Below are 288,358 nucleotides of genomic sequence, written 5' to 3' on the forward strand. Positions count from 1 at the left end.
TGGGCCAGTAGAAGTGGTTGACTAACCTCTCCCACGTCTTGGTTTGTCCCAAATGCCCAGCAAGGGGAATATCATGGGCTAAGGTCAGAATAAACTCTCTGAACCCCTGAGGCACTACCACTCTCCTAGTGGCACCAGGTTTGGGATCTCTTGCCTCAGTGTACAGGAGTCCATCCTCCAAATAGACCCTATGTGTTCCATTTTTCTTGCCTTTGGACTCTTCAGCAGCTTGCTGCCTAAGGCCTTCAAGAGAGGGACAGGTTTCTTGTCCTTTACACAACTCTTCCCTTGAGGGTCCCCCTGGGCCCAAGAGCTCAACCTGATAAGGTTCCAGCTCCATAGGCTCAGTTCCCTCAGAGGGCAGAACTTCTTCCTGGGAAGAGAAGCTCTCTTTTTCTTGTTGTGTTGCAGCTGGTTTCCCAGCTGACTTTCCTTTTCTCTTGGTAGGCTGGGCCTTTCTTCCAGACTCCAGCTCTACTTTTTCACCCTGTGCCTTGCACTGTGCCCCTGTCTTGACACACACCAGTTCAGGGATACCCAGCATGGCTGCATGGGTTTTCAGTTCTACCTCAGCCCATGCTGAGGACTCCAGGTCATTTCCAAGCAAACAGTCTACTGGGATATTTGAGGAGACCACCACCTGTTTCAGGCCATTGACCCCTCCCCACTCTAAAGTTACCATAGCCATGGGATGTACTTTAGTCTGATTGTCAGCGTTGGTGACTGGATAAGTTTGTCCAGCCAGGTATTGGCCATGGGAAACCAGTTTCTCTGTCACCATAGTGACACTGGCACCTGTATCCCTCAGGCCCTCTACACTTGTCCCATTAATTAAGAGCTGCTGCCTGTATTTTTGCATGTTAGGGGGCCAGGCAGCCAGTGTGGCTAAATCCACCCCACCCTCAGAGACTAATGTAGCTTCAGTGTGACACCTGATTTGCTCTGGGCACACTGTTGATCCCACTTGGAGACTGGCCATTCCAGTTTTAGCTGGAGTGGAGTTAGAAGTGGTATCTTTCTTGGGACAGGCCTTGTCTCCAGTTTGGTGTCCAGGCAGACTACAGCTACGACACCAGGCCTTTTTGGGATCAAAGTTTTTACCCTTGTACCCAGAATTGTTTTGTGAAGAGGCTCTGGGCCCACCCTCCTGTACAGGTTTTTGGGGGCCTGTAGAAGACTCTTTACTATTTTTGTTTTTGGCTGTCTCACCACCTTTCCCCTGGGGAGGTTTTGTGACCCCTTTCTTTTGGTCACCCCCTGTGGAAGTTTTGGACACCCTAGTCTTGACCCAATGGTCCGCCTTCTTTGCCAATTCTTGGGGAGAAATTGGTCCTAGGTCTACCAGATGCTGATGCAGTTTATCATTGAAACAATTACTTAATAGGTGTTCTTTCACAAATAAATTGTACAGCCCATCATAATTACTTACACCACTGCCTTGAATCCAACCATCTAGTGTTTTTACTGAGTAGTCTACAAAGTCAACCCAGGTCTGGCTCGAGGATTTTTGAGCCCCCCTGAATCTAATCCTATACTCCTCAGTGGAGAATCCAAAGCCCTCAATCAGGGTACCCTTCACGAGGTCATAAGATTCTGCATCTTTTCCAGAGAGTGTGAGGAGTCTATCCCTACACTTTCCTGTGAACATTTCCCAAAGGAGAGCACCACAGTGAGATTTGTTCACTTTTCTGGTTACACAAGCCCTCTCAAAAGCTGTGAACCATTTGGTGATGTCATCACCATCTTCATATTTAGTTACAATCCCTTTAGGGATTTTCAACATGTCAGGAGAATCTCCGACCCGATTTATGTTGCTGCCACCATTGATGGGTCCTAGGCCCATCTCTTGTCTTTCCCTTTCTATGGCTAGGATCTGTCTTTCCAAAGCCAATCTTTTGGCCATCCTGGCTAACTGGATGTCCTCTTCACTGGAGTTATCCTCAGTGATTTCAGAGAGGTTGGTCCCTCCTGTGAGGGAACCAGCATCTCTGACTATGATTTGTGGAGTCAGGGCTTGAGAGGCCCTGTCTTCCCTAGATAGGACTGGTAGGGGGGAATCACCCTCCAAGTCACTATCATCATCCTCTGTGTTGCCATCCTCAGAGGGGTTGGCTCTTTCAAACTCTGCCAAAAGCTCCTGGAGCTGTAGTTTGGAAGGTCTGGGGCCCATTACTATTTTCTTTAGTGTACAGAGTGACCTTAGCTCCCTCATCTTAAGATGGAGGTAAGGTGTGGTGTCGAGTTCCACCACATTCATCTCTGTACTAGACATTATGCTTCTAAAAGTTGGAATACTTTTTAAGAATCTAAAACTAGTTCTAGGTTCTAATTCAAACTTTTACAAAACTTTTAAACTCTAAAAGGAAATGCTAATAGGGACTAACACAAGGCCCTAGCAGGACTTTTAAGAATTTAGAAAAATTTCAAATTGCAAAAAATCAAGTTCTAATGACAATTTTGGGAATTTGTTGTGTGATCAGGTATTGGCTGAGTAGTCCAGCAAATGCAAAGTCTTGTACCCCACCGCTGATCCACCAATGTAGGAAGTTGGATCTGTATGTGCTATTCCAAAGTAAGGAATAGCATGCACAGAGTCCAAGGGTTCGCCTTAGAGGTAAGATAGTGGCAAAAAGAGATAATACTAATGCTCTATTTTGTGGTAGTGTGGTCGAGCAGTAGGCTTATCAAAGGAGTAGTGTTAAGCATTTGTTGTACATACATACAGGCAATAAATGAGGAACACACACTCAGACAAATCCAGGCCAATAGGTTTTGTTATAGAAAAATATATTTTCTTAGTTTATTTTAAGAACCACAGGTTCAAATTCTACATGTAATATCTCATTTGAAAGGTCTTGCAGGTAAGTACTTTAGGAACTTTGCATCATTACATTAGCATGTATACTTTTTACATAAAACACAATAAGCTGTTTTAAAAGTGGACACAGTGCAATTTTCACAGTTCCTGGGGGAGGTAAAGTATTGTTAGGTTTCACAGGTAAGTAAGTCACTTACAGGGTTCAGTTTTTGGTCCAAGGTAGCCCACCGTTAGGGGTTCAGAGCAACCCCAAAGTTACCACACCAGCAGCTCAGGGCCGGTCAGGTGCAGAGGTCAAAGAGGTGCCCAAAACACATAGGCTTCAATGGAGAGAAGGGGGTGCCCCGGTTCCGGTCTGCCAGCAGGTAAGTACCCGCGTCTTCGGAGGGCAGACCAGGGGGGTTTTGTAGGGCACCGGGGGGGACACAAGTCAGCACAAAAAGTACACCCTCAGCAGCGCGGGGGCAGCCGGGTGCAGTGTGCAAACACGCGTCGGGTTTACAATGGTTTTCAATGAGAGATCAAGGGATCTCTTCAGTGGTGCAGGCAGGCAAGGGGGGGCTCCTCGGGGTAGCCACCACCTGCGCAAGGGAGAGGGCCTCCTGGAGGTCACTCCTGCACAGGAGTTCCGTTCCTTTAGGTGCTGGGGGCTGCGGGTGCAGGGTCTTTTCCAGCCGTCGGGAAATAGAGTTCAGGCAGTCGCGGTCAGGGGGAGCCTCGGGATTCCCTCTGCAGGCGTCGCTGTGGGGGCTCAGGGGGGACAACTTTGGTTACTCACGGTCTCGGAGTCGCCGGAGGGTCCTCCCTGAGGTGTTGGTTCTCCACCAGTCGAGTCGGGGTCGCCGGGTGCAGTGTTGCAAGTCTCACGCTTCTTGTGGGGAGTTGCAGGGGTCTTTAAGTCTGCTCCTTGAAACAAAGTTGCAGTTCTTTTGGAGCAGTGCCGCTGTCCTCGGGAGTTTCTTGTCTTTCTTGAAGCAGGGCAGTCCTCAGAGGATTCAGAGGTCGCTGGTCCCTTGGAAAGCGTCGCTGGAGCAGGGTTCTTTGGAAGGCAGGAGTCAGGCCGGTAGGACTGGGGCCAAAGCAGTTGGTGTCTTCTGTTCTTCCTCTGCAGGGGTTTTTCAGCTCAGCAGTCTTCTTCTTGTAGTTTCAGGAATCTCAATTCTTAGGTTCAGGGGAGCCCTTAAATACTAAATTTAAGGGCGTGTTTAGGTCTGGGGGGTTAGTAGCCAATGGCTACTAGCCCTGAGGGTGGGTACACCCTCTTTGTGCCTCCTCCCAAGGGGAGGGGGTCACATCCCTAATCCTATTGGGGAATCCTCCATCTGCAAGATGGAGGATTTCTAAAAGTTAGAGTCACTTCAGCTCAGGACACCTTAGGGGCTGTCCTGACTGGCCAGTGACTCCTCCTTGTTATTCTCATTATTTCCTGGGCCTTGCCGCCAAAAGTGGGGGCCGTGGCCGGAGGGGGAGGGCAACTCCACTAGCTGGAGTGTCCTGCGGTGCTGGCACAAAGGGGTGACAGCTCCTGCCTGGGGGAGGTGTTAGCATCTCCACCCAGTGCAGGCTTTGTTACTGGCCTCAGAGTGACAAAGGCACTCTCCGCATGGGGCCAGCAACATGTCTCGGTTGTGGCAGGCTGCTGGAACCAGTCAGCCTACACAGATAGTCGGTTAAGGTTTCGGGGGGCACCTCTAAGGTGCCCTCTGGGGTGTATTTCACAATAAAATGTACACTGGCATCAGTGTGCATTTATTGTGCTGAGAAGTTTGATACCAAACTTCCCAGTTTTCAGTGTAGCCATTATGGTGCTGTGGAGTCCGTGTTTGACAGACTCCCAGACCATATACTCTTATGGCTACCCTGCACTTACAATGTCTAAGGTTTGGCTTAGACACTGTAGGGGCACAGTACTCATGTACTGGTGCCCTCACCTATGGTATAGTGCACCCTGCCTTAGGGCTGTAAGGCCTACTAGAGGGGTGACTTATCTATACTGCATAGGCAGTGTGAGGTTGGCATGGCACCCTGAGGGGAGTGCCATGTCGACTTACTCGTTTTGTTCTCACCAGCACACACAAGCTGGTAAGCAGTGTGCCTGTGCTGAGTGAGGGGTTCCCAGGGTGGCATAAGATATGCTGCAGCCCTTAGAGACCTTCCCTGGCATCAGGGCCCCTGGTACCAGGGGTACCAGTTACAAGGGACTTACCTGGATGCCAGGGTGTGCCAATTGTGGAATCAAAAGTACAGGTTAGGGAAAGAACACTGGTGCTGGGGCCTGGTTAGCAGGCCTCAGCACACTTTCAATTCAAAACATAGCATCAGCAAAGGCAAAAAGTCAGGGGGTAACCATGCCAAGGAGGCATTTCCTTACACACACTATAGATACTGGAGACAGCTTGCCTGTCAAAAGTAAAATCTATAGGCAGCCTGACCATGTCAGGGACTGCATAAAACAAGAAGTTCAGAAAATGCTTGAACTGGGAGTGGTTGAGCACTCTGAAAGTCCATGGGCCTCTCCTGTGGTACTTGTACCAAAACCTCATTCCAAAAATGGAAAGAAGGAAATTAGATTTTGTGTGGATTACAGAGGTCTCAACCAGGTAACTAAAACTGATGCTCACCCTATACCCAGGGCAGATGAGCTAATAGATACACTGGCATCTGCCAAATATCTAAGCACCTTTGATTTGACTGCAGGGTATTGGCAGATCAAGTTATCAGAGGATGCTAAAGCAAAAACTGCATTTTCGACTATTGGAGGGCACTACCAATTCACAGTAATGCCCTTTAGGTTTGAAAAATGCACCTGCCACTTTTCAGAGGTTGGTGAATACAGTCCTGCAAGGGTTGGAGGCTTTTAGTGCAGCATATCTAGATGATATAGCTGTCTTTAGCTCCACCTGGGATGGTCACCTGGTCTACCTATGGAAAGTTTTTGAGGCCCTGCAGATGGCAGGCCTCACTATCAAGGCTTCAAAGTGCCAGATAGGGCAGGGGAAAGTGGTTTATCTGGGACATCTAGTAGGTGGAGAACAGATTGCACCACTTCAGGGGAAAATCCAAACTATTATAGATTGGGTCCCCCCTACCACTCAGACACAGGTGAGAGCCTTCTTAGGCCACACTGGGTATTACAGGAGGTTCATAAAGAACTATGGCTCCATAGCAGCCCCTCTTAATGACCTCACTTCAAAGAAAATGCCTAAAAAGGTATTGTGGACAGCTAGCTGTCAGAAAGCTTTTGAGGAGCTGAAACAGGCCATGTGCTCTGCACCTGTCCTAAAAAGCCCAGTACTCCAAAAAATTAATTGTCCAAACTGATACATCTGAATTAGGGGTAGGGGCAGTCTTATCACAACTCAATTCTGAGGGCCAGGATCAACCTGTTGCTTTTATCAGCAGAAGGTTGACCCCTAGAGAAAAGCGTTGGTCTGCCATAGAGAGGGAGGCCTTTGCTGTGGTCTGGGCACTGAAGAAGTTGAGGCCATACCTGTTTGGCACTCACTTCATTGTTCAGACAGACCACAAACCTCTACTTTGGCTAAAACAAATGAAAGGTGAAAACCCTAAATTGTTGAGGTGGTCCATATCTCTACAGGGAATGGACTATACAGTGGAACATAGACCTGGGAGTACCCACTCCAATGCAGATGGACTCTACAGATATTTCCACTTAGACAATGAAGACTCATCAGGTCATGGCTAGTCTTATTGTCCTTCGTTTGGGTGTGGGGGGCGTTCTGTAGGAAAGTACCATCTTGCCTGGCATGTTACCCCCATATTTCACTGTATATATGTTGTTTTAGTTGTAGGTGTCACTGGGACCCTGCCAGCCAGGGCCCCAGTGCTCATAAGTGTGCCCTGTATGTGTTCCCTGTGTGATGACTAACTGTCTCACTGAGGCTCTGCTAACCAGAACCTCAGTGGTTATGCTCTCTCTTTGCTTTCCAAATTGTCACTAACAGGCTAGTGACCAATTTCACCAATTCATATTGGCATACTGGAACACCCTTATAATTCCCTAGTATATGGTACTGAGGTACCCAGGGTATTGGGGTTCCAGGAGATCCCTATGGGCTGCAGCATTTCTTTTGCCACCCATAGGGAGCTCTGACAATTCTTACACAGGCCTGCCACTGCAGCCTGAGTGAAATAACATCCACGTTATTTCACAGCCATTTACCACTGCACTTAAGTAACTTATAAGTCACCTATATGTCTAACCTTTACCTGGTAAAGGTTGGGTGCTAAGTTACTTAGTGTGTGGGCACCCTGGCACTAGCCAAGGTGCCCCCACATTGTTCAGGGCAAATTCCCTGGACTTTGTGAGTGCGGGGACACCATTACACGCGTGCACTATACATAGGTCACTACCTATGTATAGCGTCACAATGGTAACTCCGAACATGGCCATGTAACATGTCTAAGATCATGGAATTGTCACCCCAATGCCATTCTGGCATTGTGGAGACAATTCCATGATCCCCCGAGTCTCTAGCGCAGACCCGGGTACTGCCAAACTACCTTTCCCGGGGTTTCACTGCAGCTGCTGCTGCTGCTGCCAACCCCTCAGACAGGTTTCTGCCCTCCTGGGGTCCAGCCAGGCTTGGTCCAGGAAGGCAGAACAAAGGACTTCCTCAGAGAGAGGGTGTTACACCCTCTCCCTTTGGAAAAAGGTGTCAGAGTTGGGGAGGAGTAGCCTCCCCCAGCCTCTGGAAATGCTTTGATGGGCACAGATGGTGCCCATCTCTGCATAAGCCAATCTGCACCGGTTCAGGGATTCCCCCAGCCCTGCTCTGGCGCGAAACTGGACATAGGAAAGGGGAGTGACCACTCCCGACCTGCACCTCCCCTGGGAGGTGCCCAGAGCTCCTCCAGTGTGCTCCAGACCTCTGCCATCTTGGAAACGGAGGTGCTGCTGGCACACTGGACTGCTCTGAGTGGCCAGGGCCAGCAGGTGACGTCAGAGACTCCTTCTGATAGGCTCTTACCTGTGTTGCTAGCCTATCCTCCTTCCTAGGTAGCCAAACCTCCTTTTCTGGCTATTTAGGGTCTCTGCTTTGGGGAATTCTTTAGATAATGAATGCAAGAGCTCATCAGAGTTCCTCTGCATCTCTCTCTTCACCTTCTGCCAAGGAATCGACCGCTGACTGCTCTGGACGCCTGCAAAACCGCAACAAAGTAGCAAAGACGACTACTGCAACCTTGTATCGCCGATCCAGCCGCCTTCTCGACTGCTTTCCTGGTGGTGCATGCTGTGGGGGTAGTCTGCCTCCTCTCTGCACTAGAAGCTCCGAAGAAATCTCCTGTGGGTCGACGGAATCTTCCCCCTGCAACTGCAGGCACCAAAAGACTGCATCACCGGTCCTCTGGGTCCCCTCTCAGCACGACGAGCGTGGTCCCTGGAACTCAGCAACTCTGTCCAAGTGACTCCCACAGTCCAGTGACTCTTCAGTCCACATTTGGTGGAGGTAAGTCCTTGCCTCACCACGCTAGACTGCATTGCTGGGTACCGCGTGATTTGCAGCTACTCCAGCTCCTGTGCACTCTTCCAGGATTTCCTTTGTGCACAGCCAAGCCTGGGTCCCCGACACTCTAACCTGCAGTGCACGACCTCCTGAGTTGTCCTCCGGCGTCGTGGGACCTTCTTTTGTGACTTCGGGTGAGCTCCGGTTCACTCTTCTTCGTAGTGCTTGTTCCGGCACTTCTGTGGGTGCTGCCTGCTTCTGAGAGGGCTCCTTGTCCTGCTGGGTGCCCCCTCTGTCTCCTCACGCAATAGGGGACATCCTGTTCCCTCCTGGGCCACAGCAGCATCCAAAAACCCTAACCGCGACCCTTGCAGCTAGCAAGGCTTGTTTGCGGTCTTTCTGCGTGGGAACACCTCTGCAAGCTTCTTCACGACGTGGGACATCCATCCTCCAAAGGGGAAGTTCCTAGTCCTCTTCGTTCTTGCAGAATCCACAGCTTCTACCATCCGGTGGCAACTTCTTTGCACCCTCAGCTGGCATTTCCTGGGCATCTGCCCAATCTCGACTTTGTCGCGACTCTCGGACTTGGTCCCCTTGTTCCACAGGTACTCTCGTCCGGAAATCCATCGTTGTTGCATTGCTGGTGTTGGTCTTCCTTGCAGAATTCCCCTATCACAACTTCTGTGCTCTCTGGGGAACTTAGGTGCACTTTACACCTACTTTTCAGGGTCTTGGGGTGGGCTATTTTTCTAACCCTCACTGTTTTCTTACAGTCCCAGTGACTCTCTACAAGCTCACATAGGTTTGGGGTCCATTCGTGGTTCGCATTCCACTTTTGTAGTATATAGTTTGTGTTGCCCCTATACCTATGTGCTCTCATTGCAATCTATTGTGACTGTACATTGCTTGCATTGCTTTCTATTGCTATTACTGCATATTTTTGGTATTGTGTACATATATCTTGTGTATATTTGCTATCCTCATACTGAGGGTACTCACTGAGATACTTTTGGCATATTGTCATAAAAATAAAGTACCTTTATTTTTAGTATATCTGTGTATTGTGTTTTCTTATGATATTGTTCATATGACACTAGTGGTATAGTGGGAGCTTTGCATGTCTCCTAGTTCAGCCTAAGCTGCTCTGCTAAGCTACCTTTTCTATCAGCCAAAGCTGCTAGACACCTCTTCTACACTAATAAGGGATACCTGGACCTGGTGCAGAGTGTAAGTACCCCTTGGTACCCAATACAAACCAGGCCAGCCTCCTACACCCAGGGCTGTACGGAACATACGGTTACAGTATTCACCAGAGCATTCTTACTGAACAAAAGTGAGTAACTTGTTTCGATGAGTACTTCTAACCAGACATTTCTCATCTTCTTACCAAGCACTGACTCCTAAAAGGTTGAGGAGGAGGGGGGGGAGGGGGGGGGGGGGGCTGGGGAGGGCTTGTACCAGAAAGTCCTGCAAGACTGAACGGGCTAAATAGCCCTGTGGAATGAACTGTTAAGATGGTAATGCCTTGTGAAGATATTTTGCAGCCCAGCAGATGACAATACTGAGACACCACTGGTCAATGCCACAGTGACAGCCATGGTTCTGATAGAATGAGCCAGAATGCAGTTGGGAGGCTACTTTTTACCGAAAGTATAGCATGCTTTTTTACAGTGGGAGATCGACCTGGAAAAGAACTGCTTGTGGACTTTCTCTTCTCAGCACCAGCAAGTTCAATAACCAGCAGTTCATCTACCCAGTGCTCCTTCATGTGCTCAATGTAAAAGCTAAGAGCTCGTCTACTGCCTGTTCTGAAAACAATCTTTTCCTTCCAAGGGTGAGGTGGGACAAACAAGGAGAGGGAAAGCGAAGAACAAGCCCTCATGGAAGTGACGCCACTGCTAGCAGGAAGGTAGAGCGAGTTTGCAGTACCATTTTCCCTGGAAAGAAGGTGGTATGCAGGAGGGTTGCTCTGGCAGTGCCTGTAATTAACAAATATGGCACACAGATGTAAATGAAATGAGGGATCCTGTCGCAATTGTCAGCAATCTTAGCATAGGTTCAAATGATGTCCACATCAAAAAAATGAGGACCAACTTAATATCTCATTGAGGCATAATAGAGGGTGCAGCTGGGAACAGGTACAGGATGCTTTTTTTTTTTTATTTATTTTTTTTTAAACAAAAAAATCGAAACTGGTGACTACAATAACAAAAGTTGGTCAGACAAATGTAGAAAGGACCAACAAATAACCTTCATTAGTGCTCAACACAAAAACTTGCTAGGCCAGAGATCAAAGAAGTATAGGCCAGAGACCAAAGAAGTATAGGCCAGAGACCAAAGAAGTATAGGCCAGAGACCAAAGAAGTATAGGCCAGAGACCAAAGAAGTATAGGCCAGAGACCAAAGAAGTATAGGCCAGAGAAGATAAACATGGTCTCCACACCTGGCCATGAACTTCGTGCAGCAACAGGGTAAGTACATTAGGTAGATTGGCACCTAGCAAGAAGAATAACATCCATGGACAAACTGAACCAAGTGCAAGGATGGTGCTCAATACCCATGCACAGAGGTGTAGGTTGTGGGACTTGAGTGGAGGACCCTGCCCTGAAAAGGCAAGAGGATTGGAGGACAGATGCTCCTGCAATTGGCCCACTACATTCTCTTGGCCTTATCTGGGGCTATCTGAAACATACAAGCTCTATCTATTTTGACCTTCCTAGACCTCGGGCCAGGAGAGTTAGGGGCAAGAAGGCATACAAGAGACAGGAGTCCCACTTCAAGTGGAATGAGTCTTCCAAGGAGCTCCTTGACAGAAACATTCCAAGGTGCAATATATGCAACTTTGTATGTTCTCTTTAGAATTGAAAGGATCTCGCCATGGTATGCCCGACTAAGAGTTGTGTTGACCTGAACCGGCTTCCCTTTGGTGGACTGAATTGTGCAAAGCACCAGCAGGTTTATGTGGTGCCTCTGTGCCACCGGGGACCAATCTCCTGACCTCCACCTCTCCCAGAAGACCACCCCAACGCAGAAGTAACTCCCCTGTCACTACTGGGAACTCCTGGTGGAGTAGGGAGAAGATTCTACCACAAATCAGGTTGGTGTCCAACAGCTGCCAATGGAGGTCCACGACTGCCTCCTCCAAACTACAGATATAGTCTACAAGCATTGACTACGCTCAACTCGCTGCTGCTCTGACATGCCACAGGGCCTGTGGGACCAACAGGATGCATGAGGACAAGAAACCACAGAACACTCAACAGAACCCAGGAGTGATCCCTAAACATCAGGAGCATAGCCTGAATGTCCAAAGCTCACTGCTGTGGTGGCAGCACTTTGCATACCACTGTGTGCAGAATGGCTCAATATAGGGGCCTCTGTAGGTTGCAGGTGGGACTTCAGGTGGTCTATGACGAATCAGACAGTTATCTAGGTATGGGAAATACAGGTAGACCTAACCCACGAAGATGGGCTGCCACCACCAGCATCATTTTGGTAAATACTAGTTCTTAAAACACTTTAACAGATTGTTTTTTCACCCAAAAGTCGGGAACTGTCAAACAGCATACGCATAGGTAAGCCCGCATATCATTGGAAAATACAATGGTCCACATCCAAGCAAGATGATCGATCACACCAGTGCGAATGATGGGGTCCACAGGCCAGGCCAGGCCAGGCCTCAACACAGTTAGATGCATGATGTGAAGCAAAGGCCTTTCTGAAATAGTCCACAGTGGCCTGCAAGATCCCACAGGATATGTCAAACGACATGTGCATAGAATCCCAGAATGCAGGTGGTGGTCACGGACCTCAGAGCCAAACTGGTGTGTTAAGCAAAAGAGGCTTTGCCTGTGACAATGTGCTTAAACTCTTTGCATGGAGGTGCAAAAGGAATGCATTAGGAATTTACCTTGCTAGTGGAAGATGTATCAGGAAGGTAGGAACCCTAGAACACGTTTGTGGTGTCTAGTCACTGAACAACTTGCATGGGGAGCTCAACATGGTTTAGACAGGGTTGCCATCAACGTTTCAGTCAAAGCATCATTAAACAGTAGAGAGGGCTCTGAAGTAGCAAGCCTAGGCTGTTATATTACTTTTAACATATTTGACTTTGCCTCTTTGGCAGTAGCAGTTTGCGATAGAAACTCTCCTCAGTTTGGGGGGGGTGCACTGACGATGAACCCAATTCAGTCTCAGGGGAAGAAAATTAGTTACCTGTAACTTTGTTTCTTCAGAATTGATATCTTTCAGATTCACATGCTTGAATATTCCCCGAAGTGGAAGTCCCACTGTACCTTAATAAAGCAATATATACCAGCAACAATAGGAATAACAAGTTATCTTAACATCCTATCTACATCGTTTTTTTTTTTTTTTTTTTAAAGAACCAAACTTCAATTATAACCAATCAGACGAGAACACTTGTAAGGGGAGCCTCTGAGGGGAGGAGGGTGGCTTGCATGTGAATCCATGAAAGATACTGTAGGAAAGTACCCTAGCTTTGGCATGGTTACCCCACTTTTTGCCTACTGTCACTGTGGTTTGACTGTGCTCTCTCCCTCTAAATTTGGTTGCTTAGGACTTTGCACACCCCACAATAGGCATACTTGTGTCTCCATATAAGTCCCTAATGGTACCCAGGGCATTGGGGGACCAGGGGTTCCCCATCGGCTGCAGCATGTATTGTCACCCATGGGAGCCCATGCAAAATGTATCTGCAGGCCTGCCATTGCAGCCTGTGTGAAAAGGTGCATGCACCCTTTCACTACAGGTCACTGGAAGTCACCCCTATTGCAGGCTCTCCTAGCCCAGAAGGCAGGATGCCGGTACCTGTGTGTGGGGGCACCCCTGCATGAGCAGAGGTGCCCCTACAAACTCCAGCTCCATTTTCCTGGGTTTAGTAAGTCCGGGGAAGCCATTTTACCCGTGTACTGGACACAGGTCACCTGTGTCCAGCTACATAATGGTAACTCCGAACATGGGAATGTTTGGTACGAAACGATACCCCAATACTGCTGCTATTATTGGTTTATGATTCCTTGCACGCTGGGGGCTCCATAGAGGACCCGGAGCATTGCTTCTACCAGTCTTCTGGGGGTTTCCATGCAGCCTGCGCGGCTGACACCCCACAGACAGGTTTCTGCCCTCCTGTTGCTTAGCCAGCTCAAGCAGAGGAAGGCAGAACAAAAGATTTCCTTTGGAAGAGTAAGGCAACACCCTCTCCCTTTGGAAATTGGTGTTATATGGCTTGAGAGGGGTAGCCTCCCCAAGCCACCAGTATGCTTTGAAGGGCACATTTAGTGCCCTCCTTGCATAAACCAGTTTGCCCCGGTCCCTGCTCTGGCATGAAAATAGACAATGGAAAGAGGAGTAACCACTCCCCTGTCCATCACCACCTCAAACGTGGTGCCCAGAGCTCTTCCAGGTTGCCACTTGATTCTGCCATCTTGAAGCCAAAGTAGGCAGAGCACTCTGGGAGCATCTGAGTGGCTAGGTCATCCAGGTGACGTCACAGCCCCCTCCTGATAGGTGGTCACCCTGCTAGGTAACCAATCCCCCTTTGTGGGCTATTTAGGGTCTCCCTCCAGGGTGGGTCTTCAGATTTGACATGCAAGATTAGTTTACTTCATCTTCTGGCCACCAGGACTGCAACTGGACCCTCCAGGAACCAAAAATCTGCAACTCCAGCAACAACTCCACTTTGGATTGTTTCTCAGGCGCCTTACAGCAACTGCAACAATTCCCTGGCTGTGCATTCTCTGAGGGCGACGAGTCTTCAGCCTGCACAAGAAGCAAGAAGGAATCTCACTTGGAGTGAAGAAGTCACTCCCCTGCAGCCACAGGCACCAACTGCAACAACAACCGACAGCGCGGATTCTCTCTCATCCGGAACTGCGTGGGTCCTGCATCACAGGTGGTGGTCTGGAGTGGTCCCCTTGGTCCTCTGTGCCAGCTGTCCAACTTAGGAGACGGTAAGCCCTTGCCTCTCCTTGCAAAACAATACCCTTGTGCACCACAATTTTTTCAGTGCAGCTACCAAGGCTTGTTGGCTCTCCTTCCAAGGGATCTTCAGGCTCCGTGTAGCCCTGGCCTAGAGCACACTTCCCTGCAAAGCACAGACTCCTGCCTACTGCGCCAGCGACGTGGTACTCCTCTCCAAGTGTGCTGAGAGGGCCTCACTGCGACTCCTGTGCCTGCTACCTGTGGGGGCTGCAACCTCATCTTTTGACTCTCCTCCCGAAGAGTCACCTGAGACTCCACTCTGGGGGTTGTCTCCCCTGGACCTTGCTGGTCCCCGGCAGCTCTGCAACTCTTCAACTGCGACTTTCACCTTTGCCAAGGCCTGTTGGTGGTTTTCCAACACCATTGACTGACTGCAACTCTTCTTCAGTCATGGGATTTTGCCTGCATCACTTCAGGAACTCTTCTCCTGCTCTGGTGCTGCACCTCCAACCTGGTCCTGCATCTCCAGAAGGGTGAGTAGTGTCTCCTGCCACAACCGGACACTCCAACTAGAACTGGACTTGGTTCCCTTCTTTTGCAGGTCTTCTTCTGTTAGGATCCAGCTTTGGTTTCTTCCAGTCTTGCACAGCACTTTCCCAAAGTTAATCTTTGAGTGTGGGTTTGCAACGGTGGGCACGGGGGAGATTTGGGGTGGGGTGGGGGGGCCTTCACTATTTTCTATTGTTTTACTATTTGCTATTAATTTCTATGCTAATCACTGACTTCTAATGTTTACTTAAGTCTGTTTACTCATCTCCCAGTGGAGTATTGTCTATACATTGTTTCAGAATTTGTGTTATGTTACCATAATAAAGTACCTTTCTTTTTTTAACACTGTGTGGTTCTTTCACATGTGTAAGTTCTATGAGACTGTGGTGGTATTGCAAAAGCTTTGCATGACTCCTAGATACGTTTTAGCTACCTCCAGAGAGCCCTGGCTTCCTAGACAGTTACACCTCACTAACAGGGGATACCTGGACCTAGTATAAGGTGACAACACCATAGGTGCTCACCACACACCAGGCCAGCTTCCTACAGATACCAATACCGGAGAACCACAGTAACGGTAAGTTACATATTTTCTTCTCCAGTATTGTTCTTTTATAGATTCAAATGCTCGAGTCAGATTGATAAGCGATGTACTAAGTCAAACATATATTCATCATAATAAACACAAATAGCGGATGGTGGGGAAAAGACAGACTCCCATGATCCAAAGGGATGACATAGCACCGCCTGTCCCACTGCTGCATCGGTTTTATGACTCTCGTCCAGGCAATATTTTGTGAATGTATGCCTGTTTAACCATGTTGCCCCTCTGCAGATATGGTGAATCAGCACCCTAGCAAAAAAGAGCTGTCACTGTGACTACTGCTCTAGTAGAGGGAGCTCTTACTCTGCCAGGCAAAGGTTTTCCGGCTTGTGGGTAGCAAAACTGTACAACAGCCTCTATCCACCTGGCAATGGTCTTTTTGGTAACAGAGTGTCCTTTTCTAATGCCTCCGGATGCCAGAACCAATTGGTCTGATTGTCTTATGCGATGCGTTCTTTGTAAGTAGAACTTTACACATTGTTTAACATCTAAGGAGTGTAAAGACTTTTCAGATAGTGTCTGAGGATTCAGGAAAAAAAGTTCTGGACCACAGGTTAATTTAAGTGAAATTCCAACTGAACTTTTGGAATACATTTTGGGTTTGTCCTCAAAATAACAAGGTCTGTAGTGAATTGTAGGAATGGCTGTTTGATGGTAAATGCTTATATGTCGCTTACTCTCTTCGCAGATGTGATAGCTAGTAATATAGCTGTTTTCCACGTGAAATACTAGATTTCTACCTATCTGTATCTATCTATATTTATTTATCTCTATCTCTCTCTATCTATCTATCTAGGACTATGTGGAGATACCAGCGAGGTGGAGGGTTTCGAACTGGCAGAAAAGTCCTTAAGAGACCTTTGATTAATTGTTTAATAATGCGAGCAGACCACAGAGACAGTGCATTACTGGTGTGCCGAAATCTAGAAATTGTCACTAGGAACACTTTTATTGAGGCATGAGATCATCCTCATTTTGCTAGATGTAGCAAATGTAGGAAAATTTGCTGTTTTGTGCTGCGAGTGGGTGGATGTTGGAGGACACACACCAAAGACAGAATTGTTTCCATCTGAAGTTCTATTTGTTGTGTCCCCCACCCCACCTTGCCTTGTACAGAATTTCTCTGCATTCCGATGGGATGATTACTGAGGAAACCTCATTGTATTCAGGATCCATGATAAGTGTATTTATGTCAGGTCTGGATGCTATATCTGGCCCTAGTTCATTGTCAACGATGACTGTTACTTTGAGTTGTAGATGAGGTTGTTCCGAGAGGAACAGGAGTTTGGTGAACAAGAATTGCCTGGGCCATCTGTGAGCTCTGAAAAGAAGTCTGCAAGGTTCCCTCTTTATATTGTTGATTACTTTTGGGCTCAACGGGGTCCGTGGAAAAGCACAGGCATATTTCCCTGACCTAAGTATTGAAAATGCACTCCCCCCCCCCCATGATTCTTTCTGGGGATGCCAACTTACAATTAACAGTTATTTCTTGTTGCAAACAGATCCAACTGTGGTTTACAGCAACAGAATAGAGAGTCCAGAATCTGTTGGTTTCGCTCCCATACGTGATAAGGAATGAAAGCCCTGCTCAAGACGTCTGCCAGAAGATTGGTTATTCCTGGTAGATGTTCTGCCCTGATGGTTATGTGGTGCTGAAGTGTCCAGTTCCACATCTCTTGAGCATGAGCGGAGAGTGCCGGGAAGCGGGTTCCTCCCTGCTTGTTGAAACACAACATACTGGTGGTATTTTCTGTTCTTAGGAGGACTTTGAGTGAGGAAAGCCTTTAATGCCATGGAGATTGCTCGGAGTTCTGGTTGATATGCAGATTTTTCTTTCCTCTGGGGACCATCTCCTGCTGATCTGCAAGTCCTGGAGATGCCCTCCCCAGCCTTCCAACGACACGTCAGTTATTGTGAAACTGGGTATCTTTTGCAGAGATGCAATTCCCTTGGACAAGTTGGCGGGTAGAGCCCACCAAAGAATTGCTATTATCATAACCAGTGTTACTTGAATGAGATCTTCGAATATGCCTTGTGGCTGACACCACTGACTGTATCGGTTCCTGGAGTGGACATAGATGTAATTGACAGTTTAGGAGCAAAGGGATTCATGAGGAGATCAACCCCATGAAAGAGGTCTACATCCGAAAATAAACCAACTTTCTTCTGGATATTTTTTCCTGTCTGTCCTTGGAGGCTTTGTTCTTTGGCGGGTCTAGAATGGCTCCCAGGAACGTAATCTTTGTTGCTGGTTTTAGTTGGGATCTGTGGTAATTCGTTGTCAGACCCAATTTTCTGATTAGTGAAAGGCAGGTGATTGTGGCCGCTGCAGTTTGTCATGATGTAGGAGCTTTTATGAGCCAATTGTCTAAGCATGGGAATACCTGGATTCCCTGTTGTCTGAGATGTGCTGCTACTGGAGTCAACATCTTTGTAAAGATTCTGGGAGCAGATTTTAGTCCACATGGAAGTACTTTGAATTGAAAGTCTACACCGGCGACCTGGAATCATAGGAATTTGCGATGTCCTATAAGTATTGGGATATGAAAATAGGCATCCTGTAGACATCATATGATCTCCGTTGTTCAAGAATTGTAGTATATCCTAAAGAGTCATCATGCAAAAAGTCTGCTTTTTTTTAGGAATTCGTTTAGTTTTTTTACTGACTTCTCTGCGGGTTCCATGAAGTCGTAAAGAAACAGTGTCGCCGTTGTTAATAGGGGCAGTTTGAACCTTTTTGCTGAACTGTCCATTAGGTTGCGGAATCCCCCAAATATCTTCCTGATTGAATCCACCAGTGTCGCCAGAGGTGGAGAGGGGTTGGGAATGAGGTATCCGTCCCACTCATATTGTTCAGTTACTGTGTCTTTTATCTCCCCTTCCTATCTGTAGGAAAGGATCATCCTGCCTGGCATGTTACCCCCATTTTTACATGTATGTAAGTTTGTTTTTTGCCTGTCTCTCTGGGATCCTGCTAGCCAGGACCCCAGTGCTCAGTTTGTGGCCTGAATGTGTGTACCTGTATAGTGACTAACTGAGGCTCTGCTAACCAGAACCTCAGTGCTTATGCTATCTCTGCCTTTAAAATTGTCACTATAGGCTAGTGACCCTTTTTACCAATTCTAATTAGCATACTGGAACACTCTTATAATTCCCTAGTATATGGTGCCTAGGTACCCAGGGTACTGGGGTTCCAGGAGATCCCTATGGGCTGCAGCATTTCTTTTGCAACCCATAGGGAGCTCAGACAAATCTTACACAGGACTGCCACTGCAGCCTGAGTGAAATAACGCACACGTTATTTCACATCCATTTTCACTGCACTTAAGTAACTTATAAGTCACCTATATGTCTAGCCTTCACTTGCTGAAGGTTAGGTGCAAAGTTACTAAGTGTGAGGGCACCCTTACACTAGCAGAGGTGCCCCCACATAGTTTAGGGCAATTTCCCCGGACTTTGTGAGTGCGAGGACACCATTACACGCGTGCACTACATATAGGTCACTACATAGATGTAGCTTCACAATGGTAACTCCGAATATGGCCATGTAACATGTCTAGGATCATGGAATTGCCCGCCCCCCCCCATGCTAAATCTGGTATTGGGGTGCCAACCCCATGCTTCCCCGGGGCTCTACTATGGACCCCGGCTACTGCCAAACCAGCTCTTTGGGGTTTTCTCTGCAGCTACTGCTGCTGCCACACCACAGACAGGGTTCTGCCCTCCTGGGGTCTGTGGAGCCCAGTCCCAGGAAGGCAGAACAAAGAATTTCCTCTGAGAGAGGGTGTTACACCCTCTCCCTTTGGAAATAGGTGTTAAAGGCTGGGGAGGAGTAGCCTCTTCCAGCCTCTGGAAATGCTTTGAAGGGCACAGATGGTGCCCTCCTTGCATAAGCCAGTCTACACCGGTTCAGGGAACCCCCAGTCCCTGCTCTGGCACGAAACTGGACAAAGGAAAGGGGAGTGACCACTCCCCTGTCCATCACCAGAGCTCCCCCAGTGTGTCCCAGACCTCTGCCATCTTGGATCCAGAGGTGTCAGGGCACTCTGGAGGCCTCTGAGTAGCCAGTGCCAGCAGGTGACCTCAGAGACCCCTCCTGATAGGTGCTTACCTGACTAGGTGGCCAATCCTCCTCTGAGGGCTATTTAGGGTCTCTCCAGTGGGCTTTTCCTCAGATAACGACTTGCAAGAATTCACCAGAGTTCCTCTGCACCTCTCTCTTTGACTTCTGCCAAGGATCGAACGCTGACTGCTCCAGGATGCCTGCAAAACTGCAACAAAGTAGCAAGAAGACTACCAGCGACATTGTAGCACCTAATCTTGCCAGCTTTCTAGACTTTCCTGGTGGTGCATGTTTTGGGGGCTGCCTGCATTCATTCTGCACTAGAAGCCACGAAGGAATCTCCCGTGGGACGGCTGAATCTTCCCCCTGCTTCAGCAGGCACCAAACTGCAGCGTCACCGGTACTCTGGGACCCCTCTCATCCTGACTAGCGTGGCCCCTGGAACACAGGTGGTGGACCCAAGTGACCCAGACTGTCCAGTGGTCCAACTGTCCAAATTTGAAGAGGTAAGTCCTTGCCTCCCCTCTCCAGACAGTAATCCTGTGCACCGCGTGAACTGCAGCTGCTAGGGCTCCTATTCACATTTCCACGGAATCCTTTGTGCACAGCCAAGCCCAGGTCCCCCAGCACGCTGTCCTGCATTGCTCAACTCCCTGAGTTGACCTCTGGCTTCGTGGGGCCCTCTTTTGCAGTGTTGCGACGACCGCCGGGTTCAGACTTCTTGAATCCTTGTTCAAGTGCTTCTGTGGGTGCTACCTTCTTGTGCGTGGGCTCTCTACATTGCTGAGGGCCACCTCTGTCTCCTCTCCCAAGTGGCAACATCCTGGTCCTTCCGTGACTCATGCAGCTAGCAAGGCTTGTTTGCGGTCTTTTGCCAAAAAAACAACTCTGAATCCTCCAGCACTCCGTGGGACATCTTCTGCACGAAGGAGACGTTCCTAGCACCTTTTGTTGTTGCAGAATCTTCAGCTTCTTCCATCCGGAGGCAGACATTTTGCACCTTCATCAGGGGTTTAGTGGGCTCGTGGTCCCCCTGGACACTTTCACAACTCTTGAACTTGGTGGTCCCCTTTCATTGCAAGTCCTCAGGTCCAGGAATCCGTCTTCGGTGCGTTGCAGTCTGTTGTGGTCTTGGCAAAATTCTCTATCACGAGTTTAGTGTATTTCTGGGGAAATAGTAGTACTTTACTCCTACTTTCCAGGGCCTTGGGGTGGGGTATTTTGGTCACCCTTAGCGTTTTCTTACAGTCCCAGTGACCCTCTACACACTACACTAGTCTAGGGGTCCATTTGTGGTTCACATTCCACTTTCATAGTGTATGGTTTGTGTTGTCCCTAGGCCTATTGCATCCTATTGTATTCTACAGTGTTTGCACTTTTTTTTTTTTTTTTTTAACTGTTTACTTACCCGATTTTGGTTTGTGTGTATATTTTGTGTATTTTACTTACCTCCTAAGGAAGTATATCCTCCGAGATATTTTTGGCACATTGTCACCAAAATAAAGTACCTTTATTTTTACTAACCCGGAGTATGGTGTTTCTTATGATATAGTACTTATATAAGTGGTATAGTAGGAGCTTTGCAGGTCTCCTAGTTCAGCCTAAGCTGCTCTGCTATAGCTACCTCTATCAGCCTAAGCTGCTAGAACACTACTAATAAGGGATAACTGGACCTGGCACAAGGTGCACGTACCATCAGGTACCCACTATAAGCCAGGCCAGCATCCTACACTATCTTTCCCCGATATTATGTCCTCTTCCACTGGTTGTGATATGATGGTTGTCACTCCTTGTGGCAAATGGTGTTGTAAGTAATGGAGTAGGATTTGGTAAATGCACTGGGGTTTGAAATAGGCGTACTGGTTGTAGCACCTGACTTATAGTTGTGCCAGGAGTTGACCGTGGGAATCTACGGTAATAGTCCTATAACATATTCTAAGTTTGTTACTAGGGAAAAATGCATTGGAATATATTGTTCCTGATATTCTTGATGGAATGGTTCCGCCAGTAGTGTAGTACCCCTGATATTCTTCAACGTCATCAATTCCATAATCCTGGCATTTCACCCATAGTTGAGACAGGCTACTAGCCACACCAAACGAACTGTCATCACCTGACTCCTCATCCAACAGGTGTAGATTGTGGGTATGGCAGTACTCTACTTGGGGAAGTATGCTCTGGTAAAATGTTAAATTCTGCTGACTTTCCTTTACTAGATATTGATAGCGGAGGAAAAGTTTTTTCAGCCTGACTGGATGTTCCCATACCTTCTTTAATTACATCCGCTGATTGATATGTCTTAAAATTCTTGTTCTGTAGACGGCAAGTCTGCGGTTGTTTGTGATGACGATGGTATTGTCTTTAGTTGTATGTCTGCAATTCTCGATGAGCTCATTGATGGAAACGTCATCACTGTCGATAGGGTTCGCGAAGGTGGTGCCGAAGAACTCTTCATTGATGGTACCTTCGTAAACGGTGATTTCTCGGTCTATGGTATTTTCTCCAGCTTCATCAACGGTGTCGTCTATGGCAGAGTCGTCAACGATGATGCCATATATAAGGTTTTTGGAGGCAAGTCCTGCCTTGCTGTCGATGTCTTTAATAACGACGGGAAGAAAGCGGTTGTCGATGGAGCCTCCATCAATAGACGCTTGAAAATCTTTGTAGTGACAATAGTCATCGAAAGCGGTGACTGTTATAATCAATGGGGATCTTGCTGTTGTGAATGTTGATGTCACCGTCATAGTTGTAGCCGTTGACCGTATTGTCAATGGCATTTTTTCCTGATGTGACAGATTTTTGTGTCTTCATCGTCGACAGTACAGACTGGGAAGACTGTTTCAGTACTGTTTCTTTCAGGGAAGGAGTAAAAGGCTCAGATCTAACTTTAGAGATATGTCTTTGGCAGTCAAAGGAGGGACCTCATGCCTCCTTTCCTGGTCAGTGTCAACATGTTTAAATATATATATTTTTTTTTACTGACCTTTGACAGTGGCTCCGAGGAAAGTTGTTTTTCCACTTTTTTCCTTTTCTTTGAAGTTGTGGTCTGAGAGGAAATTTCACTTCCGTCCTCTGATAAAGGATATTCCTTTGTTTTCAACTTCTGGAGCCACAATAAGAGCCTACCTTCCCTGTCCTTTAATTTCTTTTGTGAAAAAGGTGCAACAAAATGTACATTCCTTTACCTTATGCTCTGTATAAAGGAAATAATGCACTTTTTAAATGTATCTTTTAAGTGGAGCCTCTTCTTTCCACAGGACTCACAATCACTGAACTTTTTTTTTTTTTTTTAAATATGTCTGGGATATCTTATCCAGCCAGAATTATGCAGAAAAAAAAAAATGTTTCTTCAGAACAAATTTCTCAGGAAAATTCTGTGAGGTAAACAGGTGCTTTAAGCACAGCTCAATGAGACTCCCTTCAAACGATGTGCGGTAGAAAATCTGAGGGCTTCAGCCTCTGTTAGGAGTGTTCTAGAGGGTGCTCTCGTCCTATTGGTTATAAGTGAAGTTTGGTTCTTTAAAAAAAAAAAAAAAAAGTTGTTGAAAGGCTATCAAGGTAACTTACTCCTTTTGAAACCTATGGCCTGGTATATACTGCTTTATTAAGGTACCGTGGGACTCCCACTTCGATGACAAGAGTATTCAAGCATGTGAGTAGGAAAGATCCAATAATGGAGAAGTAACTAAGCTTTCTGCAGGTCCAAGTAGTGGCCAGTATCTGTTTAATGAGGTAGGAGCAAACTGTCTGATGTCTTAGTCATTCTCATCACGTGAAGCATTTTGATGGCACTGAACAGAATCAGATCCTGATCTAAACAGGGCCTCCAACCTACCATAGTACTTGCATCGGCTAACAGGCTAGAGCTCATCCAGCAGCTTGGTAAACTCACAATAAAACATAAACCTGGTGTGGGTAGACCTTGGCTCAGAATCAGATATGGGATGGTCATTGCTGATGCTGTAGCCGAAAGAACTGAAAAGGCATCTAGTGTAGAGTGAGAAATATGGGGTGGTGCAAGTAAAAGATCAGAGCGAGTTCCAACAAGTCTGTTAGCGCCACGGCGGGACCCGATGGTGTTAGCCTGAGTAAGACCCCTGTGGCTCTGTGGGACACAAAACATGGGCCGTTCTGCAGACAGCAGTCATCTTCCTAAAAAGCAGCAGCAGCATGGCCTCCCGGAAGGATGCTATCTGCAGTGATGTTGGCGACAGACAAGGGAACTATGGTTGTGCTGGCACCACTTTGAGACTGATTCGGAGTTTTACAATGGAAGCAGTGCCAGGCCATTTGAGTACCAAGTGAGCAGCTTCTTCCTGGAGCACAAATGGCGAGGCAGTGATTAGGCCCTTTTGAACATCCTGTGTTTGTGGCCACTTAGTCTTCGATTGACCAGAAGACCGCAGCTTGGGAAGGACAGGTGCATAGGATTTGATGGTCAGAAGTCAGAACTGATCTTAGTGCAACCCCAGTCACATCTGAAACGCAGATGTCCCATTTTCACATGGGCTGGAAGAGGCGGTAGAAAATAAAACTGCATCAAAATATTGTAATTTCTCTTGACCCCGAAGCACAGAGATCTTAGAAACCTTTTCAGGCACAGGTTGAATTTCGTTTTGAACCTGAGGTGGAAGACAAAAGGCCAATGGGGAAAGGGTAGTGATGTAGAATCATGTACACCATTGTGCAAACAAATAACAAAACAAAAAAAAAATGTCACAAGAATATCTTAACGTGCTGGCTGAGCCACTATGAAAAGATAGCTGCATTAACTTTAATAGGGGTAGAAACAAAACGGGGAGGGCAAGTAGATATACACAGGTGAGATTGTTACTTTCCCTTTATAACCAATAGGACAGCAGTGGAATAATTGCTATACAAACAGTTTATGCTTGCCCTTCGAATCCCAAATGCTCCAATTGAAGGCAACAATTTTTCAATACAGATCTTATTTTACAATACAGATTTCTTTATTATAGTGCATTTTCAGACAAATTACAATGTTTTTAAAAAACAAATCCAGATTTAGGTCCAATCGTGCATCAATCATCACAGTCAATTTATACTTTAAAGCTTCATCTTTACTTAAACATGAAGTTGTGAACACTCCGCTTTGCAATAAGTAAATAAGTACATTTTGATATTGGGAGCTACGTTTCCCTCCCCGAACAATAGGTACAAGTCTGATACAGATTTTTTGACAATTTTAAAATGAGAAAGAATGAATTTGGGGGATAATACAATGTTCTGCACATTCAGATGACTGTACGGTAAATAGTCTGCGTATCTCCTCACTGGAGCTGGTGCGTGCAAATTCAGACAGACCACCAGTTATTTAAATATAAGAACGGGTCCTGTAAATTTCAGAAGTGTTTCCACGGCAATTCAGAAGCCTCCATTTTAAACTAGCAGTTGTAGCAAAACCATGAGCACAGGAAGAGTTGATGCTGTTTCAGTCTTGAGGAAGGTACAACCGACAAGATCAATGGATGCATCACCCAGAAATTGGAAACTGAAAAATGTACAAAAGGCTTCGATGGAACTCCATTAGAAATGCTGCACATACTTTGGATAAAGGAGTCGATACAACAATTTTCATTAATTTAATATACAGTTTTTAATCTGATTAAAAGGGTCCAATATGAATGTAGATACTTGCCTGATGCTGCCAAGTGATGGCAGGAAGGATAATGGGAAGGCTTCCAAAGAGAAACCAGTTTCTAACACAGCATCCTTTTCCAGCATTTCAGAACTACAATCGTAACAGGTTACGTGGAGCCAGAATAAACTTGCTCGTAACCAGACAGGAAAGTACAGTACAATACTACTAAATTTTGACTAAACAAAAAAAGTAACACGTTTTTTTTTCTAGCTGTAGAAAGGAAGCATCTCTTTAAAAGTGGTTGGATCAAAAAACAAACAATGAAGGGGTTACTGCTGTACGCTAAAACACTTTCACTGCTATCAAACGCTAAGGAATAAACACTTATGTCTACAGTAAACAAAACAATTTCCAAAAGTATACCTTTCACAATAGTTTTATTTTTTTTACGTTTTCTGCGCAAATCCTAGCATTCTTCACCCCTCCTCTTAAAATTCCACAGACACCAACTCCCATGAGGTTATGCAACAGACAAGTAGGCCTTCTGGGATAGAAATAAACTTAAATCGTTAGTAAATTACATTAAGATATCACTGTACATATTCCTTCCAAGTAGTGAACACCCACTGAATTGTAGGATATTCTGTACAAAAGAGGAGTGGGAGCAGGTATCTCAGAAGCCTCTCTTCTCAGCTCGGGGCAATTGAAAGCAAAAAGCACATTAAGAGTTAAAACGGTCAACTACGCTGATACGTGCACGTGCCAGTTTCTGCTGAAATGCAGAAGCTCATTCAGAAAAAGTAGCAGCGCTGATATTACAAACTGACAGGATTCGATAAGATTCCGAGACAAAACCTATGTTTTGCAGTAAGTATGTATCGCATTAGGCATTCAAGAGACTGTTGTTTGCATTCAACAATTTAAAAAAAACAGTGTCGAGGGGGTAGGAATCGGTGATCTTAGCATTTCGGTATAATGCAGACTATTACTGGTGTGGCCTAAAGTAAGCCTTAAGGGTTTTAGATTCCTTTCTTCAAGTCAACTGGTTTTGTACAGATAAGTTGCAGAATAAAAACCAGAAAGGCAAGCCTTCAACGTAGGTATTTCAGTGGCAAGTGGACTCAGGAACAGAGGATTAGATATTTATCTACTCACAGGTGAAAGTTCCTTTAACCATTCAAGTACAAAGAAGTCCCTAAAGAGCCCCATTCGAGTGGAAAGGCTATGACAGCGTATTATTATAGAAATGGAGGGTAGTGTTAATACTGCTGCGACAGCATATATAAGGCACTGTGTGAGATTGCTGCTCCCACTCCCAAACACAAACACACACGCTCTCACGCGGGCGGACAGACAGCAGACGCAGACTGTTTCTGCCGAGATGATTGGGGGGATGGAATGGATCACTTCTGGTTTTTCAGCTGATTGGAAAGCCAGTCCAATCCCTCGTAAAGGCCATCTCCACTTGTCGCACATGTGGCTTGGATGTACCAGTTTCTATGACGGAGGGAGTGCAGGCCCAGCTTGTCTGTAATTTCTGCAGCGTTCATTGCATTGGGAAGGTCCTAAACAAAGAAATTCAAGCTAAGTAACTTGAAGAGAAACATTATGCAATTATGTCCATAATTTTGAGAATACCCTTCGTAAGTGGACCCTTCAAAGACTAAGATAAGAAACAAAAACGGTCCATAGTATAGTGAACAATGTCTGCTCATGGTTTGACAGTCACCGGATATGGCTAACCACCAAAACAAACACATCATACAAATCTCACGTAGCACTTATTTCACTGGGCAATCAGCTGATTTATTTACAGTCCGCATTCAATGCAAATTAATTGTAATCTCAGAAAAATTGCTTCATCGCAAACCGATATTCTTGGTTGTAATGCATATGCTGGACACACCAAAATGATTGATAATATTTATATCGGTGTTTTAGATTAGCAACAATCGTAGTTAAGAACAATCCATTCATAGAATGTGTGAATAAAGTGAATCAAAAAAGTGCAGACAGCGTAGTGCTCACACCGAAGTACACCAAGACAAACATGTACGACAAACAATACATTCTTTCTGCCCAAACGGTAGTCACATAGGATTTAATAATGGGGTGCCCGTATGTCCGAGCTACTCCAATCCCCCCAAAAAGTTCATTAACTTGGGAAATTCTGTCGACGTTTCGACCCCTTATTTACTCATGTGTTCCCCTCAGGACACAGACTGTAGCTGGTTGCCCTGTGAAATAAGTAACACGTGACATTTGTATATGTGCTTGTAACTTCCCCATTGCGTGGGCGTACTGGGTGGTCCTTCTTTGAAATACAGTAACCACCACAACAGCCAGATAATCTGCTGGCCAGTCCCTAAAGAATTAATTGTAATAGAGGACAATTGGCAAATATGAAGTGTCCTGTCCCTTTGCGTGAAATGCTTCTAATTGTAAACACAATCCCCCGTATCGCTATCTTGCCTAATTTGTGACTTAAATTTCCACAACCTTGCTCTGCAACCATGAATATGCATACAATAATCCTTTAGCAGTGTTCTACTTTATTTTAAAAATGTAGTATCAAATGGCAAGAAAGATCACTGGTGGCTAGAAATTGCTAAAGCCCTGCACAGATGACTGTCAATAACCCCGGGACCAAGGGGGAGGGGGGGGGGGGAAATAAAAAAAAAAACACACACACACACACTTTGGCCAATGTCACAAAAACATGCATTATAGACGCCAATAAACAAACATTACATATTTTATAGGACTAACTGGCAGCTGTTAGATGGACTCCGAAATGACTGGTGGTCTCGATCAAAAGTACATGGCTATTTTACAGTAAGGAATAATTATGTTTTGCACCTTACAGTACAATTTTACGAAGAACATAACTTGAGAAGGAAGGGCATTTTGTGACCTTTTTTCAATAAATGTGTGCATATACACACGCCAACATACAATACATTTAATCAAACTTTTGATTCACTTTGTGCAACACCTACTACACACATGTGGAACGCCACCAAGCTTAGATCATACCTTGATACAAGCACAGTCATCCACGCAACAGACGCCAATCAATGAAGAGATCAGTTTATTTTTCTGACAGCGCAGTACATCACACAAGCACAAGCTCTTCTTAATGTCCAAAAATGTATTAAAAATGGGGGTAGGCGGTCACATAATTGTAGATATATTTACCTGTTTGTTTGCAAAGACTAGCAACACCGCGTCTCGGAGTTCATCTTCAGCTAGCATTCTTGTTAGCTCCTCCCTTGCTTCGTTTACCCTCTCTCTGTCATTGCTGTCAACGACAAAAATCAGGCCTGAAGAAAAACAGACAAAAAAAACAGGTGAGCATTCTTCATTTACCAAAGTCTGCAATTTCCTTATGTACAAATACATGAAGAACCATGTTTTCTTTGCTTTTGTTCTTAAAACTTTTCTCCAAACTCAAGCTCTTTTTCGTCTTAATTACTCATTTTTCTTCTGTTGGTCTTGTAAATACCTCACATCACTTAATAATTCTCAGAACTGTCAGTGAGTCTCCTCCCTGTTCCCCAACAAGTTCAGTTAACCGTCTAGCTTAGCTCCTCATATACTGGCTCCCTCTACCTTTTCAATGCTTTTTCAGCTGAACCCTGCAGTATAGGAATGCAGGGTACCATATATACACTTTATTTGGTAAGGAAATGGAAAAACGACGATCAAGTACTTCAATAAATAGTATTACGCTGCTCTAGAAGATAAAGGATTAAAACAGTCTATTAAAAAAAAACTTCTGACATATGCAAATTGTGTAGGTTATTTACAGCAGGAGACACATCCTGGAGCACATTTGCAAGCAGCAGGGCAGTCAAAGGGGCAGACAGGGCTACAGCAACAAACTGCTACTTAGGCTTAAAGGCTCTGCAAAGATATCAAACAGTTTAGTGGCTCCAGCCAGAACGAACGAGAACACACACACACACACACACACACACACACACACGCGCACACGCACACGCACACGCACACGCAGCAACGCAGTCTACCAGATCACCGAGGACAGCTTTAGGTCACCAACACAAAGGTGACGCAAGCAGGAGACTAGTTAACTCCTGGGAAAGGCATGACAGAAGCACAATGAAGGCCCTTTCACGTCCAATCTTTCATGACTTTTAGTAGAAGATCTCTGGTAGCGATATTAGAGCTGTGGGGATGTTTGGGATGTAGTGTGTTGCCAGCCATAGCAGCAGCAGGTCACAGAAACGGGGGGCAGCAGACAATATGGTCTAACTATCGGAAATTCCAGACCTACTGTAGATATCTATATTTCTGCAACAAGGGTCAGACTGGAACAGAAAATAGGCACCAAAATAAAAGTGGCCCCCATTAGCGAATCAAATAGCTAAAATCAGGGCAGTTTTGAACTTGTAAAGGAAAGCAGTATAGATGTTTTTCAAGGTCTGGGACACTGCATGCATTTATGCTGGCTGCATGTAATGTTTGATGTAATATAAGAAATAAACAGTAAAACCTTGACCAGCAGACCATACAAAAAGAACCACAGACAGACATAAAAACAGCCCACATACTAACCTGTCAGAAGAGCCATTTGAGCACTGCCTGATTGCCCCTACACAGCAGTCCGCCCCTGGGTCTTTGAGGCGATGCTAAAACAATTTCTACTTCATGAAATATGCTTCACATATATTATTTGATTAGACAGAAGGAAAAAGATAGTAGATATGAACTAATAAATGCTTGACTAGAAAGATATAGGTTCCATCATCACCTTGCGTATTCTGGAAATAGTGACGCCATAGAGGCCGGATCTTGTCTTGGCCACCAACGTCCCACACTGTAAAACTTATGTTCTTGTACTCTACAGTCTCCACATTGAAACCTGAAAAAGTAGAGTGACAATTAAGACTCAAAACATACTAAATCAGTCACAAAAATGGCAAATTAAATAACAGTAAAAGCAAAACGTGCCTTAGGTAGATGAGTTTAGTGGTATACAAATTCATTCTTGAGCATAATGGCACGCAAGAGGTCTTGGATATAGAGAGAAGATACAGTGACAGTACTGGTCTATCCTTACACTTCAGGGTGGCAGGCTTGCTAGAGTCTTACAGTGCTACAGGGAACCTGCCAAGAAACGGCACAAGAGAAAGTAAGAAAACAGTAGCACCTAAGCTCCTAATACATGATCCACTTTCTTTAGCAGTTACTGGAAAAGTTAGGTTGTGTTGGAGCGGAATCTGCATACAGCTTTAACAAAGTAAATCTTGAGTGTGCAGACATGCATCTTTTTCTGCATTTTGGCACCATTATACTTGCATCCCCCTACTTACCTTACCAATCATGCATAAAAAATATAGAGTGAAAAGTTTACTTAAACTTAACTTGCACGTTGAAAAGTACAATACGACCACAAGCAATACAAGCTTCCCTTACACAGCAGGTCCAATGTAAGCAGCACCACAGCAAGATTATGCATAGCTCATTTGAGCTATGCATAATCTTGCTGTGGTGCTGCCTACATTGGGCCTACATATCTACGGTAAGGACCAACTTATCTTTGATAATGCACTTTCTGGTGGATACTGTAGGAAGTTGGCTCTGTATGCACTATTTCAAAGTAAGGAATAGTATGCACAGAGTCCAAGGGTTCCCTTAGAGGTAAGATAGTGGCAAAAGAACGAGTTACTTACCTTCGGTAACTACTTTTCTGGTGGATACATTAGCTACCTGTGGATTCCTCACCTCATGAATACTCCCATGGCGCCAGCATTCGACGGAAATCTTCTTACTAGTCTCTGCACGTCGACGAGGACGTCACTGTCGCCCACGCGACGCCGTCTGACGTCATACAGGCAATAAGAGGTCCTCGACGACGTGCGGACGTCAGTACCAATCATTTTTTACGTGCATGAGAACAACCAGGCAATGCAATGAAAGAGCAAGGCAACATCCATTATATTGTAAAAATACACCACATTGTATGAATAACTGTAAATCTTTTTATGTATATATATATATATATATATATATATATATATATATATATATATATATATAAATAAAACTCTCTCTTTTAAAATATATATACACACACCAAGTATATACATATATATATATAAATATATTATATATACATCTATTGCACCCTCAAAGACCAAGAGGAGCGCACTCAAGGATTACTTGGTAAGACCAGAAAGGCAACGGGGAGGCGGGTGGGACCGTGAGGAATCCACAGGTAGCTAATGTATCCACCAGAAAAGTCGTTACCGAAGGTAAGTAACTCGTTCTTCTGATGGATACAACTACCTGTGGATTCCTCACCTCATGAATAGAGTCCCAAAGTAGTACCACGCCCGGCGGTGGGTGCCTAAATGGTCAAACCAAGAAATCCTGCAGCACTGACCGTGCAAAATGGCCGTCCCTTCTAACCTCAGAATCCAAACAGTAATGTTTTGCAAAAGTGTGAAGGGACGACCAAGTTGCGGCCTTGCAGATGTCGACCACAGGAACACCTCTGGCCAAGGCCGGAGTGGCCGACTTAGCTCTGGTGGAATGAGCTCTAATGCCCTCAGGAGGATCCTTCTTTGCCAAAGAGTAACAGATTTTAATGCAAAGAACAACCCACCTGGATAGTGTTCTCTTGTGGACTGCCTTTCCTCTCCTCTTGCCCACGTATCCAATAAACAGCTGATCCTCCAGCCTGAAATCCTTTGTTCTATCGATAAAGAAGCTCAACGCTCTCTTTGGGTCTAGACGGTGCAGTCTTTCTTCCTCTTTGGAAGGATGAGGCGGAGGATAGAACGTGGACAAAGTAATTGCCTGAGCCAAATGGAAGGGTGAAACAACCTTCGGGAGGAAAGCAGCCTTGGTCCTCAACACCACCTTATCCCCATGAAAAGTTGTATAAGGGGGTTTTACTGATAAGGCCTGCAACTCACTCACTCTCCTTGCTGATGTTATAGCTATCAGGAAGACTGCATTCTTGCCCCTTGAGGTATTTGGTTTTAAAAACATAGGTTCAAAAGGGGACCCCATAAGGAAAGTCAGGACTAAGGACAAATCCCATTGCGGCATAAAGAATGGCTTTGGAGGATATTGATTTAGAAGACCTTTCAAGAATCTGATAACAATAGGGGAATTAAATAATGATGGTTGGTCTGGAAGACATAAGAAGGTTGACAAGGCCGATAAATAACCTTTAATGGTAGCCACTGCACAACCTTTCTGCGCCAGAGATAGAGCAAAAGACAAAACGTCCGATAGATGAGCATGCAAAGGATCAATCTGCCTCTCTCCACACCACGCAACAAATTTAGACCACCTATTAGCGTAGATAGATTTAGTGGAGTGTCGCCTGGCCGCTAATATAACATCCACTACCTCAGGCGGGAGAGAGAAGGAACTCAGGTTGCCCCGTTCAATCTCCAGGCATGTAGGTGCAGACTCTGGAGGTTGGGGTGTAGAACCTGCCCCTGCGACTGCGAGAGGAGGTCTGCCCTGAAAGGGAGACGGAGCGGCGGGCACATTGAGAGTTGGAGAAGGTCGGAGTACCACACCCTCCTTGGCCAATCCGGAGCTATTAAGATTACTAGAGCCCGGTCTTGGCGAATCTTCCTCAATACTCGAGGAATCAAGGGTATGGGAGGAAACGCGTAAAGCAACTGGCCGCACCAGGTCATTTGAAACGCGTCCAACGCTTCCTGCATCGGATACTGAAGGCTGCAGAACAACGGACAATGCGCGTTCTCTCGAGTGGCGAACAGATCTACCCGAGGAAACCCCCACCTCTGGAAGATTAAACGGACTTGATCTGGATGGAGACGCCACTCGTGGTCTGCCGAGAAGTGGCGACTGAGACTGTCCGCACGCACGTTCAAAACTCCGGCCAGATGGTTTGCTATCAAGCAAATCCGATGGTCCTTTGCCCAGGACCATAGTCGAAGAGCTTCTCTGCAGAGAAGGTACGACCCCACTCCTCCCTGCTTGTTTATGTACCACATCGTGGTAGTATTGTCCGTTAGGACCTGTACCGACTGACCACGAAGGGAAGGGAGGAAGGCCTTGAGAGCCAGACGTACAGCCCGTAATTCTAACAGATTGATGTGAAAAATCTGTTCCTCTGGAGACCAAAGACCTTTGATCTCCAGATCCCCCAGATGAGCTCCCCACCCTAGAGTGGAAGCATCCGTTATGACTGTGGCCACTGGTGGCGACTGCTGGAACGGCTTTCCTTGCGAAAGATTGTTGCTTACAATCCACCACTTCAAATCCACAGCAGCATCTCTGGAGATCTTGACAGTACCCTCTAGATCCCCTCTGTGTTGAGACCACTGCCTTCGGAGGCACCACTGAAGAGCCCTCATGTGCCAGCGAGCATGCGTGACCAACAGAATGCAGGAGGCAAAAAGACCGAGCAGACGAAGGACCTTGAGGACTGGAACTACCGCTCCATTTCGAAACATTGGCACCAAATCCTGAATATCTTGAATCCGCTGAGGCGGAGGAAAGGCCCGACCCAATGTTGTATCCAGTACTGCCCCTATGAACAGGAGGCGCTGAGAGGGCTCTAGGTGAGATTTGGGCTCGTTCACCGAAAAACCCAGGTCGAACAACAACTGGGTTGTTGACTGCAGATGACGCAACACAAGCTCCGGGGACTTGGCTTTGATCAACCAGTCGTCCAAGTAAGGGAATACTGCTATCCCCTTCCTTCTGAGCTCTGCCGCAACCACCGACATCACCTTCGTGAAGACTCGAGGTGCTGAAGTAAGACCAAACGGAAGGACCGCAAACTGATAGTGTTGCGATCCCACCACAAACCGGAGATACTTCCTGTGTGACTTGAGTATCGGGATATGAAAGTAAGCATCCTGCAAGTCGACAGACACCATCCAGTCTTCCATGTTCAACGCCAAAAGCACCTGTGCTAGGGTCAGCATCTTGAACTTTTCCTGCTTGAGGAACCAATTCAAGATCCTCAGGTCCAGAATTGGTCTCAAACGACCATCCTTCTTGGGAATCAGGAAATACCTTGAGTAAACTCCTTGACCCCTTTCCTGCTCCGGGACCAACTCCACCGCGCCCTTTAAAAGGAGGACTTCTACCTCCTGTTCTAGCAACAGGAGGTGTTCTTGTGAACAATACGAAGGGCGGGGCGGGATGAGGGGCGGAAACTCCCGAAAAGGAAGGGTGTAGCCTTTTCCCACCACACCGAGAACCCAATTGTCCGACGTAACAGTCTCCCATTTGGTGAGAAAATGCTGTAATCTTCCCCCTACAGGAGAGGCGTGAGTTGGAAATGGTGGAAGCCTAAGGCTGCTTCCCCTGCTGCACCCCGCCAGAGGATGAGGAAGAGGCAGAGTGCTGCTGAGAGGCTCCTCTGGTGCGGACCCTACCTCTCCCCCTAAAAGATCTATAGGGATGGGAAGAGGCAGGTTGCTGATATCTTCCCCGAAAGGAAGAGGAGGAAGAGCCACGCCCAAATCCACGAAACCTCCTGAAAAATCTGGAAGAGGCCGTGGAAGAAGGAGCTTGGAGCCCTAACGACTTAGCCGTGGCCCTGCTTTCCTTAAAACGTTCCAAGGCCGAATCAGCCTTAGCCCCAAACAGTTTGTCCCCATCAAACGGGAGATCCAACAATGTGGACTGTACATCTGCCGAAAAGCCCGAGTTACGGAGCCAGGCCTGTCTCCTTGCCACCACCGTTGTGCCCATTGCTCTGGCTACCGAGTCGGTGGTATCCAGTCCCGTCTGGATAATTTGGGTCGCAGCAGCCTGGGCATTTGAGACAAGATCCAAAAGACCCTGGGGAAGCTCTGTAAACGAAGAGGAGATGTCATCCATCAGAGCATGAATATACCTCCCCAGGATACAGGTTGCATTGGTGGCTTTTAACGCCAGACTGCAGGACGAAAAAATCTTCTTCGACTGCGCCTCTAGCTTCTTTGAATCTCTGTCCCCAGGCACTGTCGGAAAAGAACCAGGCGCTGACTTGGACGAACAGGAGGCCTGCACCACCAAGCTCTCCGGCGTAGGGTGCCTGGACAGAAAACCAGGGTCAGTTGGAGCCGCCCGATACCTCCTGGCCGCGGCTCTGTGAACTGCTGGGGAAGATGCCGGCCTCTTCCACACCTCTAAAACCGGATCCAGCAGAGCGTCATTAAAAGGTAACAGAGGCTCCGCCGCGGCTGAGGCCGGATGTAACACCTCTGTCAAAAGGTTTTGTTTCGCCTCCACCACCGGCAAAGGCAGGTCCAAAAAACTAGCTGCCTGAAAGGAAGCAGCCTCCTCAGTATATTCCCCCGGGGACGAAAGGTCCCACTCAGGGGAAGTGTCCAGCCCACTGGCCGACTCCAGTCCACGCAGCCCATCACCCGAGTCCTCTAGCTCTCCTTCCTCTAGGGCTCGTTGGTACTCCTGCTCTTCTAGTACCCGGAGAGCACGTCTCCTTGAATGCAGTCGTTGCTCAATCCGCGGAGTCGACAATGCCTCCGCCGAAGTCGGAGATCGGCGCCGATCTTCCAAAGCCACCGACGCCGCATCCGGCGCCACAGGTAACTTCGGCGCCGACTGAAGAGCAGTTGAAACGGATGGACCCACCGGAGTCACAGGCCGAAATCTCGACGTCGACGGGATGGAAATCCCTGGGGCCAATCCTTCCGAAGCCACCGGAGCGGCCACCGGCGCCGACACTGGCGCCGAGCCCACGTTCCCAAACGGGAGAAAGGGCATAAAGGGTGCCGGCCGAAGAGGCGCAGGATCACCCAAAGAAAAGGCCAAAGGCCCAGCCGGAGCACCCCCTGGAGCCATCTGTTGGAAGATGGCATACATCGCATTCAAGAATGCGGAACTATCGGCTCCAGGGGTGGGAAAAGCCGGATACTGGGGTGCCTGTCTCGGAGGCGACGCCGGCCTCGGCGTCTGCGCCGGAGAAAACACTTGAGGCTCCAATACCTCAATCACCGACGCCTGTCCAGGTGAAGTTGGAGACGCCGGAGAAGGCAACGGCGTCGAAGGATGCGGCGTAACCGTGGGGCTGACCTCCCATGTTCTTCGGCGCCGATCCGGAGACCTGGAACGAGCCTCCCTTGAATGACGCCGAGATTCTCTACGGCGCCGGGAGTCTCGATGACGCCGATGTCTTGGAGAAGACTTCTTGTGATGCTTCTCCTTTGACTTGGCCATAAACAGCTTCGCCTCACGTTCTTTAAGAGCCTTTGGATTCATGTGCTGACATGAATCACAAGTCGAGACGTCGTGGTCGGAGCTCAAACACCAAAGGCAATCGGAATGAGGATCCGTCACCGACATCTTGCCTCCACACTCACGACAAGGCTTAAATCCAGACTTTCTCTGCGACATTATTTCCACAGCGAAAGACTACGCAGCAAGATATACACTGTAACCGCAAGAGTAACAGTTGCTCCCTCGAAGATAACCGTTTCGAATGCACGGAAAAAAGGGAACTGACGTCCGCACGTCGTCGAGGACCTCTTATTGCCTGTATGACGTCAGACAGCGTCGCGTGGGCGACAGTGACGTCCTCGTCGACGTGCAGAGACTAGTAAGAAGATTTCCGTCGAATGCTGGCGCCATGGGAGTATTCATGAGGTGAGGAATCCACAGGTAGTTGTATCCATCAGAAAGAGATAATACTAATGCTTTATTTTGTGGTAGTGTGGTCGAGCAGTAGGCTTATCAAAGGAGTAGTGTTAAGCATTTGTTGTACATGCACAAGCAATAAATGAGGAACACACTCAGACAATTCCAGGCCAATAGGTTTTTGTACAGAAAAATATATTTTCTTAGTTTATTTTAAGAACCACAGGTTCAAGATTTAAATGTAATACTTTAAATGAAAGGTATTGCAGGTAGGTACTTTAGGAACTTTGAATTAGCAAAATAGCATATACAGTTTTCACATAAATCACATATAGCTATTTTAAAACTAGACAGTGCAATTTTCAACAGTTCCTGGGGTGGGGAGGGGGAGTAAGTTTGTTAGTTTTTGCAGGTAAGTAAACCACCTACGGGGTTCAAGTTTGGGTCCAAGGTAGCCCACCGTTGGGGGTTCAGAGCAACCCCAAAGTTACCACACCAGCAGCTCAGGGCCGGTCAGGTGCAGAGGTCAAAGTGGTGCCCAAAACGCATAGGCTTCAATGGAGAAGGGGGTGCCCCGGTTCCAGTCTGCCAGCAGGTAAGTACACGCGTCTTCGGAGGGCAGACCAGGGGGGTTTTGTAGGGGGGGCAGGGGGGACAAGTCCACACAGAAAGTACACCCTCAGCAGCACAGGGGCGGCCGGGTGCAGTGTGCAAACACGTGTCGGGTTTTCAATAGGTTTCAATGGGAGACCAAGGGGTCTCTTCAGCGATGCAGGCAGGCAAGGGGGGGGGGGGGCTCCTCGGGGTAGCCACCACCTGGGCAAGGGAGAGGGCCTCCTGGGGGTCACTCCTGCACTTGAGTTCGGATCCTTCAGGTCCTGGGGGCTGCGGGTGCAGTGTCCCTACCAGGCGTCTGGTTCTTAGAAGCAGGCAGTCGCGGTCAGGGGGAGCCTCGGGATTCCCTCTGCAGGCGTCGCTGTGGGGGCTCAGGGGGGGGGGGGGCAACTCTGGCTACTCACGGTCTCGCGGTCGCCGGGGAGTCCTCCCTGAAGTGATTGTTCTCCACAAGTCGAGCCGGGGGCGTCGGGTGCAGAGTGTCAAGTCTCACGCTTCCGGCGTCGTTTCAAAGTTGCTTCTTTGTAGCAAAGTCGCAGTCTTGGATGAACAGAGACGCTGTCCTCAGGAGTTCTTGGTCCTTCTAGATGCAGGGCAGTCCTCTGAGGCTTCAGAGGTCGCTGGTCCCTAGGGAGAGCGTCGCTGGAGCAGGTTCTTTAGAAGTGGGGAGACAGGCCGGTAGAGCTGGGGCCAAAGCAGTTGGTGTCTCCGTCTTCTCTGCAGGGTTTTTCAGCTTAGCAGTCCTCTTCTTCTTAGGTTGCAGGAATCTACCTTGCTGGGTTCTGGGAGCCCCTAAATACTCTATTTAGGGGTGTGTTTAGGTCTGGGAGGGCAGTAGCCAACGGCTACTGTCCTTGAGGGTGGCTACACCCTCTTTGTGCCTCCTCCCCGAGGGGAGGGGGGCACATCCCTAATCCTATTGGGGGAATCCTCCATCTGCAAGATGGAGGATTTCTAAAAGTCAGAGTCACCTCAGCTCAGGACACCTTAGGGGCTGTCCTGACTGGCCAGTGACTCCTCCTTGTTTTTCTCATTATCTCTCCTGGACTTGCCACCAAAAGTGGGGGCTGTGTCCAGGGGGCGGGCATCTCCACTAGCTGGAGTGCCCTGGGGCATTGTAACACGAAGCCTGAGCCTTTGAGGCTCACTGCTAGGTGTTACAGTTCCTGCAGGGGGGGAGGTGTGAAGCACCTCCACCCAGAGCAGGCTTTTGTTTCTGTCCTCAGAGAGCACAAAGGCCCTCACCACATGGGGTCAGAAACTCGTCTCTCAGCAGCAGGCTGGCACAGACCAGTCAGTCCTGCACTGAACAATTGGGTAAAATACAGGGGGCATCTTGAAGATGCCCTCTGTGTGCATTTTTTAATAAATCCAACACTGGCATCAGTGTGGGTTTATTATTCTGAGAAGTTTGATACCAAACTTCCCAGTATTCAGTGTAGCCATTATGGAGCTGTGGAGTTAGTTTTTGACAGACTCCTAGATCATATACTCTTATGGCTACCCTGCACTTACGTCTAAGGCTTTGCTTAGACACTGTAGGGGCATAGTGCTCATACACATATGCCCTCACCTGTGGTCTAGTGCACCCTGCCTTAGGGCTGTAAGGCCTGCTAGAGGGGTGACTTACCTATGCCACAGGCAGTGTGAGGTTGGCATGGCACCCTGAGGGGAGTGCCATGTCGACTTAGTCATTTTCTCCCCACCAGCACACACAAGCTGGCAAGCAGTGGGTCTGTGCTGAGTGAGGGGTCCCCAGGGTGGCATAAGACATGCTGCATCCCTTAGAGACCTTCCCTGGCATCAGGGCCCTTGGTACCAGGGGTACCAGTTACAAGGGACTTACCTGGGTGCCAGGGTTAAGCCAATTGTGGAGACAATGGTACATTTTAGGTGAAAGAACACTGGTGCTGGGGCCTGGTTAGCAGGGTCCCAGCACACTTCTCAGTCAAGTCAGCATCAGTATCAGGCAAAAAGTGGGGGGTAACTGCAACAGGGAGCCATTTATTTACAGATACTCCAACTACAATTCCTCACCTTAAGATTAAACCCAGGTGCCAGACTGAATCCAGATTTCAACTGCAATTGCTGTAATGGGCCAGGAGGTAGAGTAGTTCGACTCTGCTTCTACAGCTTGCGACCCACTGATTTTAAAACAAGGGCTGCATAGCCACAGGTGTATCACTTCTCTTTTGCAACGCTATGTGCCCTCAGACATGGATCAGTCATGACAAAAGGGAGGCGACAGTTGGCCGAAACTAACTTGGGACTTTAACAGATAAAAGAGCCCAAAACCCTGAAAGGGGAGGAGAGAGGTAAGTGAAGAATCTGCGGTTGGAGTATCCATCAGAAAGAACATTAGCAAAGGTAAGGAACTTGTTCTTTAGATGGACAGTTCTAAAGGCAGATTCCTCACCTTAAGAATATACTCCTTATCAATACCTCCCAATGATGTAGTGTCTGTGGAATAGACTGAACCCAGAAGTCTTACAGGGCCATACAGGCAAAATGGCTGAACTGGAGGACCTGGTTGCCAAGGCTGTAATGCTTTGTGAACAAATGCACTTAAGTTCACTTGGCAGCCTGACAGATGTCCTAGACAAGCACTCCTCTTGCCAGTACAGTTGTGGCAGCTGTGTCCATGGTGTAATGGGCCCGCAGGACTTCAGGAGGCTGTTTTCTGGACAATGCGTCGCAACGTCACTAATCCACAAGTATGGAAATTCGCGATGAGCTTTTATACAGGGATTGTAGGCTTGCATGTAATATAGAAAACTTGAGCCACCTAGAAATGTATTTATAAACTGAGGAGGGATTTTGCCTTTAAAGTTACTAAATTGGCCTTGGCATGTAAAGTGAAATGCCAAGACGAGAGAGGTCTACTGGATTGGAGGGAAGTTTAGGTATCAAAAGCAGGCTTGCTACTTTGGTGAATGTGTGATTACAGAAACAGCCTACCCCTACCAGACCATGAGGTAATGGGCAAGCCTAAACAGGATTGCCATGCTGATTCAAGGAGAGGTAGGAAACACCCTTCTTTCCTTAAAATAATAACAATGGACAAACTAACACAATTCAACTAGGAATCTGTTGACAGCCCGAGGAATGCCCCTGGACCAATTTATTGGAACTTTGAGCGGGCAGAAACATGTTGGCACTTCCCAAGAATGTCAGGGACATGGCACCCTAGGACATCCAGTAAGCTGGGTTACCTTTTTAATCATATCTAAAGTACCATAAATAAAAAGGATATCCTTGTGGTCCACCTTGAAGTATTTTCAATCTATTGGCTAGATGCCATTACTGTCCAGAGACAAAATAAATCTTAATAACTTCATCACTGTCTGGGAGTGAGTCCATCCTAGCAGTACTATCTCACCAAGGCAGGATGAGGTGACCAATGACGAAGCATGCCACATTACATGGGTGAGCCCACCTCATCCAAATCTTTTGACTCACTAGGGGCCTAAGTAGAGGACCTGGGGAACAGGAGCTAGGAACAGAAGTCTTCCATTCTGGAGACATCCTCACAGCACTTTTTGTGCTTTGGATGTTGTGTTGTGGGTTAAAGTGCGGTGTTAAACCCCCCCTTTCTTTTGAAGTGGTGTGATGAGGAATTTCAGAATCGAGCTGATAAATAAAACTGAGGCCTTTGGCAATTGGGCTTTAAAGAAGGACTTGGATAAAGCAGCAGTCCTCTAACCAAACCAAAAGATATCACTCAAATGTGTTTACTAGGGAACAGTGTTACAAAAGCTAGCTACATGCACAATTGCCATAGCGTTTAAACAGATCTTGATCTGAAGTGGAAGCCACTGAGTGATTTAAGAACAGGAGAAACATGCACGTTCAGAAAGTGCTGTGATTAGACACTCCAACTCGCACAACATAACCTAGACATTAAGCATTGGTAGTTTATACTGCCCACCACCAAAGACAAATGTTCTTTTAAGGACTTCAGGTGTTCATAACAGATACTGGCCACCTTGCATACTTCCTTGGTGGGATGAGGAGAGAGTTATCACAACCTGACCTACTACATTATGCCAACAGGAAACGCCAGACATCATAAATAAAAACTCAGTGTTTACAGTACTGAGCTTGAGGAAGTTGACGTTGTTCACCAACATGTAAGGACTGGCAATTTGTTATGGGAAGCATTCTCCGACATACAAAGCTCAACAAATGAGCTGGCTGTCAACCACCTACAAGTCAAATTGGTAGGCTGAATAGGATGGTATGATAAATTGTGCCAAAGGCTACTCAAAGATCTAAAAACTCAGAGGTCGTCCAACACAGAGTACCAATATGCCAGTACTGTGCCCCAAGATTGTTCTATGCAATACATTTCTGGAGCTGCATAAACCAGAATTCCCCTAGCAATGTTCATATATAAAACAAAAGGGAGATGTGGTGAAAACTGCTTAGGTGATCTGCATATAAAGATGTTTTTTCCCCCACTAGTGCCGATTTCCAGGCTCTGGGCACTCTTCCAAGACAGCAAGAGATTTTCAACAGCATCAGAAACTCTTGCACTAAAAGTATAAACCTTAGCAATACCAACAGGTCTGGCTTCAAAATGCTAATATAAGCATACACAAAAGGTGCACTCTAACATGCTTGTGTTTGGATGTGCTAACACGTTAAAGAACACCTACTGCACAGCCAATACTTTCTGTCCCGCGCATGCAAGACCTTCAAAGTTCAGATTAAACTAGAATTACTGCGTTAAAAAAACATGCTAACACTGAGAGCAGCACACTGCCAGAATAAGAATAGCAAATCACTACACACTATCTGGATAGCCAATGTCAAATATCCCCAATGGGGGAGTGTCGTCGAGACCAGCCGGTGTCATTCAACTGATTTTATTGCACAAACTGTCATTTTTTGTACACCTTGATAGTCAGAAATAATTTTCAGAAGAAACAAGGTGAGACTGGACATGGATCAAGTATGGCAGTAGTATCACATGACATACTTAAGGTGTTCTGTGCTGAAATAAGTTGGTACATTTATTCTGAAGGCTAGAACCATTAACAGCAGTGTTCCTCGCCAAGACACCCACCAGCAACTGAGGAGGTGTATTGATAGAGTACTCAAAGGACAATACATTGAACTATGGGTTGCAAAATACAGGAGTTTGTTTATGATCCTAAGTAACATCATAGCAGGGGTAGAAGCTACTTCAGCGGTTCCGAATCTGTGCACCAATGAACCCTGATGCACTGTCAAAACTAGCCAGGGGTGTCACGAACAGATGCACAACAAGCACACAACAAGCCAGGTACAGCACTATCGATCACGTTTTGATAGTAAACCTCAATCCAGAGCAGCATCGTACGTTAGACTATATAATCTCCCTTTAGGACGTACGCAGTGAGTTGCCTCAATGTCTTAGTATACACAAAACAGTCTGCTTTTGCACATTGAACATATGCTGCAAGTAGAATCAGGTGTATCTGTACTTCTGCCTAATGATACCAGCCATTGCAGTCAGAGGCGTAACTGCAAGAGAAGGACTTCACTTGAGGTACTCTGTTAATGTGGATAGTTGGCGACCGTCTGGGTTTTCACTCAATCGCAAGGTAGCGAGCATGTGTCAGTGGAAGCTGGAGTCAAAAGTTGTCCGTGTTAAAAGCGCAAAGAGATAGTTCTCATGGAAGCCTCAAAGTATGTTTTCTACAATGGCCTCTTTCTCATAAAAAAAAAAAAAAAAAAAATTGCACCGCTCATGCATTCAGAGAACAGCTGCCAAGAGTAACAATTTATGTCACACAAATCATCAGGCATCTGAAAAAATGAAGATACCCCAACTAGCAGAAACGGGCAGTTACTGATATATGGAAAATGTCACTTACCCAGTGCACATCTGTTCGTGGCATGAGACGCTGCAGATTCACATGCTTTGCACATCCCGCCATCTAGTGTTGGGCTCGGAGTGTTACAAGTTGTTTTTCTTCGAAGAAGTCTTTTCGAGTCACGAGATCGAGGGACTCCTCCCCTTTCGGCTCCATTGCGCATGGGCGTCGACTCCATCTTAGATTGTTTTCCCCGCAGAGGGTGAGGTAGGAGTTGTGTATATAATAATAGTGCCCATGCAATGGAGTAAATATGTATGTACATAATGTGGTTTAAAGTGATATATTTACAAATTTACAAATGTTCAAGATCAACTTTGAAACGGCTACAGGCTCCCGGGGAGGCGGGTGGGCGCATGTGAATCTGCAGCGTCTCATGCCACGAACAGATGTACACTGGGTAAGTGACATTTTCCGTTCGATGGCATGTGTAGCTGCAGATACACATGCTTTGCATAGACTAGTAAGCAGTTATCTCCCCAAAAGCGGTGGCTCAGCCTGTAGGAGTTGAAGTGGTTTGAAATAAAGTTCGTAGTACTGCTTGTCCTACTGTGGCTTGCTGTGTTAACACATCCACGCAGTAATGTTTGGTGAATGTATGAGGCGTAGACCATGTGGCTGCCTTACATATTTCAGTCATTGGAATGTTTCCTAGAAAGGCCATAGTAGCACCTTTCTTCCTAATTGGATGTGCCTTTGGTGTTATAGGCAGTAACCTTTTTGCTTTGAGATAACAGGTTTGAATACATTTAACTATCCATCTGGCAATGCCTCGTTTGGATATTGGATTCCCTGTATGAGGTTTTTGAAAAGCAACGAACAGTTGTTTTGTTTTTCGAATTTGTTTCGTTATATCTATGTAGTACATTAGTGCCCTTTTAATGTCTAATGTATGTAATGCTCTCTCAGCTACCGAATCTGGTTCTGGAAAGAATACTGGGAGTTCCACTGTTTGATTTAAGTGGAACGGTGTTATGACCTTAGGTAAGAATTTAGGATTTGTTCGTAGAACTACTTTATGTTTATGTATCTGAATAAAGGGTTCTTGTATAGTAAATGCTTGTATTTCACTGTCTCTTCTGAGAGATGTGATGGCAATGAGAAACGCTACTTTCCATGTTAAATATTGTATCTCACATGAGTGCATGGGTGCATGGGTTCAAAAGGTGGACCCATGAGTCGTGTTAAGACAATGTTAAGGTTCCACGAAGGAACTGGTGGCGTTCTTGGTGGAATAATTCTCTTTAGGCCCTCCATAAATGCTTTTATGACTGGGATCCTAAATAATGAAGTTGAGTGCGTAATTTGCAGATAAGCTGAAATTGCAATAAGATGTATTTTAATGGATGAAAAAGCTAGCTTTGACTTTTGTAAATGCAGTAAGTAGCTTACGATGTCTTTAGCAGATGCGTGTAATGGTTGAATTTGATTATTATGGCAATAATAAACAAATCTTTTCCACTTATTTGCATAGCAAGGTCTTGTGGTTGGTTTCCTTGCTTGTTTTATGACCTCCATACATTCCTGTGTAAGATCTAGATGTCCGAATTCTAAGACTTCAGGAGCCAAATTGCTAGAGTCAGTGATGCTGGATTTGGATGCCTGATCTGTTTGTGTTGAGTTAACAGATCTGGTCTGTTTGGAAGCTTGATCTAAGGCACTACTGAGAGGTCTAGTAGTGTTGTGTACCAAGGTTGTCTTGTCCAGGTTGGTGCTATTAGTATGAGTTTGTTTTGACTTGATTTGTTTACTAGATACGGAAGGAGGGGGAAAAGCGTATGCAAATATCCCTGGCCAGCTCATCCATAACGCATTGCCCTGAGATTGATCTTGTGGGTACCTGGATGCGAAGTTTTGGCATTTTGCGTTTTTTGTTGCAAATAGGTCTATTTGTGGTATTCCCCATCTTTGGAAGCAAGTGTTTAGTATTTGGGGGTGAATCTCCCATTCGTGGATCTGTTGGTGGTCCAGAGAGAGATTGTCTGCTAACTGATTCTGAATCCCTGGAATAAACTGTGCTATTAGGCGAATGTGGTTGTGAATCGCCCAATGCCATATTCTCTGTGCCAGGAGACAGAACTGTGTGGAGTGTGTTCCTCCCTGTTTGTTCAGATAATACATTGTTGTCATGTTGTCTGTTTTGACAGGAATGTGTTTGTGGCTTATTATGGGTTGAAATGCCTTCAACCCTAGAAATACTGCCAGTAGTTCTAAGTGATTTATGTGAAACTGTCTCTGCTGAGTGTCCCATTGTCCTTGGATGCTGTGTTGATTGAGGTGTGCTCCCCACCCTATCATGGAGGCATCTGTCGTTATTACGTATTGAGGCACTGGGTCTTGGAAAGGCCGCCCTTGGTTTAAATTTATATTGTTCCACCATTGAAGCGAGGTGTAGGTTTGGCGGTTTATCAACACTAGATCTAGAAGTTGACCCTGTGCCTGTGACCATTGTGATGCTAGGCACTGTTGTAAGGGCCGCATGTGCAACCTTGCGTTTGGGACAATGGCTATGCATGAGGACATTATGCCTAGTAGTTTCATCACCATTTTGACTTGTATCTTCTGTTTTGGATACATGGCCTGTATTATATTGTGAAATGCCTGTACCCTTTGTGGACTTGGAGTGGCAATCCCTTTTGTTGTGTTGATTGTTGCTCCTAAGTGTTGCTGTGTTTGACACGGCTGAAAGTGTGACTGTGTAGTTGAGTGAGAAACCTAGTTTGTGGAGGGTTTCTATGACATACTTTGTGTGTTGTGAACACCGTTCTTGCGTGTTGGTTTTGATTAACCAATCGTCTAGGTACGGGAACACATGTATTTGCTGCCTCCTGATATGTGCAGCCGCTACTGCCAGGCATTTTGTAAAAACTCTTGGCGCAGTTGTTATCCCGCATGGCAACACTTTGAATTGGTAATGTACCCCTTGGATTACAAACCTTAAGTACTTTCTGTGTGAAGGATGTATTGGTATATGGAAGTATGCATCCTTTAGGTCTAGTGTTGTCATGTAGTCTTGTTGTTTGAGCAATGGGATTACGTCCTGTAATGTCACCATGTGAAAGTGATCTGATTTGATGTAGGTATATAACGTTCTGAGATCTAATATAGGTCTTAGAGTTTTGTCCTTTTTGGGTATGAGAAAGTAAAGCGAGTAAACTCCTGTTCCTCTCTGATGAATTGGTACCAGTTCTATTGCATCTTTTTGTAACAACGCTTGGATTTCTAGTTCTAGAAGATCCATGTGTTGTTTTGACATTGTGTGTTTTCGGTGGGACATTTGGAGGGAATTTGAGAAATTCTATGCAATAACCATGCTGGATAATTGCTAGGACCCAAGTGTCTGTTGTTATTTCCTCCCAATGTTTGTAGAACTTGGTTAGTCCCCCCCCCCCACAGGTGTTGTGTTGGGGATTTGTGACGTGGAAGTCACTGCTTGTTTTGAGGAGTTTTGGGACTTTGGAACTTTCCTCTATTCTTTTGGAATTGTCACCCTCTATATTGTCCCCGAAAACTTCCCCGCTGATACTGGCTCTGGTAAGTGGGTCTTGTTTGTGAGGTTGTGGGTTCTGTGCTTTGTCCTCGAAACCCCCCCTCTAAACTGTGTTTTTCGAAATGTGCCTCTGCCCTGTGGGGAGTAGAGTGCGCCCATGGCTTTGGCCGTGTCAGTGTCTTTTTTAAGCTTTTCGATCGCAGTGTCCACCTCCGGCCCAAACAACTGCTGTCCGTTGAATGGCATATTCAGCACAGCTTGCTGTATTTCTGGTTTAAATCCTGATGTACGCAGCCATGCATGTCTCCTTATTGTTACTGCTGTGTTGACAGTTTTAGCAGCTGTGTCTGCAGCATCCATTGCTGACCGTATCTGATTGTTGGAGATACTCGGTCCTTCTTCTTCTACCTGCTGCGCTCTCTTTTGGAACTCCTTGGGCAAATGTTCTATAAAGTGTTGCATTTCGTCCCAATGGGCCCTATCGTATCTGGCCAACAAAGCCTGTGAATTGGCAATACACCACTGGTTTTCTGCCTGTGCCGCCACCCTTTTGCCTGCTGCGTCGAATTTTCTACTTTCTTTATCTGGAGGTGGTGCATCGCCTGAAGTACGTGAGTTCGCTCTTTTGCGCGCTGCCCCTACTACAACTGAGTCCGGTGTTAGCTGCTGTGTGATGTACACGGGGTCTGTTGGTGGCGGTTTATATTTTTTCTCCACTCTTGGAGTAATGGCCCTTCCTTTTACAGGGTCTTCAAACACTTGTTTGGAGTGTTTTAGCATTCCGGGTAGCATAGGAAGACTGATAGTGGCTGTGTGTGGACGAGTGTGTTAAAAAGAAAGTCGTCTTCAATGGGCTCAGCATGCAGGCTGACATTTTGAAATGCCACTGCACTCGACACCACCTGTGCGTAGGCTGTACTATCCTCTGGTAGCGACGGTCTAGCTGGATAACATTCAGGACTATTATCTGACACTGGTGCGTCATAAAGGTCCCATGCGTCAGGGTCATCTTGACTCATTCCTGTATGAGTTGGGGATTGCATCATTGGTGGAGTGGCTACCGGTGATGGTTGCGGAGAGCATTGTGGAGATGGTGGCGGGGTTACTTGTTTAGCCAGCTTTGCCTGTGGCTGCTTGTCTTTTTCTTGAAAGGCAAGCTTGCGTTTCAATTTAATCGGAGGGAGAGTACTGATCTTCCCTGTTTCTTTTTGGATATGGAGCCTTCTTTGTGTATAGTCTGGCTCTATTGTTTCTAATTCCTGTCCAAATCTATGTGTCTTCATTTGTGTGGACAGTCCTTGTTCCTCAGTGTAGGAACTTGTTTTCGGTTCCGAGGCCGGATGTTTCGGTATCGAAACCTTTTCGGCTGGTTTTTTCGGTTCCGACGAAACCTTCTTTACTTTCGGCGTCGTGGTCTCTCGGTGTCGACCCATTTCGGTGCCGCTATCTCTATGCCGAACCTGCTCGGAGCCACTATCTCGAGCCCGAGATTGCTGTGTGGCGGTATCTCGACCGGAGTCGGATGACTTCGCCCCCAGCATGCCCTTTTTCGGTGCCGATGATCGGTCACCTATTTTTCGGGTTAAGCCATGGCCTGTTGGCGGTGGCGTCCCCTGGGCTTTAGTGGTTTTTTCGTGAGCTTTGTGTTTCGACGTCTTACTCACGGTTTTCGGCGTTTCCTCGGGATCGATCTCATCCGAGTCCGATTCATGGATGGAGAATGTTTCTTCCTCCTCTTCGAAACGCTCTTGTCCTGGTCGGCGCCGACGCCATTTGCAGTCTCCTTGCTCTTCGGTCTCTTAGTGTCTTCCTGGACCGAAACGCTCGACAGGCTTCACAAGTATCTTCCTTGTGTTCCGGCGACAAACACAAGTTACAGACCAGATGCTGATCTGTATATGGATACTTGTTATGGAATTTTGGGCAGAAGCGGAATGGGGTCCGTTCCATCAGCCTTGAAGAGACACGTGGCCGGGCCGACCAGGCCCCGACGGGGGAATCGAAAAAACCCAGAAGGGCCACCGGAGCGCTTCAAAAGTCGGTGTCGATCTGTTGTGACTAACCCGATACCGAACGCAAACAATACCGACGATTTTTCCGAGATTCTAACTAACTTTCCGACCCAAAACACGGAGAGAAAAGGAACACGTCCGAACCCGATGGCGGAAAAAAAACAATCTAAGATGGAGTCGACGCCCATGCGCAATGGAGCCGAAATGGGAGGAGTCCCTCGGTCTCGTGACTCGAAAAGACTTCTTCGAACAAAAACAACTTGTAACACTCCGAGCCCAACACCAGATGGCGGGATGTGCACAGCATGTGTATCTGCAGCTACACATGCCATCGAACACATATACATATATACACATATATACATATATACACACACACACACACATACACAATATATATGGAAAATGTCACTTACCCAGTGTACATCTGTTCGTGGCATGAGACGCTGTAGATTCACATGCTGTGCACATCCCGCCATCTAGTGTTGGGCTCAGTGTTACAAGTTGTTTTTCTTCGAAGAAGTCTTTTTCGAGTCACGAGATCGAGGGACTCCTCCCCTTTCGGCTCCATTGCGCATGGGCGTCAACTCCATCTTAGATTGTTTTCCCCGCAGAGGGTGAGGTAGGAGATGTGTATATAATAATAGTGCCCATGCAATGGAGTATATGTATGTACATAATGTGTTTAAAAGTGATATATTTATAAATTTACAAATGTTCAAGTCTAATTTTCCCTCAACTTAAAATGGCTACAGGCTCCCGGGGAGGTGGGAGGGCGCATGTAAATCTGCAGCGTCTCATGCCACGAACAGATGTACACTGGATAAGTGACATTTTCCGTTCGATGGCATGTGTAGCTGCAGATACACATGCTGTGCATAGACTAGTAAGCAGTTATCTCCCCAAAAGCAGTGGTTCAGCCTGTAGGAGTTGAAGTTGTTTGAAATAAAGTCCGTAATACTGCTTGTCCTACTGTAGCTTGCTGTGTTAACACATCCACGCAGTAATGCTTGGTAAATGTATGAGGCGTAGACCATGTGGCTGCCTTACATATTTCAGTCAATGGTATGTTTCCTAGAAAGGCCATGGTAGCACCTTTCTTTCTAGTTGAGTGTGTCTTTGGTGTAATAGGCAGTTCTCTTTTTGCTTTTATATAACAGGTTTGAATACATATAACTATCCATCTGGCAATGCCTTGTTTGGATTCCCTGTATGAGGTTTTTGGAAAGCAACAAACAATTGTTTTGTGAATTTGTTTCGTTCTATGTAGTACATTAGTGCCCTTTTAATGTCTAATGTATGTAATGCTCTCTCAGCTACCGAATCTGGTTCTGGAAAGAATACTGGGAGTTCCACTGTTTGATTTAAGTGGAACGGTGATATGACCTTAGGTAAGAATTTAGGATTTGTTCGTAGAACTACTTTATGTTTATGTATCTGAATAAAGGGTTCTTGTATAGTAAATGCTTGTATTTCACTTACTCTTCTGAGAGATGTGATAGCTATCAGAAAAGCTACTTTCCATGTTAAGTATTGTATCTCACATGAGTGCATGGGTTCAAAAGGGGGACCCATAAGTCGTGTTAAGACAATGTTGAGATTCCACGAAGGAACTGGTGGTGTTCTTGGTGGGATAATTCTTTTCAGACCCTCCATAAATGCTTTTATGACTGGGACCCTGAATAATGAAGTTGAGTGCGTAATTTGCAGATAAGCTGAAATTGCGGTGAGATGTATTTTAATGGATGAAAAAGCTAGCTTTGACTTTTGTAAGTGCAGTAGGTAGCTGACGATGTCTTTAGCAGATGCGTGTAATGGTTGAATTTGATTACTATGGCAGTAATAAACAAATCTTTTCCACTTATTTGCATAGCAACGTCTTGTGGTTGGTTTCCTAGCTTGTTTTATGACCTCCATACATTCCTGTGTAAGGTCTAAGTGCCTGAATTCTAAGACTTCAGGAGCCAAATTGCTAGATTCAGCGATGCTGGATTTGGGTGTCTGATCTGTTGTTTGTGTTGAGTTAACAGATCTGGTCTGTTTGGTAGCTTGATATGGGGCACTACTGAGAGGTCTAGTAGTGTTGTGTATCAAGGTTGTCTTGCCTAAGTTGGTGCTATTAGTATGAGTTTGAGTTTGTTTTGACTCAATTTGTTTACTAGATATGGAAGGAGTGGGAGAGGGGGAAAAGCGTATGCAAATATCCCTGACCAACTCATCCATAACGCATTGCCCTGAGAGTGAACCTGTGGGTACCTGGATGCGAAGTTTTGGCATTTTGCGTTTTCCTTTGTTGCAAATAGGTTTATTTGCGGTGTTCCCCACCTTTGGAAGTAAGTTTTTAGTATTTGGGGATGAATTTCCCATTCGTGGATCTGTTGGTGATCCCGAGAGAGATTGTCTGCTAACTGGTTTTGAATTCCAGGTATGAAATGCGCCATTAGGTGAATGTGGTTGTGAATCGCCCAATGCCATATTTTCTGTGCCAGGAGACACAACTGTGTCGAGTGTGTTCCTCCCTGTTTGTTCAGATAATACATCGTTGTCATGTTGTCTGTTTTGACAAGAATGTGTTTGTGGGTTATTATAGGTTGAAATGCTCTCAGCGCTAGCAATACTGCTAGTAGTTCAAGTGATTTATGTGAAACTGTCTCTGCTGAGTGTCCCATTGTCCTTGAATGCTGTGTTGGTTGAGGTGTGCTCCCCACCCTATCATGGAGGCATCCGTTATTACGTATTGAGGCACTGGGTCTTGAAAAGGCCGCCCTTTGTTTAAATTTATAGTGTTCCACCATTGAAGCGAGGTGTAGGTTTGGCGGTCTATCAACAATAGATCTTGAAGTTGACCCTGTGCCTGTGACCATTGTGATGCTAGGCACTGTTGTAAGGGCCGTATGGGCAATCTTGCGTTTGGGACAATGGCTATGCATGAAGACATCATGCCTAGTAGTTTCATCACAAATTTTACCTGTAACTTTTGGTTTGGGTGCATGGCTTGTATTAAGTTTTGAAATGCCTGTACCCTTCGTGGAATTGGAGTGGCAATCCCTTCTGTTGTGTTGATTGTTGCTCCTAAGTATTGTTGTATTTGACACGGCTGTAGGTGTTTATTTGTTGAAGTTGAGTGAGAAACCTAGCTTGTGAAGGGTTTCTATGAGATACTTTGTGTGTTGTGAACACCGTTCTTGCGTATTGGTCTTGACTAACCAATCGTCTAGGTACGGGAACACATGTATTTGCTGCCTTCTGATACGAGCTGCTACTACTGCCAGGCATTTTGTAAAAACTCTTGGCGCTGTGGTTATCCCGAATGGCAACACTTTGAACTGGTAATGTAACCCTTGGATTACAAACCTTAAGTACTTTCTGTGGGAAGGATGTATGGGTATATGGAAATACGCATCCTTGAGGTCTAGTGTTGTCATGTAGTCTTGTTGTTTGAGCAATGGGATCACGTCTTGCAGTGTCACCATGTGAAAGTGATCTGATTTGATGTATAGGTTTAATGTTCTGAGATCTAGTATAGGTCTTAGAGTTTTGACTTTTTTGGGTATGAGAAAGTACTGGGAGTAAACTCCTGTTCCCTTCTGATGCATTGGTACTAACAACGCTTGGACCTCTAGTTGTAAGAGATCCATGTGTTGTTTGGACATGTGTGTTTTCGGTGGGACATTTGGAGGGAATTGAAGAAACTATGCAATAACCATGCTGGATAATGGCTAGGACCCACATGTCTGTTATTTGTTATCAGTTGTTGTAGAAATTGGTTAGTCTCCCCCCACTGGTGTCATGTGTTGGGGATTTGTGACGTTGAAGTCACTGTTTATTTTGTGGAGTTTTGGGGCTCTGGAACTTCCCTCTACTCTTTGGGAACTGTCCTCCTCTGTATTGTCCCCGAAAACTTTCCCGCTGATATTGGCTTTGATAAGTGGGTCTTGTTTGTGAGGGTGAGGGCTCTGTGCTCTGTCCCCGAAACCCCCCTCTAAACTGCGATTTTCGAAATGTGCCTCTGCTCTGTGGGGAGTAGAGTGCGCCCATGGCTTTGGCCGTATCTGTGTTTTTTTTAAAGTTTTTCTATGGCAGTGTCCACCTCCGGCCCAAACAACTGCTGTCCGTTAAATGGCATATTCAGGACCGCTTGTTGTATTTCAGGCTTGAATCCTGAGGTTCTTAGCCATGCGTGCCTCCGTATGGTCACTGCTGTATTTACAGTCCTAGCAGCTGTGTCGGCCTCATCCATTGCTGAGCGTATCTGATTGCTCGAGATACTCTGGCCTTCCTCCACCACTTGTTGTGCTCTTTTTTGGAACTCTTTGGGCAGATGTTCAATGAAATGTTGCATTTCGTCCCAATGAGCCCTATCATATCTCGCCAGCAATGCCTGTGAGTTGGCAATGCGCCATTGGTTTGCTGCCTGTGCTGCAACCCTTTTCCCTGCTGCGTCGAACTTGCGACGTTTTGTCTGGAGGTGGGGGGGTCTCATGAGGTGTGTGAGTTCGCCCTTTTACGAGCTGCCCCTACTACCACTGAGTCTGGTGTTAATTGCTGTGTGATGTACACAGGGTCTGTTGGTGGCGCTTTGTATTTCTTCTCCACTCTTGGAGTTATGGCCCTGCCCTTCACAGGCTCCTGAAACACTTGTTTGGAGTGTTTGAGCATTCCTGGTAACATAGGGAGACTCTGGTACTGGCTATGTGTGGACGACAGTGTATTAAAGAGAAAGTCATCCTCTATAGGTTCTGCATGCAGGGTGACATTATGAAACGCTGCTGCTCTTGCCACCACCTGTGTGTAGGCAGTGCTGTCCTCAGGTGGTGACGGTCTCGCTGGATAACAGTCTGGACTGTTATCTCATACAGGCGCATCATAAAGATCCCAAGCGTCGGGATCATCCTGACTCATCCCTGTGTGAGTTGGGGACTGCATCATTGGTGGAGTGGCTACTGGTGATAGTTGTGGTGAGCGTTGTGGAGATGGTGGCGGAGTCACTTGTCTTGCCCCCTTTGCCTGAGGCTGCTTGTCTTTCTCTTGGAAGGCAAGTTTTCTTTTCATTCTTATTGGAGGGAGAGTACTGATCATCCCTGTGTCCTTTTGAATGTGGATCCTTCTTTGAGTGTAATCTGGCTCCCCTGCCTCCAGTTCTTGTCCGAATTTGTGTCCTTGCATCTGTGAGGACAGGCCCTGTTCTTCGGTGTAGGAACTCTATTTCGGTTCCGAGGCTGGATGTTTCGGTATGGAAACTTTTTCGGCAGTCTTTTTCGGCTCCGAAGACACTTTAATTTTCGGCGTACTGATCTCTCGATGCCGACTCATTTCGGTGCCGCCCTCTCGGTGTTGAGATTGCTCCAACCCGGTGTCTCGGGGTAGAGTCTGCTCTGTGCCTTCGACACATGCATGCCCTTTTTCGGTGCCGATGCTCGGTCACCTATTTTTCAGGTTAAGCCATGGCCTGCTGGCGGTGGCGTCCCCTGGGCTTTAACGGCTTTCCCGTGAGTTTTGTGTTGTGACGTCTTACTCATGGTTTTCAGCGTCTGTTCGGGATCGACCTCGTCCGAGTCCGAATCCACGATGAAGAAGGTTTCTTCCTCTTCCTCCAAGTGTTGTTGTCCTGTCGGCGCCGACGCCATCTGTAGTCTTCTTGCTCTTCGGTCTCAAAGTCTTCCTCGACCAAAACGCTCGACAGGCCTCACAGGTATCCTCTTTGTGTTCTGGAGACAAACACAAATTACAGACCAGATGCTGATCTGTATAAGGATACTTGTTGTGACATTCGGGGCAGAAGCAGAAAGGGGTCCGTTCCATTAGCCTTGAAGACGCACGTGGTTGGGCCGACCAGGCCCCGCCGGGGAATCGAAAACCCCGAAGGGCCACCGGAGCTCTTCAAAATTCGGTGTCGATCTGTTGTAACTAACCCGATACCGAACGCAAACAATACCGTCGAATTTTCTGAGGTTTTCACTAACTTTCCGAACCGAAACGCGGAGCGAAAAGGAACACGTCCGAACCCGATGGCAGAAATAAAAAAAAATCTAAGATGGAGTCGACGCCCATGCGCAATGGAGCAGAAAGGGGAGGAGTCCCTCGATCTCGTGACTCGAAAAATACTTCTTCGAAGAAAAACAACTTGTAACACTCCGAGCCCAACACTAGATGGCGGGATGTGCACAGCATGTGTATCTGCAGCTACACATGCCATCGAATATATATATACATACATACATATATATACATACATACATACATACATACATATACACACACACGGAAAATATCACTTACTCAGTGTACATCTGTTGGTGGCATGTTCTGCTGCAGATTCACATGCTGTGCATTAGTCCACCATTTAGTGTTGAACTCTGAGTGTTACAAGATGTTTTTCTAAGAAGTGTTTTTGAGTCACAGGATCGAGTGACTCCTTCGGTTCCACTGCACATGGGCATCAACTCCATTTTTAGATTGTTTTACCGCAGAGGGTAAAGGAAGGAGTGATAGAGTATATAGGTATAAAGTAAGCGATGTCCATGCAAATGTAAATGTATCTACATATGTACAAATGTTTGTAACTTAAAACGACTACAGGCTTCCGGGGAGGAGGGAGGGTGCATGTGAATCTGCAGCAGAACATGCCACGAACAGATGTACACTGGGTAAGTGACATTTTACGTTTGATGGTATGTGTAGCTGCTTTGCAGTCTTATACACAGCATGTGTATCTGCAGTTTGTCCTCCCATAAATTAGCAGGGTTGAAGTTGTTTGAAATAGTGTTCTTAGAACAGCTTGACCTACAGTGGCTTGTTGTCGTGATAAGTCTACACAGTAGTGTTTAGTGAATGTATATGGTGTTGACCATGCAGCTGCTTTACATGTTTCAGCCATTGATATATTCCCTACAAAAGCCATTGTTGCACCTTTTTTCCTTGTAGAATGTGCTTTGGGAGTAATTAAAAGCTGTCTTTTTTATTTAATATAGCATGTTTGGATGCACCTTATAATCCATCTTGCTAAACCTTGTTTTGATATAGGATTGCCTGTTTGTGGTTTTTGGAAAGCTACAAATAGTTGGTTAGTCTTTCTAAACGGTTTAGTTCGGTCTATCTAGTACAATTAAGCTCTTTTAATGTCCAATGTATGTAGAGCTCTTTCTGCCACAGAATCTGGCTGTGGGAAGAAGACTGGCAGTTCCACTGTTTGATTTATATGAAATGGTGAGACTACTTTTGGGAGAAATTTTGTATTTGTTCTTAGTACAACCTTATGTTTGTGCACTTGGAAGAAAGGTTCTTCAAAAGTAAAGGCTTGGATTTCACTTACTCTTCTTAAAGAAGTAATTGCCACTAGGAAGGCAACCTTCCATGTTAGAAATTGAATTTGGCACGAGCGCATAGGCTTAAATGGTGGTCCGGTAAGTCTTGTAAGCACTATATTTAGATTCCAAGAAGGAACTGGTGGTGTTCTAGGTGGAATGATGCATTTTAAACCTTCCATGAAAGCTTTAATGACAAGCACTCTAAATAAAGAGCTATGTTGTATATTTGGTAAATATGCTGAAATTGCAGTAAGATTAATTTTTATTGAAGAGAATGCTAAATTTGATTTTTGTAAATGAAGTAAATCACATACAATATCTTGTATTAATGCTGTAAGAGGGTCTATATTTTTGGATCGACAGTAATATACAAATCTTTTCCATGGGGGCCTGGCCAAGCCGGCGTTCATGGCGGGTGCGTGGCCAAGCTGGCGTTCATGGTGGACGAGAGCTAAGAGAGCTCTGTGTCCCACCCGGCTTATCTGACGCCGCACGGGGGTTTGAAGGCTGGCGGCGCCCGATACATCATGGTGCTGGACAGCGGTGGGGCCCCGGTCAGCGGAGGAGCTCGGTGCCTGCTCCCCAGAGCAGCGCAGAGTGAAATTGGGCCGAGTCCACGTGGATCCGCAGCCCGCCGGCTCAAGTGGGGCACAGTGAGGCCCGGCAACGGAGATCGGCCTGAAGGAGGCCCTCTGAAGAGGCAGTGCCCCACCGGGGGCAAAGAGGAGCGGGAGGACCCTGAAGGCGCGAGGTACCAGCCTCCCATAAGGAGCGCTTACGCGGGGAGGGGGGGGAAGAGCCGGGCCTGCTGGCCGTGTGGTTTGACTGCTGGCCTGCCCCTGACTGGATTGATTACTTAAGGCCTCAGGTTAGTGCACAGTGGCCTGGAGGTGTGGGGCAGGAGGAGGGCAATGGAGCGGCTGTGAGCTGGGCTGCTCATGCTGTACCAGAGGCGCAGGCAAGCGGGCCCAGCCCTGTTTCAAGTCCCGGTGAGGTGTTGATCCGATTGATGTCAGAAGCGGCAGAGTGGCGAAGTTACTGCCAGCTACGAGGTTGGGGACGAAGAGTGGATCCCTCCTGGTGCCCTGTGCTGGGGACTTAAACTAGTATGGTGGCGGACTGTGAGGAGCTTGAGGCTGCCCTGGAGGGACCAATCTGCCACGTGCTTGCCACCTTGACTGCGGCGGTCTCCTGGCCTGGTCTTCCCGTGCAAACAGGGTGCGCCTGGGAGCTCTGGGCTGATGGAGCTGGTGGTGTTTTGGCTGGTGAGCAGAGTGGAGCTGGCTGGAACTTACATTGGCCCTGATCATGGTGGGGACGGGTCGCTTTCGCTCTGGCACTGCCGCTGGGAGGTCGCAAGACGCTGCAGCACAAGACAGCCAGAATTTAGCTGCTGTGCTGGCGGCAGCGGAACGCTTTGGTGACTCGCTGGAGCAGGCTCGTATATCCTTGGAAGCTAAGATCGACAAGGTAGCCAGTGACCTTGTCTTGCTGCACGCTGACCACCGCAATCTGGCAAATAAAACAGGTATGATAGAGGCATGAGTGGATGAGTTGACACCGGTGACGTCTCGCTTGGAGTCTACGATGGGGGATGTTTTAACACGAGTGGCGGAGCTGGAGCGTTGTGTGGAAGATGCACCAGAAGAAATAATATACGTGTGGTTGGATTACCGGAAGGAGCGGAGGACCGGGATGCATTGGCCTACTCAGAGCTGGCTTCGAGGACTGGTGCCGGCTGGTACACTAACCCCCTTTTTTTTTTTTCGGTGGAGCGAGCTCATCGAATCCCCATGCGGTCCAGGCCTCCAGGAAGTGGCCCTCGTCCCTTTATAATTCACCTGCTCCACTATGTGGATGGCAACATCATACTCAAGACTGTAAGATCCTCCCCGCCGCCTCGAGTGGACGATGCACAAATAAGGTTTCCGAACTACACTCTGGCGATGCAAAAGGACCGGGCTTCCTACTTGCCCGTGAAACACAGACACTGTGCTCTGAGCCTGGAATACTCTCTGCTATTCCCCGCCAAACACTGCATCGTGGCATAAATCTAATTTCTTCACGCCAGAAGCGGCTTGGGAGTGGCTGGAGTCGACGGGCCGTGGAGTGGAGAGGAACCCACCAGCATCGAAGAGCAGGTGCAGTCGGACAAGGTGCGGCCGTAAGGGAGTTGGTGCGACCACGATGGTAGCGGCACATGTACATACAGGTGATGAGGCAAGGGCGGCACCTGATTAGATGGTTTACTGACGCGCTGCGCATACATACAGCTCTGGAGTGCGATGCACTGCGAGCGGCATGGGACAGTGATGTGTCCGCTTCAATCACGGATGCGCAGTGGAAGTCAGCTCTCTCTGGACACGTTAATATGCCTCGCAACTCTAGATTTTGCTTGATCCAGTTCTATATTATCCACAGGGCCTCTCTCACTCCGGCTCGAGTGAACAGATATTTTGCTAGTCAAGATGCGGCCTGCCCCCACTGTTCTTCCATGGATGCCGACAAGATACACAGGCTATGGTCCTGCCCGTCCTTGCATCGCCTTTGGAGGGCGGTGGTGGGCTGCCTATCGGAATGTATGTCATGTCCGGTTCCACTAACCTGGGAGGCCTGTGTGCTGGGCCTCTTTCCTAGGGGCAAGCGGTATAGAGCTGAGGTGCGATTCCTGGATCTGGGCCTGATAACGGCTAAGCGGCTGATAACCCGCAGGAGGAAGTCAGCTGATCCGCCTGGAAATATTCATTTGAGGTGTGGGCAGCCGCGGAGGGAGTGGCGTTGAGGCGAGAAGATGCTCTGGGGCTATGCAAATATCCGTTGTCAGACAGCTGGGAGGAGATGGTGTCCAGTTTGTGGGGCATGAGACAAGGCTCAGATGCAGAGGAATCAATCTAACTGCTGGGGTGGGAGCGTGAAGGAAGGGCGGCTGGTACATGAGAGGCCGGTCCCGTTTTGGTTATGGGAAGGAGGCGGGATGTTGCTAGGGTAGCAGATGTCGGTGGCTGGTATGTAACCCAGTCCTATACTGGTAGGAGTGGATGGCGCAGGGAGATTCCCGCACCCATGGTGGCATGCTTAAGATACAACCTATTGATTGTATAAATAGCACTCCAACGACTCTTCATGTTTTTATTGTTATCTGTGATATGCTTAAAATATGTACCTACCAGCAAAACCTTGTACGCACACATTGATCCTCAGGTACTGTTTGAAGAGATATGAAGATATTTGACCTCCTTCGGGTTGTGTGTAAGCTTCAAGACTATTATATGGAACCTCTCTTTGGAATTGATATGTCTGTTAATCCTAAACTACGTGAGTTCGGGCAGACTGAGGCTAAACATTCTACTTGAGGGACTGGTTATCAGCTGGTTTGCCACCTACTGTTCTTTGATGTGCGCATATAATTAACTAGTAATTGCACAAGTTTGTTATCCTAATGCTGATGTAAATCATAATGTTATAGTACATTGAAAATAAACAGATTTTCGAGAAGAAAAAAAAATACACAAATCTTTTCCATTTGTTTGCATAGCACTGTCGAGTAGTGAGTTTTTTTGCTTGCTTAATAACTTCTTTACATTCTGATGTGATCTGGATGGGAGTTTGGAGCGTGGTACTACCAACAGATCTAATAATGTTGTGTACCACAGATGACGTGCCCATGTTGGTGCTTTGAGTATCATGTTGAGTGAAGTTTGACGCAACTTGTTGACTAGAAACGGAAGGAGTGGGGGGGGGGGGGGGGGGGGGACATATGCAAGTATCCCTGACCAATTGATCCATAGAGCATTGACCTTGGACAGGTGATGCGGGTGTCTGGATGCGAAGTTTTGGCATTTTGTGTTTTCGCTTGTTGCGAACAGGTCTATGTTTGGTGTTCCCAACTTTTGAAAGTATTTTTGAAGTACTTTAGGATGAATATCGCATTTGTGAGTTTGTTGGTGATTTCTGCTGAGGATATCTGCCAACTGATTGTCTATCCCTGGAATGTATTGTGCTAATAGATGAATTTGGTTGTGGACTGCCCATTTCCAAATGTTTTGGGCTAGAAGGGACAGCTGGGATGAATGTGTCCCTCCCACTTTGTTGACATAATACATGGTTGTCATGTTGTCTGTTTTGATAAGAACATTCTTCTGATTGAGAAGAGGTTGAAAAGCTTTGAGTGCTAGAAAAACAGCTAATAACTCCAAGTGGTTTATGTGTAGTTGTTTGTGTTTAGCATCCCATTACCCTTGAATGTTGTGATAGTTTTGGTGAGCTCCCCAACCGATCAGAAAAGGCCAGCCTTTTTTTTTTTAGACTTGTGGAATTCCACCACTGAAGGGAGTTCACCGTGTGCCTGTGACCATTGTTGTGCAAGGCACTGTTGTAAGGGCCGCATGTTTAGACTTGCGTGTGGAACAATTGCAATACATGATGCCAACATTCCTAAAATTTTCATGACAAATCTGACAGTGTATTGTTGATTTGTTTGTATTTGTGCGATTATACTTTAGAAAGCTTGTATCCTTTGTGTATTTGGATATGCTAGCGCTTGCTGAGTATTTAGTATTGCACCCAAATACAGTTGTATTTGTGCTGGTTGAAGGTGTGATTTTTGGTAGTTTATTGAGAAACCTAGTGTGTGTTTAAGGTTTGTATTACATAATGCGTATAATTTTGGCACGGTGTATGACTGCTTGATTTTATTAGCCAATCGTCTAGATATGGAAAGACATGTACATGTTGTCTTCTTAGGTAGGCTGCCACTACTGCCAAGCACTTTGTGAATACCCTTGGCGCTGTTATTCCAAAAGGTAACACTTTGAATTGGTAGTGTTTTCCCTGAAAAAAAAAAAAAAAAACTGAGATATTTTCTGTGTGCAGGATGGATGGGCATGTAAAAATACACATCTTTGAGGTCTAAGGCCGTCATGAAATCTGGTTTCTGTAGTAGTGGGATGACATCCTGTGAAGTTACCATGTGAAAATGTTTAGACAAGATGTAAAGATTGAGGGGCCTGAGGTCTAATATTGGCCTGAGGGTGCCATCTTTTTGGGAATTAGAAAGTATAGTGAATAAACTCCTGTTCCTATTTGAGACTCTGGAACTATTTCTATTGCTTGTTTGAGTAGTAGAGATTGGACCTCTTCTTGTAACAGAACTGTGTGTTCTGTGGATAGTTTGTTTAACCTTGGTGGAATATTTAGAGGAGTGTTTATCAATTCTAGACAATAGCCATAGCGGATCATAGACCGCACTCAGTTGTCTGTGGTAATATTTTGCCAATTTGTGTGGAACTGTTGTAGTCTCCCCCCCCACAGGAGACGTGTGGAGTGGAAGGGAATGAGGGAAGTCACTGTTTTGGGTGCTGTGGAGGCTGCTTAGAGGCCTGAAATTTCCCTCTATTTTGGGGGGAATGGTCCTCTATATGTGCCCCTAAAACTACCACGTTGGTATTGTGGTTGGTAGGTTGGCTTGGTCTGCTAGGTTGATGCCTGAGAGCTGTGGTCTGAAACCAACTTGGTTTATGAAATGATCCCCTATATGGGGCGCAGAGTACAGTGCACCCATTGCCTTTGCTGTGTCAGAGTCTTTTCGCATTTTTTCGATGGCTGTGTCTACTTCTGGGCCAAAAAGATGTTTTTTGTCGAACAACATGTTCAACACTGCCTGCTATATTTCTGGCTTGAATCCAGAAGATTGGAGCCATGTATGTCTGCATATAGTGACTGCAGAGTTGACACTCCTAGCAGGGGTCTCTGCTGCATGTAGGGCAGATGTTATCCGGTTGTTTGTAATGGATTGCCCTTCCTCAACTTTCCAGCCCTTTTCTGGTGTTCTTTGGGGAGATGCTGTATTATGTCCTGCATCTCGTCCCAATGGGCTCTGTCATAGCGAGCTAATAGTGCTTGCGAGTCGGCTATCCTCCACTGATTTGCTGCGTGGGACACAAATCTTTTTCCTGCACCATCGAATCTCCTGCTTTATCAGGAGGGGGTGCATCTCCTGATGACTGACTATTTGCACTCTTCCTGGCAGCGCTAACTAGAACAGAATCAGGAGGTACCTAATGGGTGATATAATCAGGATCAGAGGGTGCAGGATTATATTTTTTCTCTATCCTAGGTGTTATGATGCGTGCCTTTACCGACTCAGTAAAGATTTGATCTGCATGTTTTACCATGCCTGGGAGCATCGGGAGGCATTGGTACCTAGAATGTGTTGAGGATAGTGTTAAATAAAAAAATCCTCTTCTAGTGGCTTTGTATGCATGGTAACACCATGGTATGCTGCAGCCCTAGCTATGACTGGATTATAAACAGTACTATCCTCAGGTGGAGATGGTTTAGTGGGATAGCTGTCTGGATCATTATTTGGAATGGGATCAGGGCCATAAAGATCCTATGGATCAACATTGTCCTGTTGTGAATCGCATGAATGAGTGGGTGACTGCATTGGTGTAGGGCCGGTAGGAGGAGAGGTAGGTAGGTAGGTAGGTGGGGAGAATGAGGAGGAGAGTGAGGAGGAGAAGACTGAGGCGGTGGTGATTTCTCCTTCTGCTTTGGCACTTTAGCTGGAGGCTGCAGTGTCCCATTCCTCCTGAAAAGCTAGCTTCCTCTTTATTTTTAAAGGAGGTGCTGTAGTAATTCTTCCTGTTTCCTTATGGCTGTGGATCCTGGATTGTCTTTCATCCATAATTTCTCAAATTGGTTCTACCTCTAACTCCTCTTCAGAAGTTTTGTGGCTTTCTTTAAGTCTCTTTTAAAGTCCATGATCCTCTGTGTACGTTGGCCTTTTCGGCTCCGAAGCATGCTTTTTCGGGATTGAAAAAGATGAAGAGGACGAAGGTTTCGGCTCCAAAACAGGCTTTCTGATTTTCGACTCCGAAAATTGGTGTTTGCTGGAGTCGGAAACTGAGTTTTTTTGTCTCTGATGTTTTCTGAGGAGTGGCCTTTTTCGGTGCCGAACTGGGAGTTCGGTCACTAACAGTCTTTTTTCAGGCCGAGCCATGGTCTTCCGGCAATGGCGTACCCAAGGCCTTGTGTTTTGTCTTTTGTGAGGGTGCAGGGGCAGACGTACTCACTTGTTGTCCTGCTGTGACGGGTCTGTCTTCGTCTGATTCCTGCTTGGACTCGGAATCTCGAACTGAGACTGCACTCTGCATCAATTCTTCCTCTTCTACGTTGAGATGTTCCCCGCTCTTCAATGCCATTTCGAGCCTTCGTGCTCTTCACTTTCTAAGAGTATTTTTCGATCTGAAGGATCGACGGGCCTCGCAGTTTTCTTCCCGATGGTCTGGGGAAAGGCAGAAGTTGCAAACCAGATGCTGGTCTGTGTACAGGTACTTCGTGTGGCACAGAGGACAGAATCGGAATGGAGTACGATCCATGAGGCTTCCATGCAGTCGGCCCGAAAAGGCCTGAGTTGGGCGCACGAGCCCCAAAGGGCTAACAAAGTTGTTTTCCCGACGGTAGTGCTGTGTCAATGGAAGAATATGAACCCGATCGATACAATACCGACGAAAAGAGAGTTTTACAAAGTTTTCCGAATCAAAATCTCGGAGTGAGAGGAAACCCGTCCGAACCCGACGGCGGAAAAAAAACAATCTAACAATGGAGTCTATGCCCATGTGCAATGGAACCGAAGAGGAGGAGTCACTCGATCCCGTGACTCGAAAACACTTCGAAGAAAAACAACTTGTAACACTCCAAGCCCAACACTAGATGGCGGACTAATGCACAGCATGTATATCTGCAGCTACACATGCCACTGAACATATATATTTCTCTACACGTATAAAGTAAAACATATCAAACAAAATTTGCGTAGGAGCTATAAACTACTGCATATAGAATTAGATATACACATTCAAGGAAAAATCTCATCTCAATTAAAAAGAGGACGTAGGACAGACTGTCCAACAAGTGAATCAGCTCTGTGTGTTTATTTCAAACAGTAATGCTGCACGAAAGAACGCGTAGTCTTCCACTTTGCAGCCTGACATATCTTGTCCAAGGCGATCCCTTGAAATAGAGCAACCGATGTGGAAATTGCTCTTGTAGAGTGTGCTTTCGGGTGGCTAGTTAATGGTTTTCCCGCCCTTGTGTGGCAAAACTGAATGGTGGATGCAATCCAACGAGCTATCGTAGCCTTAATAACTCCTGTACCCTGACAACCTTGGGCATATGAGACTAATAGCTGGTCTGTCTTTTGGAGCTCTTTAGTACGCTGAAGGTAGAACTTCAAGCATCGTTTGATATCCACTGTGTGGAGAGTCCTTTCTGCCACTGTTGATGGATTTGGGAAGAATGTTCTTAATATCACTGGTTCGTTCAAATGAAGATGAAGGCACCTTAAGGATGTATCTTGGGTTTGTTCTAAGAACAAAGTTGTCTGAAAAAAATAAGGTAGGGTTCCTTAGTGGTAAAGACCTGTATATCACAGACTCTTCTCGTAGACGTAAGATCAAGTAGAGTTGCTACCTTCCATGTAATATATTTCAGCTCCGCTCTGTGAATAGGTTTGAACGGGGTTTTCATTAATTGTGAAAGAACTACGGTTAAATGCCATTGGGGCAGAGGCGGTGGCATCGGAGGAAAGTGCGAAACAGACCCTTCATAAACTGTTTGATTAGTCAGGATGAACCAAGGGAGGGCGTATCCGCAGAGCATCTATAAGAAGATATAGCAGCCAAATGGTCCTTAACAGATGCATGACCGAGCCCAGCCTTTGATAGAGCAAGAAGGTATGATATAATTTGCTCTGGCAAGACATTTAATGGATGCAAATTGTTTTGATGGCACCAGATACAAAACATCTTCCATTTGAACCTGTAAGTCCTGTTTGTACTGTCAGCTCGTGCCCTAGACAAGAATACTTTGCATTCTTCATCAATGCCCATACCCTGGAATTCGGGAGCCATGCGTGCAATTGGGCGTTCTCTTCGGAGCTGGAAACATCTAACCAACGCTCTCCCAACTGCTGGAAAAGTCCATGCACCATCGCTGACTGGAGACAACTCGCGATCCGCTAGGGATCGACGGCTGAGTTATTATGCCCTGGCGTTCAGAGAACGCCATGCTGCACCAGCCATGTCCAGAGACACAGGACCTCTTGACAAAGGGTCCACGACCCCATCCCGCCTTGCTTGTTGCAGTACTTCATGGTACTGGTGTTGTCTGTGAACACCTAAATGAACTTCACCTTGACAGAGGGAAGAAAAGCTTTCAATGCTAGTCGGATTGCCCGGAGCTCCAGCAGAATGATGTGGAGCCCAGATTTCGCCGGAGACTAGAGTTCTCAGAGCGCCACCTCTCCAAACCAAAACACATGTGTCAAAGACATTGTCATTTATAAACGCCAACAGCTTTAACTCTCACAAACGTGAGACTGATTGTATTGCAAATGCTAATCTTTTTACTTTTCCAAGGAAGGAACAAACAGTTAAACACAATTTGTAGTATGAACTTTTTGAATAGGATTAAAGAATGTGCAGTATCTTCTTTCACTTGCAGTAGGAGAAGAAAATATTTGCGTTAAGGAAAGCTACTGAGGAGGGAATAGGATTCATTATGAATTATATGGGTGAAGTGAGGAAGTGGCGGTGGAGACCACGGAGTCGGTTTTGTCGATTGCAGTGAGCCTTTATCAGCTTAGAAGGCTTGATAAATTAGAAGTCCATCAGTTGCAGGAATCAGATTCCTCAATCCTTCCCCTACCAAATGCAGAATGTGAGGACCATAATTCAATTAGGTCAGTTTATTTTCTATTGGCATCTCAGTATTTATCTTAAAGATATCTGTCAGAGTGAATTTGAGGCATGTGTTTAAGAAGCCCTTGTGCTGTTTTAGTCCCAATTTCTGAATCCTATCCTCTGTGCAATATATAATAAATGGTAAAATGAGATTCGTTTTGGTTTGCTTCTACAGAGGCAATATTGTTACCTTCAATACTGTGGGAACAGTTTTTCAACATTTTATATATGCCTTGGCAATGCCAATGTGCATGGCTTGCATTCTAATGTATGTTTTTAATTCACAAATGTAAGGAAAGGATTTTACCCTTGATCCATGCAGGTAAAGCTTCTTTAGGAACCTGCGAGTGTGTAAGTATCTGCAATATACTAAGCCCCCTGTACTGAAGACAATAGTACTTGCACAGACAGCTAAAACTATCTATAGTGAGATACTAAAACTCTAGCCTAAGATTATTACTCAAGATTAATACTTCACAAAAGAACCCAGGAAGTGCTGGATTTGTTAGAATGATAGTGCAAACTATTTGACAGTGTGTGATCATGGACTTCATCAGTACAGAACAACTTAATTTTAGATATCTTGCCAGAGGCTTCCCATCAGACTTCCCGATACAGTGGTAATCTCAACTTCAGAAAGGATGCAGGCTCTTTGGTAAGTGCTTATCATGGAAGTCAGGCCATCGCCAAACAGGCAATTTGACCAGTATAATTTTGCTCTTGTTCATGTATGATGCACAAAAAAAAAAAAAAAAAAAAAAACACAAACAAATAAGTTAACTAATACCATAGCTCATTGGAATATAAACTGAAATTGCTGTTAAACAGAACAGAGAGTAACTTTAGTAAACGTCTGACAGATTGGTAATGTGTGAAATGGGTGGGGTGACTACATTATAAGGAATTAAAGCACACGGTTTTCATTATCTTGCCCCAGCCCTGTATGTCTCAAGGTGACTGGAGTTTCTACAGTGAGTCTTTTCCACTTTTTTCACCAAATATTAAGCCGGATTTCGATTGATACCGCATGCAAATGAGCATATCAATGCATCTGTTGCTTCTTTATGAATAAAGTTATGTGCCTTAAGGTTTTCAAATAAAAAATAATGTGCAATGTTTTCAACCTGTAAGTTTAATTTTAAATAGAGAGCATTGCTTTTGGTTACGAATGCCAACATAGAGCATAAATTTAGTTAGTTTTGCAACATGATCTTCGCCTACATTCTCTCCTGCCTATCCCCCAGCTTTCTTTCAGTATGCCATCCTTTTGAAGATCGCACAGAGGAGGCCTACATGTCACAGAATGAGAGTATGATCCCACCCACAACCTAGCGCTGCTCAAACTTACAAGTTTTTCTGATTTGTCCGTTTCTGGTCTGCATTCTAAAGCTGTATCCAACACAAACTGATAGAGACTGTGGCCAAGCATAAAGATGGCGGACGTATAATCCTGGGGTCCCGTTTAGTCTTATGCCACATCGCTGACGGCCGCTATTCATAGCAGTGACTCTCCCACTTTCCAAACGGACAGGTAACCAAGGTTTTACTGTGGAAGAACTAGTGCTGTGGTTGCAGACTCAATGCAGAACCAACTAAGGGACATCTGCACAGGGAGCCCCGTCTATCTGAGCATCAAAATGGTGGCGTCTTCATCACCCTGTGGACTTTGCTCCCTTTGCAGCTGATGTACAAGACAATGGGCTTCATGAAAAGTAGCAGAGAGGCACAGGACTCAAAATAAAACAACATGGTCTGTGCACCTATATAAACATCACAGTAGACATCGGATGACAAGATGGCAGCCACTGCAAACAGACTTTGATATCAACATGCAAAATTCCCATGATTGTGATGCCATTAACACGAGCAACGCAGGGCAGCAGACTGCACTTGAGGTGTGAAAGGCTGCCACTAAAACTATGCACAAAGGCAAGAAACAGAGGGGCACAGCTGGCCAGCACTATCAGGCTCATGGATGACATTCACAATGCCTGGCACTGACCGCAAGGTAGAACCAGAGTAGATGATAAACTACTGAGGGCGTGATGAAGGTCTCGCCCCTTTTGCCCTAGTCACAGCCAGACAAATTTAGCAAGTGGCAGAGGGTTCTTTCTCAGCGCTCCAGCAAGCCGTACTCTCCCAGGGCTGTATGATAAAAGCCCGCTTCTGCATTCAGCCCTCATCTCCTACAGCTACAATTACTTCCACGTGGTTCCAAGCATTTTTCTGTATTGGACTCACCTTAGAGCGGCCTAAAGGAGAGCGAGAGCATCTGGGCATTCTGAAAGATAGCCTCTGAGAAGCAACATTAGTAGACATAGACCAACTCTCGTGAAGGCTGCATCTTACCTCCTCTCATTATCCAAACAAAGCACTCTACACTGCACCATAACTGGAGGCAGGGATAAAAATGTATCCATTATTAAAGATATGTTTCAGCGCCCTGCTACTCACAAAATCGAGGGTGAAAAGAGCCCAGTGATGAGAAGCAGCACGAGGGTGAAGCTAGGATGACTTGGCTCACGGGGTGTCACTAGATCGTTCCATCTACATGCCTTCCTAGAGGTGACAGATGAGACAATAGCAGTGAAAAACGAGCTACTGAGACATCTGACAAAAAAGGCGGCGATCTATGTCTGATGTGGGGGGGCAGAGTCTATTTGCCTAAGGAAAAACTGGGTAAAAACTCCAACCGCTTCCAGGCCTACATGCTACAGTTTGAGTAGCAATATATTATCCTGCAGGACAAGAGAGGACCTGGATAATTGCTTCATGCGCAACAATACTGACTTACCATGGGAAGTGGAGCGAGATGGCATACGCAAAAGGTATAGATCTCTGTGACTCCATAGTGAAAGGAAAAGGTGAGGACTATATACAAATTGACAGAGCACACAGTGTTCCCAACATTGCCGAATAGAAATTCTTCAACCGATGTCCTTGTGAGAGTGCATTTTAAATGTTGACTGCTGGGAGTCTAGAACTGGAAGATTTGGGTCTGGCTGAAGCATAGCATTGCTGTCATCAGTTAAGAGCAAACTACTCACACTTCTCATCAGCCCACCACACACAAAGTAGGATCGACTATCAGCTACCGATTCCCACAGTTGGTTGACAAAGCTATAATAAAAAAAATAATAAAAAAACACTATCGGACCACGATCCAATAGTAAGGCGGTTGAGAAATCGGCACATCAGAAACCAAAAATCCACCTTCAGGGTGTATCAGCTGTGTGTGCTGGGCCAACAGTCAAAAAGTGTGGTAAAGAAAGTCCTCTTCAGACAGTGACAATAGGGAGACTTGTAAGTCTACATGTACAGACATTTTCTTGCACCAAGTCACACAAGGACAGCAACTGAAATGTGCTATCTTAGTTACTGCACATTTTTGACTGTGGACCCCATAAACATTGTCGATCTGTCACGAAGGTGGCCCTTAAGTTGTTAGTTTCGCTAGCTTAAATTATAGAAATTCTTCCCTGAAGGTGCCCATGTTTATTATTACACCACCCGCGTTTATATGATGAGGGTTGCTATCCTCAACGTAACTATTGTGATGACACCATGTAAAAACCAGTGTGGTTGCAATGTCAACATTTTTACATTGTACTGTCTGTATTTGGAAATGTTTTAGGCAACTGCAAGGACAGAAATAAGTTGCGCAGTCCCATGTGTGCCACAGCAAAATGCAATGCAGTAATTTTATGGGGCTTTGAAACTATCAAAACAGACATTCTTTGTTCGATGTGATCCTCTTGTCTTCATAAGACTCCTGCATGTCTGATCCACACTATCACTGTACTGCCACGCACTCCACTTTTTCTACCAAATTTTTGTATAATTCAAGGTCTATCATTTTTTTGTTGGTTATTAAGAACTGATGCAATTAGAATCTAAATTTTCTTCTCGTCGCTAAATCTTTTCTTTAGTGCCAGTTTGTAGATTTAATTTAATGTAAATAGGGTAGTTATTTGCCTGTGTCATTTTTTAATTTCTACCAGACACTGCAAAGACCGTGTGTAATAAATGTATCTGTACTCAAAGTATTCTTCCTTTTTTTATCTGAAGGAACCACTTTGTTTTTAGGTCGAGTGCGAAAGCGCTTTGACCTGTTTTAAGTATTGTGGTCTTTTAACCACGCCCATCACTTTCACTCGTTCCTGGTCTTGCCTTTCAAAAATCCTTTGTTATCATTAGTAAATGCTTTCAGTTTGTCCCTCATAGGGGAAGTTTGGTTACCGCCTTGCAGACTGCCCCTGTTACATGGATAACTGCACGATTGCCAATACTTTTGACTGCGGGCGAACTTATTTTTCTTTTTGTGTCTCTCCTTTGTGCTCATGAGGTTATGGCGCTTGGAATCGGCTCGCTTCTGTCAGCTGTTTTCCTATTCATTTTCAATATATGTGGCAAGAAGAGTCCAATTAGGAATTTACAACTGTAATAGCTCTAACTGGAGCAAATGTGAGACCCATTCCATTGCACATGCTTGTTACGTATTATGGTACATTGATTCAGAGTGTTATTGGGGCAGTCTCTTTATTGTTGTACACTTAAGCAAAGTTAATTTGCGAATGACTGCCTAGTAACGTTGTAGGGCTCCCACCAGTTCCTGATAGAGCTATAGTCTGAGAAGAGCTTCCAAAGAGTCGCAGGGTACAGAGTCAACAGTCACATATCAAAAGGACTGATTCTGGCAGGAGGTACTAGCATAATGAAGCAATTACAACCATTCACTTCCTTCTGACAGCCGACAGAAGGCATTTAATATTTGGGCTTTAGGCTAACTCCAAATCTCAGCATATGCGTCATGAAGAGCTTCCTGGCCTTGATGCAAATCATAAGGGCAGGGACTATCACGGCACAATCGCACATTTTCCTGGGTGAGTCTGATTATGGCCCTGAAAATTATGATTTTACCAAATATCTTATCTCAGACCCTTCCTCGGTCTCAAACAGAGCAAAATGTCCCAAATTCAGAAGTTTTATAACTCTTTCATCTGCACAATAGCAGAGAAATGGCTGGAGCAGTGTACGAAAAACCTCAAACATGGTGATCTAGGAATGGCACACACTTCACCATTATCAAAACAGCCAACTCAGATACATGGTAGAATGGCCAAGAGGAGATACGGAAAAACTCAGGTGCATCATACACATCAAAATTTAGTCACCAAGCGAGGTTTCTTGAATCCCAAAAAAGTGAACATGGGTGAAATCTAGGCTTTATTCCAGTCATTTGACATAACACTGGTAGTTTGGAACCAACTGACGAGTGTCTGACAAATTATCCTTCTCCTTTAACCCCCACACTTTACCTATGAGGACTTCTCTCAAAGATGTTTGGACTCAGATTAATTCTTGGAAAGGAGGAGGTTGAAAGACCTCTACATGAGAAGTGCAATTGTGAGGATATCCAAATATTTTATTTGTATGGTGAGACAGAAAACTCATCATCTCCAACTAAAGCACATGATGCTGCAGCCGGAGATGAAAAAGGAAGCAACAAGGGAACACAAAACATTTGAATCATTCCACTAAAAGCTATCCTCTCCATACTGCCTCGTTCTCCAAGTTAAGCTTGTGATTAATTCACATCCCACATTGACAAATTTCAATGTCTGCTGCACTGGGAAAAGAGAGAAGACCTTATTCAGATGACAAACAATGGCAGGACATCTTCCTTGGCTCGAATAAATTACATTACACATACCTTTGGGCAGTAAGGATAAAACATATCCCACTAAAGATGGTAGGTATTCATACGCACCACCATGTTATTTGCCACACTTTTCTGCTACACAAATGCTTTTGTACAACTTAATTTGCTGCGACATGGCCTGGATCCTATCTTTCACTTCTTTTTTCTCGATACACACCTAGGAAAAGTGATTAAGCACAGCAAGAGTACACCTCTGATCCTCAAGAAGAAAAGTAAAATTCTACTCGAATTTGTAACACAAAGGAAGTGGGAAATAGGTAAAACAAGTGTAATTATTGCGGTGTGCACACCCACAACAGTTTTGTTTCGGATATTAAAAAATAATAGGAATATAGCTTAAAGAATGAACCTTGATTAGTATCACAGAGGGAAAATGTTATAGTAACCTTTGGAGTGGGATTAAGCAAGATTCACATGGCACTACTTGTTAACAATGGATGACAATGGTAATCAGGATAGATAATTTTATACAGAGCTAAGCAGGAATAACCAGATGTACCTAAAACAATAAATAAAAACAGCAGGCTAAGTTCTTTTCTGAAATGAAGGACTCGCATACCTATTGTCGGGATGGTTGTAACAATTTCTCCCAACTTCAGCTTGTACAGAATGGTGGTCTTTCCAGCTGCATCCAGCCCCACCATGAGAATTCTCATCTCTTTCTTGCCAAAGAGTCCTTTAAACAGGTTTGCAAAGATGTTCCCCATTGTAGTGTTTCAACAGACCTGTAGAGAAACAGAATAGTTAAAAGCATGGTACTTCAGTGTTTGGGTTCTTTGCAGAAATGAGAGATTACAGAACAGAAGTGAGAAAACTTAGACAAAGATTTTGTAGCCAAGACTGATGCCACTGTAGATTATAGTTACTAGAGCAACGCTTTTAACCTTTTGGCTTCTGTGGACCCCTACTGAATCATTACTGGAGTTCAGGTACCCTCCACAGTGAGCCAGAATTGGAGCTGGGGATCACCGGCATAAGAAATGTCTATCATCTGAACTTCAAAAGATACACAAAAATACAACAACAACAAAATGCATACATCAAACAATGATCAAATATTTATCAGACCACAGGTTAAGAACTAGCGTATAGCTTGGTGATTCAGCTAACACTATCTCTGCTATTGACAATAAAGTCTTCGATTGAAGCTTAAGCCTTTAGCAAATCACTGATGAAAAAATAACTTCTCCAGAAAAAAAAAAAAAAAAAAAAAACACAAAGGTATACCTTAGACAACCTAAGTGAACCTGCAAGTTACTCATATCAGAAATGTACAGGTTTACTAGCCTATGCTAAATACTGCCAGTAATCACCAACATAGTTTCATTAACAAACCTATTGGCTTCCCAATATCTAAGCAAGTCCATAAATACGTACTCTTTGGAAAATTCAACTCCAAAATGAGATACAAGTGAGCTTTAGAAGCCAGCGTATGCAAAGTCCAAAACTGGGCACCTGCCAGGAGATGATCTCACCATCTCTCTTCTGCCTGCTCAAAGCCTAAACAAAATATCGGGTTCGACAACCCAGTGCAGGAACTAGCTAAATACACTATGGACATAACACATACCATAAAGGGACATGCAGAGCTGCTCAAAGCTGCCAGTTCACTGCAAAGTGCCAGTACCTCTCACACACAAATGTCTTCATCACTATACTGCTAAGTACTGCGTCCCATAACACGATAACAACACCTCAGTGGTCATCATGCATGACATGGAAACGCTACACACATTGGATTAACCTCTTCCTCGCCTTTCCCCTCAACTCCCCCAAAAAGCACCCTTCCAACCACACCCCCTCCTACACAACGTAACTTTCAGCCCAGGTAGGCAAGCACTTCAGTGCCCCACATAGGAGTATTAAGTGCTATACGAATGCTGCAATAACATCTTCTATAACACTATGTAGCCAGAAGCAACACACACATCCCTGACAAAGGACAGGTACAAAATTGCAGCAGCTGCATAAAATTCATTACCTATACACAGGCCGACAAAACAATGCTGCCAAAGTGCAGGTTCTCATATTGTAGAATAGTTACGTGACATGTATCAGTAGCTTAACCTTCTTTGCAGGAACAGTATCAGTGCAGGCTACCCGTAAGTCTCCCATCACTTTAGAGGTGTAGGTGGCACTCAATGGAGTACAATCACAGAATAGCTACAGCCAACAGTAGCAGCATACGAAAACGGAGCAAGGCAACAGGTGGCGAAAGTGCAAGCTTCTCTCACACACTGAACAGACAAAAAAAAACACCCCATGAAAATCTCTACTACCAACCAAGCTTGTCTACACTGCCTAGAAAGCCCATGGTGGTGAAGAAGTGTTCCAAGTAAGATTTTCGTGTGAATCTTTGGCAAGTGTCAAACATACTTGAAAAACACAATACGTTCACATCGATAAAATACAAATACAAAAAGCATCACGTCTTTCAGTAACAGTTTATTACATGTACATGCACAAGAAATACTTTCAATAAACTTGACTGAATGCAGGCATAGGAGTTAAAGAGGTTTGACCTTGTGTTTTGAAGACAACAGTGCTGGTGGCTGAGGTATTTCCCCAGAATTGGAACTTGTGACTTACAGGTAACACAGGTATCTCAGCAAAAACACTAACCCTCTCGGAGCACTCAATTTCCTGCACTGGTTTGTCCGAAAAAATACCATACGACGCACTACTGAAAAGCATGCTATACAAAGGGTCTTGCTAATCTGCGCGGATTTGCTCACTTTCTGACGTCCTGCGTCATTATAATGATAAAAAAAGATCAGCACTTGCCCTGTCCGTGAACGACAGGATGCACAAAAATAAAGATGACCGACAATTAAAGAATCGCTGGTCTGGGTGGCGGCTGCTTCAATAACCCCGATGAAAAAACACGCTCTTCCAAAAAAAGTAGAATTAGAATGTACGTCTGGCAGCCAACCCTACATTACAAGGCAGGCTGCAGTATTAAACGCCTTTATACTCTTATGGTGCAATAGACTGCGTTTTGACTTGCTGGAGTTTATGAACAGAGGGATGCATGAACACAGACTATGGTCTTCCACGAGCATGGGCTTCTACCCATCATCATCCATTCTGCAGCCCAAAAGTAAACAAGTACAGACAATGGCAACAGATCTAGCTTATGAATGTAGGAACAACCCAGACGTAAAAATGTATGTACGTTAATGATACCCTGCTACCATGGGCTGCTGCCACAGAGAAACACCATTATCTAAGAAACTGTAACGTGTGTGCCTCTAAAAGTTTAAGCTTGATGAATAAATTACAGCCGTAACATTCACATAACACTGTGAAGAGGACAAGACCGTTTTTACGGAAGCACACAACTTTTGCCAACTCAAAACATGTACTCTTGGCTCACAACATATGGGCAGAGCCAAAGCCTCTCTCCTGGTGATACTCACAACTGTATGGCGACATCTGCACTGTCAAGCCACATAATAAAGACAAGTATTGGTTTTATCTTGGTTTTATGTCAGCTGCAGCATGTGACCCCCAAACACCCTAGCAGGCTACTGTGGCGTAGTGTAACGCAAATTATGTTCCAACTGCTGCCACACACAGAATGGACACAACGAGCACAACAATTTGCATCTCTCCTCATGCAACCCTCTAGGTTTGAGATTTTGAAGCCAAGAAAACATCTGCTAAGCGGGAGAAAATCAGAGTGTATGAGGAAGTGTCTGCAGAGGAACCAATGTGTATAACACAATGCACGTAGCTTTCTTCTAATGAACGAAATGATTGCCTCTGAAGATTCTATTCGAGCAATTACCTAGTAATTACCAACCAATATGGATGTAAAGGCTTTATACAAGTGAACAAAATCAAAGCTATGGAAAAATGAGTTGAACTACCGATCTTCCAAACAAAGCTCCAGCTATTGCACCTCAATTAAGGCAATGATGTGTGAAAAACTACATGCCGAAGAATAAATGGCTAGCGTGTAGAACTTATGTAAAAGCATCTCTCCAGCAAGCCATCAGTGGCTATCTGCCACTTTGAAACTGCAATTATTTTTCGTGACCGCTTTGAAGCAATCAGATTATCATCAAATTATCTATCTTAACACAGACAACGTCTTTGATAAAACTTAGGCACAAAGTAGTCTGTCGATCCTGTACTCTTACTTGGAAATGTTCTGGAGGTTCCTTTTGATGGGGTTAGTCCTCTTCCTTAGATGCACGTAAACGCATAAAGAAAACCTGACAACTGAATAACCAATTTAAAATTGGACATCACCACTTTCAAAAAGAACAGATGCTCCATCCGCAACATCACTGTCTTTGCAAAACGCACAAATTGGAAAGTCCCTATGCAAGGAATTGTATGTAGTCACACAACCTCTTGGCTGAATTTATAGTGGCTAGGGAAGCAGATGTAAAGGTTAACATACTGACATCACATGCACGCAAAAAACTCAAAAGGCACATCCACCCCATATTGAGTTTATACACAGCAGTAGTGTATAGGGCTAGAGAAAAGGGACTTGTTCCTCAAACCCTTTAAAAATGAAGGCATCAGAGAAATCTGAAAGAGGCCCCCACATCTACAGTAGAGGCTTGTTATCCACTTCTGTGATCATCTCATATCCCAGTTCATTACACTGGGTCATACTAGCCTTTGGCAATAGTATGTGCTCGTAGAAATGCCCCCTTTTAGCGGTGTTTTCCACTAATACTGCAGGTTCTTAATACAGAATGAGAATACAAACTGAGCTGTGCAAGGCCATCTCATGTTGATGTCTCTCTTCCTTTGGTGTTGACTTCCAATGTTTTAAGTTCAAAAACAAAACAAAACAAAAAAATCTAATAGTCTAGTGGCATACAATTGATAGAATATAAAAAGAGCCAATTCCAAACCCAGCGCTCATGTTTAGTCAATAGAGGAAAGCATTAAAATAAAAAAATAAAAAATAAAAAAAAATAAAAAAAAATGCCCCCACTGCAAGCTGGGCCTGCACAAAGGCCTTCCACAGAAACCCACTGATCAACAATTGTTTCACTGACTGCTGTCTAGGAAGGCCAATCAATCACAGACAATGCGACTGGAATTACTAGCCATAATTGTTCATGGGTATTGTGGGCTCTTCTGAGATATCCTGCTCCTGCACTGTACTGAAAATAGTGTGATATTTAAGGAGAGATGTAGGTCCTTATGTAAAACACATCTTTATATATTTTTTTGCTAACAGGCACAATACTCAGCCACTATGAGTTTAAAAAAAAAAAAATTTGCAGCCTGAAGAATTTTCTAGATTCACATGCTGTGCATCATCCCGCCATCTAGTAGTTGGGTCCAGAATTGTCTTCAGTTCCTCCCTCCCCGCCCCCCTTCCCCTAGGCTTCGTCCACCACCATTTGGTGTTAGGTCCTCCCCGTAAGACATCAGGCGGCACCCCAGAAGTTCCTGTGCGTGGTAGCCATCTTTGGATTCTTCTTCGTTTTTTTTTTTACCTCTTACCCCACCTGTTCTGTTTTGTTTTCTGGGAAGCTGGGTGGGTCGCATGTGAATCCAGAAAACTCTTCAGGCCGTCAGACTACCCCTGGTAAGTAACCATTTTGTTTTGCAGCATGAATCCTTTTCTGGATTCACATGCTGTGCATCAGATTGCATAGCAGTTTCTCCTACTAATTTGGGTTGGTCAGGTTGAAACGAACTTGCAAACAGGTGTTGCAGTAAGTTTTATCCCACATGCTTCTTTATGCATTTGGATGTGCACACAATGTTTTGTGAATGTGTGAGGAGATGCCCATGTTGCTGCTTCGCAAATGGTGTCTATGGGCACATTAGCTATGAACGCCAGCGTTGCACCTTTTTTCCTTGTTGAATGTGCCTGTGGCCTTTGTGGCAGTTGTTTGCCTGCCTCTGCAAAGCATGTCTGAATTGTCTCCACGATCCATTTTGCAATGGTCCCCTTTGTTGCAGGGTTTCCCTTATTGCCTTTAGCATACGTAACAAATAACTGATTACATTTGCGGATTTGCTTGGTCTCTTCGAAGTAGTATACTAGTGCCCTGCTTGCATCCAGTGTATGCAGTTTTTTTCTCCATTTTGTTTTGTGGGTTTTTGAAGAAACTGTATGGTTTGATTCATGTGGAATCTTGTGACCACCTTTGGAAGAAACTGCGGGTTTGTTCGGAGAACTACCTTGTCCCTGTGGATTTGCATGTATGGTTCTTCTTGCATGTTAAGGCTTGATCTCACTTCCTCTTCGTAGCGATGTGATCGCAATTAGGAAGTCTTTTGTGTGAGAAATTTTAAATTATCCTTGTGCATGGGTTCAAATGGTTTTGTTATGAGCTGTGTTAGTACTGTATTCAAGCTCCACATTGGGGCTGGTGCCTTTGTTGGTGGGGCAATTCTTTTACATCCTTCCAGGAACCTTTTTATTACAGGTGCTGTGAAGAAACCTTTGCATAATGCCCCTCTGGTGTAGGGCATGATTGCTGCCAGGTGTACCTTGAGTGAAGAGTAGTTGCTTCCGTTGTCCAATACATGTGTGAGAGAGGTTATTACCGTCTCCTGTCTAGCTATTGTTTGTTGTGCATTGTTTCCAGTGCACCATAGCAGATATTGTTTCCCTTTTGATGCGCAGCTTTTTCTTGTTGTTGTTTTTTAAGCTTCTTTTAATATCTCCATGGTTCTGTGTGGTAGGTTTAAGTGTCCAAATTCTATGTATTCAGGCGCCATGCTGTTAGATTGAGAGTTGTTGGTCTTGGGTGAGATACTTTTCCCAAGCTCTCATTCTGGTTTGATTTTTATAAAAACTGTTCCCTGAATGGTTGGAGTAGATCCGAGTACCATGCTTGTCTGGCCCATTGCGGGGCTAGGAGGAAAAAATTTGTTCCTGGCCTCCTAGCCTTCTCCAGTACCTTTGGAATTAAGAAAAATCGGTGAAGAAGGCGTAGGCAAATGTCCCTGACCGGTTTCGTGACAGGGCATTTCCCTTCTGATTAGTGGTATGGAAACCAAGAGGCGAAGCGTTGGCATTTTCTGTTCTCTACTGATGCAAACAGGTTGATTGTTGGTGTGCCCCAGATTTTGAAAATTCTTTTGAGGCTCCTTTGCTTTATCTCTTATTCGTGTGTGTTGCTGTTCTGCCTGCTTAGTTTGTCCATCTCTAGGTTGTCCTTTCCTGGTAGGTGTATAGATTGTAGGCTGATCCCTTGGGGTATCACTCAGTTCCATATTTCTTGAGCCAATCTGCTTAGGGTGAACGATTTTGTGCCCCCTTGTTTGTTCAGCTAGAACATAGTCATTGTGTTGTCGGTCTGTATTAGTACATATTTTCCTGCCTTTTGCAATTAGAATGCCTTCAGGGCTAGAAACAGTCTTCAGCTCTAGAAAACTGATGTGTTTGACTGCATCTTCGGACTGTATGTGCTCACCACCCCTTGTGGTATGCATCCGTGGTGATGGTCACTGAGGGTGTTGTGTTGAAGGGCCTTGCTTTGTTTGGAGGCTCACCATTGTATCTTCTTTTGTATTGGATCTACTACAACCACTAGACCCTGCCAACTCCCTGTGGTTCGTGACCAGTTGTTAGCCATTCTTGGAATGGTCTCATGCATAGTGTTGCATGTGGTATGAGGGTAATGCAGGATGCCATCATGCCCATTAGCTTCTTGACTGTCCTCACTGTCAGATACTGCCCCTTGCGGTAATGGAGATATTGCTCTCGGATTGCCTTATTCTCTTGTGCCAGGTAAGCCTGTGCCTCCCTGGTATGGAGTCAGACCCTCTAAAGATCTTTTCCTGTTGAGGTAGTGTTGACGATTTTTTGTGGTTTTTGCCGAAACCCAGCTTTTCCAGGGTTGTTATGACTGTTTTGGTATCCTTTAAACATGTCTCCTTTGAGTGCGCTCTTATGAGCCAGTCGTCCAAGTAGGGGTACACATGAACTTTTTCCTTCTAAGAAATGCTGCGATCCAGCTAGGCATTTTGTAAGACCTTGAATTGATAGTGCACTCCTAGTGCGAATCTGAGATATGTGTTATGTGCTTGATGTATTGTTATGTGTAAATAGGCATTCTGAAGGTCTATGGTTGCCATGTCATCTCCTGTTTGCAAGAGTGATAAGACCTCTTGAAGCAACATCATCCAAAAATGCTGTGTGCAGATGAATTTATTTTTGAATCTGGGATCTAGTACTGGTCTTAGTGAAAGGTCCTGTTTTGGCACCAAGAAGTAGGGTGAGTAATTCATAGGGTGAGTAATTCCCTTCAACTCGTTCATTGGAACTTTTTCTATTGCTTGTTTCAGCAAGAATTCTTTTACCTCCTTTTTCAGTAGAGTGAGCTCTGTTAAATGATACCCCATCTTACTTAGTGGATTTACTGGTGGTGTCTTCGCTAGTTCTATACAGTAGCCGTGGTGTACCAAGTCTAGTATCCAATTGTCCGTGGTAATGGTTTCCCCACTACTGTGGGTACCGCACTATTCTTCCCCCTACTAGTGTTGTGTGGGGGCTTGTGGGCACTTTCACGTCATTTGGTTGCTCCTCCCGCCTCTGGGAGTTTGGCCCCTTGCTCTTACTCTACCCCGAAAGGACTGTCTGGCAGGGTTTTGCCATTGTTGGGATACGGTCTGTTGCTTACCCTGTGGTGTATAACCCTGGGTTGTCTGTTGTTGCTTCCTGGAGGTAAAGGTTCCCCTTCCTGTGGGCCTTCTGATGTTGCTTCCTCTCCTGAAGCATCCTCTGAACTGTAATGCCCCCATTGCCTTTGCTGTTTCATGGTCATTCTTGATCTACTGCAGGGACTCGTCTACATCTTGTTCGAACAAGCTCTCACCATTGAAGGGTTTGTTAATTATGGAGGCCTGTACCTCTGGCTTAAAGCTGGATATCCCGAGCCATGTATGCCTTCTCAGAGTTGTTCCTTTGCACATCTACCTGCTTGCAGTGTCAGCGGCGTATAGGGCAGATTTCAAACATGCATTTGAAATGTTCTTGCCTTCTTGTATCACGGCTTTTGCCCTCTTTTTATCGGTCTCTGGGAGCTTCTTTATGTGCTCCTCAATTTCGTCCCACTGGTTGATGACCGAATCTATTGAGGAGTGTTTTTGAGTTGGCTATCTGCCACTGTGTTGCAGCCTCTTTCGATCTTTCTCCCCACCATTTCCAGGCTTTTACACTCTGTTTTTCTCAGGGGGGATGGAGGAGTGTGCATTGTTCCTTCTTCTTGCAGTGGACACTATGACTGAGTCTGCCACTGCATTACAATGTATGTATTTAAGGTCCTTTGGGGGAAGGTTCGTATTTCTTCTTTCTGACACTGGATGAGGCCCCTTTGGCTGCTGCTGGATCTTTGGAGGCTTCCCTACCTTGATCCAGTATACTTGGCAACATGGGAAGGAATAGGGTCCCCTTGCTTGTTGGTATTAGTGTTTCTAAGAGGAAACATGAGTTCCCTTTTTCTTCCTCGAGGGGAAACCCCATAGGTGTCTGCTGCTCTCTAAACCTGGCTAGTGTTGCAAGTGATATCACCAGGGGGTGAAGGCTTCGAGGGATAGCTGATCAATCAGCTGAGCTGATTGATGATCTCTTCGGGGCTCTCAGTTTCGAGGTTCTGCCAAATGTCCTCTAAAGTTCCTGTTGCTATTTCCTCCTCAGGGTCGTAGAAAGACTCCAACCTCTTCATGTGGTTCAGGGGGTTGTTGGGGCTTTGAGAGTGGCTTCGTCCTCCTCCGCTTCTGCGTCTGTGGAGGCCTTCGATGGTCTTGGTGAAATTCAATACAGTCTTGTGTCGTCAATTTTTTTTTTTGTAGGATGCTGCCATTTCAGTCTCCAGACGGCGTCTTCTTCTCCACCTTAAACGCCTTTTCGGCGTGTGTTCTCCCAATACCCTTGGGGTCTCTTTCCTCGACTTCTTTAGCAACTCTTTTCCTGATTGCTTTGGGTGTCCTTCGCCAACTGTGGTCTCGACAGTTTCAGCAGTCGGTCCTCTTCATCGTTGGAAAGTCCAAATTCCTTCAGCGACTCCTGTTGTCTTTGGCTCTGCATCGCAACGTGGTGTTCCTCCCTTTGCTTTCAGCATGCTTTAAGCGTCTTTGGAACTAATGCTGCGCAGACTTTACAGTCTTCGTGATGCCTCGGGAAACAGAGATTGCAGACCTCATGTGGATCCCGCTGGGCTAACTTGTGGTGGCAGTTCAGGCAGAATTTAAAGGGGGTATTTTCCATGACCCCTACCTTGCTTCATTTTTCTGTCCTGCTGATTTCCACCAGCGTTCCCTGCCGGAAATGCATTCGTCTCTCTCCTGGTCTCGGTGATCGAAATCTTAAGTTTTTTTGGCATCCTCCGTCTAAAACTTCAGAGCTTCTTTTGCTTCCAGACCCAACAGTGGAAAAAATTATCTGAAGATAGCTACCATGCACAGGAACGTCCAGGACACATTCTGACGTCATACGGGGCTAGACCTAACACCAAATAGTAGACGGCGCACAGGCGAAGAAGGAATATTCCCCCCCCCCCCCATCCCCCCCAAAAAAATGAATTCCAGACCCAACCACTAGATGGCGTAATGATGCACAGCATGTAAATCCAGAAAAGGATTCATGCTGCAAAACCAAATTTACTCGAACACAGTGAAAGAAGTCCACATGTCCATATTATAAATACATAAATCAGATACCGCGCATCTGGATCACACATGCAGCCCATGGTACTCCCATCACTTACCCCAAATCTCATGTTTCTGTGGGTATCCTCGTGCTTCAAGGGCAATCTGCCCCACCGCTGTAAGTCCCCATTCAGTCCAGTCATAAGGGGCCACACGGTGAGACTCCATGCATCTCTGATAAACGAGAACATAAATACAAAGCTATTTAAAGGATAAACTATGTATCGGGATCTTTGGTCACTAAGATTGTCCACCAGCATTACCCTTTACCAGTACTAACAGGGATTTTGTTTCATTGATCTGAAGTTCAGTGCCCAGCGTAGGGGCGAAGGATCTCTAAGCATCAGGGGCCCCAGGATAGTGGGTCCTCAAGGAATATCAAAAGCTCAGAGAATAAAGCTGCACGTTCCTCTGGACCCCCTCCTCGTGACCACCTAGAACCCGGCCATCACACCTGAGGAGACGGGACAAAGGCTTGACTGCCAAAGCCAATAAAAGAGGGGGGCAGGGGGAGAGAACAGGGTACAATTACCTGGGTGGTGGGCCTGGCACAGAGGAGGCCAACAAGTATACGGAAGAAAGACCCGAAGCCTTCTCTCTGTAGCACTGCCTCCAAGAAAGTCATGAGGAGCAGGTCTGTGGGACCATTAATATAATGTGCTTTGGACAGAGCCAACTGGACCCTACAGATGCAGTGATGGGTACTCCTGTGGTCTGGGTGGATCAGATGGGGAGGGGCTGAACTCACCCGGAATGCCAAGATCTTAGCAAACACCTTAAGGTTGGCATTGATGAGAGATCAGTCAACAGGAGGAGCATTACTCAGAGGGCTGATCTGTCTTAGACAGCACAACAATAGTGGCCGTATCCAAATTCAAAACTATCTACGATCTGCCGCCTCTGTGTACAGCACCAGGAGATAAGGGAGCAGAAGGAACCAGAAAATGTTTGAGGAATTTAATCAGGAAGCCATCGGGACCCAGTACCTTACCGGAGGCCAGCTCAGACAGGACCATGTTGTTCTCAGCTGTGATCGGTTGACTGAGGTTGTGGGCCAGAGACAGGGGAACAGAATCTCAGGCAGCGGGATCTCTGCTAGTAGCAGTGATTCCAGTTCCCATATAGTGCACAGTAGTAATCCGCAAAAATCTGCACCAACTCTGTGAAGGGGGCCTTCGGCATCGCGGATGGACAGTACGATTCTGGACACTGTGTCCTTGGTTGCCAGCCAATAGAGAAGCTTGTCAGACTTATCACCATGTTTGCACAAGCGTTGGGTGGACGCCCTCCAGTACTGTCTGGTGTGCGTCATCCAATGAGATCTGTTTGAGTTCAGCTCTTGCCAACTGTAATTGGCAGGTCAAGACTGTCTGTGGCGTGCCTGTCGCTCCAGGTCGATCTAGTGCTCCAGGTCCGTCACTTGTGCCAGCTTTTGTGGTTTTTTTTGCCCCAGATGTAGCACTTCATCAGACCGGGAGGGCAGGGAAAAAAACTAGTCTGCCTTTTCTTTCTTTCAAATAGTTATGACCCAACAGCTTTTACTTAAGCGGTTAATCCAGCAATTAATTTAAAAACAAAAATATATACGCATACTGAGGGCCTTTGGCTCAGCCTTCTTCAGCCATAAGGCAACTTTCCAGGCAGTACTGACAAGCTGCTCATTTGATTTTCAGGGCGCCACAGCGTACACACTCCCTCCTTCTCAACCAGAGGCCCATTTTGGAACAGTACTGTGCAGGTCGTACGACTGTTTAACCATTCCACGACTGCTGTGGTTAGAATCCATACGGTAGCCATCCTGGAGTGATATATAAAAAAATAAAAAAAGGATTCCCTATGCAGAACACCATTCCATGACCGGCAAAACTCAATACAAGGGCAGTTCTAAGATTTTTGGGGCCCGGGGCAGAAAGGGAATGTGCAAGGCCCCTCTAATTTGCATACAACATGACACTTTCAGGACTGTTTGTGTCTCAATAGGGAGACCCTGCTCCTGGAGCCGCTTTGTGAAGACCCCTTGTGGGCAGCAGCCCCTACCTTACAGTCACACAGAAGCACCTCTTTTACAGCTCAAGAACAGCTGAAGGTGTGGGGGTTGCTTATGGGCTGAGAGGGTTAAAACTGCAGGGGAACTAAAGTGTGGGACAATGGGAGTCCCAAAGTCCCTCTGCATAGACAGATGGCCTCACTGCAGGACAAACCAGCAAAATGTCCCCACCCCGCCTTGGTAACCCAACGCATCGAGGCCATGGGGAGCAAGAGCTCCTTCCGTGCACACAACTGCAACAAGTCATCTTGTACTTAATTAGATGAGCAAAGGGCACAAGGGGGCTGGTACCCCATTTGGTAGGAGAGTGGGGCCCTGGGCAGCTGCCCACATTGCAGATGTCTTATTATTGCAAGCATATGGCTGCCACATTAAGGCAGCAACCTCTTTTCATATCATGTTTGCCATGAAATAAATAAGAAAAAGAAGCCCTCACCCCTTGCATCAGAAATGCTTATAGCATTGTAAAGGAAAAATGTATTGTCCCTGCCTAGGTTTGTTTTATAGTGGCAAGTGCTCAGTACAAAGGGGGAGGTGATGTAATTTAGATGTTACAGTCCATTCTAGAACAGGGAACAAAGGATAAATATCTAAACTCTGTGTTACACACAAAAACAGACTATAGAAAGCCCATTTACAAGCAAGCAGTGTCTGAAGTTAACAGGAGATAAGACGCTTTCATAAAATAAATACCAGTTCTTTTCAGATTTTTACCATTTTCAAAGGCACCAGGACACATGTTGGGTGGGCACTGGCAAAAAGTCAAAAGGAATGAAAGGGCATGCACTCTGCTGACACTACTGGGCAGTTATCATGTATCCTATAGAAGTTTGTTCGACACATTACACTGAGGCTCAGGGCTGGCATTTGGCATGGGCACCAATATTCAGAGGGGCAAAAAAATGTATGTATGAATGTTCTGCAAACAGCAGCGCCCCTCTTCTTTGGCACCACTGATTTCGTTTGAAGCGCTTCTAATCACTAACATGCCACAGCCGTTATCTTTAGCACCCTAGCAGCCCCCTTCCGAGCCCTCCATCTCTCTCTAACCCCTGGAAGATACACATTAACACACATACACCATGAAACCAGCCTGATGGACTTACAATGTGGTTGATTCAGGTGAACTCGGGGAATGTGCAGAGATGTGTATTCAGAGGCTAGTCGCTGCTCTCATATAGTCAACCAGGGACTGGCCTGTTGAAAGGGGCTGCTGCCTCATTTAAATTCACAACCAGTCGCGAGGGTGGCAAGGGCCAGCTCTGGCTATGCTGATACTACGTCATAGCGAACTCAGATCAAACAATATGCAGGAGGAAGTTTGTCATCTGTTTCTTGGTACAAATGTATGTTATGTTTTAGTGTCCTAAAAAAAGATGTATTTAATTTCCAATTTAATGGTACGCAATTTATCCACCATGGAACATGTAGTATATAGCAATGTGATTCACATGCCTGTATGCTTGGGAGCTTGAGTCACACTGTGGCATGTTGATATTCTACTGTTGTTCAAAAGTGTTGCATGCATTCAAATGTAAGTCCCGTGCTGGACAGTGAACGGAAGTAGAAGATTCTAGGTGACAGGAATACGTTTGGTCTGGGATCTGAGCCAACTGGTCCTTGCCCGTCATGACGCTTAAAGTTTTTGTCCTCATTCGACTGGCTCCATCTGTACTTATCACAGAACAATAAAAGAGAAAACTCAGCCTTGCTGCGTTTGAACCGGTGACCGGTATACTGCAAGGGTCGTCAATTCACACATCTTAGTAGCTAATATTTACTTTAGCGACGTCTGTCCTAACTTACATTTATGACATACTGTACATTCCAGTATTGTACAGGTAGGCTGTTTTTTGAATGTAGATCCAGTGCATTCTATATAAAACCCAGGGCTGCTTGAATTATGCGATTCTGCTGGCTCTGAGTTTTCTGCATAATAATGGTTAAGCTGCATTTGCTGCATATGCTCTACCTCAGTGGTTCCCAACCTTTTGACTTCTGTGGACCCCCAGTTTTGTTCTTACTGTAACCCGGGGACGCCCACTCTATTATTAGGACCACCACTAAAACTGTTTTGCATTAAGTTATCCATACTTCTTTCCTTTTTATCAGTCCAGCTTCCTTCTGTCCATCTTCTTTCCTCCCCCTTCCGTCAGTCTTTCATGTTCCATTTCCTTCCTTTTTTTCTCCTTTCTAAGCCTTTCTTTATTACCTTCCTTCTTTCCCTCATTTCCTTTGCTTTGTCTTTTTTGTTTCTTGCCTTCTGTGTTTTTACTCGTTTCCATCTTTCCTTCTTTCTTGCCTTTTTTTAGGGTCGAGCCTGCGTTGCATGCGCTCGCACATGCGTATCGCAGCGAGACGCTTTAGTATTTAGAAAAGGGCTCGGAGCCCTGTCAACTTCACGTCAGTGTTTTTTATTGGTTTGTGGGCTTGCCTAATGAAATCTGCTTGCTTTCATTAGTCGAAGGCACGCATAGGTCATGCCTTTTCCGGTGGCTAGCCCTCCTCGAGCGCAGCGACCAAGTACAGAAAACATGCGAGGCTCGCTGTTTTCCATCAGGCTCGTGGACTTCTTTTTCTCTAATTTACGAACGCGATCTCGCTTGGCAGAAGTTGAGCGCTTTACATAGTTAATTTCACTTTTTCGGGTTATGTACATAAATGCACTTTTGCCCGATAGGTGAAAAGTCGGGTTAGGAGTTTACAACGCGATCAGCTCTAACATGAGCAAACGCAAGACGCCTTGCATTGTAAATGCTTGTCTTTCTGTAGTGAAGACTCCATTTCAGCGAGTATTTATCCAGACCTTTATTTCCAGGTGGACAGCACACGTCTGTATGCCATCCAAGCTAAGGGCAAACTGCCGTTTACACTCTACGTTCTGCCCCACATTCTGTCCCCACCATTCTATTACTAGTTGCGTGCAGGTGTCATGCACGCGACTATAACAACACATCCTTCCCCTTAAATAACAACAAATATATGTAACAAACTTAAATTAAGCTCTACAATTATAGATCATTAAAATTACAAAACTGTCCATTACGAGTTCAACACAAAATCCTGAAATTTCTTTGGTAATTCTACTACTGTTCCACTCGGCTTAGCCACTTGAGGCAATTCCTTATGGTTATTAGCACAAGATCAGTTTGGTACTCGTTCTTTGTGCTCCATGTACAGGTGACAACTCATTTTGGGTTACTGGGGATGTGGAACTAGAAAAAGGCTCACATCTATCATCCCTTTCCGGATGTTTACGTGCTGATTGCAGATGTTCATAATTACTTTCCCTCTCTGACCCAAACAAATTTAAATCAGCCAAGGTTTTTCCCATGCACTCACACCAGAACACTTTATCCTGTCACTACACCTGGCGCCAATTTGCTACAATGCCACATCTTCCCATTACTCAATAATGCGGAGTACTTGAACATTTTTTTTTTTTTACTTGGAGGAATACAGAGATTTGCTTTCACCCTTCTGTGTTTTACACATTAATTTTACTTTGACCCCAGGCTCCCGGTTTAAGTTTGACTTCCATAGCTTTGTGATTATGATCATAATGTTTCCTATATGCTTCACATGCTTTCAAAATATTGCTTTTGACCATGGCAGGAGACCACTTACTCTGAATCTTAAGTTTTAACCACGCTCTGTTATCTTTAGTGAATGGTTCTCTGCCTCTTAATATTTTGAATAGACTATATCCTGTAACCGGTGGTTTGATCCTATAAGCCCAAATCATGTATGCAAGCTCCTTTTCCCAATCGTTTTCTGCACTTATGGCCGCTTGAATAGAACCCATAATAACAGTTGAAACGTTCAACAGCACCATTCCCTGCTGGATGATATACAGGAGTATGTTTCTCTAACACCATTCCTAGATAGAAACTCCTTCCACTTCTCAGACACAAATTGAGGCCCATTGTCGCTCAAAATAGATCTGGGTATCCCTTTCCCCAAAAACACACTTGAAAGAAAAGAAATCACAGTGGATGAATCACTTCTCACACACTTTGTATTCAGGCCACTTAGAATAAAGATCAAGCAAAACTATTACTTATTTTCATTGTAATATTTATCTAAGGATGTAGATATGGGACCCAAAATGTCAATTGGAACATCCTCCCACGGATTCTCCAAGCATGAATTAACTCCTAAAGCTAGTCTGAAAACTTTCAAGGATTTGTCTGCATTAGCACACATGCTGAAATTTCACACAACTCTTCCCACTTCTGGATCTATACCAGGCCACCAATAGAACATTTTCACCCTTTTCTTTGATTTAACAATTCCTAGATGACCTTCATGCGTTATTGCTACGACCTTTCACGAAGTACTTCGGATGGTACAATTTTTTTCCTTCTCATGAGAAAATTGGCATTGTTAATAGTCAACTTATTCCTGACCTCCCACCATTTGACAAGATTTTGAGTCATTTTGTTCTTGTAAGGCCACCTATTACGGACACACCCCATAATGTTTTGCAAAACCTCATCATTATTGTAAGCAGAAATCCATTCCATCTCATTAATGACATTACCCTGCCATTCAGCTTGAACATTTTCCACAATTTAGCAACGGCAACACTATACTCATTCCATTCGCAATCCTCGGTTGCTTGAAACTGTAGTGGAGAATGGCTTAGGTAGTCAGCAACCTTCTTCTTTATGCCAGGAAGGCATTCTACTTCATACACAATCCAATAATCGTCAAGATAATCTAGCAATGCAAGGTGTCGCCTTAGTAATGCCATGTGATGTAAAAACTTTCACCAAGGGTTTATGATACGTCTTCAATATAAAATCTGTTCCCCACAAGTTCTCCATACCCCACACTGCTGCCAGTACTTCCTTTTTCAACAACAGAGAATTTCTCTTCAGAAGGGGATAAAGCACACGAGGCAAAAGCAATGACATTTTCAGATCCTTTATCTGACACTTGCATCAGCGCCGTCCCAAAGCCTTTACCACTTGCTTCAACCGTGAGAACGCTGTTCTCTTTGCTGTCAAATCCTTGCAAGCTGAACAGATTTCTCTTTTTATTTGCTCAAAGTCCTCAATTAACTCAGGATTCTACACAAATTCTTGTCTCTCCTTTATCAGTTGTCTCAAATGATCGGTCTTAGTAGAAAAGTGTTCCGCAAATTTCGCATAGAACTCAACTAACCCTAAAAAGGATCTAACATCGTCCCTGGACTTGGGAGCATCTCTGATAGTATCCTATCTTTTGAAAGGATGCCTTGTTTACTTACAACACGTACCAAATACGTAACATATTCTTTAGCAATGTCGCACTTGCTCAATTCAGCCGTGAGCCCATTCTCTGCCAGTCTTTCCATAACCAACATCAGTCTTGTATCATGTTCACACCTATCTTTTCCCATGATGAATATGTCATCTTGAAAGTAAGTAACCCCCACCATGTCTCCTAATAACCTGTGCAAAAGTCGTTGGAACACAGCTGCTGCAGAAGCTAAACCAAATTGCATGCAAACAAATCTATAACACCTAAAAGGTATTATCAACAATGTCAATTTCTTACTAGACTAATGTAAACAGATTTTTATGATACGCTGACTTGAGGTCTATGAGGAAAACCATTGACAACCCTTTGATTTAAATAAAAGCTCTTCAATTTCAGGTAGAGGAAATCTATCAATTGCAATACACTTGTTAAGCTCCCTCAAATCAACGCAGAGCCTAATTTGTCCACTGGCCTTACGCTCTACCACTAAAAGTGCCAACCACTCCGCACTCTCAATAGGCTCTATTATACCATCCCTCTCCAATCTATCTAATTAATTTATTACAGCTTCTCTCACACTTATAGATATGTTTCTTACTTTGTGGGAAACAGGGATAACCCCATCTCTAGTTCCAATTTTGTGCTTTAAACTTCAACAATTCTCCTACCTTAACAGAAAACACAGGGGGAACTGTTTCCAATAACTAACTCTAAGAGTTTACTTGGCTCATCCAAAGATAGTACTTGTGTGACACTCTTAGGGTTTAATACAACTCCCAAAACTCATTGGTCCTTCCATCCTAGGACAGAAGGTCCTTTCTCTGCCACTAACAAGGTACCAGGTGCTTTCCTGCCTCTGAACTCAAACATCAACTCCACTGAACCCACCATGGGAATTTTTTCTCCTGTAAAAGTAACAGGTTGCACACATGATGGTGACAGAACACTTCCATATAAATCAACAAGTTTTTCCTTCCAAACTTCTTCACAGATAATTGTGAAAGGTGACCCAGAATCTGCCACTACTTTTATCTGGATACCTCCAATTTTGATATCACAGACTGGCTTGCTTCGTAATTCATAGGTACCCAAAACGAAATTGTCTATACATAGAATGAAGTCACCATCAGACTCACATCCATCAGTTTGGTTTTCTTGTTCAAAATCCACACTTTTACAGTAGATTCACTCACCTTCCTTCTGCACACCTTGGCGAAATGCCCTATAACCCCACAAAAGGCACATTTGGACTTGGACGCTGTGACTTTTCCTGGTTCCCAATTTATGTGTAGAACCATTGTTACTGAAATTTTTCTTTTTTTCCGTCTTGCATTACTTTACAAACCACATCACTCTCCTTCCATTACATGCTGCTGCATTAGCACATAGTCTAGACAACGCTGCTTTCTTGACAATAGTAATAATCTCATTCAAAGGTGCATCACCACACACCCACAGTTTCTCCTGTACCCCAGTATTATTAGAATGCATAATGATTTTATCATTTCATTTTAGTTTCCCCAGCTTTAGGTAGAAAGGGAACTGGAGGAGTGAGAGAAAACGATTGTGCACACATTTTCCAACGAACAATAAGATTTCTTCCTTAAAGGAGGAAAGTTTTTTCACATATACATTGTAGGAAGTTGGCTCTGTATGTACTATTTCAAAGTAAGAAATAGCATGCACAGAGTCCAAGGGTTCCCCTTAGAGGTAAGATAGTGGCAAAAAGAGATAATTCCAATGCTCTATTTTGTGGTAGTGTGGTCGAGCAGTAGGCTTATCAGAGGGCAGTGTTAAGCATTTGTTGTACACACACAGGCAATAAATGAGGAACACACACTCAAAGACAATTCCAGGCCAATAGGTTTTTATATAGAAAAATATATTTTCTTAGTTTATTTTAAGAACCACAGGTTCAAGATTTACAAACAATACTTTAAATGAAAGGTATTTCACTTAGGAACTTTGAATTAGCAAAATAGCATATACAGTTTTCACACAAATGGCAATAAGCTATTTTAAATCTGGACAGTGCAATTTTCAACAGTTCCTGGGGGAGGTAAGTGTTTGTTAGTTTTGCAGGTAAGTAAACCACCTACAGGGTTCAAAGTTGGGTCCAAGGTAGGCCACCATTGGGGGTTCAGGGCAACCCCAAAGTTACCACACCAGCAGTTCAGGGCCGGTCAGGTGCAGAGGTCAAAGTGGTGCCCAAAACACATAGGCTTCAATGGAAAAGGGGGTGCCCCGGTTCCAGTCTGCCAGCAGGTAAGTACTCGCGTCTTCGGAGGGCAGACCAGGGGGGTTTTGTAGGGCACCGGGGGGGCACAACTCAGCACAAAAAGTACACCCTCCACGGCACGGGGGCGGCCGGGTGCAGAGTGCAAACAGGCGTCGGGTTTGCAATGGAGTTCAATGGGAGACCCAGGGGTCTCTTCAGCGAAGCAGGCAGGCAAGGGGGGGCTCCTCGGGGTAGCCACCACCTGGGCAAGGGAGAGGGCCACCTGGGGGTCGCTCCTGCACTGGAGGTCGGATCCTTCAGGTCCTGGGGGCTGCGGGTGCAGTATCCTTACCAGGTGTTGGGTTCTTAGAAGCAGGCAGTCGCGGTCAGGGAAAGCCTCTGGATTTCCTCTGCAGGTGTCGCTGTGGGGGCTCAGGGGGGGTCAACTCTGGCTACTCACGGGCTCGCAGTCGCCGGGGAGTCCTCCCTGTAGTGTTGTTTCTCCACAAGTCGAGCCGGGGGCGTCGGGTGCAGAGTGCAAAGTCTCACGCTTCCGGCAGGAAACGTGTGTTCTTTCAAAGTTGCTTCTTTGTTGCAAAGATGTTTCTTCTTTGGAGCAGAGCCCCTGTCCTCGGGAGTTCTTGGTCCTTTTAGATGCAGGGTAGTCCTCTGAGGCTTCAGAGGTCGCTGGACCCTGTGGAACGCGTCGCTGTTGCAGTTTTTCTTGAAGTGGGGAGACAGGCCGGTAGAGCTGGGGCCAGAGCAGTTGGTGTCTCAGTCTTCTCTGCAGGGCTTTCAGGTCAGCAGTCCTTCTTCGTCTTAGGTTGCAGGAATCTATCTTGCTGGGTTCTGGGAGCCCCTAAATACTCGACTTAGGGGTGTGTTTAGGTCTGGGGGGGGGGGTAGTAGCCAATGGCTACTAGCCCTGAGGGCGGCTACACCCTCTTTGTGCCTCCTCCCTGAGGGGAGGGGGGCACATCCCTAATCCTATTGGGGGAATCCTCCATCTGCAAGATGGAGGATTTCTAAAAGTTACAGTCACCTCCGCTCAGGACACCTTAGGGGCTGTCCTGACTGGCCAGTGACTCCTCCTTGTTTTTCTCATTATCTCCTCCGGCCTTGCCGCCAAAAGTGGGGCCGGGGCCGGAGGGGGCAGGCAACTCCACTAGCTGGAGTGCCCTGGGGTGCTGTAACAAAGGGGGTGAGCCTTTAAGGGCTCACCGCCAGGTGTTCTAGTTCCTGCAGGCGGAGGTGAGAAGCACCTCCACCCAGTACAGGCTTTGTTACTAGCCACAGAGTGACAAAGGCACTCTCCCCATGTGGCCAGCAACATGTCTGGTGTGTGACAGGCTGCTAAAACTAGTCAGCCCACACTGGAAGTAAGGTATGGTGTATTTTACAATAAAATGTACACTGGCATCAGTGTGCATTTATTGTGCTGAGAAGTTGGATACCAAATTACCCAGTTTTCAGTGTAGCCATTATGGTGCTGTGGAGTTCGTGTAAAACAGACTCCCAGACCATATACTCTTATGGCTACCCTGCACTTACAATGTCTAAGGTTTGGCTTAGACACTGTAGGGGCATAGTGCTCATGCACCTATGCCCTCACCTATGGTATAGTGCACCCTGCCTTAGGGCTGTAAGGCCTGCTAGAGGGGTGACTTATCTATACCTATAGGCAGTGTGAGGTTGGCATGGCACCCTGAAGGGAGTGCCATGTCGACTTAGTCTTTTTATCCCCACCAGCACACACAAGCTGGCAAGCAGTGTGTCAGTGCTGAGTGAGGGGTCTCCAGGGTGGCATAAGATATGCTGCAGCCATTAGAGACCTTCCCTGGCATCAGGGCCCTTGGTACCAGGGGTACCAGTTACAAGGGACTTACCTGGATGCCAGGGTGTGCCAATTGTGGAAACAAAGGTACAGGTTAGGGAAAGAACACTGGTGCCTGGTTAGCAGGCCTCAGCACACTTTCAAATCATAACTTGGCATCAGCAAAGGCAAAAAGTCAGGGGGTAACCATGCCAAGGAGGCATTTCCTTACATACATATATCTATTTCACTAGTAAAATAAATATATATATAAAAAAAAACATTAAAAAATCTCATACAGTCACTATGTTCCTAAAGTAGCTATCCGATATGGTGCCAAATGGCTTAGGAATAAAAGCCTGACAAATATGGCCGCCAAATGTCTTAATACCAATGCCCGACAAATATGGCCGCTGTTTCCAGTCCTTTCTTTGTTTCCTTAGTGTGATGCTGCCTGATTGAAATACGGCCACCATAGTAGTCCTGTTTTTGTTTCGATTACAGTGACGTGAGGAGAGCTACGTCACTAGCCAGGATACAATTTCTGCCGTTTGCACGCAATGGTTGTCGATGGAAAAGTAAAAAGAATTGCTTGAATCAAGGTCCGAGCGGAGACTTATACGCGGGTCGTTGTGTCCCTCTCGCGTGGCAGCCTACCAGTGTGCCAGTCTAATAGTCACCAACCGTCACAGCCGGCCACAGTTCCAGATCTGCTTGAAGCCGAACAGATAATGCAGTCCTACAGCTGCACAGGTATTGGCGTGGCTTTGAGGTTACACTTGTCGCCAAATTATGCAGTGAAGACTCCGTTTCAGTGAGAATTTATCCAGACCTTTACTTCCAAGTGGACAGCACACGTCTGTATGCCATCCAAGCTAACTGCAATCTGCTGTTGCATTCTAAGTTCTGCCCCACATTCTGTCACCACTATTCTATTACCAGTTGCTTGCAGGTGTCATGCACGCAACTATAACAAAACACTTTCCATCCTTCTTGACCTACTTTCTGTCCATCTTGCTTTGTTGACGGTTTCATTCTTCCTTGCCTTTTTTCTTTGGCCAGTCTTGATCTTTCTTTCTTTCCTTTGTTTCTTTTTTGTCTTTTTTTCCCCCCTAAACGAAAGGCTAGCAGCCAGTGCCAGACTGATTGGCTTTTTTTTTTTTTCCACATCTGTGTTAGCCAAAACCTTTTGTTGATATGAAACTTAAGTGTAGAACAGTTGCGTTAGTATTCATTCAGTATCAGGGAGGACTATGGTAATGTGTGTGATTTTTTTTTTAGATTTAAAAAAAAAAAAAAAAAGTTAAGGTTTTTTCCTTCAGCCTACATTTTCTCTACACATAAGCGTTCCTGAACAATAAGGTTTTGCAAAACCATGATAAAACAATAATTGGCAAAAGGCTGGTGGCCAAACCTACTGGCTTTGCCAATGTTTGTTCTTCACTGTGATTTTCTCCAACAGGCTGACTAACCCAGATTGCCCACACTTAGAAGGAACTATCCCAAAAGCAGCCTAATCTATTAAAGTGACTAGTTGTGGAGAATAGTTTATTCTTAAAAAATTAAAATCAATTAACTGCCCAAACCTCTTAAACAATGCATGTTAGACAGCCCTAACCACATTCATCCAACACACTTGACAACCCATAGTTAAGCTTTGACTGATAAAAGCACTCTATGCCTACCAAAATTACTACTTTCACTCATTCTTGTATCACCTTGAAATAAATGTATTCAGATAGCAAATGGCAGGTAAAACCCACTAAATATCATGTGCATAACACAACACTAAAGCCATATGTTGGGTGCCAAAGTATTGATTAGCATGCCAAATCAACATCACTGACATACACCAACATGCAATCTTCAAGTGCACAAAATTGCTTCATAAGACATTGGCCTGGCTTGTGGTGCATATGTAGCAAACACTGGTAAAGTTCACAGGTTTGATGATCGTATAACTCTGGATCTAGCATGAACACTGTGTACAGAAGTCCAACCTACTGTGATAAAACACATCTGAAAAAAGCAGCTCTGGGGAGGACAACTGTTTTTACTTTGTGAATGCTCTCAGCTTGCTGCTATCGACTTTGCCAATGTCAGATGCTTTGGAAACTTAAGTGTCCCACCTCCTCCTCGAACCCCACACCACAGTGCTAAGCCCTTTTTCGGATGTCTGGATTAGTGAAAGGTTAACGTTTCTAAGCTTTTTTCCCCCCACAAAAGATATTAACAAATTTGCATCCTTTTTTTTTTCCTCCAACATCATGCAGATTCTTCAGATACCAAGGTTTGTAGAGTCACCTGCAGGGAGAGAAAACCAAGGAAATAGCCAAAATAAAGTTACATTTTGGTTTCCTTGATAAAAAATAAATAAATATAAAACAAACCAAAAAAAAAAAGGGGGAAAAAAAAAAAAGATGCTTTGCGATAGAGCATTTTTTATTTGAGCCTAGGAAGAGGGCATGCGTGGTCTCTACTTCTGTGGGTTTTTAACCACACCCATCACTTTCATTCGTTCCTTGGCCTGCCTTTCAAAATTCCTTTGGTTCGTTAGGTAAATGCTTTTTGTTTGTCCCACCTTGAAACTGTTTTATTAACGCCTTGAAGACTGACTCTGTTACATGGATTATTACACAATCTGCCATATACCTGAGTGTCAGCACACTACTTTTTTCTTTGGTCTCTCCGCTTTGCGCTCTTGTTGTTTCTTCCTCTGGCATCTCGCTGTTTCTTTGCTGTTCCTGCACGCAACAAAGGCTGCCAGCTGGAGGGGGATTCTTTTTTTTTTTATTTAATTTTAAATTTGGCAGCCCCATTCCTACATTTTTTCCAAGTTCAGGAGTTGAAAAACTATACAAAATGGTGCCTTTTAAATAGAAAAACACAAAGGAAACCCTCAAGACGGCTGTCCCCGGCACAACGGTTGAGCTAATACTACAACATTTACTTCACTCAGGAAACTCATCCCAAAAGCTTTGCGGGGCATTCTTTTTACAGCACATTTTTGCCCATACCTCAGCCGGTGGTGGTCCAAGGACAACTGGGCCACTACTAAAACATTCAGTACGACGTGCTCTTTCTGACCAGCTCATCTTGTGGGTCCCGACACTCGGTCGTGGGGGACCCCAAAATCATAACCTCTCCTACCATTCAATGTCTGTTTAAGCCCCGTCACGGCTAGAGCTTTTGCTTTATAGCCGGGAGAAGTTTGTGTTTTAAGGGCATTCTTTATAATAGTATTCTAACAGGCCTGAAAATGTGTAATGCACTATGGCCTCTATGGTTTGCATATATGGTTACACTACAATGCTCTCTGATCTTTTTTCACATGGTTATGCCCTCCTGACTATATGGTTACATGACTGTTTCTTACAAATGCTATTTTTATTGTGGTGCCCTCCAGGGGATGGTCTAACCATTTCCGTCTAATGCCAAGTGTATAAAGGAGTGCACAAACACAATTTATTTCTGATAAAAGTTTAATGTGCTGCATGGCTAAATAGTTATAAGCTCCCAAAGACGAGACCTATTGGCTATGCAAATGCTTGGGTTTCTTGGAACCAGCATCCACAAAATGTCTACTTTGCTATGCACCATCTTTCAGTATTCAGGAACAAGCAAAGATTTATCAAAAGCCATTTTTTACCATAGTTCTGTGCATGTTTCTAAGAGGCAGTTTATTTTTTTCCCCCAATTTTTTTGTGGTTTTAACCTACTTGCGATTTTGGTGGAAACTAGCGTGAAATCCACGGGTGATCCTGGAAAACTATACATTTCTGAAAAGTAGATAATTCGGAATTCAGTAAGTGTTCCTTTGTGTAAATTGCTCAAGGCTCTACTGAAGAAAAAAATAGGTCTAAATTTAAAATTAAAAATTAAAAAATGAAGAGGATGAGTAGGAAAACACTGCAATTACCGGCCATGTTTTTATCTGTAATTTTATGTCACAATGGCAGATTTACAAAAGAAATAGTGTTACGTCTGCCAGATTTCTAGACGTGAGGACGTATAGGTTTTCCATAAACACATGAAAACCAGAGCTAAACACTGAGCTGAGGTTATAATGATTTTTCTCCATGAACAGACTATGCAGCAAGACTTATGGCAAATTTGAATGAATGAAGAATGGGTTGGAACGAAACGTTTGCTTCTGAAATTTAAGTCACTCACTGGTTTTGGGAACCTCTGAATGTAGGGTAACCCAAACTATGGCGTGACTCAGAGGGTATTTTGCAAAATTTATTCTTTCTTGCACACTGGCTTGTACTTGGAAGCTAAAAATGCAGAGAAATCCAAATGGGAGTAACAAGTTCTACGATTCTGTGCCCCCACAAGTCTCCAAATAAAACAAATTAAAAGTAACCCATTTGTGAGGCTGGGCCTAGCACCTACAAAAGATAAAAAACAACATAAAATGTGACCCAAAGTCACCACATTTAACCCAGCAAAATCACTGCTTTTTTAATGCATGTAGGCGGCTCCAGGATTAGGACCCTCAATCAGAGAAACCTACCAAACAATGACATTTGTAAAGCATTTGTTAGAACCTCAGGGAGGGCGAGTCCAGGGAGGTCTGGTTTGTGTGGATCCCACTACCATTTCCTACCCACAATACTCTTCAAACCTTAATTTTCCACTGAAAACCTACCCTTTAGTTGCAATGTGGGTAGCTATGTGTTTTCGGCCTGGGTTCTGCCCCTACCAAACCTAGACATTTCTGAAAACTAGATTACCAAGGAATTCCAGGGTGCTGTGACTGCCAAAAATCCTACATTGGTTTCTTACCCACAAGGTCTTACAAACCTCAAATTTGAGCTACAATCACGCATTTCCCTCGCATTTCTGTGATAAAGTTGTGGAAGCGGTGGGGATCCACAAGATTCTTATTACCCTGTGTTCCAATACATGCCCCGACTAAAAAATGTATTAAAAAAAATAAAATAAAAATAAAAATACTCCTGATTTGGCAGCATCGGAGCCACAGTATTCATGGTGCTTGGCCTCCACCAAGGAAACCTATCAAACTCAAGCACTTTTCTGGTATACCTTGAGTGGATCCCATGACCATTTCTTACCCACAATGCCCGGCAAACCTTCAACTCAGCTAAATCACACATTTTAATCATATTTCTGTGATGAAAACTTTTAGATTCTGCAAGGATCAAAAAAATTCATAACCCAGTGTTCCCACACTTGTCCCGTTAAAAACGTTACCCCGCTTGTGTGGCTTTGCACAGTGCTGATGACAGGAACGTATGAAACCAGGGACAATGGAGTTCCTCGAGAAGGACTTTCACTGTCTACAGGCATCTTGATAGCAGCGGAAAACGATTATTTTCTAAGGGTTAAAACTCATCCACGGCTCGAAAAATCTACTTGACCAACCACTCACTCATTATGGAGAGTTTAATTTTTATGAGGTTGAGCTATTTTTAGATCTTACTCGCCCCTTCTGGCAAGTGGACAAATAACATGTGTTCTGTTAAGTCAGAAACTGAATTAGCAATTAAGATACCTTTAAATCTTATTCTTTTCACATTTGCTCTGTGTTCAGTGACAGGTCAAAAGACAGTTTGTCTTCTTGCAATGCAAATACTTTTCCTTGTGACTGCAGAGTTCCAGGATTTTGTAAGGTACTGTCTGACATATGTGAAATGAAAGGCTTTTGGTATCCGGTTTTTCCTAACACACAACATTTATATAACTAAGTCAACTTTACAAACATTTCAAAATATATTTCAGTAGCTGTGAAAGACCATTTTTTTGTACTTCTGTGTGATGAAAAAAATAGGATGGAAAAAAAAAAGTCATAACACTTTAATTGGTGATGTGCAAATGATTTTTTCTGGAATCCAATTTTAACAGATTATTAATACACTATATAGTTTTATCAATAAAGCTGCAAGTTAGTGGGAAGGTTTTTGGACATTTCTTGGAAATATGTCTGTAAAAGACAGTGCGCTACCACATCATGCTTTAGTAATATATTTATTAGAAGTGAGTGTTTATACAAACTGAGAAACACTCCTGCCCTGGTGGCAAAACGATCCACAAACTAAGAGGCAAGTCATGCATGGATCATGTGTACCCTATATGTAGGCTAGATTTATTAAACACAGAACAAAGGTTTTGTGAATTTAATCAAACAAGGTGTTTTTTTATTTATTTTTTAAATAGCAGAAATGCTGAAAGCACATATTTGAAGGTGCGCTCCTATGTGAGAATGAAGAAAAAGGCAGCTGTAAAATACAATATTTGCCTAGGATCACACAATTTGAGACACGTTTCCGGGTCAAGAACATTACAAATGCTCCAATGGCAGGACAGAAGAACAGGGAGGAAAGTCATCAAATTAGGAGATGGGATGCAAATGTGCAAGCAATACAATCAAGAGCAAGTAGCCGATTCAAAGCCTATGCTAAACAGAACTGAATATAATGCGGTCTGCGACAGATGATGTGCTGCGTATCAAGATCACAAAAATGTAAGTGTTATTTTTTGTAGCATCCATTTTTTCAGAAGTCTGCTACTGCTTGTTCCCAAGTGCTGCTTACCTACCAACTGCACACGTGGAGGGCATCTCAAAATGATAAAACAGTTTATGTAGAATATAATTCCATTATGTATGCACCAGAAAGCAAGAGGTGAGAAAACATTTGCAAAATTGGGACTACAGGAAATAAACTACCTTTTTTTTTTTTTTAGTAGGAGCTATTGTCAGATGTTTTCTAAGTGCCCTCTTGCTAAAGCTCGGAAGCTGCTCAACAAATAATTGAGGATGCCAAATAGATAGGCAAACCCAAAAGGTATTTTTTGCCTGCCAATGCATCAGCAAAGAGGAAAAAATGTTTTTTCTTCTGATGCTGTGGAAAAAATAAAGCAGATAAGTCATGACGCGCCAGTGGTCAGCCCATTGATTTATGCGCATGCATCACCATGTATGCATATATCACTAATTTTTCACCTTTTTATTAATTTTAAACAGTTTTAAGACATCGATCTCTTAGCTGTAATAAAGAGAAAGTATTTTTACGGTGAAAGGACATTTAAAAAATAAAATAAAGTTTAAAAAAGCGACTAGCGAAGGAAAAGTGGGTAATGAGAAGTCAATGCAGGAGGTAACAGGGAATGGGGCAAGCAAGCAAGCAAGCAACAGAGCAAGGGGAAGAAGAGGAAAAAAGAAAAGCCAGCCTGGGGGGGATGGGGAGATATTCAAGAGGAAAAAACAGCAGGTGAGGGAGAGCAAGGAATCACATGCATTTCCCTAGAGCACTAAAATGAAAAAAAACAGTAGCTCTCAGAGTATGAACAGTGTCAGAATAAAAGTCATCCTATCAAAAGGGGGGGGGGGGGGTAAAAAGCTGTGCTGCAGGGGAGGAACAAACAAGACTGGGAAGAGAAAGAAGCAAGTCAATGATGTTAAAGCCAACCAATGTACAGGCTCTAAGCCCACTTAAGTTTGTGGTATGGTCCAAGATACGTCTTTCAATGAAAAGCAGCTAAAAGGTGTCTGTAGCAGGACCTAAAAAGAAAAAAAAAAAAGACTAAAGTACTCCTGTAGGCTGATCAAAGATGCGACTGTCAAGGTCACAAACATGTGGCTAATGGTTCCAAAGCACATGAAGCCAATGGCTGAATGAATCGGACACAAAACACTCAAGTAAATATAGCATTCAATACGTTGGCCATGAATGAATCCATACAATAATACCATCATACTAAACATGCAATGCACTTCAAGCAGACAACTGATAAATTCCAGTAAAAATAAAATGCAGAAAACAAGTCCCTCAGCATCCCATCAGCACACACAAAACACCAGAAAAAGGTTTTCCTATATTTATCAACTTATTTTGAAACTAAACACTGAGCAAAGTACTTAACGGGAAGGACCAAAACCGACAATCCAACCTTCCTCCGGTCTGACCTCCTTACGAGGTCAGCACTATAAAAAGTTGGAATGTGACATGGCTATACTAAGGCAAGAGATGGAATACAATCCATGGAAATTAAAAACCCAAGTAATCTGACCGCCAAGCAGAATAGTTATCTGAATTAGGTCTTATTTTTACAAGCATAGGAACATGCTGCCTGCAGTTAATCACGAACCTACCATCCTTAGCAACCTAGAGTAGCATACGAGCATTTTGGGAGCGGCTTCTAGAATTTCCTACATCCTTACAAACAAGCTGCCACGCAACTGACATACCTGATAAAGACATGACTTTACAGGAAATGATCAAGCCAATCTCGTTTTACTCAAGCCAAGCCCAGCAAAGCTTTCAAACGTCTAAAATGGAGAACACGCCCTGAACTAAGTATCAGATTCCACCACCATAACCTGAAACCAGTATCTGGTGACAGTGGATAGCCTTCTTGAATAAAATATCTCCATAATCGCGAGCTGCACTATAATCTAGGGATCTTCTTCTGTTAGGTTTTCCGTTAGTTTCCATTTTATTTCCTCCCCTCCAAAACAGTTAAATGTACAGCAATAATCAACTAGACAATTTAGTCACTGAAATAATGTGTAAATCAAATGCTACACTCTTGGACATGGTTTTGAACATAGTGTATGTTTGTTCTCCCTCGTTCATAATAGATATGCCTCTTTACATACAACTACGAATACCCAAGTTCGGCAACATTTGTGAAGAGAAAAAAAGTAGCAGAGTTGTGAAGAACTGTCACTAAGGATTTGTATTTGAGGCAGCAAACAGCCGTGGCAGGAGAATGATCGAATAATGCTATTACCGAGTGTAGGAAGTTGGCTCTGTATGTGCTATTTCAAAGTAAGGAATAGCATGCACAGAGTCCAAGGGTTCCCCTTAGAGGTAAAATAGTGGTAAAAAGAGATAATACTAATGCTCTATTTTGTGGTAGTGTGGTCGAGCAGTAGGCTTATCCAAGGAGTAGTGTTAAGCATTTGTTGTACATACATCTAGACAATAAATGAGGTACACACACTCAGAGACAAATCCAGCCAATAGGTTTTTATATAGAAAAATATCTTTTCTTAGTTTATTTTAAGAACCACAGGTTCAAATTCTACATGTAATATCTCATTCGAAAGGTATTGCAGGTAAGTACTTTAGGAACTTCAAATCATCAAAATTGCATGTATACTTTTCAAGTTATTCACAAATAGCTGTTTTAAAAGTGGACACAGTGCAATTTTCACAGTTCCTAGGGGAGGTAAGTTTTTGTTAGGTTAACCAGGTAAGTAAGACACTTACAGTGCTTAGTTCTTGGTCCAAGGTAGCCCACCGTTGGGGGTTCAGAGCAACCCCAAAGTCACCACACCAGCAGCTCAGGGCCGGTCAGGTGCAGAGTTCAAAGTGGTGCCCAGAACACATAGGCTAGAATGGAGAGAAGGGGGTGCCCCGGTTCCGGTCTGCGTGCAGGTAAGTACCCGCGTCTTCGGAGGGCAGACCAGGGGGGTTTTGTAGGGCACCGGGGGGGACACAAGTCCACACAGAAATTTCACCCTCAGCAGCGCGGGGGCGGCCGGGTGCAGTGTAGAAACAAGCGTCGGGTTCGCAATGTTAGTCTATGAGAGATCTCGGGATCTCTTCAGCGCTGCAGGCAGGCAAGGGGGGGATTCCTCGGGGAAACCTCCACTTGGACAAGGGAGAGGGACTCCTGGGGGTCACTTCTCCAGTGAAAGTCCGGTCCTTCAGGTCCTGGGGGCTGCGGGTGCAGGGTCTTTTCCAGGCGTCGGGACTTAGGTTTCAGAGAGTCGCAGTCAGGGGAAGCCTCGGGATTCCCTCTGCAGGCGGCGCTGTGGGGGCTCAGGGGGGACAGGTTTTGGTACTCACAGTCGGAGAGTAGTCCGGGGGTCCTCCCTGAGGTGTTGGTTCTCCACCAGCCGAGTCGGGGTCGCCGGGTGCAGTGTTGCAAGTCTCACGCTTCTTGCGGGGAGTTGCAGGGGTCTTTAAAGCTGCTCCTTGAAACAAAGTTGCAGTCTTTTTGGAGCAGGTCCGCTGTCCTCAGGAGTTTCTTGTCTTTTTCGAAGCAGGGCAGTCCTCAGAGGATTCAGAGGTCGCTGGTCCCTTGGAAGGCGTCGCTGGAGCAGAGTTCTTTGGAAGGCAGGAGACAGGCCGGTGAGTTTCTGGAGCCAAGGCAGTTGTCGTCTTCTGGTCTTCCTCTGCAGGGGTTTTCAGCTAGGCAGTCCTTCTTCTTGTAGTTTGCAGGAATCTAATTTTCTAGGGTTCAGGGTAGCCCTTAAATACTAAATTTAAGGGCGTGTTTAGGTCTGGGGGGTTAGTAGCCAATGGCTACTAGCCCTGAGGGTGGGTACACCCTCTTTGTGCCTCCTCCCAAGGGGAGGGGGTCACAATCCTAACCCTATTGGGGGAATCCTCCATCTGCAAGATGGAGGATTTCTAAAAGTTAGTCACCTCAGCTCAGGACACCTTAGGGGCTGTCCTGACTGGCCAGTGACTCCTCCTTGTTGCTTTCTTTGTTCCCTCCAGCCTTGCCGCCAAAAGTGGGGGCCGTGGCCGGAGGGGGCGGGCAACTTCACTAAGCTGGAGTGCCCTGCTGGGCTGTGACAAAGGGGTGAGCCTTTGAGGCTCACCGCCAGGTGTTACAGCTCCTGCCTGGGGGAGGTGTTAGCATCTCCACCCAGTGCAGGCTTTGTTACTGGCCTCAGAGTGACAAAGGCACTCTCCCCATGGGGCCAGCAACATGTCTCTAGTGTGGCAGGCTGCTGGAACTAGTCAGCCTACACAGACAGTCGGTTAAGTTTCAGGGGGCACCTCTAAGGTGACCTCTGTGGTGTATTTTACAATAAAATGTACACTGGCATCAGTGTGCATTTATTGTGCTGAGAAGTTTGATACCAAACTTCCCAGTTTTCAGTGTAGCCATTATGGTGCTGTGGAGTTCGTGTTTGACAAACTCCCAGACCATATACTCTTATGGGTACCCTGCACTTACAATGTCTAAGGTTTTGTTTAAACACTGTAGGGGTACCATGCTCATGCACTGGTACCCTCACCTATGGTATAGTGCACCCTGCCTTAGGGCTGTAAGGCCTGCTAGAGGGGTGACTGACCTATACTGGCATAGGCAGTGAGAGGCTGGCATGGCACCCTGAGGGGAGTGCCATGTCGACTTACTCGTTTTGTTCTCACTAGCACACACAAGCTGGCAAGCAGTGTGTCTGTGCTGAGTGAGAGGTCTCCAGGGTGGCATAAGACATGCTGCAGCCCTTAGAGACCTTCCTTGGCATCAGGGCCCTTGGTACTAGAAGTACCAGTTACAAGGGACTTATCTGGATGCCAGGGTCTGCCAATTGTGGATACAAAAGTACAGGTTAGGGAAAGAACACTGGTGCTGGGGCCTGGTTAGCAGGCCTCAGCACACTTTCAATTGTAAACATAGCATCAGCAAAGGCAAAAAGTCAGGGGGCAACCATGCCAAGGAGGCATTTCCTTACACAACCACCCCCCCCCCCCAAACGAAAGAGGATGAGACTAACCTTTCCCAAGAGAGTCTTCATTTTCTAAGTGGAAGAACCTGGAAAGGCCATCTGCATTGGCATGGGCAGTCCCAGGTCTGTGTTCCACTATAAAGTCCATTCCCTGTAGGGAGATGGACCACCTCAACAGTTTAGGATTTTCACCTTTCATTTGCATCAGCCATTTGAGAGGTCTGTGGTCAGTTTGAACTAGGAAGTGAGTCCCAAAGAGGTATGGTCTCAGCTTCTTCAGGGACCAAACCACAGCAAAGGCCTCCCTCTCAATGGCACTCCAACGCTGCTCCCTGGGGAGTAACCTCCTGCTAATGAAAGCAACAGGCTGGTCAAGGCCATCACCATTTGTTTGGGACAAAACTGCCCCTATCCCATGTTCAGAGGCATCTGTCTGCACAATGAACTGCTTAGAATAATCTGGAGCTTTTAGAACTGGTGCTGAGCACATTGCTTGTTTCAGGGTGTCAAAGGCCTGTTGGCATTCCACAGTCCAGTTCACTTTCTTGGGCATTTTCTTGGAGGTGAGTTCAGTGAGGGCTGTCACAATGGATCCATATCCCTTCACAAACCTCCTGTAATACCTAGTCAAGCCAAGGAATGCCCTGACTTGGGTCTGGGTTTTTGGAGCTACCCAGTCCAGAATAGTCTGGATCTTGGGTTGGAGTGGCTGAACTTGGCCTCCACCTACAAGATGGCCCAAGTAAACCACATTTCCCTGCCCTATCTGGCATTTGGATGCCTTGATAGAGAGGCCTGCAGATTGCAGAGCCTTCAAAACCTTCTTCAGGTGGACCAGGTGATCCTGCCAGGTGGAGCTAAAGACAGCAATATCATCAAGATAAGCTGTGCTAAAGGACTCCAAGCCAGCAAGGACTTGATTCACCAACCTTTGGAAGGTGGCAGGGGCATTCTTTAAACCAAAGGGCATAACAGTAAACTGATAATGCCCATCAGGTGTGGAGAATGCTGTTTTCTCTTTTGCTCCAGGTGCCATTTTTATTTGCCAGTACCCTGCTGTCAAGTCAAAGGTACTTGAGAATTTGGCAGCACCTAATTTATCTATGAGCTCATCAGCTCTAGGAATTGGATGAGCATCTGTCTTGGTGACAGAATTGAGCCCTCTGTAGTCCACACAAAACCTCATCTCTTTCTTTCCATCTTTGGTGTGAGGTTTGGGGACTAAGACCACTGGGCTAGCCCAGGGGCTGTCAGAGCGCTCAATTACCCCCAATTCCAGCATCTTGTGGACTTCCACCTTAATGCTTTCCTTAACATGGTCAGACTGTCTAAAGATTTTGTTTTTGACAGGCATGCTGTCTCCTGTGTCCACATCATGGGTACACAGGTGTGTCTGACCAGGGGTTAGGGAGAAGAGTTCAGGAAACTGTTGTAGGACTCTCCTACAATCAGCTTGCTGTTGGCCAGAGAGGGTGTCTGAGTAGATCACTCCATCTACTGAGCCATCTTTTGGGTCTGATGACAGAAGATCAGGGAGAGGTTCACTCTCTGCCTCCTGATCCTCATCTGTTACCATCAACAGATTCACATCAGCCCTGTCATGGAAGAGCTTAAGGCGGTTCACATGGATCACCCTCTTGGGGCTCCTGCTTGTGCCCAGGTCCACCAGGTAGGTGACCTGACTCTTCCTTTCTAGCACTGGGTAAGGGCCACTCCATTTGTCCTGGAGTGCCCTGGGAGCCACAGGCTCCAGAACCCAGACTTTCTGCCCTGGTTGGAACTCAACCAGTGCAGCCTTTTGGTCATACCAAAACTTCTGGAGCTGTTGGCTGGCCTCAAGGTTTTTGGTTGCCTTTTCCATGTACTCTGCCATTCTAGAGCGAAGGCCAAGTACATAGTCCACTATGTCTTGTTTAGGCTCATGAAGAGGTCTCTCCCAGCCTTCTTTAACAAGAGCAAGTGGTCCCCTTACAGGGTGGCCAAACAGAAGTTTAAAGGGTGAGAATCCTACTCCCTTCTGTGGCACCTCTCTGTAAGCAAAAAGCAGACATGGCAAGAGGACATCCCATCTCCTTTTGAGTTTTTCTGGGAGCCCCATGATCATGCCTTTTAAGGTCTTGTTGAATCTCTCAACCAAGCCATTAGTTTGTGGATGGTATGGTGTAGTGAATTTGTAAGTCACTCCACACTCATTCCACATGTGTTTTAGGTATGCTGACATGAAGTTGGTACCTCTGTCAGACACCACCTCCTTAGGGAAACCCACTCTGGTAAAGATACCAATGAGGGCTTTGGCTACTGCAGGGGCAGTAGTCGACCTAAGGGGAATAGCTTCAGGATACCTAGTAGCATGATCCACTACTACTAGGATGTACATATTTCCTGAGGCTGTGGGAGGTTCCAGTGGACCAACTATGTCCACACCCACTCTTTCAAAGGGGACCCCCACCACTGGAAGTGGAATGAGGGGGGCCTTTGGGTGCCCACCTGTCTTACCACTGGATTGACAGGTGGGGCAGGAGAGGCAAAACTCCTTAACCTTCTGGGACATATTGGGCCAGTAGAAGTGGTTGACTAACCTCTCCCACGTCTTGGTTTGTCCCAAATGCCCAGCAAGGGGAATATCATGGGCTAAGGTCAGAATAAACTCTCTGAACGACTGAGGCACTACCACTCTCCTAGTGGCACCAGGTTTGGGGTCTCTGGCCTCAGTGTACAGGAGTCCATCTTCCCAATAGACCCTATGTGTTCCATTTTTCTTGCCCTTGGACTCTTCAGCAGCTTGCTGCCTAAGGCCTTCAAGAGAGGGACAGGTTTCTTGTCCCTTACACAGCTCCTCCCTTGAGGGTCCCCCTGGGCCTAAGAGCTCAACCTGATAAGGTTCAAGTTCCAAAGGCTCAGTTCCCTCAGAGGGCAGAACTTCTTCCTGAGAAGAGAGGTTCCCTTTTTCTGACTGTGTTGCAGTTGGTTTCCCAACTGACTTTCCTTTTCTCTTGGTAGGCTGGGCCATTTTTCCAGACTCCAGCTCTACTTTTTCACCCTGTGCCTTGCATTGTGCTCTTGTTTTTACACACACCAGTTCAGGGATACCCAGCATGGCTGCATGGGTTTTTAGCTCTACCTCAGCCCATGCTGAGGACTCCAGGTCATTTCCAAGCAGACAGTCTACTGGGATGTTTGAGGAGACCACCACCTGTTTCAGGCCATTGACCCCTCCCCATTCTAAAGTTACCATTGCCATGGGATGTGCTTTAGTTTGATTGTCAGCATTGGTGACTGTATAAGTTTTTCCAGTCAGGTATTGGCCAGGGGAAACCAGTTTCTCTGTCACCATGGTGACACTGGCACCTGTATCCCTCAGGCCCTCTACACTTGTCCCATTAATAAAGAGCTGCTGCCTGTATTTTTGCATGTTAGGAGGCCAGGCAGCTAGTGTGGCTAAATCCACCCCACCCTCAGAGACTAGAGTAGCTTCAGTGTGGACCCTGATTTGCTCTGGGCACACTGTTGATCCCACTTGGAGACTAGCCATTCCAGTGTTACCTGGATTGGAGTTTGGAGTGGAACTTTTCTTGGGACAGGCCTTGTCTCCAGTTTGGTGTCCAGACTGACTACAGTTTTGACACCAGGCCTTTTTGGGATCAAAGTTTTTACCCTTGTACCCAGGATTGTTTTGTGAAGAGGCTCTGGGCCCACCCTCCTGTGCAGGTTTTTGGGGGCCTGTAGAAGACTCTTTACTATTTTTATTTTTGGCTGTCTCACCACCTTTCCCCTGGGGAGGTTTTGTGACCCCTTTCTTTTGGTCACCCCCTGTGGAAGTTTTGGACACCCTTGTCTTGACCCAATGGTCCGCCTTCTTTCCCAATTCTTGGGGAGAAATTGGTCCTAGGTCTACCAGATGCTGATGCAGTTTATCATTAAAACAATTACTTAACAGGTGTTCTTTCACAAATAAATTGTACAGCCCATCATAATTACTTACACCACTGCCTTGAATCCAACCATCTAGTGTTTTTACTGAGTAGTCTACAAAGTCAACCCAGGTCTGGCTCGAGGATTTTTGAGCCCCCCTGAATCTAATCCTATACTCCTCAGTGGAGAATCCAAAGCCCTCAATCAGGGTACCCTTCATGAGGTCATAAGATTCTGCATCTTTTCCAGAGAGTGTGAGGAGTCTATCCCTACACTTTCCTGTGAACATTTCCCAAAAGAGAGCACCCCAGTGAGATCTGTTCACTTTTCTGGTTACACAAGCCCTCTCAAAAGCTGTGAACCATTTGGTGATGTCATCACCATCTTCATATTTAGTTACAATCCCTTTGGGGATTTTCAACATGTCAGGAGAATCTCTGACCCTATTTATGTTGCTGCCACCATTGATGGGTCCTAGGCCCATCTCTTGTCTTTCCCTCTCTATGGCTAGGATCTGTCTTTCCAAAGCCAATCTTTTGGCCATCCTGGCTAACTGGATGTCCTCTTCACTGGAGTTATCCTCAGTGATTTCAGAGGTGTTGGTCTCTCCTGTGAGGGAACCAGCATCTCTGACTATTATTTTTGGAGTCAGGGTTTGAGAGACCCTGTTCTCCCTAGATAGGACTGGTAGGGGGGAATTTTCCTCCAAGTCACTATCCTCTTCCTCTGAGTTGCCACCCTCAGAGGGGTTGGCCTTTTCAAACTCTGCCAAAAGCTCTTGGAGCTGTATTTTGGTAGGTTTGGGGCCCATTGTTATTTTCTTTATTTTACAGAGTGACCTTAGCTCCCTCATCTTAAGATGGAGGTAAGGTGTGGTGTCGAGTTCCACCACAGTCACATCTGTGCTAGACATTTTGCTTCTAAAAGTTGGAATACTTTTTAAGAATCTACAACTGGTTCTAGAATCTAATTCAAACTTTTACAAACTTTTAAACTCTAAAAGAAATGCTAAACAGGATCTAACACAAGGCCCTAGCAGGTCTTTTAAGAATTTAGAAAACTTTTCAAATTGCAAAAATCAATTTCTAATGACAATTTTGGAATTTGTCGTGTGATCAGGTATTGGCTGAGTAGTCCAGCAAATGCAAAGTCTTGTACCCCACCGCTGATCCACCAATGTAGGAAGTTGGCTCTGTATGTGCTATTTCAAAGTAAGGAATAGCATGCACAGAGTCCAAGGGTTCCCCTTAGAGGTAAAATAGTGGTAAAAAGAGATAATACTAATGCTCTATTTTGTGGTAGTGTGGTCGAGCAGTAGGCTTATCCAAGGAGTAGTGTTAAGCATTTGTTGTACATACACATAGACAATAAATGAGGTACACACACTCAGAGACAAATCCAGCCAATAGGTTTTTATATAGAAAAATATCTTTTCTTAGTTTATTTTAAGAACCACAGGTTCAAATTCTACATGTAATATCTCATTCGAAAGGTATTGCAGGTAAGTACTTTAGGAACTTCAAATCATCAAAATTGCATGTATACTTTTCAAGTTATTCACAAATAGCTGTTTTAAAAGTGGACACTTAGTGCAATTTTCACAGTTCCTAGGGGAGGTACGTTTTTGTTAGGTTAACCAGGTAACTAAGACACTTACAGTGCTTAGTTCTTGGTCCAAGGTAGCCCACCGTTGGGGGTTCAGAGCAACCCCAAAGTCACCACACCAGCAGCTCAGGGCCGGTCAGGTGCAGAGTTCAAAGTGGTGCCCAGAACACATAGGCTAGAATGGAGAGAAGGGGGTGCCCCGGTTCCGGTCTGCGTGCAGGTAAGTACCCGCGTCTTCGGAGGGCAGACCAGGGGGGTTTTGTAGGGCACCGGGGGGGACACAAGTCCACACAGAAATTTCACCCTCAGCAGCGCGGGGGCGGCCGGGTGCAGTGTAGAAACAAGCGTCGGGTTCGCAATGTTAGTCTATGAGAGATCTCGGGATCTCTTCAGCGCTGCAGGCAGGCAAGGGGGGGATTCCTCGGGGAAACCTCCACTTGGACAAGGGAGAGGGACTCCTGGGGGTCACTTCTCCAGTGAAAGTCCGGTCCTTCAGGTCCTGGGGGCTGCGGGTGCAGGGTCTTTTCCAGGCGTCGGGACTTAGGTTTCAGAGAGTCGCGGTCAGGGGAAGCCTCGGGATTCCCTCTGCAGGCGGCGCTGTGGGGGCTCAGGGGGGACAGGTTTTGGTACTCACAGTCGGAGAGTAGTCCGGGGGTCCTCCCTGAGGTGTTGGTTCTCCACCAGCCGAGTCGGGGTCGCCGGGTGCAGTGTTGCAAGTCTCACGCTTCTTGCGGGGAGTTGCAGGGGTCTTTAAAGCTGCTCCTTGAAACAAAGTTGCAGTCTTTTTGGAGCAGGTCCGCTGTCCTCAGGAGTTTCTTGTCTTTTTCGAAGCAGGGCAGTCCTCAGAGGATTCAGAGGTCGCTGGTCCCTTGGAAGGCGTCGCTGGAGCAGAGTTCTTTGGAAGGCAGGAGACAGGCCGGTGAGTTTCTGGAGCCAAGGCAGTTGTCGTCTTCTGGTCTTCCTCTGCAGGGGTTTTCAGCTAGGCAGTCCTTCTTCTTGTAGTTTGCAGGAATCTAATTTTCTAGGGTTCAGGGTAGCCCTTAAATACTAAATTTAAGGGCGTGTTTAGGTCTGGGGGGTTAGTAGCCAATGGCTACTAGCCCTGAGGGTGGGTACACCCTCTTTGTGCCTCCTCCCAAGGGGAGGGGGTCACAATCCTAACCCTATTGGGGGAATCCTCCATCTGCAAGATGGAGGATTTCTAAAAGTTAGAGTCACCTCAGCTCAGGACACCTTAGGGGCTGTCCTGACTGGCCAGTGACTCCTCCTTGTTGCTTTCTTTGTTCCCTCCAGCCTTGCCGCCAAAAGTGGGGGCCGTGGCCGGAGGGGGCGGGCAACTTCACTAAGCTGGAGTGCCCTGCTGGGCTGTGACAAAGGGGTGAGCCTTTGAGGCTCACCGCCAGGTGTTACAGCTCCTGCCTGGGGGAGGTGTTAGCATCTCCACCCAGTGCAGGCTTTGTTACTGGCCTCAGAGTGACAAAGGCACTCTCCCCATGGGGCCAGCAACATGTCTCTAGTGTGGCAGGCTGCTGGAACTAGTCAGCCTACACAGACAGTCGGTTAAGTTTCAGGGGGCACCTCTAAGGTGACCTCTGTGGTGTATTTTACAATAAAATGTACACTGGCATCAGTGTGCATTTATTGTGCTGAGAAGTTTGATACCAAACTTCCCAGTTTTCAGTGTAGCCATTATGGTGCTGTGGAGTTCGTGTTTGACAAACTCCCAGACCATATACTCTTATGGGTACCCTGCACTTACAATGTCTAAGGTTTTGTTTAAACACTGTAGGGGTACCATGCTCATGCACTGGTACCCTCACCTATGGTATAGTGCACCCTGCCTTAGGGCTGTAAGGCCTGCTAGAGGGGTGACTGACCTATACTGGCATAGGCAGTGAGAGGCTGGCATGGCACCCTGAGGGGAGTGCCATGTCGACTTACTCGTTTTGTTCTCACTAGCACACACAAGCTGGCAAGCAGTGTGTCTGTGCTGAGTGAGAGGTCTCCAGGGTGGCATAAGACATGCTGCAGCCCTTAGAGACCTTCCTTGGCATCAGGGCCCTTGGTACTAGAAGTACCAGTTACAAGGGACTTATCTGGATGCCAGGGTCTGCCAATTGTGGATACAAAAGTACAGGTTAGGGAAAGAACACTGGTGCTGGGGCCTGGTTAGCAGGCCTCAGCACACTTTCAATTGTAAACATAGCATCAGCAAAGGCAAAAAGTCAGGGGGCAACCATGCCAAGGAGGCATTTCCTTACACCGAGTGTAAGTTATTTGGCAGATATACATGTTTTGAGGTGAACACTGTTGCCCGAGGACGGGTAGGCAGGGGATGATCATATCTTCAACAATATCTTTGGTAGAAACCACCTCAATTGCCTTTCTCCAAGCCGTTTGTTAATGAAATGCCCGTAGAAGGAGCGTGGAAGGAAACTAGCTTCCATATCAAGGTACAATGCTCAGTTAACTAGAGCAATAGACAAATGTGTGGCTGGTCTAGAAAAAGAAGATCTACAGCATGGTTGGATAGAGTACAAGGACACTGAGCATCTGAACAAACAGGTCGGTCGTGGTCTGTGTTGCTAGACCACGTCTTACAAACGGAACTGTGGCATGAATTGACAAACTTAAAAGGGGCATACAAACCTCACCCAAGCCTCTGTTACCTTAATATCAACAACGAACATTAGCAAAGCCAAGAGGTCTCGCCGTCAAGACCTAGAAGCTTTGCTAATGTTTTTTTAGCCAGGCTACACAGCATGGTGGCTCCTGTGCTGCATGGGTAAAAAGAACATTATGCTACCATGTCATTTTTCAGTCATATGCATGCACGCATTAAAAGGACTTTTGTGTTTTTTCTGGGTTTGTTTCTTTTTGAAATTTACCAATCCAAGATTGCTTGGATTTTTTTTTTTTTTTTTTTTTAAAGTAGCGCAAAAGGTAGTTTTAAACAAAATAACACTACAGCCTTAAAAGAAAAACAAAAAAACTACAAAACAAAAAAAAACTAACACTTAGCTGGTTGCAAGAGAAATTTGATAATAGGGTGGGGGTGAAGCAATAGAGCAGAGAGGAAAGAAGCAGCACTGAGTGGGTACGGGAGAAGCAACAAGAGGGAGAGAACAGAGCGAAAGAATAATTGAGTGTAGGGGCAGGATCACATGGGCGAAAGATGGAGCAACAAGTGCAGGTGGCGAAGAGAAACATGGGTAGAGGGAGCCAGGAAGGGGAGAAAATCACTTGATGTAAACAACTGAAAAAACACATGCACTCTCAAGGAGTGGTTAGACAAAGGTAGCTCCCTAAAATTGAGGGGAGGAAGCACACAAGCCAGCCAATCAAAGAGAAGGGTAAAGAGGCAATGCTCCATGGAAGGAAGAAGCAAGTCTGAAAAAATAAATAAGAGTGACAGGAAATCCAACCAATGGTAAGCAATTGAGTGGGCTCCAAACCTCTATGTTCTTGGAAAGCCAAAAAGTGACCCTAGAAATTACAGAAGCCAAAGTTCTGTTGGCTAAAAAGCAAGAACTGTTATAGGTTTCCTACTACCCACTTACAACTAACCTTGGAATTTAGATTAGCATGCTACTCACCACAAAGCGCTACAATGTTTTGCAAGGGGTAGTAAGTGCTATATAAATACAATTTAGAATTATGAGGCATCTACGATGATCAGTTCACCTCAGACTGAGCCAGGTTATTGTTTAAGAAGCATTGTCTCAAGTGCAGAAGCCACAGGTATATAGTCTTCTCAGAGTCCTTAGAAAAGACAAGCATTTGATCAATCTACCTACTGGGCTAATTAACATTTGCTCCTAAACTTTCACAATCAAAAGACGATCAAAAAGTATAAACTGGCTTCACCGCTTAAACCGTCAAAGAAGAAGTGTTCATTGAAAAGATCAGGATTCCCAGACATGCAGCTGTGCCTCTTCAGGCTCTAGGACAAAATATTGCCTTGGCATGAAGGGGCCAAAGCAATATAGGAACCCCACTTTACAAATCTTTCAGTATACGGTATTAAGGGTGGTACCTGCAGGAGTAACCCTGGGGCATTTCCTATGAAGATTCGGTAAACAGTCTTGGCCACCAATAAGGAAAATGTCCCTCTTCAGCAAAAAACAGAAATGCCAATTGGCAAAGTGCTCTTGGTATCTAGAACGCACAACAATAAAAATCACTTCTAGGGACTGTATTTCAGCAGATAACCAAAATCCTATCAGATGCACGATATGACCACCACCAAAGAACACTAAGTTTAGTTATATATTTTTTTTTTAGCTGCAAGGGAAGAACGGATAAAATAGTTAATCACTTTAGAAATTTCTTCTGAGTTTATGGTACAGGCAACAATTTGGATTGTGTGAAAAAAAAAAACAAAAAAAAAAAAAACAGGTTGTGGTGTACAGGAGGAAACAGTTATCATGAACAGAAAGTTTTGCCAATTTCAACTCTATGTCATCTTCATTGGCGCTCATCCACTTTTTAATTTTATTTTTTAGGTCGAGTGCGCAAGAGCGCTGGCCTGTTGTAATCTATCTGTGGGCTTTTAACCAAGCCCATCACTTACTCGTTCGTGGGCTCGGCTTTCAAAAACCCTTTGTTATCATTGGTAAACGCTTTACGTTTGTCCCTCCTTGGGGCGGTTTTGCTACCGCCTTGGACACCGACCCAGTTACTTCACTTGCCCTGACTTTCGTGACATGCCACTATATACTCTGCTCATTTATCATCTATTTTGTTTTCATGCCGATTGGCAACATAAGGAAAACCGCAGCCACAATTTTACACCATACACAAAAACTTCACTTCATAATTGAAATCACACAGAAAAACATTCAGCAAACTCAGTTTATAACAGTTTTGTAAAAGGTTTGTGACCACTTCTTAATTGTTTTACTTCCCAAGTAAACCTCCAGAAAGTATTTAAGCTAAGAGTTTACTGCTAACAGAATGTCATTCCTCTGTAGAAGAAAGTGACCTAGAAGTATATGCAATTACAACTTCCTTGGCTGACCGCTTTACTTGCAAGAGCGCCACACCTAAACCTTTAGCGCTTGCATCAGTGGTCACAACGGTATTCACAATAGGGTTGTAACTTTGTGGGTGCAGCACTTTACAGACTTCTTACTTGATTTTGTCAAAGTCTAGATTGACGCCTGTCTAACCATTCAATTTTGGCTTCAGTTTTCAAACATTCTCTCAAAATGAAAAATACAAATTTTGGAACAAACTTAGTGTAGAACCATTCCAGCCTCAGAAAAGATTGAATGTAATTTTTACATCAATGCGCAAGCGTAGCTATGACAGCTTCAAGCACCTTCTCGTGTAGTCCCATCTCTTCCCTACTATCTGTCTGATCTAAACAAGTGACTTCATCCTCTTATATTTACCGATTTCAGCAGTCAATCCCTTTACTCTAATTCTGAAACAAAAACTTCAATTTGGAATGGACAATACTTACACTGTTCAGCAATACAGGTGGGTGAGCCAATGAAAGCTTAGACCTGCAGCCTGGTTCTCAATTAGCTCTAGGTTCTTCTGGAACCTCAATCCAATCATGAGCCAAGCTTTTTTGATGTGGCTTCCGTCTCCCTCCCTCTACTCGAGATGCACTGTTACGGCTAGTGCTGCAGACTATAAATCTTGGGATCCAGGTTCGACTCTCAGCATCAGCTCAACATCATGTGATTCTGGGCAAATCACTTAATCTTACATGCCCATAAACGAATGCATGTGATCCTGTGTATTGTAACTAGTGTTCCAATACTTTTGGGTCAAGTTGGTGCTATATTTTAAAAACTGTGGAAGAATGCACTAAAAGGTAAAAATAAAGCCTTAACATAAGGAAGGACACGGTAGATGAACTACACAGGGTGAAACCAGAAAACCTAGATAGATCAGCTTCTTTGTTTAACCCACTTCCTGCCAGGAAATGCCCCAAAACACAACGTGGATACATCACATTTTCCCAAATAAAACAGAGCTGTTTTTTTGCAAAGTGCCTAGCTGTAGATTTTGGAATCTAGTTCAGCTGGCAGCTAGGGAAACTTACCAAACCTGTGTATTTTTTTAAAACTAGACACCTAAGGGAATCCAAGATGGGGTGACTTGTGGGACTCTCACCGGGTTCTGTAACCCAGAATACTTTGCAATCCTCAAAATTAGACAAAAGAAAAGAAAAAAAATTATATATATATATATATATATATATATATATATATATATATATATATATATTTTGGTGATAGAAAGTTCTAGAATCTGAGAGGAGACCCACATTTCCTTCCACCCAGCATTCCCAAGTTTCCCAATAAAAATGGTACCTCACTTGTGTGGGTAGCCTAGTGCCCGCCATAAGAATTGCCCCAAATATACTGTGTGGACACATCAAAATCAACAAATACAAAACTACCTGTTTTTGCAGGGTTGGGGGTTAGGGGAGCAGGGGGCATCAGCATTTTTTGGTCCTAGGCTCAGCAGCCATTTAGGGAAACCTACCAAACATTTCTGAACACTAGACACCCGAGGGAGGCGTGACTGACTTGCGTGGATCCCCCAGTGTTTTCCAACACAGAATCTTCAGCAAACATCAAATTTAGCAAAAAGAAAATCTTATTATTCCCACATTTCTGTGTGGGATCACCACACCAGGACAAATTTCCTACCACCCAATGGTACCCTCAGTCTCCCGGTAAAAATGACACCTCACTTGTGTAGGTGGGCCAAGTGCCTGTGACAGGGAAGAGCCAAAAACATGTCAAAACTAAGGGGGAACCTAAGTGGGTCCAAACAGGTAGTTTGAGGGAAAAAAAACTAAAAAAAGAAAATATATAAAAACATTTTTATAAAACACCACACATTTTTAGGCTGACAGGTGGGGCAGAATTTTTATCGGTTTAGATGCGACAATGATAGGTGGTAGGAATTTTGTGGATTCCTGCAGACTCCAGAAGGTTCCATCTAAAAAATTAGTGATTTCCAGCAAATTTGGATGTTTGCAGGGCAATGTGGGTAAGAAAATGGTGAAGGGTGCATGTGAAACACACCACCCTGGACTTACCCAGATGTTTAGTTTTCAGATGTGTCTAGGTCTTGTGGATTTTTCTACATTGCAGCGTCCTAAAGTGAAAATAGTGCATCCCTAACCATTCCAAGTGTGACAATTTTTGAGAGTTAGACAAGCTCTCATGCCATAAAATAATCAAACGTCATCTTGCTTGCTGTGGGGTAAGTTGTTTTAGTGTGCAGGGGGAGAGCTGAAAGGCTGTTACCCCCTTCAGTGTGTGTGGGGGGGCATAACCATGCCTATAGTGTTTGGTAGCCACAACCCCGCTATTTTTTTTTTTTAGTTCCCTGGCATCTCATAGGCTTAATAAGTTAGCCATGGTGTCTCTCCTGGTGGGGGGGGGGGGGGGGGGGGGGGGGCATTAGAAGTGACCTTGAAATAATTTAAGCCATCTGTAAACATCTTACCTGGCAGTGACCAAGCCAACGAGAATAGGGGGGCCTTTGTCTGGTTTAAATCACTATAACCACACTCTAAGACCCTCTTCCCCTTTTGCCTAAGCAATTTAGCTAGTGCGTCTATTAAAGATTTAATGTTCAAGGGCGTTCCAACTCAAACAAACTACAAGGTTTTATTCTGGAATGTGGCAGGTATGTGTATCAAGGCTGACATCCCAGCACGGACAACATTTTAATGCATTTTCAGATTTTATTTTTCCAGGAGACACTGTCAGTTGAGCCGGTTCATATTAATGGCCATTAAACATGTCACGTGCCAGTGGTGCCTTCCAAAGCAGCAGGGATAAGGGCGGTCTATGTACTTACATATCCAATGACTTCTCTTTCTCGAACATAAGATCTCTGGTGACAACTTTATATTTTCAAATTATACTTACTGATATACTGCCTCACGATTATCTTGCATTTATCAACATTTACAACAATGCACCGATGAGCGATTTACTGGCTGTTTTTGGCCAGTTGGATTCAGACCTTGAGACTATCTGCAACAGTGATAATAAGATAGTCACGTACTCTGGGGCGGCGATTTTAATACATATTTGTGCTCCTTATCTAAAAAGATCCGAGGCCTGACTGACATTCATGATGAGGATCAATCGCATTTTATTCACAATGCATATGAGAATAAATTCAATTAGTTATTATTTAAATATAACCTTTCTTTCAATAACGAATTATGAACCCCCAATCCCCCACAAGCCAGTTCCATTCAAAAGTACATTTAAAGGAAGGGGTCATTATATAGTAATTGATTATATCATCTGACAATCTTCCAACTCTCTTCTGTATTTTTTTTCCATACAAACCATCCCCTGGCGTGAAATTTCCACAGGGCATAAACCTTAATTTTAGCGGTTTGATGAACTTGGGGAGGGGGGTGGGAGTTAAGGGAATAAATGTGTAGCAAAGGCCTCTCACTAGGTGGAACCCAGGTTAACCTGGATACACTCCTAGAAAAGGGGAAAGGTGATAATAAATGTGTAGTAGCAACCCATATTGGCCTCATTACGTAGCCAAGATTACAGGTTGCTAAAATGGAAAAGAATGAGGTGGCTCACTTCACGAAGTTATATTCAAATCCCAGCACAGCGTCGGTAGTGTCAGCTTCTGCAGATTACGGCATCATCCTGGAGGACACTCCGTGCAGACTGGATAACCTTTCATTCTCCCTAGATAAATTCAATAGAGCCCTTATGGTCAGTAAAGGTGGGAAAGGGAATCCCAGTTGATCTTTTTCAGGCAAATATCTCACTCATTGATCAGGATACTGGGGGCATGTTGTAGTGTTAGTTCTTTGCACACTTGGTCTGGCAGTAATTGTTCCCATCTATAAGAAGGGTGACTGTTCTAATCCAGCTTTTTATAGACCCATCTTGCTGGTTGACTCTTGTGAGTCGTTAGCTGCACTACATTGAACAGATTAGAACAATGGGCTGTAAATAATGAGGTTCTTTCAGATCTCCAATATGGATTCCGTAGTGGTCTAGGCATGATCGAAAAATGATTAAATCTTAACAAAAACTAAAAACGCATGACCCTTGTTAACCAGGGTGTAATTTGCTGCTGAAAGGTTGACTCATCCAGCGCATTTGACTGTGTTATGCTTGAGAAATTGTGGATTAACATGGCAGAGCTTGGTGTTCACCCTCTTATAATACTATTCTTAAAGCAGCTATACTCTTGGAGTAGGGCCAGGGTATGGTATGGACTAAAGGAAGTCTATACTCTCTCATTCGGCATAGACAGGGGAGATAGGGTTGTGTCCTTGCCCTCTTTCTGTTTACCCTATATAATCAACCACTTGGACAATGTTTTGGTTGAAAATTGAAGGGACCTCCCACAAATCAGCCATCCAATGGTCCAAGCCCTTCTCTATGCTAATGATGCCATACTCATGGCCCGAATTCCTCTGGGTCTAAAAGGACTACTTACATGATTTGTTGATCATTTCAAGGATTTAGGTCTTTTAGTTAACTTGGATAAAACATTTGTGATGAAATGTGGAAGGAGATCAAATTGTCCCAATCTCACCAAAGCTGGTACTAAGATAAATGTTACCTCCCAATTTCTTGTTCAAGAAGTATGGTTCTTGGAAACAGGCCATAAATTCCAGGAAGCTACTCTTTAGAAAAGCCACTATAGCGTTGACTAGTTTTCCAACTAAACTTGCTAAAAAGCCCCTTGCATGAAATAACTATCTATAAAGCAAAGGGTTTGTCGATAGCTCTGTTTGGGGCAGCAGTCGGGGGACATAGTAACATCTAACCTCTCCAACTGGTGGAGAATACCTCCTTTAAAAATCTCCTCTCTGTCCCGCCTCCAAAGTACCTACTAGTTTGCTTGCCATTCAGAACTTGGGTTTCCCTTTATATCAGGCACAGCTAGAATTCAGCCTTTGCTTTTATGGCATAAGATCTGGACCTTCTATATTACTTTACTAAATGGTAGGGTTATCAGGGATTGCCTTAATCTGTCCTTACTTGCACAAATTCCATGTTTGAACTATATTAAGCACCTCTGTATTCATCTGGGGCATGCTGAATATTTAGACCGTCCCGACACTTTATAGTTTATCAGCAGGAAAGAGTTATAGAAGGTCTGTACATGCTTGCTATAGGACCTTAGATTGACCACTGAGTTTACTAAACCCAGTTTTGTTAATCAGAGGATGCTTGCCACCTACAATATTCAACCATTCCTAGAATTTGTATATAATCTGCGCAATAGGTTTGTTTTAACACACTTCAGGTTGGACATATTTTAATTGGCCGACAACCTTTCCTACCATAAACGATTGGTTCGAAAGGTTATCCCAGGGGATTCTGACTAAAACTTCAGACCAAAGTACTCTGCATGTCTTATTTTTTCACACTTTTTATAGGGACATGAAGAAACGCTTAATATTGCCTATTTTACGAGAATACCCACTTTATCAATGTGTTGCACTGTCTCAAGATACCTTTGGTCTGCAATTCATACTAGGAATTCCTTGAATGCTCTGAACGACTGCTACAAGAGAATGAGTTTACATATATTTCGCTATTTGCACTGTGGATCACATTACATTTGTTGCGAGATTTTTATTGGCCTTCTCTCTGTTATGTAAGGGCAAAATCCCAATCAAATCTTGTATTCTTTTATGGTTTTGACATGAAAATTGAATAAAGCTTTTTTTATTGTGATTTACTTAACACATTAACAGGTCTCTGCTCAGGCACAGAACCTAAGATCTGAGCAATGGCTCGGCTCTCCCTGTTAATTTGCTGGCTCGTCCTACAGTACATGTAATAAGAGTCCCAGCACTTTCCAGGAGCATACAGGTACTCTGGATAGCGAGTACCAGCACTTCTAGATTTCAATTATACATCTGTTTTGAAGTGGCTTGGAATCATATAATACCATGCGTTGAGTGCACTGTGGCACATCTGCCATGGAGTTGAACAGCGCTTAGCTCAAGCGGCTCCTTCCGCACCCGTCACGTAATCAGTTGATGCAATGCAAAATTCAGTGGGATCGATGGAGTCACATTTCTGCATGAAGTTTATTTGGAGTGCAGTACTCATGTACCGCTCTTGCACTTCTTAGCTTGCCTTCCCAACCACTACATACCTAGTTACCAATGTTGAATTTAAAGGTCTAAACTACTGGGAATGTAACCGGTCTGCTGCAATCTTTGCCATTTCAGCACTCCTACTGACCTTTTTCATACACTTTAGTTCTAGAGTACACCTTGTTGCGGTATGGAAAGGCTATCTGGGATTATGTCTCATAACTAGATCTAGCTCGTTAATAATTTGTATATGTCTATGAGGCTGGTGAAGTGACCTACTCACCTAGGATTATTCTTCTAAAATAAAAAAATAAGATTATAGTCACTCATCTTTACTATAAAGGTAATGCTGCCCAGAAAGGATTCAAATGAAGCTTTGGCGGCCCCAGGTGGAAAGCAACAAATTATCTAGGCTGTGCTAGGTTTGGACCATAAGAACCTTAAACTGCGAACATTATTCATAAATTGGGTAGGCAGAGTTGTTTACGATTTTACTCTTGAGTTCCGTCAGACTGTAGAAAACAGCACCCCTGTAACTGCAACTCAGTTGGGAGTTAGCGAGTTAAGGCAGAGTTCTGTCAGCGTGCTGAAGGAATTTTCGGCGGGGGGACGTTCTGCAGGTCGTGTGTAAGGTGCATTGACATAGAACTAGGTCAGGCCAGTAGGTGAGGACTAAAGTAGCAAAATGCAAGGCGACAGCAGATCGTGGTTCGGATGACAAAATGCAATGACAGCAGCGAGAGCTCCCGATACTGTACTAGCAGAGGGATGCAGCAGGTCTGGATTGAGGTGAGACACCAGCCTTGCTCTTAGTGATACTTAATTTCAGTGGCACACGGGCCAAAAGATTAATGTCTAATGATCAAGGGGTGTGAACAAATTAGGCAACTTTTGTGACAAACCAACCGTTACATTTCGGATAAAGAAAGTATATTAAAAAAAAAAAAAAAAAAAACTCGGACGTGAAATCCATCTCACAAACCAGATTATGTACAAATAGGCTGTTTGCTGAAGTGGAATGTCGCACACAGGCTGTGATGCAGTGGTTTCCATGGTAACATTTGTGTTTATTGCAATCCATCAGCAGCATCTTACTGACATTAACACAGCCGCATCGAGCGCGCGGCTCCTCCTAGCACACCACCTGATCACGAATCCTTTCACTCTTCAATAGATCGTACAATGGTTTGATGGTGGGAGGCGCTTGCTCTTAGCAAATGGAGCGCATGGAACATTTTAACATTTCCTGTAAGAAAATCCTGTTAATTAAAACATGAATCACAAACCCCTCACTGACAGTTCATTCTGTCACCGCAGTGGGAGGGCAGCAAATGTAGGCTGCAGTGGGAAGAAGAATATAAAAGCACTCAGTTCTATCATCCTCTGCAGTTGTGCAAATTAAGCCACACTCTGAAGTAGGTAACTGCACCTGGTTTTGGGGAGTACTTCACGAGACAGCTTCAGCCCATCCCACACAACGATGCAACTACCGTGGTCTGCAGTATGAAGAACAAAGCGAATTGTAACCACTTGACTTAATCCCAAACAGTGGGTAAACGCCCCGAACCACGGTCACGTTCCTAGTTTTTGCCGCCTTGTTACAGACAGCATTGCAAATAACATTACATAAAGTGGGCTTTGAGTCAGTCCCTTGCGTCATAACTACATGTTTTCTTGGACTACGCCCTCAGTTCTCTGCTCTTGACTGGATCGCTCGCCTGCTTCTTTTTTGATAGAGCACTCCATTAGGGTTCACAGATTGCTTCTTACTCTCGGGCTCTGGTCTGTAATGCCAGTGTGCGTTGGTGGTCTTTCATTCGCTCCACTACATAGTTTCTCCTGTCGCCCTCCCTCTGAGACTCCCACACGAGTCACTGACCAGGCCCAGAGTCACCCCTCTACTTCACGCCCCCCTAGCTTTCTTTCTCCACCATTGACTTTGCCAGTGTGGATACTTTTAAAACTGCGCTAAGACTGTACTGTGCACAGCACATAAAAAGCAATAGACAAAATTGATCTATAAAATTGCACTAGTACTGGCAAATCTAATTAAAGCGGAGACCAGTCATGCTTACAGCGTTTTCCTACAATATAAACGTAACCGCAACGTCTTGTCATGCAAGGTGCAGACACCTTCAACGTATAGAAGGAAAAAAACAAATTCAAAATGCCTGTTGCCAATATTGGCTTTGCAAATGCTGACAATTTTAGAAGCTACTGGCAATCAAAAAAACATTAGCAAAGCAAGACCAACGGACTTTGCCAATGCTTGCTCACTGTGCCACTACAAAAACCCACCATATGCAAATGCACCTCGAGTCCTATGGCACAGCGAGCTACGGTAGTCATCTTCTTGCAACACTTGGAGCTACAAATGTGGCTAATTCGCCACTTCAACAGACTAACGAAAGTGGAAAGAGAAACATTTTAGGAAATTCACCTCAGCTGACTTTCCCAAAATCATTTATAAACAGAACAAAGACTGACTGCAATACATCCTGCATGGGAACTTCCATTTTAAAATGATCAATGCTTGAATAACTGCACCCGCGTCAACATACACTGTGAAGCTGTCTCTTAATTGTGGGATTTTAATCATCATCACACTGCGAGCTGGCAGACAAATAGCTCAGCAGATTGAAGTGAACATTAATTACAGTTCGTCATGACGCAGAGTTCTTCGGTGCCACGTGGGTGGGTGTGGGATGCTTAAATAAATAGGTCTTCACCACGGTCGAGATTCCTCTTACATCAGTAAAAACGAGTTTATGAAAACAGACTAGCAGTTTGGCTGTTTAGTTAACATTTAGTAAAAAGAGCACTGCCAAGTGCTTCATATTTTCTGCAAGGAATGGTTAAAGTAATATGTAGATAGAATAGTCACCAAACAACGAAATGGTTGTAATGTGAACCGAACTGCTTCATCATTTGAACAAACCCGTAGCCCCCTACTCAAACAGCAACTGGATCTCATCTTACAAATGGAGAAACTACTGTCTGGGACACACGAAACGGGTCAGACTGTCTGTGTCTTGGATTTCTGGTTAAAGACATCCCGGATTAGTCTCTTATGGAACCGCACAGTCCAAAAGGAGAGCAACAAGTTTAAGCTTCAAACAACTCAACAATATTCAAGAAGCCATAGATGCAGTACCATCATCCACAGCATGCTCCCCAAGGGTACCTCCATTTTAGGCGCATATCCAGAGCAGCTGATCACTATGAAACATGGGACATGCACACCGGCAAGTAGGGAATGCACTTACTTAGAATCAGCTAATTTCAATTAGTTTTCTATCAACAGGCCCAGAAACGTTTGTCTTAGAAGACGATCAACCAAGCCCACATAACACACACGTAAAGGCTAATGTGCATTAATGAACAGTTTAAGCTGTAGGAATGAAAATCCTCAAATGGTTAGGAAAGCTGTGCCACCATACTAGTAGCACAATTCAAATGATCTGGTTCGTCCATTATATTATATATTTAAATAAAAACAACAAAAATAAATAAATGAGCGAACTTCTTGACAAACTGAATTCAACTCGATCCAGATGATCGCAGTTTTCTGGACCATTACTTCCCCCTGTATAGTGTCTAATTAATGAGCGCTGGTTCAGAGTGGGGATTTTGCCTTATGGATGTCGCAGTTAATGATTCACAAAACAGTTCTCCTGAAGGCTGTCTTGTCCTTCCTTGTGGGCGTGACAAAAAGGCTACTGACCCTGGGGGATTAGTTCCACAGACTGCACATAAGAGCCAGAAATACACACTAGTTTCCTGCCAAGTCAGCATCAGCCACATTATAGACTTTGAATGCTAAGCATCACATAGCAACGAAAACACCTTGGCCGAAAGTGATGTTTTTCGTCTAAAAACTAGTACACCAGGTGTTCCCGCCCAAATTTGCCTTTCCAGAAAGCCAGAAAATAAAGGAGGAAATCATGGGAAGATGCAGTTTGCTCAGAGCAGAAAGCGATTTAAGTGCAGTTCTTTTAGGGCTTGGCTAAGGCAATAATTGTTTCTACGTTAAGCCAGAATCTCATCACTTAAATCTCTATTCTCCGGTGTTTACAAATTTACATCTTTGAAGTACAGATGTAGGCTATATGACATTCATTTAAGTTAGACTCCTTGGGAGTTTGGCTTTACGATTATTCTATATCCATCAATAAATTGGGCCAGCAAGCCTCTACCAATACCGCGCCTCCCACCTTTGGTCCCAATTGTCCATTCAACGAGAAGTCCAAAAACGTGCACAATACCAAAGCACACACTAATCCCAAGGTGAGTTCTCAAAGGGCAAAAGACATCCAATAAATACAGGAGGTAGCGCACCAATAAGTCATATTTTCTCCAAAGTTAAATCGAAGTCAAAGCTGCGTAGTCCAAACTTTTTATTTTCGTCAAATGGTACAAAACAGTACAGTCAACGTGTTTCGTTCAATTCATGCGAACTTCCTCAGGGCAATAATGAATTGATATTCCAAACCGGAATCTCATCCCAATTACATTCAGCCATATCAGGTCCTCACAGTCCTGTACATTTCTGCAATTTTTATATCCAGAAAACGTTCTTGGTTCATCGATCATATATCAGCCAATAAGCCACCATGAATGACATTGTGATGTGTCCCCTCTGGCATCCCAGCACCAAGAAAACGTAACCAAGCGTTCTGAAAAGCAGCTTGCTAAGAAAACATTTTCTGGACAAAAGAATTGCTGGGGCGAAGGGTTGAGAAAAACACATTTAATGAACTATCTCAAAAACCTTGGCTTTTAGATTCCTACTGGCAGGCTCTTCTTCTACCATAAAAAGGACATCATACCTATACAGGATCATGGAATGAGCTACTTGATGACCCTTGCATAATCTGTACAAGTGTGGGTCCTAATAGAAGTAAAAGGGGGTCTCCGTATTTCACGGATGGGAAAAGGAAAAGTCCTGGGCCATGACCGATCTTCACCAAGGAAAGGTTAATTCATTCCGAAATTGTGAACCAAAATTTGGAATTTCAGAAATAGAATGGGTCCAATACCATCAGCTGAGGCACTGGGCATTACACCCACTCAATTCAGTGACTAATACCAGGCACTTCACACAATTCGTGAGGATAGCACATATGCAAGTTGGATTAGGAGGACTCATCTCAAACACACACAAAAATCTGCAGACAGTGACCTGAGAAACCAACTGTTACGACTAGATGGGAGGAAAAGTGATATAAAGGGGGACTTATTTGAAGGTTAGTGGGTAACTCCCAAGACAGAAATTTCTAGGACATTCAAAAAAGTCTCACGAAGAGCATACAGAATAACGCACCAATTTAACATTACTTCAACTCGACTATTCTGCATCGTTTCCATTACATCAGAACTGCTCCAGAGGAGCAAGGACCAAGAGGGAACATTCCTTCACATACGATTGTCAAGGGAAACGATACAAATATTTGGGAAGTGAGGCCTTAGCCATATTAATTGGTTAATGGGATACACAGTCCTGGCAGATCTGTCAGTTGTCATTCTGGGTTTAAGACCGGGTAACTTGGAGAGGGTGCCTCATCATGAATGGGCTTTTGACTTGCCACATTACGGGCGCAGTGAGGCAATTAGTATCCATCAACTGGAAAACGAGTTCAGTACCTCACGCTGCTGAGTGGTTCACCTTCTCTGCTATGCCATAGCAGAAATGATGAGTAACATCAACTAATCTGAACGCAAATTCTTCACACAATAGGCCACTCTGATAAGCAACTTGTGTGGACTACAATATTCATGCTCCCCCCCCCCGATACTGAGGGCTCTTCAGTTAAAAAGTGAATACAATTAGGAATAATAAACTGGGAGGCAGCAATAAGCAGAGATCCTAAAGAAGGGGTTCTTAATATTTTGACTTCTGTGGACTCCCACTTAATCATTACTGGAAGCCAGGGACCCCTACTGAATTATTATTGGAATCAGAGGGGCCCACTGAGTTATAACTGTAAGCTGAAGAGTCTGGCATACGCTTTTTCAATAATTGAAAGCCAAAATTAATAAAACAAATTAACAAAATTATTTTGGCAAAAAATAACATGCTTCAAATATATAAGACAACAAGATATGAAGAGATGCCAACAATTCAACATAAGGTCACTGCATATAAACGGCTCAGACGCTTCGGAGTTATCAAGTGCACGTTGTGCTCCTTCCTGGGTTGTATCCACCCTGAAACGATCTTTGCACCCCCAAAACCAGCCTCTCATTGGATGTAACTGTAAAAGCATTTGCTCACAGACGGGCAAGACACACCCTTTCGCTTTAAACGGAATCTGTCATCTGTATCAGATGCAATGGGTCTCCCGTTCGCTCGAGTTAGAGCTATTAGATTTGTAAATTCTTAACTAGACATTTCTTGCCACACAAACTGAAAATAAAAAAGTTAAATAGTTGGCATAAGCAAGCCAAAGCAAAAAGAAGTTCACTCGCAAAGTTATCGGCAAAAGTGCAATTATCCAGGTAACAGGGTCGATGGTAAAGGCGGTAACAAAACCGCACCAAGGAGGAAAAGCGTAAAGCATTTACCAAGGAAAACAAAGGATTTTTTTAAAGGCAAGCCCATGAACGAGTGATAGATGTGTGGTGGGCGTGACCAAAATCCGAGATACATACCAACACATCGGAAAAGCAACGCTTTCGCGCTGCCATGCTCATCCTAAACACGGGCAGAAGAACAGACATCCCCCTCTGACCAGGACAACTGGCATGTTACATGAAAGTGGAAATCATGCGCCAAAAACTAGCCTTAATTTATGGATCTGCTCCTTAAGCACATGGCCAGCCCAGTGACTAAGATCAGAGGTAAATTATATACTATTGTAGGATTCAATAGGGTCAGTTAACAGTACCAACAACACACCGCATTGACAGAGTGCAGATTACCAGCCACAATGAGCGCAGTATCCCACATCTATGTGCCAGAATGCCCATGTGCGCCCTTCGTTATATGGAAAAGACTCCCTCGCTCCCAACATGACACTCCTACAGGACTAAGCTAGTAGCAATGTAAAGCAGTAAGTCATTTCTTCACCACCTCCTTGGCCAGTCCCACTCCTGCAAATACTGCAACAGACATCATCAAGCACTCTTGCTCAACAGAACAAATGGATGGTGAGGTTGAATCTGCAGGACGCCTACATGACGATTCCTGTCTGTGGTCCATATTAGCACTTTCTTCAGTTGAGGCAAGATCAAATTCACGGTACTTCTCTCTGGACTGTGCTTTACACTTTCACAAGCTCCTCAGGCCAGTTTGAGAGTTCCCCAGGTCCAGGGGGTCTCATATTATTAGTATAGCTAGACAATATCCTTCTGATGTACCAGTTACATGAGCTACTCCAAGCGAATCTAAGGCCAACACTGGACTTTCTACAAAGCACTGGTTTTGTCATTAAGGTAAAGAAGCTGGACCTAGGGCCCTGCCAGTCCATACCCTTCTTACAGCTTGTGATCCACTCAGTCATAGCAAAACTTCATCTCCCTAGGAAGAAAGTAGTTAAAAATCACAGGACAGTTGCAGAGAACTCTTACATTGGACAATGTCAAAACAATACCATCTGGCAAACCTGTACAGATAACACTGTTGTTCACATAGGTGAGCTTTCTTGGTCCTCTGCACAGTTGTGCTATTCAGAGACAAAGGCTCTCCACCTGCAGGAGGGTCTAGTTTATGTAGAACGGATTTCCCTGTCAAAGAAGGCCAGGACGGAACTTCTGTGCCATCTGGAACTGCAGGCATCTATGACTCCATGGTTCGTGACTATCCTCTTTGGGATAGTCACGAACGCCATTATAAAGATGGACACAAGCAAGCTGGGACGGGGCGAGTGTGGTAGAAACAGGTCTATTGAGATCTGTGGTCAATAGAAGATCTTAAGATGAGCATTATTTGGTTGGAAATTCTGGCTGGGTCTTCCGGGTGGAAATGCCTAGCAAAAAACAGGGTATCTTGTTGCATCTTTTTTCACGTGCACAATATATTGGCGGTCAATTATATCAACCACATTGAGGTACCAAATCCAAGAATTTGGTTGATCTTGCCAATGATTTCTGCACTTCTGCCTGGACATTCAGACATCTGTGGTGGAATACCTGCCAAGAGCATCAAAGGTAGTGGGGAATTGAAGTCCAGACACATAGATGCCACCAATTGGAGGTTGATGTAAGTGTTCTTCAGAGTGCTGATGGACTGTTTAAGATGGTGCAAGACTAACCAGTTTGACTCATACCTCAATCTTCAGGTGAAAATGTATAGGCTCTGGATTTGCCCAAGAATACTCAACCTGGATAGGGTGGTATCTAGGATGGCAAGGACTATCACAACAGATATCAGTCTTACACTCAGCCTTCCCAGATGTTCCCAAGCTGTGCGGCGTTCAATGCCTTGGGGCATATAAACCAAAAATGTTTTCTAATATATCCCTCAGACAGTGAGTTCTCCTGTATTTATGCTGGGGCATATGAGGACATGACAAGTTCTCCCTCAGTGGAGCACAACTGACTTTATTCTCCAACAGGAACCTTTCTGAGTGCTTTTTTCACATTAACAACCAGATGATTGTGAGGACTGTGTTAAGCTAGGTCTGAGACCGGCATTAACACATGGTCCTTCAGGAGTCAGTCAACCAGAGGGCATTTAATGTTTAAGAATTTCTATGTTGCATAGTGGTAAAAATAACGCAGTAATGGGTAAAATCCTCAAATCCTTGACCTTAATACAAACAACATTTTCCATTAATACAGCTATGACACTGTTCAGTAAAATGTATTTGAGCAGGAACGGAAGGTATTGACAAGTTGCTCCACACGTTCCTTAAAATGCCCTCTGTCCCCCCCAGCTTAGAACTCTCTGCTTGCCAATTTTGATCTAGCCAAGAAGCAACTAACTATACCTTGGTTGCTTAAATGTGGCCTATAAAGCATAAAAAGATCAATAATTATGCATCTGAGAAAAGCTCCTGAAACAATGATCCATCAGTTTTGTTCTGGACATTGTTGGCAACAAATACACTTTATGCATTGTGGCGTCAAGGCTAACAGACAACATGAAACTTCCCCTTTTGAAAGACCTAGAGGAAGTTGAGAGTACTTCAGGCTAAGATGACCATACCATCTCAAAGTCACAAAACTCCCTACAATAAAGCAACCAGAAAAATGCATAATGATTCAACAAGTCAGCATTTCAAGTTAGTTGCTGCGACAGTGAGTATAACGCATATGACAATCTGTTTCACGCATTTTCAAAACACGGACATCACTGCAAGGGTGAGATGCCCATAAAAGAGCTATGGAAAAATCTTTCCATAGCTGCTAACCCAGTGATTTTTAATATCTCCAGTCTCTTGATTCCGCTGACATATAATTTTTCTTATAGGTCAGTGACAATCATACGTTCTTCTAACTGGTGGGCAGGGGGAAATACATGCATCGTTTCCTGCCAAGCTTAAACTTCCAAAACCTATAAGCTAGCAAATCAGAAAATCCTACAACAGCTTTCTCGGGCAATCACTTATGATGACGAAAGTAGACCACTATCTTTTGCATGTAAGAAAGTCTGTATTATTTGTAACGGCTTAACACCAGCGTAAAAGAAGATGAACTGTTTTCTAAACCATGATACGCTTATTAATGAAGGTTCCCAAGTTAGACTGGACTCTGGGCACTCCGGAAAAATCTTTAGTGACACCCACATTCCCAGCATAAAAAAAGAAAAATCTTGCATGTACAATACAACAAACATATAGGAAGCACAAGAAATCACCAGGTAATGTTCAAATGTATAAAATACAACAAGCATAGGCTAAATACAATAGGTCTTGTCTTTCGGATCTACTTGCTTTGCCAATGCCTCTTTGTGATGCTGTACAGCATTCTTGATGTGCAGTGCAGCAAGGTAAGAGGAGTAATATTACCCCCCCCCCCCCCAACAAGGAAGCTACAATATGCCCGCCTCATTTTCTTTTATTTACGAATCTAAGTTGGATCAGTAAATATATATTAAAAAAAAAAAAAAAAAAAAAAAGCTGTGTGAAAGTTTCTTTTTTTTTTTCAAGTGCGGAAGAGGCAAGGCATCAGAAGGTGCAGGTTGTGAAAGAAGCAATAACGCAGAAGCAACTGAGATCACAACTTGAATGAAACGCGTGTGTTGATGGTTTGCAAGTCTCAGGACGGCGAGCTGCCGCAAGTCTATCTAGAAATCAACTTGTTGATAACAGCAGGGCACAACCTTCCAGCTCCGAAGCAGCATGGTCAGGCGGCATTCCCCATCTCCAACTGTGACTATCGCCTGTGCAGTCTGTGTGCTCTCCAGTAAGTGAAGGATATTTTCCGTCACCAACCATTCCAGTAAACTACACATCACCAGCACATGAACTGAAATTCCTGTATTTCCAGCTCTTCAGACTGACATTTGATAGCTATTGGCCCAGGAAACCAGTGGTGGGCACACCAGTGAGTCACTGGTGCCCATTAAGCAGCTTCTGCTTGTGCTCCTACCATGGTAGGCATCAAGGTAACCCCTCTAAGGGCTGAAGGCATAAAAGTTGGTCTTATCAAAGCCTAGACGAAGCAAGATCTTGTTAGTTCCAAAAGGGAGGTGCATGTGCCATTTACGTACTATTAAGTTCGGCCTTGGCACAGCTGCCAGGTTTCACTTTACTTGTGTCAATCAATCAGCACTTGTAAAGCACAGCACTAGAGGTTTCTGGGCGCTGGGCTTGTGTGACATTTCCTCCTTTCACTAGGCATATGTGGCACAGTTTAATGCCTTACGCATGCCACTTTGAGTAACATTTTATCACGAGTAGAAGAAAGTGGCTACGTCCACACAATGAAATCAATTTCAGAATCTACTCCTTTTACGCAATGTGACAAGCTCCTGAAGTGCACTTGCAAGGCATCTAACCAATATTGGGAGGTAATTTTACTGGTTGTTCTCAGACAAACCAATTAGTTTATACCCTAGAATGAGCACAGGAAGAATAGGTAAGCATTGCCTACTTTCTCCCTTTTGTCACTGTTTTTCCATCTTTCCCTTCCTCATTTTCTCCTTTTATGTTCTTCTCTATTCAGCTCCGCATCAGTCTCATGAGAAAAAAAATAAGTGTCAGTCCCCAAAACTGAGTACAGATGGGCTCACCAGCAACCACCAGCTCAAAATAAGCACTGCCTACAACAAAGACATTTGTTTAGCCGACATCATATACCGGAATTGTGACTTGTAGTTTTGAGTTTTTAAAACATCCCTCGGAGATTCATAAAGTAATAAATGCCCTCACTGGGGTGCTGGAAAGAGTGAACACATTCCACAGAACTGTACACACAATACATGGAGGGCATCGATCAGTTCATCGATTAGAGTGGCTTTTACAGGATGGAAAAATGGTACTCGCTGCGGCACTGCATTGAGTGCAGGGCCCTAGCTCTCGTCTCCCTTGTTCCACTTCGCAGACTGGTCATCACTAAAGCGCAAAAGAACCTGGAATTTATGATTTCCTGTCGGTGGTGACCAGTTCATGGCACAGTGTCACGTGGAGAGGAGTGTAAACACGTTTACTTTGATGGAAATCTCTGGCGATGGAGAGCTAATGTTTCAGTTCACAGGGTCCAGCTTGGAGCTTTAGGCTTAAAAGCCCTGGCCCATGAATGTTAGCTCAATACTGTTATCTATTATACAAAGAGACCGCATAAAAACACAAACCTACTATCACTTGTATTTGCTGCCCATTTCAATTCCTTTATACTATTGCTTAACATTTTGTTCTGAATTTTGACTGTCCTATGTTTTTACGGCCACTGCCAGAATTTGCCTCCATGCCAGGGGCTCACCCTAGAAGCAATCACGGATGGGGGGAAAAAACAACATGGATATGAGAGAAGAAAATGTAGCACGAGGGAGGGAGGTAGGTATATGGGATAAAGGACAAGGCTATTAAGGGGAACACGGACGAGAAAGCAGAGGGAGAGAGAAGCACACAGGAACGAGCAACAGATGAGAGAAAGCGAAAGACAGAGCATTCAGTCACAAAAAAAAAACACTTCACCTCTAAAAAGTCTTCTGACTGTCAAAACCAGAGCAAGATCAAGTCAGTTCTGCACCGTGGGGCTACTGAGACAATCAAACGGAAATGGACGTGTGAATGCAGTGTGCTGAAAGCTTTGTAACAGGAAGACAGAGAAAGACCTCCCTTAATATAAGTTTCTACTTCTGCACCGCTCATAGTGCAAGGACAAGCGATGGATTACAGTATTAAATAAAAAAAGGAAAAATATATATAAAAAAACTAGCCCATTCATTGCGGGCTAAAACAGATACGTTCTAGGAGATAGAACGTGCATGGGGAGAAAGAGGTAATGAGTCACCGCTCAGTCACCAAAGCCATGTTAAACTAGGTAAGTGCTCTTTAGTAGGTAGAGAGGGAGAAGGCGGCGTGGTTGAGGGATGGCGTAATTATCTATCGAAAGAGGGGAGCGATCACGGATACATTAGAATTCTATGGCGAATAAATGCAGTGAGGAATAGTACAGGGTATCAGACCAACACGGGATCGAAGGTGGAGAGCCATGTTTCGCTCTTGAAGACGGCCCCATAACATTATGAGGCCTATAAAACGAGATCTTGAAAGTTGCACTACAAGACGTACAGAGGGAAAAAAAGTATAAAACATTACCTGGATTACACTTTATGCGCCTTACAAACTGAGTGAGGAGGCTCCGAAAACACGAACTTCACGCTATAGTCAACTACAAAATAGCATCAACATACTGCGATAAAAACAGCATTTCTTCTGCTTGTCCACCCAACAACCAAACGCACAGGATTAGAAATAGGATTATTTCTTTAAATGTTTTTTTAAGAAAAAAATAATAATAATTTAGGAACCAATATAATAATGACAAAGTACAAGACTACCCGAAAGCACTGTTGGTTGACTGAAAGTGTCCATGCCAGGCATCAGCCACACAAAGCCAATAGATCTGGCTTGGATTTTGTGTTATAAACTGGAGCAACCGGAGCAACCGGGCGGCGCTGAATTTGAACTTCAGCAGCAAGTAAATGGCAGCAGTAGTAACTGCCGGTTGTACGGAAACTCAAGGGTCCGGCAGGTTAATATAGTTGTCGGGGACGCCAGAAGGTCAGTCTCCTAATGCAAACCATTAGAGGAAAGACAATTTGCCATTAATAGCAATTAATTTGTTTTGCCACAAAGTAACCCAGTAGCGCAGTGAAAAAAAGACCGCACACGTTGACTGACGCACTATTCAGAAGCAAAATTGTTCCTTTTGCATTGCAATAGGACCACTTCAGAATTACAGACTAGCCCTATAGTACCAATCCACCACTAATTCTTTTAGGTATCTAAGTAACCAGCTACTCGCTGAAAAGTGCTTTAGTAGTAAGCACTATACAAATACAATTATACTGCATAATGCAGCACATTTTGGGAAGCAAATGAATACACTATTTTGTCATGTTCATGCGTTGCCACTGTTTGAGCAAGCAAACTTTTAAATTCATTATTAATTTAGTACCTAACTTTAGCATTCAGCAACTGAAAGGTAGTTAACCTTTGCTTAAGGGCATGCCACCACACAAACACCAGGCAGCGTTCTTAGCAATGTTTAATCTATTTGATGTAGAAAATGTTAAACTCTTAATTATGCAGCCGATTACTGCACGCCAAATCCATATTTATACGGGAAAAAAAACAGTGCAGAGCACAAACGCTGACCTAAAAAAAATAATAAAAAAATTAAAAAAAACACACACACACACACACACACCAATTGCTAGTCGACTAGCATTTGTGTGGAGCCATATGACTCCCGGGTTAAAAAAAAGTGCAGCAACTAAGACCTATACACAATATGAAGATGAAATCTGAGAAAATGAGGCTTGTCGGACTAATAAATAAACACATTTTGGAGGTTTGGTAACATAATTCCTCAAAAACTACTTGCTTTCCGAGCCACTGCTGCTACCAATGAAACTCCATAAACCATAAAAGACGGATACGGTTAACTTAAGATGTGCCAAAGTTCTAACCGAGACCAATTAAGTGCACAAACAATTTTTAAAAATAGTGGCAAATGGCACATTACTCACGTGACCTTGCGCAGTACTACTTGCACACGTTTCAAACTGACATCAATAACCTGGCTATTTAGGACTTGAGAAGCTGCATTTAAATGACAAAATGTATTTCAGAACATAAATGTTAACATGTTCTTTGGGTACACTTTGTGAAGAGAATCCAGAGATAATGACCCACGGAGGGGTGGATTGTGTCGAGTACTATCGCACAACCTGACACCGATACGGTAAGAAGAGGGATCAAGTCGTGTCGTAGTCCTCCGACAGACATTAAGCACTATCCCACTATGCAGGTATATGGCACTACCTTACGCAGCGAGTTGTTTTTTTTCAGCTCAGTGTAAGATTATCGAAGCATTGCTGCAAATTCGCCTCTCAAAAAAGGGAATTTCACACCCTTACAATAATAGGTACAGTGGCGCTATGAACAAAGATTTAGTCTGTACAACGGAAATTGTTTCAGGGCTTAGGCCTGCTCTTCTCATCCACACCCTCCTGTCAGTTCTATGCACATGTAACCTACCCCCATTATGCCCCCTGCACACAAAAAGCAGGCACCACAAGAATATAGCAAATACTTTTAGCCACAGTTTATTTCGGTTTCTTCGTTATGTGTATCCAGAGTACCACCCCAAGAATAATCTCCTTTTAGCGTGTGTACTCCCCAGAGTGGATACGCCTCCCGCCCACCACCGCTCCTATGGAAAAAAAAAGAGATGTTTTCTCCTAAAGAGTTCGTGTGCGCGCCAATACACACAGAATAAGCGCTTTTTGTGGTGCTGTCACGGGACTAAGAGCAAGTAGAGATAGGTCCCCGGGACATCCGCGCAGGCAGCATTCCCTCCTCGCTGCCCCAGTTGCGCAATATCCGAGGCCGGAAGGGCCTTGCCAGGGAGAAAAGAAAGCACTGCGACCCCCACGCCGCCACCAAACTATATGTCCATGGATCGTCGTCGCCTAGCTCCTTACCTCACTTTCCCCGCACCTCCCGCTGGCTCCTCCGTTTCTCTTCCGGGGACCTCCAGTTGCTTCTTTCCAACGATCGAAATGGCGACTCCGGCGGGGACGAGCTTGGGTCCGAAAGAGCGCGTCACAGCAAATGGGCGCGCGTGCACTGTAGCAGGCAGCCCCGCCCATTACCGCACTTGTCAGCCAATGTGAAAAGCTTCCGGGGAGGAAGGAGCGGAGCGTAATTGCCAGTTGTCCTGATATTTGGATCTAACTGTGTGAAAGTTGTGGGTCCGATATAAGCCAGTCATAAAATGTACTCGCGCAAAGTCTGGCTGGTTTCCGCTGTGAGCTACACAATAAAGACTCCAATTAAGGCGGTACGAATACACAGTCGCTGTTACTGCTGATTTTTGACATTTTAGTCTGACTTCCGGATGCACCACAAACACACTTTTAATAATAAATATGGCATGGCCACTATATTCTGGTAAAATAAGCATGATCGACCACATCTTAGTGTCAGTTCACTAACTAGGGAACAGCTTGCGCAAATCTTCACGTCGGACCAATCAGCGTGAGTTTCGTGAGGTTTCTGCCAAAGTTTATGCTTTGGCCATACCCCACTACCCTGTCACAAAACTGAGTGACCGTTTAGGCACGTGATCTGGTCTTAGGTGTGAGTGCTCCTGATCAGCTGAACGAGAGATCACGCCCCATCTTGGGAAATAAGCCAATCAGTAGTGACTCTTGAACGTGGGAGGAAGTGCGGAAGCTGGAAGTTTTACTTGTTTGACCAATCTCGGAAGCCGTCGTTGACAGAAGGGCGGGGATTGTGACTGAGAATAGTATTTAAACGATGCGCAACTGGTGACCTATATTTAGACTGTTTTGCGTGGTTGAAGTGATCGATGTCAAGGTGGCACTAGCTTCAAGGGATTTTTTGTGGCTGTGTTTTTACAGTTTTAATCACATTTTCAACGTTTTTTTTTTATAGTTAACCTGGTAGAATTAAATGCCTTTGAGGAGCCTCGTATTTTTCTAATGGTAAAGTTTATTGTGACGTTTATTTAGTAGTTTGTTTGCCAGAAAGTCCCGTTAAGTAATAGCGCCGGATTTGTACATGGCGCTACCCTTTGATAAAGAGTGTCTCGTCCACTCTTGCAGGGGGAGGTCAAAAGAAGCAAGATTGCCCCCCCACAATTTCAACCTGGTCCAATCTACATATATCTGTGGTTTTTTCCGTGGTACCAATTTTACGGGTTCCCCACACTTATCTACAAAGGCCTCCACTGGGTAGAATACCACCTTAGTAGCACTTCGGTGCTACTGCCTCCACACTCACACAGGATAAAGGTTCTCGTTCAGAGATGATTCACACCAAAGCTGCTTCTCTCCAGGGCCGGTGCAGACTTTAGTCTTAATTTCATGCCAAGCCTTCTGAATCTCAGATTCACAAGTTTTACATGTTTGGTGCTGATTCCAGAGACAAAAGCCACCTTTCAAGAGCCGCCGCCTGAAGTGTCGATGCACAGCTCACGGGCAGCAGTGGTGTCTAGGAGACTTCAGCGCCCCTGGTCATGGTTCCACAGAGGCTGCACACACAGGGCTGTCATCTCTGATCACTCCACGCCGCTAGCGCAACAGCAGATCCCTCCACAACAGTTGCAGCCGCCATAACAGGACCCCGCAAGTTGCTGGTGAGTGTGCGTGCTGTGGCAGTAGACTGATCTGGGCTCGATTTTCTCCCACCCTCCACACATAGACATTGATGTGAAACTTAATGAAAAATGTCTTAGTTAACGAGAAGGAAAGTTTCAGTTCTATTAAGGACACAGAGGCAAGGGTTATGCATTACTTTCTTCACTTTATTTCAACAGCAGATTCAAAGAACAGAATAAAAAGTAACAAGATAAACAAAGACTACATGTCTCATGAGGCTCATAACATTAGAGTCTGTAAATAGTCCAACCACAACACATTTCAGCCTATAAGTAGATATGACATCCCTTCCTGTTCCTCTTCTTCACCTGAGGAAGTTAAAGGTGAAGGTAGTTGTGGAAGGCGAGACGATACAGAAGACTCTGACCCGTATTTTAAGTGAGCTCCCCAAAGGAAAAATAAGTTTTATTTAGGTATTTATTTGGGGAAGGGTGTTATTCAGGATAGCAATATCGTTGTCGTCTGTACGCGTCCTCTTGATTATTGTAGGTGCTTCTGTACAGGTTTTGCTGTGTTTTAGGAATCCTTAAGGTTCTGTCTTTCCTAGGTGGCGAGATCTTCGGACTACGTCTTCTCGGCTTCTTCCCGCGGGTCTCGGAAAACAAAAAGGACAAGGCCAGGTAAGTGGTAGGATATGGGGTTTATTCTGTCGTTAGTATAAGAGTGGGAGGGTGAAGGAAAGGAAACACTAGGTTTTGTGTATCAAGTTAGTGCGGCATAAGGGAGGGTGCAGTGCTATTTAGGTAAAGCTGGTGGTAGGGAGGTGGTACGGCGAGTGACTTATCCAGGCTCCCAGTGCTTAACCCAAACTGCCCTCCTCCCCTAGTTCCTCCCTGGTGCCCCTTTCCTCTTTCAACCCTCCCTCTACCCCCTCGCGTCCTCCTGTCCCCCCACGACCCTCTTGGGTTGTGGCGGGGTTTGTTGCCGTCCTTCTGGTCTTCTCCGGCTCCGTGGCTCGGGCTGGTTCTCTTTTCCTCGGTGTTTCTTCGTTCCGTGTTTGTCTCCCGGTCCGTCTCCTCCGCTCGCGTTTCCCTTCCGGCTTCACTCTCTCGCACACCGTCGTCCGTCTTCTCTTCTTCTTTTACCTCGGCGACTGGGAGATCCGGGGCCGAGATAGCGTCCCGTCTCCATGCGTCTCCTTGGAGACGCGGAACGGGATCCGACCAGGCATGCGGGCGGTGTCCCGCGCAGGTGTCCGTAGCTGCGGGGGACGGCACCCGTCTACAGTAGTTTAATCCATTCCTTGGTTATTGCCTGCATAGATCGAATAAATTATGAACACATTATCTAGTTCTTTATCTACCTTATTTATGTTACAGAAGAAAATACAATGATGAAGGGAAATAATTTTCTTTCAATATGAGATATGCAAAGATTAATTTGTATTCAAACAGTCAAGTATTTAAAGCATTAAAGGCATTGCAATAAGTTAGTTACTTTCTGGAATAAGAGAGGTATTAGTTGAAGGGAGGGAGAGTCTTTTTATGGAGAACAAATGCCTGGGTGGGATAATCCTCGCCTCTGTATCCTTAATAAAATTGAAACTTTCCTTCTCATTAGCTAGAACATTTTTCATTCTATGTCTGGACCAGAGGTGAGGATTATGCATGTTTAAAGCTTACTGATTACCGGAGATGCAGGTTCTAAAATGGGTTTAAAATAGAATTTTTTGGAAAGTGGATGCCGATGACCAATCCGCTGCATTCATGATGTCTTCAAGACTACCACCTACCTGTGTGGCTTTAGAAGCCATTGCTTCTCTCATGGAATGAGCTCCAAATCTATGAATATCTGTACCTGCCTCTGTCATGATCCATCAGACTCATCAGGCAATAGTAGTAGATGAAACTGCTTTAAATATTTTTCATAAGGCAACAAGAAGTTGATTCTCGCCTGCAGGTCTGCCATCCAGTGTCATGTCTTCGTATGCCTTGATACAGTTAACTACACATAATTTTGGATGGTCTGGAAAAGCAGGATAAGAGATTAGTTTTGGTTCATAGTGAAAGTAAAACCTTCTGGAGTAAAGGCTATAGCAGATAGATCTAAGGCTCTAACATCAGATACTATTTTACCTGAAATGAGACATAGTAAGATAGCAAATTATCTGCTAATTGTTTTCAAGATAAGAGGTGATTATCGTTCCATTTCGAGAGAAAAATTAAAATTCCGTTAACGTCCCAAAGTCCTGAATATCTTTGTTCAGGGGGTTTAGAAAGACGTATGCCTTTCATTAATTTACATACCCATGAATGTTCACCTACTGGTTTATTATTAATGGAGATATGTCTTGCAGAGATGGCTGACCTAAAGGAATTGATGGTATGATAAGCTAGACCCAAATGGGCCGGCTCCGCTAGGAAGCTTAGGATGTATGTAAGTTGTGCCCCTAAGGGATCAAGATGTTTCTCCATACACCAACGATTTCATCGGTTCCAAGCCAAGCTATATATCTTGGTAGTACTTGTAGACCAGGCCTGTTGAATTAAGTGATTAGCTTCTTTTGAAAGGTGTTTGTTTTTCCAGCATCCCAGGAAATCCTCCAGGCCATGAGGAAAAGATGGCCTTGGTGAACTAGCGGGTGAAGAGATTCTCGATGATTGAGAAATATCAAAGGGAATGATGGTAGTCTGATTGGGAGATCCCAAGACAATTCCACTAGTGCTGGGAACAATGCTTGAGATTTCCAAATCGGAGTCACTAGAACCAAGGACGCAGTTTGACGTCTTACAGAGCTGCAGCTCTGGGAATCATTATGAATGGGGGGAAAGGCATAAGGAAGATCCTTCAACCAATCTTGAAGAAAAGCATCTATCGCTTCCGGATCTTGTCTCCAGCTGACATACCTCATCAGTTGGTGATTCAGTCTGGAAGCAAAGTCGGGAGATCTAGGTTGCAAGGCCCCCATCTTTCCATCAGGGCTAGAAAAATGTTTGGATCTTATTTCCAATATGTGTTGTCTGTGAAGTTCCTGGAGTTTCAGTCTGGTACAGTGTTTTTGATTCTTAGAAGGTACTGTGCCATTACAGAGATCTGTTTCTGAAGGTAATATTGCCAGAAATCCTTTGCTAGTTCTGAGAGTGCCTTTGATCGAGTGCCCCCCAGCGATTGATATATTGGACCGCTGATGTGATTTCCATCCTCAGGAGAATGAAGCAACACACTTTGTCCTTCTTGAGAAACTTGATTGCGAAGGATCCTGCCAGAAGCTCTAGATAACTGATATGGAGAGAGAGTTCTTCCTCTGACCATCTGCTGTCCATGAATATTTCTCCACATCTGGCTCCCCATCCCAGACGACTGGCGTCTGATTCTATAATCATGTCTGATGAGGTGCCGAATATTGCTGTGCCATTCCAAGCTTCCATGTGATTATCCACCACTGGAGTTCCGTTTTGGCTTCTGGAGGTAAAGAAATAATTTCTGAGTAAGTTAGACCCTTTTGCAGATGAGTAGCTTTTAATCTCTATAATGCATGGTAATGAAGAGGACCTGGGAAGTTGGCTTAAATTGAGGAGGAGCAAAGTCCCACTATCCTGGCTAGTTGGCGGAGGGAAATTCCCTCTCTTCTGAGAACTTTCCTGAGTTCTTTCCGAATCTTGGAAAGTTTTGATAATGGAAGGCTGAGAGATGCTGTAACAGAGTTTATAAGGAAACCTAGAAATACTATTTGTTGGGTTGGAATCAGTTCTGATTTGCATTAGTTGATCACAAAGCTGAGAGTTTGGAGGAGCGCAGTAGTCCTGTTCAGATTGGATTTGAGTTGAGCTAGGGACTGGTCCATCAGAAGAATATCATCCAGATAAATTATCATCCTTATTCCCCTGGTACAAAGGAATTCTACTACCGGTCTCATGAGTTTGGTAAAACACCAAGGAGCAGAGGATAGACCGAATGGAAGAACTTTGAACTCGTATATCTGACAATTCCACATAAACTGAAGAAATCTCCAGTGAGAAGGAAAAATGGGGACTGAAAGATATGCATCTTAGAGGTCCAATCTGATCATCCAATCGTTCGGAAGTAGACTGTCTCTCAATAGATGAATGCCTTCCATTTTGAAGTGACGATAAACTATCCATTTGTTGAACCCCCTCAAGTTTATTACAGGGCGAAAGCTCTTGTCTTTCTTTTCTAAAAGAAAAATGTTGCTCAAAAACCCGCTCAGGTGAAGAGCTGATATGCAAATGGCTCTTTTCTGTAGGAGATCCTCCACTTCTAAATTTATGAGATCCATCTCCTGTGTTGAGAATACTGGGACAGGTTTGTTGGATTGGAGTTCCGTAGAACTCTATGTGAAAACCACAAACTGTTTGAAGGATCCAAGGATCCTTTGTTATTGTCTCCCAATTGTGAGCAAATCCCGAAGTCTTCCTTCTAAATCTAGAGGGGAAGAAGGGATAATGCTTACCAGAAATTCCCCCTGGTGCGTTAGCTTCTCCCCTGATGCGATTGCCCTTGGCTCTGCCAGAACCTCAAGAGGAGTAGAATGTTCCTTGTTGACCATCATTCCAGCCGTTGTTCCTTTTTGGGTATCCTCTACAGGGGCTTTGATGGTAAAAACGGCTAGAGGAGCGACCCCTTCCTCGTCCATCCCCAGCAAAAATCTTGTCTGGGAAGATCTTTTTAATGGACGTTTGGGCTTTGTCTAAAGCTGAAAAGGTTGCTATAAACTTGTCTAATTCTTTGACAAAAGGTTCCCCAAAAAGATTGCCCTGGGCTATAGCACCTGCCTCAGATGATGCCAATTCACCAAGTTTGGGGTCAATTTTGATAAGCAGGGATCTCCTACGTTCTGCGGCGAGAGCACAGTTTGCATTCCCCAAGAGGCAAACAGCTCTTTGAGCCCAACTGGCGATAACATCCACTGATAGTGGGCTTCCATATTGTTTAGCCTGATCCGCTAACTGGATAATCTGTGGAAAGAGCCAACTACATCAAGAAGTTTATCTTGGTAATTTCTCCAAGATCTGTCAATACCCTTTTTAGGATCTTTAATATACTTGCTAAAAAATTTACATAGCTTTGGATCTATGTTGGGAGTTACTGCTACTTTGGCTGGTAGAGAGGGTCTGGGACATTCTGCCCTAAGTTTTGCTCTGACCTCTTTTTCTAGGGATTGGTGTATTATATCAGCCACATAATCAGCTACTTTACGTTCAGGGACCCATTCAGAAGACCTGCGATGATACATGTCTGAAGGGTTAAACATGTCAGAGTCTTCTTCAGGAGAACCAGGGGAACCCGAGTTAGGACGCCAAGTTCTACTCAATTCTTGGTCCTCATCTAAGGAAAATTTGGCATCCGAAACACCCTCCCCTCCATGGGGGACCCCAAAGAAAGGGTCTGAATTTTTTGCGACAGTCACTCATTTCTCCGGGTTGATCTTCCTTCCAGTAGGACAAATGTTTAAGCATGCACCCACTCTTATGGAAAGTTTCAGTTAGTCTATCAAAACCATCCAGGTGCCCCGCTTCATGCTTTGTGGTCTTCTTTCCCCCTAATTTTACACCACTAGAACCTGGTTTGGGTTGAACAGGATCATTAAAAACACCCAGAATGCTCTTCGCAAGCTTATCAACTTGTTCCCGAAGAGGTGCAAGCGCATTGGAAATGGCAATGGAAAGAGCTTGACTCACCTCTGGGGAAGAGATTGAGGAGGCCACTCTTGCTGTGCATCCTGAAAGGATGCATTTTCATTGCCAATAGACTGGTCCATTATGAGGGTGACAGCATAAAACTCAAAATGAGAGTATATATTAAAAATATATTTTTTCTTCTTTTTGTAAAAATATTTTTAGGAAAAGATATAGTAAGAAAAAATATATTATTACCCAAATAATAAGTGGGTAGCCCCCTCGCTGGTGCCCTTAATGTTAAATGAAGAGATATAGGAAAAGAATAAAAATATAAAAAATGACAATAAGGTGGAGCAGTTTCAATAAATATAAACACCAAAAAGTTGTTTGAAGCGAGGGTTGGTTCGGGGAAAGAAGTGTGTGACAGGAATTCTAAGAATTTCCTGTCAGCGTTTCCCCAACGTGCACGTAGCCTTCAGCTGAGACCCTCGGAAGGAGCCGCCTCAGAAACAGCTGACGTGCCTGACAGGTCGACGAGCGGCAGGATAAAAATCATAAAATAAGTGCTCGGGCAAGAAGCTCACCGCACTTCAAAGAAAAAACAGAAAATATATATAAACATAAACAGTGTAAACTAATATCATTAAGGAAAGTGTTTATAAGAAGGTTTGCACTTAACTGACGAGCAGTGAAGCAAGAGGAGCAGGAAGGGACGTCCTATCTACTTATAGGCAGGAATGTGTTGTGATTGGACTATTTACAGACTCTAATGTTATGAGCCACATAAGACATGTAGGGGGTCATTCTGACCTCGGCGGTAAAATGCCCTTACCGCCGGTCATAAAACCGCCATAACACCGCCGCGGTCAACCGCCACGGTCATTCTGACCCACAACGGCCAAACCTCCAAAAATCCGTCCTCCACTGCAGCCCGCCACATCGGCGGGCAGCGATAAACTGGAGATGACCAAACCTCCACCGTCACGCCAACAGAAATACGCCCATGCCATTACGACCCATGAATCCACACGGCGGTCATTCAAACGCGGTATTCCATTGGCGGTACACACCGCCGCGGTCAGAATACACACACATCACCAAAACACAGCCACATTGGACAATTTGAAATACACACACCTGATACACATACACACACCACTCCCACACAATCAACCAACTATAAAACACACACCCACATCACCCACAAACCCCTGCGACCATAATTACTGAGAGAAGGAGAGAGAGACACAGCAGACAATCCATAGCAAGACACACTGAGGCACACTACACCATCACACACACCACATAGTAGCACAAAGGACCACACACCAACATACTCATCATCACATACACCACCCCACACCTCACCCACACCACCCCATGGCACCCCAAAGGCACCCACGCTTTTCGGACCAAGAACTCCGGGTCATGGTGGAGGAAATCCTAAGAGTGGAACCCCAGCTCTTCGGCTTGCAGGTGCAGCACACCAGTATAGCCAGGAAGGCGGAGCTATGGCAGCGGATCGTGGACAGGGTCAACGCGGTGGGACAGCATCCCAGGAATAGGGAGGACATCCGCAAAAGATGGAACGACCTACGGGGGAAGGTCCGATCGATGGTCTCCAGGCACAACATCGCGGTCCAGAAGACTGGCGGCGGACACCCACCCACCCCTCCCGAATTTACATCGTGGGAGCAAGAGGTCTTGAACATCCTGCATCCTCAGGGCCTCGCTGGAGTAGCCGGAGGAATGGACTCTGGTAAGTCCCATCTCAACTACTATATCCCCCCCACCCCACCAGCATGCCAACCCACACCCCCACCCTCACCCCCAACCCCCCAGCACATATCCTCCCTGACAATGTCTCACCAGCACAACCCACCCATCCCAACACCAACTCCTGCATGATAACACAAATCATGGGCACCCATCACCTATGCATGACCACTGCACTAACCCCTCCCCCCCACTAAATACCCTCACAACACCTCCCTCAAGGGAATGCCTGCACTGGGGAACAAGGGCACCCATAACACGCACGCTATTGCACACACAGAAACAATAACCAAACTCTCTTACCCCATGCAGGACCTGAACGACAACACACCAGCCAGGAGGGTCCAGAACTGTCCATCCCACCACCGGAACAGGCCCACACTGAGGATAGCAGCTCTGTCGACAGTGAACCTGATGACCAGCCCGGACCATCGGGGACCTCTGGGCAGTCGGTTCCCCTCAGGCAGCTACAGGCCACACCAGACCCGACCCCCTCTGCCGACACCAGCACAGCTCCCACCCAGCGGGCCCATGCCTCTGTCTCTAGGACAGCTCAATCAGCGGTGTGTCCGCCACTACAGGGCACCCAGGCTAACCCAACACCCCAACAACAACAGGGACCTGGGGGCAGTGGGAGCGGGCACACCGGCCAGGGGACAGAGGCCGGGGGAAACCGGGCAGCTCGGAGGGCTGCTGTGCGACAGGGGGGGGAGGAGAGGCCCAGGGAACCCACTCTCCAAGAGGCCCTCACCACCATCATGGCAGCCTACCACCACTCCCAAGAAACAATGGCGACGGTACTGGCCAGGTTCACTGAGGTCCAGGCACAGCAGGAAGAACGCTACATGGGGTTCAGGGAGGAGCTGAGAATCATCGGGACCGCAATGGGGACCATCGTCCTGGCCCTCCACAGGATAGAGGACGCGTTGCGGGACCATGGTGCACCACACAGGGCCCCTGTCACTAGGCCGGACCAGGAACAGCCTACCACCTCCGCCGGCGCTAGTGGACAGGAGGTCCCAACACCTCGACAGCCCCCCAGAACCCCACCTCCTGCTGAAGAACAACCACCCCGTAAGAGGAGCCTGAGACCAAAGAAAAAGACAGAGTAGGATGTCAAGACCCCCGCCAGCAGGACATACCCCCTGAACTCTTCCCACTGTCCCACATTGCCACCCTGTCCAACCATGAACTGCCTATGCTCCATCCTTCCCCAGGCAAAAGAACAATGCACCTGTGAGACTGAGAACTGGACTCTGCCATGGATATTCCTCCACCCCCACCCATCACCCTTAGAATCACATGTACCGATATCTAGCACTGTAAATAAATCACATTTTGCACAATAATCTGTTTTGAGTCATGCTGTCTTATTAACAAATGTATTACATATTACTGTTCAATTTCTGTTCTGTCAATTAGTCATGACAACATACCAATGTCAATACGCTGTATTTCATGGGCGAACCAAGCAGAAGTCAGGTACTGAGTCAGACAGCACTGAGAAGGGAAGGGAAAGGCAAAAATTACTGAAAAACATCTGTGGGGAACTACAGAAAGTACAGATGCAGGAGGCTAGAAGCAATTGGGAAATGGCGTGGGTGATTCTTACCTGGGTGTCACTGGAAATACTGTTGTATCACTCTATCCCTATTGTCTGTGTCGTCCTCTGAGTCTTCCTCCTCTTCACTCTCCACAGGCTCCACGGCTTCTACAACACCACCATCTGGACCATCCTCCTGCAGGAAAGGCACCTGGCGTCGCAAAGCCAGGTTGTGAAGCATACAGCAGGCCACGATGATATGGCACACCTTCTTTGGTGAGTACATTAGGGATCCACCAGTCATATGCAGGCACCTAAACCTGGCCTTCAGGAGTCCAAAGGTTCGCTCAATCACCCTCCTAGTACGCCCATGGGCCTCATTGTAGCGTTCCTCTGCCCTTGTCCGGGGATTCCTTACTGGGGTCAGTAGCCACGGCAGGTTGGGGTAACCAGAGTCACCTATTAGCCACACACGTTGTCTCTGTAGCTGCTCCATCACATAGGGGATGCTGCTATTTCGCATCACATACGCGTCATGCACTGACCCAGGGAACTTGGCATTTACATGGGAGATGTACTGGTCAGCCAAACAGACCACCTGGACATTCATCGAATGATAATTTTTTCTGTTTCGGAACACCTGCTCATCGTCTTTTGGGGGTACCAAAGCCACATGGGTCCCATCAATGGCACCAATGATGTTGGGGATGTGTCCAAGGGCATAGAAATCACCCTTCACTGTAGGCAAGTCACCCTCCTCGGGGAAAATGATGTAGCTCCGCATGAGTTTCATCAGGGCAGACAACACTCTGCTCAAAATCTTAGAAAACATAGGCTGAGACATTCCAGATGACATGGCCACTGTGGTCTGGAATGACCCACTGGCCAAAAAATGGAGGACTGACAAAACCTGCACCAGAGGGGGAATCCCTGTGGGTTGGCGGATGGGGGACATCAGGGCTGGCTCCAGCTGGGCACACAGTTCATGGATAGTGGCACGGTCAAGTCTGTATCGAAGTATTATATGGCGTTCTTCCATTGTCGACAGGTCCACCAGCGGTCGGTACACGCGAGGATTCCTCCTTCTCATCGCAAGTCCCAGCGGACGGTGCCTAGGAAGGACAACATGGAGCACAGAGTCAGCCAAAACACAGGTACGTACAGACAGCTTGCACAGTTAAAGAATGGCAATGGGTTGAAAGGCGTGTATGTGTGGCAATGCAAGGCCTAGGCCTGTGTGTCGCAGTCAAAATTAAGCCATGTGGGCCCTTGAAATGGCGGCTGCCTGACCTGTGAAGTGGGACAATGGGATGTGAGGTCAATGCGCTGGCGGGGCACACCGTGGCGGTAGGCGGTCGCAGACCGCGGCGCAAAGCCGCATTGGTTAACATTGAAGCCTATGGGTTTCAGCAGCCAATAACGAAGTGCGCCGGCGGTCGCGGTACGCACCGCCGCGGACGTGACCGCCATTTTCTATCTGCTTAATCACTCGAGACCTGATCATCCACAGGAGAGGACCTATACTGCAAGTGCTGCTGTGACCTCGGTCTGGAAGATACAATGGCTGCTGCGCCTGGGGAAAGGGCCCCTGCCTTCACGTCTGAAGAGTTGGACAAGCTCGTGGATGGGGTCCTCCCCCAGTATGCGCTACTCTACGGTCCTCCAGACCAACAAGTGAGTACACCGGGTGCTAATGGAATGGGCTATGCCTGTGTGGATTGGGGTGGATGTAAGTTGGTGGGGTGGGGGGCGAATGAGGAGTGCAACGCCCGACAGATGAGAGCATGTGCCATATGGCAAAGTGGGTGGGGGGGGGGCCAATTACATCTAACATGCAGGTCATTGATGAGTTCCTCCTTTCCACCCTGTACATGTCTAATAGGTCAGCGCCCATCAGAAGATCGACATTTGGCGTGCCATCGCCAAGGAAGTCCGGACCTTGGGGGTCCACAACAGACGGGGCACCCACTGCCGCAAGAGGTGGGAGGACATCCGCCGCGGAACAAGGAAGACCGCAGAAACACTGCTGGGGATGGCCTCCCAACCTAGGAGGGGTGCCAGTCGCACCATGACCCCCCTGATGTCCCGGATCCTGGCGGTGGCCTACCCTGAATTGGATGGGCGCTTCAAGACATCACAGCAGACACAAGGGGGTGAGTATCAGCACATTCTCCTATCTTTCTGCGCAGTGGAGGCGTCTGGGTGGGGGAGGAGGGCTGTGGGTGACATTAGGCCAGGGCGCTTTCTGTAGTGTAGTCCTCTCCCTTAGGCATGGCCCTGTGCCCCCGGCCCCCACCTCGGTAGGGTGACAAGTACAGCCATTGAAGGTCCAGCATCTCCCATGTGCGCGTTTGACGTCTCTTGGCCTGTTGTCTTAGTCAGTAGTACTGAGTAGTGTACCCCGAATGCGCGGCTTAGTGCATTAGGCACCTGTGTCTGTCCTCTCCGCCAACGGTGTTGACATTGCATGCACTCAACCTGGTCTTCTTTTTTCTCCCCCCACCCTTTCTCTTCATCTTCTTGTGCATGTGTGCATTAGCATCATCAGGCGGAGGAGATATGGCATCGGAGCACGAGGGAGCTGCAAGGCACAAGGCCCCGGTGGGCCCAGGAACAGACACCGAGGGCACCAGTGATCCGGAGGGCGAGGGGAGCACCACGACGGGGACCGCTGGTGAGAGCAGCGAAAGCGACACGTCCTCGGATGGGAGCTCCCTAGGGGTGGCGGCAACATCCGTGCCCCCCGCCTCTACAGGTACAGCCGCCACCCAGCGCACCAGCCCCGCCCTCCCAGCAGCCCCTCAGTCTTCGCTCCGTGCCGCTTCGCCCAGGAAGGCGCGCGTCTCCTTCGCCCCAGGCACCTCAGCCCCTGCCCCTGTTGCCCCTGCTGCCCTCAGTGCGGAGCTCATTGACCTGGTAAGGACGCTCATTGTTGGGCAGACGACCCTTTTGAATGCTATCCAGGGTGTGCAAAGGGAGGTGCAACAGAGCAATGCATACCTGGAGGGCATTCATTCGGGTCAGGCTGCCCATCAACGAGCGTTCACTGCTCTGGCCTCAGCACTGACTGCAGCCATTGTCCCTGTTTCCAGCCTCCCTCTTCTGACTGCCTCCAGCCTGTCTCTGTCTCCTGTTCCTCAGCCTATCCCATCCACACCATCAGACCAGCCTGCACACACCTCAACACCCAAAAGCAGCTCATCCAAACACAAGCACCACAGATCCCGCAAACACTCACCCGAGCAACACCCAGATGCAGACATGCGAACAGCCACTGCCACCCCTGTGTCCCCCTCCTCCTCGTCTCCCTCCTCCCTCCCTGTGACGTCTACACTCACACCTGCATGCACCCCAACATCAGCCAGTGCTTCCATCACCACCTCACCCTCCAGTACAGTCCACACTCGTGCAGTCACCACCCCCACTGCCATGTACACGTCCCCTGTGTCCTCTCCCACTGTGTCTGTCACCCCCTCTTCCAAGACACACAAACGCAGGCAGCCACCCACCCAACAGCCATCCACCTCACGACAGCCTACAGCACCAGCACCTTCACCCAATGACAGCACACCTGACTCTCCTACAACCACCTCCTCTACCTCCACTTCCATCTCCACTTCTCCTACCCTTTACCTTGGCCCTAAAAAACTTTTCCTGGCTAACCTTAACCTCTTTCCCCCCGATGACCTCCCCCATCCATCTTCAAAGAGTCCCAAGAGCACCGCAGCCACCACCAGCCCAGCTTCGGGTGTCACTGTTGTGCCTGGGTTCTGGAGCCCACCCTTTGCCAGCAGTGACACATCGAGCTGCAGCAAGGACACGTCCAGCCCCCCCCCCGGCAAGAGGACCCGCAAAACCAAGGACCGCCGTGCGAGGACCGACAGGGCTGCCCCCAAGGAGCAATGTGCGGACACTTCACCACCCACACCATCTGGGGGAGGCAAGGGCCCGAGAGCCCCATCAAAGGAGCGGAAGGGCAGCAGGAGCGCGGAGAAGGTGGACCCCACATGCCACATCCCAGCTGGGAAGGAGGACACTAAGGAGGCCAGGAGTCCGTCCCCGAAGGGTCCAGAAACGTCACGGTCCGAGGGCGACTGAGCAGGGAGTCGAGGCCAGGTCTGGCTCCCTTGACCTGCTGGATGAGCACCGCTGAACAGGGCCCGCGGTGCAGGAGAGCACCGCTGAACAGGGCCCGCCGTGGAGAAGAGCACCGCTGAACAGGGCCCGCGGTGCAGAAGAGCACCGCTGAACAGGGCCCCGCCGTGGAGATAGGCACCGCTGAACAGGGCCCGCGGTGGAGAAGAGCACCGCTGAACAGGGCCCCGCCGTGGAGATAGGCACCGCTGAACAGGGCCCGCGGTGGAGAAGAGCACCGCTGAACAGGGCCCCGCCGTGGAGATAGGCACCGCTGAACAGGGCCCGCGGTGGAGAAGAGCACCGCTGAACAGGGCCCGCCGTGGAGAAGAGCACCGCTGAACAGGGCCCCGCCGTCTCAAGCACCGCTCCGCTGGGCACCGCCGTCTCAAGCACCGCTCCGCTGGGCCCCGCCGTCTCAAGCACCGCTCCGCTGGGCCCTTCTTCTCAAGCACCGCTCCGCTGGGCCCCGCCGTCTCAAGCACCGCTCCGCTGGGCCCTTCTTCTCAAGCACCGCTCCGCTGGGCCCTTCTTCTCAAGCACCGCTCCGCTGGGCCCCGCCGTCTCAAGCACCGCTCCGCTGGGCCCCGCCGTCTCAAGCACCGCTCCGCTGGGCCCTTCCTCTCAAGCACCGCTCCGCTGGGCCCTTCTTCTCAAGCACCGCTCCGCTGGGCCCTTCTTCTCAAGCACCGCTCCGCTGGGCCCCGCCGTCTCAAGCACCGCTCCGCTGGGCCCTTCTTCTCAAGCACCGCTCCGCTGGGCCCTTCCTCTCAAGCACCGCTCCGCTGGGCCCTTCTTCTCAAGCACCGCTCCGCTGTGCCCCGCCGTCTCAAGCACCGCTCCGCTGGGCCCCGCCGTCTCAAGCACCGCTCCGCTGGTCCCTTCCTCTCAAGCACCGCTCCGCTGGGCCCTTCTTCTCAAGCACCGCTCCGCTGGGCCCTTCTTCTCAAGCACCGCTCCGCTGGGCCCCGTCGTCTCAAGCACCGCTCCGCTGGGCCCTTCTTCTCAAGCACCGCTCCGCTGGGCCCTTCCTCTCAAGCACCGCTCCGCTGGGCCCTTCTTCTCAAGCACCGCTCCGCTGGGCCCCGGCGTCTCAAGCACCGCTCCGCTGGGCCCCGCCGTCTCAAGCACCGCTCCGCTGGGCCCTTCCTCTCAAGCACCGCTCCGCTGGGCCCTTCTTCTCAAGCACCGCTCCGCTGGGCCCCGCCGTCTCAAGCACCGCTCCGCTGGGCCCTTCTTCTCAAGCACCGCTCCGCTGGGCCCCGCCGTCTCAAGCACCGCTCCGCTGGGCCCCGCCGTCTCAAGCACCGCTCCGCCTGGCCCTTCCTCTCAAGCACCGCTTCGCTGGGCCCTTCTTCTCAAGCACCGCTCCGCTGGGCCCCGCCGTCTCAAGCACCGCTCCGCTGGGCCCCGCCGTCTCAAGCACCACTCCGCTGGGCCCTTCCTCTCAAGCACCGCTCCGCTGGGCCCTTCTTCTCAAGCACCGCTCCGCTGGGCCCCGCCGTCTCAAGCACCGCTCCGCTGGGCCCTTCCTCTCAAGCACCGCTCCGCTGGGCCCTTCTTCTCAAGCACCGCTCCGCTGGGCCCCGCCGTCTCAAGCACCGCTCCGCTGGGCCCTTCCTCTCAAGCACCGCTCCGCTGGGCACCGCCGTCGCAAGCACCGTTTATGGTTCACTGTGCCCACCATGCCTCCTCCTTGACCAGTGGAGACTGTCATCCACCTGATGGACTGTGGCTTTGCACTCCCCAGGATGGTCCAGTGGGCAGCCCACCCACTGTAGAGACATTGAGAGACTGTGGCTTTGCACTCCCCAGGATGGCCCAGTGGGCAGCCCACCCACTGTAGAGACATTGAGAGACTGTGGCTTTGCACTCCCCAGGATGGCCCAGTGGGCAGCCCACCCACTGTAGAGACATTGAGAGACTGTGGCTTTGCACTCCCCAGGATGGCCCAGTGGGCAGCCCACCCACTGTAGAGACATTGAGAGACTGTGGCTTTGCACTCCCCAGGATGGTCCAGTGGGCAATCCACCCACTGCAGAGACTTGAGAGACTGTGGCTTTGCACTCCCCAGGATGGTCCAGTGGGCATGGTGGCTCCTCGTGGATCTGGCGTCGTGGACTCATGTGGCTGTGGTGCCCCCCCCTTCCCTTCCCCCTGAGGTGCCTGTAGTTTTTACATCTGATGCCCCTGCAGTGTTCTCTCCAAAGGACTCAGGTCTCCTGTGTGGGCTTTGCCCTTGTTTCTCAAGACTTTGGCCCACGGACATGCTGAAATCGTAGGTTGTGCAGGACTTGGTACTTCAGTTATACACTGATGTGTGTGTCATTAGTTTTGTTGTGGATATCTTTCATGGTTGTACGCTAATTTTCTGGAGCTTTTTGGTACATAAATATTTATTCCAAATATGATTATGTCCTAGCATTTTTCAGGGGTGTTTGGGTGGTGTCACTGTGACTTGGTGCGCTGCATTGGTGAGTACATAGTTGGGGGGGGGGGGGTCGCATATGTGTGTGGCCGTAACTTTTCGTCCTCCCCCTCCCGTGTGTCGTAGGTGCAGTACTCACCGTTGTCGTCTGCGCCGGACTTCGTACTCGTGGTAGATGAGAAGGTAGACGAGAGCAGGTAGGATGTTTAATTCGGGTTCCATGCTGTCCTCCTTCCTCCTGGAGTGCGTAGTGGTGAGCGTTTTCCCGTCCGTAGTCTGTTTCCGCCGTGTTTTTATCGGCGGTGCTCCCGCCCCGGAAAAGGTGGCGGATTGGTGAGTTGGAATAGTGTGGGCGGTACATTGTCTGCCGCCTGTCTGTTGGCAGTGACCGCCGCGCTGTTTGTTTGTACCGCCTTGGCGGTCGGAGTGTTAAGGTGGCTGTCTGTGTTGGCGGTTCCCGCCAGGCTCAGAATCCCATATTTTTTACCGCCAGCCTGTTGGCGGGTTGGCCGCCGCTTTAACACCGACCGCCCGGGTTAGAATCACCCCCGTAGTCTTTGTTAATCTTTTTACTTTTTATTCTGTTCTTTGAATCTGCTGTTGAAATAAAGTGAAGTGAAGAAAGTAATGTATAATCCTCGCCATCCGGTCCTGACATAGAATTGGGGGCGGAAAATAGCATTTTAAATCCTGACCGTGGATCGGGTCAAGCTTGCTTGATTCCAACATGGTGGCCGCGAGGTACTTCAAGTCGGGGAAAAGAACAACAGGAGTCTTTCGTGCTCGGAATCTGTGGGACGAGCGCTCCGTAGAGGCCTAGACAGCTTGGCCAGAACACAGCTATGTGCCACACTAGCTCCCCATCCACTTTGGGTGCCTGACCGACTCATTTAAGGGAGGCCTGCAGTACATTAGACATACAAAGTATTCAAATGCTAGACTGTACTGGGAACACAGCAAAGATCTAGCAGTTATCTTGGAATGCAACAGCATTCTAACCATTCTGTATTTGAGTTACCTGCCCTGGTTTATGGCAAATCGTTCCTTGTTTGTGGAATCCATTTTAGGGATCTTCCTAACAAGAGAACCATAGAAACTGAGGAGGTTCTCACCAGCCTTTCCTCACAACAACTTAAAGAAGACTGAATCAGGAATGGGGGTCATTTTAGATTGGGCTCACATTCTCCATCCCCTCTTAATAATACTGGAAAGAGGATTGTAAAGCAATGTGCAGTGGCCATCTTGGACCAGGCTCACAATCACCGACCAAAACAACAGGATTGGTGACCAGGTTAAAACTAATCATCTGCTCACCAACTGCAACCAATTGCTCAGACACCTCTCCTCAACTAACTGCAAACACAACCCCAATTGGGATCAGTCTGTAAGAAGGTGGATCTTTACACACTTCTCCTCGAACACAATACCTCTGAGATCTATTTGTAAGAAGTTGGATCCTGGCATCAGCCCCCAACATGTCGTCAACACCAGCTGCTACCACCTCCCCCCACCAACACCTCCTTCCAAAGTTGGCGCAAAGGCTTTCAAGATCGAATAGCCCCCAAATCTTTCCAAACACGCAATAAAAAATTTGAAACACAGGACCCTGTGAGACTTCCCGGAAACCCACTTCGCAGACCAATGCCACTGCCAACACAAAGGCTCTCCTAAAACTGGCATCCTACTCTTCATATATATATATATACACACACACACACACACACACACACACACTCTAGATCCTTACGCAGTTTTTCCCCATCCTCTTCTCTCTCTAACTTCTCCTTTGGACCCACATAACTACTGCTCCCCTTTTGGCATCAAAGGCAACCTTTCTATATCCATTCACAACAATGGAAAGATCATGTTCCCAGCCAACGACACAATCCTGGACATGATCAACTTTATTTATCTCACCCCAGGCCTTCTTATGATCCTCCACAATCACTTCTCTGTCCACTCATAACACCCTTCACCCACTCTCCCCTACCCCCCTCTTCTGGTCCACTCAGAATTCTCTCACCCCAGACTCTTCTACAATCCGTAATGCTCCCCACATCAGATAGCTCACCGTCAATTCCAGACCTTGAACATCCCTCTCACAAACCATCTCTGCACCATTCTTCTCCAACTTTTCACAACCCATTATCTCTTACCCCAGTTGCCACTGCTACCTCTCTTTTATCTCCACAGTCGGTCCATATGTCCCACCCTTCCTTTTTCGACTCCTGCCCCAACATCCCCGAACACCAGACACCAACAACCAGCACCTTCCCCCTCTTACACCTCAACCCCTCAGAGTTCATTCCTGACAGTCCACCCCCATTCTCCCACAATTACTGAACATATCTGGCCTCTTTTCAACTAGCTCCTTTCCTCGTTCTCACACCTCTCTCGAAGAATGGACCGCCTCACTTCAGCACTATTCCAGCTTGATGACTCTCTGTCTTCCCGTCACTCATATCCTCATCACCCACAGAGGACCCTCCTCTACACCTTTAAAGCATACCAAAAGACAGCCTCCTACCCTGACCCAAACGGACACAACCTTCCCTTGACAACTCAGGCCTACTCCTTCTCTTAAAGAGCTACGCAGTTTCAAATTCTGCTACCCCTGCCTTCTATCTCCCCGCTACCCCCTCCTCCTATCTTCTCATGGGGGGGGGGTTGCCAGGTTTCCACCATCATCTCATCGCAATAAAAGTCATACACCATCCCCGGGCACGCTCATCTCCTCTCAACTTGATTCAAATCCCAACCACCCTCCTAGATCAACCAAGTCAGAAAGACAACTGCTTCTCCCTGAACTGCATGGTATATAATTGCCCATCTGCAGTCAAACACTGTCTAGAGTTATCAGACTCGACCATGACCCATTATCTTGACATCCTGATCCTCACTGAAATGTGGCTCAATCTCAGTGTCTTGCTTAACCATGCTCTAGACCTTTTTTCTTCTTTCCAGCTACTCCATTTTGCGCCGTGACCAGGGATATAGACACAGTTGAAGTCTTGCACTTATTCACCGAAACACTCTGAGGTACCGAACCATCCCAACAACTCACTTTCAGTGTTTGAGAGCTTGTCGGTGGAACTGTCCACACCCGCTACCTCCAACTTCAGAATGAATGTGATTTATCACCCACTGGCACAAAACAACACCTTAGTTGAGGAATGCATGGATTTCTTCACCTCTCAACTTATCAACTCTGACTCTGACAACAATATCTTCCTTAGTGACTTCAATATCCACTGGGAGATGTGGGCAACTGTTATGTGGATACTTTTACCTCTTTTCTCAACGCCAAACATCTCCAACAACACTGCCATAAACCTATACACCACAAAGGTGCCATTCTGGATATGATAATCTCCAATTCCTCCTACCTAAAGACATATGATCCCATTACCGTTGACTGGTCTGATCACATACAGACCCAGTTATCTCTAACAGGCTCTTAGACCAAAACATTTGGGCAACCTAAGAAAGAGGAAATATGGTTGAAACACATCCAACCTTGACACTGAAACCATGGCCATCGTAGCCTTTGTCACCATAATTGTGATCACACATTATCTTGATATCAACAAGGCCATCGACAAGTTCAACGTCTGCATTGAGTCCCTTATTGACAAATGTGCACCCCTTAAGTGCAAATTATCTAGACCAAAACCCTCTAGGCTCTGGGTCTCTAAAGAGCTTTATGAAGAACAAAAGCTTATCTGAAAATACAAGAAAGAATGGAGAAAAGCACCATCTTTCCTAAGTATTACTAAGCTTCACAAATCAAGAAAAAAATACAAAGACCAAATACTCAGAGCCAAATCCTGCCATATCAGAGCCCTTGTGAATTCTGCAAAGAATAGACCGAAGCGCCTGTTCAAGGTTATTTCACAGTCTTCTAGACCCTCTATCTCTTCAGCTCCTAAGCCAGCTGTAGCCCGTTGCAACAACTTTGTGGATTTCTTTGAAGAAAAGTTAGAGACATCCATATTTCGCTTCCCATCAACTCCCTTGAAACGGTTGAGTCTCTACCATGCAAAGCACTACACTCAGGGTCATCTTTCTCTCCAATCTCCGAGCAGGACCTACATTGAACTACCTCCAAAGTTAAACCTTCAAACCATCATCAGGATACTATTCCAAGCTCCATCAGCAAATCTCTTACTACACACCCACTTCCTATATGGACCACCATGGTCCATTTCTCTCTCAAACAGGGCCTCTTCCCTTAACAACTAAAATGGGTAAAATCATCTCCTCTTAAAAAAACAATCTCTTGAGCCAGAGAAACTGAACAACTACTGCATAGTCTCCACACTTCCATTTTTAGGCAAAGTCATCAAAAGTTGTGTAGCATCTCAACTGGCCTCACACATCCAAACAAACAACCTCCTAGACATTCTCCAATCAGGTTTCCGTCAGGGTAAAAGTACAGAAACTGCAATCCTTCAAATAGTTGATGATTCCCTTAGGACCCTCGACTACGACAACTCCTACCTCCTGGATTTAACCGTTGCATTCAACACTGTCAATCATCATGACCTCCTTTGTATTCTTGAACTACACATGGGATGTGAAGGCACTGTCCTCGGCTGTTTCTCCTACTACTTATTCAACCATTCCCAAATTGTGAAAACTGGCAAGTCGTTCTCGAGACCAGTCTACATTCACCAAGGTGTCCCCCAAGGTTCGATCTTCTCCCAAACCCTTTTCAACGTCTACCTAGAACCTCTATGTGTGATTCTCAGAAATTCTGGGATTCTCTTCCACCTCTGTGCTGACAATACTCACATATACTTGAAAATCTCATCCCCGGAAGATGTTGCCCTGCATTCAAATACACTCCTAAAGATTCAAAACTGGATGTCCAACCTCCATTTAAAATGCAACCCCACTAAAACAGAATGTCTATTGATCTCACCTCCCAAAGCAAAAACGCCAGTTCAAGAATGGATGGCCACCTTTACTGCCTTCAAAGGCTACCCCACCGCTGTCACAAGCGCTAGATCTCTCGGCATCATCCTTGATAATCGCCTTAATCTTCACAGCCACATAGCAGCCATGGCCAACAGCACACAACACTAACTTAGACTGATTTGTTTCATGAGATAATTGATTCCGGAACAAGACCTCAAAATAGCAGTGCAGGTTCTCGTTCTGTCTAGACTAGACTATGGAATTGCCATCTCTCGGGCATACCAAAAGTTAGGCCCACTGACAACAACACTACTTGCTTCAGCATGCTTCGTCTTAGGTCTCAAGAAATTTGACCATATTTTCCCTGCCCTGCTAACCCTGTAATGGTTCCCAATTGAAGCACGGGCCCAAGTCAAAATTGCTTGCATTACATACAGAGTGCTGCACTCCACCTCACCCTCTTCTAATAATAAACTGAAAATCGCTGGTGCGAATAGGGGTACTAGAAATGCCCAATTCCTACTCCTGAAACCCCCTTTTTAATTTGAGAATGATACATGAACCAGTCCTTCTCTGGTAATGCCACTAGAATCTGGAACTCTCTGCCTCCCCCACTCTGTCTTACATCCTGCCTAGCAGCCTTCAAAAAGGATCCCAAGCTCCTCCTATTGGACAGACATCTTGGTTAATTCACCCCTGACCAGACTTATTTATTTTCTCCACTGCATCCTGATCTGCCTTAGTTTAACTGTTCATGTATTTTGCTCTATTGTTGTGACTGTCTCTTGTGTTAAATCCTGTATTCATACACTGATGTAAATGTCAGAGCATAACTACTATCAATATAACCCTCCAGTGTGTTGTAAAGCACTCTGATGCCTTCAGGCCATGTCTGCGCTATGTAAAATTGCAAATAAGTACCCTCACCCTTGAGCTCGGCTCCTGGGCGCTCCATTGCCTACAAGGGCCACAGTTATTTCGCAGCTGGAGGGAACGTTTGGCATAATATTGTTACTATGATTGTCCTGTACTGATTTTATCTTGTTTGTACTTTGAAAACTCAATAAAATTTGTTAAACAAAAATGAGAGAATTTACATGGGATAATACCACACCAAACCGTTCTGCCACCTGTGCAGACAGTTGATGCTTTTCCCAGTTGTTACCAAGACTAAGCATAGTATGCAGAGACCCTATTAGCCTGCTCTAAAGCACAAAGAAGAAGGAGAAAAGGAAAGCGGCATGCATTAAAAAAAAAAAAAATGAAAAATTTGGTTTTCATTTTATAAGAGCAGGCAGTGGTCTCTGGGACCACTGCCTGCTCTTAAAAATGTTTGCACCCCCATTTGCAAAGGGAAAGGGGTCCCATTGAGGACCCCATCCCATTTGTTAATGATTTACCACCAACTTGAAGTTGGTGTTAACTGCGAATGTTTTGCAACTGCATTCCCGGTCTCAAAACATTCCTACATACCAGTACAACTTGCTATTATGAAGGGTCACCCTTGGCATGTCCCTTTCTAATAGTGGCTCTCACACCTTATTTTGCGAGTTGGTAATAGGTTACCAACTCGCAAAATAGGGTTGGTACATGGTACAAGGCCATTTTGCAGTCACAATCGGCAAATTTTACTATTTGCGACTGCTAAATAGCTTTTTACATCTGGCCCTGTGTCTCTACACCTAGCTTCCCAGTGTAACTGTTCAGACACAGTCACCGGCTGCCTAGCAGCCCATGGCATCCACACCAACAAATACCAATGCCTTTTACAGGCAGAAAACGTTTAGCGGCAGCAGGTTATAAGTGAACAGGGATATGAAGTCGCTCTGGTTACTATCTCCAACTCTCGGCCCACTAAAGAAGAACCTCAGTAAATTTGTGGGCAAGCCATTGACAAACTTTATAAAGTTGAACCCAACTTGTAACACTATCCAGCCGGTTCCTCTACAAGTGCATCAACAGTACCACCGGTAGAGCATCTCAACATGACTATAGCCAAACCATCATCACACCAAAGGCCAAGAAGCACCCAAGGTACTCTGAAGCAGCAGCCGACCAGCAACTAACTGCTCACCCCATTGGTATATTTGTTCAGTCTTCTGCATGCCTTGTCCATTACCCATCTACTCCAAAGTGTTTTATGAGGGACTAGCTAGTGGCTAATCAGTGATCTTCCAGCAGCGCCCGCAATGCAGTGCATACTCAACCCGAACACAGCCCACATGCAGTCACATTGTAGACACGTCCAATGAGCCTGTATACATGAGAGATAGATTTGGTACCTTTCTGCTAGAAAATGCTGAAGTTGGAGGTGGCCCAGGGGAAGACTTCAGAAGGATCCAAATCCCTAAAAGACTGTAGTCGAGTAACACAACAAAAGCAAGCTTTGCAATGAACTCTACTTGACTCCAGCAAATATCCTCATGTACTGTTTCAATTTTGGACACTAACCATGAACTATCCTGAACATCAGCAATATGGACCAGCTCTGTACTCTTTTGACATGATCCTGCAGAGTAGCTTTTACGTTTTAATTCTCTTTATTGAGGTTTACACATACACCTGCCTACAACCATTGGCTGGCAGGGAAAAGGCATATCTTGCTCATGAAACTAACTCCCTCCCTCGAACTTCCCAACCCAAACCAGGGTATCCAGTTCCAGCAGATAGCATGTTACTGACACAAAAGGCAAGAGAACCTGTTATCATATGGAATGAGACATGATTAGGAGTCTGTAAGGCGAAAGGAGTCTCAAGTATTTTGGACAAGATAACTCACGAAATTCAGAGGACAACAAATGGATGAGAGGGGCCCACAGTTTCCGAAAAGAGGCTGCAGACGCCCTGAGGGACAATGTAAGCTTCTCCATGCCCAGAATATGCTACAACCGGTTAACCCACATCCTGTGTGTTGGAAGTCTGTCAGTCCCCCACTGAGACAGTATTGCACTAGTGCAATACTTATTCTGCAACCCCTGTGTGTTCAGAGGGGGTACGTAAGAGGGTTAGGTAAGCCCAGTGAGGTGTAGGTCAGAAATCTGGCAAGAGTTGTGTCCAAGAAAGTGATGATGCCTGTCAAGACTGAGTTCTAAAAGGGTTGTAATTTTGGGCAGTCCCACTGAATGTGCAACAGGGTCCCAATCTGTCCACAGCATCTCCAGCATTCGTGGCTATGCCTGTGGTTCCCCCTATGCAAACTGGATGGTGTAAGATACCAGTACGTCGTGATTTTTGTGGCTGTTTCTATACTAGCAGTGCTGGTGGCCGCGTGTCTCACACGGTAGTAGCTATCTCCCCATTCCTTATTTGTGAGCGTTCTGCCCAGTTCCCTTTCCCACCATTTCTGACTGGGAGTTTTAGCAGGTGGTTGAGGTGGAGAGAGTAAAGTATACATTTTGGACACTAGTTTGTAGTCGTCTTTCTTAACTGTGAGCCATTTTTCAAATTCAGTCAAAGGGCGTCCTGCTCCTTGTTTAACCAAGCTATGGGAGACCCAATGTCTAATTTGGAGGTAATGAAGTCTCTCATTCTCCGTCATGCCTAAATGTCGTGTTAGTTTCTCAAAGGTCATAAGGCCCTCCTCATCAAAAAGGTGGCAGACTGAACTGCAGTCAGCACCCAGCCAACGGTGGATTGCTGCCTCATTCAGCCCCGGGGTGAGGTCTGTGAGTTCCCACAAATAGGTGTTAAGGGGGATGAAAGGATGTCAAACCCTTCCCCATTGAAACCACGTCCCAAACCTTCATTGTCGCATTCGTAAAAGGGGAGGAATAAAGTTGCCATGCCCGCTGGCGTTGAGGGAGCAAGGGTAGTTTCCAGAGTTGGATCCCTACAATGGCACAGGCCATAAAAACTCTGGTTGGAGCCATTTGACCAGATATCGAAGCAGTGCTGCTTGATAGTATCACCGGAGGCATGGGATCCCCAAGTTTCCTCTCCGCGGCGGGCGATAGCTCTGATCCCTGCTCATACGAGGGTGTTGCCCCACCCAGCTAAATCCATGTATGTTGTTCTGGAGGAGGGCGATTGTGCAAGGTGGGGGGCAGACGCAAAGAGTTTTAAAGGAGAACAGAATCTGCAGAAGAATCACCATCTTTACAGCAGCGATCCTACCCAGCCAAGAGAGGCAGTACAAGCGCCGGGTATTGAGGGTTGCAATGGTTTGTGTGAGTAAAGTGTTATAATTACAGACCGCTGTATGAGATTGAATTTCTCTGCCACTGAAGAGGAAAGCGTTGGGCCAGGGCCGCCACCTTTCCTTTTGGGACTGTGATGTTGAGGGCCTGAGATTTGTTGAGATTCACCAGGAAACCAGAGGCCTCCCCAAAGCTTCAGAAGGCCAGGAGGGCCATTACCGGGGTGCCAAGAGTGGCAATCACATCATCGGCATTAAGGCAAATTGTGTGTTCCTCTCCAACGAAATGGACCCCAGTGATGTCCGGATTATCCCTTACTCCCTGTGCAGAAAGCTCCATGAAGAGGACAAAGAGTAGCGGCGACAGTGTGCAGCCCTGACTGATGGTAAAGACCCGTCATTCATCCTTTGCTGAGTTTCTGCCGGCCCGGACGCCATGTTGCCTTCTGGCCGCCTCGGGCGGACAGCCGCCACTTGTTCCTGCAGTCACCTCTTCGGTGGATTACACTGTGGACAGAGCTTCCCAAGCCAGGAGAACCCTGTTGTGCCCCTCTGGGGGTCTGCTGCTTCTAGAGAAGGGGGGGAGATGCTGAAGTGCGGCTTACTCTCTCGCCATCTTGGCCATGCCCCTCTCAGAGAAGCTTTTAGAATATTCTAGACTTCTCTACATAATTATTAGTGCCCTGACTCATATCAGCTGTAATTAATATCTCGAGGGAGGATGGCCTTTGCAGCTGGCCTCATTCACCCAGATGCTGACTGCTGAAACTTGAGGGCGTCACAAAGATTATTTGCAGTAATATTAGTTAGCTGCTGCTGCGCTACAATATTAAAAATAACATGTCATTATCCCTGAATATTAGATGTAAACACATTTAGAATTTGGCCTTGCCTGTGTTCTGTCAGTGACCTGACCAAAGAGGGATTAAAAAGCTGAAACTAAATCATAAATTCAAAACTGTTCTGAAAAGAGGCCTCCAAAATATGTTTGGCCTGTGGCCCCCAAAATCCTTAAAATACCCCTGTTCAACTCAGTGCTTCTATGAACATTTTCTGTGTTTTGGTTGCTGGCTTTGTGGCGCGTTGAAGTGGCACTAGAAGCCCCTTCAATGTGTATGTAACGTAGATACGTTTTGTTGCTCATGGCAGCTCAAACTAGTTTAGCCACAGTTTTCTTACTGGGTGCGAATGTCCAGTTGTTGATCGCAACAGCTTGGGAATCACATTGTTGTATCTGATGTTCTTAAGGAGATGCCTGCGCTACATAATTATTTGTATAAAAATACCAACACTATTCACAGTGTTTATCCATTCCAAAGCAGCAAATAAATTTCGTTTTGAAGCCATAAGAAACATGTCTCTGGGAGGCCTTCTGGTGGGGATTGTTGGGTTTAGATTACGCACAGGAAGCAGGGAAGCAATATCATTTTAAAAGGGCTGCTCACCCTATCATTGATAACAGCAGTGTACACCAGTGCTTTCCATCTTGCCTCACTCTAACACAATTTCCCTTTATTTAGTTACCTCTATTCTATTATTTGTAATGATTAACAATCCATCATATCACCCAGATACTTTGGTGCTAGTTATACTTATAATAATGATTAAAGGTCCATCTTATCACCCAGGTACCCTGGTGTTTGCTAATCATATGTATGAAGGAATATACAGTGCATAGATGTATCTATTGTTTTGTTCAATTTCCTTGTAATACAGCCTATCTGTTCCCTTTCTAGAATGATTTTCTGTCGACATGCTTGAGGCCAAAAGAAAAACCGGAATGAGTGCCATTCATCAAGGGGCAATGAGTACTTGGCAAGGTCTCACAGGATGGAGTGCAGTGCCAAGGTCTCGTTAGAAACAGCCACTACAGGCTCTTGAGAGATGAGATTTTGGTGCCAAACGCTCGCAATAAATGGAGGATCTCATGGCCTTATTGGATTCCCCTGCCTATTTAAAGATGCTTCACTGCTTGCCTGATGCTTACTTTTGAGGAACCTCTCATTCCCAGTAGCACCCTCTCTATAACCCTTCCCCTCATCAAGCCACTCTGAACCTCTGGTGGGTTTCTATGCAGAATCGGTTCTGCCGGAAGGTAAGTATATTGAGGCTACTGCTCCTGAGGAACCAGGACCTTGTCAGAATAGTAGGCCCCAAATGCATATTTCGTTCCTCCTGAGCAGTACCACCAAAATCTCTCTAGACGACTTATGTAGAATGATGCTTAATATAAAAAAAAATTTGACTGCAGCCGGCTTAGAAACTGCAGCATAAGCCAGTCAAGTAACCCAAATGCAGGGGGAAAGCAATATCAAACTCCACCTCCACTCCCTTCAGGAATAAGGGCTCCTACACACATTAACCCTTCCTTGGTGCACCCCACAATGTCAATCAAGGTCCTAACCCCAGTCCTGCTGGTTTCCCAGAATGTTTTACAGGAGATCCAGCCCAAGTGCAAACATTCCTGATACAGGTACAGCTACACTAAATGGTGTGAACCATTGCATTTCCCGACGCTCAATCCGAAATTGACTTCCTGATCTCTGATCTTGGAGGTAATGTCCGTTCTTGGACAGTAATATTCGTTATTAGTGATGCTCCAATACTATACAACTGGAGAGACTTCAATGCTGAATTTGAGACAATGTTTGACTAGCAAACTATTACAGGTTTGTCCGATACAGAAATACTGGACTTTAAAAAAGGCAGTTGGTACTTAGTAACCTACGTAACCCAGTTCAGTCATTTGGTCCAGAAGAAAAAAAGGCAGCCTTTTACCATCATGGCCAAAAAGATGACATTAAGGATGTTCTAGCCCAAACTGACGCACAACCAAAGACTTGCGCAGACCTCATAGCGCTTACACTGAGGCTTGATCACTGCCTGTCAGAACCTAAAAGCGATAAGAAAAGACAAGAACAACACACCTTTCCGAGGACTAGGGATAAATCTGATTTATTTTCCCCAGACACTAGTGAACCTGTGGAAATTGGTGGGGTCAGAGGGCCTCTCTCTACTGAAGAAAAGGACCATCATCAGAAAAGTGAACAATGTCTGTATTGTGGAAAGAAAGGGCATTTTGTGAGACTGTTTGGCCAAAGCCAAGCACTCCAAAAGCAAAGTCCCCACTCGTCAGGAAAAGCCCCCGGCAAACTGATCTGGTCTTTGGAAAAAAAAAGGAGGATCTTTCAAGATGTGACTTAGATAAATCAACAACAAACACCTTACAGAAATCTGTTCACCATCCTACCATCAATGCCTGCTTAGTCACAAATGATGAAGCCATTCAAGCCCTTCAAGGGATAGTTACGATCGATTCTGTGGCCATGCAGAATTTTATTGATACCGCTTACTGCACCAAGCTTAAAATTCCCATGAGCAAAAAAGAACCAGAAACTGTTCAAGCTGTCGAGGACACCTTGCTAACATCGGGTCCGATTACTCATTTCCATGACCTGCTCCTTAAATAAAAAATATCATACCGAAGACATTTGTTTCCAATGGATTGATGTCCCACAGTTTGGGATAATTTTAGGGATGCCTTGAGTAATGGTGCATAATTCCAGTATTAACTGGTCCAATCACAATTCTACCTTCACTTCGAAATGGTGTAAACAACTGGGCCTTTCATCAGAACCAGGCAACAAAGACCTGAAGCCTAGACAGCACCTCACCCTTCTCTGTACCAACGCAGTAGAACAGGCTACGAAGTTTCCTAAGGATTAGAAAGCTTATAACAACCTCTTCTGTGAACAAAGTGCAGACACTTTGCCACCATATCAGGCATATGATTGTCAAATCGATCTTATTCCTAGGGTTAAAGTCCCCTGTGAGAGTATGTGTTAATAGAATAAGAAAACTTCCATTTAAGGGACTATCTGTATACATATCTCAACAATTGGTTTATACGACTATCTAAGTCCCCAGCAGTATCTCCTTTGTTGTTTCTTTGTTTCAAAAAGCAAGGGAGAACGGAGAACTTGCATATACTAAAGGGCCTTGAACCACATCATTATTATTAAGAATAGATACCCTCTTCCTTTCATCCCAGTTTTAGTGAATCACGTTAAAAAAGCCACTATTTACACCAAGTTGGGCTTCAGAAGTAGGTACTATGTACGGGCTGGAGACGAATGGAAGACAGCCTTTCACACCTGTTATGGACTGTTCGAGCACACTGTCATGCAATTCTGGCTATGTAGAGCGCCTGCTGTGTTTCAGTTTTCTTCTAATGAAATGCTTTAAGCATATGTGGACATGTTTGTTATCTTCTACATAGATTATGTATTCATCTACTCCCGGTCTAAGAAATAACGTGTAGAACACGTTACAACAATCCTAGCAACCCTCAGGACACAGGGGTTGTTTTGCAAACTATTCAAATGTGAGTTACATGCTAATAAAGTTGTATCCTAGGCTTCAGTCTATCTCCAAGGGTCCCTCTGTGGCCGAACGAAAGATCCAAGCAGTCAGTGAATGGCCTCAACCACAGAATATCAAAAATATTCAACGCTTCCTAGGATTCACTAATTTTTATAGACATTTTATAAACCATTTTTATCTCAGGCTACTCACATTACCAGGTTATTTAAGTACTTAGCTTCTAGTAGCTAAAATGAGCCTTCACAACAGCTTCAGTATGGAATCACCCAGATTTTTCTTAAACCTAGTTGAGGCAGATGTCTCTTATGCTGCAATGTGGCCAATTTTGTTGCAACGAGACATTGGCGCTGACTAGCTTTGTCCTGTGGTGTATCTATCCAAAAAACCTCTTACAGCATAACTAAACTACTCAGTAGCTGCATCGGAATGGCCAGCCCTTTGTTTAGCATTCAAAAAGTTGTGGCATTATTTTCTAGTAGTAGCTAGATTCTTGGTCACAGTGTTCGACGACCATCAGAATTTGCAATTCCTCAGTTATGTGTGAGCTTTATCTCCAAGACAACTAAGATGGACTCTTTTCTTTGATTAGTTTGACTTTCTAGTTACCTTTCTGCCCAGGAAGCAAAAATAATAAGGCAGATGCTCTATCACATTGTCTCGCTAATGTCAAAGACGGTCCCAAAAAAACACCTCTCATGATACCACAACAGCAAATTGTAGGAGCAATGTTATCTGACGTGTTTCTTGACACCATAAGAGACAAGATGCCTTTACAGAAGGTTAATTTGGCAAATTCATAATAAGACTCAAACTGTTTGTGATGGTCTCCTCTTCCAAGGACGAAATCTCTATGTTCCAAACTAAAGGTAGTGGTTCGTGACTGGCCACACTGGGCATGTGAGGACTTTAGAATTGGTTAATGGTTGTTTTTGGTGGCCAAAATGGAGGCAAGACGTGGACAGCTATGTAATAAATTGTGATATATGTCATCTGGCCAACTCTTATCGCTCAAAGAGGTCAATTGGAACAACTCTCTAGCCCCTCACAGGTTTTGGAAGACATATCCTTGGATTTTATTACAGGACTTCCAATCGACCAAGGCAAGGCTTCTGTCTTGGTGGTCAATCACCTCTTTTACAAAATGGCTTATTTTATTCCCTATGCAGGATTGCCCACTGCTGCAGAACTCGTAAATCTGCTGATGATTCATTTTGTCAGGCTGCGTGGCTTACTTTTAACCATCACTCCAAACCGTGGTTCACATTTCATCCCTCGGTTTTGGAAAACTTGATATTCTGCATGACAAATAAAAAGTTATCTGTCTACAAGTTTCCACCCCAAAACCGATGGGTAAACGGCACGAGTGAGTCAACACCCGAAGCAATACTTACACTTCTATCTTCGCAACTCCCCCTTTTCCTGGGTGGAATTGCTATGGGAAGCCAAGTTTGCATATAACTACTTGCATCATTCCTCATTCCAGGAGTCACCCTTTTACACCAACTATGGGTTCTGTCCATGTTTTATACCACTTCTCCGGCCCATGTCTACTGAACAGTCACACTTGGCCACCAGAGAAAAGACACTCACTTAGGTTTCCCGAAAAATCTGCTGGAATGTTCTGAGGGCTAAAGTTCAGTATGAACGGTTTGCAGATTGACAACACTAACCTGGTCCAATTAACCATCTGGGAGACAGGGTATGATTGTCAACTAAAAACCTTAAGTTCAAATATTGTCACCGATACTATCCCAGGTTCCTTGGCCCTATTGAAATCATCTCCATTCTCAGTCTTGTCACATTCAAGTTGGAACTTCCATGAAGTATGTAGATCCACCCTGTCCTTCACACCTCTCTACTGAAACCTGTGGCCTTCCTTAGCTCAATCCTGCCCCCCACCCCAAGTGTTGTCCGTGACCACTTGGAACATGAGGTACGGAGCATCAAGGGTGTCAAATGACATAGGGACAAAATGTGGTTTGTGGTTTCCTGGAAGGGGTACAGGCGGGAAGACAATTCACAGGAGTCTGTCACCTCCAAGCTTAGAGAAATTTGAGATTAATTTCTGATAGTAATTAGTGTGTGCTTGTAGGAAAATGCCACTGTTGGCATGGTTACCCTATAACTTTTTGCCTTTTGTTCATGCCAGCTTTGATTGAAAGTGTTCTGGGACCTTGCTAACCAGGCCCCAGCACCAGTGTTCTTTCCCTAAAACTGTACCTTTTGTCTCCACAATTGGCACAGCCCTGGCACACAGATAAGTCCCTTGTAAAAGGTACCTCTGGTACCAAGGGCCCTGTGGCCAGGGACGGTCTCTAAGGGCTGCAGCATGTATTATGCCACCCTGGGGACCCCTAACTCAGCACATGCACCCTGCCTCACAGCTTGTGTGTGCTGCTGGGGAGAAAAAGACTAAGTCGACATCCGCCTGTTGGCGGTATTAACGCCACTTTATCACCCACCACCAGGGTCAAAATGAGGGCCTAAGTCGACATGGCACTCACCTCAGAGTGCCATGCCACAACCCACTGCCCGTGGCATAGGTAAGTCACCCCTCTAGCAGGCCTTACAGCCCTTAGGCAGGGTGCACTATACCACAGATGAGGGCATAGCTGCATGAGCACTATGCCCCTACAGTGTCTAAGTCAATTCGTAGACATTGTAAGTGCAGGGTAGCCATACTGAGTATATGGTCTGGGAGTTTGTCAAGCACAAACTCCACAGTTCCATAATGGTTACACTGAATACTGGGAAGTTTGGTATCAAACTTCTCAGCACAATAAATCCACACTGATGCCAGTGTGGGATTTATTGAGTTTTTATTGAGAAATACACACAGAGGGCATCTTAGAGATGCCCCCTGCATGCCAGCCCAACTGCTGATGCTAGGCTGATCAGTCTCTGCCAGCCTGCCACTTCCAGACAGGTTTCTGGCCACATAGGGTGAGTGCCTGTGTGCACTCTGTGACCAGGAACCAAAGCCTGTCCTGGGTGGAGGTGCTTCAAACCTCCCCCTGCAGGAACTGTGACACCTGGCGGTGAGCCTCACAGGCTCAAGCCTGGTGTTACAATGCCCCAGGGCACTCCAGCTAGTGGATATGCCAACCCCCTGGACACAGCCCCCACTTGGGGCGGCAAGTCCGGGGAGATAATGAGAAAAACAAGGAGGAGTCACCCCCTCAGCCAGGTAAGGTAACCAGAGCTGAAGTGACCCCCTCCGTAGAAAATCCTCCATCTTGTTTTGGAGGATTTAGCCCAATAGGAATAGGGATGTGCCCCCCTCCCCAAAGGGAGGAGGCCCATTGGCTACTGCCCTCCAGCCCTAACACACCCCTAAATTTAGTATTTAGGGGTGACTCTGAACCCAGGAAATCAGATTCCTGATGACATACAAAAAAGAAGAACTGCCTAGCTGAAAAACCCAGCAGAGAAGAAGGAAGACGACAACTGCTTGGCACCAGCCCTACCAGCCTGGCTCCAACTTCAAAGAACCTGCACCAGAGATGCATCCTGCGGGCCCAGCGACCTCTGCCAACCTAGAGGACTGCCCTGCAACTACAAAGGATCAAGAACTCCCGTGGACAGCGGACCTGTCCAACCCAGCAAGAAGAAACCATCTTTAAAGGGACTCTCACCTCACTCCAGAAGCATGAGTCCCAACCACTCTGCACCTGACGCCCCTGGCCCGTGTCCAGAGAAACCAACGACCCAGAGAGGATCCCTAGGCGACTCTGATGACGTGTCCACCCTGTGCTAACCTTTCTTGCCCCCCACAACGATGCCTGCAGAGGGAATCCCGAGGACCCCCCTGACCGCGACTGCCCAGGACGAAGAAATCAGACGCCTAGAAGAAGCACTGCACCCGCGGCCCCCAGGCCCGTGAAGAACCGACCACTGGTGCAGCAGTGACCAGCAGGCGGATCTCACCTTTGCCCAGTTGGTGGCTGGCCCGAGAAGCCTCCCTGTGCCCTGCCTGCAACATCTGAGTGACCCCCGGGTCCCTCCATTGAAATATATTACAAACCCGACGCCCTGTTTGCTCACTGCACCTGGCCGCCCCTGTGCCACTGAGGGTGTGTTTTGTGTGCCTACTTGGAACTTGCTCTACTAAACTCCCCTGGTCTGCTCCCTGAGGACGCGGGTACCTACCTGCCACCAAACCGGAACCGGAGCTCCCCCTTTCTCCATAGGCGCCCATGTTATTTTGGCTCCTCTTTGACCTCTACACCTGACCAGTCCTGTGTTGCTGGTGCTGGGTGTTTGGGGTTGACTTGAACCTCCAACGGTGGGCTGCCTATGCCCCTAAGACCAGTGGCGGCCGGCAGCTTTAGGAGGGAGGGGGGCGGGGCACACACACACACTCACTCATTCTTTCACACACAGACACGCACGCACTCACATCCATTAACAACACTCATACCATTCAAACATGCACGCACCAAACATTCAGTTTAAAACATCACACACACTCATTCTTTCACACACACACGCACATCCATTAACAACATTCATACCATTCAAACATGCACGCACGCACCAAACATTCAATTTGAAACATCACACATATACACACACACACACACACACACACACTTACCTTCGGCCTCCAGGTCCCAGGAGGGTTGGGACTGCTGCCTTCCCTCAGGGAAGGCAGCAGTCCCAGCCTCATCACAGTGTGGGATAGGGTCAGTGAGACTGCTGACCCCACCCCACTCTGTGACGAAGTGTCACTGATTGACACTCGCCCTGGGCACTTCAGGGTTTAAACTGAAGCGCCCAGGGAGAGTGTCAATTGGTGACGCTTTCCTCGTCACCCAGGGGAGGGCCTCGAGGCACCTTTGCTGGGCTGAGGAGGGCACGCCCATAGGAGCTGTGATCTCCTCAGCCCAGTAAAGTTCAGCTCAGGCAGCCAGGAGTCTGCGCAAATCGCGCATGTCTGCTTCTGGCTGCCTGACCTGAACATGAAGAGTGTCTGTCAGGCTGACCTTTGTTCAGCCTGACAGACACTCTTCATGGGGGGCAAAAGGTGGGGGTGTGTGGCCCCTCCGCCATAAAGGACGGGCCGCCACTGCCTAAGACTCAACCTGTAAGTGCTTTATTTACCACATTAACCTAACTGTACTTACCTCCCCCAGGAACTGTTGAATTTTGCAGTGCCCACTTTTAAAATAGCTTATTGCCATTTTATGAAAAACTGTGTACATTATTGTTTTGGTTCAAAGTCCTAACTATACCTATGCAAAGTACCTTACATTTAATGTACTTACCTGCAATTTGAATCTTGTGGTTCTAAAATAAATTAAGAAAATAATATTTTTCTATATAAAAACCTATTGGCCTGGAGTGAAGTCATTGAGTGTGTGTTCTCACTTATTGCTTGAGTGTGTACAACAAATGCTTAATACTACCCTCTGATAAGCCTAACTCCTCAACCACACTACCACAAATAGAGCATTAATATTATCTATTATTGCCTCTGTCAACCCTCTTGAGGAACCCCTGGACTCTGTGCACACTATCTCTTACTTTGAGATAGTATATACAGAGCCAGCTTCCTACATTGGTAGATCAGCGGTGGGGACTAAGACTTTGCATTTGCTGGACTACTCAGCCAATACCTGATGACACGACTAAATTCCAAAATTGTCATTAGAAAATTGATTTTTGAATGTTGACTATTTTTCAAATTTTTTAAAAGTCCTGCTAGAGCCTTGTGTAAGTCCCTGTTAGCATCTCTTTTGAAGTTTAAAAGTTCGTAAAAGTTAGGATTTAAGTACTAGAAGTATTTTTTAATTTCTTAACATGTAATCCCAACTTTTAGAGACATAGGCCCTCATTACAACATTGGCGGTATTGACTGCCTACCGCCACGGCAGCCAACATATCGTCGCCATGGCTACCAGCTGCCCACCCGCATTATGACCGTAGATGGAATGAGAAGTTTGATACCAGGCAGGCGGAATACCGTTGACGGTCATGGCGGCGGACGGCGGTAAGGTGGCGCTGCTGTCAGCAGCAGCGCCGTGCCGCGCCAGCAAAGCACTGCCGACCGTATCATGAGCAATAATACGGCCTGGCAGTGTTGTGGTGACGGACACTGCCCGTCTCCTGCTGGAGGACCCCCTGCAAGCAGGTAAGTCGGGTTCTCTGACAGGAGAGAGGGGTGGGAGGTGTGTGTGTGTGGGGGTGGTGTGTGCGTGTGGGGGGATGTATGTTTGTTTTTGTATGCATGCATGCGGGTGTGACTCACGTTGAATGAGTGCGTGAATGACTGAATGTGAGTGTACGTGTATGTTGTGTATTGTGAATGCATGTGTGCGACAATGTATGTTGGTGTGAGTTGCGGTGTGTGGGTATGGATTTGTGCATGCGTGGGTGGATGTGGGCATGCAAGTGTGTATGTGTGCGCGTGTGGGTGTGTAAATGTGGGGGGGGCAGGAGAGGTTGGGGGAGGACTGTGGGGAGGGCCGCGGGGGAGACTCCTCTCAGTGCCAGGGAAGGAATTCCCTGGCACTGATAGTGCCTACTGCCATGGTTTTCGTGGCGGTACGCTTGCCACGAAAACCATTGTGGTAGGCTGGGTCATAATCCCGAGGGTGGGATTGTGAAGGCCGCCTGGCTGGAGACCGGAGTCTCCAGCCCAGTGGCCATTACCACCCACGGTTAATGTCATAATTTGGTAAAAGGTACAGCCGGCCTGTTGCCAGTACCTTTCTCCAAATTACCGCTGACCGCCAGGGACGGAATGAGGGCCATAATGAATAGCACAGATGAGATGGTGATGGAACTCAACCTCACCCCTTACCTCCATCTAGGGATGGCAGAGTTAAGGGCTCTCTGTAAGAAAAGACAGATTAGTACTGGTTCCAATCCTACCAAGGTCAAGCTCCAGGAGCTCTTGGTAGAATACACCAGGAACCACCCTACTGCAGGGGAAGACCTCCCCTCAGATGGAGAAGAAGTTGGGGATCAGGAGGAAAAACTCCCCCCTCCTACCCTAACTATGGAGACCTGGTTTCCAAGACCCCTGACTCTACAAATCAGAGTCAGAGATTCTGGTTCTTCTACAGGGGAGTCCAGTCCCTTTTTTCACATTGAGGACAGCTTTAATGAAGAGGTCACCCTTTTAGCAAGGATGGCCAAAAGATTAGCTTTGGAGAAACAGCTCCCAGCTATAGAAAGGGAGAGACAAGAAATGTGTTTAGCACCCATAAATGGTGGCAGCAACATACATAGGGTCAGAGAGAATACTGACATCCTAAAAATCCCCAAAGGGATTGTTTCTAAATATGAAGGAGGTGATGATATCACCAAATGGCTCACAGCTTTTGAGAGAGCTTGAGCAACCAGAAAAGTAAGCAGATCTCACTGGGGAGCTCTCCTGTGGGAAATGTTCAATGTTAAGTGTAGGGATAGACTCCTCACACTCTCTGGTAAGGATGCAGAATCCCATGACCTCATGAAGGCTACCCAGACTGAGGATTTTGGATTACCAGCTGAGGAGTTTAGAATTAGGTTCATGGGGACTCACAAAACCTCGAGTCAGTCCTGGGTTGATTTTGTTGACTTCTCAGTCAAAACACTAGATGGTTGTATAACTGGCAGTGGAGTGAATGACTATAATGGACTGTATAGTTTATTTATGAAATAACATCTGGTAAGTAATTGTTTCAATGATAAGATGCATCAACATCTGGTAGACCTAGGTCCAATTTGTTCCCAAGAATTGAGAAAGAAGACAGACCATTCGGTCAAGACAAGGGTGACCAAGACTTCCAGAGGGGGTGACCAAAAGAAAGGGGTCACAAAGCCTCCCCAGGGGAAGGGTGGTGAGACATCCAAGGACAAAACTAAAGAGTCTTCTCAAGGGCTCCAAAAACCTGCTCAGGAGGGTGGGCCCCAAGCCTCTTCACAGTCCACACATGGGTACAAGGGTAAAAACTTTGATCCCAAGAAGGCCTGGTGTCACACCTGTAGACAGCATGGACATCAAACTGGAGACAAGGCCTGTCCCAAGAAAAGTCCCACAACTACTACTCAAGTTAGGACTGGAATAGCCAGTCTCCAGGTGGGATCAACAGTGTGCCCAGAGCAAGTCAGGGTTCACACTGAAGCTACTTTAGTCTCTGAGGGCAGGGAGGATATAACCACACTAGCTGCCTGGCCGCCTAACATGCAAAAATACAGGCAGCAGCTCTTGATAAATGGGAACAAGGCAGAAGCCCTAAGGGATACAGGTGCCAGTGTCACCATGATGGCAGACAAACTGGTTTCCCCAGGACAGTATCTGGCTGGACAGACATATCCAGTGACCAATGCTGATAATGAAACTAAAGTCTTTCCCATGGCAATGGTGACTTTAGTATGGGGAGGGGTTACTGGCCTGAAACAGGTAGTGGTCTTTTCTGCAATTCCAGTAGAGTGTTTGCTAGGGAATGATCTGGAGTCCTCAGCATGGGCTGAGGTAGAGCTCAAGACCCATGCAGCCATGCTGGGTATCCCTGAACTGGTGTGTGTTAAGACAAAAGCACAGAGCAGAGAACAGGGTGAAAAAGAAGTGTTGGAGCCTGGAATAATGGCCCAACCTTCCAAGAGAAAAGGTAACAGGACTGGGGGACCAGCCTCTGTACAGCAACAGAAACAGGACCACTCTTCCCAGGAAGATGCCCTATCCCCTGAGGGAACTGAGTCCATGGAGCTGGAGCCTTACCAGGTAGAGCTCTTGGGCCCAGGGGGACCCTCAAGGGAACATCTGTGCCAGGGACAAAAGACTTGTCCCACTCTTGAAGGCCTGAGACAGCAAGCTTCTGAGCAGGAAAAAGGAAGTGTCAGTGGATCCCACAGGGTCTATTGGGAGGATGTACTCCTGTACACTGAGGCCAGAGATCCCAAAGCTGGTGCCACTAGGAGAGTGGAAGTGCCTTAAGAGTTTAGAACATTTATCCTCCCTTTAGCCCATGACATTTCCCTAGCTGGGCATTTGGGACAAACCAAACCATGGGTCAGACTAGTGAACCATTTCTATTGGTCCAATATGTTCCAGAAGGTAAGGAAGTTTTGCAGGTCCTGTGTCACCTGTCAAGCCAGTGGCAAGACAGGTGGCCATCCAAAGGCCCCCCTCATTCCACTTCTAGTGGTGGGGGTCCCCTTTGAAAGGGTTGGTGTGGACATTGTGGGTCCACTTGAACCTCCCACAGCCTCAGGGAACCAAGACAAACTGGCATTAGTGGATCATGCTACTAGGTACCCTGAAGCAATTCCCCTTAGGTCAACTACTGCCCCTGCAGTGCCAGGAATCCCCAAGGTGCCCCCTGCGTTATCTGTCAGCATCCCCAGGGATAAGGGTTAAATCATATCTCTGTTCTTGGTTAAACCTTCATGTTTCTAAGTAAACATAGGCCCTCATAACAACCCTGGCGGTAAATGCTGCCTACTGCCGTGCTGACGGCCACCAACATACCGTGACCGCGGCAGTATACCATTTTGGGTATTATGACCCACACAGAGAAATCTGCCACTAAACAGACACCCATACAAGTCTGCCACACCAAAGGTCAGTGATAAATTGGCGGTACCAAAACCCACACCGTTACACCAACAGGAATACGCCCACAGTATCAGGACCCACGAATCACAGCGGCAGTCTTTCAACCGCGGTAAACCATTGGCGGTACACACACACTTACAAAACACCACCACATTGGACAATTCAAACTACACATGCACACACCACACCCACACACCCAATCCAATAGAAAACACACACACACACATTACCCACAACCCTTTATGACTCAAAAAAAAGATTGCCAATAGAGAGAGACACAAGCCAGGAGCATCCACTCAATCTGAGCCACAGAACACCATCACCCATACACCATCCATGCACCTCACACCACACACCCCAACACATCACCCCACACATATCACTGACCCCACATCCATGGCACCCCAAAGACTCCCCAGGTTTTCAGAGGAGGAGCTAAGGGTCATGGTGGAGGAAATCATCCGGGTAGAGCCACAGATACTCGGATCACAGGTGCAGCAGACGTCCGTTGCTAGGAAGATGGAGCTATGGTGGAGAGTCGTGGACAGGGTCAACGCAGTGGGACAGCACCCAAGAACAAGGGACGACATCAGAAGAGGTGGAACGACCTACGGGGGAAGGTGCGTTCCGTGGTTGCAAGACACCAGGTAGCTGTACAGAGGACTGGCGGTGGACCCCCCCGTCCTCCCCCACAACTAACAACATGGAAGGAGCAAGTCTTGGCGATCATGCATCCTGAGGGCCTCGTAGGAGTAGCAGGAGGACTGGACTCTGGTAAGTTAAATCTTCACTACTATATCCCCCACCTTACCTGCATGCAATCACAAACTCCTACCCCTACCCTCACCCCCATTACTCCACCACCTCACATATACCCCACCATCACAAAACCAAGCCCTGCATGCCAAACCAATCCATGGACCCCCATCACAGACCTGCATGGACACCCATCACCACAGCATGGCCATTCGAGAGAATCACCTAGCCCACAAAATCAGCACGCACACAAGCCAAATCTGACAGGGCAATCACAACCATACAGGGAAACACACCCATGCACAAGATAGCACACGCAGATACAATAACACTGCATTTACATCCCCACAGGACCCCGGAGAGGAGTTGCCAGCAACATCCAGCCCCCCCCCCAGAGGAGGCCCACAGTGATGACAGCAGCTCTGCACACCTGGATCATGATGACCAACCTGGCCCAGCAGGGACCTCTGGACAGTCGGTTAGCCTGCCACAGTCCCATACCACCACAGAGCCTCCCCCCTCAGGAAACACCACCACAGCACCCACCCAGCGGGCCCATCCCTCTGTCCCCAGGACACGTCAATCAGCAGTGTGTCCACCACTACAGGGACCCCAGGCAACCCCACAAACACAGGACGATCAGGGACCTGGGGTCAGTGGCAGTGGGCACACGGTTCAGGGGACAGAGGCACAGGACAACAGGGAAGCTGGGAGGACTGCTGTGCGACAGGGGGAGGACAGACCCAGGGAACCCATTATCCAGGAGGCATTCATCAACATCCTGGGAGCATACCACCATTCCCAGGAGACCATGGGCCAGATACTGGCCAAGTTACAGGAGACCCAGCGGCTGCAGGAGGGACAGTACCTGGGGATCAGGGAGGACCTCAAACACATCTACACCATCCTGGTCACCATTGCTGGGGTGCTGGCTGACATGGCCAACACCATGAGGGAGGCAGTTGCACACCAACGGGCCCCTGACACTAGCCACACAGAAGAACTGCCCTCCACCTTCGCCGGCGCTAGTGGACAGGAGGCCCCGCCACAGGAACAACAGGCCACCAGTACCCCACCCCCTGCAGAAGGAAAACCACCCCGCAAACGGTCCCTGCGATCCAGGCAGAAGACAGAGAACCTTGCCAAGACCCCGCCAGGAAATAATACTCTTCTGATTGTTACCCTTGTGTCCCACTGTGTCACCCTGTCCACCTTGAACTGCCATTGCTCCCCTTCCTATATCACATTGGACAATGCACCTGTGATACAAATAGACTGGACTCAAACAGGACATTCCTCCACCATTACCCCAGCCCATTGCACATTCCCCTCTACTTATTAGCACTCAAATAAACACCCTTGGAACAAATACAAATCTGGAGTCTGTCAACTGATTGAAATATGTATTAGTACAACATACTGAAAACATTGCAAGTCATATGTACAGTTATATATATACATTGGTACGACCTTTCGTGGGCAGCTGTAAACATACCAGGAGCCAGAGTGGGCCACAGAGATCTGACAACAGAGATGCCAAGGGTTACAATAAGTGGCCATAGACATAGGGAAATCAGGCTGCCATGTACAATGTCCAACAGAAAACTGAAATGTAAAGTGAAGTTACAGTGTCTTACCTGTTTGTCACTGGAAGTACTGCTGTATGATATTACTTCTGTTGTCCACATCTTCTTCCTCTGCCTCCTCTTCCTCACTGTCCACAGGCTCCACCACTGCCACAAGACCATCTCCAAGCTCATCCTCCTCCAGTAAAGGCACCTGGCGTCTAAAGGCCAGGTTGTGCAACATGCAACGATGATCTGGCACACCTTCTTGGGAGTGTAGTACAGGGATCCACCTGCCAGATTGAGGCACCGGAACCTGACCTTCAGGAGGCTGAAGGTCAGCTCAATTATCCTCCTTGTTCACCCATGTGCCTCATTGTAACGTACCTCTGCCCTTGTCCTGGCTTTCCTCACTGGGGTCAGTAGCCACGAGAGGTTGGGGTAACCAGAGTCACCTGAAAACATCGAGGGACAGCTGTTAGACACACACTAACCCTTAGGGACAACCCCATACCCAGACACCAACACATACTGGGTGGGGACCTTGGGCTCCCCTATCAGCCACACCTGCTGCCTCTGGAGTTGGCCCATCACATATGGGATGCTGCTATTCCTCAAGATAAAGGCATCATGTACAGAGCCAGTATACTTGGCATTCACATGGGAGATGTACTGGTCCGCCAAACACACCATCTGCACATTCATAGAGTGATAGCTTTTTCTATTCTTGAACACTTGTTAATTTCTCCGGAGGGGGGACAGGGGGACAGGGGGACAAATGCTACATGTGTACCATCAATTACAATGATGTTGGGGATATGTCCCAGGGCATAAAAGTCAGCTTTCACTGTGGCCAAATCCTCCACCTGGGCGAATACAATGTAGCTGCGCATGTGTTTCAGGAGGGCTGACAACACTCTGGTCAACACGTTGGAGAACATTGGCTGAGACATCCCTGATGCCATGGCCATTGTTGTTTGGAAGGAACCACTTGCCAGGAAATGGAGCACTGACAGGATCTGTACTAGAGGGGGGGGGATACCTGTGGGCTGGCGGATAGCTGACATCAGGTCTGGCTCCAATTGGGCACACAGTTCTTGGATTGTGGCCCGATCAAGTCTGTATGTTAGTATAATGTGTCTGTCCTCCATTGTCGCAAGGTCCACCATGGGTCTGTACACTGGAAGATGTCTCCATCTCATATTCATCCTCAGCGGTTCAATCCTATGGAGGAAAACGTTGAGCAGAGGGTCATAATCACACATCTATTGCACTAATGATGCATTTCTACATTTACAGAACCAGTATGTGAATCCGAGAGTCAGTTGCTATGCCAATGTCTGCTGTGATGCAGTTAGGTGCCATGGCCTGTGCCCCCCTGAAATGCGGCTGCCTGACCTGTGAGGAGGGACAAGTGGAAATGAAGAGGTAATTCCGCTGGCGTTGACCGCCGCGCAACTTCGCATTGGTTATCATTGGGCCTATGGGTGCCCGGAGCCAATGGCGATGTACACCGGCGGTGACGGTACACACCGCTGCTGACGTGACCGCCATTTTCTATCTATTCACTAAGTTGCTACCTGACCTTCAACAGGAGAGGACCTGCAAGTGCTGGTGTGACCTGTGTCTGGAAGCGACAATGGCTCTTGTGTCTGGGGAAAGGGCCCCTGCCTTCACTGCAGAGGAGTTGGAGAGACTGGTGGATGGGGTCCTACCCCAGTACACTTTACTTTATGGTCCTCCAGACAAACAGGTGAGTACACTGTGAGCATGATGCGTGGGCCATGAATGTATGGAGTGCTACATGTAGGAGGGGGCTGAGACGTCCTGGCCTGAGTGCTGCATGTATGGTGGTCAAGGTATGTGCGTCAGGGGATGGGAGGGATATGGTGGGTCATGAGTGTGACGGTCCGGACGGTTAACTAATTCCCTTTTCTGCTGTCTTTTTCCTGCAGGTCAGTGCCCATCAGAAAAAGGGTGTTTGGCATGCCATCGCCAAGGAGGTGTGGACCCTGGGGGTCTGACAGGCGGAGCACCCACTGCCGCAAACAGTGGAAGGACCTGCGCCGCTGGGCAAGGAAGACGGCGGAGGCCCAGCTGGGGCTGGCCTCCCAACGAGGAAGGGGTACCCGTTGTACCCTGACCCCCCTGATGTTCCGCATCGTCGCGGTAGCCTATCCGGAGTTGGATGAGTGCTTGAGGGCATCACAGCAGCCACAAGGGGGTGAGTATAAATTCAGATTCATTACTTTGAGCGTGTTAAGGGTTTACCTGGGTGGGGATGTGGACTGTGGGTGCTCCTAGGACAGTGTGAACATGGCAGGATAGGTCCCTTGTTGGGCAGGGTCTGACGCACTCCAACCCCTACAGTGTTAGTGGGCATCTACTACTGGTCAGGGCCCTGTTTGTTTCAGGTGTGCAGCTGATGGCATTAGAAATTGTACCCCATGGGCTGGTGACTAGCATTGTAACTGGTAGTGCATGGCCTAGTTCATAGGGCTGTTCCCCGTGAGTTGTGTACGCCAACTGTAGTGTTCTTGCTGGCATTGACCAAGTGTATCCTCTATTTCCCGGCCCCTTTTTGTTTTGTCACCCTGTTGTTGTGTGCATTAGCATAATCTGGCGGAGGAGCAGAGGCACCGGCGACGGAGGGAGCTGCATCCTACATGGGCCTGGAGGCCGAATCATCCGAGGGTGAGGGCACCAGTGGGACGGAGGGCAAGGGGAGCACCATGACGGGGACAGGAGGGGACACCACAGACAGTGACTCCTCCTCCGATAGAAGCTCCCTGGCGGTGGCGGACACCTCTGTGCCCACCCCAACAACAAGTACAGCCGCCAACCCCCCACCAGCACCGCCCTCCCAGAAGCCCCTCAGCGTGTTTCCCGTGCCCGCTCAACCAGGAGGGTGGGCATCTCCTTCGCCCCAGGCACCTCAGGCCCTGCCCCAGTCAGCCCTGCTGCCCTCAGTGAGGAGGCTGTAGACCTCCTGAGATCACTCACTGTTGGGCAGTCAACCATTCTGAATGCCATCCAGGGTGTCGAGAGGCATTTGCAACAAACAATTTCATACCTGGAGGGCATTCACTCTGGCGTGGCGGCCCAACAGAGAGCATTTCAGGCTCTGGCCTCCGCACTGATGCCAGCCATTGTCCCTGTCTCTGTCCTACCCCCTCCAACTTCCTCTACCCAGTCCCAATCCCCTCAACCCCAGCCTATCCCAAGCACACCTTCAGACCAGCATTCACCCAAATCAACACACAGAAGTGGCTCCGGTAAACACAAGCACCACACTTCATCTCACAGGCACTCATACAAGCACCATCCCCATGCAGACACACCAACATCCACTGCCTCCACTGTGTACCCCTCCTCCTCCTCGTCCACCTCCCTCCCAGTAGCGTCTCCACTCACACCTGCATGCACTACATCCTCATCCACTACCTCCATCACCAGCACGCCCATCACTACACACTCCTCACTGGCAGTCACCACCCCACATCCATGCACACATCCCCTGTGTCCTCTCCCACTGTCTGTGACCCCTCCTCCCAAAGTACATAAACGCAAGCACCCACCCACCCAACAGCCATCCACCTCACAACAGCATCCAGCCCATGCATCTGCACTCAAACCCAGCAGACAGACACCTCCTACAACCACTCCCTCTTCCTCCACTCCCAAACCTAATCCCTCTTCCAGCCCCAGTGTCCCTAAGAAGCTTTTCCTGGCTAACATTGACCTCTTCCCTACCCCTCTGCCCACCCCCGTCGTTCCCCTCGGGCCAGGGTGGCCAAAACCCAGCCCAGCACCTCAGCCACCAAGTCCATGTCCGCTGGGGTTCCTGCAGCTGTCAGAGTCTCAAAGGGGGCACCCGTCAGGCCAGCCAGTGTGCCAGCAACCCCTGCCAAGGCAAAAACCATTCCGCCACCTGGCAAGGTCAAGAAGGGGACAGCATCCAGCAAGGGGAAGGAGCCACAACCACCCAGCAAGGCCACCTCAAAGACTCTAGCTGCCAGACCCAAGGTGACACCACCATCTGCCAAGGTCAGGAATGGGCACAAAACATCAGGCAAGGCACTTCAGCCGTCCGAGGCTGCAGGTGAAGGCCTGGTGGCTACCAGCACAACCGCCAGCACCGCCACCAGCACCGCAGTCAGCACCGCCAGCAGCTCTGCCGCTAGCTCCGCCGCAAGCACTGCCACAAGCACCACTACTGTCAGAAGCAGCAGCCCCAGTGGGCAGCCGTCCGAGGCTGCAGGAGAAGGGCTGGAGCCTCCCCCCACCACTGGCAGCACCGGTACCTGCACTGCGGCCAGCACCGCCACCTGCACAGCCGCAAGCACTGCCACCTGCACCGCATACAGTAGCACCAATGCCAGCAGCAGCAGGCCCAGTGGGCAGCCGTCCGAGGCTGCAGGAGAGGGGCTGGAGCCTCCCTCCACAACTGGCAGCACCCCCCCCAGCACCGGCACTACCACCACTGTGCAGCTGTAGCCGCCGCCGGATGGACTCTAGCCCTGCCTCCATGGACTACCATGCATCCTGTTCACTGCAAATCTCGTGGCTCAGACACCCAGGTAAGGGACTGTGAACTGCCACCCCCCAAGTGTTGCATCACTGGGCACAGAGCCCCCTCCAGAACCAGTGGAGAAAGGCATCCACTCACCCTATCCTTGGCAGGATGAAGCACACTGGGCACAAAGACCCCTCCAGAACCAGTGGAGAAAGGCATCCACTCACCCTATCCTTGGCAGGATGAAGCACACGGGGCACAACTTCCCCTGCAGAACCAGTGGAGAAAAGCATCCACTCACCCTATCCTTGGCAGGATGAAGCACAATGGGCACAAAGCCCCTCCAGAACCAGTGGAGAAATGCATCCACTCACTCTATCCTTGACAGGATGAAGCACACTAGGCACAAAGCCCCCTCCAGAACCAATGGAGAAAGGCATCCACTTGAGAGACTGTGGCTTTGCACTCCCCAGGACCAAGCAGTGGGCAAACCACCCACTTGAGAGACTTGAGAGAGTGTGGCTTTGCACTCCCCAGGACGAGGCAGTGGGCAAACCACCCACTTGAGAGACTGTGGCCTTGCACTCCCCAGGACCAAGTATTGGGCAAGCCACCCACTTGAGAGAGTGTGGCTTTGCACTCCCCAGGACCAGGCAGTGGGCAAACCACCTACTTAAGAGATGTGGCCTTCCACTCCCCAGGACCAGGCAGTGGGCAAACCACCCACTTGAGATACTGTGGCTTTGCACTCCCCAGGACCAAGCGGTGGGCAAACCACTCACTTGAGAAACTGTGGCCTTGCACTCCCCCGGACATCGCTGTGGGCATGGTGCCCCCTTCAGGAGCAGTGGCGTTGTCCCATCTTCCGGTTGAGGTGCCCCCCCTTCCCTGTCCCCCTGAGGTGCCTGTGTGTTTTCGACCTGATGCCCCTGCAGTGTTCTCTCCGTATTGAGGCAGGAGTCAAGTGTGGGCTTGGCCTATGCGTTTAGGGCCAGTGGCCCACAGACATTTTGAGTGGACAATGTACCACCTTATGTACATATTGTATATATTGTAAATACTGTTTTTGAATTTGTAACGTATATATGACTATTTCTAATATGACACTCATTTGACTCCATTCCTTTTGTCCTTGCGTTCTTCCAGAGGGTTACGGGGTGTATATGTAATGTTGTTGCATCTGTTTGCGTGTATGGCGTTGGGGGTGAGGGTGGGGGTGTTGTGTTGCGTGTTGCGTGTGTGTGTCACTCTCTTTTTCCAACCCCCTCCCCTGTGTGCTAGGTGCAGTACTCACCATGGTTGTCGCCGCCGCCGTTCGTACTCCTGGTAGATAAGGAGATACACCAACATGGGCAACACCTGTAGTTCAGTCTCCATGGCGTTCTAGTACTTCCTTGAGTTTCGAGAAGTGAGTGGTTTCCCTGCTATGTACTGTTTCCCCAGTGCTTTTGATGGTGTTGGTACCGCCCTGGAAAAGCTGGCAGATGGGCGGGTTGTACTAGGGTGGGCGGTACATTGTCTTCCGCCTGGCTGTTGGCAGTGACCGCCGCAGTGTTTGTTGCTACCGCCATGGTGGTCGGAGTGTTAAAGTGCCTGTCTGTGTTGGCGGTTTCCGCCGTGGGCATCATTCCATTTTTTTACCGCCAGCCTGTTGACGGTATCACCGCCGCTTTAACACCGACCAACAGGGTTGTAATGAGGGCCATAATGTGCTGTATTACACAATTGGTTTTATCAATGCTTGTTTGCTAATGGGAGCAGGTGTAGACATGTGCTTCTAATTGGGTGTGGTGTAGACATGTGCTGCTAATTGGGTGTGGTGACTCATCCACATAGCAGGGTGAAGCATGCCTCCCTGCTTGGCTTTGTTTTGCTTCCTGATCTCAGCATCTGATTTGGCAGTCTAGCCCCTGCTGTCATCCTCGGATTCAGGACTTTTGAGGTAATTATTTTCTTTGTTCTTGTATCAGCTGACACCAGGCATTCCTCCAGCACTCCGGAAAAGACTGCAACTAAGTGACTAGTATTCTCCAGAGAGTTTGTTCTTTGAGCGCCACACTTTCCTAGAACAGCTGGTGTATTTCAGACCTCGTATTTTGGCAGAGTGCTTATCTTGAAGAGACAAATGCATTTCTGAACATTCTACATTATTATTGTAGTTACTTGCCTAAATGTGCTTCAGGAAATCTGCTTGAGCTCAAGTACTACAAAAAGTGACAGTGCAATTTTAAAAGAGCATTTACGTGACTTTTCTTTCTCTAATAGCATAACTCTTGGGTTTAAATTGTGTCATTCATGCCTGTGTTTCAGGTTTGAGGAATTTGCTTGTGAAGGGTTTTTCACACCCACAGTGAAACCAAACCAAACTGTGCCACCCTAACTGTTTATACCCAGAGTGGTCATTTGTACGTCTTGGATTGTTTTTGTTCCTTTTAGTTTAACCCTATGCATGCAGGAAAGTTATAAGTGATATAATTAATGCCCTTCTTTGTCTTTCTTGTGCAACCACAGTTCTAATTGTAGTGTGCAACAGTGAATCTCTGTGAAGCCAGCCCTAGTGTCGCAGTACTTATTGTTATGGTACTCAGTTTAGGTTTTTGGTAATGCAGTATTAGTAATTGTGCCAACAGTTATTATTATCCAAGAAAAGTGCTGGAGCATCCAGGTGTTCTTCTACCGCGCCCGTGCCCATATCAGAAAGAGAGATTCAGTTTCAAGGAAGTTGAGTGCACTAACTCTACTATCACTCTGTCAACAATGACCTGCCCCCGAAGATACAGGGTGCCTGGCTGGACCGGCAAGAAGTGGCAGTGTTTTGTCTCTTTCTCTTCCACTCCCCCTTTCCTTTTGAGACACCTGCCGGGGTTTCTCTGTCCACCAGGAAGTGCCGAGAGGTGTTCCAGGAGGTCAGGGGGAATACCATCGCCCCTGCAGACATCCTGCTTTTCAGGTGAGTGGCCCCGTCTCGACATGCAGTAGCCAAGGCCATAATTGGTATCTTTACCAGAGTGGGTTTCCCTAAGGAGGTGGTTTCTGACAGAGGTACCAACTTCATGTCAGCTTACGTTAAACACATGTGGAATGAGTGTGGGGTGACTATAAGTTCATCACACCTTATCATCCACAAACCAATGGTGTTGTGGAAAGATTTACCAAGACATTGAAGGGCATGATCATGAGGCTCCCTGAAAAACTCAAAAGGAGATGGGATGTCCTCCTGCCATGCCTGCTTTTCGCCTACAGAGAGGTGCCACAGAAGGCAGTAGGGTTTTCCCCATTTGAGCTTCTGTTTGGCCATCCTGTAAGGGAACAACTATCACTTGCAAATGAAGGCTGGGAGTGTCACGACTCACGTGCTGCTTACGCCTGGAATCCGCAGATCGAGTGGCGTGGGTCTTGAATGTTCGGCTTTGGCCCAGAAAGGGGCGACTCTTTCTGGTAGCCACGGTGCTGTAGGCAATGGAAACGCCAAGAACAGACCGTGCCCTTCAGAAATAGCGCCAGAGGGAAAAAAAACCTGAAAAGGGGAAAAAAACTCCAAACAGACAGATTCCTGAAACAGGAACAAATGAACAGGAATCAACAGAGGCAAAATATAAGTAATACACAGAATTGACGAGATCCAGAACCGATAGGCTAAGAATCAGGAGCGAAGACACCATCAAAACAGAAAGTGTTGCAGCGCAAGGAAAGAAAGAAAACACATCCCTTAAATACCACTAAACAGGAAACGACCAACAGGAAGTTAAAGGACACCATCTTAGATAGGGAAAAGTACATAGAATAGAATAGACTAGGAACCATAGAGAATTGGGAACAAGGAATGCTGGGAAGAAAAAGGTAACATGGGAAAGGGGAAAAAAACATAAAGGAAGGTACAACCAGATACACCGTTAATGCATCAAGGAATTCACGTAGTTTAGTTGGTTCACCGGAGAAACGAGGAGTAGAGGCGGAGATAGTCGGAACATCGCCACTGCGGAAAGCCAAAGCCTGTCGTAACGCAGCATTTTCATTGCGTAGTTGTTGCAATTCCTGAGCTTGTTGCTGAATAGTTGTCAGAAGAGATTGATCAGGATCTGTAGCAGCCGCCACCGTATCATCCATGGTGTTAGAGGACGTCAGGAGAACCGATAGGCTAAGAATCAGGAGCGAAGACACCATCAAAACAGAAAGTGTAACAGCGCAAGGAAAGAAAGAAAACCCATCCCTTAAATACCACTAAACAGGAAACGACCAACAGGAAGTTAAAGGACACCATCTTAGATAGGGAAAAGTACATAGAATAGAATAGACTAGGAACCATAGAGAGTAGGGAACAAGGAATGCTGGGAAGAAAAAGGTAACATGGGAAAGGGGAAAAAAAACATAAAGGAAGGTACAACCAGATGTCCCAGAAAAAGAAGAAAAGAACAGAAAAGGAAAGAACAGGTAAGAGGGGTCAGGGGGCATGAAAAACGCGGTGCACATAAACAGAGCGAGGCCCCATGCCCAATCTGGGGCCTCGCAAGGTACACAGCAGACTGGGGGCGCGCCGCGTCCTGTAGACGCGTTGTGCGGCCCGAGGCGAATGTTCGGCTCGCGCTGCAGTACGCGGCGCGACAGTAGGTCCCCCCCCCCGAAGGCCCAGGTTTGTGTGGAAATAAGCGGTGAAAACGACGAATCAGAAGAGGTGCGTGAACAGAAGATGCATCTTCCCAAGAGCATTCACTGAGAGGATAACCCTTCCAATGAATCAGATACTGAAGACGTTTGTGAAAAATACGAGAGTCACAAATTTCTTGTACCTCATATTCAGGTACATCATCCACTAACACAGGAGGAGGACAAGGAAACTGACGAGAGTAAGGGTCAGGTACATAAGGTTTGAGCTGGGAAACATGAAAGACCGGATGAATTTTCCATGTACGAGGCAAGTGAAGATAGACAGTGACAAGATTAATCAGCTGAAGGATACGGAAAGGCCCGTAGTAGCGGGGTGTGAACTTATTCTGAGAAAGGCGTAAGGGCAAGAATTTGGATGAAAGCCAGACTTTATCCTGAAGGTGATAGTCTGGAATGTTCCTACGTTTCTTGTCTGCTATTTTCTTCATATATCTCTTGGTGTTCAACAAATTGGATCGAATTAGTCTATGGATTTGTAGAAGTCGTCTGGAAAGGGAAGTAACCGCAGGCAGAGGAGAGGTAGACTGAGGAGAAGTAGGAAAAGAAGGAGGATGATAGCCATAAGAACAGAAAAAAGGAGTGACCTTGGAGGCACTATGGACAGTATTATTGTAGGAGAATTCAGCAATAGGGAGATAAGTGTTCCAGTTGCTCTGGGTAGAATTACAAAAACAACGAAGGTATTGCTCTAATCCTTGGTTCAGACGCTCGTCTGTCCATTGGTCTGAGGATGGAAACCCGATGAGAGTGCTATATTGATATTTAGTGTCCTACAAAAATATTTCCAAAACCGGGAAATGTACTGAGGTCCTCTGTCAGAGACAATGGTATGTGGAAGTCCATGGAGACGGAAAATATGATAGATAAATATCTGGCTTAGTTCTTGGGACGTAGGTAATCTTTTCAGGGCAGTAAAGTGAGCCATCTTAGTAAAGGAATCAACAGTGACCATGATAACCCTGTTTCCTGCTGATGGAGGGAGCGAACACATGAAGTCAGTAGGAATGGTGTGCCAGGGAGCTGGTGGAACAGGCAATGGCTGTAGTAATCCTGCAGGTCTGGTACGGGGAATCTTGACTTGGGCACAAATGGGACAAGCCTGAACGTATCTTTCAACATCCGATTTCCAGGTAGGCCACCAGAAAAATCGCGAGAGAAGTTCTTGTGTGGCCTTGATGCCTCTATGACCAGCAACCGGCGAATCATGGCACATTTGTAATGCCTTTTCTCTAACTCTGTTAGTAGGAAGGAACAACAGATTCTGATAATAATAATATCCTTGCTTTTTTTCATATAAGGGGTTTTAGTTTCTCTACTTCTTGGTCAGACAGGCTGGAGTATTCCAGTTGTACCTCATCCAGGAAAGACTGAGCTACTCCGATGATCTTACTAGGTTCAAGTAGATACTGAGATGGGGTAGGAGTACACTCTGGATAATGGCGAGACAGAGCATCAGCCAGAATGTTTTGGGATCCAGGAATATAGGTGATGTAAAAATCATACTGACTGAAGAAAAAGGCCCAACGAGCCTGGCGACTATTCTGGCATACAAAATTACGTAAACATTGTAGATTACGATGTTCTGTTCTCACCTCAAAAGGCTCCTTGGAACCCATAAGAAACTGTCTCCATTCTAGGCAGGCTGTTTTCAGAGCTAATAACTCCCTTTCTAGTACTGAGTAATGTTGTTCCGATGTAGAGAGTACATGGGACAAATAGAAAACAGGATGTTCAAGACCATCATCTTCTTGTTGTTGGAGTAAGACTGCTCCGATGGCTCTTTCGGAAGCATCGGTAACTACAATAAATTGTTTGTTGGTATCTGGGTGTCTCAAGATGGGGGCTTGAGTGAAAGCCTTCTTTAAACCTTGAAAAGCTGTTTCAGCCGCCTTAGTCCAGACAAAACCTTTCGTTAAATTTTCCTTCTTTAAAGTGTGGGTTATGTGGCTGGTTTGTTTCGCAAAGTCTAAGATAAACTGCCGATAAAAGTTTGCTAATCCTAGAAAACATTGTGTTTCCTTAATAGAAGAAGGAGAAGGCCAATCTAGGATGGCTTGTACCTTTTCTTGGTCCATAGCTATGCCGGTGGGACTTAAATGGTAACCCAGATATTTGACTTCCGTCTTGTCAAACTCACACTTTTCTGGTTTGCAAGATAGTTGATGTTCCCGGAGTCTCTGAAGGACTTGTTTCATGTGAGAAGAATGGAGTTCGGGACGTCTAGAATAAATAAGAATATTGTCTAAGTAGATTACAACTGTCTGGTTCAAAAGGTCAGAAAACACAGAGTCCATAAATCTTTGGAAGATAGCGGGGGCATTAGTGAGACCAAAAGGCATAACCTTGTACTCAAAGTGACCAAATGGGGTCCTGAAAGCTGTTTTCCACTCGTCTCCTTCTTTAATACGTAAAAGGTGGTAGGCTCCCCGTAGATCCAGTTTGGTAAAACGTTGAGCCCCTCTGACTGCCTCTAGAATATCCTTGATGAGAGGCAAAGGATAACGATCCTTTATAGTTATCTTATTCAGGCCTCGAAAATCCAGGCAAGGACGAAGATCCTTTGTCTTCTTGGGTACAAAAAAGAGGGGAGCCCCTGCCGGAGAAGACGATGGAACAATAAGACCACTCTGTAAATTCTCTTCCAGATACTCTTTGAGAACTTCCTTTTCGGGTTCCGTGAGGGAATACATCCTCCCAAAGTGAACGACAGTTCCAGGTTCCAAGGGAATAGCACAATCGTAATCTCGATGTGGAGGTAACACAGGTCCGGATGGTTTTTGGAACACATCTTGAAATTCTAAATAGTGTTCAGGGACTCCTTGGACAGTATTGATGGAATATCCGGTAGTACTTTCAGTAGGTGTCAATCTTTTAGGTGACCAGTATTTGTCGGAAGCAAAACAGTTCTCATGACAAAACTGTGAAGACAAGGAAATAGTCCGGGTTTCCCAATTCACATACGGATTATGTCTTATGAACCATGGAATTCCTAGAATGATGGTATGGTTGGGGGATGATATGAGATCAAAGGAGATGTGTTCTTGATGGTTACCAAACTGTAAACTTAACAACAGGGTAGTAGTATCGACTGGACCAGAGGATATCAAGGATCCATCCACTGTGTGCACTTGTTCTGGAATTTCTTTGGGTTGTGTTGGAATTTGTTGAGTAGTGGCCCAAGTCTTATCCATGTAAATACCACTAGCACCACAATCTAGTAAGGCCATAGTTCCTTCTTGACGGCCGTCAGGTAGCTGTAACATGACAGGTAACATGAACAAGGACGTGGTATTGTCCTTAAATGAACTGAAAGTGTGCTGGGACCCTGCTAACCAGGCCCCAGCACCAGTGTTCTATCCCTAAAACTGTACCTTTGTCTCCACAATTGGCACAGCCCTGGCACACAGATAAGTCCCTTGTAAAAGGTACCCCTGGTACCAAGGGCTCTGTGGCCAGGGAAGATCTTTATGGGCTGCATCATGTATCATGCCACCCTGGGGACGCCTCACTCAGCACATGCACCCTGCCTCACAGCTATGGCCCTCATTATGACATTGGCGCTAAATCCCGCTTACCGCCATGCTGACATCTGGCAACTTACCGCTGTGGTGGCGGATATCCGTTCACCATATTATGACACCCACACCAATCCGACAGAATACAGCCGCATACACAAATCCGCCAGCCCAAAGGTCAGTGCAAAAGTGGGGGGTTCCAAAACCCATACTGTTAAGCCAACAAAACAACACCCACCACATTATGACCCACAAATCACAACAGCGGACATTCATCGGCAGAAAACCATTGGCGGTACATACTGCCGCGTTTAGAATGGACACCCACATACAAAACAACACTACATTGGCCAATACCAAAAACACACACCTGACACTCATACCCACACCACACCCACACCACTATAAAACACACACCAACATTACCCACAACCCCTTACAAACACCAATTGCCGCCAGGAGACTGAGGAGAAGAGCACAGAGACAACTAGACACACACACCACTTACACCCATACACCCCTCACGCACTCCACATCACACACCCCACCACATTACCCAACAAACCCTCACCAACACACATCACACAACACCCATGGCACCACAAAGGCACCCCCGTTTCACTGAGGAGGAGTTAAGGGTCATGGTGGAGGCAATTGTCAGGGTAGAGTCACAGCTGTTTGGAACCTAGGTACAGCAGATTTCCATTGCAAGGGAGAAGGAGCTATGGCGGAGAATCGTGGACAGGGTCAACGCCGTGAGACAGCACACCAGAACAAGGGACGACATCAGGAAGAGGTGGAACGACCTACGGGGGAAGGTTCATTCCATTGCAGCAAGACACCAGCTCGCCATACAGAGGACTGGCGGTGGACCCACACCTCCTCCCCCACAGCTCACAGCATGGGAGAAGCAGGTACTGGCAATACTGCATCTTGAGGGACTCGCTGGAGTTGATGGGGGACTGGACACTGGTAAGTCAAAATTTACTACCTATCACCCCCCAATACCTGCATGCCATCTCACACCCACAGCCTCACTCCCATCACTCCACTCCGTCCCACACACTGCACCCACACATCTCACTAATCCCAATGCCAAGCACTGCATGCCATACCAATGCTTGGACACCCGTCCCAGCCCATCACTAAAGAATGCACAGCATAGGGAAACTAACAATCCCACAATACATCACCATACACAAGCAAAAGGTGGAAGAGTAACACCAACCAAAGAGGGGAAGCTACGGAAGTACAAATGTCATACTCTTGAAGCATAATACATCACTTACATCCTCACAGGTACCCAGGCAATGTCAGTGGAGAGGAGGTGCCACCACTATCCAGTCCCCCAACAGAAGAGCCCCCCAGTGTTGACAGTAACTCTGGACTTCAGGATCTGGAGGACCTACCTGGCCCATCAGGGACCACTGGACAGTCAGTCACCCAAGCCCACTCACAGACCACCACAGAGCCTCCCCTATCAGGAACCAGCATCACAGCACCCCCCCAGTGTACCCACACCTCTGTCCCCAGGACACGTCAATCAGCAGTGTGCCCACCTGTACAGGGACCCCAGGCCACACCTCGCCAACAAGACAATCAGGGACCTGCAGTCAGTGGCAGTGGGCACACCGTTCAGGGGACAGAGGCACAGGCCAACAGGGACACTGGGAGGACTGGACAAGGGAACTGACTCTCCAGGAGGCATTCTCAGAGATCCTGGGAGCCTACCAACATTTCCAGGACATGATGAGCCAGATCCTTGACAAAGTGCAGGAGAACAGACGGCTTCAGGAGGGACAGTATCAGGGGATCAGGGAGGACTTACAGGCCATTAACAACACCCTGATCTCCATTGGAGGGGTGCTGGCAGACATGGCCAACATCATAAGGGAAGCAAAAGCACACCAGCGGGCCCCTAGCATTAACCGGTCCATCGACCAGCCCTCCACTTCCGCTGCTGCTAGTGGGCAGGAGGCCCCGCCACAGGACCCACAGGACACTAGCATCCCTCCCCCTGCAGAAGGTGAACCACCCCGGAAACGTTCCCTGTGAACCAGAAAGAAGCCAGAGACACTTGCCAAGACTACCGCCAGGAAATTAGACTTTCCTGATTGTCCCCCTTTTGTCCCACTCTGTCACCTTGTCCACCTTGAACTGACACTGCTCCCCTTCCTATGTCCCCCTTGGACACTGCACCTGTACTACAAACAGACTGGACCAATACCCTGGACTTTCCTCCATCATCACCCCATTCCATTGCACCTTCCCCTCAATATCTTAGTACTACAATAAACACCCTTGGACAAACTTCGACTACTAGTATTTCATATATTGCTAATTTGTATTCATTGAAACAGCTACCTCTATTGCAAATGAACTGTACATAGTGAGAGCATAGAATGAATGACCTGTTGCTGGCTGTTGTGATCACATCAGGACATTGTTGTCATATCACAACCATCTGTAAAATGACAATCCATAGGTAACAGTAAGTAGAGGAAATAAGTGGGTAATGCCAGCATGCCAATGCCACACAGAATACAATAATCATAGAAATGTGACCGTCTCACCTGTGTGTCATTGGAAATACCGACGGATCACTAATGTCCTGTTGTCCACATCCTCATCATCTGCCTCCTCATCCTTACTGTCCTCAGGGTCCACTGCTGCCACAGGGGCATCTCCAGTCTCCTCCTCCTGCAGAAAAGGTACATGCCTCTTGTAGTGTAGCCATTTTTAATATAGCTTCATGCACGTTAGTTTAACATACTAGGCCGCTGTGCACTTGCCCTAGATACATTTTATTCAGCTTTGCACTGTTATTTTACAAATAACCAGTTTTACGGTCTTGTTTTAATGTCCTTCTATCACACTGTTTAGCTTAGTTCAGCACTGTGTTGTCAAATAATGCATTCTTGATCGCCCTGTGCTTCAGTCAGGGCTACAGTCTGGTACATTGCAGGTAAACGTGGTAGAAGTTTAGTCTCCAGTATTTTCTTAGAACATCTGCGTGTTAGTTATAAAAAGACTTTCTAGTCCTAGTACACGTTAGACGGAGATTCCGGCCAGGAACCTAAACTAGATGCTGACTGCCCCGTTGCAAATGCTAATGCAGATTACAGGCCTTTGCTCAGGTATGATGGTTGATGTCCTCCGGGGGAACCTGAACGGCAGGCTTAGAGCTTAACATGCTGTGCTCGAAATATAACTTAGAGAGAACATAACCTAGCGGCACTATCATAGCTTTATTCTTGTGCTTCACTCTCATTGTTACTATTTTAATCCTACTGTGTTGTATAGTTCTGGTTATTGCAGCTCACGCTTTGCTATCTAAAATGCAGTCATTTTATTAAACCAATCTTTAAAACTTAAACTGCCTTTGTCATTTCTATGTGAGACCGTACTGTGAATGAGAGAACCGGTTGGGACCTGAGTGACCACGACTTCCCTGGGAAGTGCTAAGATGTCATACGCTCAGCTGCCCAATTGTCTCTTCCCTTTGGGAGAGATGAGGCACTGCAAGTTAGCTGGAGCAAAACCCGGATTTAGAGTGACAAGGGTCCTTCACCGTGGGTCAGACTTAGTCCCCCACACTGTGAACGATCTTGCTGCTCAAAATCCAGTAGTCTCATTAGGATAATGAGAGCCTATGCGACATGGCGCTGCCAACGTTTGGTCAGGCTCTAATTTTCGGGTCCACTGGTGTATCTCGGTCTCATATAATATAATGACTCCTCAGTTTCAGATACGGAGAAGTCCGTGGTACTGAGGATTTCCACCACCGCCGTATAGGAAACCCTATTTTACAGCAGGTGGTTGTTCAAGCTTGAACCTTAAAAGGAAAAAACACCCTGTCTTGGTGTGCCTTTTCTGCCAAGCGGGAACCGTTTCCCGCTGGGCCGGCGGGCAACCGCCAGAAGGCCGCCCGCCGGCCCAGCGGGAAACCCCCTTCTACGAGGATGCCGGCTCCGAATGGAGCCGGCGGAGTCGAAGGGGTGCGACGGGTGCAGTGGCACCCGTCGCGGTTTTCAGTGTCTGCTTTGCAGACACTGAAAATCTTAGTGGGGCCCTGTTAGGGGGCCCCTGCAGTGCCCACGCCAGTGGCATGGGCACTGCAGGGGCCCCCAGGGGCCCCACGACACCCGTTACCGCCATCCTGTTCCTGGCGGTGAAAACCACCAGGAACAGGATGGCGGTAAGGGGGTCGGAATCCCCATGGCGGCGCTGCAAGCAGCGCCGCCATGGAGGATTCCCTGGGCCAGGGGTAAACCGGCGAGAAACCGCCGGTTGCCCTTTTCTGACCGCGGCTTTACCGCCGCGGTCAGAATGGCCAAGGAAGCACCGCCAGCCTGTTGGCGGTGCTTCCGTCATTTTAGCCCTGGCGGTCGCCGACCGCCAGGGTTAGAATGACCCCCTTAGTGCTTTATAATGTACAAATAGCTCTTAATATGAGACATCCACTTACAACACATTTATTAGCACATAGACTTACAGCACAGGGAGGTCCAGTCACATTTGTGGTGGACGCTCACACAGCCTATAGAACAGAACTGTTATATTCTTGGGTCACATTTCCAGCCGTTCATGGGAACACAAATACATTCCATACATATAAAGTTGCGAACGCGCCTGGGCAGTACAGGGCGTACGCATACTTAGAGATACCTCTATCTTATCAAGAACATAATAATTGGCTTGATGGCGCCCTACCCCATACAATATTACCATTAAGGTTAGGTCCACTAAGTAATGAAGTGTATTACCTTTATTACCTTTATTGGCCACATATACACCTCATCCTGCGGTTGCGAACATGAAGGTGGCTGAGGTTCGACGCTTATATACTGAATTAACAGCAATATATAGACGATTGGTACAATTTGTGATGCAGACACTAAATACAAACCCAGCGCGTGCTGCTCCAGCACAACCACATGCAGTAACACCAGGTATAAATCCGGTGACTGTACACTCTATTATGGGTAAGTTCCCAGCAAAACGAGAGGAGACTCCGTTTTGGCTGGCACAAAATATTAATACGCTGTAGGCGGTATTTCCCCATACGGGACCTCAGGATAAACATAGAGGGCCACGCGGGAACCGCCAGAAGACCGTACCGCGGTCAAAAGACCGCAGCGGTCATTCTGGGTTTCCCACTGGGCTGGCGGGCAACCGCCAAAAGTCCGCCCGCCAGCCCAGTGGGAAACACCCTTCCCACGAGGAAGCCGGCTCTGAATGGAGCCGGCGGAGTGGGAAGGTGCGACGGGTGCAGTTGCACCCGTCGCGAATTTCAGTGTCTGCAAAGCAGACACTGAAATTCTTTGTGGGGCCCCACGACACCCCATACCGCCATCCTGTTCCTGGCGGGCGACCAGTAACAGGATGGCGGTATGGGGTGTCAGAATCCCCATGGCGGATTCCCATGGGCAGCGGAAAGTCGGCGGTACACCGCCGGCTTTCCGCTTCTTGCCGCGGCTGTACCGCCGCGGTCAGAATGCCCGGCGGAGCATCGCCAGCCTGTTGGCGGTGCTACCGCCGACCCCGGCCCTGGCGGTATTTACCACCAGGGTCAGAATGACCCCCAGAATGTTAACTATGTGTTTGCCCTTTGGGATGGTTCCTACAGTTGAACATGTAATACATGGGGCACGGTATTTGTGGCGTTCTATACGACGGCACACGGTACACCAACACTAGCTAGCCTACCGGAAGTGCTTAAACAAATTCAAGATATATACGGGCTGTCCTGGCCTTAATTTAGGAATGCAACTGATGGGCAACTTTGCCACGGTTTCTTCAATTATCCTAAGTAATCTTAAAGGGGAAGCAGTTACACTTGCAGTGTGCATGCGTCTTCGTGACGTTCCGCAACAAGATCAGGAGCAGGAACTGCCTGAAATAATAGTGGAAACATATTCCAGTATCGGTTGAGATAGCCTTGGGGCTAGACCACAAAAACCTCAATTTCAGGGTAAAATTAATAAAGAGAATACTAAGCAACAACCTGAGGGTAATAAGAAGCACTTGGAGAAAAAACAACAAACACTTAAAAAAGAAAGGGGGGATCTCCACGCACGGAGACCCCACAGAATAGGTATAATCTTAGAAATAGAGAGAATATAAAAACGCCTGATAGATATCAATATACTGATACACGCCAATCTCGTTCCTTTCATGACTCATCGGAAAAGAGAAATGAGAGAGGTGGGTGATCAGAGCGGAGAACAGAGTATGTGAAACTGAGACAGGAATCACAACGCTCTTCGGAGGTTTCTGTTAAGAAGGAAGAGAAACCAGTACAAAAAAAACAACAGTTTAAAAAGAAAAAAGTGGCAGCAGTCTCAGTTAGACATGCCACTCAGGAAGAGGGTTCTCTTGAAGAACAAGAACTGGGCTCTAGCACTGCTAGTCAGCGCGGCAGAGGTCACAATAGTTCACTGGAATCTTCTAGAGTATCTGGAGGTGAAATCAACTGATGACTTCATACAAGTAGAAACAGCAGATATGCGTGTCTCCGAACCCGATAGGGTGTATAGAGTAACTCTACAATTGGAAGGAGACATTGAACGCACCATACACGCAATCTTCTGGGATCGTGTAGTTAAGATATATGACATTTTGCTGGCCAAACAAGATTGGCCGCCTGATTTTGTTCGCACCTGCCCTGCTGGGGAGGAGGTTATTAAACCTTCCTTTTCGCCCCTTGTTCCTGAGGAACTCGCTGAGTCCTATTCTATTGAATGGGCTCTTGCACAGGCACCTGTGTTATATAGAAATCACATAGGGTGGGACAGGGATTCTCCATACCATGTAATTCCCATTAAGGGTGAACCGCAGCCACAACCGCAGTATCCCATAAAACATGAAGCAAGGGCACCGGTGAGAGAAATACTTACGCAATTAGAATATCAGGGAGTGATTGAACCCTGTGTCTCGCTGATGAATAATCCCTTATTCCCTGTAGCTAAACCGGACCATTCATATAGAATAGTCTTAGACTACAGACATTTAAACGGACATACACGTACATATGCTATACAAAATTCGCATAGCACTGCACTAATGAGCAACATAGTGCGGAAAAAATATAAAACGACTTTGGATATCTCGAGTGGATTCTTCTGCCAGAATATAGCACCTGAAAGCAGAGATTTAACAAGCCTTAGCATACTAAGCTCCCAGAAAAAATTCTGTTGTTTGCCTCAAGGGTATAAGAACAGCCCAGGACTGTTTTCAGCTCGTGTGACTGCTATCTTACACGAGATAGACCCTGAAGCATTGTCAAATGTGGACGATATATATCTCACGGATGACGAGATACCACAACATTTAAGACGGGTAGCCCGCATCTTTGTAGGGTTTGCCGAACTCAGCTACAAATTTAACTTCCAAAAATCAAAAATTGCCTTCCTCAGCGTCCTGTTCCTGGGATATGAGCTGTTGAATGAAGGGAAGAGCCTAGCGCCACAATTTTTAGAAAAATGTGCACAATTGCAACCACCAAATACGATTAAAAAAACTACAATCATTGTTGGGCTTTCTAAATTTGGGCAGAACATACATTCCTGATTATGCTACGTGCATAAAACCTTCATATGAATTAATACGTCCTGATTTTTCAAGCAAATTCTGGACAATTGAACATACACATACTCTTCGAGAGTTACAGGCAGATATGCTAGCAGCAAAATATTTACACACACGGGACAATAAGACACATTTGGTCATATGACCATTGGGGCCATTGGGTTTACTTATGTCACATTTAATGAAGGTGAGACAGTCCCGATTGCATACAAGTCACACTTGTATTCCACTGCTGAACAACGCTTTGCACCCACAGAGAAAATTCTCACTGGTGTACAGATGGCTGTTATTAAGGAAAGACCTCTTGCCCAAGGAAAACGCATTATTGTCGTTTCTCCTATTCCGGCCCTGGCCGCTAGCTTACAAAAGCTAGCATCCCGAACGCAAAAGCACTTCACCCACGATGGATAAAATGGGCTACGTCTTTGACAGCCACTGATGTAGACTACATTTTTTACCCAAAGTTACAAACTCAGGAATTTTTACAATATGAAGTTGAATATCCAGTTCCCGCTGACACATTGCCTATTGAGCGATATCAAGTAGTCATGTATGCCGATGGCTCTGCGCAAGCAGCGATTGGAACAAAACATCAATATTCTGCTGCATGTGCGGTTATGAGCGGCTATATGGAGGGGGAGAAATTCTGTCCCCAACATACCTATACACAGACCTTAGGGGATTGTACAGCACAATTGGCTGAGCTAAAAGCTCTACTAATGGCTCTAGAACATACAGATCCAACACAGTTCACACTGATTGTTTGTGATTCTTATTATTGCGTCCAGTCTTTTAATGAATACCTGCATTACTGGCGCTTGAATGGGTTCAGAGATTCGAAAGGCAACACCATAAAACACAGACTACTGTGGGGGATGGTAGCATACCTGAAAGAGACTATACCAAAAGTCCATGTTGTGCATACACTTGGACACCAGCGCGTTGGAATACACGTAGCTGGAAACACTTTGGCTGATGAAGCCGCAAAGTCAGCAGTGGCAGTTGCCACTGTAGTTGCAGTGGCCCTTTCGAGTTCCAAACCAGACACAGACATTATGGCTGCCATAAAAGCTACGGTTAATGCTTCGCCTTATCCTAAAGGATTTCCTAATAAATATCAATACTTGATGGGAAGTATGCTGAACGCTGAAGTTAAAATTCCAGGCGTAGGCGTATGCGACATCCCCAATAAAGATGTAAGACCACAATTGATTAAAGCAGCACATGAGGGGGTGGCATCTGCACATGCTGGCGTGGCTGCTACAATTTCACTCTTGCAGGCCCGTTATTGGTGGCCTGGTCTCTATAAAGAGACTAAGCAGTATGTCCTTTGTTGTGACATCTGTCAACAAATTAAGGTTTCCACGGCTAAGCGCCCGCCGCAGACGCCCCTTTTAATCTCAAACAGACCATTACAATGTGTGTACCTGGATCATTGCGGTCCATTAACACCGGATAGTGCATACAAATATATACTAGTCGCTGTTGATTCTTGCTCCAGATTTGTGTGCGTGTGGCCACAACGCTCGGCTGACGCTCGGACTGTTATTAAAGATTAGCGAGTCTTTGTCGGTACATATGCAGTTGCGACATTCCATTCGGACCAGGGCCCTGCTTTTGCCTCAAGGGCATTCAGGGACACCATGGCTTCGTTGGGGGTCCAGCACCAGTACTCGTCTCCATTTCATCCCGAGGGAAATTCTATTGTGGAGCGATTAAACCGCGATTTAAAGCAATCCTTAACAGCCAGAGTCTTAGGTACGGGTCGTAGTTGGCTAACCCACCTGTATGGAGTTCAGAGAGCACTAAATAACCTGCCTAGAAGGTCCCTGGGGGGTCGTACTTCATGAGTGCCTGTTCGGAACACGAATGTTTGTTCCAGGTCTTGTTGGTCCTGGTGTGGAGGCGGCGGAAACACCTTTTGACATAAATGATCGTGTCACTGTTTTACAGGAATTACAGCAGTTCTGTGAAGATAACTCTTCTAAAAGTGCTGCCTCCACAGAAATCAAGGATGTGCCAGTAACACCTACCGGCTGGATTCCCAGGGTTGGGGATATTGTGCGTGAAAAGGTCGTAGTGAAAAAATAATTTGGCCCTTCTTATCGTGCACCAGTCCCTGTGTTGGGGATACACAGAACCAGAACTGTTATTCTACCCCTGTTGCCAGGTGCCAAAGAAAATCGCTTTGTTTCTATTGACAGTGTCAAGTTACAACATGTGGCCGATTCTACACAGCTGACCAAGAGGAACATCCAGTAGTTCCCGAATCCCTCTCACTACTGGAGAACAAGTTCCGCTTCAAGTTGTCTATACCAACACTGTTGCCTCTCCGAGCTTGGGGAGGGTGGATGATGATTTCGCATTAGTTCCACTAACAACGAGCAACTTCGAAACATTTGATCAAGTCACCATGACTACAAACATGACGGATGGTGCTGTTTACAGTGTACCACCATGGGAAACACCAACTCCTCCATTGACAACACCTTTTGCACAAACTGCCTCTGGTTACTTTGCCGACAACAACGATGATCTATCAGACTCGTTTGCCTCTTCGACTGCTGACCTGTCAGGTCCACGTAAGCTGATACATTGGCTTAAAGATACATATTTTATTTTTCCATGGAACTATCTGTGGCTTGTATTGACTGTCCTAGCATTTTTTATTTGAATTGGGTTTGTTATTACCTTTTTTCTGTTAATACATGGGCATTTTCTTCCCGAGAGATCAGCGGTTGAACAGGTGGAGGAGGAATTAAAACCAAATTTTTCATCACATAAGGTTCAAAGAGACTTGTTATTTGTGAACATTTCTGCAGTGCCAATTCCAGATGGGATTGTGTGGGATAAATTAATGTTTGATATATACGGTCCCACTGAAATAATTCAAATACAGTATGTGCTAAAATTATCCATGAATGATACAGTCATACCAGGCATTGTATCTGATGATTGGGATGTGAAAACAGTTGACTCAATGATGACAGAATTGCAATATTATACTGTCTATGAAAATGAGGATGTTTACCAGTTTAAGGACAATTATGGTGACATGTTTTGCTATAATTATTATGGGCACCACTTCATACATAAAGCGAGTAGTCCAAAAACGATATTTGATTATACGCAATGGGAACATTGCCCAACTCCCCCACAAGGGAGTTCAAAAACTTATTTTGAAAAATGTAAGTATTTTTCTGGGCATCATCGAAAAAATGCTGAGTCATATTATTTTAAGATAACTCCAACTAGGGATAAACAAATGTTGTTGACCAACACAAAATGTATGTATTCGGACTCCTTTGTTTCCCGGTTATCAATTGAAGGTTCTGAATATTGGTCAAAAAATGTTGATTTGAAAAGTGTTTAGGGAACGAAAAATTGGCAAACCAAGGGTAGAGAAACATTGTTTAGAGCATGTCTCATCCCCTTTCAAATGATTTTTTAAAATGAAACTGTACAACAGACCAGTTGCTTAGGCTTAGCTACAATCAGAGAATTAAAACATGCCCAGCATACCTGCCCCTGCAAAATGTAATAACTGGCTAAAGTACACGAATGCAACTTTTAGTGAGCTTAATGAATGGGTCCAGAATGGTACATTTAACACTTCACTGACTCGTCCAGGCAGGTGGTTATTGTGGCCAATAGATAGCAATGGGTGTCATCAACGTTTTGTCACCTCCTCAGGGGTTTTTCGGACGAGTAGGTCAGACCCTCGCTATGTATCACCAGAACATGCTGAAATAATTACAACATATAGGGGGTGATTCTAACCCTGGCGGTCGGTGTTAAAGTGGCGGCCAACCCGCCAACAGGCTGGCGGTCCAGAAAATGGAATTCTGACCCTGGCGGGAACCGCCAACACAACCCGCCAACTTAACACTCCGACCGCCGCGGCGGTACAGACAAACAGCGCGGTGGTCACCGCCAACAGGCAGGCAGCAGACAATGTACCGCCCACACTATCATAACTCACCAATCCGCCACCTTTTCCGGGGCGGGAGCACCGCCGATAAAAACACGGCGGAAACAGACTACGAACGGGAAAACGCTCACCTCTACGCACTCCACGAAGACGGAGGACAGCATGGAACCCGAATTGAACATCATACCTGCTCTCGTCTACCTTCTCATCTACCACGAGTACGAAGTCCGGCGCAGACGACAACGGTGAGTACTGCACCTACGACACACGGGAGGGGGAGGACGAAAGGTTACGGGCACACACATATGCGACCCCCCCCCCCCCCCCCAATCATGTACTCACCAATGCAGAGCACCAAGTCACAGTGACACCACCCAAACACCCCTGAAAAATGCTAGGACATAATCATATTTGGAATAAATATTTATGTACCAAAAAGCTCCTGAAAATAATCGTACAACCATGAAAGATATCCACAACAAAACAAATGACATACACATCAGTGTATAACTGAAGTACCAAGTCCTGCACATCCTACCAATTCAGCATGTCCGTGGGCCAAAGTCTTGAGAAACAAGGGCAAAGCCCACACAGGAGACCTGAGTCCTTTGGAGAGAACACTGCAGGGGCATCAGATGTAAAAACTACAGGCACCTCAGGGGGAAGGGAAGGGGGGGGCACCACAGCCACATGAGTCCACGACGCCAGATCCACGAGGAGCCACCATGCCCACTGTTCAATCCTGGGGAGTGCAAAGCCACAGTCTCTCAATGTCTCTACAGTGGGTGGGCTGCCCACTGGACCAACCTGGGGAGTGCAAAGCCACAGTCTCTCAACGTCTCTACAGTGGGTGGGCGGCCCACTGTGCCATCCTGGGGAGTGCAAAGCCACAGTCTCTCAAGTCTCTGCAGTGGGTGGGCTGCCCACTGGACCAACCTGGGGAGTGCAAAGCCACAGTCTCTCAATGTCTCTACAGTGGGTGGGCTGCCCACTGTGCCATCCTGGGGAGTGCAAAGCCACAGTCTCTCAAGTCTCTGCAGTGGGTGGATTGCCCACTGGACCATCCTGGGGAGTGCAAAGCCACAGTCCATCATGTGGATGACAGTCTCCACTGGTCAAGGAGGAGGCATGGTGGGCACAATGAACCATCAACGGTGCTTGAGACGGCGGGGCCCAGCGGAGCGGTGCTTGAGAGGAAGGGCCCAGCGGAGCGGTGCTTGAGACGGCGGGGCCCAGCGGAGCGGTGCTTGAGAGGAAGGGCCCAGCGGAGCGGTGCTTGAGACGGCGGGGCCCAGCGGAGCGGTGCTTGAGACGGCGGGGCCCAGCGGAGCGGTGCTTGAGAGGAAGGGCCCAGCGGAGCGGTGCTTGAGACGGCGGGGCCCAGCGGAGCGGTGCTTGAGAGGAAGGGCCCAGCGGAGCGGTGCTTGAGACGGCGGGGCCCAGCGGAGCGGTGCTTGAGAGGAAGGGCCCAGCGGAGCGGTGCTTGACAGGAAGGGCCCAGCGGAGCGGTGCTTGAGACGGCGGGGCCCAGCGGAGCGGTGCTTGAGAGGAAGGGCCCAGCGGAGCGGTGCTTGAGACGGCGGGGCCCAGCGGAGCGGTGCTTGAGAGGAAGGGCCCAGCGGAGCGGTGCTTGAGACGGCGGGGCCCAGCGGAGCGGTGCTTGAGAGGAAGGGCCCAGCGGAGCGGTGCTTGAGACGGCGGGGCCCAGCGGAGCGGTGCTTGAGACGGCGGGGCCCAGCGGAGCGGTGCTTGAGAGGAAGGGCCCAGCGGAGCGGTGCTTGAGACGGCGGGGCCCAGCGGAGCGGTGCTTGACAGGAAGGGCCCAGCGGAGCGGTGCTTGAGACGGCGGGGCCCAGCGGAGCGGTGCTTGAGAGGAAGGGCCCAGCGGAGCGGTGCTTGAGACGGCGGGGCCCAGCGGAGCGGTGCTTGACAGGAAGGGCCCAGCGGAGCGGTGCTTGAGACGGCGGGGCCCAGCGGAGCGGTGCTTGGGAGGAAGGGCCCAGCGGAGCGGTGCTTGAGAGGAAGGGCCCAGCGGAGCGGTGCTTGAGACGGCGGGGCCCAGCGGAGCGGTGCTTGAGAGGAAGGGCCCAGCGGAGCGGTGCTTGAGACGGCGGGGCCCAGCGGAGCGGTGCTTGAGAGGAAGGGCCCAGCAGAGCGGTGCTTGACATGAAGGGCCCAGCGGAGCGGTGCTTGAGACGGCGGGGCCCTGTTCAGCGGTGCTCTTCTGCACCGCGGGCCCTGTTCAGCGGTGCCTATCTCCACGGCGGGGCCCTGTTCAGCGGTACTCTTCTGCACCGCGGGCCCTGTTCAGCGGTGCCTATCTCCACGGCGGGGCCCTGTTCAGCGGTACTCTTCTGCACCGCGGGCCCTGTTCAGCGGTGCCTATCCAGCAGGTCAAGGGAGCCCGACCTGGCCTGGACTCCCTGTTCAGTCGCCCTCGGACCGTGACGTATCTGGACCCTTCGGGGACGGACTCCTGGCCTCCTTAGTGTCCTCCTTCGCAGCTGGGATGTGGCATGTGGGGTCCACCTTCTCTGTGCTCCTGCTGCCCTTCCGCTCCTTTGATGGGGCTCTCGGGCCCTTGCCTCCCCCAGATGGTGTGGGTGGTGAAGTGGCCGCACATTGCTCCTTGGGGGCAGCCCTGTCGGTCCTCGCACGGCGGTCCTTGGTTTTGCGGGTCCTCTTGCCGGGGGGGGGGCTGGACGTGTCCTTGCTGCAGCTCGATGTGTCACTGCTGGCAAAGGGTGGGCTCCAGAACCCAGGCACAACAGTGACACCCGAAGCTGGGCTGGTGGTGGCTGCGGTGCTCTTGGGACTCTTTGAAGATGGATGGGGGAGGTCATCGGGGGGAAAGAGGTTAAGGTTAGCCAGGAAAAGTTTTTTAGGGCCAAGGTAAAGGGTAGGAGTAGTGGAGATGGAAGTGGAGGTAGAGGAGGTGGTTGTAGGAGAGTCAGGTGTGCTGTCATTGGGTGAAGGTGCTGGTGCTGTAGGCTGTCGTGAGGTGGATGGCTGTTGGGTGGGTGGCTGCCTGCGTTTGTGTGTCTTGGAAGAGGGGGTGACAGACACAGTGGGAGAGGACACAGGGGACATGTACATGGCAGTGGGGGTGGTGACTGCACGAGTGTGGACTGTACTGGAGGGTGAGGTGGTGATGGAAGCACTGGCTGATGTGGGGGTGCATGCAGGTGTGAGTGTAGACGTCACAGGGAGGGAGGAGGGAGACGAGGAGGAGGGGGACACAGGGGTGGCAGTGGCTGTTGGCATGTCTGCATCTGGGTGTTGCTCGGGTGAGTGTTTGCGGGATCTGTGGTGCTTGTGTTTGGATGAGCTGCTCTTGGGTGTTGAGGTGTGTGCAGGCTGGTCTGATGGTGTGGATGGGATAGGCTGAGGAACAGGAGACAGAGACAGGCTGGAGGCAGTCAGAAGAGGGAGGCTGGAAACAGGGACAATGGCTGCCGTCAGTGCTGAGGCCAGAGCAGTGAACGCTCGTTGATGGGCAGCCTGACCCGAATGAATGCCCTCCAGGTACGCATTGCTCTGTTGCACCTCCCTTTGCACACCCTGGATGGCATTCAGAAGGGTCGTCTGCCCAACAATGAGCGTCCTTACCAGGTCAATGAGCTCCGCACTGAGGGCAGCAGGGGCAACAGGGGCAGGGGCTGAGGTGCCTGGGGCGAAGGAGACGCGCGCCTTCCTGGGCGAAGCGGCACGGAGCGAAGACTGAGGGGCTGCTGGGAGGGCGGGGCTGGTGCGCTGGGTGGCGGCTGTACCTGTAGAGGCGGGGGGCACGGATGTTGCCGCCACCCCTAGGGAGCTCCCATCCGAGGACGTGTCGCTTTCGCTGCTCTCACCAGCGGTCCCCGTCGTGGTGCTCCCCTCGCCCTCCGGATCACTGGTGCCCTCGGTGTCTGTTCCTGGGCCCACCGGGGCCTTGTGTCCTGCAGCTCCATCGTGCTCCGATGCCATATCTCCTCCGCCCGATGATGCTAATGCACACATGCACAAGAAGATGAAGAGAAAGGGTGGGGGGAGAAAAAAGAAGACCAGGTTGAGTGCATGCAATGTCAACACCGTTGGCGGAGAGGACAGACACAGGTGCCTAATGCACTAAGCCGCGCATTCGGGGTACACTACTCAGTACTACTGACTAAGACAACAGGCCAAGAGACGTCAAACGCGCACATGGGAGATGCTGGACCTTCAATGGCTGTACTTGTCACCCTACAGAGGTGGTGGCCGGGGGCACAGGGCCATGCCTAAGGGAGAGGACTACACTACAGAAAGCGCCCTGGCCTAATGTCACCCACAGCCCTCCTCCCCCACCCAGACGCCTCCACTGCGCAGAAAGATAGGAGAATGTGCTGATACTCACCCCCTTGTGTCTGCTGTGATGTCTTAAAGCGCCCATCCAATTCAGGGTAGGCCACCGCCAGGATCCGGGACATCAGGGGGGTCATGGTGCGACTGGCACCCCTCCTAGGTTGGGAGGCCATCCCCAGCAGTGTTTCAGCGGTCTTCCTTGTTCCGCGGCAGATGTCCTCCCACCTCTTGCGGCAGTGGGTGCCCCGTCTGTTGTGGACCCCCAAGGTCCGGACTTCCTTGGCGATGGCACGCCAAATATCGATCTTCTGATGGGCGCTGACCTATTAGACATGTACAGGGTGGAAAGGAGGAAATCATCAATGGCCTGCATGTTAGATGTAATTGCCCCCCCCCCCCCACTTTGCCATATGGCACATGCTCTCATCTGTCGGGCGTTGTACTCCTCATTCGCCCCCCACCCCCCCCACCAACTTACATCCACCCCAATCCACACAGGCATAGCCCATTCCATTAGCACCCGGGGTACTCACTTGTTGGTCTGGAGGACCGTAGAGTAGCGCATACTGGGGGAGGACCCCATCCACGAGCCTGTCCAATTCTTCAGACGTGAAGGCAGGGGCCCTTTCCCCAGTCACAGCAGCCATTGTATCTTCCAGACCGAGGTCACAGCAGCACTTGCAGTATAGGTCCTCTCCTGTGGATGATCAGGTCTCGAGTGATTAAGCAGATAGAAAATGGCGGTCACGTCCGCGGCGGTGCGTACCGCGCCCGCCGGCGCACTTCGTTATTGGCTCCTGAAACCCATAGGCTTCAATGTTAACCAATGCGGCTTTGCGCCGCGGTCTTCGACCGCCTACCGCCACGGTGTGCTCCGCCAGCGCAGTGACCTCACATCCCATTGTCCCACTTCACAGGTCAGGCAGCCGCCATTTCAAGGGCCCACATGGCTTAATTTTGACTGCGACACACAGGCCTAGGCCTTGCATTGCCACACATACACGCCTTTCAACCCATTGCCATTCTTTAACTGTGCAAGCTGTCTGTACGTACCTGTGGTTTGGCTGACTCTGTGCTCCATGTTGTCCTTCCTAGGCACCGTCCGCTGGGACTTGGGATGAGAAGGAGGAATCCTCGCGTGTACCGACCGCTGGTGGACCTGTCGACAATGGAAGAACGCCATATAATACTTCGATACCGACTTGACCGTGCCACTATCCATGAACTGTGTGCCCAGCTGGAGCCAGCCCTGATGTCCCCCATCCGCCAACCCACAGGGATTCCCCCTCTGGTGCAGGTTTTGTCAGTCCTCCATTTTTTGGCCAGTGGGTCATTCCAGACCACAGTGGCCATGTCATCTGGAATGTCTCAGCCTATGTTTTCTAAGATTTTGAGCAGAGTGTTGTCTGCCCTGATGAAACTCATGCAGAGCTACATCATTTTCCCCGAGGAGGGTGACTTGCCCACAGTGAAGGGTGATTTCTATGCTCTTGGACATATCCCCAACATCATTGGTGCTATTGATGGGACCCATGTGGCTTTGGTACCCCCAAAAGACGATGAGCAGGTGTACCGAAACAGAAAGAATTATCATTCGATGAATGTCCAGGTGGTCTGTTTGGCTGACCAGTACATCTCCCATGTAAATGCCAAGTTCCCAGGGTCAGTGCATGACGCGTATGTGATGCGAAATAGCAGCATCCCCTATGTGATGGAGCAGCTACAGAGACAACGTGTGTGGCTAATAGGTGACTCTGGTTACCCCAACCTGCCGTGGCTACTGACCCCAGTAAGGAATCCCCGGACAAGGGCAGAGGAACGCTACAATGAGGCCCATGGGCGTACAAGGAGGGTGATTGAGCGAACCTTTGGCCTCCTGAAGGCCAGGTTTAGGTGCCTGCATATGACTGGTGGATCCCTAATGTACTCACCAAAGAAGGTGTGCCATATCATCGTGGCGTGCTGTATGCTTCACAACCTGGCTTTGCGACGCCAGGTGCCTTTCCTGCAGGAGGATGGTCCAGATGGTGGTGTTGTAGAAGCCGTGGAGCCTGTGGAGAGTGAAGAGGAGGAAGACTCTGAGGACGACACAGACAATAGGGACAGAGTGATACAACAGTATTTCCAGTAACACCCAGGTAAGAATCACCCACGCCATTTCACAATTGCTTCTAGCCTCCTGCATCTATACTTTCTGTAGTTCCCCACAGATGTTTTTTATTAATTTATGCCTTTCCCTTCCCTTCTCAGTGCTGTCTGACTCAGTACCTGACTTCTGCTTGGTTCGCCCATGAAATACAGCGTATTGACATTGGTATGTTGTCATGACTAATTGACAGAACAGAAATTGAACAGTAATATGTTATCCCTTTGTTAATAATACAGCATGACTCAAAACAGGTTTGTGTGCAAAATGTGATTTATTTACAGTGCTAGATACCGGTACATGTGATTCTAAGGGTGATGGGTGGGGGTGGAGGAATATCCATGGCAGAGTCCAGTTCTCAGTCTCACAGGTGCATTGTTCTTTTGCCTGTGGAAGGATGGAGCATAGGCAGTTCATGGTTGGACAGGGTGGCAATGTGGGACAGTGGGAAGACTTGAGGGGGTATGTCCTGCTGGCGGGGGTCTTGACATCCTACTCTGTCTTTTTCTTTGGTCTCAGGCTCCTCTTACGGGGTGGTTGTTCTTCAGCAGGAGGTGGGGTTCTGGGGGGCTGTCGAGGTGTTGGGACCTCCTGTCCACTAGCGCCGGCGGAGGTGGTAGGCTGTTCCTGGTCCGGCCTAGTGACAGGGGCCCTGTGTGGTGCACCATGGTCTCGCAACGCGTCCTCTATCCTGTGGAGGGCCAGGACGATGGTCCCCATTGCGGTCCCGATGATTCTCAGCTCCTCCCTGAAGCCCATGTAGCGTTCCTCCTGCTGTGCCTGGATCTCAGTGAACCTGGCCAGTACCGTCGCCATCGTTTCTTGGGAGTGGTGGTAGGCCCCCATGAGGGTGGTGAGGGCCTCTTGGAGAGTGGGTTCCCTGGGCCTCTCCTCCCCCCCCTGTCGCACAGCAGCCCTCCGAGCTGCCCGGTTTCCCCCGGCCTCTGTCCCCTGGCCGGTGTGCCCGCTCCCACTGCCCCCAGGTCCCTGTTGTTGTTGGGGTGTCGGGTTAGCCTGGGTGCCCTGTAGTGGCGGACACACCGCTGATTGAGCTGTCCTAGAGACAGAGGCATGGGCCCGCTGGGTGGGAGCTGTGCTGGTGTCGGCAGAGGGGGTCGGGTCTGGTGTGGCCTGTGTCTGGGTGAGGGGAACCGACTGCCCAGAGGTCCCCGATGGTCCGGGCTGGTCATCAGGTTCACTGTCGACAGAGCTGCTATCCTCAGTGTGGGCCTGTTCCGGTGGTGGGATGGACACTTCTGGACCCTCCTGGCTGGTGTGTTGTCGTTCGGGTCCTGCATGGGGTAAGAGAGTTTGGTTATTGTTTCTGTGTGTGCAATAGCATGCGTGTTGTGGGTGCCCTTGTCCCCCAGTGCAGGCATTCCCTGGAGGGAGGTGTTGTGAGGGTATTTAGGTGGGGGGGAGGGGTTAGTGCAGTGGTCATCCTTAGGTGATGGGTGCCCATGGTTTGTGTTGGCATGCAGGAGTTGGTGTTGGGATGGGTGGGTTGTGCTGGTGAGACATTGTCAGGAAGAATGTGTGCTGGGGGGTTGGGGGTGAGGGTGGGGGTGTGGGTTGGCATGCTGGTGGGGTGTGGGGGATATAGTAGTTGAGATGGGACTTACCAGAGTCCATTCCTCCGGCTACTCCTGCGAGGCCCTGAGGATGCAGGATGGTCAAGACCTCTTGTTCCCACGATGTAAATTCGGGAGGGGTGGGTGGGGGTCCGCCGCCAGTCTTCTGGACCGCGATGTTGTGCCTCGAGACCATCGACCGGACCTTCCCCCGTAGGTCGTTCCATCTTTTGCGGATGTCGTCCCTATTCCTGGGATGCTGTCCCACCGCGTTGACCCTGTCCACGATCCGCTGCCATAGCTCCGCCTTCCTGGCTATACTGGTGTGCTGCACCTGCGAGCCGAAGAGCTGGGGTTCCACTCTTAGGATTTCCTCCACCATGACCCAGAGTTCTTGGTCCGAAAAGCGTGGATGCCTTTGGGGTGCCATGGGGTGGTGTGGGTGAGGTGTGGGGTGGTGTATGTGATGAGGAGTGTGTTGGTGAGTGGTGCTTTGTGCTACTATGTGGTGTGTGTGATGGTGTAGTGTGCCTCAGTGTGTCTTGCTTTGGATTGTCTGCTGTGTCTCTCTCTCCTTCTCTCAGTATTTGGGGTCGCAGGGGTTTGTGGGTGATGTGGGTGTGTGTTTTATAGTTGGTTGATTGTGTGGGAGTGGTGTGTGTATGAGTATCAGGTGTGTGTTTTTCAAATTGTCCAATGTGGCTGTGTTTTGGTGATGTGTGTGTATTCTGACCGCGGCGGTGTGTAGCGCCAATGGAATACCGCGTTTGAATGACCGCCGTGTGGATTCGTGGGTCGTAATGGCATGGGCGTATTTTTGTTGGCGTGACGGTGGAGGTTTGGTCATCTCCAGTTTATCGCTGCCCGCCGATGTGGCGGGATGCAGTGGAGGACGGATTTTTGGAGGTTTGGCCGTTATGGGTCAGAATGACCGTGGCGGTTGACCGCGGCCGCGGCGGTGTTATGGCGGTCTTCTGACCGGCGGTAAGGGCATTTTACCGCCGAGGTCAGAATCACCCCCATAGTGTGGGAAAGTTGTGCCAACAGTGGCTAAAATCATCCTCACTAGATGCAGTTAAGGCACATCTCACTCTCCTGTCTAATAACACTGACTTACAAGATTTTTTGTTAGGCCCAAAGATACCACGTAGGAAGCGTTTCTTGTATGAAGTATACAATGAAATATGGAAACTTTCCCAACAGGAGGCTGCAGCCCGGTTGAGGCAGATAGATCAGGAAAATCTGAAAAATGCATTAGCTGTTGTGGATAATGGGATTCACACCTTGTCCGACCGGATATATACAATTAACAACATTGTTTCTTCTGCTATAGACATTATACGATCTGATATGTCTTCTTTACATCATGGACAGAGTCAGACCAGGTCCATTATGCAGTTGGGTTGGGTGCTTCAGACACTAAAGGCGGGTCACGTTCTGTGGCAGCACATCAGTGCCAGGGAAATATTTGTTTCCTTTAATTTGACGCGACAACAACAACTAATGGCTAAGAAGGAAGCGACTTATGTCATGCTCAACATTGAAAAGTTAGAAAGATTGCCTTTTACCGTGGCCGAGATTCCCTCAGCAGAGTGGTTGATACACGGGGTTATTAATCTGCCTATTTCTACATTACAATTCACTTCTTGTTTGAAACATGTTCCTGTAGGCAGATATGAAAAGTTGGGAGATAGTTACATCCATGAGGTGTGGGAGCTTCCCTTCTTGTACAAATGCCTCACTGGCATGAAAGAGGTCTTTCTTAGCAGTAGTGGATGTGAGACTTCAGTCAGCCATTCGATGATTTATAAGCAGCTGCCCTTGCATGGGGCGTGTAATGCCTTGGTTGCAAACTTGGCTTGCTATCTGAAGGGAGTTCCAGTTCCCTTGATTAAACGCACGTTCCAGGTGCTTTCAAATGGCAGCTATGTCCTCCTCAATAGTGAAGACTGTTGTGGCATGCGGACCGGAATAGTTTACGTTGTTTCGGTCACTAAGGTCGTTACTTGCTGCGGGAACGTGTAGTTTTCCCTCACCAAACTTCCAAGGTGAATTTTGACAAGTTAAGTAGACTAAAGGCTTTATTGTTTCAGAAGCATGTGGCCCTTCCATCTGCACGGGAGACCTACGCACTTCAGGTGGCAAGGTCATCAGCGGAAATACAGTCCCTGTTAAATACAAACTTTCCGAGACACTTTGGTGAACTCGTGGGACGTATATTTAATGCGTCCAGCACAGCTGGATTAGCTCATTTTTTCAAAGCTGTTGGTATTGGGTTTGTTCACACCTTTTCCTCCATATTCGGTTTAATACCTTCGGCTATTCATTCCATTTTCGGAAGCATTTTTGGGGGATTTCCGATAGCTTTAGCTTTATTAGTCGGCATTTTGCTGCTGCTGTTGTTCTTACACAATGGCTGTCCTGCCGCAACAAGGATGAATGTGGGCGCTCCCATCAGCGCAGCCGTGTCGTGAACACATGATGCAGCACTTTGGAGCAACACTCCTGGAACATTTGGAGTGTGACTGGTCTCTGTCATTCAGACCGGTTTTGGATTGTGTGCAGCCCGTGTTTCGGTGCCGTTGGTGCTCTTTTGAACATGCACTGGACGTTTGTCTCTCACAGCAACGCCCCCCAGTGATTGATGCTGATCTGTTGATGTTCTAGATGAGGGTTCATTACCAGACATGCGCGCTGCGGCTACGTTTTCTTAGAGAAGCTGGTTACGAGCTACCCTTCCTGGAGGAAGTTGGTATTAACTTGTTCGTAGGCACTGCACGGGGTGCCGCCTTGGTTGACACTGGGGCTCTGGAACACACCTGCTCCTTGGTAGTTTTTGGCATGGATTTACCGGTTTTGTCATCTGCCAAGGTGGAGAATCTCCTGCTTTCCATGACTGATGCTTGATTTGGAACTATCATAAATTAACATTTTCTTTGAATTCGGCATTTGGATGCATGCTCAATTTTAAATTTGCAAATTGGTAGGCTTGTGTGTCCTCTTAACTTGTTAAAATTTGAATAGGGTTTTAAATATATTTTAGCTTAAGGGCATTTTAGGTTCGGCTTAAACCACTTTCTACCGACAAGGAGAGGGTGTAGTGTAGCCATTTTTAATATAGCTTCATGCACGTTAGTTTAACATACTAGGCCGCTGTTCACTTTGCCCTAGATACATTTTATTCAGCTTCGCACTGTTATTTTACAAATAACCAGTTTTACAGTCTTGTTTTAATTTCTTTCTATCACATTGTTTAGCTTAGTTCAGCACTGTGTTGTCAAATAATGCATTCTTGATTGCCCTGTGCTTCAGTCAGGGCTACAGTCTGGTACATTGCCGGTAAACGTGGTAGAAGTTTAGTCTCCAGTATTCGTAGAAAATACACATCCTTACGTAGGGACATTTTCTTAGAACATCTGCGTGTTAGTTATAAAAACACTTTCTAGTCCTAGTACATGTTAGAGGGAGATTCCGGCCAGAAACCTAAACTAGATGCTGACTGCCCTCTTGCAGATGCTGATGCAGATTACAGGCCTTTGCTCAGGTATGAGGGTTGATGTCCTCCAGGGGAACCTGAAAGGCAGGCTTAAAGCTTAACATGCTGTGCTCGAAATATAACTTAGAGAGAACATAACCTAGCGGCACTATGATAGCTTTATTCTTGTGCTTCACTCTCATTGTTACTGTTTTAATCCTACTGTGTTGTGTAGTTCTGGTTATTGCAGCTCACGCTTTGCTATCTAAAATGCAGTCGTTTTATTAAACCAATCTTTAAAACTTAAACTGCCTTTGTCATTTCTATGTGAGACCGTACTGTGAATGAGAGAATCGGTTGGGACCTGAGTGACCACGACTTCCCTGGGAAGTGCTAAGATGTCATGCGCTCGGCTGCCCAATTGTCTCTTCCCTTTGGGAAAGATGAGGCACTGCTAGTTAGCCGGAGCAAAACCCGGATTTAGAGTGACAAGGGTCCTTCACCGTGGGTCAGACTTAGTCCCCCACACTGTGAACGATCTTGCCGCTCAAAATCCAGTAGTCTCATTAGGATAATGAGAGCCTACGCGACACTCTGAGGGCCAGGTTGTGCAACATGCAGCATGCCACTACTATCTGGCAGACCTTCTCGGGTGAGTAGCACAGGCATCCACCTGTCAGATAGAGGCATCTGAACCTGGCCTTCAGGAGGCCGAAGGTCCTCTCAATTATCCTTCTGGTTCGCCCATGTGCCTCATTATAACATTCTCCTGCCCTTGTCCTGGCATTTCTCACAGGGGTCAGCAGCCACAATAGGTTTGGGTAACCTGAGTCACCTGCAAATATTGAGGGACAACATTTAGCCATACACTATCCTACTTGGCCAACAGCATAGGCATATACCAACATACACTGGGTGGGGACCAAGGCTCACCTATAAGCCACACCCTATGCCTCTGTAGTTAGGCCATCTCATTTGGGATGCTGCTATTCCTCAGGACAAAGGCATCATGCACTGACTCAGGATACTTAGCATTGACGTGGGAGTTGTACTGGTCCACCAGGCACACCATCTGCATATTCATGGAGTGGAAACTCTTACAATTCCTGTACACCTGTTCATTTTGCCAGGGGGGTACAAACGTAATATGTGTACTGTCAATCGCCACAGTTATATTGGGGGTACGTCCCATTGCATAAAACTCGGCCTTCACAGTTGCCAAATCTTCCACCTGGGGGAAAGCAATGTAGCTGCACACGTGTTTTAGCAGGGTGAACAAGACCCTTGCCAGCACTATTGAGAACATTGGCTGTGACATTCCAGCTGCCAAGCCTACTGTCAATGGGAAAGAACCAGTTGCCAGTAAATAGAGCACTGATAGAACTTGCACAAGAGGGGGGAATCCCAGTGGGATGACGGATAGCTGATATCAGGTCAGGCTCCAACTGGGCACACAGCTCTGTGATTGTGGCCCTGTCCAGTCTATAGGTGAGTATTATGTGCCTGTCCTCCAGAGGTCTCTACACAGGGGTATGTCTCCATCTCCTATTCATCCACAGCGGTAGGTATCTAAGGGACACAAGAGTGAGTAGACTGTCACAATTTGAAAAACTATACCACAACAGTAGTCCACATCGTGCAATCATGTTTTGGGTCAGTGGAATTTAAAAGTATGTGCTTTTTACCCCCCCCCCTCGAAATGGCAACTGCCTGTCCTGTGTGGAGGGAGAGGTGGAAGTGAGGTAATTCCGCTGATGTGCGCCGTGGCGGTAGGCGGTCGTGAACCGCAATGCAATTCTTCATTGGATAATATTGGGCCCTATGGGGTACAGTGGTCAATAGGGATGTACGCCGGCGGTGACGGTATACACTGCCGGGGACGTGACCACCATTTTATTTCTCAATCATCACTTGTTTCCTGACCTTCCACAGGAGAAGACCTACACTGCATGTGCTGCTGTGACCTGTGTCTGGAACCTACCATGGCCCCTGTGATCGCTGAAAGGGCCCCAGCCTCCACTTCTGAGGAGTTGGAGCGACTGGTGGATGGGGTCCTAGCCCAGTACGGACTGCTGTATGGGCCTCCAGACCAACAGGTGAGTACACTGTGGGCACGATGCATGTGGCATGAATGCATGGAGTTATGTGTGAAGGCATCATGTAAGGGTGGGTGGGGGTGTTTTTTTTTTCTCTTGGCGGTTTACATGTTGTGAGCTGACCTATGTGTTTTGCAGTGTTGATGGGATCCAGTATGGTGGGCCATGTGTGTGACAGACTGGAGTGTTTGTCTAATGGTGTTTTCTTGTGTCTATTGCTTCTGCAGGTCAGCACCCATCAAAAGAAGGGCATAGGGCGTGCCATCGCCAAGGAGGTGCGGACTCTGGGAGTCTGTGGCAGGCGGAGCACCCACTATCGCAAACGGTGGGAGGACCTGAGACGCTGGGCCCAGAAGACCGCAGAGGCCCAGCTGGGAACCCTGACCCCCCCCCCCCGATGGCCCGCATTCTGGCAGTGGCCTACCCTGAGCTGGATGGGCACATGAGGATATCACCGCAGCCACAAGGGGCTGAGTACAGTGGGTATAGTTACAACTTATGGCTGGTGGGCTGGTATCCGGGTGGTGGTTGTGTGTTAGTCGGTGCCCCTAAGGCCAGGCCAGACATAGCAGCGTAGGTTCTCTGAAGGGTAAGGGTTGCATGGCAAATACATGTAACCTAGCTTGTTAGTATTCACTTCTAGGCAGGGCTGCGTGGGTCCCAGGTGTGCTGCAGTGGGCGGTGTGTGCTCCTCCTCATGCATTGGTGACTAGCCATATCACTGGTAGTGCAATGCATAGTGCGTAGGCCTGTTCCCTGTGTGTGAGGGTGCTGTGTACGCCAACGTTGGTATCTCTCGCCCACTTTCTTGTTTTGTCATCCTGTCCTTATGTGCATTAGCATCACCTGGTGGAGGAGCAGAGGCACTGGCGACAGAGGGAGCTGCATCCCACAGGACGCTAGAGGCAGAGTCAACCGACGCTGAGGGAACCATTGGGACAGAGGGTGAGGAGAGCACCATGGTGGAGACTGGAGGGGACAACACAGACTCAGATACCTCCTCCGATGGGAACTCCCTGGTGGCGGCAGACACCTCTGTGACCACCTCAGCTGCAGGTACAGCCACCACCCTGTACCAGCACCGCCCTCCCAGTAGCCCCTCAGCGAGTTGCCCATGCCCGCTCACCCAGGAGGGTGGGCATCTCCTTCGCCCCAGGCCCCTCAGGCCCTGCCCAAGTGAGTTCTGCTGCCCTGAGTGAGGGGGCTATTGACCTCCTGAGATCCATCTCTTTAGGGCAGTCAACCACTTTGAATGCCATCCAGGTGCTGGCATCCCAGATGCAGCAATGCAATGCATTCCTGGAGGGCATTCACTGTGGATTGGCGGCTCAACAGAGATTGATTCAGGCTCTGGCCTCCTCTCTGATGGCAGCCTTTGTCCCTGTTTCAACCGTTCCCCCACCAACTCCCACTTCCCAGTCCCATTCTCGTCAACACCAACCAATCCCAAGCTCACAAACAGACGAGCATGCACACAAGGCAACACCCAAGAGAGCACAGGCAAACACAAGCACCACACTTCATCCCACAGGCACTCACTCAAACACCACACCGTTGCAGACATCACAACATCCACATCCTCCACTGTCTCCCCCTCCTCCTCCTCCTCTTCCTCTTCCATCTCCTACCCAGTTACGTCCACAATCACACCTGCATGCACTACATCAACATCCACTACCTGCATCACCACACCAAGAAGAACACACACGTTACTGGCAGACACCTCCACAACATCCATGCACGCGTCCCCTGTGTCCTCTCCAACTGTGTCTGTCCCCCCCTCCTAAAGGACACAAACGCAAGCACACAGACACCCAACAGCCATCCACCTTACATCAGCATACATCCCATGCACCTGCACCCAAATCCAGCAGACATACACCTTCAACAATGACTCCCTCATCCTCCACTCCCATTACTCCTCCCGCCCCAACATCCCTAAACGGCTTTTCCTTGCCCAATTTGACCTCCTCCCTACCCCTCCTCTGTCCTGCATGTATGGACAGGGTACCAAGGACACAGCTCAGCACCTCAGCTAAACAGTCCATGGGGACAGTGGTAGCACCACCTACTCTTGGTGGTAAGGTTACAAAACTACAACACTGAAGGGGAAGGAGTAAGCACCACCAGGGATGAAAGGGAAGAGTCCTGCACCAGCTACAAGGAAGGGGAAGGGACCTGCACAAGCTGTGTGGAAGAGGAAGGAGCCAGCACCACCAGGCAGAGAGGGGAAGAGCCCATCCACCCCTGCCAGGAAGGGTAAGGGATCCAAACCCATGAACAGGAGAAGAGGCACTCTACGCTAGTGGAAGCTGTCAGGCTAACACCGCCACCACCACCAGCTGTCACAGGGCCCCCACCACCATCTGGGGATGTGCAGCTATCAGTGAGTGCAGGGGCTGCCCAGGAACCTCCACCAACCACCACCACAATGCAGCCATCAGTGAGTGCAGGGGCTGCCCAGGAGCCTCCCCCAACCACCACCACCATGCAGCCACCACCGCACGGGTGACCACCCTCCAGGGGCTACTGTGCGGGCTGCCCCCTCCAGAACCAGTGGGCAAGTCACCCACTTGAGAGACTTTGGCCTTGCACTCCCCAAGACAAAGCAATGGGCATGTTGCCCCCTCCAGAATCAGTGGGCAAGTCACCCACTTGAGAGACTGTGGCTTTGCACTCCCCAGGACAAAGCAATGGGCATGTTGCCCCCTCCAGAACCAGTGGAAATGTCACCCACTTGAGAGACTGTGGCCTTGCACTCCCCAGGACAAAGCAATGGTCATGTTGCCCCCTCCAGAACCAGAGGGCAAGTCACCCACTCCAGAAACTGTGGCCTTGCACTCCCCAGGACAAAGCAATGGGCATGTTGCCTCCTCCAGAACCAGTGGGTAAGTAACCCACTCCAGAGACTGTGGCCTTGCACTCCCCAGGACAAAGCAATGGGCATGTTGCCCCCTCCAGAACCAGCAGGCTTGTTTCCCCATCCAGTAGAGGTGCCCTCCCACCCATGAGGTGCCTGCCTATTTGAAAACTGATGCCCCTGCAGTGTTCTATCCGGATGTGTTCATGATTCAAGTTGGGCCTTAGGCTGTGCCCTGTGGCCATGTGGGCCCTTTGAACCTTGGACTGGGCAGTGTCCCTTTTTTGTACATGTGTACATATCTGTTTCATTGCCAAATCGAATTGTAAATTTTGATGTTGATCTGATTACAATCACGTTAGTCAATTCCTGTTTTCCTTGCATTATTCTGCCGTTTTTCTGAGACAAATTGTTTATCTTGTGCAGCTGATTGTGTGTATGGGTTGTGTGTGTGTGTCGTGCGTGTGTGTCACTGTTGTTTTCCTCCCTCCCTCCCTTGTGTGCGATGCGGCTGTACACACCGTCATCGTCTTCGTCGGCGTTGGTGTTCTAGGTGGAGCATAACATAGAAGATGATCGGGAAAACTTGCAGTTCGGGTTCCATGGCGGCGTGGTTCTTCCCTGTGTCTCCAATGCTGAATCCTTTCACTTCTGAGCTCTGTTTCTGCCAGGGTTTTGTTGGACATTGGTACCGCCCCGGAAAAGGTGGCGATTTCCTGTGTCAAAATATGGTGGGCGGTACTTTGTCTTCCGCCTGGCTATTGGCGGCTACCGCCGTGGTGGCTATTGTTTCTGCCCTGGCGGATGGTGTACTACATTGGCTGTCTATGGGAGATATCACAGCCATGGTCATAATTTGGCAGTAATTACTGCCAGCCTGTTGGCGGTATTACCGCCACTTTATCACCCACCGCCAGGGTCGTAATGAGGGCCTAAGTCGACATGGCACTCATCTCAGATTGCCATGCCCACAACCCACTGCCTGTGGCATAGGTAAGTCACCCCCATAGCAGGCCTTACAGCCCTAAGGCAGGGTGCACTATACCACAGGTGAGGGCTTAGCTGCATGAGCACTATACCCCTACAGTGTCTAAGTCAATTCTTAGACATTGTAAGTGCAGGGTAGCCATACTGAGTATATGCTCTGGGAGTTTGTCAAGCACGAACTCCACAGTTCCATAATGGCTACACCGAATACTGGGAAGTTTGGTATCAAACTTCTCAGCACAATAACTCCACACTGATGCCAGTGTGGGATTTATTGAGAAATGCACACAGAGGGCATCTTAGAGATGCCCCCTGCATGCCAGCCCAACTGCTAGTGCTAGGCTGACCGGTCTCTGCCAGTCTGCCACTTCCAGACAAGTTTCTGGCCACATTAGGTGAGTGCCTTTGTGCACTCTGTGACCAGGAACCAAAGCCTGTCCTGGGTGGAGGTGCTTCACACCTCCCCCTGCAGGAACTGTAACACCTGGAGGTGAGCCTCAAAGGCTCAAGCCTGGTGTTACAATGCCCCAGGGCACTCCAGCTGGTGGAGATGCCCGCCCCACGGACACAGCCCCCACTTAGGGTGGCAAGTCCGGGGAGATAATGAGAAAAACAAGGAGGAGTCACCCCTCTCAGCCAGGTCCACCCCTAAGGTGACCAGAGCTGAAGTGACCCCCTCCTTAGAAAGTCCTCCATCTTGTTTTGGAGGATTTAGCTAAATAGGAATAGGGATGGTCCCCCCTCCCCAAAGGAAGGAGGCCCAAGGAGGGTGTAGACACCCTCAGGGACAGTAGCCATTGGCTGCTGCACTCCAGCCCTAACACACCCCTAAATTTAGTATATAGTGGCGACCCTGAACCCAGGAAAACAGATTCCTGATGACCTACAAAGAAGGACTGCCTAGCTGAAAAACCCTGCAGAGAAGAAGGAAGACGACAACTGCTTTGGCCCCAGCCCTACCGGCCTGTCTCCAACTTCAAAGAACCTGCACCAGCGACGCATCCTGCGGACCCAGCGACCTCTGCTGACTCAGAGGACTGCCCTGCAACTACAAAGGATCAATAACTCCTGTGGACAGCAGACCTGTACAACCCAGCAAGAAGAAACCACCTTTAGAGGGGCTCTCCCCCCACTCCAGAAGCGTGAGTCCCCACCACTCTGCACCCGACGCCCCTGGCCCGTGTCCAGAGAAACCAACGACCCAGAGAGGATCCCCAGGCAACTCTGATGACGTGTCCATCCTGGGCTAACCTCTCTGCACCCCCACGACGACGCCTTTAGAGGGAATCCCGAGGGCCTCCATGACCGCGACTGCCCGGGACAAAGAAATCCGACGCCTGGAAGAAGCACTGCACCTGAAGCCTCCAGGCCCGTGAAGAACTGACCACTGGTGCAGCAATGACCAGCAGGCGGGCCTCGCCCTTGCCCAGTCGGTGGCTGGCTCGAGAAGCCTCCCTGTGCCCTGCCTGCAACGTCTGAGTGACCCCCCCGGTCCCTCCATTGAAATCTATTACAAACCTGATGCCCTGTTTGCCCACTGTACCCAGCCGCCCCTGTGCCTCTGAGGGTGTGTTTTGTGTGCCTACTTGGGACCCCCCCAGTGCTCTACTAAAGCCTTCTGGTCTGCTCCCCAAGGATGCGGGTACTTAACTGCCAGCAGACCGGCACCGAAGCACCCCGTCTCCATAGGCGCATGTTATTTTGGCTCCTCTTTCACCTCTGCACCTGACCGGCCCTGTGTTGCTGGTGCTGGGTTTTGGGGTTGACCTGAACCCCCAATGGTGAGATACCTATGCCCCGGAGACTGAACTTGTAAGTGCTTTACTTACCACATTAACCTAACTGTACTTACCTCCCCCAGGAACTGTTGAATTTTTCAGTGTCTACTTTTAAAATAGCTCATTGCCATTTTATGAAAAACTGTGTACATTATTGTATTGGTTCAAAGCCCTAACTATACCTATGCAAAGCACTTTACATTTAGGGGGTCATTGTCAGGTGCTAGCCGGCGCCTACAGGGCCGATCGGGAGATTGTAGTCATTAGGGACTACACCTCCCATGAAGCCCAGCGCGGTAGAGATCGCGTAAGAGTCGGCGCACCCTGGAAAGGGTGTGCGTTATTTGTGCTAATGAGGCAGGTCGGAGCCTCAACGAAGTATGAGCGGACGGCGTTCCCCAGGGGGGAATTCATCGGCGGCCAGAGGAAAAGAGGAATGAGATTCATCAGGGCCCCCTCCTGGAAACTGACCTTTTACCGGCAGAAGGAGTTCCTAGCTGCTCCTCCTTTCGAATTCCAAGTACTAAGAAGGTGGTAAGCGGCAAGCTGTGCTACTTGCCGGAGGCTATCGCCTTTCTTTATTTCTGCATTCCGTACGGCCAGGTTGTGAGTGACTGTCATATATTGGAGCACTTTACTTTTGGAGGTATCATAATAAAGGAACGGCGATCTTATGAGACATAATCTTTTGGCTTTTTGTTGGCGGCAATTCAGAATGAGATTTACTGTTTGCAGGATTCCAAACAGCTGGGACAAATAATTCTTGTCAACATTCACTGAGATATGAACGAGTTACTTCTTCAAATATACGTGACATTAACGAAAGGCTTAGTGGGTTAACTGAATCATAGGAAGAAGTACAAAATAGATTTTCTTCACCTTATTCTTTCTTCTCATGTTTGTTTCTTTATACGTACTGTAGTATTGTTTAGGAGGAAGGGCGGTGAGACCCTTAGGTGATTATTAGTGGCCGTAGTTGGCTTGGGGCATCCATTGGTGATACTGATGGAACATAGTCAGGCTTTGGACTAGTTCTGCCCTCATGAGTTATGGGCAGGCCAGGTCGTTTTGGTTTTAGTGAGACCTTATGAGAATAGACAGACAATGTGATAATTAACACTGTGTATTTTTCTTTACAGTTATCCCGTCCCTGCTGATCCTTCCCCTTCCTTCCCTCGCTTGATTACTCCAATGCACTGTGGTTTTTTATCGGTGACTTGGTGGTGTCAGGAGGTGGACCTTGTTTGCATCACACCGAGTCTGAGGAGTACCTACACCGTGACAGAATAACGCACCCACGAATAATACTCCTCCTGCTCGGTGTAATGCAAAGATGGCATCTATGGATGATGTATTACAGGCGTTAGTGGTAGTGCAGCAAGAGTTGGCAGATTCTAGGGTGGAGGCAGCGGCACTAAGGGACAAGGTAGAAAGGCTTACTAGGAATCCCTTCGATGCCTCAGCATCTACACCGCAGATAACCGCGAACGTCTCCCCCCCAATCCCTTTGGCCAGTCCAGAAAGGTTTTCAGGGGACCCCAGGAAAGTTCAGGCTTTTTTAACGCAGTTGTCTCTTCAATTCTCATGTAGACCGGCGTCTTTTCCCTCTAACCTTTCCAGGGTAATGTTCGCTATTTCTTATCTCTCGGGAGATGCAGCTAACTGGGCAGTGCCGTTAGTTAGAAACGATGACCCATTATTATCGGATTGGAATGCCTTTCGGTCGGCCTTTGAGAAGGTGTTTGATCACAGAACAACCACCTTTAGTGCTGATAGAGAATTGCTGGAACTGAGACAGGGGAGGTCTGACCTGGTTACTTATCTTACGACCTTCAATAGACTGGTGGCGGAATCAGAGTGGCCAGAGGAGAAGAGAATGTCTCTCTATTATCAAGGATTAAGAGACGACATGAAGGATATCCTAGCCCAAATAGATCCACAGCCTTCCACGTGTACTGAACTTGTGAATCTTACCTTGAGATTGAATCATCGGCTAGCAGAGAGAAGGGGAGAGGGTAGAGCGGGTGATAGGCGGCCGGTCATTCCAGAAAGAGAGGGGCGACCAGTTCCTAATTCCCATGATTTATGCGGGGAACCTATGGAAGTGGGAGCCGTTAGGGCACCTCTGTCAAGGGCCGAAAAAGAGAGTAGGAGGGTACAGGGGTTGTGCATGTATTGCGGCAGGAAGGGTCATTATGTGAGAGAGTGTCCCCAAAAACCAAGAAAAAGGTTCTCCTACTCCCCCACTCAAAAGGCCGCGGTGACGTCAGGGAAGATATCAGAGAAAGAGGATTTGCCCTTTATAGAACCCCTATCGGGGTTCCGGTTGACTTCTTTAACCCTCTTGCCACAAGAAGAAAAGGCGTCACACCTTTTGTTATCCGTAGAGCTGGTGTCCCAAGATCGAAACCATCCTGTGTGGGCAATGATAGACTCAGGAGCCACGGGAAATTTCATAGATGAAGGGGTGGTTAAGAGACTGGGACTTCTGAGAATTCCAAGAAAGAACCCCGAAATAGTGTTGGCAGTTGACGGTACACCACTGAAGTCTGGACCCCTTACTGAACAAACTGAGGATGTGGGGTTGGTTTTCAGTGGAGTATCTCCGGCACGCAGAGAAATAATCAGGCTAGTTATAATAGAGGCTCCTCAGTATGAAATAATTTTGGGAATGCCCTGGCTAAGAAAAAGCAATCCTGTTATCGATTGGCAAACCAAGACGGTTAGTTTTCAGTCCTTGAGGAGTGAGAAAGTCTGTTCCTTATATGATAACCCCCCCGCGTTAGCGTTGGCTCAAGGGTTACAGTTGGCCACAGTGGTGGAGAAAGCGGTGATATTGCCCTCTGTTTACGCCAAGTTCAAGGATTTGTTCGACGAAGGTCAGGCGGAGACATTGCCACCCCATCGTATATACGATTGCAAGATAGATCTGATTCCGGGAGCACTCCTTCCTTCTTGTAGGGTATATGCTCTATCAGACCCAGAAACCAAACATTTGCGAAGATATCTGGACCGTTTCCTGGAAATCGGGTTCATTAGACCATCTTGTTCTCCGGCAGCTTCTCCACTCTTTTTCATAGCTAAAGTGAATAAAGAGTTGAGAACCTGCATCGATTATCGAATGCTGAACAAGAACACGATAAGGAATAGATACCCTCTTCCCCTCATTCCTGTGTTATTGGAACAGGTGAAAGAGGCAACTATCTATACAAGGTTGGATCTGAAGGGGGCTTACCATCTGGTCAGAATCCGTGAAGGGGATGAATGGAAGACGGCGTTCAAGACCCGTTATGGCCTGTTTGAATACTTGGTAATGCCGTTCGGGTTGTGTAACGCCCCGGCGGCTTTCCAATACTTTCTGAACGATGTTCTCAAAGAATACGTAGACCACTTTGTGATCGTTTATATAGATGACATATTGGTGTATTCTACCTCCCTAGAGCGGCACATGGAACATGTTTCCCTAGTACTCCAGGCATTGCAACAGCACCATCTTTATTGCAAACTGAACAAATGCGAGTTCCATGTACAGAAGGTTGAGTTCTTGGGGGTGGATTTAAGCCCGGAAGGGTTCTGCATGTCGACAAGAAAAATACAGGCGGTTCAAGAGTGGCCAGTGCCCACTAGTGTGAGAGACGTGCAATGCTTCCTGGGGTTTTCCAATTACTATAGAAGATTCATCTGTCATTTTTCCCACATTGTGTCACCTATAACAAGGTTGCTAAGAAAGGGAGTGTCTTTTGTTTGGTCAGAGGAGGCAGAGGAGGCCTTCTGCTTCTTAAAACAGGCCTTCTGCTCAGCGCCTATACTTCAGCATCCACAGCCAGAAGTACCTTTTATAGTCGAAGCAGATGCCTCGGATATAGCCATTGGGGCTGTGTTATCCCAAAGAAACAAGACCTCGGGACAGCTTTATCCGGTTGCGTTTTTATCTAAGAAGCTATCTGCTGTGGAACTCAACTATACGGTGGCAGAAAAAGAACTACTAGCCATCAAGAAGGCATTTCAGGAATGGAGACACTATCTCTGGGGGGCCCAACACCCGGTCACGGTATATACTGATCACCGAAACCTGCAGTATATGAAGGAGGCTAGACAGCTTACCCAGCGGCAAATGAGGTGGATGCTGTTCTTTTCAGAATATGAGTTTGTAGTAACCTTCCGTCCTGGGGTCGACAATCGCAAGGCAGATTCACTGTCTAGACAAAGGGACGCGAGGAACATCACTTCAAGACCTGATGAAGCAATCATCCAACCGGAAAAAGTGCTTTGTGCCCTTCATATATCTCACTTCCTAGAAAAGGTCTCTAAGCATAAGTCTGCTGCTCAGTGGAAGGAGTGGGCCGAAGTAAGTCAGGACCGTACCCTTAAGCATGGAATACCGTTGCAAGGTAATCGTTTGTATTTACCAACACCTGAACTTCGAATGCAAGCCTTCAATTGGTGTCATGATGCGGTAACAGCTGGTCATCCGGGGTACACCAAGACTGCGCAAATAGTTCAACGACATTTCAGGTGGAAAGGTTGGGCTAAGGACGTTGCGACATGGGTAGCTCGGTGTGAGATATGTGCTCGATCCAAGGGAGAAAACGCGAAGAGCCAGGGCAAGCTGATGCCTTTGCCCACTCCGGAAAAACCATGGCAAACCATCAGCGTGGATTTTGTGGTAGGATTGCCAATGGATCAGGGGTACAATGCTATCATGGTGGTAATCGATAGTCTTACCAAGATGGGTCACTTTCTCCCTTGTAGAAACCTACCTACAGCAAGTCAGACCGCCCATCTAATTCTGTCTCAAGTGGTGCGGTTACATGGTTTACCAAGAACCATTATTTCAGACAGAGGCCCCCAGTTCGTTGCTAGGTTTTGGCGCATGTGGTGCAAGGTTCTGCGCATTGAATCCGCCCTATCCACCAGTTTTCACCCACAAACCGATGGCCAGACGGAGCGCCTCAACCAAACCCTGAAGAAATATCTGAGGTGCTATGCAAAGGACGCCCAGGAATCGTGGGTGTCATTGCTATGGCTGGCCGAACTATCGTACAACAATGCTTGGCATAGCTCGATAAGGGAGTCTCCTTTTCGTGCTAACACAGGGTTCCACGCGGAGATGTTGCCCATAATCATACCTCGGGATGTCACGGATCAACCTACTGTCCATGCTATGGTTAAGAACCTACAATCCATGCAAAAAAAAATACGACTTAATTTGGATAAAGCCAAGGAACAGTATAAGAAATGGGGTGATGTACATCGGCGTGAGGGGCCGGTGTATCAGCCAGGGGATCGAGTGTGGCTTTCCACCAAGTATATACGCTTTAAGATGCGTAGCATCTTTCATCCTCGTTACATTGGTCCTTATGAGGTGGTACGCAAGATAAACCCTGTGGCTTACCGTCTCAACTTACCTGCTTCCTTAAGAATCCATCCGGTGTTTCATTGCAGCCTTTTGAAGCCAGCTCTGTCCGCGACCCGGCGGGCGGTGCCTCCGGTGGTTAGAGACGGGCAGCTGGAGTATGAGGTGCGCAAGGTGTTGGATTCCAAACTACGGGGGGGTAAGTTATGGTACTTGGTTTCGTGGAAGGGGTATGAGGCCGAGGAGGATTCATGGGAGCCGGAAGGCAATGTCCATGCCCCTAGGGCAGTGCAACGGTTTCATGCTTGTCATCCCACTAAACCTGGCCCTAGGAGGCGCTTTGGAGGTGGGCGTACTGTCAGGTGCTAGCCGGCGCCTACAGGGCCGATCGGGAGATTGTAGTCATTAGGGACTACACCTCCCATGAAGCCCAGCGCGGTAGAGATCGCGTAAGAGTCGGCGCACCCTGGAAAGGGTGTGCGTTATTTGTGCTAATGAGGCAGGTCGGAGCCTCAACGAAGTATGAGCGGACGGCGTTCCCCAGGGGGGAATTCATCGGCGGCCAGAGGAAAAGAGGAATGAGATTCATCAGGGCCCCCTCCTGGAAACTGACCTTTTACCGGCAGAAGGAGTTCCTAGCTGCTCCTCCTTTCGAATTCCAAGTACTAAGAAGGTGGTAAGCGGCAAGCTGTGCTACTTGCCGGAGGCTATCGCCTTTCTTTATTTCTGCATTCCGTACGGCCAGGTTGTGAGTGACTGTCATATATTGGAGCACTTTACTTTTGGAGGTATCATAATAAAGGAACGGCGATCTTATGAGACATAATCTTTTGGCTTTTTGTTGGCGGCAATTCAGAATGAGATTTACTGTTTGCAGGATTCCAAACAGCTGGGACAAATAATTCTTGTCAACATTCACTGAGATATGAACGAGTTACTTCTTCAAATATACGTGACATTAACGAAAGGCTTAGTGGGTTAACTGAATCATAGGAAGAAGTACAAAATAGATTTTCTTCACCTTATTCTTTCTCCTCATGTTTGTTTCTTTATACGTACTGTAGTATTGTTTAGGAGGAAGGGCGGTGAGACCCTTAGGTGATTATTAGTGGCCGTAGTTGGCTTGGGGCATCCATTGGTGATACTGATGGAACATAGTCAGGCTTTGGACTAGTTCTGCCCTCATGAGTTATGGGCAGGCCAGGTCGTTTTGGTTTTAGTGAGACCTTATGAGAATAGACAGACAATGTGATAATTAACACTGTGTATTTTTCTTTACAGTTATCCCGTCCCTGCTGATCCTTCCCCTTCCTTCCCTCGCTTGATTACTCCAATGCACTGTGGTTTTTTATCGGTGACTTGGTGGTGTCAGGAGGTGGACCTTGTTTGCATCACACCGAGTCTGAGGAGTACCTACACCGTGACAGTCATTCTGACTTTGGCGGGCGGCGGAGGCCGCCCGCCAAAGTACCGCCGTCAGAATACCGCTGCGCGGTCAAAAGACCGCCGCGGTAATTCTGAGTATCTCGCTGGGCGGGCGGGCGACCACCAGAAGGCCGCCCGCCCACCCAGCGGGAAACCCCCTTCCACGAGGATGCCGGCTCCGAATGGAGCCGGCGGAGTGGAAAGGGTGCGATGGGTGCAGTTGCACCCGTCGCGATTTTCAGTGTCTGCTATGCAGACACTGAAAATCTTGGTGGGGCCCTGTTAGGGGGCCCCACGACACCCATTACCGCCAACCAGGTTCTGGCGGTCAAAACCGCCAGAACCAGGCTGGCGGTAAGGGGGTCGGAATCCCCATGGCGGCGCTGCCTGCAGCGCCGCCATGGAGGATTCCTCAGGCCAGGGGAAAACCGGCGGGAAACCGCCGGTTTCCCTTTTCTGACCGCGGCTTTACCGCCGCGGTCAGAATTGGCCTGGATGCACCGCCAGCCTGTTGGCGGTGCATCCGCGGTCCCCGGCCCTGGCGGTCCATGACCGCCAGGGTCGTAATGACCCCCTTAATATACTTACCTGCAATTTGAATCTTGTGGTTCTAAAATAAATTAAGAAAATAATATTTTTCTATGTAAAAACCTATTGGCCTGGTGTTAAGTCATTGAGTACGTTTTCTCATTTATTGCTTGAGTGTGTACAACAAATGCTTAACACTACCCTCTGATAAGCCTAACTGCTCGACCACACTACCACAAATAGAGCATTAGTGTTATCTATTATTGCCTCTGTCAAGCCTCTTGGGGAACCACTGGACTCTGTGCACACTATCTCTCACTTTGAGACAATATATACAGAGCCAGCTTCCTACAGTGTCCTTCACCAAAATAGGAGTTGGCCAATCCAGAATGTTTTTGTCACAATTCAGTCCCTGCGCTCTTGTGCCCATCAGTAGGGGGGCAAAAGTTGGCATTTCCAATGCTCTAATAAGCTCTAATGCATATACAGGCTTACAGCCATTTAGATGCTATTTGCGAATTACCATCCAGTGCCGATCCATTCCAGGTTCTGTGGAAGCCAGTCTGCTCATGCTTGGAACTCCATTACCTAGAATGCCCTGCTCACTGCAGGCCAAGGGTAGGTAGAGGAATTCAGCACAGCTGTGGCAGGCTGCTGCTAGCCTGCTCACACCTGATGTATGTGATTACTATGAGCCCTTTTAAGCCTGAGCTCCCTTCAACCCAGTGTTGGTCACTGTAGCTGTTTTCCTATGAGACCGACCCTTGTTTCCTGAGGTTCCTGAGCCATAGTTATTCCTTGTTCCTGTGCCTTAGTTATTCCTCTCTTGTTTTGTGAGCTTTTGTTATTCTTAGTTGTTGAGTTGCTGAGCCATAGGTATTCCTTGTTCCTGAGCTGTAGGTATTCCTTGTTCTTGTTCCTAAGCTGTAGCTATCCTTGTTCCTGTTCCTGAGCTATAGCAAATCCTTGATCCTGAACTAGCACTCCCTGCAGTGCTACTTGACTCCTGAGCTTCAGCTATTCTGTGTTCATTGAACTAGCACTGTCTGCAGTGCTACCCTGTTTCCTTTATCCCTGGACCAGTACTTCTAGTACTCCCTTGAGGCCTCTCCTTCTGTTTTTACCTTTCCCCAGTCCATGCCCTTCTTCCCATTTCCTTGTTCTAGTTCCTAGTTTGCTGTTTTCATGCTGTCTTGCCTCTATTTACCTAGTATGTTTGTTACCTGCTTTCTGCCAAGTGTGTCCCTTGTTTTCCCTTCTTTCCTGTAAAGCATTCCTCCTTGCTAGCTACTTGTCTAACGTGGTTGTGTATTTGGTTCTACTCCCTTGCTGTTACCACTTTGCTTGTTTGATTGCCAGGATCCATGGGCTCAGCTGACAACCTGAGTGGTGTTTCTTGTCCTCTGTGAGTATTGTCTTTGTTACTTTTATAACCTCACCATAGGGGTCAGCTCCACAGATCCTGCCTTTACATGTAGATCCAATATATGGGTATTAGCAGTCAGAATCTGTAACAGCAATTGTGGGTAAGGAACTTAAAGAGCTTCAGTCCTACCGTGTGGAGCTCCTGAGTGCTATACTCCACATTCCTTTTATTGTTAATGTTGATATGTGTTACCTAGTAGCAGTCACCACTAGGTACTTATACTTGGGACCATGCTTCCATAGAAAAAATGTTTTTTGACTTGCGTATATCATTAGCACAGTTTGACAAATCTTCACAAAATGTTCCCAAAAAAGTGGCCCGGTGATTCTTGTTGCGCACAGGAAGTTTTGGGGTGATCTGTCAAGCGGGGGCCGAGAAAAAGGGGGCTAAAAAAACATTGTGTTCCCATGTTAATTCCCATTGGACCTGTCAACATGTCTACAGTCTGAACCACTGGACAGAATTACACCTAATTTGGCAGAAAGCTAGCTGCCGGTATGCAGATTATGCTTTTTGGTGTTAATTCATTTAGTAGTTTAGGAGATATTTAAGGGCAGATACATTTGTATATCTCTGGCCGCAAATATTTCACAATAAATGTGCAGATATTTGTGAATACGTGTGTGAAAAGAAGCGTTGCAATTGGCTGACCGCAACCTGACTAGAAAATTGTGGCTGCTATTTTATTTCACGGAACACTGTCCCCCGGGGTGAAATTTCTAATTAAAAGTGGCATAAGGGGTCAGATTGATGAGACCCTGACCACAGGGATGTGATATGGATGTGTCTTAGGGGCAAATTATAGGTTTAATATAATTTTGCGTCACAGAGCACGATATTCATGAACATTTTTGGAAATCTGCAAACTTCCATGAATTATTAGCAAACGATTATGAAAACATTTGAAAGAAAAAACACAGATTCATTCCTACACTAATTCATTCACTCATACATGCACTCAGAGGCTCAGGCATCCACTCACATACCTACTGAGACACTCATGCATCTACTCAGACCCATTCATAGACTCACTCACCCACTTTCAGACACTCATGCACCCACTCGCAATCCACTGACAGAGACAAACCCTGTGGCCAACCTGCGCAAGGCCAAAGGCCATGCATGGTGCAGGGTTGAGTGGTTATATGGGCTTGGTTGCAAGGCCAGGCCTTGCGACCGGCTGTGCGCATCGGGGGTTAGAATAACATATAGTAATTAAAATTACTTTACGTTAAAAACCATAGAAATTCACAGAAAAAAACAAAGGTTACAGGGAATGTATAGTTAGGCTCTGAAGTTACACGTATAAAACCATAGAAATTCAGCAGTTAGTTAGAGTTCTTTCAAGTAACTATAACTCGCTTCCTAAGGTAACTATAACTCGTGCCTTCACCATGCACATATTATGTCATTGATGAGATCTTATATGACATATTTGATATCACTGCAACATTTGTAGTAAGATTGTTGATAAGAAAACTGTGCATGGCAAGGGTGCGAGATATAGTTAACATAGGGCATTAGTTATAGTTACTTGAAAGAACTCCAACTGCTGAATTTCTATAGTTTTGTACAGGTAAATTCAGAACCTATCTATAACGTCCCCTCTCTCTTCTGACTCTCTGTGTGGTCTTGGGCAGCTCTGCACCCAGTATTCTGCCTCCTTTGTCTTCCCTGCCACCAACGTAGCCAGCACCCCTCAGCAGTTCTCGACAGGCTTGAACCCTCAGAGTGCATGGCTATTCCATTAGAGGAGAGAACATAACCCAAATAGTCTACAGAGTCTTTTTTCAAAGAGACACTTTTTTAGTTTTACAAGCAATTTGTTTTGTATCGCGCACTGCAGGCCTTGAAGAGGATGATCTCCTGGGTCTTTAGAAAAAACAATAATGTCATCCAGGTAGATGATCATCGTTTGGAGGATCAAATCTGAAAAATGAGTTAATTAAATGTTGAAAAACAGCAGGGGTATTACAGAGACCAAAGAGCATCACTTGGTATTGAAAATCGTCAAATGGTGTCCTGAAGGTTGTTTTGCATTTGGAGCAGGTGATAGGCTGCTCCCTGATCTGAAAGGAATTTGGCAGGTATCCAAAAAGGCCTTTAGTTTCCTGGGGTTGCCTTTAAATTTTAATTCAGCCAAGATAGCAAGAGGAGGATCCAAAGAGCCTTGTTGCAGTACAACAAGGGACTGACTTAGCAAGGCATTTTCATTGGTCAACCTTTGGAACTGATGAGGCAAGTTGTTTACTGCTGTCAGTGATTCTTGGATGTGATCCATTTCTTGATTTCTTTGGTAACGCAACTGTCAACGGGTTAGAATTCGACCGCAGCTGATAGGGTCTGTTCCCAGATATCCCAGATGATCTCTGAGAGGCTTTACTTTCCATTGGGACTTGGGTGATTGGCATGCTAGATGCTGGTTCGGGTTTTCTGGAACATGGTCTCTGGTAGATGTGTCTCTTAAAGTGGGAGTCACAGTGGGGGGGATCATCCCAGAGGTCATCTCCTCGTAGAGACTCATTGGGCTCCTCCACGGAAGCATGGTTCGATAGCCTCTTGAACAAGGATACCTTCCTAGTGACAACCTCACCTTCCCTTTCCGCTGTCACCATGGTATCTTTCACCTTAACATCTGCCCAGGGGTCTCTTTTGAAAGGCAGCCAGAACTTGCCACCTGGGTGGCGGTCTTTCACTAGCACTCGTCACCTCTTTGGATGACACTTCGTTTTGCTCTTCTCCTCCTTGATGTGTAGTCATTGTTGCAAGCTCGGCGGGCCTCCGAGCTGTTCACTGGATGGGGTTGGGTGGCCTTTGTGGAATGATGGGGTATCGAGTCTGTCACTGCTCGCCCAAAATACATCTGGCTTAGAGCGACTCCTGTCGTGGTATGGGGAGTAAGTCAATATTCCCGCAGTGAACTGTAGATAGATTGTTCCACACTTCGGGCCTCTTCCACCTATATCCGAATCGTCTTGGAGAGTGTCCTAACAAAACGCTCTACTTCCCCATTGGCTTGAGGCCACCTGGGTATTACTCATCAATGTTTAACGTTCTGGGTTTGTAGGAACTTGGCCCTCTCATGGCCATTGAATGGGGATCCGTTGTCCGTGCGAATCTCGCGAAAGAGGCCGTGGGTGGCCATTCCTTTCTCCATCTTTGAGATAACGTCAACCGCCGCAGTCATCTTGACAATCTCCACTTCTGTGTAGCGGGAGTAGTCGTCCATGATCTTCAGCATATAGGAACCATCTGGGAGGCTCCCGAAGTCAGCACTTGCACGCAGCCACAGAGCTGTGGGACCATCCTATGTGATGACCGGGGCCGGCGGATCAGGCTGCCTGCTCACTTGGCAGATCGTTCAGTTCCTCATGACTTCCTCCACGTGCTGGTCAAGGCCAGGGAACCACACCTTGTTCTGGAGTCTGCCCCTGGATTTTACAATCCCTTGGTGGGTTCCATGGTCAAGAGCAACGGCCCGAGACTTCAGGCTCACAGGGACGACAAGGCAGGGGCCTCTCAGAAGGCAGCCATCTTCGCTGGTAGAAAGTTCATGGTGGGTGTGGTAGAATACCAGGAGGGTGGACTTAGCTGCCGGGGTGCTAAAACCCATGGGGTGTTGCAAGGCCACTAGTTGCCTGGCCGAAGGGCCTCGACAGCCAGCTGCAGGCAATCATCCAGGGATGTGGCCTCTATCACTTCCGTTAGGGGTATGGGGAGTGGTCTGGCTAGGTTGACAATGAGCCTGACATATTCCTTGGTGTCTCTTGCTTCTTGGGTCTCCTGCAGTGTGGCTGGGCACGCATGTCTGGATAAGAAATCTGCGGGGTTTCGTACCCCTGGTTGGTAGTCAATGGTGAAGTCAAACTCTTGCCGTTGAAGGATCCACTTTTCTATCTTGGGGGTGGCTTAGAGGACGATCCGCTGAATAATGGGAATAACAGCTTGTGGTCAGTCAAAACGGTGAAGGGCTTCCCATACAGATACAGGTGGAAGTGTCTGCAGCCCCAGTGGACAGATATGGCCTCCCTTTCAATCTGCGAGTATCGCTGTTCGGTGGGCGTCAAAGTCTTGCTGGCATAGACCACGGTGTCCATTCGTCACTGTCCTGTTTTTGGGCTAGCGCAGTGCTGAGTCCGATGGGGCTGGCGTCAACGACCAACTGAGACTCTTGTCACAAGTCAAAGTAAATGAGGGTGGTGCTGGCCGAGAGGGCTTCTTAGGTGTTGCGGAATGCACGCTCCTGATCTCCCCCCACCCCAACGCCCAGATGCTGTTGGCTTTAGTCAGGTCCCGCAATGGGCCTGTTAGGTCTGACAGGTGCTGCATGAATCTTCTGCAGAAACTGACCATGCCTAATAAACTTTGCACCCCCGACACGGAGGTTGAGGCCGGGGCCTCCTGAATGTCTTTTGCTTTGGTAGGGTCAGGTGCGATTCCAGTCTCGGAGAACTTATACCCAAAGAAACTGATGTCTCGCTTCAGGAACTCGCATTTGCCTCTATGAAGTGTTAGTCCGCATTCTTGTAGCTTGGTGAAAACCATTCATAGGCGAGTGAGGTGGTCTTGCAAGGTCGAGGCATGCACCAAGATGTCATCGCTGACATTTAGGACTCGGGTATATCTTGCACAACCCTCCGAATAGTGTGTTGAAAGACTTTGGCTGTGCTGGAGATCCCGAAGTTCAAACAAGTGTGCCTCCAGAGGCCAGTGTGGGTTGAGAAGGTGCTGATTGGCCGGGAGTCAGGGTGCAGCGAATTCTGATGATAGCTAGACCGTAGGTCCATTTTCGAAAACCACTTCGAACCAGCCAACTCGCCGATTATGTTGTTGATAACCGGGGTCAGATTTCACTCCCGTTTGATAGCCTTGTTTGTCCCCCTCATGTCTACGCATATGCGTACCTCGTCGGGCTGTTTCGGTTTCTTGGTGACCACTATCGGGGATACCAACAATTTTGGCTCGACACTTTCTCAATGACCTCGGCTTCTTCTAGGATTTGGAGTTCTTTTTCCACCTTCGGATGGAGGCAGAATGCATTCTTCGGTGTCTCAGTGCGACTGGTGTGATGGATTCGGATATGTGTAACCGGAGCAGGGGACCCTGCAGACATCCTATGCCTTCCGAGAGGGCGGCAAACTCTTGAACGAGGTTCTCCAGGTCATTGGCGTGGATGCTGAAGGCACACTGGCTGAGACTTAGGCTTTGTGTGGTCCAGCAGCCCAGCAAGAATCCAGTCCTGTCACTTGATACATATATTTTGGTGGTTGTGCTGGTGGATTCGGGGAAGATGTTTGTCGTGAACATGCCAGTTATCTGTAGCGGCTTGGTGTTCCCAAAGGCGTAGACGTGCACCTTGGTTGGTTAAAGGCTGGGGGGTTCTGGCAGGTGTCTGTATAGGGTAGCAGCCATGAGGTTAATGGAGGCACCTGTCTCGATAAGGGCTGATATGGTGTGTCCATTCACCATTATCTGGCACATGGGTAGTTTTCATTGATGGGTACAGGTCGAGCTCATGGCCTTCACCACGTGGACTGCTTCTTGGTCATCATCCATCTCACCATCGGAAGACAAGGTGGAGGGAGCAGCAATGGCCCTTAATGGCTTTTTGATGCCAGATTGCACCGTTCAGGGTGTTGAGAGCACACCTTTGCGAAGTGATTTACCTTCCAGCAAGCGCTGCATGTTTTACCTTTCACAGGGCATTCACCTGGGTGTGGCAGCGTGCCCCCGCACCATCTGGAGGGACGGTTCTTCGTTTTCAGCCTGGGCCTTTCAGTCTTGGGTGTGGCAGACTCCTTGAGGACAGCATTAACTGGTTCAGTCTTGATCATAGGGGTTGGTGCTTGCTTCATATGCGCCTCTCGGGCCTTTGACAGTTCTTTCGACTGCCCTACCGTTAGGATGTCCCTCATTCTCATGTTGGGTTCTTGGAGGATGCGCATCTTTGGATGAACTGGGCTCTTACTTCACCCTCTTCGTCTGGCAGCATGCAGGTGCTAGCCAGTTCTCACAACCGGGTGTAGAAAACATCTATGGACTCATCTGGCTTTTGGAGGGCTTGCCGTAGTAGGAACCTTTCATAGTCAGGATTGTTGAAAGTCTCGAAGGGCGCTGTGATGGCATCTCTCAGTGTGGCGTACGTGCGTGGTGTCGCTTCATTGACTGCTTTGGAAATCTTATGGATGTCCACACCCCCTAGGTGAAGGAGCAGCAGGCGTCTCCTGTCATCGGCTGCCCCAATGGCCTCAAAATAGGTCTCAATGCAGCGTGCTGCTTGGGTGGGCGGGGCTCCTGTTACTGCAAAGGTTTCTATGGCAGGTACGCTAGCCACTCTGGAAGGCTGTGGGTAGGATATGGCAGCCAACCTGGTACGATGCAGTTGGGGGTTAGTGTGATGCCAGACTCAGAGTCTGATTACTGCAGTGCTTTAGTGTGGTGGGTGCAGGCCTTCTACTCCTTTCTTCCCTTTTTTTTGTTAGTCTCTGGGCGAGGTGAATCTGCTGATGAGAAACGCCAGGCAGATTCCTCACCTGGTGAAGCGGCAGCCGAGAGGTTTCGGGGAGTGGCGTTGTATTGAGATGGTGTAGGTGATGCAAGCGGTGGGGCTCCACGTGGGGGATGGGCTCTGGGATGAGTTCTGGGCCGTGCTTAGGCCGCTGGCAGGAGTCTTTGACAGGCGGACGGCAAGGCTACACTTCATGGAGGTCACAAGTCATTGCATACTTCCTGAGAGCTTTGGCGGCTGATCAGCTGGGGCCTGCAGGGCTGGTCAGAGATGGCCGTCATGAAGGTGAGGTGCGTGTGAGAGCACGCAGCCCCTCTTGTTTCCAGTGCAGTGTGGGCCAGAATAAATGGTGCACTTTATAATTCTCTCTAGACTCGTTATCCTCCCCCGGTCCACAATGGTCTCTCTATTTAACCTCCTTATGACGTCTGACCCTTCCCCCCATACATGCCACAGGAAATGGTATTGTCCGACCCTACAGGCACCTATGTAAGTGAAGTGAGCACGTGGGGAGCCCAAACAGTGACCCCCAACTTTGCGCTGATCAGTCAGTCGACTGTCCACCTGGCCTTATTCCCAAGGCCCCCTTTTACTCACCAGGTGCCCCGTATGACATCAAGGTCCGTCTTCTCCGATGAATGCAGCCCGGAACCACTCACAGGCATCTCAGATCGTCGGGAGAGTCGTCTGGGTCACTTCTCGTCATGTCTGGAGCTCACGAAGAGGCAAGGCCAGAGCCTCTGCTGCAGCCGTAGTTTCACATTGATTTATAACAAAAGGCACATTTTGGTTATTTTCTTGCATACTGCTGTTAATCTCAAGGTTTGTGTTTTTAACCAATTATTAGACCATGAGTTATATAGTGAGTGTCGACAGCAAGTGTGAGGTCACCAGACTGTAAAGCTTGGTCTTTGGATCTGGCATAATATTGGCATGAGTTGACCTCCATGGTGGTCTGCCACCTGCTGCCACATAGCCGGATACAAGGGCTTGACTTTGGTGTGCTCCAGACATGGAAAAACAGCATGCTGTATTAAACTGTCAGGGATCAGGTACTGCCTCCATCCAGGTCATAGAGAAAAACTGTTAAAGAACAACAAATGTAAAGCCCAAACTAAATTCAAAAAAATTAATTATAAACAATTATCTGTCATTAACAGGGTATTCAAAGAAATGGAAAAAAAGACATGAAAAAATCAAAGGATTCTATTGAAAGTCAGTGAGAGAACTGTTAACATGGGGTCTGCAAATACATTTTATGGGAAAATGTAAAAATTGTGAACTGTTGACTGGGTTTCTCACGTGGACCATACATATGGTTGGATAGTGGTGGGAATTTAGAGCCAGATGTATCAATTTCCCCAATAGCGATTACCTAATTGCAATTTTTTTACAAATCGAAATTAGGTAATAGCTATTTGAATGTATGAAACTCCAGGAGTTTCATTTAGCAATTCCCAAAGGCTTGCAAATCACCTCATTAATATTCATGAGGTAGGTCGCAATTTGCGACCCATTGTGAATGGGCTCAGCAGACCATCATGTCTGTGAATAAAGCAATTTTTTTTAAAATGCTGCCCGTTTTCCTTAGAGGAAAATGGGAAGCGCTTAAAAAAGAAAAATGAAAGGTTTTCTTTAACTTTTCTAAGAGTAGGCAGTCGTCCGTGGGACCACTGCCTGCTCTTAAAAAAATGTTGTCGCATGCATTCACAAAGGGGAAAGGGTCCTTTGGGGACCCCTTCCCGTTTGCGAATGGGTTAAATGCGAATGTTTTGTGACCGCATTTTGATCACAAAATATTCCTACATACCTCTGCGATTCGGTATTAGGAAGGGACGCCCTTGACACGCCCCTTCCCAATACCGAATCGGTATGCAGTCGCAATTACAATTTGCGCTTCGGTAACAAGTTACTGAATTGCAAATTGTAATTGATACATACCAAAATGCATTTTTGTGAACGTAAATGGCCCATTGGGTCGTTTGCGATCGCAAATATGCATGATACATCTGGCCCTTAGTGTGGTGAACAACATTATCTTCATATTTAGGGCCTGATTCAGAGTTTGGTTGATGGACCGTCATTCCTCTGTCATGGAGGGACAGCTCCATCCATTGTTTTTGGACTTTGGGCTCCAGGACGATCTGTTGACTGACACTTTGCCCTCCATCATCATCTGTCCAAATGTCCACCGTCATTTCATACAACTACGGCAACCTTGGTATGGCAGACATGTATCTGCCATGTTTAGAATTGTCAATCGTAAGAGTGGTACAGATGGACCCTCATGATGGACCACAGCAAAAGCACATGGATTTTCCCTCAGCTGATTGATTCGTCAACACGTGCTTAAAATCAACCCATCAACCACACCTGCAGCTCCCTCTACAAAAGACACACCTCAAGCAACACAAAATATTTACCACTCATGCTACGCAGCAACAGCAGCACAGCTTTTTTTGTACAAAAAAAACAAAAGATGGCTGTAAAAGGACAACCCAGATTATCAGAAAATGATTTAACTGTTATGGTGGATGAGAAAATTAAGGTAGACCCACAGTTGTTTAGAGTCCTGGTCCAGACAGCAACCATCACCCAGAGAAGGGAATTGCGGGCCAGAATTGTGGATAAAGTGAATACTGTCTCTGTCGCAAGATGCAAACAGAAGGACGTGGTGGCAAGTGGTGGAATGACCTTCAGGGGAGAATAATGTAATCTTATTCTCATCCCACAGAACGTTTATATTCATACACTACTATTTAAAAAAAGTCATTTCAGATTAATTCATGCTACTAGGACTACAGCGTTTTAATTTAGCTTTTGACAATATAACATCACTGTATTGTGGGTTTTTGTCATTTTTTAAAGCCATGTAGTTCAGATGAACATTTTAGGCATAATAAAAGGAAATCAATGTATAAATTACATCTGAAAGATGATTATCCATTTTATATAAGTACTAACCCTGTAGTTTTTTTGCATACATTATCAACATACATAACAATGAACATGTAGTTCATGTAATAATTCGAGGACTATTCATTTTTATTAAAATAAAATGCATGCATACATGGCATCATTTACATAGGAGTTGATCTTCAATTTTGTATTTATAGATCTCTCAAGAACACTATAAATTTACATGTGCCTGCTGACTAGAGTGTTGGAGCTCACTCAAGACTCACTTTATTAGTGAAATATACAGTATATCATAAAATAGCTCTACTGCAGCATATCCATGGGTGTATAACTATTAAAACTACTTTAACTAAATGTCATACTTGTGTCAAACTATCTCAGACTACAACCCGTTGGTGAGGACAAAAGACCTTGAAGACACCAGACCTGCGATACCCACTATTACAAGGAACATGAGGGCTCTGGAAATGACGTGGCAATTGAATGTTTTGAAGACAGTTATAAGTGGCATATGCTTAAGGACTACATATGGTGTCAAAGTGACTATAACTAATCAGATCTTAAAAAAATAAGCAAAAATGAGGGAACTTGAAAATAAAATGACTTTACACCCTAGTGTTTAAGCTCAAAGTGGATACGACGAGGTAGCTCACAGGGCTACTGACAGATTGAGAGGGGTGAATTAGAAGGAATATGTGGCCTGGTAGCATTGAGGTTGATACTGCAGACAGTTTACTGGCATGATCGATACACACTGAAAATGATAGGAAACCGATCTGTGCGATTAGGTCTGAGAACAAAGAGGTATTACATACACACCAGGACAAAAGCAAAGCATTTCTAGCACATTGTGAAGCTTTATATTTACTGACAACTGGGCAAGAAGTACATGGGGCATTGCCTTACCTACGGATCATCACAGTGTATTCACTAAATGCCTAACAACGGGAGTCCATTGAAGAGACATTGACAGTGCAAGAAATTTATGTGGTTATACATCAATTGCACAAGGGCAAAATGCTGGGTATTGATGTTCGGCCAATTAAGTTTTATGTAACATAAAAGTCATTATTAACCCCCAAATTATTGGTTTTGTATAACGATTCATTAGGGAGGGGGTTTTAACAGACACCACCAGTGTAGCTACGGTAGTGGTCAGGGGCTGTTCCTCCGCAACAGGGAAGGAGCGTCACCCCACTGGCTTAGAGCCAGCAGCTCAAAATTAAAACAATATTTAATTGTGGTTTTATTTTTCAGCTGCAGGCTCAGCCAGCATGTGCAGGGCGGGGTGGGGCTGGGCCATGGGAGGGAGGAGAGGGGAAGGCGAGTGGAGGGCACTTAAGTGCACATTCATTTGGCCGGCCGTTTTAGGCACACTTAGATTTCTCAGCCGGGTTGGAGAAACTGCACAGACTCCCATGCAGTGTCTGAGTGGCAGACCAAGCCACTCAGGCCAATCCTGGTGCTGTTCTCATGCTAGGTATTGCCTGCTCTCATTCTAGGCATGGCATGAGAGCAGCAGCAGGATTGCAGGTGGGAGCCTTTGCTGGTGTCCCTGGGACTGCTGGGACACCATCAAGAAACCTGAGGCGCAAGGTGGCGGCGGCACCTTGGAGGCATTGGGAACAGTAAGTTTGTTAAAAAAATATTTGAAGTATTTACCAAGTCGTCAACCCCCCCTCCTTGAGATTTGCGGCGGCCACCGCTGGAAGTGGTACTATCCAAACAGGGATGTGACCCTTTAGATGTGAAGTCTTATAGGCCACTATCTTTCCTGAACTCTGAGTATAAATTATTAGGGAAGCTATTAACCAACAGATTGGTCGACCAAGATCAAAACTGATTTATCTTGGTGAGAAAAACACACATGAATCTCAGGTGACTCTTTTACGTTTTATTTAGAAATACAAGGTTGTCATCGTTGTCTATAATGGCTCCTTTAAACATGAAAAGGTTTTTGACACTCTGGCCTTTCTTATCTGAGGTCCTATGAAAGTTAGGGAATGGAGAAAGTTATTTCAAATGAGTGTGTCTACTATACGGAAACCCAGTCACAAGGGTAAGCGAAGGTAAATTCTCCAGAGAATGGAATATTTCTAGAGGCAAGTGTCAAGGTAGTTCTCTCACACCACTGTTATTTATGTTAGCAATGGAACCACTGACCTGTATGCTACAAAATAGGCCTGATTTACTAAGGGACTTGCAACTCGTAAAGTTACTAGTGCGGAGCCTCCACATTCGGGGTGGAGTCTCAACAATATACCCTCTGAGCACTGAAATGCTGAGATTCCGCCCCTAGTGCGGAGATTCCGTTCCGAGTGCAGAGATGAGTCGTAAGTCCTTTTGTGAATCGTAAGTCCTTTTGTGAATCGGGCCCAATAAGCCACCAGCATGGGTCATAATGTTGTCTTATGAACCCCACATTATCTCTCTATTTGTGGATGATGCATTAATGTACTTGTGCGATCCAAAGATGAGTCTTTTTTAGAAATAATTAAACTGTTGTCTAAATAAGATGTCTTGGTCCCACAGGTCAACTAAGGTAAATCCAGTTTATTTTCAAAATATGAGGCTGAAGGTATACCGCTTTTAGAAGGCCTGCGTACCCCAATGGCTTGGACCCCCAATACCTTCAAATATCAGGTGTCTGAATATAATATCAACGTGATGAACAGTTGGCATTGGGCTATCTAAGAACAGCACTAACGATGATTAGATCCTCTCTTCCATTTTGTAGGAAGCTCACTTTATCAACATTGGGTAGACTGTCCATCGTTAAAATGATAATATCACCAAAACTGTAATACTTTTTCAGGCAATTCCAGTAATATTGAAACGAAATTTCTTCAGTGAGTTAAATGGTTTAATATCCGATTTGATCTGGGCAGGTGAAAGAAAGAGACTAGCAATAGAGAAAATAATGCTACTTTCACATAAACAAGGGATTGGAGCACCGAATTTGGAACTATATTTGGTGGCTCAATTGATGTGGCCAATGTGCCAGATCTGGGATCCGCTTGAACGAGATACACTGGAAACGCATGTTTGCACAAACTAATGTATTGCTAGGTAATAAAAAGTTTACTAAAGCTCATCTATGGGCTCACCGATTGGCCAAACATCGCTGGCTTAGATTCACAAAGAGTTTAGGTGCTAGAACAGCAAGCTTATAAGACATTATGGCAGGAAAGTACGGACTGACGCCGGGATTCTGTCAAGTGGAGGAGTTATCCGCAGGAGGGGTTTAAAAAACCTTTTAGTCCATTCAGTATGATTTTGATTTGGGTGCACGGCAATTTATGGAAGACTCGCCACTTATTAAATCTGCAGAACTGACTTAGCCGGAATATGTAAAAAACCTACAACGTGTAGCGCACTCACAATGTTTGAGAGCACACTCTCAAACATTCTGACTCTTGGTGCTTGCACTCATGCTGTCTCAATTCTAGGATTCATGCTTACTCCCTAATTTCTTGTCAATACTACTACACAGGCTAAGCTCATATTGGAACATTGCCTGGGGGATGAAATCGCAGTTAAAATTTTGGAAACCTTTGGAATATGTAAAAAAGCTAAATAGGAACTCCTGATTTAAGTTCACTCCAAGTATTTACGTTCATCAAACATATTCAACACCCAACAAGATTGCCAAAATGTATCGCAGTGTGGTAGACACATGTCCCAGATGCAGGCAGAATCAGGCTCACTTATATAACATGCTATGGGAGTGCACACGAATAAAGACACATTGGGTTGAGGTACTGTAGATAATCTAGAGATTCCATTAGAACCTCTACAGTGTTTATTAGACCATATATAAAATGAGTATGTAGTAACAGAATACATTTTTTTTTTCCAAAGGTCAAACAGCATGATCAGAATCATCATCATCTGCATCGCCCACTCTGCCTGAGAACAGACGATCTGAAGCCTTCAGTGGAAGCAGAAATCCAGGAAATGATGAACATCTAGGCCCTTTAGGTTTGTGTGGCCAGCACCCTACACCTCTTCCTCTCCATCAGGACATAACCGCGACTAGATACAGAAGAGTCCTGTCCCCATTGCCTACATCACTGATCCTACAAGTCCCCTGTTGCTTCACACATCCAACAAATGCGGCCACCCCTGTCCTGTTACCTGTTACTACCACAGCCCTAAAATCTGTTGTGCGGCTAGGACACTGTTAGACCTGACAGCCTTAGGGTGGTCACCCCTAACTTTTTGCCTGCCTCCCTCCACTTTTTGGACACTGTTTTTCCTGGTTTTTAGACTCTGCACACTTTACCACTGCTAACCAGTGCTAAAGTACATATGCTCTCTCCCCTTAAACATGGTAACATTGGATCATACCTGTAGGAGGCTGGCCTGGTTTGTAGTGGTACCAAGGGGTACTTACACTCTGCACCAGGTCCAGTTATCCCTTATTAGTGTAGAAGAGGTGTCTAGCAGCTTAGGCTGATAGAAAAGGGTAGCTTAGCAGAGCAGCTTAGGCTGAACTAGGAGACGTGTAAAGCTCCTACTATACCACTGGTGTCATATGCACAATATCATAAGAAAACACAATACACAGATATACTAAAAATAAAGGTACTTTATTTTTATGACAATATGCCAAAAGTATCTCAGTGAGTACCCTCAGTATGAGGATAGCAAATATACACAAGATATATGTACACAATACCAAAAATATGCAGTAATAGCAATAGAAAGCAATGCAAGCAATGTACAGTCACAATAGATTGCAATGAGAGCACATAGGTATAGGGGCAACACAAACCATATACTCCAAAAGTGGAATGCGAATAACGTATGGACCCCAAACCTATGTGAGCTTGTAGAGGGTCGCTGGGACTGTAAGAAAACAGTGAGGGTTAGAAAAATAGCCCACCCCAAGACCCTGAAAAGTGGGTGCAAAGTGCACCTTAGTTCCCCAGAGAGCACAGAAGTCGTGATAGGGGAAATCTGCAAGGAAGACCAACACCAGCAATGCAACAACAATGGATTTCCAGACGAGAGAACCTGTGGAACAAGGGGACCAAGTCCAAGAGTCACACTCAAGTCGTGAGTGGGCAGATGCCCAAGAAATGCCAGCTGAGGGTGCAAAGAAGCTGCCACCGGATGGTAGAAGCTGTGGATTCTGCAAGAACGAAGAGGACTAGGAACTTCCCCTTTGGAGGATGGATGTCCCACGTCGTGAAGAAGCTTGCAGAGGTGTTTCTGTGCAGAAAGACCGCAAACAAGCCTTTCTAGCTGCAAGGGTTGCAGTTAAGGTTTTTGGATGCTGCTGTGGCCCAGGAGGGACCAGGATGTCGCCAATTGCGTGAGGAGACAGAGGGGGCGCCCAGCAAGACAAGGAGCCCACTCAGAAGCAAGCAGCACCCGCAGAAGTGCCGGAACAGGCACTACGAAGAAGAGTGAACCGGAGCTCACCCGAAGTCACAAAGGAAGGTCCCACGACGCCGGAGGACAACTCAGGAGGTCGTGCACTGCAGGTTAGAGTGTCGGGGACCCAGGCTTGGCTGTGCACAAAGGAAATCCTGGAAGAGTGCACAGGAGCCGGAGCAGCTGCAAATCACGCGGTACCCAGCAATGCAGTCTAGCGTGGGGAGGCAAGGACTTACCTCCACCAAACTTGGACTGAAGAGTCACTGGACTGTGGGAGTCAGTTGGACAGAGTTGCTGAGTTCCGGGGACCACGCTCGTCGTGCTGAGAGGGGACCCAGAGGACCGGTGATGCAGTCTTTTGGTGCCTGCGGTTGCAGGGGGAAGATTCCGTCGACCCACGGGAAATTTCTTCAGAGCTTCTAGTGCAGAGAGGAGGCAGACTACCCCCACAGCATGCACCACCAGGAAAGCAGTCGAGAAGGCCGCAGGATCAGCGATACAAGGTTGCAGTTGTCGTCTTTGCTACTTTGTTGCGGTTTTGCAGGCGTCCAGAGCAGTCAGCGGTCGATTCCTTGGCAGAAGGTGAAAAGAGAGATGCAGAGGAACTCTGATGAGCTCTTGCATTCGTTATCTAAAGAATTCCCCAAAGCAGAGACTCTAAATAGCCAGAAAAGGAGGTTTGGCTACTTAGGAAGAAGGATAGGCTAGCAACACAGGTAAGAGCCTATCAGAAGGAGTCTCTGACGTCACCTGCTGGCCCTGGCCACTCAGAGCAGTCCAGTGTGCCAGCAGCACCTCTGTTTCCAAGATGGCAGAGGTATGGAGCACACTGGAGGAGCTCTGGGCACCTCCCTGGGTAGGTGCAGGTCAGGGGAGTGGTCACTCCCCTTTCCTTCGTCCAGTTTCGTGCCAGAGCAGGGCAGGGGGATCCCTGAACCGGTGTAGACTGGCTTATGCAGAGATGGGCACCATCTGTGCCCATCAAAGCATTTCCAGAGGCTGGGGGAGGCTACTCCTCCCCAGCCCTGACACCTTTTTCCAAAGGGAGAGGGTGTAACACCCTCTCTCTGAGGAAGTCCTTTGTTCTGCCTTCCTGGGCCAAGCCTGGCTGGACCCCAGGAGGGCAGAAACCTGTCTGAGGGGTTGGCAGCAGCAGCAGCTGCAGTGAAACCCCGGGAAAGGTAGTTTGGCAGTACCCGGGTCTGTGCTAGGGACTCGGGGGATCATGGAATTGTCTCCCCAATGCCAGAATGGCATTGGGGTGACAATTCCATGATCTTAGACATGTTACATGGCTATGTTCGGAGTTACCATTGTGACGCTATACATATGTAGTGACATATGTATAGTGCACGCGTGTAATGGTGTCCCCGCACTCACAAAGTCCGGGGAATTTTCCCTGAACAATGTGGGGGCACCTTGGCTAGTGCCAGGGTGCCCACACACTAAGTAACTTAGCACCCAACCTTTACCAGGTAAAGGTTAGACATATAGGTGACTTATAAATTACTTAAGTACAGTGGTAAATGGCTGTGAAATAACGTGGACGTTATTTCACTCAGGCTGCAGTGGCAGGCCTGTGTAAGAATTGTCAGAGCTCCCTATGGGTGGCAAAAGAAATGCTGCAGCCCATAGGGATCTCCTGGAACCCCAATACCCTGGGTACCTCAGTACCATATACTAGGGAATTATAAGGGTGTTCCAGTATGCCAATATGAATTGGTGAAATTGGTCACTAGCCTGTTAGTGACAATTTGTAAAGAGAGAGCATAACCACTGAGGTTCTGGTTAGCAGAGCCTCAGTGAGACAGTTAGGCATCACACAGGGAACACATACACATAGGTCACAAACGTATGAGCACTGGGGTCCTGGCTAGCAGGGTCCCAGTGACACATAACAAACATACTGAAAACATAGGGTTTTCACTATGAGCACTGGGCCCTGGCTAGCAGGATCCCAGTGAGACAGTGAAAACACCCTGACATACACTCACAAACAGGCCAAAAGTGGGGGTAACAAGGCTAGAAAGAGGCTAATTTCTCACAATACCCAATTGGACTATTTAATTTACTTATAGGTCCCTAGTACTGTGCACTATATGTGCCCAGGGCCTCTAGATTAAATGCTACTAGTGGGCCTGCAGCAGTGGTTGTGCCTCCCACTTAAGTAGCCCTTTAACCTTGTCTCAGGCCTGCCATTGCACCCCCTACCGCCATCCTGTTCCTGGCGGGCGAACCGGTAGGGGGTGTCAGAATCCCCCATGGCGGCGCAGCAAGCTGCGCCGCCATGGGGGATTCTAAGGGCAGCGGTAAACCGGCGGGAGACCGCCGGTTTGCCTCTTCTGACCGCGGCCGAACCGCCGCGGTCAGAATGCCCTGCGGGGCACCGCCGGCCTGTCGGCGGTGCTCCCGCCGACCCTGGCCCCGGCGGTCTTAGACCGCCGGGGTCAGAATGACCCCCTTTGTTTGCTTTAAAAAGACTTAAGACATTTTATATCACTTTTAAGTGATATCTCTACATTTACTTATTGCATCTTTGATCGTTTTGACCTCCAAATATCCAGATAAATATTATATATTTTTCTAAACACTGTGTGGTGTATTTTTGTGGTGCTATATTGTGTTATTGTATGATTTATTGCACAAATACTTTTCACATTGCCTTCTAAGTTAAGCCTGACTGCTCAGTGACAAGCTACCAGAGGGTGGGCACAGGAGAATTTGGATTGTGTGTGACTTACCCTGACTAGAGTGAGGGTCCTTGCTTGGACGGGGGGTAACCTGACTGCCAACCAAAGACCACATTTCTAACAGACACACTGCACCTGTGACCACTCAGGCTAGGTTACAAGATGGTTTGGAAAGGACTGGGGCAGGACATGCTGGAGAGACAGAGGCTCAGGGTGCGGCCACCAATTTACAACCACCGGCAGAAACCTGATGAGTGCAGTTATGTGGCTGGAGGAATAGCTGGTCCAGATGATTGATTTTCTAAGGTCCCAGAATGTGATCCATAGGGCCCAAAATGAACTCCTGGAGTGATGTGAGTGTGGAGACCTTATATTCTAGGTTGGTGCAGGACGTCTTCAGATAATTGTCTACAAGAGTTTCTAATTTAGCAGTTGCTTCCTATTGAGAAGCACCATCTGCTGCCAGCTAGGTACCACAAACATCTTCAGCTGACAGCTTCATGGAGAGTGGGACACTATTGCCCATGGAGCTACCTATCACCACCTCACTGATTTTCACTCAGGCTGTTTCAGTGGTCCCTAGGGGAGGTCAGTCATCTGGCACATTTAAGAACACCCAACAAGCCACCACTAAGGGATGCAAAAAGTGACATCCTAATGTGAGCGTGTGGACTATTCACCTTACACACCTTCTGTCCACACATTTCCAATGAATGAATGACTGAGCTTATTGAGGGTGCAGCTACTCAGAGAGTGTCCCAGGGCTAAAGCGTGCACAGGTAGCAGACATTAAAGCTAGAGGCTGAATAAATGGGTTTTTAGTAGTTTGCAAGCGGCAGTCTCATTAGGCATGTTTCTAAGATGAACCTGGTGATGGTTCCAGATTATGGCAACCCCGACCAAGAAGGAAGAACCACTACATCTTGATCTTTTAAAGCAAGGGATCACTTTTAGTTATGCAACTCCTGAGTGCAGGGCCTTGTACAGATGATATTGCTGGATTCTCATATTAAGATGGTGTGACCCTATCCCACGCAAGACGCGGTGGGCAAACACTAAAGCTTTGAAGATAATTCTCTTATTGACTGGTAGCCAGTGAAGATGTTTTAGATTTGAAGATATCAGAGAGCACATGGTGACATGGAAAAGAAGGCGAGCTGCCATATTCTGCACTACTTGTAATTGTGGGGTTAAGGAGGTTGGTAAACCCAAGTATAAAGCATTGGAGTAGTACAATCTAGATAGAACTGAAGCTTGTACAACAATTTTCTGAGCTTCCCAGGGAAGAAAGGTCAGGAATATTTTCAGTGCCTTCATCATCCAGAAGGACACTGTCACTACAGAGAAGATTTGGGCCTTAAATGAGTGTTTGCTTCCCCCAGATTTCTTGCTGTTTCCGTGGGAAGGGAGGGGAAATGGACAGTCTCTTGGCCACCATCCAGTCCATCCAGGTGACAGATTCCATCCAAAGAGAAGAATTTCCATCTTCTCTGGATTACACTGCAAATTATGTTGTCTCAGCTAACTCAAGATAGCTCTCATACCAGCAGAGAAGATTTCCTTAGCTGAATCCGAAACACCCTCATATGAGAATATCAGCTGAGTATGATCAGCATAGGAAATTATATTAATGCCATACGATTCCACTAGAAAGACGAGTGGAGCCATATGAAGTTTTAACAACGTGGGGCTCAGTGCCGATCCCTGAGGCAGTCCACACTTAGGGGTTTTTGCTTTTGAAAAATAAGGATTCATCTAGACCGATTGCTCTCTACCAGTCAGAAAAGAACTGAGCCACTTCAATCCACTCATGAACTGTGTCTGGAAAACTATTCTAAGTACTTAATGGCTCATTTTCAATTAAAAAAATACAATTTCTGGGTTGTAACATTTCTGAAATAATAATGAAATAAATACACATTGTGATGTTATTAAAATATAAATAATATTTTACAAATCACAGGAAAACTAGACTCTTTTGTTATATAGACCACAACATGTAAGAATTAAAAATAAATACACTGTTGATCATGTCTGGTTTTCAAAAATGTATTTTGCTCAGTATGTTGGTGAACATATTGAATAATAAAAAGAAATTGCACCAAGTGGGAAAGATACGTCAACAATGTGTACAGACATGTATAAAAATGGAAACCATACAGAGAAGACACATGATTAATATATAAGTATATAAAAAATTATTTTTGATGAATAATAATGAAAGATAACCAAAATAGTCAAAATGAAATGATGGAAAGCATCTATTATGAATGACAAGCCAGTATGAGATTTACTGAACTATTGATGCACCCAATACAAAACAGCCGGGGAGTCTATGGCCACACAACCATCTTTCCTAATGTTTTAAACTCAGATTATGCTCAGATGTACTTAGAACATACATTCACAATCTACATAAATGCTGCTACATATTACCTTTTCAAGGGCAAGTTATACAATTGAATAAGCACATGTGATATCTTACATCTGGACCTCAGTTACACTTCTCTCACTCTATAACAGAGAACAAGTGTACCCATATTGTTTTCACAACCAAATCACCCATGGTTAGACAGTTTGCACTACAGATCTCCCCACCATCAATGTATGTGCAAGGAAAAACATTACACACTATTTACTTGCTAGGGCCCCAGCAGCTGACAGAAGGAGATGACCTAAAAAGGAATAAAGTGATATACTAACATGGTTTTGAGATTTTTTTGTCTTTATATCGTAGTATATTACTTTTGTCGTCGTTGGACTCTCGCGCCTAAGCTAGACTGTTGTTTTAGAGTTGACAGCACTTTTGTTTGTAGGCGACTAAGTCACTCCTACAACAATTCAGAACTGTTGGCCCAACCCTCCCAGCTCACAAGCAGTACCTCATCAAAACTCAAAAAGCAAAGGTGATTTCTGGCAGCCTTACGCAAGGACTCTAGATAGGATCTCTCACGGAAGTTGTAGTGGAACTGAAGTTACCCCTTTCTCTCGTTAGCAACAAGTCTCAGTCACACACTGGTAATGAAGGAGATGCAGGTGAGTTTTTGATATATTTACTGTAAGGACTGCAATCACCAATAAAATGCATGAGCTGCAATGATTAGGATAATGAACAGTGAACGAAGCAGAACTATGAAGATGAGAGTTGTGAATATAAAAGCCCCCACCATCTTACAATAAACATGAGATATACAATTCCTACCATAGAAAGCCTAATCTCTACCCTAGTGAGAGCTAGGTATGATAAACCTAATCTGCCAGTACCATGTCCATGAGAAGCGCCCCTCACCCCTCGTTACCTTGGAACGAGGTCTCTAGGTCCGACTCCGTGGTGACACAAAGGCTAAGTTCTGCAGCAAGGTGACATGCAGCATAGATGGCACCTGGAAGGAACCCCTCTAATGACCCTGTCTGTATGAGATGTATTTATACAGATCATGTAGGATCCCTGATGCAAGTATGTTCCTAAACAATTGATAAGGAGGCAGACTTGTGGCGGCAATTACATAAACATTCCCCAACAAGTGCACATTCTGTTCCTATCACACATAAGTGAGAAAGGGACATGATAACAATACCTGCGTAATTCACTGATCATGTCGCTGATAGTGACACCTTCTCAGATTGGCACTGATAATGCAAATAAATACATCTTTCAAAACTATAAACAATGGCAGCCAGTTTAGAATAAATAATAAAATTAATGAAATAAAACAGAGCAAGGTAAGTAGGTTAAAAGTCACTGGATGACGGGTGCATAGGCCTGCAAGCCAAGGGCTAAGCTAAACTCCTGAGTCCTAAAAAGAAGTAAAATGGATTCACCACACTTTTTCCATAGACAGAAAAATGTAGAAATAAAACAAAAACTATTTTATTTTGCATGCTCATCATTATATCTTAGTTCTAGATAATGGGGATCATTACAAGTTTGGCGGTCCCAGGACCTCCATGTTGGTGGTGGTGATCATACTGCCAACAGGCTGGCAGAGAAGACTGCCATATTATGACCATGGCGATCTTCCCAACAGAATACAGCCAAAGCACTGCTGGCAGCCCCACAGCGGTCTGGTCGCCACGGATGACAATAGCCACCTGCAGGCTGGCGGGGACCATGTTTCTGCCGGACAGATTACAAGGCTGCACACCACCAAGGTTTCCGTCGCTGTTGCACCACCGCGTAAACCTAGGTGGAAACCAACTGCATAAAAAGAGACACCCACCTTCAGGAAGCCATACTCGTCCAGAGCTGCCAGGGAACCAGAACTATAGGTCTTACAGCTGCTTCTGCTCGCACAAAGACCTTGGAATCAGCAACGATGACAGCAACTGTAAGTACACATACATACTTACCTGTAACTGTTGTATATTGACAATTTTTGTACACACACACACAACATTCATTCGGGAAGAGGGTGTGTGGGTGACACTCACACCTAACTGCGTACTGACATGCACACTCACAGACAACCACACACACTCGAACATACACAAAAAACACACACACACAAACGTCAGAAACACACACGGAAACACCACACAGGCCCACATTCACACACTACAACACCACAACACATCCCAAAAACACCACAATCGCACCATCTCCAATCACTTGGCAGGCAACCACAGGGGACACTACCCAGGGACACATCACACAGACTTCACAACATAACACCAACAGCCAAAACACATATACAAATGCACAATCATACTAGCAACCGATCGACCTACAAGGAACTCCGTGTCCACCATCTCCTGCACACAACGCTCACACACTCAATGCACACAAAGCCAGACAACACACAAACAAACACATCACAACATCAACATCACACATTACCAACACAACTAATCCCTTCAACACACAAATGTCCATCACACAACACATACCGTACCACGTTTGGACAAGATCACTGGACACAACCTCACATACTGCCTAAACAACACTTGTAGCCTAAGCAGAACAGACAGAAACACATATACACACACAACTACTGTCAACCAGGAACAACTACATACTAGGGAAAGAAATGCATGACAAAGATGTAATGAGGAAACCAACAACTGGTCGGTATAAGTTATTATTAAAACCATGAAATAACAAACGTCATAGGCCAGTCCTACTAGAAAAAGTCACAATGCACACAGTGCACATATGTGTGCCCTGAACTTAACTCCTGACTACCATGTAACCTCCACAGGTAGAGGCATCTATAGGGCAGGCAGGCACCTCTGGGTTTATCTGGTGGAGGGGGCTGGGTGAGGGTTTTGGAGGGGGGGCTTTTGAATCTGGCTTGGGATGGGGGTTTGGGCTTGGACCTAGACATAGGGGAGGGTTGGCTTTTAGGTGGAGAGGTAGACTTCTTGGCAGAGGGAGGGGCATGGGAACTTGCAGGGGGGGCAGGGAAGGTATTAGAGTTGGAAGGGCCAGACTTGGGGAGGGACACAACACGTTAAGGGGTATCATGGGGTGGGAGAGGAGTAGAGAAAAGGGCAAACTCCGAAAGGAAAGCTTTCTGAGACACACTAGAACGGTCAAAGCAAAAAGGTTTGGGAGTTGAGGGAGAGGGAGTTAGTGTCTGAGGTGTTGGTGTGGATGTCTTGTGTGCATGTTTGTGCGAGGTATGCCTGTGGGTAGTGGGTGTCTGTTGGGTGGGTGATTGTGCGTTTTTATGTGTCTTGGGAGGGGGTGGAGGTGCTGGGAAATGCTGTGGTGGGTGGGTGAGTGTCTGTTGGGGTGGTGACTGCAGGTCGGGTGGATGTGCTGCATGCAGACATGTCTGTGGTTGTGGTGTCTTTAGATGTGGTGACTGTGGGTGCTGTGGTGCTGCCTGTGGGTGAGATAGGTGTAGTGGCTGGATCTGTGAATGTTGGTGTGGTGTCTGCAGGTGTTGTGTCTGTGATGCTGGGGACAGTGAGGGTGTCAGGGTAAGTTGTGACTGTTGATGTGTGTGCAGGTGTATGTTACTTGTGTGCATGCCAGGGCTGTGTCTTGTGGTGCATGTGTCGATCTGAGCTACCCTTGGATGTTGAGGTGGATGCATGCTTGTCTGTCTGTGTGCTTTGGCTGGGTTGGGGAGGATGGGTTTGGGAAGAGGAAGGTGGAGGGGGGATGGAAAACAAAGGGTGAATGGCTGCCGTCAGTGTGGAGGCCAGAGCCTGAAAGGATCTCTGTAGGCCAGCCAGTGCACCATGAATGCCCTCAGGAATGCATTCCTCTGTTAGACTTGGAGTTGCCAGTCTCTAGATGGCATTTATGATGGTCGACTGACCCACAAAGATCGACCTCAGGAGGTCAATAGCCTCCTCACTGAGTGCAGCAGGGCTGATAAGGGCAGGAGCAGAAGTGCCTGCGGCAAAGGCGACACCCACTGTCTCGGGTGAGTGGGTACGGCCAACTGGGTGGGGAGGTACTGGGAGGGCGGTGGTAGTAAGGAGGGTGGTGGACAGAGATGGTGCTGGGGTTGTCCCAGATGGATCCACCACCGCCAGGGAGTGTCCACTGGGGAAGGATTCTGATGATGATGAGGTGGATCTTGTCTCCCCGTGACACTTCCCTTGTCATCTGGGCCACTGGGCCCCTTCGGGTAGCACTCCAGGTCCCTTGGCCAGCAGCTTCCCCACTCGGCTGTGCCACGTCTCCTTCACCTGCCGATGCTGATGCAGAGAAACACAGAGAGAGAGAAAGAGAGAGAGAGGGTCATCACATTCTTAACATACACATGCATGTCTAAGAACATCCCAGGTAGGAACCATTTAGAGCCTACATCATGTCACAACTACATACTTCCAACATTCCCCTATGACCACAGAGTCACCCACAACATAAGCCAACCATCTGACCTCTACATCACCATCCCATCAATTCAGCAGCAACTCAAAAAGATCATGCACAAGATGAATTGGCTACATCTAAAGTCTCTCCCCATACAGATCATCACTGTGTATCAACAAATCATGCTTAGGAAATGCAGTGTACTGAAAACACAATGTCATGCCTCGCCCTACTCCACACTTGCCCAGTCCATATCCAGTAGTCAAGTTCCATGAAAGTAAACTCATCTCACTTTAATACAACACAGCATGTTGCTTTGCAAACACATACCTAACATGTAAATCTGTCCATATCTTTCACACGGTTAAGCACCTCAGATGAAGACACAACTTATGGCATACCCAAACAGTCTGCCTCACAAAATGACATAGCATGTCATTGAAACATCAACCTATATACTATAAAAAGATTTATTAAGAGTACCTGGACCCACTTATCTAACTCATGTACACATTGGCAACAATTCTATGTCCTGCAATAGGGGCCTACTTAGAATACAGGATACAACCATAGACAACCACAGAGAGCATACCAACACCTCCAATACAATGGACACCAAACAATGCCCATGAAGGCCACATACCATTCCACTATACATGCTGATTACAAAACCTCTACATGACAACATCTAAACACCGACATCACTAACAACTGTTCTGACATGGGAATCCTATTATCTTGGTACAAAACTAACACTTACATAACCAATAACTAATGTGACCATGAGTGACACTTGCAGCTAGAGTCAAGCAAATTGAATGACAACATATCCCATAACACCAACATGTGTATGTCAAATGAAAGCCCTGCTACACTACTAGGCCAAAAAGAAATGTGCAGATCCATTACTAGAACTGTCCAAACAGCCTCAGATTAGCAAAGGTAAGTCTAGAAAAAAAGAGGTTCAACAAAACAATAGGCCCAAAGTATCTATTGACACATGATGTAGGCAAAAAATAGTTTACGTTGCACCCATGTAGGTATGGTATTGCCCTATGCAGCATCAACAATATATATGGGCTAAGGGATCAGCAGCCTAGCCATTTACCTTCTCAACACCATATACATTAGAAGAAAAGGTATCAGAACACATGCCAATGTTATGTCTTGAAATATCAATGTAATATTACCAACATGATTTTCAAAATGTAGGATGTCCACCCTGATCAACAGCCACCTTTCCCAATCCATTAATCTGACATGACAATGAGAACACCTCCTCAAACTTCATAGGTGATGAAGCAGAAAAAGAAAGACTAACAAATATTCATATATCATGTATCAAAATCGTATAAGGTAGTGTGATTTTAGCAAAGAAAAATAATGTACGTGGGAAAATGTGCCCATGAGGTAGTTCGTCATTATTATAAACAAGCTTAATTAATTATGCAGGATTGACAAATGTAGTAATCCGTCATAATTGCAAATGTATTCTATGATTTTCTTGTTGAAACTGTTTTATGCTTAGCTTAAATTTAGCAGAGGCTTTGGCCTAGTTGCCTGGTCTCAAATTTAACTGCGTGGTTTTCACTTGTATTAACAAAGACATATTCTTTTACTTTAAGGTTGTATTTTTCCAGTAGAAATGACTAATACACTTAGCTCAAGGTTTCGTGCTAGGCCAGTTTCATCTCCTTTGAAGCAAGGTCAGTTCCTGCAGGTGCAGACAATAAAGACACTGATACAGAATTAATTGGCAAACTTTGTTGCAACTTGTGTTCCAAGGCTCCAAGGACACCTTATGCATAAATGAGTACTAAGAGAAAGACACTATTCATTGGTCAAAAGGAAGCCACCCTATGAACCCTCCAATGGAAGACCCTGAAGAATTTGGAACGTTTCTTACTTAAACCCACCGGACAAAGAGAAGTCAGCCATTTTTCTTCGATGCCATTTTGAAGCCATATTCAAGACGCCATTTAAATGACATTTTGATGCCTTTTCTCTGTCGCGGAGAAAGAGACTTTAGGAATTCTCACCCTAGAGACTTTAACTTTGCCCCGTCTTGCCCATGCAGTGACTTTTTGCCCCATTCTCCTTACTGCTGCAAGGAAAACTTGTCTTAACTTTGCCCCCTTTGAAATCTGCCCCATGCTGATCGAACCGGTACCTGAAGGACGAAGGCTATTCCTTGAATGCTGATTGTATTTGGTAATTATGAAAGGATAATTGTATTATGCATTGTGTTTTCCTTTTAGGTACCAACTGCTAATTTTGATAGGGGCCAAGCTAGAAGTTTTCTGAATTTGTGTTGACTAAATTCGTTTTGCATGAAGCCCCACATGCCAATGCTAATTAGAGGCTAGTCGAGGTATTCACCTGATGCACCATGCTAAATTGAAATCTTGTTATGCTGACTGATGTGTGAAATTAGTCAAATTCAGTTGCTTATATTAGTGATTTGCATTGCTATAACCGAATGCATTATAATCCAGATATTGCGTAGATTGCGTTTCTTCCGTCGCTATGGACAGTTAGTAATGTTCGTATACATATATTATTTGATTTTGAGACTTACTTACATTGTGCTAGCTTTGTTAATATAGGGAAATAAACACATTAACTTTTAATAAACTGGTGTGGTTATTCATGACTGAAAGGTCATGGTGTGTCAAATACTGATTACTATTGATTCTTGATTGATTAGTAATTGATCATTGGTTATTGATTAAATGGTTAACGATGATTGATTTGAGTGATCCGACTATTCTTGGATGAGGAGAGCCCAACTAGGTTAAAAGGAACACCGACCTCCAGCGTGTCCAAGTACAAGTAATTTATAAGGACTGGACGCGCTATCAGTAGATGGTAGCAGAGATTGATGGTTACGCCCTTTGGGACCCCATCCGAACAATAGGCGGATTCAAGTTAGAATTTTCTCTGATAAAACAAGTTGAAGAGATGATGATGCCCTAAATCCCCAATGACTTTCCTGGAATCTCGAAGCTTGCGAATGGAGGAAATGGAGGTGTGAGAATGTTTTTGGCGTTCCTAGTGACAGTATGAGTGAAGTTAGGGTTTCACGCTTGCACAGCTTATGCTGCAGATGAATTGTGAAGTTTGCGAAGATTTTTAGGGGGGGTTACGAACTCCAAATCAAAATTTTAGAGGAGTGATACTCCAAAGTGTGAGAGTAGGGAAGTCGTTGAACTTCACATGTGTGTAGCGCTTTGTGCAGGAAAATTGTCCACGTGGTTGTTGATGTTGAGACGGGCCCTGCAAGGTCAAGAGACTCCGGAGTATGTTGAAAAGTGTATGAGACACTTGATTGATGTTGTAATCTGTTCGGTTTAATAGGTTGATCGGACGTGGTCAACGAGTCAGTATGAATATTGAGGAATAAAAGAAAATTTTCGACTTTGAGATTTGACGAATTCTAAGGCGCCCTAGAATAGTTCATTGATCAGTTGAGAGTAAAGTTTGCGAGTCAATTTTGCTTGCGAAAGTGGGAAACCGAGAAAGATGGAATAACAGCCGAGGCTAGTGAAAAATCCCTAAGGTTTCTGAAGCGATTGTATTACCCTTCCTGTAGTAAACCGACAGATTTGTTTTCTTCTTTCGCAGGACTTTGTCAGCCGTAGTGTGTGAGTGTGACGTCACTAGGAGCCGCGCTGGGATAGGTTGGTTGGTGAGAAGGGTCGCGCACGGATTGGACGCAGTCCGTGAAGCGCAATAGGTGGGGAAAGGCAAGCGAAGAGTATTCCGGGAATTAAAGTCAATTATTGATTACATTTTTTAGAAAATAAAAGACGGAAAGATTACATTTTTCAAAGCACTTAAGAGTGCCTTAAGGGGGGATGCATATATTAAAGCAAATGTAGGAGAAGAAACACCGCATGAGGGTACACCAGCTTACATCGTGATTGAAGAAAAGGGTGTTGCACCATGTCTTTGGTTAAAGCAATGGTGTAAATTAACAGAAAAGCATGGAAGTGTAGCGTTCCCTATCCATGGGTTGTTTAATCTAAGAGTTTTGGAGAATCTAAGATTTGCGCTATACGACATGAAAGTACGTCCAAGACCAGCACAGTTTGAAGCATTAGCAATTTGGGAGCTAATTGCTAGAAAGCAACAACAAAAGAAATTTGAAACAAGAGTGAGAAAAGTAGAAAAGACACTAGCGGATGCTAAATGGGATACTACTCAAAAGATTTAGAGATCAGACGTATTGCAGGGAATTAAATTGTTTCCAGCAATTACTGACGAAGCAGAGATGGAAGGGAGGAAAGCTACCCATAAAACAAACAGAAGTCAGTCCGGAGATAGAGAAAACAATAGAAATTCGAAAAGGCCAAACGAATCAGACGCTGAGGAGTTCATTCTGCAATTGCTAAATGACCGCCCGCCACCATATGTGGAAAGCAAAAATGGCCCAAGCACTAGTACTGCCCCTCCAGAACCAATACAGGGTACTGTAACACCGAGTTTGAGAATATCGCAGAGGCAAGGTAGTCCCGAGATGCCTTTTACACCAGAAATACCACAAATTCAGAGAATATATCCCGACGTGCCTGAATTGAAACCTGTCAATGATTATCAGCCACAGGTTCAAAGGCGCTATTATGATGAGCATAATTTGGAAATGACCTCTAATTTAATGGTGCAGGGAGGACAGAATTACCAAAAACCGACATTGATTCAAACTGAATCAACACAAATTTTGATGCCTCAAAAGCAGATACAAGAAGTGCCAAGGTACATTCAAACAGCAGAAAACCAGTTAGATATGCCAGCAATGATGAACCATAATATGGGATTTAACATGCCACAAAATTTGGGGAACAGACAGAATCTGGACGCAATATCTCTGCCTATTACTGTAGGTCCGCCAGTGCCATTGTATATACAGGCAAAGCCGAATGTATGCGACCAAGGGGTAATGACACAAAATGAGACAGGAAGGAGATGCATAGAAAATACCCCAGAAACGACTCCGGTATGCACACTGCTAAATAGATCTGGGTCTTTGTTGGAATTTAGTCCAATTCCAGCTTGTGTTCCGTCAAGTGTGGTCAGGTCCACCACTAATAGTACCGCTAACTTCAAAAACAGAAGTGCTACAGAAGCCATCAGTAGCAGTAGATGTAAGTGCCACATTAATGGGACTGGATACACAACAGTTAACACAATGGTTGAATAGCCTTAACTCCCCACAGAGTACACCCAGCGGGAAGGGAGAAGAATATTTGAATAAAATAAGATTGGGCATGGAAGCAGACGAACTAGTAGAAGGAACGATGGGTCTGAACAGGTTAGAATCATACACTGAAGAAGAGCTGAGATACATGTGTCCTAGAATTACAAGAGAAGTAAGCAGAATACATAAGAAGTTACAAGAAATTGCAGACAGAAACAAAGTCGACATAGGTAAAACCAAACACTTGAGCAGAAGTTACAGGTTAGACTTTGAAAGAAAAGATTTTGAACACATGAGATCTGCAGGAATAAAAACACACCTTAAAGAGATACTGCGAAGCGCGCAGGTTTGGAGATGTATAGACAAATGGGAGAGTAGGTGGGTTAAGAAAATGGACAAGAAGAAAGTGTAGGAGGCTGGCCTGGCTTGTAGTGGGTACCAAGGGGTACTTACACCAGGTCCAGTTATCCCTTATTAGTGTAGAAGAGGTGTTTCTAGCAGCTTAGGCTGATAGAAGGTAGCTATAGCTGAGCAGCTTAGGCTGAACTAGGAGACATGCAAAGCTCCTACTATACCACTGATGTCATATGCACAATATCATAAGAAAACACAATACACAGATATACTAAAAATAAAGGAACTTTATTTTTATGACAATATGCCAAAAGTATCTCAGTGAGTACCCTCAGTATGAGGATAGCAAATATACACAAGATATATGTACACAATACCAAAAATATGCAGTAATAGCAAAAGGAAGTAATGCAAGCAGTGTATAGTTACAATAGATTGCAATAGGAGCACATAGGTATAGGGGCAACACAAACCATATACTCCAAAAGTGGAATGCGAATAACGTATGGACCCCAAACCTATGTGAGCTTGTAGAGGGTCGCTGGGACTGTAAGAAAACAGTGAGGGTTTGAAAAATAGCCCACCCCAAGACCCTGAAAAGTAGGTGTAAAGTGCACCTATATTCCCCAGAGAGCACAGAAGTTGTGATAGAGGAATTCTGCAAGAAAGAACAACACCAGCAATGCAACCAAAGTGGATTTCTGGATGAGAGTACCTGTGGAACAAGGGGACCAAGTCCAAGAGTCGCGACAAAGTCGAGATTGGGCAGATGCCCAGGAAATGACAGCTGAGGGTGCAAAGAAGCTGCCACTGGATGGTAGAAGCTATGGATTCTGCAAGAACGAAGAGGACTAGGAACGTCCCCTTTGGAGGATGGATGTCCCACGTCGTGAAGAAGCTTGCAGAGGTGTTCCCACGCAGGAAGACCGCAAACAAGCCTTGCTAGCTGCAAGGGTCGTGGTTAGGGTTTTTGGATGCTGCTGTGGCCCAGGAGGGACCGGGATGTCGCCAATTGCGTGAGGAGACAGAGGGGGCACCCAGGAAGACAGGGAGCCCTCACAGAAGCAGGCAGCACCCGCAGAAGTGCCGGAACAGGCACTACGAAGAGGAGTGAACTGGAGCTCACTCGAAGTCACAAAAGGAGATCCCACGACGCCGGAGGACAACTCAGGAGGTTGTGCACTGCAGGTTAGAGTGTCGGGGACCCAGGCTTGGCTGTGCACAAAGGAAATCCTGGAAGAGTGCACAGGAGCCGGAGCAGCTGCAAATCACGCGGTACCCAGCAATGCAGTCTAGCGTGGGGAGGCAAGGACTTACCTCCACCAAACTTGGACAGAAGAGTCACTGGACTGTGGGAGTTACTTGGACACAGTTGCTGAGTTCCAGGGACCATGCTCGTCGTGCTGAGAGGGGACCCAGAGGACCGGTGATGCAGTCTTTTGTTGCCTGCGGTTGCAGGGGGAAGATTCCGTCGACCCACGGGAGATTTCTTCGGAGCTTCTAGTGCAGAGAGGATGCAGACTACCCCCACAGCATGCACCACCAGGAAAACAGTCGAGAAGGCGGCCGGATCAGCGATACAAGGTTGCAGTAGTCGTCTTTGCTACTTTGTTGCGGTTTTGCAGGCGTCTAGAGCAGTCAGCGGTCGATTCCTTGGCAGAAGGTGAAGAGAGAGATGCAGAGGAACTCTGATGAGCTCTTGCATTCGTTATCTAAAGAATTCCCCAAAGCAGAGACCCTAAATAGCCAGAAAAGGAGGTTTGGCTACCTAGGAAGGAGGATAGGCTAGCAACACAGGTAAGAGCCTATCAGAAGGAGTCTCTGACGTCACCTGCTGGCACTGGCCACTCAGAGCAGTCCAGTGTGCCAGCAGCACCTCTTTTTTTTTCAAGATGGCAGAGGTCTGGAGCACACTGGAGGAGCTCTGGGCACCTCCCCTGGGAGGTGCAGGTTAGGGGAGTGGTCACTCCCCTTTCCTTTGTCCAGTTTCGCGCCAGAGCAGGGCTGGGGGATCCCTGAACCGGTGTAGACTGGCTTATGCAGAGATGGGCACCATCTGTGCCCATCAAAGCATTTCCAGAGGCTGGGGAAGGCTACTCCTCCCCAGCCTTGACACCTTTTTCCAAAGGGAGAGGGTGTAACACCCTCTCTCTGAGGAAGTCCTTTGTTCTGCCTTCCTGGGCCAAGCCTGGCTGGACCCCAGGAGGGCAGAAACCTGTCTGAGGGGTTGGCAGCAGCAGCAGCTGCAGTGAAACCCTGGGAAAGGTAGTTTGGCAGTATCCGGGTCTGTGCTAGAGCCTCGGGGGATCATGGAATTGTCTCCCCAATGCCAGAATGGCATTGGGGTGACAATTCCATGATCTTAGACATGTTACATGGCCATGTTCGGAGTTACCATTGTGACGCTATACATAGGTAGTGACCTATCTATAGTGCACGCGTGTAATGGTGTCCCCGCACTCACAGAGTCCGGGGAATTTTCCCTGAACGATGTGGGGGCACCTTGGCTAGTGCCAGGGTGCCCACACACTAAGGGGGTTATTACAACTTTGGAGGAGGTGTTAATCCGTCCCAAAAGTGACGGTAAAGTGACGGATATACCACCAGCCGTATTACGAGTTCCATAGGATATAATGGACTTGTAATACAGCTGGTGGTATATCCGCCACTTTACCGTCACTTTTGGGACGGATTAACACCTCCTCCAAAGTTGTAATAACCCCCTAAGTAACTTAGCACCCAACCTTTACCAGGTAAAGGTTAGACATATAGGTGACTTATAAGTTACTTAAGTGCAGTGGTAAATGGCTGTGAAATAACGTGGGCGTTATTTCACTCAGGCTGCTGTGGCAGGCCTGTGTAAGAATTGTCAGAGCTCCCTATGGGTGGCAAAAGAAATGCTGCAGCCCATAGGGATCTCCTGGAACCCCAATACCCTGGGTACCTCAGTACCATATACTAGGGAATTATAAGGGTGTTCCAGTATGCCAATGTGAATTGGTGAAATTGGTCACTAGCCTGTTAGTGACAATTTGGAAAGCAAAGAGAGAGCATAACCACTGAGGTTCTGGTTAGCAGAGCCTGAGTGAGACAGTTAGTCATCACATAGGGAACACATACAGGGCACACTTATGAGCACTGGGGCCCTGGCTGGCAGGGTCCCAGTGACACATACACTAATACAACATATATACAGTGAAATATGGGGTAACATGCCAGGCAAGATGGTACTTTCCTACAGAAAGAGAGTACCCCAGACCGGAATGAGAAAGTACAAGAGAATGATGATCTGATAACCATGTTACCAATGAGAGAAACGGCAGGGGGAAAGCTTGTTCATGCACCGTGGCACAGATGTGATATTCAGTCCTTTGACTTCCCTAAACTAAGAGAGAAACCGATCGAATGGTATCAACAAACAGATAGATTTGTGAAACTCGCAAAATGTCTTTGGGAAGACCTGAATACTTTATTTGAAATTCTGGTTCCGGCAGATTTGTGGGAAGATTGTAAAAGGGCTGTAGGTTGGCCAACAAGTGAACCAGAAAGAGACAGGGACACAGGTGCACCATCGCCTACGGTAATGAGTTTGTACCATAAAGTGATTGAGCATTTGAAAGCACAGGTTGCGTCAAAAAATGTGGATTGGCAGAGAATTGACAGAACAGCACAAGAAGTTAAAGAGTCGATACATGCATACTATGAGAGATTGTTGAAAGTGTTTAAAAATTACAGTGGTACGGAGACGATTGAGGCAAAGGACATGCTCCATTTTGTGTTCAGATTTGTGAAAGGATTGAGACCCAAAATCAGTCAGATGATTAAAATGCATTTGATTTGTTGTCAGTCAAAATCGATCGATGAAGTGTTGAACTATGCAAAATACTGCAGTGATGAGATTGAGACAAAACAGAAAAGGTTGAAGGAAAAAGTGATGGTGATGCAGATTAGAGCAGCTCAGACAGGTTTGCAAGGTTTCCAACAACAGTTGGCGCAGCAGCAACAGCAGGGAAATGCTATGTTTTAGCCACAGATGAGAGGCAGAGACCGAGGAGGTTTTGTGAATAATGGTCCTGATTTAAATACTGTTATGATTCCAAATGGTATACAGGCAATGAAGAAGGTGATGCCATGTCACACGTGCGGAATCGTCGGGCATTGGAAACGGGAGTGCCCAATGTTGGTGCAGGAAGGTGTAGGTCAGCAAAACAATGATGTCAATACATTTCAGAATATGAGAGGACCGAAATCGAGAGGTCCAAATCCAAATTTCCAAAATAATGTGAATCAGATGCAGGGTCTACAACCTGTAGAACCACAGCAGGTGCAAATGCCCCGTGTACAAATAGCACAGTTGTAGCCAATGCAACAGCAGTTTCCTATGGTACCTAATCAACAAATGCAAATACCCTTAGCACCAATGAATCAGCAACAAGTAATGCTTCCTCAACAGGTCATGGGTCAAGGAATGAATCAAAATGACACAGTACACCAATTCCCGTTACACAGTGAGAATGGAATAAACAATGTATGGGAGAGTGAAAGTTCAGATGAGGAGGGAAATTGTATGTTTGCAGCATCTTTGGAAGTTGATCAAAAGGGACCGTATGTGGAAGGAAGAGTTATGGGTCACAGCGTTTCATTTCTGGTTGACACAGGAGCTACACGCTCTACAGTTAGAAGTATCGAAGTACCAACTTTGCCACTTTCAGGGAGAACAGTTCAAGTAGTGGGAGTAGCAAATAGGTATCTGACAAACCCAATCACAGATCCAGTGCAAGTCAGAATTGGTAACTTTCAAGGGTCACATAAATTTGTGGTGTGTGACTCAAGCCCGATATCCCTGTTAGGGAGAGATTTATTGTGCAAATTGGGATGCTCGATTATGTGCTCAAATGATGGAATTAAAATTCAAACAAACAGTGATGAGGAAGAAGAGGACAGTGTTGATGAAGAGTATCCCCTGATTACTCTTTATCCAATGTTCACTGAAGCAGATATTCCTGCTGAGTTACAGGAAACAGTTGGAAAGGAATTGTGGGATATGACAGGGAAAGAAGTAGGATTGGTTAAAGGAGCAGAACCAGTGAAAGTGACTGTAAAACCAAATGTACATTTTCCTCAGACTCCGCAATACCACATGTCACAAGACACTCTCATGAAAGTCTCCCAACTCAATGACGAATTTGTGAAACAGGGAGTACTGAAAGAAGTACTAAGTAGTCCATGTAATTCACCAATCATGGGACTAATAAAACCAAGTGGAAAGGTCCGAATTGTTCAAGACTTGAGAAAAATAAATGAAATAATAGTCAAATGTTGTCCCGTGGTACCAAATCCATCTGTGATAATGTTTCAAATTCCCTGTGATGCAGAGTGGTTCGCAGTCATTGATTTGTCACAAGCATTCTTTTCTGTGCCTCTCCAGGAGGACAGCCAATTTCTCTTTTGCTTCAAATTCTTGGACAGAGTCTATAGTTGGTGTCGAATTCCTCAAGGGTTTTCGGAGTCACCATCAATTTTCAATCAGATTTTAAAGAAAGATTTGGAATCATTGGAATTACCATTTGAATCAACCTTAGTACAGTATATTGACGATTTGCTGATCGCATCCAAGACAGAAAATGACTGTACGCTTGACACTATTGCCCTATTGAACCATTTGGGAAGGAATGGACACAAAGGGGGTCATTCTGACCGCGGCGGTCCTTGACCGCCGGGGCCAGGGTCGGCGGGAGCACCGCCAACAGGCTGGCGGTGCTCCGCAGGGCATTCTGACCGCGGCGGTTTGGCAGCGGTCAGAACAGGAAAACCGGCGGTCTCCCGCCGGTTTTCCGCTGCCCTGCTGAATCCTCCATGGCGGCGCAGCTTGCTGCGCCGCCATGGGGATTCAGACACCCCATACCGCCATCCTGTTCCTGGCGGTTCGCCCGCCAGGAACAGGATGGCGGTATGGGGTGTCGTGGGGCCCCTGGGGGCCCCTGCAGTGCCCATGCCAATGGCATGGGCACTGCAGGGGCCCCCGTAAGAGGGCCCCACAAAGTATTTCAGTGTCTGCTCAGCAGACACTGAAATACGCGATGGGTGCAACTGCACCCGTCGCACCTTCCCACTCCGCCGGCTCCATTCGGAGCCGGCTTCCTCGTGGGAAGGGGGTTTCCCGCTGGGCTGGCGGGCGGCCTTCTGGCGGTCGCCCGCCAGCCCAGCGGGAAACACAGAATAACCGCAGCGGTCTCCTGACCGTGGTGCGGTATTCTGGAGGGGGGAACTCTGGCGGGCGGCCTCCGCCGCCCGCCAGAGTTAGAATGACCCCCAAAGTGTCCCCTTCAAAATTACAATTCTGCCAGAAGAAAGTGAAATATTTGGGTCACCAAATAGAGAAAGGGTTGAGAAGAATCATGAAATAAAGAATAACAAGTGTACTTCAAATGAGTCCACCCAAGACGAGAAAAGAGGTGAGAAAGTTTTGGGGAATGGTGAGCTACTGTCGCCAATGGATTCCCAATTTCTCAACTCTAGCCAAACCTTTACTGAAACTGACTCAGAAAGATGCGCTGGATGAAATAGTGTTGAAAAGAGATGAAATGGATGCTTTTATTGAATTAAAGGAATGCATGTGCAGAGCTCCAGCTTTAGGTATGCCTGATTACACAAAGCCTTTCACATTGTTTTGTCATGAACGTGATGCATGTTCCTTGTCTGTCTTGACTCAAGCCCAGGGTGGCGTAAACAGACCAGTAGCATATTTTTCAGCTACTTTGGATCCAGTCGCAGCAGCCTTGCCAGGATGCATGCGTGCTGTAACAGCAGTTGGTATAAGCCTAAATCAGAGTGAAGGAATAGTGATGGGACATCCCCTAACAGTCATGGTCCCTCACTCAGTCGAAATACTTTTGACACGTTCCCGAACACAGCACATGACCGGTGCTAGGCTTACAAGGTACGAGACAATAATTTTGGGATCACCCAATGTGCAGCTGAAAAGGTGCACTATGTTGAATCCAGCAACCTTGTTTCCCAGTGAAAATGTTGAAATTGAGAACGCCGAAGACATCAAGCACGACTGTCTTCAGGTGACTGAATTTTGTACTAAGCCAAGACCTGATGTCAAAGACACCCGATTAGAAGAAAATGATCAAAATATTTTTGTTGATGGTTCATGTTTGAGAGATGCACTAGGAATATTGAAAGCAGGATATGCTGTATGTACAATAACAGGTGTTCTGGAAGCATCTTGGCTTCAGGGAGTTTACTCTGCACAGGTAGCGGAACTAGTAGCCCTTACTAGAGCCTGCCAACTTTCCGCATTAATGAAAGTCACCATTTACACTGACAGCCAGTACGGATTTGGAATAGTGCATGATTTTGGACAATTGTGGTCACAGAGAGGCTTCATGACCTCTTCAGGATCACCAGTGAAAAATGGTGAAAGAATAAGAGAAGTGTTACATGCCATCCAGTTGCCAGGAGAAGTGGCAGTGGTAAAATGCAGTGCACACTCGAAATCACAAGACTTTGTTTCTTTGGGAAATGGATATGCAGATCAAGTCGCAAGGTTTTGCGCATTGAACTGTATATTGCTCAGAGACGAATGGAACTTAATAAATGAGCCAGAACTTGAACCAAGTGAAGCCTTTGCTCTAAAAGTTGTAGATACAATCGAAGAGTTAAAATTCTTGCAAAATAATGTCAGTAAGGATGAGAAACTGTCATGGAGCAAACTATAATGCATAAAGAAACCAGATGATTTGTGGGTTTCAAGTGAAGGGAGATTGGTTCTGCTAGACAGTCTTTTGACGCAATTAGCCAGATTGTATCATGGACAAGCCCACCTTGGAAGGGATGCCATGATTAGACTATTCAAAATTGATTGGTTTAATCCCAAATTCTGTCAAGTTGCTGAAGCAGTTTGCCATTGTTGCGTCATTTGCCAACAAATGAACACAGAGAAGGGAACAGTAGTAAATTTGAGCCACATTGGAAGAGCAGGTGAGCCATTCAGCAGGATGCAAATGGATTTCATTGAGATGCCTATGCATGGAGGCTTGAAATTTGTGTTGGTGATTGTGTGCATTTTTAGTCACTGGATTGAAGCATACCCTACACGTAGAAATGACAGTCTCATTACTCTTGAGAGAACTAATACCACGTTTCGGATTTCCGATCTCTTTAGAATCAGATAGGAGAAGTCACTTCAATAACGAAGTAATCAAATTACTGTGTGCAGCACTGAACATTGAACAAAAGTTGCATTGTAGCTACCGCCCTGAAGCATCAGGACTAGTGGAGCAAATGAATGGCACATTGAAATCGAGGATGGCGAAAATATGCGCATCCACAAACTTGAAATGGCCTGACGCATTGCCCTTGGTGTTAATGTCAATGAGAAACACACCTGATAGAAAAACTGGACTGTCACCGCATTAAATCCTCATGGGCAGAGCCATGAGACTTCCAGCAGTTCCTGCAAATGCTCTTGTAAATATTACAGATGATATGGTGTTGGACTACTGCAAAGGTCTGGCTGATGTGGTCCGCTCTTTTTCTCACCAGGTGGAGGCAACCACCTTGCCACTGATCCAAGGTCCAGGACATGCCCTGAAAGCAGGTGACTGGGTCGTGATAAAGAAGCACGTGAGGAAGTCGTATCTGGAACCCCGTTGGAAAGGACCTTTTCAAGTGATTCTGACAACTACCACCGCTGTGAAGTGTGCGGGAGTTCCCAACTGGATTCACGGCAGTCACACGAAAAGGGTGACGTGTCCCAGAGAAGAGGGAATTGAAGCGCTGAAGTTACCAACAGCTGACAGGAAAGTACCAGACAGTGAGACAGAATGAAAAGAGCCTGAAAACGAACGAGAAAAAATAGAGACAGAAGAAATATTCTCTGAGGAAGACGCAGTCGATCCTTTTGAGGACAACAGAGAAGAGGCCTCAGGAAGTGACAAAGATCCTGAAGGTGACAAAGATCCTGTCACAGGTGAAGAAGCAGGAGAGCCTAATAAGAGGAGGGCTTTCCTAGAAGCAGACGATACAGGAAAAGAAGGGGAAAACCTGATTGACCTCCTAGGGGAAGGAGACAAGACAGAACAGAGTGAAATCGTTCAAATTCTTCCAGAACCGGTTGCAGGTCCATCAGGTGAAAGCAGCGCAAAACAGAGACAAAGCATATCGCCAGTGAAATCAAGGACTAAAGAAACATTAAAAGAAAATGAAGGGCCAAAATTGAAGGAGAAAAGAAAAGAAGTGTCTATCGTAATAACAACACAGAGTGAAGAAAAAGACACAGCCAAAGAACAAGACATAAGCGAGAGAAAATCAAAAGGAGATGCAAAATTGAAAAGGAAAAGAATACTGAGTAGAAGATATTCTGGTCCAGAATGGGCATACACAGCCACTAACGATTGGTCAGACGAATTTCTATCTCTCAGTCTTGAAAACGAAGAAGCAGAACGACACTTTGATACTTGAAAAGTGAAATCTCATGAACATTGCCGAATAAGACATTGATAACTTGATTGACTTTGAAACCGATTTTGAGCAAAGCTGCTAATAAGAAACTAAGCTGCTAAAGAAAACCGTGTGAACATTGAACTCGTTCAGCTTTATATATATCTGCGAATCTGATTTGATAAGGTGTCTTCAACTTTCTGATTCTATATAGATCATGCCAGGCAGTACTACAAAAGGACACAAAATGAAATGTTGTAAATACATGTGTATAGGTATAATAACTGCATGTGTACTAATAATTATAGCAATAGTTCTTGGAATGCATGGAAAGAATGAAAGAGACGCGAATGATGCTTCTACTTCTAAAACTCCTAGTGAATTAACTCCTTTGCAGAAACTCGAACAAGATAAAAAATATTTGCATGATAAGAAAGAACTCTCCTCTAATGTTTTCTATTGCTTGCTGAATGAGTATGTTGAGACAATGGATGCGAAAGATTGTTATGTGTGCACACAAATACCTACCTCAGTAATAGAAGGAGTGACATATTATAGCATGCCGCTTAAATATGGAATTTCATGTAGCTTGTTACTGACAAGATTTTATGGCCAGGAGTCTATTCAATACTTCTATTCCAATCATGATGTCGTATTTCCATATGTCCCTATAATAGAGTACTTGAGTAAAGTAGCAAGGGATTATTATATAAAAATAGTTAGGGGTTTCTTTGAACCCCTATTGCCTTTTCCCGTAGTCCACGCTCATGGAGACAACCTTACATGCTCACTTTCACCAGTAGAGAAAAGCTTTCTAGAACACACTGAAGATAGAAGGAAAACAATGAAGGAGAAATTAGAAAGGGAATTACACAAAAGGACATCTGTAGATAACTATGCTTTTGCCGCAATAAAGACACAAGGGAAATTAGCCTTAGATACATCACATATAGGGAAACGTTGCATATATAGACCTAAATCATATTATGACACAATTTTTGTGGGAACGAGTGAATGTAAACATACGTTTTTGTTTCAGGCTAGGTGGACATTCATGCTGAATGGACAAGACCCAGTTATTCCAGGGGTATATTATATTTGTGGACTTAACGCCTATTATCGTCTTCCTAAAGGATGGTATGGGGTGTGTTATTTGGGAATAGTATTTCCAAAGATTTATCAATTGGATGACTGAAAGAAGTTTCCAAAGCTGTCTGAATCACATCGCATTCATATATTTGGAGCAATGATTCCTTCAGTAGGAGTCATATTGAATTCAATCAAAATATGAAAGTTGTCTACTATTGTGGATAACATGCTGACAAAATTCCCAGGAGCCATAATCCTGATTGATGCTGAACTTGCTGCAGAGAGAGCTATGACTCTTCAAAACCAGCTTGCTTTAGACATTCTTTTAACAAAGAATGACGGCGTTTGCATAATGCTTAGTGCACGTCACTTATGTTCTTATATTCCGGACAACAGCGGACAAATTAGAAAAATGCTTACAAATTTAACTAACGAGAGTGCAGATTTGAAAGAATTGAAGGAACCAGGAGTATAGGAAAAGGTTGGAAAAGGATTTGCTTCCGTGGGAAATTGGCTCAGCAACATTTGGAATGGATTATTACTGAAAATAGTAAAAAGATTATTAATAACATTAATTTGCTTAATAGGTATTTGGGGAATATGGAAAGCTATTAAAATATTGAAATCAAGAAGCAAAAGGAGAAGACAAGAGAAAGAACAAAATAAAATGGTAGAAATATACAGAGAAAAATCAAAGGGAACAAAAAAGGAAGAGGGAATTGACTGAAGTACCAAATTACTAAAACAGAATTTTAATCAAATAAAATTTGTGGTGGAAGAATTGATGTGATGACATAATTAGTCATCAGAGGAGGGATTGATGAAGCAGAAAAAGAAAGACTAACAAATATTCATATATCATGTATCAAAATCGTATAAGGTATTGTGATTTTAGCAAAGAAAAATAATGTACGTGGGAAAATGTGCCAACGAGGTAGTTTGCCATTATTATAAACGAGCTTAATTAATCATGCAGGATCGACAAATGTAGTAATCCGTCATAATTGCAAATGTATTCTATGATTTTCTTGTTGAAACTGTTTTATGCTTCGCTTAAATTTAGCAGAGGCTTTGGCCTAGTTCCCTGGTCTCAAATTTAACTGTGTGGTTTTCACTTGTATTAACAAAGACATATTCTTTTACTTTAAGATTGTATTTTTCCAGTAGAAATGACTAGTACACTTATCTCAAGGTTTCGTGCTAGGCCAGTTTCATCTCCTTTGAAGCAAGGTCAGTTCCTGCAGGTGCAGACAATAAAGACACTGATACAGAATGAATTGGCAAACTTTGTTGCAACTTGTGTTCCAAGGCTCCAAGGACACCTTATGCATAAATGAGTACTAAGAGAAAGACACTACTCATTGGTCAAAAGGAAGCCACCCTATGAACCCTCCAATGGAAGACCCTGAAGAATTTGGAACGTTTCTTACTTAAACCCACCGGACAAAGAGAAGTCAGCCATTTTACTTCGATGCCATTTTGAAGCCATATTCAAGACGCCGTTTAAATGACATTTTGATGCCTTTTCTCTGTCGCGGAGAAAGAGACTTTAAGAATTCTCACCCTAGAGACTTTAACTTTAATTTTGCCCCGTCTTGCCCATGCAGTGACTTTTTGCCCCATTCTCCTTACTGCTGCAAGGAAAACTTGCCTTAACTTTGCCCCCTTTGAAATCTGCCCCATGCTGATCGAACCGGTACCTGAAGGACGAAGGCTATTCCTTGAATGCTGATTGTATTTGGTAAATATGAAAGGATAATTGTATTATGCATTGTGTTTTCCTTTTAGGTACCAACTGCTTATTTTGATAGGGCCCATGCTAGAAGTTTTCTAAATTTGTGTTGACTAAATTCGTTTTGCATGAAGCCCCACATGCCAATGCTAATTAGAGGCTAGTCGAGGTATTCACCTGATGCACCATGCTAAATTGAAATCTTGTTATGCTGACCGATGTATGAAATTAGTCAAATTCAGTTGCTTATATTAGTGATTTGCATTGCTATAACCAAATGCATTATAATCCAGATATTGCGTAGATTGCGTTTCTTCCGTCGCTATGGACAGCTAGTAATGTTCTTATACATTTGATTTTGAGACTTACTTACATTGTGCTAGCTTTGTTAATATAGGGAAATAAATACATTAACTTTTAATAAACTGGTGTGGTTATTCATGACTGAAAGGTCATGGTGTGTCAAATACTGATTACTATTCATTCTTGATTGTTGATTGATTAGTAATTGATCATTGGTTATTGATTAAATAGTTATTGATGATTGATTTGAGTGATCCGACTATTCTTGGATGAGGAGAGCCCAACTAGGTTAAAAGGTTCACCGACCTCCAGCGTGTCCAAGTATGAGTAATTTATAAGGACTGGACGTGCTATCATAGGGAGTGTAGTAAGTTTGACATAGCTAAATCCTGATTGGGATAACAGGCTCAATTAAGTTTCCTTCTATTTCAGTACACAGGATTACCTGGCCGTATTACTCATCTGTCAGACTAAATGTTGCACAAAGAGCAAGATCCAGTGGAATAGGACTGGTCAGACACCAAAGAGCTATACAACTTACCATTTGGGTAAATGGACTTTGGGGCAATAGGTGGGAAGGATGATACAGCAGGCTGCACATATGTATGGCTGAGTAGAGTTACACATGTGACACGGTCACATGTGCATCTCCACATGCAGTCATACTATTTGATGAAATAGGTGATAAACATGTCCCTATACACATAACAATGGCCACATCTGAATTTCAATGTTGGCAACTGTAGTACTATGTCTTCCTATGAGAGACATTACCTGTAGCACTTACCACATTGTCACAGCTGAGATACTTAAAAGTCACACACTTAAGTGGCAGACGCATGTAAATGGGTTCTGTAAATGGGGTCATGTTATGACGGGCACCCTTCCCTGGTTGGGAGGACATCCCCAGCTGGGCCTCTGCAGTCTTCCGGGCCCAGCATCTCAGGTCCTCCCACCACTTCCCACCATGGGTGCTCTGCCTGCTGTGGACCCCCAGAGTCCACAGTTGTTTGGCGATGGCACACCAGATTCCTTTTTTTGATGGCCGTTGACCTGCATGGATGTCATAGACAAAAGGAAAACGTCATGTCCACATGCACCGTACCAATACAAGTGGACAGAACACTTCAGTGACAGCAAGTAGGCAACCATTCCCATACTCTCTTTTCACACTCATGCACTATTTAGCATCTGCATGCATCAACTCCTTCACTACCTTAGATTCAGCTACACCATCATACACCACACCTTTCAGGCATTGGTATACCAATGGACTCACCTGCTTCTCTGGTTCACCATGTAGCTGCTCATACAGGGGTAGCACCTCATCCACAAACTTGTCCAGCTCTTCAGCGGTGAGGGCTGGGGCCATATCACCTGCAGGACATGGCACAATAGCTGCCAGAGGCAGTACACAGCAGCTCAGGTAGTGGAGGCTTTGCTGGCAGCAGTGTCAGGAGTCAAGTGAGCAATACTGCAGAAGATGACGGTCACATCCACCACATATAGGACCGTTACCATAGTTGGACATCACCATTGGCCCAAGTCCGTTAAAGGCAGCAATGTGTTCCAATAATAATTTGCACCAGGATTGTGACCACCTACCGCCACAACGACTTCCACCAGCGGACTTAGGTCACTTCCACATGTCCAGTACAGTAGGTCAGGGGCTGCCATTTTGGGTACATTCAACGTATGGAAGAGTTTTGTAATCTGCATCATAAACTATGCTCTATGTTGTGCAGTATATCTGTAAGTACTGCCAACATGTTTTAGTTGTCTATTTGTGCATGTGAGCACTAAAAGCTGTGTAACTGAAGGACATGTGGTGATAGCAATATACACCTAGTCTCAGGGTCCTATGTGCGTTGTCAATGTAGATAATGTGCAACATTATGTGTATGACATGTAAAGTCGGTTGTACTAGCAAACAAATACTCTAACAGATTAATATGTATGTGTAGTACATTCGGTACTTGAGGGAATGTGCACCAAGGAGAGTGTCATCGGATGCATAGCTATGTGCTGTACTGTAGATGTCAGAGGTTGTAATTGACCTCCAAAGCAGATATGTGTGACTTGTATATGGACATTTACATGATGTGTGCACCTCTACACTATGGAAGAAAGACATACTATCCAGACATGGCTGAATCGGTATACTATCATGGATCTTTGTGATCAGTTGGAGCCAGATCTAATGCCTGCTAATCGCAATCCCTATAGCAAATCTCCCATCATCCAATTCATGTCAGTGCTACACATCCTGGCCACTGGGCCCCTTTAGAATACAGTGGCCCTAACTGCAGGGATGTCTCAGCCCATGTTCAGTCTGGTTTTGAGGGATGTACTGTGTGCATTGTTGAAACACCTGGAAAGCTACATTGGGTTTTATGCTTTCGGACACATTCCACACGTAGTTGGAGCCATTGATGGCACCCATGTACCCTTGGTTCTCCCCAGTGCCAATTAACAGGTGTATAAGAACAAGAAAAACTACCACTTCATAAACGTTGAAGTGGTGTGTCTGGGAGACTAGTACATTTCACAGGTCAGTGCTAAGTATCCAGGATCAGTCCATCATGCCTTCATCATGCGTAATAGCAATGTCCCACTGCTGATGACACAACTCCATACAGAGAGGGCCTGGCTGATTGGTAAGTTACAACTGTAATATGTGTTTGCTAAATATGTCTCCTGCCATAACAATGTTGCACGTCCCACATATACATTTGTGTTGTTCTACCAAATTGTTTACAGGTGACTTTGGCTATCCTAACCGTCCTTGGTTGTTGACACCAGTGAGGTACCCAACCACGCCAGAGGAAGTCTGCTACAATGAGGCCCATGGGACGACAAGGCGTGTTGTGGAGCAGTCGTTTGGGCTCCAGAAAGCAAGATTTAGGTGCTTGGACATTTCAGGAGGAGCCCTCCTCTACTCACCCAACAAGGTATGTCAAATATTAGATGCCTGCTGCATGCTCCACAATCTTGCCCTGAGACGTCAGATACCATTTAAACCAGATGAGGAGGCAGCAGAAACTGTGGGTGGAAATGGCAGATTTTTCAAGAGATGAAGAGCCAGAGGAAGATAAAGCAGGAGATTCCAGGGCAGATCTCATCAATTAGTACTTCAACTGACTAAAAGGTATGCGATGTTTACTTAATGTTGTGATTCACTTTTGTAACCTGAAGTTGATGGGTAGCAGGTCACCTCCTATATTGCATCATCTGTGGGGTTGAAAGTAGCTTAAATGTCTATGAGTGAGTTGTGCATGCAGAAAGACAATTTGTATTTTATTACCTGACAGAGTGGTCTACAGTATCATGTTTTGGTATAGCAGATGCAAAGTAACACTTGTGGACATGACTTCTCTGAACTGAAGAATGTTATCTCTGTCAATCACAGATTTGCGAAGATCCTGTTTGACTCATCAACCTTGGCAAGTGACAGACAGTGTCAGAAGTAGATGGGAATTGCAGGCAGACATGAGAAGTGGATATGGATGAAATCAGGTACTAATAGTCATGAGTATGTGGGTGTAACTAACATTGTTAGACTGTCAGGACACTGGGGTGGTAATGTGTTTTCCCATCAAGTTCACTTGTAGTACAGGAGGTGGTCAAATGGTGTCATTTCTGTCTCCATATGTGTCTGGCTCATGTGTAAATGTAGGACCATAGCCTCCCCCATAATATTGGTTTCTGTTGTATGTACTTTTACTTGAACCTAGCTGTCAGTATGTTTCTACTTTGCTGACCGATTTGCATATCGCTGTGCAGTGGCGGCTGGTGAAGTTTGAGAGTGGTGGGGCTGGGCAAGGGTCATGTGAGCAATATGCCATTGAAAAATGAAAAAGCAACCTTTGAGTAGTGCCCTCTGGTTATTTAGCAACTTTTGATCCGTTTGACCTTGAAACATTTTTAGGTTAAAATCTGCAAATTACATAGCAGATGGTGGATTATGTGGCAGATGTGGCAAATCAATTATGCAAAAAGACATCACGGCCACAAAGTCACATACTGCCAGTGGTCCTGCATAGTCAACTTACCACCGCTCCTAAAATAAGGTAAAGGAAAAAAGAAGGGCTTCTGTCTGCCCCAGACAAAGCAGCCCCCGTCCAAACGAGCCTGCAGTATTGTGGCGAGCCCTCCAACTCTCAAACAGTCGAAGTGGAAGTTACTGCCTGTCTCTCCAATACCAAAGCCCATTTGAGGAAACATCTCTCTCTCTCTCTCTATATATATACATATATATATTTACATACACACCCAAAAAAATAAGCTCAGTGGAGGTCTTGTGATTGATTATTACCCTCAGTGCTTTGCCCGCTTGCATTCTAGATGGCAGAATGCAGGAGGAAGCCCAGTAGGGCCACTCTGTTGCCACCCCCATGTGCATGTGATGTTGGCACTGCATACAAAGTGCCACCCTGGAGGGTGAGGCGGGGGCTGAAAAGTCAGGTATCTCACTGTGACAGATCGAACAGTATACAAACGACGACGAGGTATGAGTTTAGTTTATGGTGGGATTTTTATTCTAAGTTTAAGGTGGAATAAAGGAAAAAAACATGAAGTTTATAACCAAGCGGGCGGGGTTTCCTTAGGGTTTGCGGTGTTATTATTCAGTTTCCTGTAGTGTTGATTGGGTCTCAAGGTCTCTTGTTTCTTTTCCAGGGTGACTTCTGGCGGGTCTCCTCAGGTGGATTCCAGGATACCGGAAAACAAAGGAAAACAACACCCGGGTAAGTATGGGGTTTAACCAAGATTATCTCACTCTTTCTCTGTAGTCTTGTCTGGGCATGGGTAGGAACGATAAGGAGGGGTGGGTGTCTGTGTGGAGTTGGGGGATAGGTGCTCTCAATCTCTAGTCATAGATTTGTGGGGTGCTCATACGTGCTCGTTATTGTGCCCCTTTCTTTTCCCTCCCTTTCCTCCCTTTTTCTCCTCCATATCCCCTCCCAGTCCCTAGTCTGATATGGCCTTTGTTTTAGTCCACAAGGACCGTACTCCAGGGTCGTGGCTGGCGTTGTGGCGTTCCTCTGCTGCGGTCTCCTCTCTTGGGCTCTCCTCTCCTGCTCCTCCGGTCTCCTCTCCTGGGCTCGCCTCTCCCTGGTCTCCTTCTCCTGGGCTCTCCTCTTCTGCTCCTCCGGTCTCCTCTCCTGGGCTCGCCTCTCCTCGGTCTCCTTCTCCTGGGCTCTCCTCTCCCCGGTCTCCCTTTCCTGCTCTCTCTCCTCGGTCTCCTTCCTCCTGGGCTCTCCTCTCCTGCTCCTCCGGTCGTCTCTCCTGGGCTCTCCTCTCCTCGATCTCCTCCTCCCCTGTTCCGGGTCCGTCCTCTCTTTTGGCCACGCCGCGCCGGGAAACCCACCCGGTTTCCCCGGCAACGGCCCTCCTCCTGTCTCGCTCGTATCGCGTCGCCCCGGCAACGGGGAGACGCGGACATGACGTATCGGCCTGGTCCGATACGTCATGTCGAGCCGCGGTTGCCGGGAACACCCGGTCACACACCCCTTCCCAAGAACGGTCCTGATCGAGGACTGAGGTAGAGTCTGGGTATCGGGAGAGATAATCAGCCGGGGCCTGCTGGGGACCAGGGATGTGACGGACCTGAAATGAAAACGGTTGGAGTTCAAGGAACCACCTCAAGATCCGTGAATTCGTATCTTTATGAGCCGACAACCAAGTGAGGGGAGCATGATCTGTATAGAGAATAAAAGGGCGACCCAAAAGGTAATACTGCAAGGTGTCTACAGCCCATTTGATGGCCAAACATTCCTTTTCGATCGTGGGATAGTGGCGCTCCCGAGGAAACAGTTTCCTGCTAATATACACTATCGGGTGATCCCTACCGTCCCCATCGGGCTGGGTCAGTACCCCTCCTAGCCCGACATCAGAGGCATCTGTATAGAGGTGGAATGGTTTTGAGAAATCTGGGCACCGTAGGATGGGCTCCCTAGTCAGAAAGGTTTTTAGTTGGTCAAAACTAGTCTCCTGTTGATCCGAAAAAGGGGCTAAGTGATTAGGACGAGATTTAGCCAGAAGATCCGTAAGGGGGGCGGCCAGGGTGGAATAATTGGGAATGAATCTTCGATAGTAGCCGACCAACCCTAGGAAGGAACGCAAATCTTTCTTCGTTGCAGGGCTAGGTGCATTGACAATAGCTTCTACCTTCTTAGATTGTGGTTGGAGGTTCCCTTGACTGATTTTGTATCCTAAGTATGATATGTCAGGTTGTCCGATAACGCATTTTTTTGGATTGGCAGTTAACCCTGCCTGTCTCAGAGTATGGAATATCTGTTGCAAATGCAGTAGATGATCATTCCATGTTTCACTGAAAATAACTACGTCATCTAAGTAAGCAGCTGCAAAATGTCGAAAGGGGTTTAGGAGGCTGTCCATTAACCGTTGAAATGTCGCTGGGGCTCCATGCAGTCCGAACGGCAACACCGTGAAGTGGTACAGACCGGACTGCGTGGCAAAGGCCGTTTTCTCTTTATCTTCTGCGGCTAGTGGAATCTGCCAATATCCTTTAGTTAAATCTAGGGTGGACATGTATTTTGCTTTTCCTAGTTTTTCTAATACATCATCCACCCTGGGTATTGGATAAGTATCGAACATGGAATGTTCGTTGAGTTTCCTGAAGTCGATGCAGAACCTAATAGTACCATCAGGTTTTGGTACCAGGACAACTGGGGAGCACCAGGGACTAGTAGAAGGCTCTATTACTCCTAATTCTAGCATCTTTTGGATCTCGTCCTCCATAATCTGTTTCCTGGCTTCTGGGATACGATATGGTCGTAACCGGACAATTGTACCTGGTGCAGTCCGTATTTTATGGGCAATCATAGAGGTTTTGCCTGGCACTATGGAAAAAAATGTTCTGAAATGTTCCAGTAAACTGAATACCTGTTCCCTCTCTAATTTTGTTAAGGAGGCGTTGACTGAGGGCAGACTCTCCTCAATAGTGGTCTCGGTCGGGCAAAATTCAATTTGTACCCTCCCATTAGGACATAGAAACCGGCCCATGGCTTCGGTCGAGTTAGAGCTCTCTGGTTCTTCCCATTTCTTTAAGAGATTTATATGATAGATCTGGGTTTTCTGCGGCGTGGTCGAGATTTCAATTAGGTAAGTGACCGGGGAAACGGCTCGTAGCACTTTATGTGGACCCTGCCATTTTGCAACCAATTTGTGTTCGGACGTGGGGCGCATTATAAGTACCCGATCCCCTGGTAGTAAAACCCTTAATTTACTCCCTCGATCGTAATACTGTTTTTGGTTCTGTTGGGCTTGTTCCATATTTACTCGGACTGTATCCCATAACCCTTGTAACTGAGACCGTAAGTCGTGGGCATATTCTAATAAGGGTTTCCCCCCTTCCTCCGCCTCCTCTTCCCACGCTTCTATGGCCATGTCCAGCAGGGATCGGGGCTGTCTTCCGAACACGAGTTCAAAAGGACTGTGTCCGGTGGACGCCTGTTCATGTGTACGTATAGCATACAATACCAGTGGCAACCTTTGATCCCAGTCTCTCCCTGACTCCTCTACTACTTTCCTTAGCAGGGTTTTTATGGTACGGTTGTACCGTTCCACCAGTCCATCGGTCTGTGGATGGTACACCGAGGTACGAATTTGGGAAATACCTAACGTTTTACACACCTGCTTCATGAGTGTAGACATAAAAGGAGTTCCCTGGTCAGTGAGTATTTCATGTGGAAATCCTACTCGAGAAAATACATTAATCATTGCTTGGGCTACTGTTTTGGTTGTCATACTTTTTAAAAGAATGGCCTCTGGGTATCGGGTGGCATAATCTACCATGACGAGGATATATGTGTGCCCTTTCGTGGAGGGTACTAGGGGACCTATCATGTCCATTCCCATCCTACTAAATGGAACGTCTATGATGGGTAATGGCATGAGAGGCGCTTTCCTAGGTCTACCAGGTTCGGTAAGTTGGCACCTGGAACATTGGGAGCAAAATTTTCGTATGTGGGCGAAAACCCCTGGCCAATAAAACCGCCGGAGGAGGTACTCCTCTGTTTTTTCCCTTCCGAAATGACCTCCTCCGGGTTGACAGTGGGCTAAGGTTAGAACATGTTCTCTATAGTGCTCGGGCACTAACAACTGTTGCTTACGGTCCCCGGAGCGATTAGTGGTTATTCGATATAAGAGGTTTTTTCTAATTAAGAAGTAGGGACCCACCTCTTCGGTTTCTTCTGATTTGGCTGACTTCCAAGCTTGGGCGAGAGAAGGATCTTCTCTCTGTCTTTGGGGAAATCCGACAGGCACCTCATGTGTCTCGGCAATCAGACCTGAGGGTGTGCCATGTGCCTCTGTCTCCCGGTGGTTTGCTTTTTCGACACGCTTCTCCCTACGTGACAGTTTCCTACGGGTAGAGGGGGGCTCTAGGTCGCTGTCAGAAAAAGGAGCACCCCTCCACCAATCCTGGGTCAGGGTTGGTTGTCGAACGTGGTCCAGGATCTCCTGGAAATGTTCGTAATCAGTCCCAATAATACATTCCTCTATCAGGTCTGACATTATACCCATAGGAAGGATGTCCCTGTAATTCCTCCACTCTACTGTCATGGCCTGTAAGGGGTATCTCTCCTTATCCCCATGAATGCAGCAAATAGTCACCCAATGTTCGACTTCCTGGTCTGCTAGGGCTAGGAGATCCTTCCTTATCACGGATTGACTGCACCCGGAATCTATAAGAGCCCAAACCACTCGACCATTAACGTTCAAGGACTGTTTAAATTTGGGGTTGCCCCGGCCTGTACACAGCACCCGTCGTCGGGCAACTCCAACCTCCATGGGTTCACTATTGTCTTGTTTTCTTGGACACATACGGGCAATGTGCCCCCATTCCCCACAGTTATAACACTGAGGACCCGGTACTGGTGGATGCTCGTAGGTTCTGCGAGGTATGGGTTCTTCGGAAAGGACTCTGGGAGTGCTTTTCGGGTTGGGGAGCCCCGGTTTTATGCTGGGGCGGGTCGGCATATTTCGCACATCCACCGAACGATGATATGCACATGCTAAGTCAATTGCCATCTCCGTATTCACCTTGGGATGTTGACGGATCCAGTGTTTTGTAGCCGTAGGCAAGGCATCTAAATATTGTTCGAGTACAATTGTTTGGATTACTTCTTCCCGGCTATTCCCTGACGGACCCAACCATTTTAAAGCCAAATCGTTTACCCGATAGTAGAAGGTTCGGGGATCCTCGTTCGGTCCCCATTTGATTTTCCTGAATTTGACTCTATAATATTCCGTGTCATGCCCCACCCGCTCTAATATACTGGTCTTTATGTCGTAGTATGGGGTTGTTCCCCCGGGGTTCGCTGCTTGATACGCGGCTTGTAGGATTCCCGTAAGTAGGGGGGCGACATACTGGCCTCATCTATCTTCCGGCCATTGTGCGGTTGAGGCCACCCTTTCAAAATTAGTAAAAAAGGATTCAGGATCTTCCCCTTCTTGATATTTTTGCAAGACGGAACTTGGGACATTGGGGTGTACCTTAGTGGTAGCAATAGTCTCCGTTAGTTTCTTCATGGCCGTCTCGTGGACCAGTTGATTATTGGCCAGTATGGTTGCCTGACTTTTCAAAGCCGACTGTAAGGCTTCACGGTCCTCCTTAGCCTCCCTCTGGTGGGCCTCCCACACCAGTTGTAGGTGTCGTTGGCCTTCGGCCAACTGTTTTATCATGTCCTCCAGCGAGGGGGCGTCGCTCATTGTGTATACTGTTCGATTGTCGAGGATCTAGAATCAAATCCCACTTCTGACACCACTGTGACAGATCGAACAGTATACAAACGACGACGAGGTATGCGTTTAGTTTATGGTGGGATTTTTATTCTAAGTTTAAGGTGGAATAAAGGAAAAAAACATGAAGTTTATAACCAAGCGGGCGGGGTTTCCTTAGGGTTTGCGGTGTTATTATTCAGTTTCCTGTAGTGTTGATTGGGTCTCAAGGTCTCTTGTTTCTTTTCCAGGGTGACTTCTGGCGGGTCTCCTCAGGTGGATTCCAGGATACCGGAAAACAAAGGAAAACAACACCCGGGTAAGTATGGGGTTTAACCAAGATTATCTCACTCTTTCTCTGTAGTCTTGTCTGGGCATGGGTAGGAACGATAAGGAGGGGTGGGTGTCTGTGTGGAGTTGGGGGATAGGTGCTCTCAATCTCTAGTCATAGATTTGTGGGGTGCTCATACGTGCTCGTTATTGTGCCCCTTTCTTTTCCCTCCCTTTCCTCCCTTTTTCTCCTCTATATCCCCTCCCAGTCCCTAGTCTGATATGGCCTTTGTTTTAGTCCACAAGGACCGTACCTTGGTGAGCCACGACCCTCCAGGGTAGTGGCTGGCGTTGTGGCGTTCCTCTGCTGCGGTCTCCTCTCTTGGGCTCTCCTCTCCTGCTCCTCCGGTCTCCTCTCCTGGGCTCGCCTCTCCCTGGTCTCCTTCTCCTGGGCTCTCCTCTTCTGCTCCTCCGGTCTCCTCTCCTGGGCTCGCCTCTCCTCGGTCTCCTTCTCCTGGGCTCTCCTCTCCCCGGTCTCCCTTTCCTGCTCTCTCTCCTCGGTCTCCTTCCTCCTGGGCTCTCCTCTCCTGCTCCCCCGGTCGTCTCTCCTGGTCTCTCCTCTCCTCGATCTCCTCCTCCCCTGTTCCGGGTCCGTCCTCTCTTTTGGCCACGCCGCGCCGGGAAACCCACCCGGTTTCCCCGGCAACGGCCCTCCTCCTGCCTCGCTCGTATCGCGTCGCCCAGGCAACGGGGAGACGCGGACATGACGTATCGGCCTGGTCCGATACGTCATGTCGAGCCGCGGTTGCCGGGAACACCCGGTCACACTCACCTTGTACCAAGAAGGGCAGCAGGTGTAATGTATACCTTCCCCCTCCAAATTCAGACTGCTATCTTTTCACAAAGACGAGGAAGGAGGCTGTGGTTCGAGCTTATTGTAACCAGTAAAATACCCCTTTGTAAAGAGAAACCATTCCCTGTCCCACACCCACGCCCATATGAACCCACTGTTCACAGAACCATGTGGCCCAGAGGGGGCACACAGTATAGGAATTTTCACCATTGGAAGGTGTTTGTGCACCCAAACTCAGCACAGTTCTCTACACCTGAGGTACACGAGGTGGTTGTGATTTGTGCACTCTCTCAAGAAGTGTCAGGGGCCACTAGGGTTAAAACTCAGGCATTTCTCAAGTGCTCATAAACTGCTGCACTCAGCATGAAGTTCTGCTCTCACTCTACCAGCTCTACAGGAAAGCATCAACTATCCATGGAGCGTCCGGGTATAAATGTACCAAGGACCTTCACAATGGAGGGTTCAGTCATACTTATCACCAACCCCCTATCGTATGAAAAATGAGTTGAAGAGTTTGACATATGTCAGACTCATTCATGCCGTGCCACTTGTGACTGACTCAATCCCACCTCCACAGGCCTTTAGCTTTCCTAGGTCTCTCATTGTGAGGCTATCTCATATTTGAGCTGTAAGAGGTGTATTTAAAAAAAAAAAAAAAGCTATAAACAAAACATCCCCAAAAATCCACAAATACTGCCCAATCCGAAATACTGCATGACAGGCGGCATACACCTGTCTCACTTCCCCACATCCCCCGGTGACTGAAGACCATTGGAACACTGGGAAACTGACTGCCACTCACACAGACACATACTAATCACACACTTCAACGAACACACACAGAGGCGTTGAGGCACTCTGATATTATCACAACTTGATGACACATAGGTTTAGAGACATTCATATTCTCCTACAGATATATATGAATAACGCATATGTATTCAGATGTTCAAACATCTGTTTATAAATACTTATGTTTACACAAGGTGATTTTCCCTCACTCTGTCTTCATTTTAGTTGTTGAGATAGCTCAGTGGGCTTGGTTCCTCCTGCTGCAAAACACTTTGTGTAATGTACGTTGTGGTGTCTATCTGTGGCCACGAGTCAAGAAGCATAGGTTACTTACCACAGGTTGAGGGAAGGATGAGGGATGCTGACTTTACTCAACACACCTCAGTTTGTGTGTTCCGGTCCTCAAGCTTTCAAGCCTCCTTGCATGTCCATTTGGTGGCTGGAGAAATAGCTCAAATATTGAATCTGCAGTAAAAAGCGAGTAGCGTGAGTTCAGGGGTCGGCATCACAGTCAGGTTTTATGCTGGATTCTTACCCTTAGAGATTCGATTTGGTGCAGTGCAGCTGGCTGAGAGTGGAAGGAAGCCCAGCAGGGGCACTCTGTGCTCATCTCATGTTAGCACTGCATGCAAAATGCAGTGACACCCCGCAGTGCCAGGCATCAGGGCTAGGTTGTGGTAGAAGAGTTTGGTATGTCACCCTCACCAAGCAAGCCTGCAGGTATAACATGAGTAACATAGAATATGTTCCTTTCTCTTCTAAGTCCCTCTACGGTCTAAATCCAAATCTATATGCAAATGAGTAAAACAAAACACACTACATGAACATCTATACCGACAACAAATTTCAATACCTCTTTTGAGGTTGAAAAATTTCTAGGCCTCCTGCTGTGCACTGTGAGCATGGGTTTGGGCACTTATTGTAAATACATATACTGATATTATGAATAGCGCAATGAAATAAAAGAATGGTAACCGTGCCCAGTAAATCCAGGGTCTTGAAAACTCTGGAGTTTAGACTTGCCTTCTGTTAATTAAGAGGCAGCATCTATGCTGTGTGCTCCTTCACACGGATGAAGAAATTCATTTTTTTCATTGACTGCTCCATTAAAAAAGTCACCTTCAAACACACTTCGGCAATGGCAAACATTCTTTTTTTACTTTGTTTAGTTACTTACTTTGTCCACACATATGGAAACAGAGCTGGGAGCTGCAGGGCACGATCTAGATGGAATTTAGGCCCCTTCTGGAGCCGCACCCAGATCCAACCTGCAAAGCACACTTTGGCTCCACTAGAGCTGAAAAGGTTCCCCTCGCTCCTGTACTAAACGCAGCACGGGAAGGAGACACCTCGAATCTGCGCAGAGTATCTTCAAAACTCCTGATGATAAACTGCGCAGACTCCCACCTGCAGCCTCTACGCACCCTTTTCCAAATCGTCACAGCCTGGGGACACACCCCACCCTGTGAAGAGTTGGGAAAGGGTGGGGACACTGCTCCCTGACTGACGTGCAGCCTCAGTGCTGAAGGGCTTCAGCCTGAAACGCCCGGGGTTAAATGCAGCTTCACGTTGCCAGTGGGTGGGGATCACTCATTCAAGCTATACCTTTAGCGAGATAACAACGTCACAGGCCTCAGGGCTGTAAGGTTGTTCAGCCCAGCAAATAGACAATTCAGGCCAAGGGGAGGGGCAGGTGTCAGGAATGCAGAGGCAGGCTGCAGAAGACAACAAACGTGACTGGGGTGAGTGCAGCAACCCTGCCTCCTAGCTAGCAAGACTGACTGTGCACATCCATTTTATTTTTATGAAGCACTGTTGTAGCTTCAAAAATGATTTTATTTTGAGCTGCCCTAGAAGGGAGTTGGAATGGGACATAAAGGGGGCAGAGCCCCAACGCCCTTGAACAGAAACCGCCCCTGTCGCTGTGTACTGACACAGGTGAGTGACAAGCCTACAGGTGTGTCACTGATGTAAATGAGAGATCCCTAGACTGGGAGCATCAGCACTCAGATCTGTTTGTACCACGGGATGTGGTAATTCGGAAGCTATAGTATGGCTATGTGTTGAGGATTTACCAGGTGATATGAAGGACCAATCTGTGTGCCTCCTGCCTTGTAGGGAGACTAACATGACCCAAACTTCTGTATCCTGTGGTTTAGCATTGTGCGACACCTTAGCAAACATCCTGATGTTACACTCAATTATGCTCTATGTGCTGTTTGCATGTCTACCAATAAATGTGTGCAGACGTAGCATACAACAGTTTTTTATTCTGTCCATGTTGGAATTCTAATGTAATGAGTCTCCTACTGATAGTGTCCATGCTTGATGTCCATTACATAGGTTGCACAATACAGAGGGGCATAGTTATAGCAGAGTTGCCATGCATAACAGTTGTACATGGTAGTTAAATGAAAACATACACAGGACCTGTGGCCAAGGGTGATTTATTGTGAACAGTAAAAGAATAATGGTGACTAGTAGCTTAAAAAAAAAAAATAACAGTAAAGGGTTTAATCACAATGGCTGGAATCATGAGGGTAGCTGCTACACTATTAGGATACACATGGCAAGTGTCCTTCCAAAAATGGAAAATTGAGTTTGGTTACAGAACAGTCAACATGGTGTATCTGTTGCACACAAGGGGAACATGTCAGGAGAGGTTCACTTCCTGGCAGTGGCTTTGGTCTTGGCATCTGCTCCTGCTTGGTGTCTGGGTGGACGTCCACATTTGTGGGGGTGGGAGGTTCTTCAGCTACAGAGGGTGAGGTGTCTGAGGCATGTCCTTCCCCTGGCAGGGCCTCAATTCCAGTAGCAGCCACAGACATTGAAGGGCCTGAAGAGTCATTACTAGTGGAAGAGGCCTGATGTTGTGTTGCAGACCTACTCAGTGTAGTGTTGATGTTCCTCAGCACCCCAGCAATAGACGCCATGATGACATTTTGTGCCTGCCACTGCAACATGACTTCCTGGTGGTTGTCCCTCTGCAGCTTTTAGATTTTCCCCAACATGGTGGGCCCATCATGCCTTGGGAATTTTGGTAGGCTCCCAAGACTTGGTATATTGTTTCCTGGTCAGTATTGGCCCTTTGAGACCCCATCCTCTGGCCCACAGCATCCCTGTCATACACCCTACCCC

General features: G+C 46.7%; 1 protein-coding gene across 1 annotated transcript; it reads right to left on the reverse strand.

Moving 5' to 3' along the window:
- Nucleotides 1-24,393: 24,393 nt before the first annotated feature.
- Nucleotides 24,394-136,642, reverse strand: LOC138299586 (ADP-ribosylation factor 1-like). The gene is made up of 5 exons (XM_069237975.1): nt 136,511-136,642; nt 71,964-72,129; nt 29,822-29,932; nt 28,246-28,370; nt 24,394-26,612 (listed from the first exon to the last, which is right to left on the reverse strand). Exons 2-5 carry the CDS (start codon nt 72,109-72,111, stop codon nt 26,451-26,453), a joined length of 546 nt encoding a protein of 181 aa, XP_069094076.1. The 5' UTR covers nt 72,112-72,129; nt 136,511-136,642; the 3' UTR covers nt 24,394-26,450.
- Nucleotides 136,643-288,358: the final 151,716 nt, after the last annotated feature.

This window comes from Pleurodeles waltl, chromosome 6, assembly GCF_031143425.1.
Source record: "Pleurodeles waltl isolate 20211129_DDA chromosome 6, aPleWal1.hap1.20221129, whole genome shotgun sequence".
NCBI lineage: Eukaryota > Metazoa > Chordata > Amphibia > Caudata > Salamandridae > Pleurodeles > Pleurodeles waltl.

Excerpts from the sequence above, each read along its gene's own strand:
- LOC138299586 (XM_069237975.1), bottom strand. The coding sequence starts at position 72,111 with ATGGGGAACATCTTTGCAAACCTGTTTAAAGGACTCTTTGGCAAGAAA. Across the intron at positions 29,933-71,963 it reads TACAACCATCCCGACAATAG|GTTTCAATGTGGAGACTGTA; the intron begins GTATGCGAGTCC and ends CTACTTTTTCAG. Across the intron at positions 26,613-28,245 it reads TAGTCTTTGCAAACAAACAG|GACCTTCCCAATGCAATGAA; the intron begins GTAAATATATCT and ends TTCTTTGTTTAG.